At 38.5% G+C, this 207513-nt stretch overlaps 1 protein-coding gene, 1 non-coding gene and 1 pseudogene across 2 annotated transcripts; 1 reads left to right on the top strand and 2 right to left on the bottom strand.

Annotated features, from left to right (window-relative positions):
• Positions 1 to 39081: 39081 nt before the first annotated feature.
• HOMER1 (homer scaffold protein 1) lies at positions 39082 to 185073 on the bottom strand. The gene is made up of 9 exons (XM_003920811.4): positions 183280 to 185073; positions 115060 to 115216; positions 109211 to 109342; positions 105294 to 105386; positions 96962 to 97101; positions 63991 to 64147; positions 58890 to 59000; positions 58197 to 58277; positions 39082 to 41325 (listed from the first exon to the last, which is right to left on the bottom strand). The coding sequence occupies exons 1-9, from the start codon at positions 183282 to 183284 to the stop codon at positions 41137 to 41139; spliced, it is 1065 nt and encodes a 354-aa protein (XP_003920860.1). The 5' UTR covers positions 183285 to 185073; the 3' UTR covers positions 39082 to 41136.
• Positions 128207 to 128342, bottom strand: LOC120365762 (small nucleolar RNA SNORA21). The gene has a single exon (XR_005580620.1). It is a non-coding gene; the product is annotated as a small nucleolar RNA SNORA21 (small nucleolar RNA).
• Positions 131480 to 144746, top strand: LOC104651893 (E3 ubiquitin-protein ligase RAD18 pseudogene; annotated as a pseudogene).
• Positions 185074 to 207513: the final 22440 nt, after the last annotated feature.

The following is a 207513-nucleotide window of genomic DNA, read 5'->3' as shown; positions in this document are numbered from 1 at the left end:
TACCATTTGTCTATTTTGGATTTGTTGCCATTGCTTTTGGTGTTTTAGTCATGAAGTCCTTGCCCATTCCTGTATCCTGAATGGTATTGCCTAGAATTTCTTCTAGAGTTTTTATGGTGTTAGGCCTCATGTTTAAATCTTTAATCCACTTGGAGTTAATTTTTGTATAAGGTGTAAGGAAGGGATCCAGTTTCAGTTTTCTGCAAATGGCTAGCCAGTTTTTCCACACCATTTATTAAATACCAAATCCTTTCCCCATTGCTTGTTTTTGTCAGAGATCAGGTGGTTGTAGGTGTGTGGCTTTCTTTCTGAGGCCTCTGTTCTGTTCCATTGGTCTATATCTCTGTTTTGGTACCAGTGCCATGCTGTTTTGATTACAGTAGCCTTGTGATATAGTTTGAAGTCTGGTAGTGTGATGCCTCCAGCTTTGTGTTTTTGTTTTTGTTTTTTGCTTAGGATTGTCTTGGCTATGCAGTCTCTTTTTTGGTTCCATATGAAGTTTAAGGTGGTTTTTTCCCATTCTGTGAAGAAAGTCATTGGTACCTTGATGGGGATAGCATTGAATCTATAAATTACTTTGGGAAGTATGGCCACTTTCATGATATTGATTCTTTCTAACCATGAGCATGGGTTATTTTTCCATCTGTTTGTGTCCTGTTTTATTTCCTTGAGCAGTCGTTTGTAGTTCTCTTTGAAGAGGTCCTTCACATCTCTTGTAAGTTGTATTCCTAGGTATTTTATTCTCTTTGTAGCAATTATGAATGGGAGTTCACTCATGATTTGGCTCTCTGTTTGTCTATTATTGATGTATAGGAAAGCTTGTGATTTTTGCACCTTGATTTTGTATACTGAGACTTTGCTGAAGTTGCCTGTCAGCTTAACGAGATTTTGGGCTGAGACAACAGGGGTCTTCTAAATATACAATCATGTTGTCTACAAACAGGGACAATTTGAAGTCCTCTCTTCCTGTCTGAATACCCTTTATTTCTTTCTCTTGCCTGATGGCCCTAGCCAGAACTTCCAATACTATGTTGAATAGGAGTGGTGAGAGAGGACATCCTTGTCTTGTGCCAGTTTTCAAAGGGAATGCTTCCAGTTTTTGCCCATTCAGTATGATATTGGCTGTGTGTTTGTCACAAATAGCTCTTATTATTTTGAGATATGATCCATGGATACTTAGTTTATTGAGAGTTTTTAGCATAAAGGGCTGTTGAATTTTGTTGAAGGCCTTCTCTGCATCTATTGAGATAATTGTGTGGTTTTTGTATTTGGTTCTGTTTATGTGATGGACTTCATTTATAGATTTGCGGATGTTGAACCAGCCTTGCATCCCTGGGATGAAGCCAACTTGATCATGATGGATAAGCTTTTTGATATGTTGTTGGATTTGATTTGCCAGTATTTTATTGAAGATTTTTGCATCAGTGTTCATATGGATATTGGCCTGAAATTTTCTTTTTCAGTTGTGTCTCTGCCAGGTTTTGGTATCAGGATAATGTTGTCTCATAAAATGAGTTAGGGAGGATTCCCTCTTTTTGTATTGTTTGGAATAGTTTCAGAAGGAATGACACCAGCTCCTCTTTGTACCTCTGGTAAAATTCAGCTGTGAACCTGTCTGGTACTGGACTTTTGGTTTGTTAGGCTACTAATTGCTGCCTCAACTTCAGACCTTGTTATTGGTCTATTTAGGAATTCAACTTCTTCCTGGTTTAGTCTTGGGAGGGTGTAAGAGTTCAGGAATTTATCCATTTTCTAGATTTACTGGTTTATTTGCATAGAGGTGCTTGTCGTAATCTCTGATGATAGTTTTTATTTCTGTGGGATCAGTGGTGATGTCGTAATCTCTGATGATAGTTTTTATTTCTGTGGGATCAGTGGTGATATCCCCTTTGTCATTTTTTATTGCATCTATTTGAATCTTCTCTTTTTACTATTAGTCTGGCTAGCAGTCTATCTATTTTGTTGATCTTTTCAAAAAGCCAGCTCCTGGATTTATTGATTTTTTGGAAGGGTTTTTTGTGTCTCTTTCTCCTTCAGTTCTGCTTTGATCTTAGTTATTTCTTGCCTTCTCCTAGCTTTTGAATTTGTTTGATATTGCTCCTCTAGTTCTTTTAATTGTGAAGTTAGGGTGTCAATTTTATATCTTTCCTTGCTTCTCTGGTGAGCATTTAGTGTCATAAATTTCCCTCTGGACACTGCTTTAAATATGTCCCAGAGATTCTGGTACATTGTGTCTTTGTTATCATTGGTTTCTAAGAACATCTTTATTTCTGCCTTCATTATTTATCCAGTAGTCATTCAGGAGCAAGTTGTTTAGTTTCCATGTAGTTGTGTGGTTTTGAGTGAGTTTCTTAATCCTGATTTCTATTTTGATTGCACCGTGGTATGAGAGACTGGTTATGATTTCCATTCTTTCGCATTTGCTAAGGAATAATTTACTTCCAATTATGTGGTCAATTTTAGAATAAGTACAATGTGGTGCTGAGAAGAATGTATATTCTGTGGGTTTGGGGTGGAGAGTTCTGTAGATGTCTATTAGGTCCACTTGGTCCAGATCTGAGTTCAAGTCCTGGATATCCTTGTTAATTTTCTGTCTCGTTGATCTGTCTACGTTGACAGTAGGGGTGTTAAAGTCTCCCACTATTATTGTGTGGGAGACTAAGTCTTTTTGTAGGTCATTAAGAACTTGTTTTATGTATCTGGGTGCTCCTGTACTGGGTGCATATATATTTAGGATAGTTAGCTCTTCTTGTTGCACTAATCCCTTTACCATTATGTAATGCCCTTCTTTGTCTCTTGATCTTTGTTAGTTTAAAGTCTGTTTTACCAAATACTAGGATTGCAACCCCTGCTTTTTTTTTTGCTTTCCATTTGCTTGGTAAATCTTCCTCCATTACTTTATTTTGAGCCTAGGTGTGTCTTTGCACGTGAGATGAGTTTCCTGAATATAGCACACTGATGGGTCTTCACTTTTTATCCAATTTGCCAGTGTGTGTCTTCTGATTGGGGCAGTTAGCCCATTGACATTTAAGGTTAATATTGTTATGTGTGGATTTTATCCTGTCACTATTATGCTAACTGGTTGTTTTGCCTGTTAGTTGATGCAGTTTCATCATGTCAATGGTCTTTATTGTGTGGTCTGTTTTTGCATTGGCTGGTATTGGTTGTTCCTTTCCATGTTTAGTGCTTCCTTCAGGAGCTCTTGTAGAGCAGAACTGGTGGTGACGAAATCTCTCAGCAGTTGCTTGTTCATAAAGAATTTTATTTCTCCTTCGTTTATGAAGCTTAGTTTGGCTGGATATGACATTCTGGTTTGAAAATTATTTTCTTTTAGGATGTTGAATATTGGCCACCCAGTCTCTTCTAGATTGTAGGGTTTCTGCTGAGAGATCTGCTGCCTCACTCTATTTTTAGGCTTTATTTTTTTCCTTTTTAACACAGTGACTCCATTGTGATTCTGCTAACTTTCACATTCCCCCTTTTTTCTTTTTCTTTTTTGTATCATTATTATACTTCATTGTTAGTTCCCACAAGCAAAACATTCCTCCTTTTGATCAATATTTTTCTCTAAAAGTATCACTAGTCAATCACCCTGTAGTTGGGTTTTGGTGTCCCTTGGTGCTGGGATAGACTTCTCCCAGGTTGCTGGTCTCATCCCACGATGGAGAAAGTGAATGGCAACTAGGAGTCATTATCAAAACTCTTTTAAATACCTTTGCACAAAAGGGAATGTGGAAGGGAGTGGCTCTCAGGCTAAGTCTGCTTGGACTCTATTATGAACTTCAATTTTATCTATTGTGCAGTTTTTTGCTGTCATCTCAAAGTGTTGGGTCAGTGTTATTCTGAGTTTCTATTTCCACAAAAATTTAACAAGTTACAAAATTGTTTGTTTTTCTCTGAGACAGAGTCTTGCTCTGTCACCTAGGCTGGAGTGCAGTGGTGTGATCTCAGCTCACCGCAACCTCTGCCTCCCAGGTTCAAACGATTCTTACGCCTCAGTCTCCCAAGTCGCTGGGATTACAGGCATGTACCACACCCTGTATTTTAGTAGAGATGGGGTTTTTGTGTTTTTAGTAGAGACAGAGTTTCACCAGGTTGGCCAGGCTGGTCTTGAGCTCATGACCTCAAATGATCCACCCGCCTTGGCCTTCCAAAGTGCTGGGATTACAGGCGTGAGCCATCATGCCTGGCCGTAACAAAGTTTGAAAAGGGAAAATACAAACTAAAATTAATAGTAAATGACAATCCCAGTTTGTATAACAGTTTTGAGGCATGAACCTATGTTTAAAGGAACCAATTGAATAAATTAACTGACCATTGGGAATTAGGTGATGCTTGTTGTAAGCATGTGGCTTTTTTTTCTTTGTTAAAAGATAGATAGAGTCTTACTCTATCCTCCAGGCTGGAGTGCAGCGGCATGACCACAGCTCACCACAACCTCGCACTCCTGGGCTCAAGTCTCCTGAGTAAGCTAGGACTTACAGGCATGTACCACCATGGCCTGCTAAATTTTTAACTTTTTGTAGAGACAGGGTCTTACTATGTTGCCAGGCTGGTCTTGAACTGCTGGCTTCAGGTGATCCTCCCACCTTGGCCTCCCAAAGTGCTGGGATTATAGGCGTAAGCCACTATGCCTCATCCCCGTTTTCTTATTTTACATATATGGATTTCAACTTTCCAAAAGGAATTTACCTAGGTACAGGTAGTATTAGCAACAGCACGGACATTTCCTTATTTAACCAATGGAGGCTAAAGGATTAGGTCAGGTTCTGTCAAGTTACCAGCAGAAGCTACTGACTGTGAAATTTCAATTACGCCATTATCCTGCCAAGTCAAAAAAGTAGCATCAATGGGGATAAGAGTCTCACTATGACATGGAATCCTGTTCCGACATCCTGGGGCAAAGCTGCCTACGGCATGAAAACATTAACTTCTCATTCTGGTATGCAGTTTGAATGTCTCTGGTTATGGCAGTGGGTGGTTTGGTGAACTTTCTGTATATCCTATACATCAGTCACAAGGCTAATTCCATAACATTCACCTAGTTTCACTTTATAGGACTTTAAAAACAGAGCAGTTCCTTTTTTTTTGAGACAGGATCTTGCTCTGTTGCCCAGGCTGGAGTGCAGTGGTGTGATCAAAGCTCACTACAATCTTGACCTCCCAGGTTCAAGTGATCCTCCTGCCTCAGCCTCCTGTGTAGCTAGGAGGTCCATTCTACCATGCCTGGCTAATTTTTAAAAATTTTTAGTGGAGACGTCTCACTACGTTGCCCAGGTTGCTCTTAAACTCCTGAGCTCAAGTGATCCTCCCATCTTGGCCTCCCAAAGTACTGTGATTGCAGTTACATTTTTTTACATTTTATTTATTTATTTATTTTTGAGACGGAGTCTCACTGTGCTGCACAGGTTGGAGTGCAATGGCGCAATCTTGGCTTGCTGCAACCTCCACCGCCTAGATTCAAGTGACTCTCCTGCCTCAGCCTCCCTAGTAGCTGATATTACAGGTATGTGACACCACACCTGGCTAATTTTTTTTGTATTTTTAGTAGGCATAGGGTTTCACTATGTTGGTTAGACTGGTCTGAACTCCTGACCTTGTGATCCACCCACCTCAGCCTCCCAAAGTGCTGGGATTACAGGTGTGAGCCACTGCACCCGGCTCATTTTAATTTTTTTAATAGGGAAAAGAGAGGAGAGGAGAAGGACGGGGGGAAGAGAGAGAAGAAAAGACCGAAAGTGAGAGAGAGTACACAACTCCCATTTTCAGTAATTCCTTGGAAGAAGGCTGGATTGGTGCAATCCACAATTCAGAATGTAGTCTATGAGTAGATTAACAAGAACTTGAAAACAATGCACAGAGCTACAATCTAGTAACAGGTATATCATAGCTTTTCTTTAGAAATATAACTTTTTTGGCTGGATGTGGTAGCTTATGCCCGTAATCCCAGAACTCTGGCAGGCTGAGGTGGGTGGATCCCTTGAGCACAGGAACTGGAGACCAGCCTGGCCAACATGGCAAAACCCCACCTCTACTAAAAAGTACAAAATATTAGCTAGGCATGGTGGCACATGCCTGTATTACCAGCTGCTCAGAAGGCTAAGGCAGAATTCCTTGAACTTAGGAGGTGGAGGTTGCAGTGAGCTAAGATCCTGCCACTGTATTCCAGCCTGGGCGACAGAGTGAGACCCTGCCTCAAACAACAACAACAACAACAAACCCTTTATTTTTATTTCTTTTCTCTCTGCACTGATCATATAGGAATCTCAGACTTTAAATCCTCTTGAGGCTAGGAAGCCAAACCAAGGTAGACTTCAGATTTTGTCTACAGTGAAAGGTTCTGGCCTGCCAGGAGGAGACCATTTTTACTCACTGTAAGGCTGTGCTCCTCTGAAGTCAGACATTCTGTGCATAATCTCAAACATGATATTTCATCAATGCCTTGGTAATATAATCACTGCTTCTGCTTGTATCCTGCTATAAAGAGAGAGCAGAGTTTTATCGATCTTATGCTTATGCTAATAACCATATTTTCATAAAAATAAGTATACTCACAAATAGTTTCCAAATTTTGGAGGATCAAGTAGAGAGAAAAAGCAAATGCTCCCATCTTTGTTCACAAAAGTATATTTACCAAATTGCTGTAAAGTATAGATTTCTTTTTTTTTTCTTTTGAGACAGGATCTTGTTCTGTCCCCCAGGCTAGAGTGCAGTGGTGTGATCTCGGCTCATGGAACCTCTGCTGCCCGGGCTTAAGTGATCCTCCCACCTCAGCCTTCCGAGTAGCTGGGATCACAAGCGCATGCCACCATGGCTGGCTAATTTTTGTATTTTTTGGTAGAGATGGGGTCTCCCTATGTTGCCGAGGATGGTCTTGAATTCCTGAACTCGAGTGATCCGACCACCTTGGCCTCCCAAAGTACTAGGATTACAGGCATGAGCCACTGTGCCTGGCTTAAGAGAGAAAATTTCCTTAAGTCTAGGAAATACAATATTTTAGTAGACTGAGCACAGTGGCTCATGCCGGTAATCCCAGTATTTTGGGAGGCTGAGGCAAGTGGATGATCTAAGGTTGGGAGTTTGAGACCAGCCTGGCCAACATGGCAAAACCCCATGTCTACTAAAAATACAAAAATTAGTCAGGTGTGCTGGCAGGTACCTGCTACTCAGGAGACTGAGGTGAGATAATTGCTTGAACCTGGGAAGTGGAGGTTTCAGTGAACCGAGATTGCATCAACTGTACTCCAGTCTAGGGAACAGAGCCAGACTCTATCACAAAAACAAAACAAAACAAAACAAAAACCCATTTAAGTCAAGAACCAATAACGTTTCTTTACTCACCGTGTTGGCTTAAGTGTAGCTATCTTAAGAGAAAACAAAAACATTTCCTTAAATCTAGGAAATAAAACATTTAAGCAGGCCCAAGCATGGTGGCTTATGCCTATAATCCCAATACTTTGGGAGGCTGAGATGGGTGGTGGATCACCTGAGGTCGAGAGTCTGAGATCAGCCTACTAAAAATACATGTCTCCTAAAAATACAAAAATTAGGCATGGTGGCAGATGCCTGCTACTCAGGAGGCTGAGGTGGGAGAATTGCTTGAACCTGGGAGGTGGAGGTTGCAGTGAGCTGAGATGGCGCCACTGCACTCCAGTCTGGTTAACAAAGCCAGACATCTCAAAAACAAAATTATGTAAAGACCAATAGTGTTTCACATAAAAGACGCAAAAACAGGTCAGGTGCGGTGGCTCACGCCTGTAATCCCAGTGCTTTGGGAGGTCGAGATAGGAGTTTGAGACCAGCCTGGCCAACATGGCGAAACCTTGTTCTACTAAAAACAGAAAAATTAGCTGGGCATGGTTGTGGACACCTGTAATCCCAGCTACTTGTGAGGATGAGGCAGTAGAATCAATTGAACTTGGGAGGCGGAGGTGGCAGTGAGCTGAGATCCCACCATTGTACTCCAGCCTGGGCAAGAAGAGCAAAACTCCATCTAAAAAAAAGGTCATAAAAACATTATGTTCCTGTTACTTAATTTCACATAATTTTTTGTTTTGCGTGATCTTTATTAGCAGTTTGATGAATCCATCAGTTTATCAGAGTTCTGGAAATTTTTGTTTATTTCTAAGTCTTAAAGTTATCAAAAGTCTGTATTCAAGAGTACTTGTTAGAGTATTTTCCAGGAAAATCAGTTTTGAACTATAACAATCACAAATGCTTTTAGAGAAAAATTGACACAGTAACTGTGGCCCGGGGGCTGTAATCCCAGCACCCTGAGGGGCTGAAAAGGGAAGATCACTTGAGCCCTGGAGATAGCCTGGGCAACATAGTGGGACAAAAAAATATTTAAAAAAATTTTTGTCACAACAAAAAATATTTTTAAAAATTATCCAGGTGTGGTGACACACACATGTACTCCCAGCTACTTGGGAGGCTGAGGTGGGATTTTGCTTGAGACTGGGAGGTTGAGGTTGCAGTGAGCCATGCTTGCGCCAATGTACTCCAGCCTGGGTGGCAGAGTGAGACCCTGTCTTATAAAACAAAACTGAACAGAACAAAAAACGATAACTGTGGATGACAAAAAAACTTAGAATAGCAATGGTTCAAAATCTCATGAAAGTTCACAACTGTCAAGAAAATTTAGTTTTTCGTATGACATATAGCATTTTAAGATAACAACTGGAATCATAACTGACAGAATCACAACAGGACCAACAGACTTTGATAAATTGCACATAATCTTGATAATACTCATATCAATAAAGTATCCATGTAACTTTTTGTTTTGATTTCAAGCTTTTAAGTTCAGGGATTCATGTGCAGGATGTACACGTTTGTTACGTAGGTAAATGGATGCCATGGTCTGCTGCACAGATCATCCCATCAGCTAGGTGTTAAGCCCAGTATCCATTAGCTAGTCTTCCTGATGTTCTCCCTCCTCCCACCCTCACCCTCTGAGAGGCCCCAGTGTGTGTTGTTCCCCAACATGTGTCCATGTGTTCTCATCATTCAGCTCCCACTTATAAGTGAGAACATGCAGTATTTGGTTTTCTATTCCTGTGTTAGTTTGCTGAGGATAACAACTTCCAGTTCATGTCCCTGCAAAGGAAATAATCTCTTTTTTTTATGGCTGCATAGTATTCCATGGTGTATATGTACCACAGTTTCCTTACTCAGTTCTATCATTGATGAGTATTTAGGTTGATTCCATGTCTTTGCTATTGTGAATAGTGCTGCAATGAACATACACATGCAGGTATCTTTATAACAGAATGATTTATACTCCTTTGGGTATATACCCAGCAATGGGATCACTGGGTCAAATGGTATTTCTGCCTCTAGGTCTTTAAAGAATTGCCACACTATCTTCTACAATGGTTAAACTAATTTACATTCCACCAACAGTGTAAAATTGTTTCTTTTTTTTTCTACGACTTCATCAGCATCTGTTGTTTTTTGATGTTTTATGAATCACCATGCTGACTGGTGTGAGGTGGTATCTCAATGTGGTTTTGATTTGCATTTCTCTAATGAGGAGTGATGTTGAACTTTTTTTCATGTTTGTTGGCTGCATAAATATCTTCTTTTCAGAAGTGTCTGTTCATGTCCTTTGCCCACTTTTTAATGTTTTTTGTTTGTTTTGTTTTGTTTGGTAAATTTGTTTAAGTTCCTTGTAGATGCTGAATGTTAGATCTTTGTCAGATAGATAGATTGCAAAAATTTTCTCCCATTCTGTAGGTTATGTTTACTTCGATAATAGTTTGTTTTGCTGCACAGAAGCTCTTTAGTTAGATCCCGTTTGTTAATTTCTGCTTTTGTTGCAATTGCTTTTGGCATCTTTGCCATGAAATCTTTCCCTGTGCCTACGTCCTGAATGGTACTGCCTAGGTTTTCTTCTAGGGTTTTTATAGTTTTGTGTTTTACATTTAAGTCTTTAATCCATCTTGAGTTGATTTTTGTATATGATGTAAGGAAGGAATCCAGTTTCGATTTTCTGCATATTGCTAGCCAGCTAGCTCAGCACCATTTATGGAATAGGGAATCCTTTCCCAATTGCTTGTTTTTGTCACATTTTTCAAAGATCAGATGGTTGTAGGTGTGTGGTCTTATTTCTGGGTTCTCTATTCAGTTCCATTGGTCTGTGTCTGTTCTTGTATTAGTACCATGATATTTTGGTTACTGCAGCCTTATAGGATAGTTTGAAGTCAGGTAATGTGATTGATGCCTCCAGCTTTGTTCTTTTCGCTTAGGATTGTCTTCAGTATTTGGGCTTTTTGGTTCCATATGAATTTAAGAACAGTTTTTTCTAACTCTGTGAAGAATGTCAATGGTAGTTTAATGGGGACAGCATTGAATCTATAAATTGCTCTGGGCAGTATAGCCATTTTCATAATATTGATTCTTCCTATCCATGAGCATGAAATTGTTTTTCTATTTGTTTCTGTCATCTCTGATTTCTTTGAGCAGTGGTTTGTAGCTCTCCTTGAAGAGGTCCTTCACTTCCCTTGTCAGCTGTATTCCTGGGTATTTTATTCTTTTTGTAGCAATTGTGAATGAGAGTTCATTCATGATTTGGCCTGCCTTTTGTTGCTATATAGGAATGCTACTGATTTTTGAACATTGATTTTGTATCCTGAGACTTTGCTGAAGTTGCTTATCACCTTAAGAAGCTTTTGGGCTGATAAAATGGAGTTTTCTAGATATAGGATCATGTCATCTGCAAATAAAGATAGTTTGACTTTCTCTCTTCCTACTTGAATACGTTTTCTTTCTTTCTCTTGCCTGATTGCCCTGATTGTTCTCATTAGTTTCAAATAAATTCTTGATTTCTACCTTAATTTCGTATTTACCCAAGAGTCATTCAAGAGCAAGTTGTTCAGTTTTCATGTAGATGCATGGTTCTGGGTGAATTTCTTAATCTTGAGTTCTAATTTCATGTGCTGTGGTCTGAGAAGCTGTTATAATTTTAGTTCCTTTGCATTTGCTGAGAAGTGTTTTACTTCTGATTATGTGATCAATTTTAGCATAGGTGCTGTGTGGTGATGAGAATAATGCATATTCTGTTGTTTTTGGGTAGAGAGTTCTGTAGTTATCTATCAGGTCCACTTGATTCAGAGCTGAGTTGAGGTCTTAAATATCTTCGTTAATTTTCGGTCTCAATGATGTGTCTATTATTGTCAATGGACTGTTAAAGTCTTCCACTATTATTGTGTGGGAGTCTAAGTCTTTTTGAAGGTCTCTCAGAACTCACTTCATGAATCTGGATGCTCCTGTATTGGGTGCATATATATTTAGCATAGTTAGATCTTCTTGTTAAATTGAATACTTTACCATTATATAATTCTCTTGTCTTTTTAAAAATCTTGGTTGGTTTAATGTCTGTTTTGTCAGAAACTAGGATTGTAACTCCTGCTTTTTTCTGTTTTCCATTTGCTTCATATATTTTTCTCCATCACTTGATTTTGAGCCTATATATCTTGCATGTGAGATGGGTCTCTTAAAGACAGCATACCAATCGTATCAAGCTTGCCATTTTTGCCTTTTAATTGAAGCATTTAGCCCATTTCTTTCTTCTTTTTCTTTTCTTTTGAGATGGGGTCTTGCTGCATCACCCAGGCTGGAGGGCAATATGGTGTGAGCTCACTGCAACCTCTGCCTCCCAGGTTCAAGTGATTCTCATGCCTCAGCCTCTTGAGTAGCTGACATTACAGATGTGTGCTACCCCACCTAGCTATGTTACATATTTTTAGTAGAGACAGTGTTTCACCATGTTGGCCATGTGTGGATTTGATCTTGTTATCATGATGCTAGCTGGTTATTTTACAGACTAGTTTTTTCATAGTGTCACTGGTCTGTGTACTTCAGTGTGCTTTTTTAATGGCTGGTAATCATTTTTCCTCTCTATATTTAGTGCTTCCTTCAGGAACTCTTGCAAGGCAGATCTGGTAGTAACAAATTCCCTCAGCATTTGCTTCTCTGAAAAGGATCTTATTTCTCCTTTGTTTATGAAGCTTAGTTTGGCCAGATATGAAATTCTGGGTTGAAAATTCTTTTAAGAATGTTGAATATTGGCCAGGCACGGTGGCTGATGCCTGTAATCCAAGCACTTTGGAGGCCAAGGCGGGTGGATCACCTGAGGTCAAGTGTTCAAGACCATCCTGAGCAACTTGGTGAAACACTGTCTTAAAAATAAAGAAAGAAAGAAAGAAAGAAGACATCCGTTTTAAAAAAATAAAAAAATTAAAAAAATTTTTAAAGAAAGAATGTTGAATATTGGTAACCAATCTCTTCTGGTTTATAGGGTTTCTGCTGAGAGGTTCACTGCTAATCTGATGGGCTTCTCTTTGTAGATGACCTGGCCTTTCTCTCTGGCTGCCCTTAACATTTTTCTTTTCATGTGGACCTTGGAGAATCTGATGTGATGTGTGTGGGGGATGATCTTGTGGAGTATTTGACTGGGATTCTCTGCATTTCCTGAGTTCGAATGTTGGCCTATCTTGCTAGGTTAGAGAAGTTCTCCTGGATGATATCCTGAAGTATGTTTTCCAACTTGGTTCCATTTTTCCCATCTCTTTTGGGTACCTAAATCAGATGTAGATTTGATCTCTTTACATAATCCCATATTTCTTGGAGGTTTTGATTAGTCCTTTTCAAGCTTTTTTCTCTATTCTCGTCTGCCTGTCTTAATTCAGAAAGCCAGTCTCCAAGTTCTGAGATTCTTTCCTCCACTTGGTCTATTCTGCTATTAATACTTGTGATTGCATTGTGAAGTTCCTGTAGTATGTTTTTTAGCTCTACCAGATTACATTCCTCTCTCAACTGGCTAAATAGGCTGGCAGTTCCTGTATTATCATAATTCTTAGCTTCTTCGGATTGGGTTGCAACATGCTGCTTTAGCTCAGTGAAATTTGCTATTACCCACATTCTGAAGCCTACTTCTGTTCCTTTCAGCCATCTCAGCCTCAACCCAGTTCTGAGCCCTTGCTGGAGAGGTGTTGTGGTCATTTGGAGGAAAGGGGGCATTCTGGCTTTTTGAGTTTTCAGCATTTCTGCATTGATTCTTTCTCATCTTTGTTGGCTTATCTACCACTGATCTTTGAGGTTGCTGATCTTTGGATGGGTTTTTTTGTGTTTTGTTTTTGTTTTTGTTTTTTGGTTGTTGTGTTGTTTTTTCTTTTAGCAGTCTGGCCACTCTTCTGTAGAGCTGTTAGAGTTTGCTGGATGTCTGATCCATACCCTACCTGCCTCAGTTCTTTCCATACCTGGAGTTATCACTAGTGAAAGCTGCAAAACAGCAAGGATGACAGCCTGTCCCTTCCTCTGGAAGCTCCATCCCAGGTGGTACTGACCTATTGCTGGCCTAAACATGCCTGTAGGAAGTGACTGGGGATCCCAGTTGGGAGGTCTCACTCAGTCAGGAGGAATGGGATCAGGGACCAGCCTAAAGAAGCAGTCCAGCTGCTTTTAGTAGAGCAGCCGTGCTGTGCTGGGGATCCCTTCAGCCCCTGATTGGTTTAGGCTCTCCAAGGTTCACAGGCTCGATCGGCTGAGAAGCCCAAATGGCCAAGGTGGGAGCCGGCCCTGACCCACTCCTCAGGTACTCCATCCCAGAGAGAAATTTGAGTTCTATTGGCTCCGTAGAGTGTGGGCAAGGGTGGCCTGAGGCCTTGGCTGGGAGGACGTTCCCCATAAGGAAGAGTGGATCCAGGCCCCACTTAAAGCAGCAGTCTGGCCATTCCTCGACAAAACAGGTGTGTCATCTTGAGGAACCACCTCTGCCCATTGGCCTGGACTCTCCAAAGCCCACAGGCTGGAACAGCTGAGTTGTCCAACCAAGTCAGGCGGTGGTCCTCCCCTCCCCCAGCACTTCATCCCAGGGAGAGAACAGAGCTCTGTACCTTGTGTGTGGCATGGCTGGAGGGTCTGGCTGGGATGTTCCATCGACTGAGGAGGAATGGACTGGGCCCCACCTAAAGAAGCAGAATGGCCATAATCTGGCAGAGCCATTGTGCTGCACTTCTGGGGGGAAACACTTGATTGTCTGTTTGGATTCTCCAGAGCCCAGGTTGAGCATATAGCAGAGATGTCACCTCCTCTCTCAAGCAGACTCCACCCTGTTGCCAGTGGCTGACTGGAATTCCAAGCCAGTGGGTCTTGTCTTGTGGGGTACCACGGAAGTGGGGCCTGCAGAAAGATCCTGCTCAGCTCCCTGGATTCAGTCCCCTTCCCAGGAGTTACGTGCAGACCTCCCACCTTGCCTGAGTTGCAGACATGTTTGCTGGGGACCCTAGGACTGGAGTACATAAAGCTCCTGGGTCTCTGTGTGCCTGAGTAGGCTGTTCTGCCAAGACTACACAGCTCTGTGTGTTGGACCCAAGGCCCTGGTGTTAAGGGCTCATGGAAGGATCTCCTGATCCACGGGTTGCAAAGATCCATGGGAGAAGCATGGTTTTTTGGGTCACACAATCACTTACCATTTCTCTTGGCTGGGGCTGGGGATTCCCTTGGCTCCATGTTGCTCCTAGGTAGACTGTCACCCCATCCTGCTTTTCTTCATTCTCTGTGGGTCAGGTTTTTTCCCTGATCAGTTCCAATGTGACTACCTGGATATTTCAGTTGAAGGTGCTGTATTCACTCACCTGTTCATTCCTCTCCATGAGTGCCACAGACGGCAGCTACTTCTAATCGGCCATCTTGGCCCCTCCTCAATCATCGCTAAATACAACTTTAAAGATTTAACTTAATAACAAAACTATGACTGATATTAGATTTCTATGAATGCATATAATTTTTGAAACATTTATATTAATAACTTACCCATAAATGCAACTAAAAAAAGATCTAGTATCACTTATCGTTTGATGTTTCCCATATAATTTATCAAATAAGCCTAGGCATTTAATATTTCTATTATGAGAGAATACATTCTCTGATGCTCTCCAGGGGCCCAACTGGAAACATCTCAAAAGCTAATTCTAAGTAAAAAAGACTTAATTTAGGATTCTGATTCTTGGGAAGCTAGTGAAAGATGTCAAAAGGTTTAAAACACTTGACTAACAGAATCACAAATCACTGTAACATAATAGTCATGAATTTAACCAGACTGATTAAAAGACTTCAAATGCCACAGAGAAATTTACATGGGTTGGGTATGATGGTTCATGCCTGTGATCCCATCACTTTGGGAGGCCAAGGCGGCAGATTGCTTGAGCCCAGAAATTTGAGACCAGTCTGGGCAACATAACACGCTGTCTCTACAAAAAAAAAATACAATAAATTAGCTGCGCATGGTGTGTGCATCTGTGGTCCTAGCTACTCAAGAGGCTGAGCTGAGGAGCCCTCAGGAAGATTGTTGGAGCCCAGGATTATAACACTGTACTCCAGCCTGGGCAATAGAGTGACACCAAAGTGGGGTGGGGGGGAAGAAACATTTATATAAAAACCTTAACTTTTTCAAAGCTCAGTTTTCCTAAGTAATCCTAAGCATAATAAAGACAACACAGGAAATTATCTTGATAAAATGTAAATTCCTTGTTTTTTTTTTAAGGCCAGTTACCAAAAAGGTGAAGAAAATCCTCCTGCATTGTAACTGCTTCTTATGGGAAGCCTGTCTAGATAATCTGGAAGTTGAAATTGATGAAAAACATAATTGGACACAAGGGGAATGTGTCCATGATTATGAGTGTACATTCATATTATAGAGGAATGTAAACAAGAAAACTAATACATTGAGTAGGGGAATACATGGCTCTTAGAAAAAGTAAAAGCATGTGAAATTTCCTGATTATATGAAACAATTCAGACACATGAAGAAAAACTGGTTGGGTGCAGTGGCTCATGCCTGTAATCCCAGTACTTTGTGAGGCCAAGGTGAGAGGATCATTTCAGTCCAGGAGTTTGAGACTAGTCTAGGCAACATAGGGAGACCGTCTCTATAAAAAATAAAAAAGTAAGCTGGGCATGGTGGCATTGCCTATAGTCCCAGCTTCTTTTGGAGGCTGAGGTTGGAAGGCTGCTTGAACCTAGGAGGTTGAGGCTTTACTGAGCTGTAATTGTGCCACTGCACTCCAACCTGGGCAACAGAGCAACACCCTGCCTCAAAGAAAAAACAAAACAAGACAAAACAAAACAAGCTAAGAGTACAACATCAAGTTATACTAGAGGAAAACATTGCTTTTCTAGGCCTTAATGGTAGTCGTTTCAGCATTAGGCCGTAACAGCAGAGTTAGAACTGGAAAAAGAGTCAGAAGAGCTTACTAAAAAGCTGAAAAAGTTAATATCCCAGGTGAGCCAAAAGATATGCTTTTTCAAGACGAGAAAAGAGCGTTGAAGACAATGATACATGCCCTGCAAATCATGTGCAGGGAGACACAGCCAAAGCTGAACTTCTGAGATATGAATCTGAGAAACTTCTAGAGGAAAATTCTACCTCAAGAAATGAAATTTCCATCCTGAATGAAATAGACAGCATTTCTAACCTGAAACCATGAAAATTAAATGAATCTCAGGATGAAACATGGCAGTAATATAAACTAGAATTTAGAGGACGGTTGTTACAAGGGAGATTTCAGATTTAAAAATCAAAACTTCTTGCAATTTTACTTAGCAAATCAGTATTTCAAGAAAATTGACTAGCCTGGGCAAAATGGTGAGGCCCCATCACTACAAAAAATTCAAAAATTATCTTGATGTGGTGGTGCACGCCTATGGTTCCAGCTACCAAGGAGGCTGAGGTGGGAGGATCACTTGAGCCTAGGAGGTTGAGGTTGCAGTGAGCTGTGATCATGCCACTGTACTCCAGCCTAGATGACTGAGTGAGAGCTTTTCTCAAAAAACAAAAAATTAAAAAAGAAAACCTTGTTGTTCTAGCATAAGAAACCACATTTTAATTTTGAATAGCATAATTTTTTTTTTTTTTTTTTTTTTTTTGAGATAGAGTCTTGCTCTGTCAATAGGCTGGAGTACAGTGGCACAATCTCAGCTCACTGCAACCATAACCTCTCAGGTTCAAGTGATTTTCCTGCCTCAGCCTCCTGAGTAGCTGGGATTACAGGTGCATGCCAGCACGCCCAGCTATTTTTTGTATTTTTAGTAGAAATGTGGTTTTACCAGGATGGTCTCTATCTCTTGACCTTGTGATTTGCTCTCCTCAGCCTCCCAAAGTGTTGGGATTACAGGCGTGAGCCACTGTACCCAGCCACATTAGTGTATTTTTAATATCAAAGCTCACAAATAACAAGGAAACACTTTAGAAACACTCTTAAATGATTCCCCTCTAATTATAGCCAACTGAATCACACACACAACTCTTTTCCTAAGTTTCTCCTCCACAAACCTTTTTCATGACTTACTCATACCATTGACAACATGCTCAAACTTTCTGGTTTGTCCTGTAATTCCTCTTAAGTAACTAGCCATTTTACTTTAGGGCAAAAATTTACCACATAAAGGCCAGGCACAGTGCGTCACGCCTGCAATCCTAACACTTTAGGAGGCCAAGGCAGGCAGACTGCTTGAGGCCAGGAGTACAAGACCAACGTGGGAAGACCCTGCCTTTCAAAAAAAAAAAGAAAAAGAAGTAAATAAATTTACCACATAAGATTCTTTCTCATACAAATTTATTCTCTTTTCTTTTTAACCTTTCTTACCAAAAATACATCTTCCTTTCTTTCTTTCTTTTTCTTTTGAGATGGGGTCTCCCTCTGTCTCCCAGGCTGGAATGCAGTGGCATGATCTCTCTTCATTATAACCTCTGCCTGCCAGGCTCAAGTGATTCTCCTGCCTCAGCCTCCTAAGTAGCTGAGATTACAGGCACCCACCACCAAGCCCAGCTAAATTTTGTATTTTTAGTTGAGGTGGGGTTTCACCATGTTGGCCAGGCTGGTTTTGAACTCCTGACCTCAGGTGATCCACCTACCTTAGCCTACCAAAGTGCTGGGATTACAGGCGTGAGCCACTGTGCCTGCCTATCTTTCTTTTTCCTGAAGCAGGATTTGGCTCTGCAGCCTAGAGCGCAGCGGCACATTCATAGCTTATGGCAGCCTAAAACTCTTAGGCTTACATGATCCTCCCACCTCAACCACCAGAGTAGCTGGGACTACAGACACATGCCACCATACCCAGCTAATTTTTTTTAGTTATTTGTGGAGATGAGGTCTTGCTATATTGCCCAGGCTGGTCTCAAACTCCTGGCCTCAAGTGATCCTTCCACCCCAGCCTCCCAAAGTGCTGGGATTACAAGTGTAAGTCACTGCATGTGGCACGTAACTTACTTTCTCTCTTTCCTATCTACAGGTTCCTTTTTATCTTGTTTCTATTTCCTTACTAAATTCATATTTTAAAATAATTTTAAAATAACCTCCAAATTAGACAAATGTATTATTCAATAAAGTACACATTTTTATGTCTTATAATTTTTTCTTACAAAAAACACACATTAATTTGTGTGTATTAATACACCTAAGTATATTTAGTCTTTGTATAAAATTTAAGAAGCAACAAACAAACTTATATTTGTATTCAGCAATTTGTTTCAGTTTTTTAACAATGTTATTTGGAAATGACCCAGACATTTAATGAGTATCTATTACTTAATTTAACATAATTTTAAGATTTCAAATTAAATGAAAAGTTTCTTTATAAATATTTATGCCACTTACACAATTTAATAATTTATCTAGATTACTTACAAAACCAACATTAGAAACAAAGCCTAGAACTCTTTCAAATTATTTTGCTATTAATCATTTCTAAAACCTGTGAATATCAGGTATTTACCTAAGTCAGAACTTTAAAGATAAACATACAGGTATTTTGTCCATGACTCATAAGGTAAAGCTGTTTTCATTATGAGCAATAATGCATTAGTTTTACATATCAAAAAATTACACAAATATCATTCTGTTTTATGCTGGGTTTATAGTTACATAGCCTTTGTGTTGAACATGGATACCTTAAAACATCTAGTAGAGACAAATATAAAACTGACAAGTAATTCTGGGAAAAATGTCTGTTGACACTTCTAAAGACATCTGTATTTTTATTTTACCAATAATTTTAAAACCATCTTATTAATAATTTACTTAAGTCCTGTGAACCAAAAGGCACTTGGGTTAATTACCACATATTTTCTATGAGCACTTATTTATTTAAGCCAATCTGAATTTTTTTTTTTTTTTTTTTTAAACAGAGTCTCACTTTTTTGCCCAGGCTAGAGTACTGTGGTATGATCCTGGCTCACTACAACCTCCACCTCCCGGGTTCAAGGAATTCTCCTGCCTCAGCCTCCCAAGTAGCTAGGATTACAGGCACATGCCACTGTGCCCAGCTAATTTTTACATTTTTAGTACAGACAGCATTTCACCATGTTGGCTACACTGGTCTTGAACTCCTGACCTCAGGTTATCCACCTGCCTCAGCCTCTCAAAGTTGGCATTCCAGGCGTGAGCCACTGCCTTTGGCCCAACCTGAAAATAATTTCTTAAATATTTCTGGCCAACCATGGCAGATTTGATCATGCAAACACAACATAACACATGTTCATATGCACGAACATACCTAAACATATACACACTTGAAGATGTTATAGCTTTCATTTTACAATTTTATTCATGAGATAATATAAACTCATCAGTTTATAAAACACACCTGGATCTAAATTATGACAAAATTTCAGACAAAAATGGACCTATTTGAACAACTAAACTGTATTTTCCCCAAATAGGTAATCTAATAAAGGTTGTCAACCAGAATGTTGGGTAAAGCAGTTTCCATAGCAGTTTGATTTTTTAAAAACTCCTCACCTTTTTTCCTCAGTTTCAAATAAGTTTAGTGTTAAATTTTTAATGTTTACATTTTAGACAGGACTGGCCAATTGTATAAGAAAAACAAAATCTCTAAGTGGTCTTTTATTTTTTTTTGGAGACAGAATCTTGATCGGTTGCCCAGGCTGGAGTGCAGTGATGTGATCTCAGCTCACTGCAGCCTCTACTTCCTAGGTTCAAGGGATCCTCATGCCTCAGCCTCCCAAGTAGCTGGGATTACAGGAGTGCACCACCACACCCAGCTGTTTTTTCTCTTTTTCTCTTTTCTTTTTCGTATTTTTAGTAGAGATGGGGTTTCACGATGTTGACCGTGCTGTGAACTCCTGACCTCAAGTGATCTGCCCGCCTCAGCCTTCCAAAGTGCTGGGATTACAGGCATGAGCCACCACACCTAGCTGGCCTTGTATTTTTAGTAATAATCTATCTTTTGCCAGTCTGATGTGTTTGACTAGTCAATGTGGGCAGGGAAACATTTTAGTAGGCTTTGCTTTGTTTTTTGTTTTGACTTTCCTCTTCTGGCCCCTGCATGCCAGACAAAGCAAATTTTTTATGCTGGACAAAGATACCTTATTATTATTGCTCAGAGCTTAAGATTTTGATCTATTCGATCTCAGTGTGTGTAATCTTTATAATTTATTTGGTTATTTTTCCTTCATACTATCAATCCTTCAACTACTTGTTTCATCAGAATAAACAGCTATTAGTCAGGCAAACCTAAATTTATATTCCCAATGGTTTCTACACTGTTAGTTGCCATGGAGCTATTGTAGTTTGTAAAGCTACTAATTAGAAAGAGCTTTAAAATCTTTTTTTTTTTTTTGAGAAAGGGCCTCACTATGTCACCCCTGCTGGAGTACAGTGTTATGATCATAGCTCACTGCAGCTTCAAACTCCTGGGCTCAAGTGAACCTCCTGCCTCACTCTCAAGTAGGCAGGACCTCGGGCATGTACCACCATGCCCAGCTAGTGTAAAAAAAAAATTCTTTTTTTTGTATAAATGAGGTCTTGCTGTTTTGCCCAGGCTGGCCTCAAACTTCTGGCCTCAAGCGATTCTCTTTTCTCAGCCTTCCAAAGTGCTAGGATTACAGGCATGGCCACCATGCCCAGCCCAAGACCTTTTCTGGAATGCCAAAAACAGTGGAGTTTTATCTGAACACCAATGGAAAGGTCAGCAGATTCAAAGTAAGCAGAAGAAAAAAATAGAGAGAGGTAGACAAAGAACTCAGAAGGCTCTCTATATGCTAACTCTATAGTTGCAAGTTTTTTAAAGAGAGTTTAAAATAATGACCATTTTGGCTGTGAATTTTCCGTGATGTAATTTGCCTATCTGTTAAAACATATGCACAAGAACTGGTCATAATATGTAGCTGGCTTCAGTCCCAGAAAACGTGGCATGCCTTAATATTTGAGAATCTCATTCTGTTTCTTCTTAATATCTTGAGAGCAAAGAAAACCTATAAATTCTATCAAAGAGTGTCAGGAGTTTGGATCAATGTTTAGATGGTGGTGACTGCTCTAGTGGCTTTTAATTAGCCATTCTGTGCCTACTATTTAGAATGTTTATTTTTGCTCTCAGATTTTCAGAAATAACCAAGGGAAAAGAGTTAAATCACAGATGCCTATAACCAAAATGAAACCAAGATAAGAGTGTTCACAAAAATTTTAAGCCAGGTTTGCAGATCAAACAAAATATTAAATTAGGTATACAGAAAGAACCAAAGTAAGCTCACCAGAAAAAACATGCCTCAAAGACAGACTGTAAATTCCATAGATTTTGGACTACCGAACCCAGAAAGACACTTGTCTTTATACCAAAAAGTTCTTGCCAGAAAAAAACAAGTCTTTGATTACCCCGGGAGGGATCTGAGGTCAAGTTTTTTTTTTTTAAATTTTTGAGACGGTGTCTCACTCTTCCACCCAGGCTGGAGTGCAGTGGCAGCAATCTCGGCTCACTGCAACGTTCACCTCTCGAGTTCAAGCGATTCTCCTGCCTCAACCTCCTGAGTAGCTGGGATTAAAGGCGCCTGCCACCATGCCCAGCTACTTTTTGTATTTTTAGTAGAGATGGTGTTTCACCATGCTGACGAGGCTGGTCTGGAACTCCTGACCTCAGGTGATCCAACTGCCTTGGCCTCCTAAAATGCTGGGATTATGGGTGTGAGCCACTGAACTTGGCCAGGTCCCTTTAAAAAAATTTTTTTTTTTTTAGACAGGGTCTTACCCTGTCACTCAGGTTATTCTAGTGCAGTGGCACCATCTTGGCTCACTGCAACGTCTGCCTCCTGGGCTCAAGCAATCCTCCCATCTCAGCCTCTCAAGAAGCTGGGATTACAGGTGCATGCCACCATGGCTGGCTGATTTTTGTCTTTTTTTAGAGACGGGATTTTGCCATGTTGCTCAGGCTGGTTTTGAACTCCTGAGCTCAAGGATTCTCCTGCCTCCCTAAGTGCTGGGAATACAGGCTTGAGCCACCATACCCAGCCTACAAGGTCTTTTATTAAGGCAGGCTTATAACCAAAGCAGATCCTAAAACATTTTTTAAAGCCTCTACCAAAATGAGGAAGGCTCAGCCTGAGAGAAGACTCACCAGGGCAGAAGAGGCGAGCTGTGAAAATGGAGAGCTCGAAGTCCTCCTGTAAGCGCTGCACACCGGTACCAAGAATTGCCAGCTGTAGCCAAAACTGATCCTACTTCAGGTCCTGCTTCCAGATTCTATTTATGTCACCCTAAATAACAGACTCACTCTCTCTCTCAAAAAAAAAAAAAAAAAAAAAAAAAAAAAAAAAAAGTATTTATTCAGGAGTAAGGCATTACAACAGGAACACAAGTGCCGTAGCAAACTGTGTGTGTATTCAGGGAGGCAAAAGAAGACAAAAGGTTTTAAAGGAAAAATGAGGAGGATTACAGAATTGTTTTGAAATGATTATTCTAAACTATCAAGATCAATGACAGCAGTGATGCCTGTCTGAGCTTGGACAGGTAGTTGCTGGGTAGATGTCCTCATACAAGAATTTTTTTGTGTAAGATTGTGATGGCCTTTGTGCAAGGTTGTGGGTTTTGCAGCCTTTTGTGATAGCTTTTGTTATTAGGTAAGCAAGTGAGAATCCTCTCTTCATGGCCCTCGCTGGATCTATTTGTTAGGGTTTTTTTTTTTTTCCAACTCTATTGAATTTTTTTTGAGATGGAGTCTCATTCTGTTGCCCAGGCTGGAGTGCAGTGGTGTAATCTTGGCTTACTGCAACCCCTGCCTCCTAGGTTCAAACAATTCTCCTGCCTCAGCCTCTTGAGTGGCTGGGATTACAGGTACCTGGCACCAAGCCTGGCTAAGTTTGTATTTTTAGTAGAGGCAGAGTTTCACCACATTGGCCAGGTTGATCTTGAACCCCTGATATCAAATGATCTGCCTGCCTCGGCCTCCCTGAGTGCTGGGACTACAGGCGTGAGCCACTGTGCTTGGCCAATTTTTTATATTTTTTTGAGACAGAGTCTCCATTTTGCTCCATTGGCCAGGCTAGAGTGCAGTGGTGTGATCAGAGCTCACTGCAGGCTTGACTGATTCTCAGCCTCCCAAGTAGTTGGGTCAACAGGTGTGTACTATTGTGCCTGGCTAATTTGTAAACTTTTCTGTAAACATAGGGTCTTACTATATTGCCAAGGCTGGTCTCAAACCCTTGGCTTCAAGCAGTCCTACCTTAGTCTCCCAAAGAGCTAAGATTACAGGTGTAAGCCACTATGCCCTGCCCTTTTTCTAACACAACTGACTCTATTTTTTTTCTCACAACCAAGAAGTGCTTGCTCATGACAGTTCAACAGTCAAAGCAAGAAGCTTGTTGTGAGCTTTGACACTGGACTTGAAGAAGGAAAAATTTATACTAATGACTTATAATATAGTGGCCACGCTTCTAACCAGAATGGTCCCTAGAGATAAGCACAGATAATAGGCTAGAGAGGAAAGCTTACTATCACTGGACTAGGTTAATAAAGCCTTACTCACCTCCATAATGTTACTGTGAGGTAGACTGTAGTTCACAGACACAAGAACACTTTTGTATGTTTTGTCAAGGTGCTATGAAGATTTTTTCACTGTATTATCCAATTCTCCTTTTAAGAAAAGATCTCTGTCTAAAATTATTATCAGAGATTAGGACTAGATACATTTGTCCTTTTTTGGTCTGCGTTCCTTCCAGGCAAAGAGAACTACATAAATCCATCATTCCCTCATCACTCTGGCTCTTTAAATGTCCTAAAGCATCAAGCAATCAAATATTACTTTTGCTATTGTTGTTGATATACAGACTGACTATTGGGAAAAACCTTCTCTGAATTATTCATTAGAATGAGCTTTATAACTAATATATGAAGACAGCAGTTATATGTCGATGGTCAACCTTAAAGATATAGTTTTAAAAAAACCTGTAAAATTGTATATATATATAAATTTTTTTTGAGACAGGGTTTTGCTGTCTCCCAGGCCGGAGTGCAGTGGTTCATTATAGCTCACTGCAGCCTTAACCTCCCAGGTTCATGTGATCCTCGGGCTTCGGCCACTTGAGTAGCTGGGAACACAGGGGCATGCCAGGCTAATTTTTAGTTTTCTTTTCTGTAAAAATGAGGTTTCACTATGTTGCCCAGGCTTCTCCTGACTCCTGGCTTCAAGTGATCCTCCTCCCTTGGCCTTCCAAAGTGCTGGGATTATAGGCATGAGTCATCACAGCCAACTGACTTATCCTTTTTTGCCAAATGCACCAAAGATTTGAAGTAGCTTTTGATAAAAAACACAGGTACTGTCAGACCAATATAATAGGACCAAAATACTGATCAAGAAATAGGAGTAGGATGAAATAATTAAGGGCAGAGAGGAAGAAAAAACTAGAATTATAGGAACTATCTGAGGAACATTATAGCAATTAAGCCTAAAATCTGGTCTTGAGCTTCCTAGCAGCCAGAATGAGGAGGAAATGGTGCATTGATGTAGTCCTCTTTGGCTAGAAGACACATAGGCCAAAAAGGACTAATTTATCTAGTCCTAATCGCTGATAATAATTTGAGAGAGAGAGAGAGAGAGAATGAGAGAGAGAGAGAGAGAGAGAGAGAGAGAGAGAGAGAGAGAGATCTTTTCTTAAAAGGAGAACTGGGTAATACAGTGAAAAATCCTAATAGTATGTTGACAAAGCATGCGGAAGTGTTCTCTGTGTATGTGAACTATAATTTACCTTGCAGTAACATTATGGTAAGTAAGGCTGTACTGCATTAGCACAAATTAGCCCCTTGTAGTCAGACTCCTGGCATCCCTGGGCAATGAGAACATGGTCTTGAGTTCCAATGTGAGGCCAGTAATTTCTTGATCAATAAGAAGAGCCTAAGGCTGGGCACAGTGGCTCACGCCTGTAATCCCAGCACTTTGGGAGGCCAAGGTGGTTGGATCATGAGGTCAGGAGATTGAGACCATCCTGGCCAACATGGTGAAACCCCATCTCTACTAAAATACAAAAATTAGCCAGGTGTGGGGGTGCACACCTGTAATCCCAGCTACTTGGGAGGTTGAGGCAGGAGAATCGCTTGAACCAGGGAGTTGGAGGTTGCAGTCAACCGAGATCATGCCATTGCACTCTAGCCTGGGTGACAGAGCAAACTACGTCTCAGGAAAGAAAAGAAAGAAAAGAAAAGAAAAGAAAGAAAAGAAGAAAGGAAAGAAGGAAGGAAGGAAGGAAGAAGGAAGGAAGAAAGGAAGAAAGAAAGAAAAAGAAAGAAAAAAGAAAGAAAGAAAGAAAAGAAAGAAAGGAGAGCCATCATAAAGAGTTTATGTGCAACCCTGAACTATCCTTGGGCTGGATGCTACTGTTTATCTGGCATCACTTACCAGTTGTTCTTCAGGTCATCTTGGATCTTTCTTACAGGGTCCTTTCTTTTTCCCTGCACACTCTGTAACTGGCAGGCTTTGCTAGGGCTCCTGTTCTCGTCATCCTCTATTTGATTGCATTTGCTCATGGCTTCACTCACTGCTTGTTTTCTGGTAACCCCCAAACTTATTTCCCCAGCTTATACTCTCTCCCATGCTTCAGATCCATAGACTTCTGGAAAAGCACCTCAAATTCAGAACGTCCAAAGCATCTTTCCTCAACCAAGTCCAGAAGCTTCAAAGTCCTCCAGGGTGGCATCACATCCTGCAATCTCTATTGGTAGTGGGAACATTTTCTTAGGTCATAACTAGGGAATGCGAAGGATGTAGTTTCGTTCTTCTAAACTTTGTTCTAAAATTCATTTATTCTGCCTGAGAGTAGAAACATTGTTTTTGTCTCTGGATTGATCTTAAAGAAAAAAATTAAAACAAACAACAACAACAACAACAACAACAAAACACTGTTTTGTCAATTCAATATAAACTTAGGGAGTTTAGGGTTTCTCTTCTGCCACCTGCTCCCTTGTGTCACTTCTAAGTGATATCAGTGTTCAAGCATTTCAGGGCTGGGGTGTGGCAGGTTGTTTCTTTATTTTTGAGACAGAGTATCACTCTTGTCACCCAGGCTAGAGTGCAATGGCATGGTCTCAGCTCACTACAGCCTCCACCTCCTGGGTTCAAGCGATTATCCCGCCTCAGCCTCCCGAGTAGCTGGGATTACAGGTGCCCACCCCCAAGCCCAGGTAATTTTTGTGTTTTTAGTAGAGATGGGGTTTTACCATGTTGGCCAGGCTGGTCTCAAACTCCTGAACTCAGGTGATTCACCCACCTCTGTCTCTCAGAGTGCTGGGATTATAGGCGTAAGCCACTGTGGCAGCCATAAGTTCTGTTTCTTGAGTCACCAATTCATGCTGGCATTTACTCAGATGGGCTCCCTCTGGCCCTGGTCCACTGGCCCTTTTTCTACCAGCATCCACTGAGATGTCCATCTGGACTTTGGTCCCAGATCCACCCAGGTGAACGTGTGTCCTCATATCTAACACAATAGCTCTTTTGTCATACCTGCTGGAGCAGGTGAGACACAGAAACATTTCAGATGCTTTCCTATGCCATACTAGGGCCCCAAGATATGCATGGGGCCCCTCTTAGCCTAAAAACACCATGTTGTCATTTCTACTCAGTGGCTGCTGCAACACCCTGGCCCAAGGGAATTCTTCTGTAGGTCACACCTGGAACTTAAGGCATGGGTATCCTCTGCTCTTCAATTTTCAATCCTGTTGGAAGGTTTTTATTTACCCTCCCAGCTCCCATCTAAGGCTGATATACTGGGCAAACAGGGAGAGGAGGTTGTGCTCAGGGCCCCTCCATAGTGATATTTGCTACCCTCTCATTTCCTTTTACTCTCCTTCCTTGATACATAGGAGATGTCATTTAAAAAAAATCTCATTTGAGGTGGGAAATTCAAAAGAAAGAATTGACCCTTATATTACTACAGTAATAACCCAACCCTGAGGGCAAAGGGAGTAGAATACATTTGTTGAAAGGAACAGGCCGGGTGTGGTAGCTCACACCTATAATCTCAGCACTTTGGGAGACTGAGGCAGGTGGATCACCTGACATCAGGAGTTTCAGCCTAGGCCAGCCAACATGGTGAAATCATGTCTCTCCTAAAAATACAAAAAATTAGCCAGGCAGGGTGGCCGCTCCTGTGATCCCAGCTACTTGGGAGGCTGAGGCAGGAGAATCGCTTGAACCTGGGAGTCAGAGGTTGCAGTAAGCTGAGATTGTGCCACTGCACTCCAGCCTGGGTAACAGAGTGAGACTCCATCTCAAAACAAACAAACAAACAAACAAACAAACAAAATAAATGCCAGGAAAGCAGCAGAATCCACATTTCAAAATATCATCCCATCACATACCTCTTGAACATCTCTCATATTCAGTTCAGCTATTTTTGCCTCATTTACAGTTTTCTTTGTTTCTTACCTGGATTGCCACAATAATAATAATAAAAAAGATATTCCTGAATATGGTTTTCTATAGCTTTCTTTTTTGAAGAAATTTACTATTATTATTTTTTATAGAGAAGAGGTCTCACAATGTTGCCCAGGCTGGTCCTGAACTCCTGGACTCGAGATTCTCCCACCTCAGCCTCCCAAAGCGCTAGGATTACAGGCATGAGCCACTGCACCTGTCCTTCCATAAGCTTTCTTTTTTTCCTTTCTTTTTCCTTTTTTTTTTTTTTTAAAGATGGAGTTTCAGTCTGTCACCCAGGCTGGAGAGCAGTGGTGCGATTTCCGCTCACTGTGACCTCTGCATCCTGGGTTAAAGTTAAAGTGATTCTTGTGTCTCAGCCTTCCGAGTAGCTGGAATTACAGGCAAGCGCCACCACGCCTAGCGAATTTTTATACTTTTAGTAGAGACAGGGTTTCATCACGTTGGCCAGGCTGGTCTCAAACTCCTGACCTCAAGTAATTCATCTGCCTCAGCCTTCCAAAGGGCTGGGATTACATGCACGAGGCACTGTACCAGGACCCATAAGCTTTCTTTAGGCCATTCTTGATACTGTAGTTAGAATGTTTTACTGTCTCTAAAATGTGCATACAGTCATGTATGTCTCCTCCTCAGAGGTTCCAGCGGCTTTCTACTGCCTTTGAGAAGTCAGAACTGCTCAGGACATGAAACAAAGTCCACAGTCTGGACTCTACATGACTTGTTTTCTCTGATTCCCCAAGCTCAGCCAGATTATATGTCAGGACTGTGAATTCAAATATGTGGCTTGCTTTCCTCTATCACTCCAATCTTCAAAGTGAACATCTGTTTATCTTTCACATCCTAGATCTAATGCTACCTCCTCGGTGATACTGGCTAATTCCTGTGTATATTCCTTTCATAGCAGCATTGATGTCTGATGGCTTCTTGGTTAACATGTATGCTTCCTTCATTAGACTGTAAGCTTCTTGAGGGTAGGGCTGTGTCTTCTCATCTTTGCATTCCAGTGCATAGCACGGTGCCTAATGACATTGTAGGTATTCACAAAATGTTTGATTGAACAGCCAACTGGCAGAAGATGTTATCAGAAGCAAAGCCATCAATCAGGAGACAAAGCCTCTTGATATAAGAGAGAGAAATGTCTGAATATACTGGGGTTCAAACATTTCCCTATTCCTTCTTTCCTTTTTAATCCCACCCTTTTCTTTCCCATTTTGAAGGCTACAAAGCACAGCACTTTAGGTTTTAAACTGTCCTATATACCCTTGGTGATACCCAAGCATCTCCAGGTGGTGGCACCGTACAGTAGTTGAAAGACCAAGTCACTGAGCAAAGCTTAAAATTACATGTGGTGGCCGGGCATTGAGGCTCACGCCTGTAATCCCAGCACTTTGAGAGGCCAAGGTGAGTGGATCACTTGAAGTCAGGAGTTTAAGACCAGCCTGGTCAACACAACAAAACCCCGTCTCTTCAAAAACACAAAAATAAGCTGAGCATAGTGATGCGTGCCTGTAATCCCAGCTACTCTGGAAGCTGAGACAGGAGAATCACTTGAACCTGGGAGGCAGAGAGTGCAGTGAGCTGAGATTGTGCCACTGCACTTCAGCCTGGGCAACAGAGCAAGACTCTGTCTCCAAAAAAGAAAGTAAAAAAAGAAAAATTTACATGTAGTATCTTCTCTTTTCTAAGGCAGTAAACATGTTCACTCATTTGACACATTTATTGTGCAATTATTATGTTCAAAGTATGTTGCTAGATGTTGTTTGTAGTATAATTTAGAAAGATTTTCATCAAGGCTAGTAAAACTTATTTTTGAGTTTTAGTTTTCAGGAACATTTGTTCATCCACAGTTCATTATCCCCAGTGGGAGAAGACATTAGAAGCACTGCAGGACATTTGGTAACTGGGTACTAATTATTCCTGAATATTGCTAACATTTAACAAATAGCCAGGTGCAGTGGCTCACACTCCCAGCACTTCGGGAGGCCAAGACGGGTGGATGACCTGAGGTCAAGAATTCGAGACCAGCCTGGTCAACATGGTGAAATCTTGTCTCCACTAAAAAATACAAAAAAAAATTTAGCTGGGCATGGTGGCATGCACCTGCAATTCCAGATTCCTGGGGAGGCTGGGCAGGAGAATCTCTTGAACCTAGGAGGTGGATATTGCAGTAAGCCAAGACTGTGCCACTAAACTCCAACCTGGGCAAGAGAAGGAAACTCCATCTCAAAAAAAAAAAAAAAAAAAAAAAAAAAAGTAGCCTCAAGGTGGGAAAGAAGTGGGTAGGATGAAAATGAAATATTGAAATGTTTAAATAAACCATCTATATCCATAAAATGAAGTAACACTCTGAAGGAGTTAGAAGAAATAAGGTTGATGTGTATTTACCAGCTTGGACAGATTGTCTAATGAGATTAAGTTAAAAAAGGGCAAACTGTAGAATAAAACATACCATATGATAAAATTTATGACTCTTTGCCTTCCAAAACTACATGTTTCTATAAGTACATACATATTGCATATAAATGCATATAAAATGCTGAAAGGATACACATCAAAGGCTTATAGTAACAGTTTTTGGGGATAGAACTGAGAGGTCAAGGATGACTTTTGCTTTATCTGTATTATTAAAAATGCTTACAAAAAGAAACTACACATGAACCACTTATATAATTAAAATTAAACTTTTTTCCCTAAAAAGTAGCATGAAATTCAAAGACACAATACTATTGGGAAATTGAAAACCATTTGATCCTTCTCATTAAGTGATAAGTTGTTAAATATTGAGAACTGATAAACTTTTGTACCTGTTTTCTTAAAAAATACCCACAGGTCATGGTTCAGGCATGACGGAGAAAGAGGCATGGAGGAGGCAGAGGACAGACATGCGTTTTACTTCCGGTTCTGCCTCTTACTTGGCCAATCACTTTATCTTGCTGAAACTCAGACTCCTCATAAATCAAATGGGGATAACAACAACACCGAGGTCATGAAATTGTATGAAAACTGTTGTGAGATGGTATAGCTGGCCATGCACCATAGACTATGTAGTTCTACGCTTTAGTTTATACTATTATGTATAACACTGAGATTTTAATGCACAGATTGTAATTGTAAAATAAAGGCTCTGCTAAATGAGACTAAGATTAACCACTAAGTAGAAAAATATAGTGTCCCTAGTAGCCGCCGGGCGCGGTGGCTCAAGCCTGTAATCCTAGCACTTTGGGAGGCCGAGGCGGGTGGATCACAAGGTCGAGAGATCGAGACCAACCTCGTCAACATGGTGAAACCCCGTCTCTACTAAACATACAAAAAATTAGCTGGGCATGGTGGCGCGTGCCTATAATCCCAGCTACTCAGGAGGCTGAGGCAGGAGAATTGCCTGAACCCAGGAGGCGGAGGTTGCGGTGAGCCGAGATCGCGCCATTGCACTCCAGCCTGGGTAACAAGAGCGAAACTCCGTCTCAGAAAAAAAAAAAAAAAAAAAAGAAAAAGAAAAATATAAACAAAAGTTGTTTAAAAGTTAGACTTTATTAGACAATTTGCAAGTGATTTGCAAAGTCTGTGGGTTATTTGGAGCCAATTTTGAGTACTGATCGTTCCTTTTTTCTTCCTGGACCATTGAACATGCTCAATTTGTTGACCAAGTAGTGCAAGTCACGTCTACTCAAGGAATTCAAACTAATTTTGATTGTAACTTAAACTAGAAATAAAAATCAAATATCATATAGTAGTCTAAAACCAAATATAAAGAGTATCATTTGAGAGCATTTCTATCAGAGATAATTTGTATGCAGTTATGTTTATGAGTCAATATAAAAAAAGAGTCAGGACCATATTAACATTCTAAACTTCCTATAGCAATGCAAACACAAAGTTATGTGGTCCTGGTGATGTATTCGGTATCAAAACAATATATGTAAAAAGATACACACAATACACATAAGCCTCTAAAACCTTACTTTAAAGAGAGGCAAATAAACCACAGAAAGAAGCAAGTGGTGTTGGTTAACTTCTTGGTTACATCTCTCTATCCCTTAAAATGACAACATCAAAGCCCAGTATATTAACAGAAGGAATGGGATATCACACTTAAGCAGTAAGTCATTCAATATAGAATTATTTTCTTTTTCTTTTTTTTTTTTTTTTTGAGATGGAGTTTCGCTCTTGTTACCCAGGCTGGAGTGCAATGGCACGATCTCGGCTCACCGCAACCTTCGCCTCCTGGGTTCAGGCAATTCTCCTGCCTCAGCCTCCTGAGTTGCTGGGATTACAGGCACGTGCCACCATGCCCAGCTAATTTTTTGTATTTTTAGTAGAGACGGGGTTTCACCATGTTGACCAGGATGGTCTCGATCTTTTGACCTCGTGTTCCACCCGCCTCAGCCTCCCAAAGTGCTGGGATTACAGGCTTGAGCCACCGCGCCTGGCCAATATAGAATTATTTTCAAAAGCAAACATTTGAGACTAGGTTTACAGAAAACAGAAGTTATCTTATGTAGACCCTATTTCTGTATTTTGATTCTCTGACAGAGCACTGAGAAAGTCCTGATTCACAGCAAGAAATGGTACTAGTTCTTTTAACAGCTCACCTTGAAATACCAGGAAGTTCTTCAATTTACCAGAGATGGCCTTATTCTGGCATCTGCACAAAAAAAACAGTTAACCTGGCACTGATGTTTGTTGGATTTCAAAGTTTTAAAATGTTAGAAACACCATATTTAAGTTTTTAATTTGTTAAAATATATTTTAAAACCAAGTATTAATGAAGGATCTCAATAGAATACAGTTTAAATGCCAGCATCTCAAGACACGAAGTTGATTTGTTGATGTTCCTGTGTGAAATCTGGCTTTCTGAAACTCCACTCAAGGCTCCCGTGAGCTCCCACCCTTCTGGTTGTCCACCCATCCCTCTTGGCCATTCCTTTTACAAGCTCTTGTGCTGCATCTGGCCCAAGCCGACATTTTCACCCTGCATTCTCTCCATTTCTTATTCCCTCAGTTACCATTACATTAAGTGACAACTCCCAAATACTTATCTCCAGCTCATACTTCTCTCTCAAGCTCCATCTAGACCCACAGTTCCACTTGGATATTCGATAGACATGTAAAACGCAAAACAGAACTCACAAAACTGAGTTTCTCCCCCTCCTGAATTCACTTTCTGGGGAAATGGGATTATTCATCTGGTTGTCTATGAGTAGCATCCTGCGTTCCTCTTTTCCTTGCTACCTAAATTAGTCAGTAAGTCCTACTGGTTCTACTGCCTATAGACTCTCTGAATCCCTTCTCATTGCCCCTTCCATAATGCAGCCTCTCAACAGGGACTGTGATTTACATAGCTGCCTGACTTATAAAACATATTATTACTTACTTATTCATTGATTTATTTTAGATGGAGTCTCACTCTGCCTCCCAGGCTGGAGTGCAATGGCGTGATCTCGGCTGACTGCAAACTCTGCTTCTTCAGTTCAAGTGATCCTACTGCCTCAGCCTCTAGAGTGGCTGAGATTACAGTGGTCTGCCACCACACCTGGCTAATTTTTGTATTTTTCAGTAGAGACAAGGTTTCACCATGTTGGCCAGGCTGGTCTTGAACTCCAGGCTGGTCTTGAACTCAAGTGATCTGCCCACCTTGGCCTCCCAAAGTGCTGCAATTACAGGCGTGAGTCACTGTGCCTGGTCTATTTCTTATGATTTTTAAAGGCACATAATAGCTATATAAAATACATTTCTGATTATGTCATTTATTTGCAAAAAAAAAAAATCCTCAATATTTTTCCATTACCTTCAGCATCAAACTGAAATCTTTAATATGACTTACAAAGTCCTCCCTGCTCTGGCCTTTGGCTACTTCTCCATCCCCATCTTTTGCCATGCCCTTCCCTAACATCCTATGCTTGAGCTGTACTCATCCATTCTAAATTTCTATATGTCCCAATACTTTCTTCACTCTTCTGAGCCTTTGCACAGCACATTCTCTGCAACTCTCTTTTACCTCTTCTTCAACTAACTAGCTCCTGTTTCTCCACCAAGCCTCAGGCAGATGTCACCTCCTCTGGGAAAGACCTCCCAAGCTGTCTTCCCTCTGGATTGCCCTGTGCAAGTATTCTCCTTTGTCATATATCTTGTGCACTGCAAAGTAACTGTCTGTGTTCTGCAATCAACTGTGAGCTTCTCTCTATAGTGTATATTCTTAAATGGGGTCTGAAACATAGTAGGTGCTTAATAAATGTTTTAGAAAAGAGATGATAAAAGGCATGACTCAGAGGCCAATTAATTACATACAGGTCTATTAACCAGACACTAACCCCAAGATTGATTTTCTAATGAGCTAGCATGTTGTTCTACAAATCTTTTAGGTTTACCTAATTCAAACCCAACCCTTTTGCAGTTCCTCAAAAAGTTAAACATAGAATTCTCATATAATCCAGCAATTCTACTCCTAGGTATATATCCACAAGAATGCTAAAAAGCAGGAACTCAGATAAATTGTACACAAATGTTCATAGCAGCAAGAGTCACAAGAACCAAACAATGGAATTGACCCAAGTGTCCATCAACAGATGAATGGATAGAGTATCATATGTCAACACAATGGAAATTATCCAGCCTTGAAAAGTGATGAAATTCTGATACATGCCACAACATGGATGGATCTTGAAAATATTATGCTAAGTGAAGCAAGCCAGTCACAAATAAGCAAATATTTTATGATCCCACTTATTTGAGGTACCTAGATTAGGCCAATTTATAGAGGCATAAAGTAGAACAGAGGTTGCCACAGGCTGTGGGGGCAGGTAGGGAGGGTGGAGAGTGGGGAACAAATAGGGAGCCAGTATTAAATGGGTACAGAGTTTCTGTTTGGATGATGAAAACTTCTGAAAAGGGATACATGGTGATGGTTACACAATGTTGTGAGTGTGCTTAATGTCACTGAATCATACACTTAAAAATTGTGAAAATGGTAAATTTTGTTAATGTACATTTTATTACAATAAGAAAGGTTAACGATTCAACACTTGAGGCCAGGCACAGTGGCCCCAGAACTTTGGTAGGCCAAGGAGGGTGGATCACCCAAGGTAAGGAGTTCAAGACCAGCCTGGCCAACATGGTGAACCAGCCTGGCCAACATGGTGAAACTCCATCTCTACTAAAAATACAAAAATTAGCTAGATGTGGTGGCGAGTGCCTGTAATCCCAGCTACTCAGGAGGCTGAGGCACAAGAATCGCTTGAACCAGAGTGGCAGAAGTTACAGTGAGCTGAGATCATACCACTGAGCTCCAGCCTGGGCAACAAGAGCAAAACTGTCTCATAAAACAAAAACGAAGTATTTTCACCTTGTGCTTTGTTATCATCTGTCTGAAGACCCTAGAGCCATGAGTTGCTTCTGCAACTGATGTAATGGTTTGATCAACCTAGAGAGACCTTAAGTTCTGGCAGAACCAGAATTGACCACAAAGTCACCCAGTACTGATAGCAAAACCCATATCCTGTTGAAATACTGTTTAGTGTTGGGGGATGAGTTTTACAGGTTTACAATTTATTTAATTAAAAACTTCAGAGATGAGCTGCTTTCCCAAGGCCATATGGTTTGCTACTTAAAATTTTATAGATTAAAATTATGCATATAAATAATTACTTACTTTCATTGGATTATTGGAAGTTTGTAAGTTAAAAAAAAAAACTGAGTCCAAAACATATTGCATAAATGACACCTGCAAAGAAAGTATAATTTATGACTTCATAAGAAGTACTATAAACACCAAAGAAGGCTGAAGATGTTCAGAAGAGCAGATATGAAATATTTAGTTTAAAAGTGCCCTAACAGAGATAGGGAGGCAAGGCAGAAAAGCTTGAAAAAAAATTGTACCACAAATATGAGCAAGACCTCCACCTTTTCACCAGTGTGCTGGATAATCAGACCAACCACCATGCGAACAGCAGGTACAATCATTTGAGCCTCTTCCCTTCCTTATCTCCCTCCCTTCCCACAGGAGTGACCCTGGAAAGGCCACTATCCATAGAAATAATTGTGTCAATTAGTACAGTGCTTGTCACATAGCAGATATTTAATACATACTTCTTGATGTTCCATTTCATACTGAAGTCATAGGGAAAACATTCACTTCAAGCACATCTGCTTTCTAGTCATGCTTCTTGAGAGCCATTCCTTATAAATTAAGGTAGAATAATCAAGTAAGTCATATCCACGAGTCATACAGATGTGACTGACAATATATCTGTGTATACAGTAAGGTAGTTATAATTCACAGAAAACAAGAAAAATCATAACTATTGATAGAAAAAACACAAAAGACATTTTTCTGTGCTACAGAAATGGCCTTATACTTGCATTTATCAGGCACCCATTATCTTTACTTGATGTTGTTAAAAGAAAACACAGTAATATTTCTATCGCTGGGTATATTTGATATGAAAATAACTGACAAAAGTAGGTCAAGGCCAGGCACAGTGGCTCACATCTGGTAATCCCAGCACTTTGGGAGGCCAAGGCAGGGGGATCATTTGAGATCAGGAGTTTGAGAGCAGCCTAGGCAATGTGGTGAAATCCTGACTCTACCAAAAATACAGAAATTAGCGAAGCATAGTGGCGGGTACCTGTAGTCCCAGCTACTTGGGAGGCTGAGGCAGAATTGTTTGAACCTGGGAGGCAGAGGTTGCAGTGAGCTGAGATGGCACCACTGTACTCCAACCTGGGCAACAGGGTGAGACTCCACCACAAAAAAAAAAAAAAAAAAAAAAGTAGGTCAGGATCTCACAAAATGGTGAGTTCTGAATGTCAGGTGTCTTATATTAGGTTACAAAACCTGACAAAACAAGTGAAGAGTTTTCTGAAAGTCTCTGAAATTCATTAGCGCAATCTCAATTTGTTTAGTTAAAAGCAGCAGCAAGGTAGAAAATAGCTGGGGGTATACTTTGTGTCTCTGGCTATCCTGATATGCCTTAGATAAAAACTCAAGGCAGCATGTTCCTATTCTTTTTTCTGCATCTGCTTTCACTAAAAATATCTTCCCACCAGATATACTCTTAGTATCTTCTGGAATGTGTCCTTTAACCTACACTTGACCTTAACCCAAAGGTGGAGAAGCAATGTGTCCTTTAACCTGAAGGCTAGAGAGATCCTTACAGAGATCAGCGACTTGCCAAGAAGTCAACTAGGAGTTTGTGGCCTTCTGTCTATTCTAGTCCAGAGGCAATCTCTCCCTAGTTCATGTTTTTGGTAAAAATCACTTAAAATGTGTTTTTCTATTTAGTGTACTAAGCAGAAACCACTAGGCAGTGTAATGCTGATGTTTTTGATTTTTCTGGGATATGATTTTTAGCTATTTTACTAGGTAATAGATAAACAAAAAATGTAAAGTGCTCACTACTTTAATTCAGTAACTTGGCTCATATTTGCACAACATCTATACATCAGTTTCTCATGAAGAAAAACTATCATAAAAATTTTAAGGTAAAATTTAACAGGAAAAATATACTTTCACAATTTGGAGTAAGGTGACTGACACATCCTTTCCTTTTCTAGTAATTTCTAAATTTAGAAATTGAGGAATTTTTTAAAAAGTGTCAATCTCAACTACTTTTTTTTTGATGGAGTTTTGTTCTTGTTGCTCAGGCTGTAGGGCAATGGTGGCATTTTGGCTCACCACAACCTCCACTTTCCAGGTTCAAGCTATTCTCCTGTCTCAGCCTCCCAAGCAGCTGGGATTACAGCACACACCACCATGACTGGCTAATTTTGTATTTTCAATGGAGACGGGGTTTCTCTGTATTGGTCAGGCTGGTCTCGAACTCCCAACCTCAGGTGATCGACCCGCCTCGGCCTCCCAAAGTGCTGGGATTACAGGTGTGAGCCACTGCGCCCGGTTACCTGAAAGGTTTCTTCTTTAAGATTTGTATAAATTAATTTACTTCATGCTATACATTTAGGAAGCAAAAATTCAATGAAAACTATTTCATGATTTCAAGCACAGAATTTCAGGATGTTAAAATCATTTGATACCAAACAAATGCAAGGTTTAAAACAACAAAAATAAACCACTGCTATCAAACAAACTTTCCCCGACCTGCCTCCCATTCCAGTACTGACAAAATCAGTACCACAAGGAGATAAGTGACTGAAGTGTATATACTTCAGAGTTAAATAAAAACATGGGAGACTGTAGCCCACATGTTAAAGAATATATTTAATTTTAACAGGGCAAAGAAACTAGTTTTTAAAGGTAGTGGTGGGGGTGGCTTAATTCTGAGTGTTTCTTTTAGTTCCACCTGAAAAATAAACAGTGAGTTTTTCCCTCTAACTGCTTCCCAACAGTTCAGCGACAGCAGAACATCAAATCTATGATGGTACTGGAGATCTTCTACAGAGACAAGGAGAGAGGCAACTTCCTGAGCATGTTTTAGTCTGCATAAAGAAAGAGGAAAAGAGAAAGAGAGAGAGAAAGAGAAGAACAAAAACTAATTTTCCAGGCAGGGGAATACTTATAAAACCTTTTATGTCAAAGTTAGGACTTCACAACATAACACACTAATGCAAAATCCAGTAGCACCTGTAAGATTTAAGTAAATGCTGTCATGATTTAAATGCTTTTAAATATCTGTAAAAGACTGGAGGGAAAAAAGATAAAGTACATTCTCCAGAGAACAAATGTATTTCAAAATAAAAACTGTATTTTTGTTTTTCTTTTTTTTTTCAATTTTTGTTTTTGTACAAGAGTCAATCGTTATCATATATTAACTTATACACAACGGGATCAACCTCCTCCTCCATGTTGCTTCAAGTCCACATGTTCAGGCTATAGTCCCCAACATAATTTTCTGAGAAATATATTACCACAGTTTGATTTAAATATAGATACAGTATATAATACTCGTCTCTGGGAAAAATCAAATTTTAATATGCAAATGTTTATATAATACAGAAATGGAAAAAACTACAGTAGGTACACAACCTAATTATGACTTGTAGATGATAATTTCTACATACTCTCCTACTGTAAATGAATATTTAAAAGTCTTAAGAAGATTTTATTTATATGTGCACTTGTGTCCACCTTATCCCATATACTGTACATGTCTATTGACAATCTGGGAATTTAAAGGTGCAGCCCTCAAGAGATTGTTAAATCACTAAAAAAGGAAACAATTAGGCTCTATTGGACAAGAAAAACACACACAAAATTTCCAATTTTAAATTTCATATCAGTAGGAAAGTATTAAAAATAATTTCTGTATATACATATGGTTATGTGTATATATCGAATTACACATATGTCCCACATTATCAATACAATTCAAGTGGAGACATTTTGGTGAGTTTTTTCATTAAATGATCACTATGTCAAAATTTAAAAATATTTTATTACATCATTAAAATAATTCACTTGCCATTTCAACAGCTTACACTGTTTCTTAAAATTTTTTTAACTCTTCATAACGAAACTCCCTGATCCCTAGTGTTAAATCCCCTATTTAAATTAAAACTTGGTGCTCTTTGTTACTCAGAAACTGATGGATAAAATCACATTAACTTCAAAATTCCATCAATCAAATACATTTTGTTACCTGATTTATCAGAGAACTATCTCAGCTCTGAGCATGTGTATCTAAATTATTCTCCCTATAACAAACAGGTGAGGAAAATATCCTAAAATAGACGGAGGTAACGTACATGATGTTACAGCACATGTAATACATGATGATTGTTATAAAATTTTCAGAGACACCTGAAAACTCACTTTAGAAACTAACTTCAGAAACAAACCATTTATTTTTCACTCTAATGTAAATTAGTATGTATGTATTTACGTACATACACATACATAAAAAACAAAATTGTCTAACGTTGAGTAGCTGTTTATGAGTGAAAAAATGGTTACAAATTGGTTAATTAGCTTAATTTTGTACTTAACAATTCGATCATTTTGGGATACAAACAAGAAGTCAGTGCATTTATAGACTCCATAGAGTCAGATACTCAAGCATACACTTTAAAAAAGAACCCTCCTCAACATCACAGGCATTGTACAGCAAGAATATATGTACTCTGATGCAATTCCTACTTTATAAGCAGACTAAACAGCACTTGGCTTACTTTTAAAATAGCTTCATAAAAGAAATATATCATATAAAGAAATGCATGTTTGCTAAAAGTCTTTTAAAATTACATCAAAACAACATTAAAACCTGTTCACTGAGAAGAGCCTATTGAATTTAATTCCTGTTTTGAAATACCTAGTTAACAGTTCAGAATATTGCCTTGTGAGGTTTGAATAAAGATGTGATTGATGTGTAGAGCCAGATGGAGTACATGACTCCATCTCTATCTGCCATGATCACAATTTAGATAGAGTCCTCTGATCGCTGTTTGATGTAAATGGATCCCCTTTAAAATAGCTATATACCTTAAAATTATCTATAATAAACAGTTCCCCAATAACCATTATTATTCATAAATTGAAATGCATTGATCATTCAGAAAAGATTTCTTGCAAAATATATAAATAAATGTAACTGCATATTCTGTAAATATACTTAACATTGCTAGACCAGACCGTCAATGACGGATTGCTGTATTTCAGTACTGTGTGTCAAATTTATTAGAAATTTAAAAAGAAAAATTTCTGAGGGACTCAGCTGCCTTCATTAGTTGGCTTTAAAATGTGTAATAAAATGGGAGACAGTATCTTCTCATAAATACATGGAATCAATATGGAAAAGTAAACTATACAACAGACAAGATTAGAGAACACCAGAGTGTACCAGAGTAGTCACCAGAGTGAAATATCTTCCAGCACAAAAAAGGGAAGAACTCTATACACCCAGTTATAGTATATTTCAATTAGAGATACGGCTCTCTCTCACTCCTGGCAAGAATTAATTGGTAATGGCACTGCTTCTCAGCAGTGCAAAAATATCCTGAGAAATTATTCAGATTACAACAAAAGACAGGCTTTCATCAATAAGTTTTTGCACAAAACACAGCTCTAGATATCGTAAATAAATTAATTTAAAAAGCAGATAATCTTCACTGTGTTGAACACAAAAAGGGGATGTGACCCAGACATTGTTAACTTTCCCACTGGCTAATATCAGGAAAAAAGATTGCATTAAGTGTCTATTTATAACTTTCTAGTTAACTATGGCCAATAATATACATGGAGGTAATTTGTAGTTCAAGTTTTTCATCTCTTTTTTTCCCCAACTAGCTACAAGCTGGATTCTAAAATTTACAGTGAAATATACAATTTCAATTTTCAAAAGATCCTCCTCCTGGAGGAGTGATATTCAATTTTTTTTTTTTTCTTTTTGGTGCAATCTTGATGCAGAGCCTAAACAGTCCTATGAAGAGAGACAGTGTATCTTTTAATTAATTGGCACTGAAATTTCATTTTCCTTAGCTGCATTCTAGTAGCTTGGCCAAGTTATCTCGTAATTCTGTTAGTTCAAATATTTTTCCATCCAGAATTTCTAAGAGTGTCTTCAGGTTATTGCGAAAAGCTTCTTGTTCATTCTGACTTTTCTCCAGACGTTGCTCTAAGTCAGACAGTTGTCCCTCCAGGTCTTTGTTGCGAATTTCTACTTCCTTCAGAAACAAAAGTGTAACATATATATACGTCAATTCATTACTTAGAAAACAATACAACTCTGTTATTATCAATATTGTGGTAATCAATGCAGTTTTGACAATCAGAATGAGCTTCAGAATCTTAATTTAGCACAATTTAGGGAGATTTTAGTCTTGGACATCTCAGAAAGCAATATGATTTTATTGACTGGCTTGCCTATGAATCTATCTAACCACTCAACAAAAATCTACTGACTCATTGCTCTGTGCTAGGCAACACTCTAGGTACTTCAAATACCAACACAGGCTTGAAGACCCATTTATGGATCACTTAGATCTCATTTTTATTGCTGTCCACCTACTTCTCCTAATGCATAATTATTAGCAATCGCAGGTGAAAGCAGGCAGAAAAAGAGAGAGAAATTAACTTTTTCTGTTTATTGGCAACTATAGAGAAAGATTTAGACAATAAAGTAACTCTCTAAAATGAGATTTTAGGAACTTCTGAATATGGTAATTATTCTTTGTTTTGCCTCAATATCAAATAAACGTATATGTAGAGAATATCACTCAATTGCTAGAAACTGTAGTGAAGATACATAACTGTACATATTAGAGAATTATAACATTAACAGATCCAAAATACTGCAAATCAAGGAAAGAAAAAAATGACAAAAGGAAATCAAATGTTCATGACAACAGAAAAACAGTAAAAAAATTTTTGACAACAAAATTCTGGCATACTTAAAACTTCTTTAGAAGTTATTTCCTTCCTTCCTTCCTTCCTTCCTTCCTCCTTCCCTCCCTCCCTCCCTCTTTCTTTCTCCCTTTCTCTCCCTCTCTCTCTTTCTCTTTCTCTTTTTGAGACTCACTCTCACTCTGTCCCCCAGGCTGGAGTGTAGTGGTTTGATCTTGGCTCACTGCAACTTCTGCCTCCCAGATTCAAGCCATTCTCCTGCCTCAGCCTCCCGAAGAGCTGGGATTACAGGCACACACCACCACACCTGGCTAATTTTTGTATTTTTATTAGAGACGAGGTCTCACCATGTTGGCCAGGCTGGTTTTGAACCCCTGACCTCCAGTGATCCACCCGCCTTGGCTTCCCAAAGTGCTAGTATTACAGGTGTGAGCCAACACACCTGGCCTATTACTGCTTTTAAAATATCTCTAAATGTGACAAGGGGCCGGGGGCGGTGGCTCAAGCCTGTAATCCCAGCACTTTGGGAGGCCGAGGCGGGTGGATCACGAGGTCGAGAGATCGAGACCATCCTGGTCAACATGGTGAAACCCCGTCTCTACTAAAAATACAAAAAATTAGCTGGGCGTGGTGGCGCGTGCCTGTAATCCCAGCTACTCAGGAGGCTGAGGCAGGAGAATGGCCTGAACCCAGGAAGCGGAGGTTGCAGTGAGCCGAGATTGCGCCATTGCACTCCAGCCTGGGTAACAAGAGCGAAACTCCGTCTCAAAAAAAAAAAAAAAAAAAAAAAATCTCTAAATGTGACAAATATAGTAAATTGAGTCTAAAAAAATAAAATGACATAAATCAAGCTAATGATTTAATTTTGGTTAAAAAATCACATCGAGAAAAATGGGAGAAAGCCAACTATTACACTTTAAATAAGCAATTCAGATAAGCAATGAATTGAAAGTTATATATCCTTTCTGAAAAGCTCCTTTTACATTTGAGAGGAATTACGTGACTGATACAAATTACATTAAGACATATAAACTATATGGGTCAATGAAAATATCTTGATGTTAGTTACATAATATGAATTAGCTTCAGAAAATAAGACGTTTCAAAATGTTAATACATCATTTAAATTTTTTTTTTTTTTTGAGACAGAGTATTGCTCTTGTTACCCAGGCTGGAGTGCAATGGCACGATCTCGGCTCACTGCAACCTCCGCCTCCTGGGTTCAAGCAATTCTCCTGCCTCAGCCTCCTGAGTAGCTGGGACTACAGGCACGCGCCACCATGCCCAGCTAATTTTTTGTATTTTTAGTAGAGACGGGATTTCACCACATTGACCAGAATGGTCTCGAACTCTCGACCTCATGATCCACCCGCCTCGGCCTCCCAAAGTGCTGGGATTACAGGCTTGAGCCACCGCGCCTGGCCTTAAATGTTAATCTCTAAAGGAATTCCGTCAAGTCTAAAGGACAGTGGAAATTTAAAAAAATTCCATTGCTGAAAAACAATCTAGTAAATGTTAAGTGAAAATAACAGAATATAAAGTAGCTCACTGAAACTGGCAAAAATTCACATTTATGAGCACAAACACTGGGGAATAATGTACAAATAGGAAATAAAAAATAGTTCTGGTGTTGAAATTATGGAGACTTTTCCCCAAAAGTTTATTATTCTCTCAAGTTGGGTAAAGAATGAAAAAAAAATACAATTTTTTCACAATGTAAAAATTAAACTTTCAAGAAAAATAATTGGGGCAGGGCTCATGCCTGTAATCCCAGAACTTTGGGAGGCCAAAACACCTGAGGTCAGGAGTTCAAGACCTGCCTGGAAAACATGGCAAAACCCCATCTCTACTAAAAATATAAAAATTAGCTGGGCATGGTGGTGTGCACCTGTAATCTCAGCTACGTGGGAGGCTGAGGCAGGAGAATGGCTTAAACCTGGGAGGCGGAGGTTGTGGTGAGCTGAAATTGTGTTACTGCACTCCAGCCTGACTTTGTTTCAAAAAAAAAAAAAAAAAAAATTAAAAAAAAAAAAGAAGAAAGAAAAGAAAAATAGTTGGAAATTGGCTTAAATACATTTAAAAAGTAATAATTCTTAGTTATCTTTGTCAGTGGTTTGACAAGGTTCAAGCAAGGATGCTACAGATGAGTTGCAAGAGCCTGAGAAAATATAAGAAAGGAATTAAGCAGCTATAATGATTTTTAAAGGAAAAATTTAGGGAATCCAAATCAAGTATCAAAGTATTGACTGTTAGTTGTTAACCAGGTATGTATCTAATCTCTTCCCTTTAGATAATCTGCAAGGTGAAGATAAGTAAATTGAGAAGAGAATCTGAAACTAATAAAATATTTATAAATTCAGAAGCCAAACACCACAGAGGTTGTAACTATGAGGGAGGACACAGGCCCTGAGATCAAATGCAAAAATTCCACTCATGACTGCACAGCATGCTCTCTTGCCTGCTTAAACAATAAACTTAAGGGTATAATGTTTCCAACTCTAAAAATAGACCAAATGTCATTCACTAGAAGACACTCGCTTCACCAGGCACCACCCAGTTTGCCCTCTAAAGCTCTCCTAAAAATGAAAGGCTCCCTTGTTTCCTTGCCAATCAATGAAACAGCCAAACATTTTTAATGGAAGCAAGCAAAACACAAAATTCCTTTAGCTAATAAAACTGTGTTATTCTCTCTAGAATGAATCTCCTACTGTAAGCATCTCTGTTTGCAGGAATTTTACTAGTTAGATAACAAAAGGGATCTAATACACTGCTCCACGGTGCTAGTCTATTTTTAGACAAAGACAATATGTTCCTAGAGAAAGAACAGACAACTTAGAGCACAGAGGCCAAGATGTAACAGAAGCCACGGTAAGTGGCACTTCTCAGGTGTCTACTTTTGTCCATATATATATATATATACACACACACACTATATAGACTATATATAGAGAGAAATATATGTGCACACACACACACACTCACAGACACACATTCTGACAGCAGTAACTCCAGCACCTTTTGTTCACATTTTCCAACCCACCATTCCCTTCTTGCCTTTTTACTTGTTATTTTTTTGTAGAGATGGGGTCTCACTATGTTGCCTAGGCTGCTCAAACTCCTGGGCTCATGTGATCTTCCTGCCTTGGACTCCCGAAATGCTGGGACTACAGACATGAGCTATCATGCCCAGCCTTGCCTTTCATTCTCCTTCCAAACTCATTCTTCTGCTCATTATCATTTTTGCTCTTATTTCCCTCTTTTCCTTTACTGATGTAAGGCACACACCAAGGGCAACTAGAGGCAGGCATAGTTCAGCAATTATAAAGTACAGTAGGCCTGAATCACCACTCCCTTCTGAGCGCTTTAAAAGGTGGGAGAGGCTTCAAGATGGCTAACTAGAAGCAATTTATACTTGCCTCTTCTACTAAGAAGAACCAAAATAGTGACTAACCATACTTCAAATAGATCATCCAAGAGAGGACACTGGAATTCAACAGAAAAAGTGACAAGAAATACCTAAAGCAAGGAAAGAGAAGGAAGCCCTGGGCCAGGATTGGTGGGGAGCTGAAAGATTCCCCAATATAAAGGGTAAGAGAACCTCAGTGGTCCATATTTCCACTATGAATCCTGCAATCCTAGTCATGGGAAAGCCTCTTGTCCCTCACAGGCACTGAAAACTAACACTGTTGGGAGACAGTGTGACAGCACTGCTCTTGGGAGAGTGCTAGCGCTGGGAGCCACACATCCCCTGAAACCTAAGCAGGTGCAGCAAGGCACCATTTTAGAGCCCCACCTGCAATGAACTACAGTGTCCTAGAGCCCAGCAGTGCTAGGGCTAAGGCTCAAGAGTAACACACGAACTGTTAACACCCAGTGTTTAGGTGCAAGTGACTGTGGGCTACTGCACCCAGGCTGAGTGTCACTGAGGCACAGGCTACCACTGTCAGGGCTGAGGTACGAGTGGTGTGCACATTTCTCACACACCGGCCAAGGTTGCTACCAGTGAAGGTGGTACTGTCCTCCTGAGCAGCAGGGCAACAATGTGAACATTCCTGGCCCCTGCCTACCATGGCTGGCACCTGCACACACCATTAGCAGGCCTGAAAAGTAGCCTAACTGGCCTGGCTTTGATCCCCTCCATGCCAGATCATACAATTAGGGGGTGGAGGAGGGGTGAAGGGATTGCCCAGCCCAGTCCATCAATGTTGGCACTGAATACTCCTCCCAGGGGAATGAGGTTGGGCCTACCTCCTGGATGCTACCACCACAGCTGGCACCTACCTACCTGCATATGCCACCTGCAGGCCTGGAGACTGGCCTGTCCAGCCCTTTGTAGCTACCACCAGCACCAGTATACACCTCATGGGACACAGAGGGTTGTCCCACCACTGTCATTGCCCATACCACACCAGCTGCCCAGGGGTCCGAGAACCTATCCACCCTCACACTGCTGCCGCTACTGGCATCCAAGACACCAGGAGACCCAAAAATCAACTTGTTTGGAACTGCTAACACTGGTGAAAGCATACATTGCCCTGGAACCTAAAGACAGGCAAACTCAGCCCACTGCTGCCACCATCAGGGTCCAAAGACTGGCCCACCTGATGTCCCAGTTCCCAGCCAAACTTCACCACAGCCTCCACTAATATTTGTACCCTAAGCCACTGAGAAAATCACAGGTTTTATTGATGCTGTTTACAGCCAATGAAATAATACAGAGACCATTCTACTGAACATACTCAGAATCAAAGCCAAAGTGCCCTATGAAACCAATACCATAGATACATCTACAGCAAAGAATCTTCCCCTATGAAAGCAAATTTTAAAAGTTGGAATACGTAACTGTTACACCAGACTTACAGATATCAATGTAAGAATACATGAAACCTGAAAAAGCAAGGAAATGTAACACCTTCCAAGGAAAAGAATAGTTCTCCAGCAACACATCCCAATCAAAAAGAAATTCATAAAATCCCCCCAAAAGAATTCAAATTATTGATTCTAAAGAGGCTTAGTGAGATATGAGAGAATTCTAAAAAATGTACAAAGAGGCCAGGCACGGTGGCTCATGCCTATTATCCCAGAACTTTGGGAGGATCAGGTGGGCAGATTGCTTGAGCTTGGGAGTTGGAGACCAGCCTGGTCAACATGGTGAAACCCTGTCTCTTCTAAAAATTCAAAAATTTAGCTGAGCAAGGTGGCATGTGCCTGTAATCCCACCTACTCTGGAGGATGAGGCAGGAGAATCAAATGAATCTGGGAGGCAGAGGTTGCAGTGAGCCGAGATTGTGTCACTACACTCCAGCTTGGGCTACAAAGCAAGACTCCATCTCAAAAAAAAAAAAAAAAAAAAAAAAAAGGAAAAAAGAGGAAAAGTACAAAGAAATCTGAAAAATAATTCAGTCTATGAGAGAGAAATTTACCAAAGAGATACATACTATAAAAAAGAATCAAACAGAAATTCTGGAACTAAAGAATTTATTGAATAAAATACAAAATACATTCAAAAGATCCAACAATAGGCCAGATCAAACAGAAGAAATAATTTCAGAAACCAAAGACAAGTATTTTTAAATAATATAGACAAAAATAAAGAAAAAAGAATGAAAAACAATGAGTAAAGCCTTTGTGACATATGGGACACCATAAAGTGGCCAAATATGCAAATTGTCAGGGTTCCAGGAGGCAAAGACAGAGCAAAAGGGTTAGAAAACCTATTTAATGAAATACTAGATGAAAACTTCCCAAATCTAGCAAGATATTTAAACATCCAGATACAGGAAGCTCTGAGATCCCCAAACAGATAAAAGATTTTCTCCACGGCACAATATAGTCAGATTGTCTAAAGTCAAAATTCTAAAAATAGCAAGAGATAAGTATCTTGTCACCTAAAAAGGACTCCCTTCAGACCAACAGGGCATTTCTCAGCAGAAACCTCACAGGCCAGAAAAGAATGGGTTGATATATCATAGTGTTAAAAGAAAAAAAAAAAAAATAACTGCCAGAAAAGCATACTACATCCAGCAAAATTATACTTTGTAAATGAAGGAGAAATAAAGTCTTTCCCAGAAAAGCAAAAGCTGAAAGAATTCATCGCCACTATACCAGCCCTACAAGAAATGCTCAAGGGAGTTCTGAGTCTGGAAATGAAAGAATGACACTTTCCATTATGAAAACACATGAAAATATAAAACACTATTAAAGCAAACACACAAAAAAGGAAGAGAATGAATTTAAATGGTATCACTACACAAAACTACCAAATCACAATGAGGAACAATAGAAGAAAAAGGAAGGAACAAAGAACAAAACAACCAGAAAGCAATTAGCAATGCGACAGGAATAAAACCTCAAATATCAATAGTAACCTAGAATGAAAATGAAAATGAATTACATTCTCCACTTAAAACATACAGACTGGCTGAATGAATTACAATTATGATCAACTATATGCTGCTTACAAGAAACATACCTTACTTTTTAAAAGGCTTATAGATCAAAAGTAAACAAATGGAAAAAAGAGACTCCATGCAAATGAAAACCAAAAGTGCACAGGAGTAGCTATACCTATGTCAGATAAAATACACTTTAAGCCAAAAACAGTAAAAAACATAAAGTCATTATATAATGATAGATCAATCCAGCAAGAGAATATGCATGTTCTCAACACGGGAGCACCTAAATTCATAAAGTAAATATTACGAGACTGAAAGACAGATTCCAATACCATAATTTGTGGGGTACTTCAACACCCCACTCTCAGCATCAGACAGATTATCTAGACAGAAAATCACCAAAGAAACATTGGATTTAAACTGAACCTTGGACAAATTGTACTTAACAGACATTTACAGCACTTTTTTTTTTTTTTTTTTTTTTTTTTGATAGGGAGTCTCACTCTGTCACCCAGGCTGGAGTGCAGTGGCGAGACCTCAGCTCACTGCAACCTCCACCTCCTAGGTTGAGGCAACTCTCCTGCCTCAGCCTCCTGAGTAGCTGGGACTACAGCTGCCCGCCACCACGCCCAGTTAATTTTTGTATTTTTAGTAGAGATGGGGTTTCACCATATTGGTCAGGCTGGTCTTGAACTCCTGACCTCAGGTGATCCGCCCACCTCGACCTCCCAAAGTGCTGGGATTACAGGCATGAGCCACCATGCCCAGCCTACAGAACATCTTATACAACAATTCTTCTCATTAGTACATAGAACATTCTCAAAGGCAGAACATACGTTAGGCCACAAAATAAGTCTCAAAAAATTTTTAAAAATCGAAATCATTATATTCTCAGACCATAGTGGAATAAAACCAGAAATCAATACCAAGAAAAACTTTGGAAACTATACAAATGGAAATTCATGCTCCTGAGCAACCATCAGGTGAATGAGGAAATTAAGATGAAAATTTAAAAATATCTTGAAACAAAGGAAAACAGAAATACAACGTACCAAAACCCACGTGACACAGCAAAAGCAGAAGCAGTAGTAAGAGGAAAGTTTATAGCAATAAATGCCTACATCAAAAAAGTAGAAAGATTTCAAATAACAATCTAACAGTGTGCCTCAAGACACTAAAAGACAAAAATAAGCCAAACTCCAAATTAGCAGAAGGAAATAACAAAGATCAGAGCAGAACAAAACAAAGACCAAAAAATAAAACAAAACAAAAAGTAACAATAAAACAAAAATTTGGTTCTTTGAAAAGATCAACAAAATTGATAAATCACTAGACAGACCAAGATGAGAAAAAATCCAAATAAACAAAATTAGATATGAAAAAGGAGGCATTACAACTCACATTACAAAAATACAAAAGATTATGAGAGACTATTATGAGGTATACATGAACAAAATGGAAAACCTGGCGGAAATAGATGAATTCCTGGAAATTTACTACTTATCAAGATTTGAATCAGAAAGAAATAGAAAACCTGAACAGAACAATAATGAGTAGCAAGACAATCAGTAGTAAGAAGTCTCCCAAAAAAGAAAAGTACAAGAGCAGAGGGCTTCACTGCCAAATTCAACAAAACATATAAGAAGAACTAATACCAATCTTCTGTAAACTACTCCAATAAAACTGAAGAGGAGGGAATTTTTCCTAACTTATTTATGAGACCAGCATTACTCTGATACCAAAAACCAGACAAAGACACAATGAAAAAAGAAAACTATAGGCAAATATCCCTGATTAACACAGATGTAAAAATCTTCAAGAAAATACTAGCCAACAGAATTCAACAGTGTATCAAAAAGATAATACACAATAATCATGTGGGATTTATAACAAGGAAACAAGGATGGTTTAACACAGATAAATTAATAAACGATACATTACATCAACAGAATGAAGGAAAAAAAACCATGATCATCAATAGATGCAGAAAAAAATCTGATAAAATTCAACATCCCTTCATGTTACAAATGCTCAAAAAACTAGGCATAGAAGGAACATATCTCAAAATAATAAAAGCCATAAATGACAAACCCACAGCTAACATCACAGTGAATGAGGAAAAGCTTACAGCTTTTCCTCTAAGAACTGGAACAATACAAGGATGCCCAGTTTCACCACTCCTATTCAACATTCTATTAGAAGTCCTAGCCAGAGCAATTGAGCAAAATAAAGAAAAGACATCCAAACTGAAAAAGAAGTCAAATTATTCTTCTCTGCAGATGACACGTTGGAGCTTGAAGCCATTATCCTCAGCAAACTAATGCAGGAACAGAAAACCAAACACTACATGTTCTCACTTACAAGTGGGAGCTGAATCATGAGAACACATGGACACATGAGGGGGGAACAACACACACTGGGGTTTGTGGTAGAGTGGTGGGGAGAGAGAGAGCATCAGGAAGAATAGCTAAGGGATGCTGGGCTTAATACCTAGTTGATGCATTGATCGGTGCAGCAAACCACCATGGCATACGTTTACCTATGTAACAAACCTGCACATCCTGCACATATACCACAGAACTCAAATATTGAAGGAAAAAAAAAGAAAAAATAATCACATGCATCCCATAAATATGTAAAATATTATCAATAAAATGAAACCTGCCCATACCTTGACCTTGGCTTTCCAGCTGCCAGAAGTGTAAGAAATTTCTGTTCTTTATAAATTACCCAGATTGTAGTTTTCTATTATAGCAGCACAAAAGGACTAAGACAAAACATTTATTATATTTAATGTATAAAGACTAAAACAAATGTAAATGATGATTAAAAAAATAATCTGTTAAGTATTCTGACAAGGTAGAAATAATGCAATTGAAAAACAGCAAGAGAAAGGGAAAAATGAAAGCAGAATAAGCACATTATTATCAGTATGTTAACAGTTCAGAGTCAAAGGATATCATTAAAAACTAACGAATCAGGCCAGGAGCAGTGGCTCATGCCTGTAATCCCAGCACTATGGGAGGCCAAAGTGGGAGGACTGCTTGGGCCCAGGAGTTCGAGACCAGCCTAGGCAATACGGTGAAACTCTATTTCTACAAAAACTTAAAAAATTAGCCAGGCTTGGTGACACATGCCTATAGTACCAGCATCTTGGAAGGGTGAGTGGGGAGAAATGCTTGAGCCCAGGAGGCCAAGGCTGCAGGCTATCTGTGATTAAGCCACTGCCCTCCAGCAAAAATAAAAAAGAAAGAAACAAACACACACAAAAAAACACTTCACAAAGTAGACATATCACTACTAACTTTAGCTAATTAAAAAAAAAGAACAAGTATAGCAAATAAGAAAGTATGAGTTCCCATCGGAACCATCCCAAATGCTCATCAATGATAGACTAAGTAAAGAAAATGTGGCATACCATGGAATACTACGCAGCCATAAAAAAGGATGAGTTCATATCCTTTGCAGGGAGATGGATGAAGCTAGAAACCATCAATCTCAGCAAACTAACACAAGAACCGAAAACCAAACACCTCATGTTCTTACTTATAAGTGGGAGTTGAACAATGAGAACACATGGACACAGGGAGGGGAACATCACATACCGGGGCCTGTCGGGGGTTGGGGGACTAGGAGACGGATAGCATTAGGAGAAATACCTAATGTAGATGACAGGGTGATGAATGCAGCAAACCACCATGGCACACCTTTAACTATGTAACAAACCTGCACATTCTGCACATGTACCTCAGAACTTAAGTAAAAGAAAAAAAAGAAAAAGAAAAAGAAAGAGTTCCCATTGAATACAGTCATGCACAGCATGACAATGTTTGATCAACCATGAACAGCATATACAACAGTGGTCCCAAAAGATTATAAGGCAGCTGAAAAACTCCTATCATCCAGCAGCTGTCATATTATCACAGCACAATGCAGAACTCATGTGTTTGTGGCGATGCCAGTATAAATAAATCTACTGTGCTGTCAGTTGTATAAATGCATAGCACATATAATTATGTATAGTACATAATACTTCACAAAAATAACCATGTCACTTGTTTATGTATTTATTATGCTATAGTATACTTTTAAAGGCATTTTAGAGTGTACTCCTTCTATTTATTTAAAATAAAATTAATCTTATGACAGCCCCAGGCAGGTCATTCAGGGGTATTCCAGAAGAAGGCACTGTTACCATAGGAGATGACAGCTCCATGCTTGTTACTGCCCTTGAAGACCTTCCAGTGGGATAAGATGTGTAGGTAGAAGACAGTGATGTTGATGATCCTGATCCTACACAGGGGTCAACATCACTGACACATTAATGTGTGTGTTTGTGTCTTCGTTTTTTTAAAAGAAATTTAAAAAGTTTTAAAACCATTTTTTAATTGGAAAAAAAGGTTATAGAATAAGGATATGAAGAAAATAGTTTTATACAGCTGAATACATGTTTATGTTTGCAGCTGTTATTACAAAAAAAGTAAAAGTTAAAAAATTTTTAAATGTTATGAAGAAAAATGTTACAGTAAGCTAAGGCTATTTTATTACTGAAGAAAGAAAAAAATTTTTTTGAGGTGGAGTTGCCCAGGAGTGCAGTGGTGTGGTCTCTGCTCACTGCAACCTCCGCCTCCTGGGTTCAAGAAAATTCTCTGCCTCAGCCTCCTGAGTAGCTGGGATTACAGTCACCCGCCACATGCCCGGCTGAGTTTTTGTATTTTTAGTAGAGACTGGGGTCTCACCATCTTGGCCAGGCTGGTCTTGAACTCCTGACCTCAAGATCCAACCACCTTGCCCTTCCCTAGTGTTGGGATTTTAGGTGTGAGTCACTGCACCCAGCCAAAGAAAGAAAAAATTTTAAAACAAATGTAGTCTAATCTAGGTATAGCGTTTACAAAATCTACAGCAGTGTATGGTAATGCCTTAGGTCTTCACACTCACTCACTGACCCACCCAGAGCAACTTCCAGTCCTATGGGTTCCATTCATGTTAAGTGTCCTATTCAAGTGTACGATATTTTCTGTTTTCTACTTTATTTTGACTGTACATTTTCTATCTTTTCTACTGTATTTTTACTCTACCTTTTCTATGTTTAGATATGCTTACATACAAATACATGAATACTTAGCACTGTCTTATGAGGGAGTCCGGGGAGTGGGAAGGGAGAAGAAGGGAGAGAGAGAATAGAGAGCTATCCAGAATAAAACAAAGGAAATGTGGCCAAAATGACCTTTGGGGAATGTATGTGAAGGGTATATAAAAAATTTCTGTATTATTCTTGCAACTTTTCTGTAACACTGAAATTATTTCAAAATAAAAAGTTTAACTAAAGAACTTATTTATGTAACCAAATACCGCCTGTTTCCAAAAACCTATTGAAATAAAAATACATAAATAAAAAGATTAAAAACAAATAGAGGTAAAAAGCGAGATCATTTCAGATACTGGTAAGTACTAAAATTTTAGTACTTATAAATAAGTACTAAATCAGAAAAATTTAAAAATGGTAATATTACCAAAAAAATCTGGGATTAGGGGAGTGGGGATTGTAGCATAGTGCTTAAATAGAAACGTCAGAGAAATTAACATCTGAACTAAGACCTAAACTAAAAATATAAGCCAGCCATCTGAAGATCTGGGCAGAGAATTCCAGGCAAAGATATTCCACATGCTCTAAGGTGAAAATGAACTTGTGCCTTCAAGATACAGAAAGCTGATAAAAACCAAACGCATGTGTATAATTGTTCAATGTTATTCATACTTTAAAAATTAATAAGATAGTTGAGTCATTCTTCAATTCTTTTTTTTTTTTTTTTTTTTTTTTTTTTTTTTTTTGAGACGGAGTTTCGCTCTTGTTACCCAGGCTGGAGTGCAATGGCGCCATCTCGGCTCACCGCAATCTCTGCCTCCAGGGTTCAGGCAATTCTCCTGCCTCAGCCTCCTGAGTAGCTGGGATTACAGGCACGCGCCACCATGCCCAGCTAACTTTTTGTATTTTTAGTAGAGACGGGGTTTCACCTTGTTGACCAAGATGGTCTCGATCTTCGTGATCCACCCGCCTCGGCCTCCCAAAGTGCTGGGATTACAGGCTTGAGCCACCTCGCCCGGCCACTCTTCAATTCTTAAGAGATGGCAAAAATGGGGGCGGGAAGGTAACAATATCCAGTGGGTACCCTGCTTTTGAAGATGCCAATTTCCCAGCATAAGAAATTTTAAAATATTGACACCAAGCAATTCTCTTTTAAAAGTTTATCTTAAAGAAATAGAAAGGCAAAGGAAAAAGGTTGTAATTTATTTATAGCACAACATTGGAAACAACATATATTGCCATTACTATAGGAATGCTAGAAGAAAACTATGATACTTCTCTATGGAAGAATTCTATGCAGTCATTGGGTTTGTGACATAAAGTTAGCTAAAAATGTACACAGACAAAAAAATGCAGCTGGTCGCAGTGGCTCACGCCTGTAATTCTAGCACTTTGGGAGGCTGAGACCGATGAATCATGAGGTCAGGAGTTTGAGACCAGTCTGACCAACATGGTGAAACCCCGTCTCTACTAAAAAGTACAAAAATTAGCTGGCCATTGTGGTGCAGGCCTGTAATCCCAGCTACTCAGGAGGCTGAAGCAGGAGAATCACTTGAACCCAGGAGGCGGAGAGTGCAGTGAGCCACCATTATGCCACTGTACTCCAGTCTGGGCGACAGAGCAAGACTCCATCTCAAAAATAGAAAAAGAGAAAAAAAAAAAAAAGAAAAGGAAAAAAAGGTATCTATATACATCTCTTGAAAATAAAATATTATCTGGAACACTGGGACAAGGAAATGCCAATTACTTTGCCTTAAGATGACAGGATTATGATTGATTTTTTTAATATTATGGAATTACGATTTTATACTTACCTTGCTAAGGATATTTTTTGATATTTTTCTAATATTTTTTACAATGGGCATATGTTTCATTGATATTTGTAACAGAAATATTCAAATATTGCAAATATAAAAAACTCATAAATTAGAAAAAATGTATCATGGTATCCTTAATTTACCCATAACTATACATTTTCTATACACATTCATACCTCTAATCCAGCTCTACATACAGCAATATCAGGAATCCAAGGAATTTAATGATCCCAATTTTCTGTAGTTAACTTATGAATGGAGGTTCAAGGGTGCTGGGACTTTTGATAAACAGGAGATGTTTCTGAGGGAGGGAGAAGGCTGCAGAAGAGGAACTTTCTTTGAACTGGAAAAAATATGTTATTTTCTATAGCATGCTCTTTTAGAATTCATCCTCAGGTTTTCTAAAAGCTTCCCTGTCCTGTTCCATGTAGGTTGTTTTGATAATATTTCTGATATTCAGTGAAAGAATGGAAAAGAATTATATTCACAATTTCAAGTGCCAGCTATAAAATTCAATTACTGCTCTATCAATGATGAAATCCATTCATACAAACATTTATTGAGACATGTTCTCATTCTGTCACCCAGGCTGGAGTGCAGTGGTATGATCATAGTTCACTGCAGCTCCAAACTCAAGTAAGGCTCAAGTGATCCAAGTAGCTGGGACTACACGTGCACATCACCACTCCCAGCTAATTCTACTGTTTCATTTTTTGTAAACGCAGCATCTCATTATGTTGCCCAGGTTGGCTTCAAACTCCTGGCTTCAAGATCCTCCTGCCTCAGTCTCCCAAAAGCACTGGTCAGATCTTCCTGCCTCACTCTCCCAAAGCACTGGGATTATAGGCATGAGCCACTACACCTGGCTTCAAATACATTTAGAATTATCAACAGAAATTTGATATAAATAGATCATCTCTTGGTTTCCCTTCATAAGTGAGACAACATAAATGTGTATAAAACTGAAACTATTTTTAAAAAGAATCATTAAGTATGACTTGGCTGTTCCTTGCTTGAAGAAGTGTGGTAATACAGAAAGAACAGACTTGGAATAAAATAAATCTGGGCCTTATTACTTTCTAGTTAAGTGCCTTGATTACATTTGTTAACACCTTTGAAATGCTGTCTTCTCTTTGAAAATGGGGATATCCCACCTGTTAATGTGAGAATTAGAGCTAATGTATGGAAGTGCTTAACACATGCCTGAATCATCACAAGTACTCAAGAACCAAAACAAATTAAAGACAAACTCAACTGAATTTCCCTCTTTCTTCCAGCCCTGATTCCATGGTTCATATTTAAGTTCTACATCAGGATTTCTCAACCCTGGCACTATTGACATTTGGAGTTAGATAATCTGATGCTTAGTAGCATCTCTGGCTTTGTCTACTAGACATTAGTGGTGTCCCCCGCAACTGTGAAAATGAAAAATGTTTGCACACATTGCTAAATGTCCTCTGGGCTTCAAAAGTGCACCAAGTTGATGCCACTAATCTACACAGATGATTAAAATATACAAACTGCACTTAATAGGGCTAACCAAAACAAGTGATCTCATTTTTCCCACACTAACAAATGCCAGTGATGGGAAGGGGAGAAGGAAATACTTCATTTTATGTAAGGAATCTGTTTTCTTCATGAAGGGTTATTATGAAGAAGTTTAAAGCCCATGTCTTTGACCACTAAAATAATGTATTTTGACCATTATTTTAGTGGTCAAAGACATGGTTTTTAAAATTTGACTGTCTCCATTTAAATATAGGTTGGACAAGTTAACTTCTCCAAGCTTCAGTTTCTTCATCTGGGTTACTATGACTGTTACCTGGATTAAATGTATAATATAGGTAAAGTTAAGCCCAGTGTATGGTATGTAGTAAGCACTCCATAAATGTTGGCTGTTATTATTATAATCTAGGTCCTCTTTCCAATCCTGGGCTTTCAGGTCCCTCTTATTATGCCTTATCCCAAATTCCTCACTAATACTAATACATATACATATATATATATACATATACATATACATATACATGTACATGTACATACACATACACATACACACACTTATTTCTACTACAAAGTCATTCTAACCCTTCTTTTTTAAGGCTCCTAACCCCAAGGGTGTAAGAAAAGTGCCTGAGCAGGCAAGAGAAGACTTTGGAAATAATTCTGAGAAATTATCCCTTACCATGTCTGACTACCACTGACTGACACATGACGTCTTTTGTACACCAGAATCAGAAAGCATACTATTAATGCAGAAAAAAAGTGAGTAAAATTCATTACACTGAAGAAAGAAGAGTTGTGTTCCATTAGGGGACAACTATTGTTATAATTTGTACATTAGTACATTGTAAAAAAAAAAAATAAAGAAGAAGAATGTTCCCAATTTGAATGAAATCAATTTGAAAATTTCTCTTTAAATCAGGATTTTTTTTTCTTTCTCTCTTACTCTTTTTCTTTTTATTGCGATAGGATCCCACTCTGTTGCCCAGGCTGGAGTACAGTGGGGTGATCATGACTCACCATAGCCTCAACCTCCTTGTCTCAAGTGATCCTTCTCCTTGGCCTCCCAAAGTGCTGAAATTACAAGCATGAGCCACCACGCCCAACCCCAGGGTATTTTTTTTTTTTTTTAATTAAAAGTAGAAATTTCCAGAAGAATTTACTAAAGAATTTATAATTTATAAATGACCATCTATGATGATTGTAAGCTATCTAGATGAAGTTACCAAGTAACTTTTTAAAAATAAAAGATTAGACATGAATCAGAAGTCCTGGAAAAGAAAAATGACCAAAACCTACAAAATGAAATCTCAGAAAAAAAGTCACTGCTATGTAAAAAAAAAAGATGCCTTTCTATGCAGAAATGAATAAAAATTTCTACTACAGCTCACCTGTAGTTTCTGAGTCAAAGAGTCCCTCTGTTCTTGTAGTTCTCTGGCATTATCAATTTCTTGTTTTAATCTTTCTATTTCCTAGAAAAGGCAGAGCAACGTCTTAGCATTTAAACTGTATCAAGGAAACGAAAGGTCTTATTTTTCCCTGAAATTATTGTTCCAGTTCTTAGAAAAAGATGATTTAAAAAATATTCCTTTATATTGGCTTTTAAAGGGATGAATTCATCTTTATAAGTACATTGTCTAGAACAGACTAATCTTAAGCAACAGCAACAAGTCTAACCGGTACAGCACTGCTTAGAAATAACAACCTGAAAATTTTAATGGTGCTTCAAGCTTTGTGGATATGATTCTTTCCTAAGATATTAAAGTTTTGACTGGAACACAGAGAAAGCAACAGTTTTTAAAATCCACTTAACCTCTAATAGTTTTCTGTTGACTATATAAATGCAACTCTCATCTAGAAGGCAATAGGTGGTATCTCGGTCTGATTGCCTCACCACAGTTCATAACAAGGAAATAAGGACAGGGGAAATATAAGCAAGATTAATATCATTCAAGAAAAAACTTCATCCTAAAAAAAGGTTACAACTTTACTTTATTCCATAAAATATCTTTCAATTTGACATAGAATCTAATACTTTGTACACCCATTAGCTAGATTACAGATGAGTAAAAAGTAGCAAATACCTCTTCCTTCTCTTTCAGTGTCTCTTCCAATTCTTGTATTGTCTGATTTAATTCTGACTTATGAGTATGTACAGCATTTGCTTGGCTACTAACACATTCAAGTTCAGTCACCTAAAATTAAATAAGAACACAGATTAATTTCAACTTTAAAGAGTTTCTTGCTAAAGACATAAGCCCCAATAAATAGTATATTCTGAATAAATATATAAAAATTGATTTTGAGAAATACTAAGAAGACACTCAAGGTAGAGTGAATAGATTCTTCAAAGATGTAAAACTAGGAAAGGCAAAAAGACCAAAGAAAATAATTATTTACATGGCTTGGTCATGGAAAGGTTAGAAAAACTTAAGTGATTAATGACAGTAGAGAATTCCTATAATAAAAGTCTTCTTTAAAAATTTCTTCCAAAAACATATTCAAGATCAGATATGGCCATCTGTCCTCCATCTGTAGCCTTCAAATTCAATACGGGTTCTGAAAACTGGCCTTGTAGAAGTGAGAATTTTTTCAAATACATTTCCAACATGTAAGAGAATCTGGAAGAAAAAATAGGCTTAAAATACAACTTAAATCATTAGATACTAGAATGACTTTACATCAATAGTGTCTCTTATGGGTAAGATAATATTTTGTTAGTCAATAAGAATTTACTGAATGCTTAAAGAGTAATGTAACTTTTAATGAGCACTTGGTATTTTTTGACAGAACAGAGAGGGGCACAGTCCTTAAAGTTATACCATCCAAAACTAGAATCAATAATAGAAGTCAACATAAATACATACACACACACACGCACACGCACAAGCACACACACACATGCGCACACACCCTATCACAGCTCTTTACACATATCATGTGCTCATAAAATCTTGAGAAGACAGTAAATTCTAGACTATTAAGGAAACAGAGTAAATCCCTCTCCCTGGCATTTTCCAAATCACCCTCTACATTCTGTTACTCTGTCTCTTTCTCTACATTCTGTTACTCTCTCTTTTTTTTTTTTTTTTTTTTTTTGAGACAGAATCTCGCTCTGTCGCCAGGCTGGAGTGCAGTGGCGCCATCTTGGCTCACTGCAACCTCTGCCTCCTAGGTTCAAGCAATTCTCCTGCCCCTGCCTCAGCCTCCCGAGTAGCTGGGACTACAGGCACATGCCACCACGTCCAACTAATTTTTTTGTATTTTTAATAGAGACGGGGTTTCACCATGTTGGCCAGGATGGTCTCAATCTCTTGACCGCGTGATCCGCCTGTCTCGGCCTCTCCAAGTGCTGGGATTACAGGTGTGATACAATTTTCTTCCTTTCTTCTCAAGAGTTGAACTAATAGTCTTGTTATAAACCCTTATCACCCAGGCCTTAACAAAAGCAACAGCCTCCCAGTGGACTTAATTATAACCTTTTCTTATTTTTGTCTATTCTTCAAATTGCTAAAAGATTTGCCTTTGATCCTATGAGTCCTCCATTAAAAGACTTTCAGCAGCTCTTCTTTTTTACAGTGTCCGATCTGAACTGTCAGATCCTCTGTATATTGGCCCCAACCTTCTCAACCATCCATACAACCTAAGACATTCAGCGAGTACTTCAAACGGAAAGCAGGCAAATCTCCTTGTCATAAGAACAAGTGATATTCATTCCCATCTTGTTGATTTAACTAGAATGTCCTCTCTTGCCTCTGAAAACCATTTGGACCTAACCAAACCCTTAACTCTTAGCTCAGCACGTACTTTCTCCAGAAAGCCATTCCTATCTGCTAAAGCCTTCAAGGCTCTCCTCTGGTTCACAACACCAAGCAACTGTTAAAAAAATCTTGGGAATTATTTCCCTTATTGTTTAATATGTATTTGTTTTCTTTGTCTCATCATATAATAAATTCCTTAAGGCGAGTTCCAATTCTAATAATGATGACATAGTATTTTATTGGAGTAACTTTTGTATAGATAACTATTGCCAACTGTGGGCACAATGTAAAAATCAACTGTTTGAAGGCCCTGGTGAAAATTGGGCAAAAGACTGCAAGAAAGCAGTCACTTTGGGTGAAATACACATTTCAACATCTTTTTGCCTGATGGCACTCTGCAGTCTGGCTGCACTGCTTGACTGAACTCAAGCAGAAATCCATACTCTTATTTCTCTGAGGAGCCTGAGAATTTTAGGACTCCACAGAAGACCTGGAACAACTAGGCGTAGGAAAAGAGCTAGAAGGCTGAAAGACCTAAACTGTGATGGTGCTCAACAGAGAGGACAGTTTGAAGTTCTGCTAGTCCCCGCTAAACTAGAGGGTCTTGGTAAATACCTCAAGCTTTTCACTGAAACCTCGGAAGGGTTATGTCTTAGAGATAAAGATTTCCTAGGACAAAGTGATTTACCCTAGGGTTACAGCAAAATTGAAATAAATGAATTCTAACAAAGCATAAGTACACAACTCCACAAATTCAATATAATCCCCAAATAATTTAACTGCGTCCTGAAACAGAAACTCAACACTGTTCAAAAATAACAAAATCTGTGGTCTCTATAACACCTCATTTACAATGTCCAATACACAATTAAAAATGACGAGTCATTTTTGTGAAAAAACAGTAAAATGTAACTTATCATCAAGAGAAGATCTATCTAAATAAAAGCAGAGATAATTTGTCGGTCGTACACTTGGAGTAAAAAAATTGCTCAAGGAGATTATTCAGGCTGAAGGGAAACAATACCTGATGATAGAAATTCAGATATACAGGAAAGATGCATAATGGAAACTGAAAATATGTGAGTAAATAAAAATATTATGTTTCTTAAGTTCTTTAATATTCAATTGACTATTTAAAGAGAAAACTCCTTAAGGACAGAGATTACATAATAAGGAGACATGATAGTTCTTTAATATTTTTGGGCTATGACAACTGTCATAAATTGGTTTTTTTATTGAGGTAAAAAACATGTAACATAAAATTTATCTTAATCATTTTCAGTGTATAGTTCAATAGTGTTAAGTATATATATTCACATTGCTGTGAAACAGATCTCCAGAACTTTTTTAACTCGCAAAATTGAAAGTCTATACCCCTTAAACAACACTCCTTCTCCCCATCTCTCATAAGTTAATTTTTATTCACAGGATAGAATAACATTTACTCAGGTTTCTAACTTTCCCTCCCTGTCTCATCTCCATTTCCTTTTCTTTCTTTCTTTTTCTTTTCTTTTCTTTCTTTTTTTTTTTTTTTGTAAGACAAGGCCTCTCTCTGTCACCCAAGCTGGAGTACACAGTGGCATGATCTCTGCTCACTTTAGCCTCCGCCTCTTGGGCTCAAGGAATGCTCCCACCTCAGACTCCTGAGTAGTTGGGACTACAGCGACATGCCACCACACCCAGCTAATTTTTGTATTTTTAGTGGAGACGGGGTTTTACCATATTGCCCTAGGCTGGTCTTGAACTCCTGGGCTCAAGCAATCCGTCCTCCTTAGCTTCTCAAAGTGCTGGGATTATAGGCATGAGCTAATGTGCCCAGCTCAAAATTCTTTTTAAAAAAATTAAAGACATCTGCTTCCTATTGGGTGAAGCACTTCCATGCCCTGAATTTAAAAAAAAAATTCTTCTTTTTTTGTTTTTGTTTTTTAGAGTCAGGGTCTTGCTCTGTCACTCAAGGTAGAGCGCAGTGGTGCCATCATAGTTCACTGCAACCTCCAATTCCTGGGCTCAAGCAATTCTTTCCATTTAGCATCCCAAGTAGCTAGGACTACAGGCGTGTATCACCACGCATGGATAATTTTTTTTTTAAAGTGTTTTTTTGTTTTGAGATGGAGTCTCACTCTGTCCCCAGGCTGGAGTGCAGTGGTGCAATCTCGGTTCACTGCAACCTCTGCCTCTCAGGTTCAAGCGATTCTCCTGCCTCAGCCACCTGAGTAGCTGGGATTACAGGTGCGCGCCACCATGCCCAGCTAAGTTTTGTCTTTTTAGTAGAGACAGGGTTTCACCATGTTGGCCAGGATGGTCTCGATATCTTGACCTTGTGATCTGACCGCCTCGGCCTCCCAAAGTGCTGGGATTACAGACGTGAGCCACCACGCCCAGCCTTGTGTGTGTGTGTGTGTGTGTGTGTAGAGATGTGGTCTTGCCATATTGCCCAGCCTAATCTCAAACTCTTGGCCTGAAGCATTAAAACAATTTAGAAGTAATTATTTGGGCTTCTGATAGTATGGCATTGGAATTTGTGATTTTCTTTTTCTGCTCCAAATCTCTAATATTACCAAAGTTAGTAATTTTCTACTTGTATTTTCCAAATTGTTCCTTCTTTAAAAAGAAAATAGGGCCTGGTGCAGTGCTCACACGGGTAATCCCAGCACTTTGGAAGGCCGAGGCGGGCAGATACCTGAGGTCGGTCAGGAGTTCGAAACCTGCCTGGCCAACATGGTGAAACCCCGTCTCTACTGAAAATACAAAATTAGCCAGGTGTGGTAGCAGGCGCCTGTAATTCCACCTACTTGGGAGGCTGAGGTGCAAGAAGAGCTTGAACCCAGGAGGCAGAGGTTGCAGAGAGCTGAGACTGCTCCACTGCACTCCAGCCTGGGGAACAAGAGCGAAATTCCATTTCAAAAAAAAAAAAAAGAAAAAGAAAGAAAAGCAAATAATAAAAGCAGCTCATTGATTCAATGCAACTCATTGAGATAGTATAACTACATGGCACTTAAGTGTCTCAACAAATTTTATAGGAATTGTGCAGAATACATATTTTTGACTTGGTGTAACTACATGCCAATTAAGTATTCAATTAATCTTCACAGGACTTGTACAGAGTACTTACTATTCCTATTTTACAGATGAGAATACTGAGCTAGAAGAAGGAAATAACTTATCGAAGATCATACAGATAATAACTGGCAGAACTGGAATATGCACTCGGGTTTGTTGACTTCAAAAGGCGTATATTCTTCATTCTCATTAAACTCTGGAAAATGTTATTCTCAACCAAACAAATGCATATAATACAACCCATATATATGTTCTGACATCCTAGAACTAGAAGATAGCCCTGTGCTGAATCTACATACAAATTTCTTCTGATCAAGAAAACCTGCTAGCCCTAAATCTCTCGAGTCAGCTGCCCTGAAATTACCCGCTTGTGCAGACGTTCTGCTTCCTCTTGATATGCAGCAAGTTGCTGTTTCCATTGTTTCACATTGGCAGTGGATTCCAGCAGGGCTGCAGTGAGTTTGGCATTATTTCCTTTGAGGGTAGCCAGTTCAGCCTCCCAGTGTTTGCTGATTGCTGAACTACAATGAAAGAAAAAGAAAAATCTATCCATTACACTGACTATTGTTACTTTGAAGGGACAGCAGTACTCAGTTCTTGTAGCCTATCAATTTGTCCCATCTTCCTGGACTGAAGTACATGGACTATATTTCCTGTTCTAATCAAGCTGGCTTTTCTGCGAGAACTCTTCTTCCCAATCAGATTCTCATTTTTTTCTATGACTTTTTGTTCAATTTTTTCTATATTCAGAATCTGTTTATAAGATTGCATTTTTTTCCCTTTCATTGATTCAAGTTTTCTCCAACAAGTATTTTCCAGTCATTACACCTATCCTGTCACTTACCAGTAAGGCCTGGTGCTTGCCAATCTGTGCACTGACTAAATGAAAAGCAAAGGTATTCATTATGAAATAAGTGCAAAACCAAGCTCAGATCAAATTAATGAGTAGTAAATTTTATAACTTTAATTTTACAAAGTTTTCAATAATAATAAAAATCTTACATATAAATATTTTAGCCTTCACATTAGAGACGGAATTTCACACTAGTTTTGGGCAGTAGAATCATATGCTGCAGTTTCTTGACTCCCATTTTAATCCTATCATGCATGCATTTAGGGTAACAGGGATTTCATCTATAAAACACTGCAGATCTGGAACCTGGGGACTCTACAACAAACCTGTTTAAGAAAAGGTTGGTATTCCAGAACAAGTTGTCTTTTTTTGGAGTAATTTACAACTTAATGCCAATTGGCAGAAGTACTTTTTATATGGGCAGTCTAGGTAGTTATAACACCAATCAATTGTTTTAAAACATTTGACTGTTGAAGTATATGTTTAAAGTAGGTTAGCAGATTCTTCAAATTCATCCTAGCATTTTCCAATATTTTCATATTTGGTTGATATTTATAGACCCAAGGAAACTCAAGTTTAAGAGATAAATCTGGTAAAATCTTAAAATACACTATATGTTAAGGATATAACCTAGATAAGTGTAATCATTTTATTTTCTACCTGTATCAAGAAGATAACTTCACAATTTCATGCTTGGAATGGTACTTAAATGAACAAAATGGCTACCAGAAGCATTTCTAAGCTTTTGTATCCTGGGAGCCAGAGATATAAAAGGGAGTTTGCACTTTCTTGTAGGCTCTTTACCACAGACTTCTGTCAGGTTCTCAGGAGAAAGACTGGAGAGACAGAGAGAGAGAGAGAGAGAGACTAGAGAAAGGATCCTGGATGAGGGGAGAGGCTTCCACTTAGGAAAGTCACAAAGTCTGGCCGGGACCCTTTTCCACAGGACCAAAATCTTCAACCAATGGGAGAAGGATACCCCTAAATCCTGTTGCCTCGACACAGGTGAAAACCTGTTATGGCTGGGGGCAAAGAGAATAAAGCTGTGTAACTCTGTGAGAGGAACAGAAAATAGTCCTGGATTCAGAGGTCTCTAACCTGTGGGACAGAAGCAGGAAACTCCTACACAAGACTCTCAAATATCACAAGGCTGAATTTACCTGCTACTGGAAGAGGGGCAGAATCACTGAGAATGCCTCACTTCTGAGATCCTGGGACAAAGGCTCTACCCAAGACTGAGGTTGGACAAAAACAACAGAGAACCCCATTCTGTCCTCTCTAATAGCAGCCTTCCATTGCTGGAAGGTCAAGACTGTAGAGACAGACCTTCTTTGAGGCATACACACACACACACACACACACACACACACACAAAGACCAAAAGATGAGTGTCAAGCAGTGAGTAGACCCCTCTAGTAACCCAGCCCTAACGCTAAGCACAAAGTAATGCTAGAGATGTTTAAAGACTATAAAATACTCACAGTAACCATACCAACAACAAAGTCAAAATCCATTTCAACCTGAGTGGACTAACTTTCATATTAATGGCCTAGCAGAAGAGTCATGGCCATTTCTAGGAGGAAATAGTGTTTACCCCTACTGTCCTACACACAATGTTTGGTATTCAATGAAAAAAATTACAAGATATACCAAAAAGCAAGAAAAAAAAACACCAAAAAATCCCATCTTCACTGTCAAGAGAGAAAGCAATCAACAGAATCATACCCACAGATGAATCTGATCTTGAATATATCAAAGAAAGAAGACAAACACCATGTTAAAGGTGTTAATGGAAAGACGGATATCATGTTAACTCACATTATGAATTTCAGCAGAGTACTGAAAACTATGAGAAAGAATCAAATAGAAATGTTAGAAATAAAGAACACAGTAACAAGAATGCCTTTGACACGTTCAGTGAACTTAGCACAGTTGCATAAAAAGCCAGTGAAGATGAAAATAGATCAACAGAAATCAGCCAAACTGAAACACAGAGAAAAAAGAAAAAGTTTCCAAGACATAAAGGGCCACATAAACAGTCTAACAAATGTTTAACAGAATCACAGAAGGAGAAGAGAGGAGGGAAGAGGAAATATCTGAAGACATAAAGGCTGACTACTTTCAAAAAATAAAAGACATGAAACCACAGATGCAAAAAGCATAAAAACATATTATACCTAGAGAAAAATAACAACTACAGTAGCTCCTTATTCAATGTTTATCTTTCTGTGGTTCCAGTACACATGGTCAACTGTAGTTTGAAAATATTACTGTATGATAAAACACTTTGAGAGAAGGAGAGACCACATTCACTTAACTTTTATTACATTGTATTCTTATAATTATTCTATTTTATTATTTCATGTTGTTAATCTCTTACTGTGCCTATTGTATAAATTAAACTTTATAACAGGTATATATCTACAGAAAAAAACCATAATACATATAGGGTTCAGTACTATCCATGATTTCAGGCATGCACTGGGAGTACTGCAATATATCCCCTGTAGTTAAGGAGAGACTACTGTATAGTGATACTCCATCACAGATTATGCAATCCAGAAGACAGTGGAGTGATGGTGTTGAAAAAAACAATTATGGCCAGGCAAGGTGGCTCATGCCTATAATCTCAGCACTTTGGGAGGCGAGGTGGGTGGATCACAAGGTCCAGAGTTCAAGGCCAGCCTGGCCAAGACGATGAAACCACGTCTCTACTAAAAAATACAAAAATTAGCCAGGTGTGGTGGCACATGCCTGTAATCCCAGCTACTCAGGAGGCTGAGGCAGGGAACTGCTTGAACCTGGGAAGTGGAGGTTGCAGTGAGCTGAGATTGTGCCACTGCACTCCAGCCTGGGTGACAGAGCGAAATTCCATGTTAAAAAAAAAAAAAAAAAGAAAGAAAACAATTCTCATCCTAGAATTCTACACAAAGGAAAAATACTTGTCAAAATGAAGGTGAAATAAAGAGTTTTCCAGGTAAACGAGACCTCAGATAATTTATTATATCTAATAAAGAAGATGTGTACTACAGGAAATATTAAAGAAAATTCTTCAAGTGAGAGTATGATCCCAGACAGAAATGCAGATCTACACAAAGAGGTAAAAATATCTGAAAACTATTAAAATGAAGATAATTATAAAAGGTCCAAAAATATAAAAATTCAAAGGAGACAATAATAGTCTTTTATTTATTTATTTTTTTTGAGATGGATTTTCGCTCTTGTTACCCAGGCTGGAGTGCAATGGCGCCATCTCGGCTCACCGCAACCTCCGCCTCCTGGGTTCAGGCAATTCTCCTGCCTCAGCCTCCTGGGTAGCTGGGATTACAGGCATGTGCCACCATGCCCAGCTAATTTTTTGTATTTTTAGTAGAGATGGGGTTTCACCACATTGACCAGGACGGTCTCGATCTCTTGATCTCATGATCCACCCGCCTTGGCCTCCCAAAGTGCTGGGATTACAGGCTTGAGCCACTGCACCCGGCCAATAATAGTCTTTTAAATAAATGGTGCTAGAACGACTGGATAACCACATACAAAAATAAATAAATCTCAACCCATATATCATAATCTATGTACAAATTTAAAAATATGAAACTTCTATCTAATATAAAACTATAAAACTCAAAAAAATTCTTTGTAACCTTGGGTTAGGCAAAAATTTCTTAGACATTATAGATTACCAAAAACATGGTTCATTAAAAAACGATTGACCACAGGAACTTCATAAAATTAAAAACTTCCCTTTGAACAAAACTATTTAAAAATTGAAGAGGGCCAGGTGATGCCTCATGCCTGTCATGCCAGCAATTTGGGACGCCAAGGTGGGTGGGTCACTTGAGGCCAGGAGTTTGAGACCAGACTGGCCAACAGGGCAAAACCCTGTCTGTACTAAAAACACAAAAGTTAGCTGGGTGTGGTGACAGGCACCTGTAATCCCAGCTACTCAGAAGGCTGAGGCATGAGAATTGCTTGAACCCAGGAAGCAGAGTTTGCAGCGAGACAAGATCGTGCCACTGCACTCCAGCCTGGATGATGAAGCAAGATTCTGTCTAAAAAATAAAAAAATAAAAAATGGAAGAGATCCTGGAATACGAAGATGATTCACATGCAAAAATCAATGTAATGGCCAAGTGTAGTGGCTCACCCCTATAATCCCAGCACTCTGGGAGGCCAAGGTGGGTAGATCACTTAAGGCCAGGAGTTTGAGACTAGCCTGGCCAACATGGTGAAACACCGTCTCTACTAAAAATACAAAAATTAGCGAGGCGTGGTGGCGCACACCTGCAGTTCCAGCTAACCCAGAGGCTAAGGCAGGAGAATTGCTTAAACCTGGGAGGTGGAGGTTGTGGTGAGCTGAGATTGCACCTCACCCTGGGCAACAGAGTGGGACTCCATCTCAAAAAAAAAAAAAAAGAAAAAAAAAGAAAGAAAGAAAGAAAGAAAAAGAAGAAAACCTTCGTGACATTGGATCTGCAATGATTTCTTGAATATGACACCAAAAAAGCACAGGCAACAAAAGAAAAAATAGGTAAATTGGACTGCATAAAAATGAAAAACTTCCATGTGTCAAAGGACACAGTCAACAGAGTGAAAAGGCAATCCATGGAACAGGAGAAAATATTTGGAGATTATATACCTGATAAGGAATTGATATCTAGAATATATAAATAACTCCTATAACTCAACAATAACAATTTTAAAATGAGCAAAGAACTTGAATAGACATTTTCCCAAGAAGAGAAACAAACAGGAACTAAGCACTTGAAAAGATGTTTAACATCTTCATCATCAAGGAAATGCAAACCAAAACTACAATGAGACACAACTTCACATCCACTAGGGTGGCACTATCAAAAAACAAAGTAAGTGTTGGGTTGGTGAGGATGTAACAAAAGTTACATCCTGGTACACCCTGGTACACTACTGGTAGGAATGTAAAATGGTGTAGTTCCTACGGAAAATGGTATGGCTGTTCTCAGAAATTTAGAATTATATAATCCAGCAATTCCACTTCTAGGTATATACCCAAAAGCAGTGAAAGCAGGGTCTTAAATAATTTTTACAATTTTTTTCTTGGATACCAAAAATAAATTTTTAGAATACCTATGAGTCTGAGAATATTCTTGCTTCCTCAACTTTATGAGCTGCTCCTTTAGTCATTTCTAGAGCAGTATGAAATATAACTTAGGAAGTAAAATGTATCTGATTTTTGTCAATCTTCCCTGTTCACTTTGTAGCTTCTTCATATATTTCTTTCATCAAGCATAATAAATGCTATCAGAAAACCCTACACAATTTCAACTTAAAATAAATTCCAAAAGATATCCTGAAGGAAGTTCTACACGTGAGCTATCTCAGATGTGTTCAATCCTTATACCGACACCCCTCAATATTTTGCACATTAATTTTGGAAAAAAAGTTCCTTTCTTTAATCTTTAAGATATCACATTCCTCCCCCCATTAGACTGATGCTTAGAAATAATTAATACCTTCGGATTAATTCTGATACCAAAATTTTAAGTTAGCATCTCGCATTTCAGGAATACTTGTTTAAAACTGTTGGGGTTCTCTGGCTGCTAATTTTGTTTCTTTTTTATAAGTACAGTTTTGTTAGTTTTACCTTAAGAAAACTGTTCCAAAGAGATCACTAAATTGCTTAGCTGGAGAAACCAGTGATTCAGAAGATATACTGAAACACCATTATGATCTCATGTCTGAACGCTGGAATAAGGGCAAAATAATTCTTTATTCTTGTGGCTGTTCAGTAAAGTTTCCCTTCAAAATGGACCAGCTGGTTTCCTGTTGGCTTGAAATCTACAGGGAGTTCAAAACACTCCAAAAGCATCATTTGAAAGGTTCCTTAAACTGGAATTTTACAGTTTTTCCTTTATCTAAAGTCAAAATTCTGGCCAGGTACGGTGGCTAACACCTACAACCCTAGCACTTTGGGAGGCCGAAGCGGGCAGGCAGCTTGAGCTCAGGAGTTCGAGACCAGCCAGGGCAACATGGTAAAACCCAGTCTCTACTAAAAATAGAAAAATTATCTGGGCGTGGTGGCACATGCCTATAGTCCCAGCTACTTGTGGGACTAAGGCAAGAAGACTGCTTGAACCCGACAGGTCACGGCTGCAGTAAGCCAAGATGGCTTAGGTGACAAAGTGAGACCCTGTCTCAAAAATAAAATAAAGTCAAAGCTGTTCTATGAGAAAGTATTAAACTTCATTAAGTTAGTTATACTCAAGAAGAAAAAGTACTTCAAAAGGTTATATTTTCAAAATAAGAGTTTAATGTATGAGCAATATACTTATCTAACCTGCAGAGTGAGTGCTACATGTGAATGGTCACTCACAGAGTCCAAGAAAGCTGCTTCTCTCCCACTCCTCCAGGGCCTAGAGTATCTCTAATGGTAATACCTTGCATGTACTTTTCAGGCATGTTAATTATGTAGAACTGAGAAAAATATTCCAATACTCTTTGAAAAAACAATTTAAAAACAGGGTGCAGCTGGGTGCGGTGGCTCATGCCTGTAATCCCAGCACTCTGGGAGGCCAAGGTGGGTGGATCGCTTGAGGTCAGGAGTTCAAGACCAGCCTGGCAACATGGTGAAACTTCATCTCTACTAAAAATACAAAAATTAGCCAGGCACGGTGACATATGCTTGTAATCCCAGCTACTTGAGAGGCTGAGGCAGGAGAATCACTTGAACTTGGGAGGTGGAGGTTGTATTGAGTGGAGATCACATCTCTGCACTCCAGCCTGGGTGACAGAGCAAGACTCTGTCTCAAAAATAAATAAATAAATAAAAATAGGTTGCAGTAGTTTTTTTCAGCATGATTTTCTGTACCAATAGTGAGGTCAATCCTTAACTATGAAAGGACTCTGCAGCACTGCTTGTCTCAGGATCTGCCTGCTAACATCTCTCCTCACTTCCCATTCCATAACTGTGAATGCAGAAGCAACCAATTCTGACTTAAAACTATTTGTGTGCCACCTTCTGGGCTAGCTGCTTTCATATCAGCCTGTTGGCCCCAAGCTATAATAGGTCATCTTAGGAAATAATGACATCTTCAACAATTTAGGGTCTGAATTTTTCTTTACAAAAGTTATCCTTTTAAAGGAAAGAAATGAAAACAGAGTAATCTTGCATTATTTATAAACAATACTTATTGTCAAAAGGATCTAAATGAGTATCGAATTCAGGTCCTGCTAGGCAAATAGCCTAGTATATGCAGGAAGTTTTCTATTAGATATAACTGAAAGCCTCCAATTTGCCAGCAATTCATTAACTTACTAATCACAGTACACCTTGGGATCCTCTTAGCAGATGTTTGTATTGTTCTGTTCTTTTTTAAAACAAAGTTTATTATATTATTATTTTGAGATAAGGTCTGGCTTTGTCACCACAGGGTGGACTGCAGTGGTGGGATCAAGGCTCACTGCAACATCTGCTTCCCAGGCTCAAGCAATCCTTCCATCTCAGCTTCCTGAGTAGCTGGGACTACAGGCATGCAACCATACCCGGATAATTATTATTATTATTATTATTTTGTACAGACGCAGTTTTGCAATGTTGTCCAGGCTGGTCTCAAACTCCTAGACTCAAGCAATCCACCCTCCTCAGCCTCCCAACAGTGCACCTGTCCTGTATTTTTAGAGACAGGGTCTCCCTCTGTTGCCCAGGCTGGAGTGCAGTGGTACAATCATAGCTCACTACAACGAACTCCTGGGCTCAAGAAATCCTCCTGCCTCAGCCTCTTGAGTAGCTGAGACGACAGGTACATACTACCACACTTGACTAATTTTTAAATTTTTTTGTAGAAAGGGGGGTCTTGTTATGTTGCCCAGGCTGTTCTCGAACTCCTGAACTCAAATGGTTCTTCTGCTTCTGCCTCTCAAAGTGCTGGGATTACACACATGAGCCACTATGCCTGGCCCTGTTCTCTACTTTATACTCCTGCTGGCACCTGCTTCTAAATGCCACTTTCTCTGGCCCCCTCCTTTTTTTTTTTTTTTTTTTTAATGTTTGCCTTTAAAATCCGCCAGGTTTTACTTTCTATCTCAGATTCCCTCTTTGCCTAACAATCCACCACCTTTGCAACATAGTTTGCCATGCCTGGATCAACATACAACACAGAAACTGATAGCTAGGGGTAAAGAGATTGAGATACATGTTTGCTGATGAAGTTTTACAGAAGTTCCTATGGTGAACTAGAAATCACTTTGTCATATTCTAGGAAACATAGTGTTCAGAAGTGAAATGGAATTTAAGTACTAACACTTGTAATAAACATTGGAAGAAAATCCCAGAAATAAAAGTAGAATACCTTTTTTTGTTTTTTGAAAGTGTCACTCTGTCACTCAAGCTAGAGTGCAGTGGTATAATCACAGCTCACTGTAGGCTTGACCTCCAAGGGCTCAAATGATCCTCCCACCTCGGTCTCCCAAGCAGCTGGGAATATAGACAAGTGCCACCACGCCCAGCTAATTTTTTTGTAGAGACCAGGTTTCTCTATATTGCCCAGGGTGGTCTCAAACTCCTGGGCTCAAGCAATCCACCTGCCTCAGCCTCCCAAAGTGCTGGCATTACTGTGCCTGGCTGAGAATAGTTTTTAAAGAAACAATGTATCACTAATGTCACTGATGGCACAGAAAGATGATATTGGAGTAAAAAACATGGCCATAAATTGTAATCAGAAAGTGAATGAGAAAAGCTGGACCCTCAATATGATGAAGTTATAAGAATACCTTAAGCCATTTATTTTACATATATTACATGTGTACAAAAGAGGCTGATATTAAAATCTATGTCCATATCTAAAAGTTGTCACAGTCATAGTTTAATTGACAATAATTTTTCTTGGTATATCTTAGATCAGATAAAATACATAATTTTACTTAGCTATGGTAAAAAAAGTGAAACACTATTAACTTTTCTGAGAAAGATATAAAATTAATCTGAAACAAATTACTTCGAAATGTATAATGTATGCCTTTATCATTCTATAAATACATCTGAGTTTTGAAGACTTTTGTTAAACATCTGTATTAAGTAAGAATCAATTGCTCTAACAGCGAGTTAAAAGTGCAGGCTTGAATCTGGTGATTTGGTACAAACTATGGCTATAGTCATTTAATAGTTATGGGCCTTGAGCAAGTTACCTAACCTCACTAGGTGTTAGATGTTTCTCATCTATAAAGTTAGGGTTAATAACAACTATCTTCAAAGAATGGGCCGAGTGTGGTGGCTCATGCCTGTAATCCCGGTATTTTGGGAGGCCAAGGCAGGTGGATCACCTGAGGTCAGGAGTTCAAGACCAGCCTAACCAACATGGAGAAACCCCATCTCTACTTTTTTTACTTTCTTTTTTTTTTTTTTTGAATTGTTTCTCACAGACAAGAAGAAACACCATCTCTACTAAAAATACGAAAGTAGTCAGGCATGGCGGTGCATGCCTACATGTAATCCCAGCTACTCACGAGGCTGAGGCAGGAGAATCTCAAAAATAAAAACAAAAACAAAAAAACTAGGGTTATTTTGAGAAGTAAATAGCCTATGTAAATGTATTCTTGAAGACAAAAAATAGACATTCAAATTGTGGTACCTTCCATATATGCAGTCAATAAAGCCTCAAAGAATCTTCTGTAAGCTACTAAAAAGACAAAAAGATTTAACATTAAATATTTTAAAGCAGCTCCTTTTGATCAGTGATGTAAAGAACTGAAATAGATATAATTTAAATCAAACCCACTCAATGATTTATATTGTCATTCTTAGTTACTACAGATGTATTATTTATAGCAAGTTTAAACTCTTCATGTAACTTCAGAATAAATTTAGCAAGTTAATGAAGCAGCGAGAAAGTAAGTAAACAGAAATGATTCTAAGAAGTAGTATGGTTAATTTCTGATTTTGAGAGGGGAGAAGGGAATCTATGTTATGTGTACTCCATAAAAACATTCTGTACTTCAGGGCATAGTTTCCCATTTGAGAGAGCACACCAAAAGTCTAGCTCTACTTTCATTTTTATTCACTGCAATAAGGAGTCCCATAGGGGCCCTGAGAAATGTCCTGGTTCATATAGCTGTGCTTCTAGCAGGAAGAGCAACATTTCTATGTGCTGATGAGCAGCTCCTGTTGGCAATAGCTCCACACTGTTATATCTGCTAATACCTGTGCAATGCTTGCCTGGCACTGTGCCTCCTGTGATCTTTGCCACATACCCTAATATAGTTGTGGCTGAGGAATGAAAATACAAGGGTGAAGAGCCACAGGAGGTCCAGCTTCACTTCCACTTTGTATCCTCACTGTTGGTCCCTACCCATGATACTCTTAAGAAATCCCCGAAAAGCCTCTTAAGAAATTCCCTTTGAAAATCTTAAGCAGCTTATCCTCTTTTAGGAAGGAGATGTGGATACTAACTTTTCACTCAGGGATATTTGTGAAAGGTTCAAAGTGCCTTACAGGTGTTTTAAATACTTTAACATAAATCATAGTTTCCCTACATCAGTGAATTAGGAGGGTTGAGAGCCAGATCTAAGGGAAAAGAATAAAAAGCTATTCGGTGGACCTACTGCTGGTTCCTAAGTGAGAAGAAAAATAAATTGACCCAAGGTGATACTTTAAAATCTATATCTATTAGATTAATAAAAGTCAGTATTTTTGTTGATTTCTGTTTTTAAAAAACTGACCACTGATTAAAAGCTTTGGAAATTTATTCAGGAAATGATGTTAAGCCATCCTACAGGGGAGATGTCTTCAGGAAACCAGTCTTACATATTAAATAAAAAATTATGTTTCTTTCCAACTCTTATGAATATACATCTATCTCTTGCCAAGAGTGAGATCAATTAATTTCAAGCCCATTCTCTTATTTACAGGGTAATAGCATTATAATCATTATAACCTATTCAAGATAGAAATGAATGTTTGTATCTGGCCTTCTATAATTTGATTTAACTTTGGAGACAAAAATGCCACTATTTCCTTGCAGAGTAGGTCACTTAAGGAAAATTCACCCTAAAAATTGTTTAACACAATATGTAGGGTTGTTGGGAAACAACATAATAATTAAAATAGAAAAAAATTTCTCTAGGTACTGGCAGAATTGAAAAGATGCTTAACAGATTTTACCAAAGCTACAATTGTGTGAGAAGGTATGGATAATTTTATAGTAAAATCTGTTTCCAAATTTGTCATAAATTTTCATCTTTTTGAAACAAGTAATCAATAATTTCACTGGCCACTATTTGAATCAGAAAACTTTTATGTTACGTTTAAATTTGTTTTTGAAGAGGAGGCTAGAATCAAATGATGTAACATCAAAGTATTTAAATGTTTGTTAATAGCATGCAAGTTGTGGCAGAATCATCCCTATCAACTTCGTTTATTTAACGTACATATAAGCTATGCAAATAATATGCAAAGGTAAGGGCCCTGATAAAAAGTATTAAGCAAATGATCTAAGCAAAGGGAGATGATAATATGTGAATACAGCCCAGAATAAATAATAGCTTAGTCCACTACTGACTGCTCAGCTATTATCGATATTTGGTTTTCCTTCTAAAACCTTTCTGATCAGACTTGATGGAAGCAAAAGTCTCTTATCTCCAAGAACCAAGTTTACCGGCCAATGTGATGAAGGCTGGCTATATTCTAACTCCAGATTCGTTCAGCAAGAGTCACCGCTTTAGCTACAGAAAGACGATACAACCAAAATCCCTTTCAGCAGGATATTTGCTTTGCTGTTTTGTTTTTTTTTTTCCAGTAAAGTAACAGTCTTGAGAATATTCATCACAAAAACTCAGCTTCCCTTCATCTAACACCCTCTTTTGTAATCTGTGCCTTTGAAATAATTTTTCTTTGTATGATATTGTGATGTATGATATCAGGACCAGTGACTTGGGCTTCCTTTAACCTAAGTATGAATTATCTAAAAAAGGCTATTCAATTCAAATGCTGTAATGGATAGGGGCTTTGTCTTCCATACCACAGCAATATTAAGACTCTCACCATAAGGTTTTTCAAACTGAACTATAATGTCTTTTTTCACATGTGCTATTCCTCTGCTCCGTTACCTTCGGGGTAACTTACGATTGGCTATATGCAGTTATATATAAGGATGCTGAGAATGCCACACAGAGATCATTGAAAAATAGGTGATTACTTTTAAAATACTTTAGAATATGGATTAATAAGAACTATTGATAATTGGATTATGCTAACCAAAAGGAAAAGTTGGGATGAAATTATTTACAAGTCTGCTAAAGTATAAACAGATTTAAGTTATTGTTCCAAGGGTCTTAAATACCATAGCAAAATCTGCAAAAACATGTTCCAAGATGCAGAATAGTCACAAATATGAATGGACAGATAAAGTAGGAAGGATCTTTACATTTCTTTTTGAGGATATGGAAATAATAGACAATTGAAAGACTTTACATTGTAGAGATGGATGACTGGATGCTTTGTCTATATTTATATGAAAAGTAAATAATTTTACAATGCTTTATAAACATGGCTATCTGTGGAACTATTTCAGGCCTTACTATTAATATTTGCTAGAATGCTTTCTATGAATGAATGCAGATTCTACTAAAACTAGGATCTAAGTACTAAAATGTGCTTCTATAGGTTTACTTAGCTTATTAACAGCTTTCACAAAACCATCTCGAATGACTACATATCCCAAGCTTGAGAGGGGCTTTTATCATATACATTATGGTCATGCATATTAGTGAACTGCTTATGTAATAGTTTTATTTTATGAGCTTGTGATAAGTGATATTTTTCCTTATCTTTCAACCAGTTAAATTATACCTCTGTGACTATTACTTATTTATAGAAAACAAACTAAAGCCTTAGGAGACATTCTATATAGATATGGAATTGTATCTGCCATGCTGAGTATTCTTCAAGAATTAAAATGACTTGTGGCAACAAACTTCATATGCAAGCTAAAAAATGTTGATCTTGTCAAAGTAAATCACTCTTTCAAATGCATTTTTGTAAAAGTAAATAAATTGAAGAAGAAACAAACATTTATTTTAAATTCCATTTGCTAATATTGCTTAACACGATATTCACAGAAGATCTGAACAAACAGTACTAACTGACATTCTGGATTTTAACACAGAATATCTCTGCCTTAAAATTTTTAGCAATTGAGAACCATATGACAAGTATCTACATAATTTGGGCATTTATACATCTTAACTCATGGGTTTCATCTGGAGAAGATATAAAATGATTAAGGAAGTGTTCATTCATTTGTTATCTGCATTACAATTTGCATTTCTAATTTATTTAGACATTATGCTAGTATTGTGACGGTCATGTACAACAAATTGGCTATCAGTTTGTGTAATTTCTGGACTTAAGCAATCAATGTATTAAATGTAATAAATCAACATCTATTGTCTTTTATGTATCTAATATTTTAGAGGATAAGATGTTATAGACTAGTAAACTAGAAATATCTTTATTTCTATTTCTTTACTCTCAGAGCTAAATAGTGAACGATTTTCTCATTTCTTTCAGCCCAGTCTTTCTCTATAAATTCTTTCCAGTTGTCACTACCACGACCTCAGATCAGGGCATTAAAACACCTAACTGTCTCAAAGGCCAGAGCAGACGCCCCTTCCTCTGCTGGAGTGCTTCTTCCCCACTTTACAGGCCAACTTCTATCCTCTAGAAGGATGAGTTAGGTGTGACTCCACAAGCAGCCTACTTTCATGATCCAGCCATACCACCGCCTGCCCTCTTCCCTCACTTTGATCTATTCTTTCATGGCACTTTTCACAACTGTAATTATACAGTATGCAATTATTTCTCTTATTCCCTCACTGAAGTTTAAACACCATAAGAATGGGGACTGTTTATTTTTTCATTAATGTTTGCCTGGCACTCAAGTATTTCTTAAAACTGTGTTAAGGAAGTATAACATCAGAGAATGTTGAAGTAATTATAGAGAGAGTTTGGGGACTCTGAATTTCCAGAGCACCCCATGGATCACCATCCTCTCCATCATCCTTACTGTTTATATATTCTGCTGCTTCATGAAGCTCCTTGAGGGCAATCTTATTCATCTTTGACCCGGCACAAAGACATGCTCCATACTAATTTTCAACTAAGTATTATTAAAATGGACCTATGCATGGATAACTGCCAAAGAGCTGCTCATGCTCAGTCTGGTCACTAAATGCTTGTGTGTATGCTTATGGTGATTTTATATACATAACTTGCTAGTTAAATGATTTCCAATTCATGTGATTATATACACACGCCTATAAAAGACTCCACAAAGATAACTGTTCTTTCCAGGTACTCCCAGACTCTTGATGTGCTTCAGTCACTGGTTTACAATAGAACTACTTTTGAGCTCTTTATTTTCAAATAGAATTTAGAACCTAGTTTTGAACCATTAGGACACTATTGTGTAGAATACCTTTGAAGCTATGTTACAAGTTCCAATTTCAAGAAATGGCTTTTGTTACAAAGTCCCCCCAGATGCTGTAAGGTTGCTATACCCTTATATGCAAATCTGATAACTTGCAGGACAAGTGTTCCAAATGTTTGGTTATGCTATGCTGATTTCAGAAACATAAAGCTTAACTCTCAGCAGAACTGAAACCTTTAACCAGCTACTTGGTAAACATGCAGACCAGTTTCTTAACTATATTACCAAATCAATAGACAAAAGAGCAAAGAAAGCATATAAGGAAAATTTACTATGGCCTATAGTCATGTAAAATATCCAAATCTAAGATTCTCTAATATTTTTGCTTTGTAAATATAAAATACCCATTACATAATCCAAGAATACTAGGAGTGCGCGCGCGGACACACACACACACACACACACACACACACACACTAACCCCTGTTAAGATATTTTTCTTTTTTTTTTTTTTGAGAAGGAGCCTTGCTCTTGTTGCCCAGGCTGCAGTGCAGTGGCACGATCTTGGCTCATTACAACCTCCGCCTCCTGGGTTCAAGCGATTCTCCTGCCTCGGCCTCTCAAGTAGCTAGGATTACAGGCACCTGCCACTACGTCTAATTTTTTTGCATTTTTTTAGGAGAGGCAGGGTTTCTCCATGTTGGCCATGCTGGTCTGGAACTTCTGACCTCAGGTGATCTGCCTGCCTCGGCCTCGCAAAGTGCTAGAATTACAGGCATAAGTCACTGCACCTAGCCGATATTTTTCAATATAAATAAAAAATCAACATATGCCGGGTGTGGTGGATCACGCATCTAACCCCAGCACATTGGAAGGCTGAGGTGGGTGGATCATTTGAGGTCAGGAGTTTAAGACCAGCCTGACTAACATAGTGAAACCCTATCTCTACTAAACATACAAAAATTAGCTAGGCGTGATGGTGTGCACCTGTAATCCCAGCTACTCACGAGGCTGAGGTGGGAGAATTGCTTGAACCCGGAAGATGAAGGTTGTAGTGAGCTAAGATCGCACCACTGCACTCCAGCCTGGGTGACAGAGGGAGGCTCCAACTCAAAAAAAAAAAATAAATAAATAAAAATAAAGTCAACATGACCATGCTGACTTTAACTGAAATGCACAGTATTTTCTTAAACAAGTTAAACGCCTACAGACTCAATACTCATTGAATTTCAAGTACACATTTTAAAGATTCATAACTTATTTTTGCATCAAATAGTGAATCAATATTGTTAATAATCATCTTTTTGATATTTGGTCTCCATATGGTGACTTAAAATTTCTTCAAGACAGGTTAAGGAAAGACTGAAGTAGAGAAGCAAGGGATTAGAGTCAAGTTCTAATTCTGGGACCTATCTACAGATTTTAGAAAAATTCCCTTACCATACGCTTTGGATTTTGCTTCCTGAAAAAGCAGAAATCATATCCATTCTACTTCCCATAAGACAATTGTAAAAAAAAAATAAAATGAGATAAAACTATAAAAAATAAAAATTATGAAAACACAGAATTAAACGGAAACCCAAATAGGCCTTTTAATGAATAGACTTTACACTATACCATCTAATTTTAGTAGAAAGAATAGTGCTCACTACCTAGCACTCAGTTTTATATTGAGATATTCCTGAATAAATGGACTCCTAAAAGATGATCTCTCTCTTTTTTTTTTTAAAGGCTAGTCAAGTAAAGCAGTGGTAGAGGAGACAAGATGATCTCTTAACGAAGAAACATGAAGAACAACAAAGATGACTGTTCTCTCATTTGTTATCTCTAACTTCAGTGAATTAAAAACAAGGGATGATAGTCTTCCCTGGCCCTTTTGGATATAATGCTTTTTTTTAAGTTAGTCTAGAACTTGTATTAAGGACTGCAAGGTATGACTCACAGGTGAGATATCAAACACCACTACTTGAAGCACTAAATATCTATAGTATTTCCAAGTATAGCAGTGTATCAGTTATTAAATGCTTACATCTTGCTTTCCCAAAAATGGCATAACTGACTTCACTATTTTCCATTGGTTGATAACATGTTTCAAAGAGAGCCACTAGACAGCACAAGTTGCTTTTTGGTTTCTTTTCGCTGGTTATGATTTGCTACTACTAAAATCCATTCCCAAATACAGAAGATTTAATTCAGTCTATAAGCTTAGTTATTAATCTAGTTTGAATCTATAAGCCTAGTTATTACATAGCATTGTAGTTCAGAAATTATCCCATTATAATAATCCATTCCAGGATATTATGAAGTTTTGCTGTCTCTTGTGCTAGTGCTCTAATTTTACATTATCGTTGAAAAGTAGTAACTGATGGATCACACATTTTTAATCCATGGTGCCATCTGGAAGGAATTTCAGTAATTTTAATTATGCGTGTGCATAATGCAAAAGCATAGGACACTACTTTTTTTCTAATGTTCTATTTAAAGGCAGAAATGGCTAATCTGCCTTATGTAATGGGTTGTTTTATATAGCACAATAACATTACCAGTGTTTTAATGATTATAAAGGCAGTATTAAATCTCATGCTCAGCCATGGAAGGCCATAAGAGGATATCTTATTCATTTCCTAGACTAAAGGCAGAATCACTTTAAGATAATCAAGATAGGAGATTTAGAAATTATTACCCACCTGACCATCCCTTTTACTTAATATATGAGGAAGCTGTAGCTCAAAGAGATAGTCTTTTGTCTAAGACTATGAATACAACTGGTGGCACAGCTAGAAGAACCCAAGTACAATCCTTTTATTTTTGAGAGACAGAGAGGATGGTAGGACTATGTTATATTTTTAGAGACCAACAAAGTAATGACAGACCATTGTATTATTCACATTTTCTCCCAGGAAATTATTTTTTCTTGAATTTTATCAGGTTCAGAATGCATTCTATAAACTATTCCCAGAATAAAATGGGTACTGATACAAGAAGCCCTCATAAGTTTTAAACACCAGAAAAGCAATACTGTTAAGCTAATGGCTAATGCTGTTCTATTGCTTCCTTATTTCTAAAGTATGTCTTTACCAACTTCAATATTTGCTTTCCATAATAGAAGAGCACACATGTTGTATTAATATCATATTTTGGGAAGGAAGTAACTTTTCTCTAAATATTTTAATTAAAAAAACTTATTGGTGTTAGATTCCAGAAGAGGTATAATTAAATGTCAACTAAATAAAGGGGGAAACCAGACAGTTTTACTTTAGCTTTTCTTTAATTGTATAAAAGCTCTTGGTTAAAAAAAAAATATATGCAACATTTCATGCAAATTAGTCTTTATACAAGGATACTCATTGATAAATCAAGTACAACTGTATTATCTTCCATTTTAAAATGTTACCTAATATCTATTCATAATTATAGGAAAGTATTTTAAATTATAAAATAAACAAAATCTTATGATTATAGGAACTACCCACAAAGAGACAGGCAAGAGTTATTATTTCTCAACTTTTCTTAGGAACATTTAAAATTTGCCTCACAACATCCCTGTGAGGTAGGGAGGTAAATGTTCTCATATGACAACAAACCAAATTGATCAAAATATTAGTATCTGGTTACATGCAGAAAACTGGCTATATTTTTAAATCTTAAAAAGAAACGGCATCTATGGGTCAGTTCTACAAAGAAGTCCAGGAAGATTAGGTTGCTTATTTTTCACTGTATTTATCAGGAATAACAGCTATTTTGATTTTCAACTAACAGAAATCTTTCTCCATCGAAGGCTTTTAAATCTTCTAAAAAATTAGCAGAGCAAGTATAATGGTATTTTGCCAAAGAAACAAAACGCAGGATGCCACGTCAAGTCATTCTCTTCTTCCTCTACATGGAGATCGCTTAAATGCAATCTAGGCATACACAGGAATCCAAGCAGTTAAGTGTCTTCTTTAAAGATACTACTTCTTTTGACTCTTCAAAGTTAAAGCTGTGATGATTGCATCTTTTAAATTTTTCATGTTTCTTCCATGTTAGTTTCTCTCAGTCAGGGACTATTTGCATCTTGTCAATTAGGATAAACTGTAGATCCTCTTCTTCTGTGAGAAATGGTGACTCCACTAAGTTCCAAACTAAAGATGATCAGAGATGTCATCCACCAAGGGAAACCGGCTGTCTCCAGAGTAGGAAAAAAAAAATCTAACTTGGAGAACTTATCTTTTCTGACTCTCAAAAATATATCCAGTAGATATAAGGATGTAAGAGAGTAGAGTCCAGCTTTTCCATAAAAAGACAAAATGTTCAAGCAGAAAAATGTTAAAAAATGGTTAACAGGGGAAAGGGAAGAGAAACTATTTAGGTGTGTGATGCTTTTTCTTTATTACTTACTATTCAAGATAATTCTCTCTGTAAAAAAAAATCCAGATGTGAAAAAATACCTGGTATTAGTTCAGGGCTGAACATCTAGTAGATCATTTGGGTTGTGAGATTTCAAAGATAAAGTACAGTTATAGATCAGCTTCCGTCCTTGCTATGGAACCTAAGACCTTCTGACCATATATAATAATGGCAGAGTAGTTTATCTGTTCTAAAAAGCTGAAAAGATGTAACTACAAATAATAGCAGTGTTCTTGGATTCAAGTAACACCCCATGACATGGTTCTTCATGTAACTTAACAAATTACTAGTATCCATTCTCTATAACTCTAGAGGAAAAAAAATCTATTATTTTGTAGAGCCAAAGAGGCCTTAGGTGGTCTCTTTAATAGTAAGTTAGATTGTGAGTAAAGAATACCCTAAAATGATCCAATTACAAAAAACAATTAAGCCCTAGGATCAAATATGCTTTCTGAAGACACTTTTGCTAATATGAAGTTCCAACAGCCTCATGTTACAGACACCAATGTGGCTATGAAGGGAACCTTTCTCTATTAACTATGTCTCATTAAGTGTCATGGAGAACCTTTATTATTTAAAGTTTAAAAAAACACAAAAAAAACCACTTTTTTTTTTTAACGGTAAATGAGACTTGAAAGATTTGGATTTATTATTAAAGGGACAGAAAATAGCAAATGCAGTTGAGGACAGGAAGAGGGAATTTCACAGCCTGTTAGGGGGAAGTTATATTAGTACAGCCACTGTGAAAAACAATGTGGATGTTCCTCAAAAGACTAAAAATAGAACGACCATATGATCCAGCAATCCCACTGCTGGGTACATATCTAAAAGAAAGGAAGTCAGTACATCAAAAAAGGTATCTACACTTCCATGTTCACTGCAGCACTATTCATAATAGTCAAGATATGAAATCAACCTAAGTGTCCATCAATGAATGGATATCCAACAATAGTACCACATTGTGTATATGTGTTACATATGCACAATGGAGTATTATTCGGCCATAAAAAAGAATGAGATCCTGTCATTTACAACAACAGGAATGGAACTAGAGGACATTATGTTAAATGAAATAAGCCAGGCACAGAAAGACAAATATTGTATATTTTCATTCATACGTGGAAGCTAAAAACAATGGACTTCAGGGAGGTAGAGAATAGAATGGTTACCAGAAGCTGGGAAGGGTACTGGGGAATGTGAGATAAAAGGGAGTTGGTTAATGGGAACAAAAATACAGTTAGATAGAAGAAATAAGATCTAGAGTTTGGTAGTGCACAGTAGAGTAACTATAGTTAACAGTAATTTATTATATATTTCAAAATGACTAGACTAGAGTAGATGTGGAATGTTCCTAGCAAAAAAAAAAAAAAAAAAAAAGATAAATATTGGAGGTAATAGATATTCAACTAACCAGATTTGATCATAATACACTGTATGTATCAAAATATCACATGTACCCCAATAAATATGTACAACTATAATGTATCCATAAAAATAAAAAAAATTTTGGATTAATTTAGTGACCTGTACTTTGTACATACAGCAGCCTTTAAAATGTCCTTTGACACGATTATGGCATTGCTATACTGCTTAAAGGTTAACATACGAGTATGCTGAATACTCAAAACGACATGTATCCAGAAAAACAAACCCTCTATATTAAAAACTAGGTAGAACACTATCTATGTAAAACAAGTATTGACCATATAACTGGCCCTTTAAAATAACCATCAGCCCACATTTATATAACGTAATAAGGAAAAACACAAGCTAAATCTTTTTCTAGAGTAATAATTACACCAGAAATCAGAGTTATTTGAAATGAATAATTTTTAGGATGTGTATTTTTATTCATATTTAATAAGAACATGCTTTATATTCATCGGAACAATGCTATAATTTATCCAGGTTTTTGTGTTTGTTTTTTTCTTTTTTTTTTTGGAGGCAGAGTCTCACTATCTGTTGCCCAGGCTGGAGTGCATAGCAGGATTTCAGCTCACCACAACCTTCGCCTCCTGGGTTCAAGTGATTCTCATGCCTCAACCACTGAGTGTCTGGGTTTATGGGTGTGTACCACCATGCTCAGATCATTTTTGTATTACTGGTAGACACGATGTTTCACCATGTTAGCCAGGCTAGTCTCAAATTCCTGGTTTCAAGTGATCTGCCTGCCTTGGCCTCCCAAACAGCTGGGATTACAGGCGTGAGCCACCAGGCCTCACATTATCGAGTATATTTTTAAAGGAATGTTTACAATCTCTTTTTTTTTTTTTTTTAAGGAAAAAGAAGGTTTATTTGTATTATTTTCTTTCAATTTAAAAAATATTAAAGGAAAAAATATCAACTAAATTTCTTTAAAAATCAAACAGCAAATGTACCCCTATTCCCACTCTCTATAAGAGCTACTTCACATACTTTGGAGAGCTAAAAAGCCAGAAGACAGGAAGGTTTCATATTTTTACATAGGAAAACTGATACTCAGTGAGGAGCTCTTAAAAATAGTGATGTTTTAGTAAGAATTCTTCCTCCTTAACCTAGTTCTTTTTTCCTTTAAAATAACCCATCAATTACCTTTTAAGAGAAAAACATAGGAAAGCATATTGCTCTATTTGTCAATGAATAAATTCCTAAAGCCACCAAGTTGTGAGGGTATAAGGGTAAATTAATCAATAGGAATAAATATTAATAGAAAAAAAATTCTACAAAACTAGAAATCTAGGGGAACTTTCTCACCCTGATAAGAACATCCATGAAAAATATATAGCTAACATCATACTTAATGATAAAAAAAACTCATTGCTTTCCTTCTATCAGGAACAAGATTAAGATGTCCACTCTATTCAACATTGTACTACAGGTTCTAGCTAGAGCAATGAGTTTAAAATAAAATAAAATAAAAAAAGAGAAAGAAAGAAAAGGAAAAATATCCTGATAGGAAAGGAGGAAGTAAACTATCTTTATTTACAGATGATATAATTTTATATATAGAAAATCCTAAGGAACCCACTAAAAATATGATTAAGACTAATAAATGAGTTCAGTAAGTTTGTACGATACAAGATTACTATACAAAAATCAATTCTTTCTATATACTAACAATGAATAATTCAAAAGTATAAGAAAACAATTTCACTTATAATAGCACCAAAAAGAGTAAAATCAGAATAAATTTAACAAAAGAAGAAAATTTATACTTTGAAAACTAAACAACATGGTTGAAATTAATTAAAGAAGCTCCAAATAAATGGGAAAACAGCCCATGTTCATGAATCACAAAAGTTAGCATTAAAGGGAATATTTTGGCCATGAGCTTCGAACTGATCTACATATTCAATACAATACTTATCAGAATCCCAACTGGTTTTACTGAAGAAATACACAAGGAAATTCATACATAATTTCTAGGCACTAAAATTCATACGGAAATTCTAGGTACTGAGAAGAGTCAAAACAATTTTGAAAATAATACAGAAGGGATCATAGTTCCCAATTTCAAACTTTACTACAAAGATACATTAACTAAGACAGTGTAGGCCGGGCACGGTGGCTCATACCTGTAATCCCAGCACTTTGGGAAGCCGTGAGAGGATCACTTGAGGTCAGGAGTTTGAGTACAGCCTGGCCATTATGGCAAAACTCCGTCTCTACCAAAAATATAAAAATTAGTTAGGCATGTTGGTACATGCCTATAATCCCAGCTACTCCGGAGGCTGAGACATGAGAATCACTTTGAGGCATGAAAATCGCTTGAACCCGGTAGGCAGAGGTTGCAGTGAGCCAAGATGGCCCCACTGCACTCCACCTTGGGTGACAAAGCAGGACTGTCTCAAAAAAAAAAAAAGGCAGTGTAGTACTGGCATAAACATTGAGATCAACGGGACACAATTAATAGTCTAGAAATAAACCCTCATATTTACTGTCAGCTGATTTTTGACAAGGGTGCCAAGACAGTTCAGTGGATAAAAAGCAGTTTTTTCAACAAATGGTGCTGGAACAACTGGATAGATGTTAGCCTCTACCTCATATCACATGTAAAAAATCAATGGACCAAAGACCTAAATCTAAGAGCCAAAACTATAAAACTCTCAGAAGACAACATATGTGTTAATCACTGTAGCCTTAGATTAGGCAGCGATTTCTTTAACATGACACCAAAAGTTAAGCAAGAAAAAAATGAACTGGACTTATTTAATATTTGTGTGCAAAGCACCGAAAAAAAAAAGTACTGAAAAGACATCTGATATTTAAAAATCAATTATCTGCGGGTGGATCGCGAGGTCAAGAGATCAAGACCATCCTGGTCAACATGGTGAAACCCCGTCTCTACTAAAAATACAAAAAATTAGCTGGGCATGGTGGTGCGTGCCTGTAATCCCAGCTACTCAGGAGGCTGAGGCAGGAGAATTGCTTGAACCCAGGAGGCAGAGGTTGTGGTGAGCCGAGATCGCACCATTGCACTCCAGGCTGGGTAACAAGAGCAAAACTCTATCTCAAAAAAAAAAAAAAAAAACTATCTGGTAGGGGGCTAATAACTAGAATTTATAAACAACTACAACTCAACAACAAAGAGACAAACAATCTAATTAAAAATGAGGAAAGGATCTGAACAGCCATTTTTCCAAAATATACACAAGTCACTAGTAAAGCATATGGGAAGATGCTCAGTATCATTAGCCATCAAGGAAATACAAATCAAAACTATAGTGAGATACCACTTCACACTTAAACCAGGATGGCTATAATAAAAAAGAGAGACAATAACAAATGTTGATGACATGGAAAAATCAGAACCCTTACATACGTGCTGGTGGGAATGCAAAATGGCACAGCCGCTTTGCAGTTTCTCCAAAGGCTAAACATAGAATTACCATATAACCCAGTTATTCTACTCCTAGGTATATACTCAAGAGAATTGAAAACATATGTCTGCACAAAAACTCATACACAAATGTTTATAACAGCATTATTCATGATATTGGAACTTTCAAAAAGTATAAACAACCAAAATGTCTATCAACTGATAGATGTATAAACAAAACATGGTGTATATCCAATAGAAGAATATCAGACAAGAAAAGGAAATGAAGTACTGGTAACATTCTACAACATGGATCAACCTTAAAAACACAGCTGGGCACAGTAGCTCACACCTGTCATCCCAGCACTTTGGGAGGCCGAGGCAGGTGGATCACCTGAGGTCAGGAGTTCGAGACCAGGCTGACCAACATGAAGAAACCCCATCTCTACTAAAAATACAAAATTAGCTGGGCATGGTGATGCGTGCCTATAGTCCCAGCTACTTGGGAGGCTGATGCAGAAGAATCGCTTGAACCTGGGAGGCAGAGGTTGAAAAAAACACATGCTGGCCAGGCGTGGTGGCTCACACCTGTAATCCTAGCACTTTGGGAGGCCAAGACAGGCACATCTCCTGAGGTTAGGAGTTCGAGACCAGCCTGGCTAATACGGTGAAACCCTGTCTCTACTAAAAATATAAAAATTAGCCAGGCATAGTGGCATGCGCCTGTAACCCCAGCTACTTGGGAGGCTGAAGCAGAAGAATTGCTTGAACCCGGAAGGCGGAGGTTGCAGTGAGCCAAGATTGCACCGCTGCACTCCAGCCTGGGTGATAGTGCAAGACTCCATCTCAAAAACAAACAAAAAAACACATGCTAAGTGAAAGAAGCCAGTTACAAAAGACCACATATTATGATTCCATTTATGTGGAATGTTCAGAAGAGGCAAATCTATAGAGACAGAAAGTTGATTAGTGGTTGTCTAGGGTAGGTGGAGGGACAGTATGGGTGTATAGGGAGAATGACTACTAATGAGTACAGAGCTTTTTGGGGTGGGGAGTAATGAAAATGTTCTAAAATCCACTGTTGTGCTGGTTACACAACTCTGAATATACTAAAAACCACTGAATTGTATACTTTAGATAGGTAAGTTATTTAGTTGGTCAACAGTGAATATATGCCCAGGCTAAACTCTAAATGGAAAATGGCAAATTGAGAGAAAACAAAAGTACAATGTACACTTATTTAAACTGTTTATTCATATCTGCACTTCACAAATTCTACAAGGAAAGCAGTCCCTGAAGAATGACTACTTTCAGTATCAGTGATTGTGAGCTTATTTCCATATGAACTGTGAGTCTTACATATTATCTACATGAAGCAAGAGCTGCATCCAATCTTTACAGAGATTCCTTTAGAAGGTTTAGACTAGAAACTAGATGGGTTACCTAGTCTCTAACCTCATTTGGCTTCATTTTTAAAAGCTTTAATATGTTTAGGTGAACACACTGCCTTTTACTGAAGACCTCATCACTCCTTACTGTCACATATATCACAAACGTCACGTATTTTGTGGCTTGCCTGGCCTCTGTCTAGGTTTACACCTTGATCTTGGCCCTAACTATGTTGGTAAGAGGAAAGATGGCCAAATTTAAAGGAAAAGAAAAATTTCTCCCTATGTCCTAGAGCAAAACTGTCCATGTCACCTACCTCCCTTTCAATGAAATCCCCACTATAGCATGCTAAGAACAGAAATGGAGGGGAAAAAGGAATTTTTAAGCCCTCCATAAAAAGGAGATCATAATTAATCTAGGATCAATCTGTTCCATGGTAAATGACCAAACCTGTAATTCCAGCTAGTCGTCTTGAAAAGAGAAACTGCCAATCACTAGGAATGGGTTGAACATTCTTTCCCATTGATTGTAACAGTAAGGCAGAGGTGGAGAAGAGGAAGAGTCAAATTGCCATTGGAGGTGGGTTAATAATATCTTTATCTCACATGAAGAATAATTTTTTTCTTGTGAATAATCTGTATCAAGTGATAATGCCTGACAAAATGGTTTAGCAAATTTTAACACTTTCCTCAAAATCTTTAGAGAATAAAGGTTAGTTTTTGGGAAAAAAAAAAAAATCAAGATAGGAAAATGTAAATATATCTATACAGAAAGCTAATGACCACTCTAGGTCACTAAATTATATTTCTTATATCGACTTATTTTAAAATATATAAATTGTTTCTAGGCTGGGCGCGGTGGCTCACGCCTGTAATCTCAGAACTTTGGGAGGTCGAGGTGGGCAGATCACGAGGTCAAGAGTTTGAGACCAGCCTGGCCAACATGGAGAAACCCCATCTCCACTAAAAATACAAAATTAGCCAGGGATGGTGGCACATGCCTGTAATCCCAGCTTCTTGAGAGGCTGAGGCAGGAGAATCACGGGAACCCGGGAGACAGAGGTTGCGGTGAGCCAAGATCATGCCACTGCACTCCATCCTGGGCAACAAGAGCGAAACTCTGTCTAAGAAAAAAAAAATAGCTTCTCAGTTTCCAGAGAATGCAGAACAGTGTACATGACCAAGCTACTACAGCACTTCTTATAAAATACTACTGTTCACAATTAGGAAAAATTTCTGACATTTCTAAATTGTTATGATGTCTCACAAATGTTCCTTGCCTTCAAATTAATCTAGAAAAACCTAGTTTTTGAGATTTGATGGTGGAGGAATAATGATATTTAAGTCAATCATTAAGGAGAATCCTACAACTTAAATTTTTCACCTACAATTTTATCAATAGTCACTTGTTGTGAAATCAAGTCCCAGCTTTATATACAGTCCACAGTCTTATCCAAACAAAAGTTATCCACAGAAATTACTTCTATTTTAGTTTATTACTATAATCTAAGATTTGCTTACTACCCATTAAAAATGGAAACATGTCACAGTGCAGAGAATATAGTACCTGAGAGCTCTTAACAGCCATTCACTGTTTTCCTGTTTTTATCATCTTCAAAGTACAGTAAATCCAAACTATATTTAAGATTAGGAACAAAAATAAATAAGAAAAAATTTAAAAAATTAAAAAACTAAAAACAAAAAATTAAAATACATAAAAAAATTTAAAAAACAAATGAGAACACCCACCCCCCCACACACACACCCACACACACACACACACACACGAAGATTAGGGCCAGGTGCAGTGGCTCACACCTGTAATCCCCTTTGGGAGTCCGAGGTGGGCAGATCATTTGAGGTCAGGAGTTCAAGACCAGCCTGGCCTACATGGTGAAACCATGTCTCTACTAAAAAAACAAAAATCAGCCGGTCGTGGTGGCATACACCTGGAATCCCAGATACTTGGGAGGCTGAGACAGGAGAATGGCTTGAACCCAGGAGGCAGAGGTTGCAGTGAGCCCAGATAGCGCCACGGCACTCCAGCCTTCGGGACAGAGACTCCATCTCAAGAAAAAAAAAAAGATTAAACATTTCTTTTTGTATTTTAATTTGTATTTATTCTGTTACATATAAAAATTTTGTACTTCTTTTAGTGTATTTGTATTTAATTAGCATTTAGTTAAAATTATATGTAAAATTTCCAGTGAAACTTAGTTTTTGAAACTGCACAAAAATTCCTAGTTATAATTTTAAAGTAGGGACTTTCTAAAACTTTGATAATAAATACAAATGGAATAAACCCACAGATGTCATACATTTTCATAAAACTGTAGTTATACTGATTTAAAGCAAAACTAATATGCTAGAAAGTGGCATTTCTGCATATATCCTTTAATGATTATTTGTTGGAAACACATAAAGTGGCAGAAAACAATCTCTTTAACAGAATAGAAGGTACATGCAATATCCCCAAAATACATAAATTCTAGAAGCACCATGAGAACACATTATCTAAACATTAGAATCTAAATATAATCAGTGTTTAAAAGAGGCAATTTTCTACTAATGTAATCAAACTGTTATTAAAATTTATCAGTACAAAAATAGCTTCACAAACTAATGTATATATGTCTTTTCTGAACTCTCAAAAATATGGTAACAATTATTTATCAATATAGTACCGTATATCTGAGGATCAAAAAATTGTAATGAACAAAATAAAAACGTTTAGTTTTCAGTATTACTTTGTGACAGCACTGGAATACTATAAAATCAACTATTTCCAGTATAATTTTCAGTGACTTTAAATTCTGTAACAATCTATTATTTATTATTTATTTTAAAAAGAAAGTAAATTCTAGAATTCCAGACAATGGATGCTATGAAGCAAACAATAATTCCCTGGAAAGAACAAAACCTTCCCTCTTATGTATATGCCAGACTATTAGTATATAGCAACTTTACTTGATGTATAGCTAATCTAAGATTAGTTTCAAAGGATGTCCTAAAGACTTCAATTGGTTCAAATGTATACTTCCTCAATCTCAAAAGACATTATAATTTAGGTTAAAAAAATTTTTTTAGAAAGAAATAACAATTTAGATAAAATCTAATTAACATTTCCCCCCAAAAAATCAGTAAACATTTCATCCTCATGATCTCCCTTTTCCACACATCTCTAAACTTTAAAAATAAGTATACTGGCCGGGCGCGGTGGCTCAAGCCTGTAATCCCAGCACTTTGGGAGGCTGAGGCGGGTGGATCACGAGGTCAAGAGATCGATACCATCCCGGTCAACATGGTGAAACCCCGTCTCTACTAAAAATACAAAAAAATTAGCTGGGCATGGTGGCGCGTGCCTGTAATCCCAGCTACTCAGGAGGCTGAGACAGGAGAATTGCCTGAACCCAGGAGGCGGAGGTTGCGGTGAGCCGAGATCGCGCCATTGCACTCCAGCCTGGGTAACAAGAGCGAAACTACGTCTCAAAAAAAAAAAAAAAAAAAAAAATAAGTATACTAAGCCGGGCGCGGTGGCTCACAAGGTCAAGAGATCGAGACCATCCTGGTCAACATGGTGAAACCCTGTCTCTACCAAAAATAAAAAATTAGCTGGGCATGGTGGCGCGTGCCTGTAATCCCAGTTAGTCAGGAGGCTGAGGCAGGAGAATTGCTTGAACCCAGGAGGCGGAGGTTGCAGTGAGCCGAGATCGTGCCATTGCACTCCAGCCTGGGTAACAAGAGCGAAACTCCGTCTCAAAATAAATAAATAAATAAATAAGTATACTGAAACAGTAAGAATTAACTGAAGCTTATTCAGTAAGAATGTTTTTGCATAGTTTATGACAAGGATATAATACAGTACTATAGCACTTCACTAAGGAGTATTGAGCCGCTTACACATTTAAAATTTAGTTCAGCTAAAAAGCTAAAAATCAAAGTAAGTAGTAATGATTCAAGGTAACCTATAATGCCACTAAATCAGAAATGATATAAAAAGTTGTAACAGCTTAGTAAGTTAGTTTTTCAAAAGTTCAAAAGTAATTTTAGGAAAGTATTTGTGGATGAAATTATGCCTGGAATTTGCTTTAAGAACAACACAGTGGAGGAGGAGTAGATGATGGCAGAGATGAAATAAGACTGGCCATTTTTTCGTAACTGTTGAAAGCAGGTGACATGTTTAGAGGAGTTCATTACGGTATTTTCTCTCTGATACATGCTTGAAAATTTTTATAGTAAAAGGTTAAAAATATTAAAAATGTTTTAAATCTTGCTTATTTCTCCAAAGCTAAGTAACTTTTTAAGAAAGACTTAACAAACTGTAACCACGTTACTAAAACTTTCACACCTAAATGAAAAGCAGGACCTTCTTTTGATACGTTAACAAATTCATGAGGTTTAGTCATAAAATTTGCATTTTAAGAAAAGAACAAATGGCTTGCTAAGTAGCTATTACTACAGTCAACTCTTAATTAATTTGACTAGATCACTGTTCCCTATAGCCCCTCCAATTTTTTTTTTTTTTTTAGCACATAGGCATTCTAGTGATTTTCTCCTTATTTAGCAGTAAAATGGAATCAACCAAAACAGAGAAAAACTGGCCAAAAGTTTTTCTGCTACTCATTCTTTTCTGCTAAAACACATGAAGAAGAAGGAAGGCAATATAGTCTAAATAAGCCTTAAAAATGTAAGATTTTAACTGTATTGGTTGCAATGGGAAAAAATAATAGTGTGTCCAGTTTAAACACTTGTGAGTTTCAGATTTCAATTAAAGTTATTTTAATATTCTGTCTCTAATTCATGAAACACAGATCTTATTTCTATACAGGTCTCCTAGGATAGTAACAGTTACTAACTTCCTGACACAAGAATGTGCTTGCATTGGATATTTGCCTGATGTACTGTACCTGACAGTGCATACCAGGGTCCAAGAGCTAAGCTGTAGACTCACAATTGTTACCAATGAACTATGTGACTTAGGCAACTCACCTAACTGCTGGGATTTAGTCTTCCACATGCCAAAGGCACATGCTTTCAAACTTTGACATTTTACACTATAATCGGCACGCACACATATATGTATACTACTGAAACAGTTTCTACTCTTAATATGAGTTTTACTTTGATATTTTCTCTTTGGTTTTATTATATTTCATTTTTCAGAAAACCACAAATAGCCTATTAAATTGATATCAAACTACCATCGTCTGGAAAATCTTGGATTATATCACCTCTAAGGTCTCTTCTAGCTCTGATATTCTGGGATTCTAGCATTAACTTAAAATACTCAATGCTCAACACCTCTGGTGGAAATCTTGTTTTCAGTCAAGTAACTAGTTGAATACTGATTAATATTGATTAATGTAAAATCAAAACAAGTTCAGAGAATGGCTTATAAAATCCTGTGAAGTACTTTTAAAATAATAAGAACTACAAGATTATGTAATACTCTTCACATAATTAAAAACTTAAATTGACCTGCTAAGTTTTATATTCAGAACTCTGTCAAGTATCTCCATGACTAATCTATGAATTCTCATAGTGAAAGCAGCTATGTACTTCAAGTCAAAGTACCTATAATTAGACTCTTCAGAACAGACAAAAATCAGCAGAGAAGACCAATTCCAAGTACTAATTACAAATATTAAGGATTAAAAAATTGAAGAAATTTAGAAAATTTTAGGCTCATAAACTAAAAATAGCTTTTACAAATGTTAAATACAAAATTCTTATTTCTAAATGCTACAGTATTCTACACAGATGGCTCAATTTTAAGTGTTAGCCCAAAAAATCAAGTATATAATTATGTTCAGTGAAGTTTTAGGTCTGTTTATTAAACAGATATGTTAAACAATTTAATAGGAAGAAAATTTTTCCTTTCCTCAACATAGTAAAATATTTTTTTAAATTGTATACTCATATCATTATTTAATTGTAGTTGCATATTTTAAAAGACTATATTTAACAAATCAATGTAAATGTATTATTCAGATCAGAAGAACTAAAAATTTTCATGTGTTCAGTCATCTTTATCACTATAAAAAGAAAATACGGTTATATGGCAATGAAGCAATAAATGCTAACTCCAAAGTATGTCTATTGTTTCATGTAAAATTATTAACACTGCTAGCAACAAATTAGAATAGGCTCACAGTCAGTTTTCCTCTGTTCATTCCTAAACAAATCTTTTTTGTTTTTTAGAGTCAAGGTCTTACTCTGTCATTCAGGCTGCGGTACAGTGGCACAATCATAGCTCACTGCAGCCTTGGATTCCCAGGCTTAAGTGATCCTTCTGCCTAAGCCTTCCAAGTAGCTAAAACTACAGGTGTGTGCACCACCATGCCTGGTTTAAGTTTTCACATTTTTTGTAGAGACACAGGTCTCACTATGTTGACCAGGCTGGTCTCATACTCCTGGCTTCAAGTGACCCTCCTACCTCAGCTTCCCAAAGTGCTGGAATTACAGGCATGAGCCACTGTACCTGCCCATTCCTTTAAAGATCTTAACTGATTTTTTCTTCTTTCTCAGCCTGACAATGAGGTCTCTCAATGTTAGCCTCTACTATATTTAATCCTATGCCCTTAATATTCAACAAATTTCAGCTGAAATAAAAATTCTCATGAGAAACAGTTGAAGAGTATCTCACTTCATTTCAATTTTGCTAATATGCCAAAGGATTTTTTAAAAAAATTGGTCCCTGAAAGAAATGTACAATAAAGGAAAATTGTTTTCCTAATTTTAACTAAAATTAACCTAGTGAAAAGTTTCCAAAGAAGGATAAAGATTAACTTTTAAACAGATGACTGACAGGTATTTGTTATACATTTCCAAGACTGCACTTGCACAGACCTCCTTATACCCTAAAAATACCAAGCATGGCCAATAATTAATATAACTGGTTTGGAACACATTTAGGATAAATTATATCTTTTGAGAGTATCAAATTCTTTTAAGATTCTAAAGCAAGTGAAGACATCTCCCGTTAGCTGGTGTGCAAAGATAAATCTGCCATTAACATTAACAAACCCATGCTAGAAGTTATCTCACTCTTTCTGTGAAATCATGTGGTTGCCTCAAAGACTATGATAAAACTTAATTTCAGAGTGGAAAGCCTACTTTATAAAAAAATTACAACTTATAACCTTCAGGAACATACACAAAAACAGAAACCAAGTTAATAAAGGAGGCCTTTTAGAGGCCATGTTAAAAGACAGGTAGAAGCAACTTACACTATTTTATTTCACTGAAAAACATTTGTGCTGGAATTAGCTTAGTGCTCCTTTTTCTACATAAAGGACATATTCACTGCAGTCCATCTAGGCAACTACAAACTATAAATTAGTAAAAAGTTTGTGTATTTTGTTTCTGAGGTTAACAGAAGCAGTTAAAAAAAAAAAGTCAAAGTCAACCTAGAATTTTCACTTAAAGCTTGTAAATACAAGGGTTCCTGAAAGCAAATATTTCCATATTTACACATTTACTTAATCATGATTGCTGAATTGAATCTGTACCTATGTGAAAATGGCAATGCATTCTGAGTTGGTTCAGCCCTTGGCTCTGAATTCTGTGTCACATCAGGTGTTCTTTCATCGTCTGTCCCGTTGATACTTTCTGGAGTTAAAGGAGACTGAAGATCCCCGCCTGCGGATTCCTTTAAAAAAAAAAGGGGGGGGGGTGGGAATAAAAAATAATTATACTTCTGTTAAAGTGCACGATATCACCTTGAGGTTAAAACTGCCTTTGACATATGCTTATTGATGAACCAAATTTCAACTGAAATTTGAGTCAAAGACTTAAAAAATAAAACTTGGAAATTTTTATTTTTTATTCATGGCAAGCTATGAAAAAAAAGTTTTTTGAAGCTGGGCAACTCACAAGAAAACTCTCTGAAACATACAATATAGAAATGGAAATATAATGTAATTTAGAAACATAGTTTCAAATAATTGAAAAACGTTTGGTTTATATAACTAATTGGTCAGCATAAAAGATATTCAAAGAATTACTATACTTCCAAAGAAAAGACGCACGAAAATGCGAGAAGATGTGATTTTGGTGGAAGAAATAGATAATGGAAAGGGTATAGGAGAAGAAGTGGGTGAGGAAAGGAGGAGGCCAAGGGGTGAATGAGATTTGTAACACCTTTTATCTGCCCTACTTTTCAATCCCCATAGTGCTACTTAGAGAAACAAGCAGAAATGCCTCTACAGCCTATTATCTATAATGATGTTAGTGCATTTCAGCTTATCTCGTCTGGTACTCATAATGGAATTATTTTTCTTCACAAAATTTCCTGTCATTTCTACTTTTCATTAAGATTTGCCTTTGAAAGTAAATTTATTTAAATAACATTAAAATTTATTTCCTTTTAAATAAATTGAATTTAAAATGAAGCTCAAGCTGACACTTACGTCTGCCACCATCAGATTATCTAAATTTGTTATTTGAAATCAGAATGAGAAGTCATTTGATAGAGCTATTAACTAGGGGAGGCATTAAAACCAGACTGTTAAAGAGCAGTGTGGTGGACCTCTTATGATCCCTTGGCAATAAAATGTCACAACTGAAATATCTGTCTATGTTTGGGGAAAAAAATAAGTGTCCAACAGGGGAGTGGTTAGAAATCATCATAATTTTTCAACTTAAAAGAATACAAGATTTCCTCTAATAAAAGACAAATATGAGCAACGTAGCAAAATATATATAATTTTTAAATATCAGAATGTAAAGCAGAATCTAGGTTTCGATATTTACATATTTCACATTTAGAACGTTACACATGATGTGCTAGAAAAAATATGTAAAATATTAACATGGTGAGACTTTTGTTTTTGGGACTTCTGGTTTTATACTGCTGTATGTATTTTATTTCACATTTAACTGTTTTAACTAATAGTTTCATAATGCTATAAACTATTCAAGCTATTAAAGATCAAAATGACAACTTTCTTAATTCCACATTATCATTTAACCATTTTTCAATTTTCAGTAGAACCTGTATTTTGATCTTTAATTTCATTTTTATTAAATCTTTCTCCTAAATCCACTGCTTCCATTAGCTGGCAGTCAATGCATGAATAAAAGCTACAGTATAATATGACAATATAAAAATGTTTTACAACAAAGTCAAAATCCTATTAAGTGAATAATGAGAACAGCAACCACAAAGTGACTACTTCTAGGTCAGTTATGGACCATATTAATTAGTCAGAAAAAATTTAACCAGCCAGTAAGAAACCATAAAATAATCATCTCTAGTATTAATAAATCAGGCCTATTTCTCTCCAAGACAGGCCAAGCCAAACTGAAATAATGAAAGGGTCAATGTACAATCTGCTAAACAGTTAAACTGGTGAAGGTTCAATTCAGTAGAAATGACAACAGAAACAAATTACTGGCTAGGCGTGGTGGCTCATGCCTATAATCCCAACACTTTGGGAGGCTGAGGCAGGCGGATCACCTGAGGTCAGGAGTTCGAGACCAAACCTGGCCAACATGGTAAAACTCCATCTCTACAAAAAATGCAAAAAAAATTAGCTGGGCATGATGGCAGTCACCTCTAATCCTAGCTACTCCGAAGGCTGCAGCAAGAGAATCGCTTCAACCCAGGAGGCAGAGGTTGCAGTGAGCTGAGATTGTGCCATTGCGCTCCAGCCTGAGCGATACAACAAGACTCCATCTCAAAACAAAACAAAACAAAACAAAACAAAACAAATTATCTTGTTAAACTTAAAGGGCATAACCAGGGTTAGCAATTAAGGATTAACTCAGGGATTTACTGGAACTGGTTGACAAGAGTGTGCAAAAGTACACTGGGATGAAAAGGAGAGAGGAAGAGGAGTAGCAGTTTGACTCATGGTTGTTAGCATCTTCTGGGATAAATGCTCCTATCACTTCGAGGGTAAAATAACAGGGAGTAGGTTTGAGGCATGGGACTTGGGGAGGCTACAAATCTAAAAGCTATTAAAGTAGACTGTTCCCAGGGGCAAGTTAAGAAGGGGAGAAAGAGATAGAGGTTGTAGCAATTTCAACATCTCAATGCAGCAAGCTTTTCTTCAGAAAACTTAATTAGCTACATTTAACTAACAGCATATTTAGTTATCTTAGATCATTATACCTAAAATAAAAAACAAAAAGCCCACCCAAAGCATGGTATTTTATTTTTTTTAAATTTCATTTTTCGTTCTGAACCAACTGAGAAATCGGGTGTTTTAAAAGTCAGCTTTAAAAATATAAAATTAGTATTTACTGAGGAAAAACTAGAAAAAATTCCAACAGTACATGAGGGCACAAAAGGAAAATGAAACCCTCTTTCCCTCCAACTACCCCAGTGGTAGCCAAAAGTATTCTGTAAAACCTTCCAGAAATTTTACATATGCTAAAAATAGTACTTGAAACAAGTTTTTCATTTGACATATTCTAAGCATCTTTTTTAATCTAAATTTTGTGTAATTTCCTAAACATCCTACTTCAGTTATTCTTTTTTGGTGTGTGTACCCAAAGCTGATAAGAAAAATGAAAAAAAGCAAAAAATAAAATGAAATAAAAACAGATCAAATGAATCTTTCTATACCCTTTATATCCTTGCTTTGAGAAAATAAAACCACTTACATCTCATTTTGTTTCTGAGAAACTCTCCCTATACCTCCCACCAAAACAAATAATCTGCAGGAAGAAAAAGGATAATAACATTGAAGAAAAAACATATTTTTGGAAGTAAAAATCTGAGAGAATATCAAAGAAATCAAAACTAGCAGATGCAACCTATTATAAAAAAGGCGCCTAAGCACAGATGTGAGATTCAGAAAATGCTTAAGAATTCTCTCTCTTCCTACCCATTTGTGAAGTGGGTAACCTAAGTGAAAATTAAAATAAAACCCACAGCTGAATTTTTGGCTATCAAAGCCAAAAACTGAGAAATATTCTGAAACACATGGAAAAAAATTGACCTTGACCCTCACTCTAGGACAAGCCTTTAGGGTGGTATCGCAGACCTACTCTGTATTAGAAGGGTGGGCTGGGAAGGTAGGCAGCAGCACTCCCATGACCCACTATACCAAATAGCACTGCCATCTTCCATTTCGTGCCAATAAAACCTGAAATTAAATTCCCATTACGGTTTCATCCTTGTTGGCTTAAGGAAAATAAGGCCCTTTCTTTACTATTTAACAAGCATTCGTGGAAGACTCAGTCCACCCTAGTGTTTTATACTTAAAGATGAGAACACTACTCTTTTCTGAGCAGAGTGGAACAGAAAAACTGGGGGAGGAGCTAACAGTCTTGAGATCCCATAATAGTGGGAATGGAAAGAAAGAAAAAGGGACCAAAAAGACAGCAAAAGGATACGTAATGGAAGATGAGGCTGAGATCTCAAACAAGATCCCGATATCCTCTGTCACACATTTTTCCTATAGTTGGTCACCAACCACAGCCACCTTTCTGAAATCCATTTTGTAACAATCACAGAAGTTCTTATAATCTGACTTTCTGGATTAATTTATGCTCTTCCTTTGCTATGTAAAGTATACCGGCTGATTGATGCTTTGGGTTAGTGGGTTAATTGTCACTCTGCTTGGATGTTTTGCACCCACCAGCTGCATTAAATGCTTACCAAGAGTTAGCTGCATGTGTTCCAAACCTGTTTATGCCAAACTATTTATATAATTATATAACTGAATTAAGTACTATGTAAACTGCTGATTTTGAATGGAAAACTAGAGTGGTTATTTCAATGAGAGCCAGGCTAAATACTATGAAATGACTAAAATGTAAATGGCTAAAAATTAAAATAAAACCCACACCTGAATTAGGCATAAATAATATTCTACAATATAATATCTAACATAGGAACAGCTTCAGCATCTCCTAGAAAGTTGTTAGAAATGCAAATACTTGGGCTCCATCTTAGACCTACTAAATTAGAAACTCTGAGAGTGAGGCTCACCAATGTGAGTTTTAGCAAGTCTTTCAGGGAATTCTGATACGGAATTCTGATGTATAGTATTTTTCATATATATATAGTATAAATATACAATTAAGGCATCTGAATTTTTAAAGATAACCATTAGTGCCAGACACTAGGTTGAGGCTTTATTTACATCATCATTCTCCCCATTACAACTACATGAGTTGTTAACATTTTTTAGTTATTTACTACTACATGCTAAGCACTTCCTAATCCTCATTTAATTCTCACAATATTCCTAATAAGGACATATTGTTCTCATTCTCATTTTAAAATATGAGGAAAAATAGTGACTTGCCTAAGCTCAGAAAACTATTAAGGGTTGGAGCCCCGATTCAAATCCAAATTCTGGAGCCCCTAATATTAACCATGACCTGACATTGTGTGATTACCGTACTTATATGTTATAAATGTATAAACACACTTGTGTTAAACAACCAAGTGTAATACATAGCAACAAAAATAATTTATGTCTAGGTTTGGCAGACTCAAACTTTTAACCAGTCTCTTATATCTCCCTCAAATAAAACCAAAAGCTATGACCAACCAAGTTTCTACTATTATTGATTTTCCTATTTAACCTATTATCAATTATCCCACTTAACAGTTCTTTTGCTAAATTCCAGAGTAATGCTACATTCTTCAGGCAGCATTAATTCAGTATATGGCATTAAACCAGTGAGAATCAAGGGTAGGCATGGCCAATGGTCATACAATTCAAACTAAAACAGACACATTAGATATTGTCACCCAGGCTGCAGTGCAGTGAGGTGACTGCAGCTCCCTGCAGCCTCAAACACCTGGGTTCAAGCAATCCTCCCACCTTAGCCTCCTGAGTAGCTTGGACTATAGGTGCCTACCATGCCTGGCTGATAAATGCTTTTTAAACAACAATTTTCTCTGGCCTCTGCATATTAAATTGACAATTAGACCTCAAATGTTTTCATAAGATAAATTTAGGTCTATTCATTTTGGTTATCAAATATCGATAAACTATGATATTTCCTTATTCTTTGCATTTCATAGCACTTTTCAAATATTAGCCTCCTTGATATATTCTTTTAATCAAAGCAGAGGCTTAAGGTCATTCTTTCCACCAAAGAGGAACAGGTGTCTTAGCAGCAACTTATAATGGGTCATGAGCAATTAAACAAAAATGGAAGTTATGATTAGAGAAACAGGAACTAATTACAATGGTAAAGCTTAATCCATCGTAATTTTATTAAAATCCTTTGAGTACTCTCTTACTGAATGTGCTGTTTGTTGCATCTTCTTGTAACACTGGAATCATTCACCAGAGGAATTAGAGCTCCCAACATGTATTGGCACTTAATTTTAAAAGTGCTTTTATGTTTAAAAGTATCATTACACGTTCACAGCACTTAGAGAAGACAGATTCAAGATAAGTTTTTAAATGATCATCTAAGTTATTCCAGGTCATTGCATGTACAGACATATAATGGAAACTTTGGCTTCAATCTGGAGTACACCTTTAGTCTATGAGGGAATACGTACTTTAAGCACATTTGGCAGAGCTCTCCTTTATTCCTATATATATTTAAAAAAAATCAACTCTATACCCATAGAATTTACCAAATACAGCTGAGTGATAAAAATGAAGAGGGAGTGCCATGAGTAGTGACTCACGCCTGTAATCCCAGCACTTTGAGAGGCCAAGGTAGACAGATCACGAGGTCAGGAGATCAAGACCACCCTGACTAAAAAAGTGAAACCTTGTCTCTACTAAAGATACAAAGAATTAGCTGGACGTGGTGGCACACACCTGTAGTCCCAGCTATCAGGAGGAGGCTGAGGCAGGAGAACCGCTTAAGCCCAAGAGGCGGAGGTTGCAGTGAGCCAAGATGGCACCACTGCACTCCAACCAGAACAGAACAGACTCCGTCTCCAAAAAGAAAAAAAAAAAAAAAAAAAAGAGAGAGAGGGAGATAAAGAACAAATAGTTTTCTGAACTGTTCCAATCATTTGGTTAGTCATTAACTTCCAAGGCAATTCCTATTTACTTCAAGAAAGTTCCATGTAAATCTGCTATTACTGACATTATTCCAGAGAAACATTTGTAACATCTGATTTTTCCTTTCCATAAAAGCTACTGAGTACAGTTTAGAAACAAATGCTATAGAGGAGAGCAGCACAGAGCTGAATCCTACTCTTAAAAACACAATTTAAATAAAAATTAATTTTAGAAAATCCTATTAAAAAGCTGAAAATATTGGCATTCTATATGAATCAGACAGCAAAACCCTTGTATTATAAAAGTAGCAAATATAACTATTTAATCAACTTTACTTAGAAATATAATTTCCAATGAAGAAAGATTATGATGCACAAGTAAAAGGTCCTTTGATAAAAGAAAAATTGATACTTTCGTAAAACCTATAACCATTGTCTCAGTACTACGCATAAAGATGTTCTAACTGTCAGATTTAAGTATATTTTAAACATATGTAAAACAGGCTGGGCGTGGTGGTTCATGCCTGTAATCCCAATACTTTGAGAGGCTGAGGCGGGTGGATCACTTGAGGCCAGGAGTTTGAGATCAGCCTGGTCAACATGATAAAACACCACCTTTACTAAAAATGCAAAAATTAGCCAGGTGTGGTGGTACATGCCTATAATCCCAGCTACTCAGGAAGCCAAGGCATGAGAATCATTTGAACCTGGGAGACAGAGGCTGCACTGAGCCAAAATCGTGCCACTGCACTCCAGCCTGGGTGGCAGAGCAAGACTATCTCAGTCAGTCAGTAAATAAGTAAATAAAGTATGTAAAACAAACCCTATTGTTTGTGCATATGTGTGCAGGGGTGAATATTTTAACTTTATGCATATTATGACATTTTGACATCTTTAAAAAACATTTCCTGGCTGGAAAGAGACTGCTTCTTCCCTCTAGGGCTAGCTAATTCTTAAGGACAGCAAGAGCCCAGTCCAGAGTATGCCTCTGATATGTAAACTAGCCAATCCAGAGTCATATCTCCTGTATCTGGTCCATACATCCCAGGAGACAATTTTCCTCTAACTTAATTATTCCATGGCCAATTACCAGGCAATGATGGACTACCCCTATAGTTTAGAGGCCCTGAAATTTTTCAAACCAGCCAATCCTAAACTATTTCTTCTCCCCTGGTTTGTCATTCCCATGAAAATTCCAATAAAGCCTCTACCTCGGCTTTCCCCTCACTCTTGCTTTCTGTCTCTTGACCACTCTAAGACTTTCCCTGTTTCCAGGACCTGTGAGTATAATAAACTTGTTTTCCTGAACTTTTCCTATGACTCCCCTTGTGCTTACATTTGACTGATCATCATATGATCTTTATGTACTTTTGCTAAGTTACAAGCACATTAAGTAATTTGAATTTAATTACTAAACTGAAATTTTGATTAAAAATATTTGTGTACACATTGGCATATAGAGAAACCTTTTTCCACCAGCACAAATTAACTAAAAGGCACATTTCTCTCTTTTTTTTTTTGAGACAGGGTCTTGCTGTTGCTCAGGCTGGCACAATCATAGCTCACTGCAGCCTTAGCTGCACTCCCAGGCAAGTGATCCTCCTACCTCAGCTTCTTGAGTAGCTGAGACCACAGGTTTGCACCACCAGGCTTGGCTAAATTTTTTTTTTTTTTTTTTTTTTTTTAATTTGTAGAGATGAGGTCTCCCTATGTTGCTCAGACTGGTCTTGAACTCCCGGGCTCAAGTGATTCTCCCACCTAAACCTCTCAAAGTCCTAGGATTACAGGCATGAACCACCACACTAAAGGGTGCATTTCTATGTGTACTTTGGAGTTTAATTCTGGCATAAAGGATACTATCTGAAATGAACGAGGCTCATAATTAAGAATGGAAATTATATACCTACCTGTGAAGGTGTACTGGTAAGTTCCATCTTCTCCTGTGATTTTTCCTTTGCTAGTCGAGCAGCTTCTTTAAATTCCTGAAACTTTTCTGCAAACTGAATGTATAAAGACTACATACATTAACCAAATAAAAATAGGTAACAGTGCCCACCTTTACCTTAATAAAGTTATTCATTTTCTGAATAACTGACTCTACACAAGCAAGATAGCCTCCAAATCAATTATAGCTTCTAATATGAAAATGACAGGAAATGAAACCTAGTTCCAAACATTTGTCTGTGCATTCTGAAGTATTCTGACAAATCTTATTTAAAACACCATAATATATCTAAGTTAGCCTTCAATGTCAGCTAGCTTACCTAAAGGCCTCCTGGTTGTTCAGAAATAATTTACTAAGACCAAGGTAGGGGAAAGAATCAGTAAACATAAGCGTACTGTGCTATCTTTATCATTGAGAAAACTGAATCTCACAAATAGCCATTTGTAAATATCACAGTATTTAGAAAATGTTTTCAAATTTTACTAAAATATAAACTCTCATAACACACAAGGCATTTTATTTTCAATACAAATAATATTTAGTATTTGCACTAACTGACACAACGAAAAATTCATTTCCAGAGATTCCTAAACATCTCATGTACAGCAGCAGAAAGGAATACTCAACGGTTTTTAACATAGATAACAATTTCAAAACAAAAATTATTGTACATGAAATGCTACTTCTTAGGCGCTCATAGGAAACTATAAAACATCCTGGCTACAAAGAATATCTATTTATGTTTTGGAGTGGAAGCTAGTCTATCACTACTATCAGAGAGAATAAAACTACACAATAACTACATTTAAAACCCCCAATCTCTATGCAACTTAAAATATCTGTTAGAGTTGGCAATTAAAACATGAAATTATATTCTCAAGCTGCCATAAACCAACTCTGATTTAATTTCCATCTTGGAGAGAAAAATTTCACAAGAAAGCCTTGTGATATTCTAATGTTGGAGAGATGGAGGAGGGTCAAAACTAAAGCTGTCATTATCACAACTTTTCCTTCTTACCTTAAACCTTGTCATTTCTACCTATAATCTGTGGCTCAGGAAAGTGAATTCGTGCTATTATACTTCTCTAATTGAACAGAGTATCTCCAAACAGTACAACATCTGAATACAAAGTTACAAGGGTCTCAACTCACATTGGTAGAAATGAAATCAAAACAAAACTTCTCTTTACGTTATATGAAATAGTACACAGGTTTTTCTTACACTAATTTAACGTTCCACAATAGTGAATGTTTAAAAACCTTCTCAACTTCATAAAAATCTACACTATTGCTAATTTTTATATCCTGAGTTGTCAGCAAAAGAAAAAAGTGACAGCTTAGGTTTCCATGATAACAAAATACAAATTAGTAAGCACTCTAACAATCCAAGCATAGCTGGAAATTTGTTCATACCAGTTAATCTTAAGAGACCATATTTTTTTTCCAATGATGCTATTTTCCCTTATTTTGAGAAGTCTTTGTCTAGAATTGCCTTCTCCAAATACTTATAATGTCATGACTTAAACGATGAAAAAAGCTAGAATATTTATGCACTTGCTTCGTTTATGTAAAAGATTATAAACTCCTTTGAGCCTTCTACAGTCTACAAAACACCAAAATTAGTCTACAAGCTAGCCTGAAAAAATAAATTATGATTTTGTCAGCTTTGATCAAAACATTCAGAAGAGATTGATCTTAAGCTCCTGGAGCCAAGTTCTGGGAATATATAAGCTTGAACCGGCTCTTAGAGCTTAAGAGCTATTTTCCAATATTAAAATCACCCTCAAATACTAGGAGATTTACCACCAGTAAGACTGGTCAGAAGCATATGCTAACTTTAAAGAAGAAAAACAATTTTTTTGAAAAATAAAAGCCATTCTCAGAGAAAAGCTGAAACAAGGGAAAAGAATAGAATTGACAGAAGTTAATAAACTATTCCTTTGCTACATTAGTTAGCTGCTCAATAACCTGAAAGACGTAATGAAGAACTTTATAGACAAAATTACTTAGCCCAAAAAGCATTTAAGGTAAGTTTGAGAAAATAATCCACGATTTAGTTCTTATATTGTCAAGTTAAGAAATTCAGCAACTAGATAATAGATTTTTTTTTGCTATAGTCTGTAATAGACAATCAAAACAAACAAACCAAAGGGAAAAAAAAAACAAGTTCTAAAAAGGTTCTAAATGATGGCAAAAATATTAAACATATAATTTCTCAATAGAACTGTTTATGGAAGGGCAAAACGTTCACTGGATACCTGTATCCTAGTTATGCTGAGATACTCTGAATGTAAAACTCTTATCTTCACCACAGTTCAAGAAATATATTTAAAGAATAAGATGTATATAAGAGAAACCAAAGATAGTATTTATTTGTTGTTGTTGTTTTTTGAGACAGAGTCTTGCTCTGTCCCAAGCTGGAGTGCAGTGGCGCAATCTTGGCTCACTGCAGCCTCCATTTCCCAGGTTCAAATGATTCTCCTGCCTCAGCCTCCCAAGTGGCTAGGATTACAGATGTGTGCCACCACACCTGGCTATTTGTTTTTGTATTTTTAGTAGAAATGGGGTTTCGTCATATTGACCAGGCTGGTCAACTCCTGGCCTCAAGTGATCTGCCCACCTTGGCCTCTCGAAGTGCTGGGATAAAAGGCATGAGCCTCTATGCCCAGCCTTAATATTTGTTTTAATCATCCGACAGAAAATGATTCATAATCACCAAGGCAAAAGTTAAAATAGCCTTAAAATTGAGATTTAAACTATAATTCATATCCAAAAGATAACAAAAACACTTCAAAACAGTGTTAAGAAATGTTTATAATTAGAAGGAAACAAAATAAATTCAATACATATTCACAAAAGTATAAGAGTTCTAAAAAGAACCAGTTTTAAGCATTGAATACAGAATAACTTCTGTAAAGAAAAACAGCTTAAAGTTTAATGTGACTATAAACTGTGTATCTACAAGAGCCTGATTTCTCTACACTTGAATAATTTCAGCTCTCTAGTCTGAGTTTTAGTATCAGATTCTGCATATACCAAATCACATAAAGTATTTTAAAAATCTGGTTATCCTTTTAACTGAATACTTCAAACAGAGGTTTTAAGCATAAATCTTTAGGTCTGGTAGGCCCAAGATTTGAAGAGGAAAGTGAGTTGTACTTTTCTCCTCGATCATCTTAGTATATTGAGATTGTTTCTTTTTTCTTACATATTCTTTTCTGTGTAACATCCAAGGGGCTGGTGGCATAAACATTATGTGGCTTTTTTTTTTTTTATTGACGGAACTGTTTTATTTCCATTACTTAGCCTGCAGATGCTCTGTATTTCATTGGCCTTTCTGGTCACTTGTTATTATCTAAAAATTCCCCATGATGTCTATAGTGTCTCAGTCTGCACTGCATCAGAGCTCAGAATATTCCACATCTACATAAAGCACAATTTTCTCTAAACACAGTAATTTATATGTACCTGCTGTCACCTCAAAATGCTGAAATCTATATCACAGTCCGAGTGAATTTTCACAATTCAAAAGAGCTTGGTATCTGCCTCTCTTGCAGAACATCTCCAGTTGAGGGTGCTAATCTCTGACAAAAATCCATTCTGAAGTGATAATCCTCACCTTTTCATTCCTATCATATAGACAATTAACCACACAAATCCTTCTCAACCAATGATGCCTGTTTTTAATGTGTATGATACATTTTCCAAGTGACAGCAGAATCTAATGATCTCTTGCTTCTTGCTCTGAAGTTGCTACTGTTGTTCTGAGAATATTAAATAAATTCATCCTCTATTTTATACTCTCCATTTGGTATTACATATTTAGGATATATGACTTGAAGATGAAGATTTTCATTCAAATCTTATGATTTAACTCACTTTCGAAAGATGATGCTCAGAGGAGAATCCCAATCCATAAACAGTGTTTGCCCGGCTATCGGCCCACTGGCCAAACTTCTGAGATGTTTTAGTAAATGTCATGTTTGGGGTGATGGTACTATTTATTATTGCCTGGAAAATAAAGTAAGTATGAGTAACCAACAAAAAATTAGCCAACAGGCATTTAAATACAAGACCATTCTGTTACATAAAAACGTAGATTTATTAATAAGCCACAATCTTAAATACATAAAGATAGTTACAGAAACAGTTTCTGGCATTGTAAGTGACAGTGTGGAAATAATGTGAACTAAAATATAAATATGATGGCACTATCAAAAATTTCAACATTTTCACTCAATAAGTTTACCTATGATCCAAAAATTGTCAGAGTTTTTAATGTGGTCAGTTTTTTCTTTTTGAATGTTTAGAACCAATATTTATTAATTTTGGATGATAATCACTAGAGGAAAGTAGGCCTTAATAGTGGTTTATTTAAAAGTAGGGTGCCACCCTCTAAAGAATCTTTCAAAAATGAATATATACATAGAAAATATGACACTGATTTTCTAAAATCCATAATTGAGTTTTCTTCAAGCTGATTTATCTGAAATAAATTATGATACAGAAAAGACTTTCAATTGTTTAGTACTTTTTCCCTTTACTAAAGGAAAAAACAAATCTCTAAATATAGAGGCATTCCTTGCTATGCTTGGGAGATTGGTTCCGGGACCACTGTGTATACCAAAACCCATGCATACTCCAGTTCCATAGTCAGCACTGCAGAACCTGCATACACGAGGTCAGCCCTCTAATACTTGGTTTTCACATCCTACAAATACTGTATTTTTCAATCCATGTATATATGAACCTGAATAGTTCAAACCAGTGTCAAGAGTCAACTGTATACTCATTTCTCATAAACTGATATAGATTCATGATGTTGAGAATTGCTATCATTTTTGTTTAACACATAATTTCTTAAAAACTAGCATTTTAACATGTTACTAAATATTAACTTTGGTGATCACCATAATAAATTTCAATTGTCAAAAAATATTAACTCATTCTCTCTGCCAATACCATAAAAGTAAGGAATCTTTTTTTAGTCTAATGCATTCCAAATTTAAGATTAAAAAGTGATTCCAATATTAATAGATAGATGTTAACAAATCCATAAGTAGTCATCTGCTGAACTCTTAAATGTGGAATGAAAAACCAAGCATTTTCTGAACAAAACTAAATTTGCTTACCATGTGAACAACAGTATAAAAGTAAGTATTTATGAGCTATGCAAGAATTGAAGTCATAAAAATGAATGCATGATACCTGTCCTACTAAAAAAAACAAAACAAACAGAGTGGTCCCTTCTTTTCTCTCAAACAGAAGATGTGTCATCTATTATGATATAAGAACCCTTATCGTCAATTAAGTGTTTTTACCTCAGACAAAATTTACATATTCATGCTTATACAGCTTCCTTATCCTTCAGTTCAAAAACTGCTTTTCTTAGCATGTCATTTTGGATCTGTAAAATGTGGCTAATAACTGCTCTAACTTGAACGGCATCAAATGAAAAGACTAAATGGAAAATAATTTATTAACAAATGGTAAGAAATCATTCATTTATTCAACTTTTTTACTGAGTGCCTTTTAAATGCCAGGCACAGTTCTAAAAATTTGAGACACAACAATAACAAGGGCAATGTAATTGTAGATGGCAGTCTAGAATAAGAGGGGCCAGTAAACACACAAGTAAATAAATAGCTGACAGGCCAGGCGCAGTGGCTCATGCCTGTAATCCTAGCACTTTGGGAGGCCAAGGCGGGCGGATCACGAGGTCAGGAGTTCAAAACCAGCCTGACCGACATGGTGAAACCCCATCTCTACTAAAACTACAAAAATTTAGCCAGGCATGGTGGCACACACCTGTAATTCCAGCTACTTGGGAGGTTGAGGCCCGAGAATCACTTGAACCTGGGAGGAGAGGTTACAGTGAGCTGAGATCATGCCACCATACTCCAGCCTAGGTGACAGAGCAAGATTCTGTCTCAATAAATAAATAAATAAGTAGCTGACCAATGTAATTTCAGAGAGTAGCAAGTACTGGGAAGACCAGGATGTGACAGAGGGAAAGGCAAGAAGGTCAAGACTGGTAGGCACTGTCTTAGATTTGCTGGTCCTGAGGAGGGCATATCTCGGCTGGGATCTCCATGTTTTCTAAAAGATAAGGGCATTTTATATGTGCCCCTAATAACTCAAAAGCGAGTCAACAAGAGGTTTTATAGGCAACCAAGAAAACTGACCAATGTGCTGTTACTTGGTCTCTAAGCCCCCTTATTTTAACTATTTCAAATTAATTTCTTTCTGCTTTTACAAGTTTTATTTTAATCTCCAATCTGAACCTTTCCTTGTGTCTGTATTACTTGTTCTTTAATGAAGAAAACCTTAAAATAATAGATAATCTCACACTTTTTTTTTTTTTGAGGCAGAGTTTTGCTCTTGTTATTTTTAGTAGAGACGGGGTTTCTCCACGTTGGTCAGGCCAGTCTCAAACTCCTGACCTCAGGTGATCAACCCGCCTCAGCCTCCCAAAGGGCTGGGATTACAGGCGTGAGCCACTACATCTGGCCCTGATCCCACACTTTTTAAAAGCTTGATTTCTTAGCTTCTTTGACTAGTTCTTTAAAATAAGTATGTCTCTCAACCCTGGGGTTCTAGTCCTTTTAATGAAAAGAGATAGAAATGCAGTGTCATTACTACCTCATGTACAGATCACACAGTATGCCCTGATCCTGGCCCATGGCCATGCTGATGTCTCTGTAGCATAATCAGAAAACCTTAAGGCAAACTTCATATGCACAGTAGAGGCACTAAGTGAGAACAAGTGCACATTTTCTAGGCAGGGCACCTAAGGGCTTTCCAACTGAATCATGAAGAGCAGAAGTGGGGGTAGGAAGGAGAAAACACTTGTTTAGCTGAGTCAAACCACTACTGCTGACTTAAAAAACAACTACTCCTGTAGGAACTGCAGTTAAGATCATTAGTTTAGAAAATTATTAGAAAATAGAAAATAGAACTCTGCTGCAGAAGATAGAAAGCAAAAAGCTTTTCCAAAGACTGATTTATGATTCTAATAGTTACAATCAGTAAAGTATATTCAGAAATGGAAATGCCAGAGCAACAGTTCATATTGCCTTGGTGGGAAGAACATATGAGGATTATTTAATCACTAAAATTCCTTCCTTTAAAATAACTCAAAGTATTTTAATCTGGTGAAGGTTAAATTAGCAAATAAAATCTATTTAATCACTTCCATATGGTTTCATTTCTTGTACATGGGACTACTTCAGTTGACCTTTACTTGTCTAGAACATTTAACCTCCCTTTCTAATAAAGGAGGATTGTTATCTTTTTCTGCTATCTCTTTTAATCCTCTTTTCTAAAGGAGACATGTTGTCTGTCATTTGGGCCCAGAAACAAAACAGCCTGCAGAGAATTCAAAGTTCAAATATGGGGAAAAGAAATAAAATAACACTCTAGAGTCTCAGGTTATAATGTCTAGTATCTGTCAAACTTCACTAAACCAGACAATTATAAAATATGACAAAATTATTCTTCACTAAATAAAGCTTCACAGAAATGAACTGTTCCTATTTCTCAAGACCTTTAAATCCTCCAAGTAAAAATGAAAAAGATCAATTATTCAGGTAAATACATGTTAATTACTTATGTACAAGACACAAAGTGGAAATAGCCCTTGGGTTCTTATAATCTAGTTAAGGAGGTAAAGAATGAGTACACAGAAAAAAATGACAAAAAGCTTAGCATTAAGTTATTTTTTATTCCCCACAAAACACTAGGCAATAATCACCTGGTAATAGTATAAATAACAATAGCAGTATTTGTATAGTGATTACTGTACACACTATGATTTTGCCTAAATTTATTTACTCTTCGCAACAACCCTATGGTGTAATGATGTAGGTATTTTTATTCATTTCTTTTTACAGATGAGAAAACTAAGGCATAAAAAAGTTTTGTTGTTGTTGTTTTTCCCTTAAGAGACAGGGTCTCACTCTGTTGTCCAGGCTGGAATGCAGTGGTGTAATCATAGCTCACTGCAGCTTGAACCTCCTTAGCTCAAGGGACGCTCCAGCCTCAATCACCTGAATAACTACAACTACAGGCATCCACCAATACACCTGGCTAATTTTTTTTTTTTTTTTTTTGGTAGAGATGGGATCTCACTGTGTTACCCATACTGGTCTCAAACTCCTGGTCTCAAGTGATCCTCCTGCCTCGGCTTCCCAAAGTGCTAGAATTACAGGCAGAAACCCCAGTGCCCAGCCCTACATGCAGAAGCTAAATACTTTGCTTGTGATGGGATGGTGATATGGTTTGGCTCTGTGTCCCCATCCAAATCTCACCTTGAATTGTAATCTCCAATGGGTCAAGGGTGGAACCAGGTGGAGGTAACTGAATCATGGGGGGACAGTTTCCCCATACTGTTCTTGTGCTAGTGAGTGAGTCTCAGATCTGATGGTTTTATAAGCTTCTGACATTTCCCCTGCTTGCTCTCATTCTCTCTCCTGCCGCCCTGTGAAAACATACCTTCTGCCACGATTCTAAGTTTCCTGAGGCCTCCCCAACCATGTAGAACTGTGAGTCAATTAAACCTCTTTCCTTTAGAAATTACCCAGTCTATTTCTTCATGGCAGTGTGCGAATGGACTAATACAGACGGCAGGCAAGTGGTAGAAACAAACATTTCTACAGTCTGCCTCTACAGTCTGTTCACTTAACCCCTTTATTTAATTGCTAAAATTCCTTGTGGAAAGGCCTCATGGCTTTAGGAAACTGAAGACCTCATCTTTCTACACCCTTTAAATATACAATCTTAGAATCTGATTTTTTTTTGGAATTTCTCTAAGTGAGTTCTACACAGTTCACTGATGATAAAAGAATCCCCTGCTGGGGCACGGTGGCTCACAAGGTCAGGAATTCAAGACCAGCCTGGCCAACATGGTGAAACCCTGTCTCTACTAAAAATATAAAAATTAGCCAGGTGTGGTGGCACATATCTGTAATCTCAGCTACTAGGGAGGCTGAGTCAGGAGAATCGCTTGAACCCAGGAGGTGGAGGTTGCAGCGAGCCGAGATCACAACACTGCACTCCAGCCTGGGCAACAGAGCAAGACTCCATCTCAAAAAAAAATAATAATAATAATAATAATTAACTCATTTAATCCCTAACAACTACCATACTGAGTTGAGAACAACGAGGATCAGATACGTAGTAGATGGTGGAGTTCAGATGTGAACCCAGGGAGACCTTGCTCCCAACTGTTACACTATCTGCCTCTCCTAAAAATAAAACAATAGGTTTTGTCCTTATACTTCTGTTCAAACAAGTGATGTCAGCTTTAGTATTGACACTGGCAAACTTCCTAAGATGTAGGGACTTTGAACTGCTACCAGTCTATAGCAGTGTATCTGAAAAGAATTAGAGCTCCTAGAATTCTAGACCATGTCCATTCTGTCCACCATTATACTCCTAGTACCTGGCATAATGCCTGACACAACAGATATGCAATGAATATTAAATAAATGGAATGACCTCAAATTTATAGATTATTTTGGCATGTAACAATAAAGTGGTTAATCAAAGTAATTTAGTGGACAAAACATGTTGCTACATTAATAATTAGTTTTGTTTCTTAAAAGCTTTAAGAACTCAAAAGGAAACATTTTATTTTAATGAAGGTAAAATTCTCTGAATAAAACTAAAATGCCATACTGAAAAAGGCAAAAAAAACAGCCAGTTCATTAGAAGGAAACGTAGCTTACCTTTGAGCCATCTAAACTGATTATCCTATACACATTTCTTGTGCTGTCATAGAAATAAGACACAGTAACTGCATGCTTGCTGGTGGGTACCCAGTTCTTCTTTGTGTTTGGGTCAATCTGGAAGACATGAGCTCGAGTGCTGAAGATAGGTTGTTCCCTGCAGGACAGAAAAGAAAATGATGGACTGAAAGCAGCCAGTTTTATTTCACTAGACAAGAGAACATGAAATCTGCAAGGATGATTCTGCTTAATCAACAATTTCCACATCCCTGAAAGAGAAACTTTCAAATCTGCATATTCTAAGTATTCAATCATAAGCTTTCTAAAAACTATTATAGTCAATCCTCATTATTTGAAGATTCTGTATATGTGAATTAACCTACTCACTAAAATTTATTTGTAACCCCCAAATCAATACTGCAGCACCTTCTTAGTCTTTCACAAGGCAGTGCAAAACCACGCGTCACTTGACGTGGCACATTTCCATCTGAAGCTGAACAAAGTGACACTGCCTTCTTGTTTCAGCTCTCATACTATGACACAAGTGTCCTTTTTGTGGTTTATTTAACACCATGTTTTTCACATTTCACATTTTATTGGTGCTTTCACTGTATAAAATGGCCCCTAAGCATCATGCTGAAGTGTTCCCAGATGCTAGCTGTTCCTAGGTGCAAGAAGGCTGTAATGTGGAGAAAATATGTGTGTCAGTTAAGTCTCACTGAGACCTGAGTTACAGTGCTGTTGGCCATCAGTTCAATGTTAATACATTAAGAATATATATTAAGCAAGGTGTCTTTAAACAGAAACACACATAAAACATGGCTATATATTGATTAGTTGACGGAAATGTCATGACCAGAAGCTTGTAGGAACATGACACGGTATTTTTCCCTAAGGTCAATGGTTCAGTACACTATCTGCTAACTTAGTGTTGCTGGCACCTTCATAGAACATAACTACTGTGAATAATGAGAATAAACTGTGCTTCGCTAAAATGTAAGTATCTTATATTTGATCCTCACATGGTTAATATTTTTACCCATTTAAAACCACATTATTCTGGGAATAGGTAAATAATTTACTGGGATAGTGTACATTTACTATAATCTCTACTATGCTTTAAAGTATATGGAAAACAAAGTTGCTGAAACCACAAATATCTCTTACTTAAACCAAGCAGGGCCTTAAAGATATGGAGATTTAAAAAATTATAAAGAACCAAAACTAGTAAAAAATACTTATTTGAAATATCATTACAGAATTCTTTATAGTATGAACAACAAGCATAAGATGATGTATATATAGAAGCATTATAATTCAAAAATTTTCAAGTTCTGAGTAAAAACTCTTTTGGAAGCAGAATTTATCAAGCCTTTTTTTTTTTTTTTTTTTTTTAAAGCGCCCAAATAAAGCTCATTTCTTTCATTTCACTACACACCTTTCTTTTCTAAAGAAGTTTAAGGTCATAAAGAAAAATTTAATGTTTATTAAGTAAAACTGATTTTAAAATTATGAAGAATTTTTTAACTTCTAAAATTTTAAATTTGAAGAAAGGAAGGGTGAATATGGAGGAGAAAAATTAGAAAAATGGGCAAGGCAAATCTGAGTCCATGCCAAAATGGCTCCTAAGGTTAATAAGAGGCTGGGTGTCTCCATCCATTTCAGCCCTTAGAGAGTTGGTGTGAAAGGGTGGTACCTTCCCTGTAGGTAACCTGGCTCTCTCCTAGTTTTATTTCTGGAAACCTCCTATACAACTTTTTAAATCAAAGACTCTTTCTTAAAAGAGAGTGATATATTTTGTGCCACTCCCTAAAAAAATGAAGTGGAGCCATTACTTCTTGTTTAACTGCCATTATATATGGATTCATTTAACAAATAATTATGAACAATCTGGCGGTTACCAGGATGATGAACTCTGAATTGGGAATAGGTCTTATTCATTCCCTGTTTCCCCATCCTCAACCACTGACTTTCAGTGAGCTGGTGCTATAGCTTGGGTTATCTTCCAAAAGCCCTGCAACCCCTATTTTCTATCTTCTAATTAAAGTCTGAGGTAAAAGTATTGTTGGTCAGGCTGAGAGTGGCTAGTTCCAAGTCACAGGGACATCTAATCATACACAACTCTATTAAGGCACATAAGGAAGGGAGATAGGACACTCTATTCTTTACTAACTTGATTACTTGATTTTTTGTTGTTTTAATTTGATAGGGGTTAAATTTCCTAAATTCACCTAAATAACACAAGTTGGTGATTATAGGAGTGTGTTCTAATAAACATATTCTCTAAAATGCCGAATTAGTATTAAGAGAATAATATTGCTTTTGCAAGCTTTCTATAATCAATAAATCCTTACTCAATGGAAGTGCAATGTTTTTAGTGAAGACTTTCTACATCATACTAAGTCATATATTTAATTAATCCACACAATTTAATTTTTTTCAGAATAAAAATCTTTAAAGTAAACTAGCTATCTTATAAGCAAATGACATTTGAATATCAACTAAGTACCCAGCTTTCTTCAATTCTCTTCTGAATACCTGGTTTCTTAAAGAAAATTATAGTTTAAGATTTCTGTGGTCAAAAGCCTGCACTTCAAAGTCTGTATGATAAAGACTAGGGAAATAACTTTCACTATGGATACAGGAAACAGAACTCCTAGAAGTAATGAGGATGTTACGGCATCTGACAGGGCATACTAATAAATGATTCAAACTTTTATTGAATATCTATCACATATCAAGATGTAGGATCAAGATGGTCCTTGCCCTTGAAAAATTCAATTTGGTGAGAAAAGATGGATATGTTAAAAACAAAATCATCTTCACCATGATAGATTCTCTAAAAATAAGTAACTGACAGCTGTGATAGAAAACAGATAACCTAAACAGAGTTTGAAACAAACTGTTGCACAGTGGGAAGAGGGCTACATACACTGTGTGGCAAGAACCTTAGCATAGGTAAGTATGAGTGCCTTTGAAGAATGAGGCTAGAATGAAAAAAAGAGAAAAGACAGTTCATGAGGGTCTCTACTGAAAGCTATTGAGAGATTATAAACAGGAAACAGTTTTTCTTTTTTTTTTTTTTTTTTTTTTCTTTTTAAGAGATAGGCTCTCCCTATATTGCCCAGGCTGGTCTCGAACTCTCGACCTCAAGCAATCCTTCCACCTCAGCCTTCTGAGTTGCTACGATTACAGGAGTGAGCCACCTAGCTCAGCGCCAGCTTTGCATTTTAGAAAGATAAATTTGGGCCACGTGTGGGAGCTCACGCCTGTAACATCAGCACTTTGGGAGACCAAGCTGGGCAGATCACTTGAGCTCACAGGTTTGAGACCAGCATGGGCAACATGGTAAAACCAAAATTAGCCTGGCATGGTGGTCCACACCTGTAGTCCCAGCTACTTGGGAGGCTGAGGTGGGAGGATGGTTTGAGCCTGGGAGGCGGAGGTTGCATGAGCCAAGATCATGCCACTGCACTCCAACTTGGGTGACAGAGCCAGATTTTGTCACACACACACACACACACACACACACACACACACACACACACAGAGCAAAACAAAAGAAATACAAATTTGGCAGCACTAAAAAGAAGGTGGGTTGGAAAGAAACACTGGACTCAGGGAGACTAGTCAGAACCCTACTTAAGAATCCCAAATATTAACAAATAAAGAGGACGGGATGTTAGGGAACAGGATGAAGATGTGATTAGGGATTAAAGGTAAATTTAGGAAGTCGTATCAGTAGGTAAGTAACGGATTGGATATAGGGCAGTGGTTCTCAAACTGGAGTGATTCATTCCTCGGGACATTTCACAATGTCTGGACACATTTTTGGTTGTCACAGTAAGGGAAACTGCTATTGGCATCTAGTGGGTAGCATCCAGGGATGTTGCTAAACATCTACAATGCACAGGACAGCTTCCCACAACAAGGAATTTTCCAGCTCAAAGTATCAATAGTGCCAAGGTTAAGAAATCCTGGTGTATAAGACAAAGAAGGAGTCTGAGTCTCCTGAGTTTCTAGTTTGGGTAACTGAAAAGAAGACAAGGCCATTAGCAAGGATGGAACACAGAAAGTAGAGTCTGAGACTGGGGAAGAGGATGGGGAAGATGAGCCCAGTTTTTTGTTTTGTTTTGTTTTTTGTTTTGAGATGGAGTCTTGCTCTGTTGCCTAGACTAGAGTGCAATGGCACAATCTCAGCTCACCACAACCTCCACCTCCCGGGTTCAAGTGATTCTCCTGCCTCAGCCTCCTGAGTAGCTGGGACTACAAGTGCCCACCACTATGCCTGGCTGATTTTTGTATTTTTAGTACAGACACGATTTCACCATCTTGGCCAGGCTGTTCTCAAACTCCTGACCTTGTGATCCACCCGCCTTGGCCTCCCAAAATGTTGGGATTATAGGTGTGAGCCATGCCTGGTCTTCAGCTCAGTTTTGAAGGAGCTGAGATACCTATAGGGTTTGCATGTAGAACTCTTGGGTCAGGAACTTAAAAACACTAGTTTGGAACTCAGAGAAAACCAAGCTGGTGTGCAGAGTTTGGGGAATCACCAGATTTTATGATGGGTATGTTTCAATGCTAGGCATGCTCATAAATTTCATTTAGAAAAAAGCTGTATAAGCAACAGTGTAGAAGCTATATCTGAAATCTTTAAAGAATTTAAATATACCTGAAATCTTAAAAGGCTAGCTCTTAATCTCTTAAAAAGACCTGTAATACATTTGAAATTGATGGTTCCAAGTATCCAAACATTACAGTTAATATATTTTCATAAACTGTATGGCACTCATAAAGGTTCGACATTACTTTCTATATAACAATTCACATAAATACTAACTAGATCAAATACCAGCATTTCCCAAAGTGTATTTATATTGAACAACCCAAGAAATGAATGCTCTATGTTTAAATAACTTTTGTAAACACTGTTAAATCTTATTCTAAAATAGTTATAATATACATTAGTATGTTAAAGGTTCTGAGAAGTTCTGCAGTAAAGAAATCAATCTAACTCCAAATAATCCAGCATCTGGTAAATTATTTGATCTTAGAAATCTTTCATGTAATATATTTACATCTCCTAGGATTTATATTTATGACTATAATACGAGAATCAAAAGACAAATTCTGAGGTAAATATCTCACTGAAAGTTGGTCTGGATAATCTACCATCTTTACTGACATTATTAATTATATTTGTAATATAAAATTCAAGCCTTATTCAGTAATGACTATAGTATTAGTTCGTAAATGGATACTTGCTAAGAACACTCAGAGTAACTCTGCTAAGAAACTAAAAAATATATATATTCTTTAAAAATTACTCTAAAAATCTATTTTAAAAACAAATAGAACCATGCTGGGCACAGTGGTTCACACCTGTAATCCTAGCAGTTTGGGAGGCCAAGGAGAGTGCAATCACTTGGAGTCAGGAGTTCAAGACCAGCCTGGCCAACCTGATAAAACCCCATCTCTACTAAAAATACAATAATTAGCTGGGTACAGTGGCAGATGCCTGTTATCCCAGCTACTTGGGAGGCTGAGGCAGGAGACTCACTTGAATCTGGGAGGTGGAGGTTGCAGTGAGCCAGTATCACCCACTGTACCCTAGCCTGCATGACAGAGTTAGACTCCATCTCAGAAAAGAAAAACAAAAACCGCAACTGCTCTGAAATGCTTTAAACTAGCTTAGAGACACAAACCCCGCCCACCTCCCCACTCTTTAATCATAGAGCGCCATCTATTCCATAACTTCTTACATCAATAACCAGAAAAATAAGTAATTCAAACTACTTTACTGATATAAGAAAAGCTTACTGGAGTATTTTTCTGTTGATTCATAAAATAATTCTAGGAAACTGTCATAACAATCATTCTCAAGTTCTTCATCTTGAGCTACAATTCTGTAAAAGTATTATATATAGTGATGAATGCTAAAACTTACTATGGATTTGGAAAACTAGAAGAATATTAAGATAACCCTGAGAAAAAGTAGTAAAATCAGATTTTATTTCAAAGTCACTCGAGTTGATATAAAGAATCACTACATTTACCTCTCAGGCATCTGTGTATTAAGAAAGAAATAAGGATTATAAAAAAGTAGAGCAAAACAAAAAACTATTTTTCAGGAGATACATAAGTTCTAGGTCTAAAAAAAAAAAGCAGACAGCTAACGTTTGTCATTTGGATAGCTTTGATTTTTAAAAATCAATGATGATGCTGTTTTAAAGTTACCAATGAAGTCTATACTTTCACAAATATTATGATTACCCAGTAAATCTTTATCCCAAGAGAGTACAAAGGTATAGGTCCAATAAACACAATCAAACTCAAGGAAAGGAAAAGAAACTGTACATTTCCTAGTCTACCTTTAATGCCTAGAAGTGCGCTTTTCAGATTTCTAAGTACAAATGGCTACTGTAGCAAAGGGGATTATAAAGGTGGTTATGGTTTCAAATAACTCCCTTTCTTTTTAATTTTCCACAAGAAAGTAGCCTGGAAGTATTCTAAGTATTCTAAGAAGTATTAGAAATAGGCTGGTAATATTTTGCACCGAGGATTTGACTCTGCTGCAGACCCTGTTGGCTATCTACGAACTATTCTTCCATACTGCTCCCCAATAAACCTCAGATACTCTACCCTCTTCTACGTGACTGTGAGCTTCACTAAGGATAATCATGGTAATCCCATTATTGCCAGAAGCTGGGTTAGAGACGGACCTCTGAAACAACTCCAAGAAATAACCAAGAAAATGTGCTAGAAAATTCTAGGTACACTCACAGACAGTACACATATGAGAAGGAATACTCTCCGAAACAGTATGTTTGCATGTGACATCAGGACTTGAAGAAACCCTTAGTACTGTGAGGGGCACATACTTGAGAACAAAGCCAACGTTCTCAGTTAGTAACAGCAGATGGAAAAACAAAGACTCTAGTTCCTTGATGGTATCACTGAACCAATGACTCAGCCTACCTCCAAGCCTCTATGTGATAATAAGTTTGCTAACTGTTTGAAACAGTTGTCATTTTTTAAAACTATGCAAATGAAAACTGAGGAAGAGGTTTACTTACAACAAACTCTGCAATAACATGCCCAATCCCGCCCCCCCCCCAAATAACATGTGATTGGTGGCAGTTCAGAACTATACAAGGTACACACTGGTCATTCATCCACATCATAACACCACCCCATATATACACAATTTAATTTCGGCATCCCCATTTAAAACTGTAGAACCAACAGAGAAATTTATAAGAATAACTGCATTGAGGTGGGTGGGAAGAGGAGGAAATGGAAAGGGAAATGTGGAAATGGCAAAAGTTTACTACCAGATGACTTTCTGCAATAAGGATTTAAAATCCAAAGTTTTTAATTTAAAAAATAGTAGTATAAGAGCTTATTAGAGCTATGGAGGCAACCATCAAAAGAAAGAAAAATTACAATTTTTAAAAGTAGTTGCCTCTGGGGATGGGGCTCAATGAAGGAAGGGATGAGACAGGGGCTATTACTTCTTTTTCTTATCCTTTAAGTAGTGTTTAATTTTTCTTAAACTTGATAGGTATTTTTTAAAATATCTTTCTAAAATGGCACTGTGAAGAAATTATACTTACATAACAATTAACAATGAAAAATAATGCTTGAGGGGCCACTTCTGAAGACTGCCAAAGAATCATAGAATGACAGTTTTAATAGGTTTGAACTCAACTGAGGAATGAGGGAAAGTAGGAGAGGAGCAGAAATCCAAATATGCCTAACTGTAGGACTGCAGGTGCTGAAGGTACATCCAATTCCTGACAAAAAACACCCTCCTTGCTTTGAAGTAAACAGGAAAGTAAGACAAAAAACATTCGACCTTCAGCTTGCTTTCGGGGGACTGAAGTGGCATGAGAACAATACTTGTTAAGGCCAAAATGAGAATGGCAAGGGTAAGTCCAGGAACAGACAGACACTAATTATCATTTACCTTAATAGGTAATGGCTGGAGAATTCAGTTTCAGTGCCCCTGTGAAGTGGCATAGCATGACTTCAGATGCATCTGCACAAGCATTGGAATTTCCCAGAAAGAATTATCCTGCACAACTTAATAACATAAATTGAAATTGTACACAATTATCAGAGAACTGGTTTAAATCTCACCACCCCCTTTCTCATATAAAATATAAATCCTACCCTAAGAAAAATCTCATTAAGATACCTGTTTTGATGCTACTCAGAGATTATAACTGCATAATCTAACATACTACCAATTGTATGTTCCTATTACCATATGTGTAATACGCTGATTGCTTATACATACAATGTTCTTTTTTAAGAACTATATATACAAACTTTGAGAAATGCAAAGATTTTTCTACTAATGGCTACCCCAACACATAGTTATACTGCAAGAACTCCATCTAGTGATGAACCAAAAATATAGCAGGTCCATGTTTTTTAAAACTTGGAAGTTAATTAACTCTGCAGCAAATACAAAATTGTAAACTGACCTTGCTGTAACAGAGGTATCAAGACTTAAAAATATAACACCCATAGCTACAAAATGTCTTCTAGAAGGATTTTTTTAATTGTATAACCTGGCCAGGCACAGTGGCTCACCTATGCAGTCCTAGTGCTTTGTGAGGCCAAGGTAGGAGGACAGCTTGAACCCACAAGATCCAGACCAGGTTCAGCAACAGCAAGACCTCACCTCTACAAAAAATTTAAAAATTAGGTGGGTGTGGTGGTATGTGCCTATAGTCTCAGCTACTCAAGAGGCTGAGGCAGGAGGTTCATTTGAGCCCAGGAGTTAAGAGGCTACAGTGAGCTATGCTTGTGCCACTGCACTCCAGGTTGGGTAACAAAGCAAGACCCTATGTCTTTAAAAAAAGAAAAAAAAAAGTATGATCTGAATTTCTTGATCTTTTAATCCTTTAAGTGAACACTGAAATTCAAGGTTTTAAAAAAATCATTGTTCGCATTACAGTTCTTTCATGACATTAAGTATTTACTTGGCATACTTGAAGAAAATATCAAATCTAAAATTTCCATTGGGAAATTAAGATTCTTAAATTATAAAAATACACTTAAAGAGTAACAACAAGGCTGGGTGCAGAGGCTCATGCTTGTAATCCCAGCGCTTTGGGAGGCCGAGGCAAGTGGATCACGAGGAGTTCGAGATCAGTCTGGCCAAGATGGTGAAACCCCATCTCTACTAAAAAATATAAAAATTAGCCAGACGCAGTGGCAGGCGCCTATAATCCCAGCTACTTGGGAAGTTGAGGCAAGAGAATCGCTTGAACCCGGGTGGCAGAGGTTGCAGCAAGTGGTGATCATGCCACTGCCCTCCAGCCTGGGTAATAGAGTGAGACTCCATCTCAAAAAAAAACAAACAAAAAAACAAAAACGAATGAAATGTTATAAAGACCGTTTAAGTGCTAATATCACCTTCAGGGAAGATTCATAATACTCTAGGTACACTTTTCTTTTATACCTGCTACAAACTGAGTGGATACTCAATCCATACAATATCTGAACAAAAAAAAAAAATTCTAATAAACTCAGGACTGAAGAGAAAGATCCAGATATACTTGAGCAAAATGTTTACATTTCTGAAATTTGAAAAGTGGATACATGTGCATTATTCCCTATATTATTGTGAATATTTAAAATGGCTCACAACAAACAATAAAACCTCACAGCACTTCTCTAGGAGTTCTTATTGACAATCCAAAATTCGAATAATCTACCACATTTTACTTTTTTTTTTTTTGAGACGGAGTTTCGCTCTTGTTACCCAGGCTGGAGTGCAATGGCGCGATCTCGGCTCACCGCAACCTCCACCTCCTGGGCTCAGGCAATTCTCCTGCCTCAGCCTCCTGAGTAGCTGGGATTACAGGCACGCACCACCATGCCCAGCTAATTTTTGTATTTTTAGTAGAGACGGGGTTTCACCATGTTGACCAGGATGGTCTCGATCTCTCGACCTCGTGATCCACCCGCCTCGGCCTCCCAAAGTGCTGGGATTAAAGGCTTGAGCCACCGCGCCCGGCCTAGGCTGGGTTTTTTTAAGATGAGGTTTTGTCCTGTTGCCCAGGCTGGAGTGGTACAATCACAGCTCACTTCAGCCTTGACCTCTCAGACTTAAGTGATCCTCCTGCCTTAGCCTCTGGAATAGCTGGGACTACAGGTGCATGTGCACCACCATGTCCAGGTTTTTTTTCTTTGTAGAGATGGGGTCTCACTATGTTGCCCATGCTGGTCTCAAACTCCTGGGCTCAAGCGATCCTCCCACTTTTCCTCCTCCTAAAGTGCTGGGATTAAAGGTGCAAGCCACCATGCCCAGCCTAGGCCACCTAACAATATATGCTATGATTATAATTACCCTATCCAATATGGTAGCCACTAGCCACCTGACCATTGAGCATTTGAAATTCAGCTGGTGCAACTGAGAAAGTGGATTACTTTAAACTTTATCTGATACCCAAGTCAGTGTCTGAAAAGCTTTTAAGTATATATGGAACAACCTGGGTATGTGAATCTGTATTTTCCAATAGAAATTTTATGAAATTTAAATTAAGATCAACTTCTCCTGTAAACATTTAACATCCAAATTGAGACGTGCTCTAAATGCAAAATACATAATGGATTTCAAAGACTTAGCATTTTTTAATGTAATCTATCTCCATGACTTTCATATTAATCACTTTTAAAAAGATAGCATTTTGGATAGCCTGTGTCAAAATATATAAAAATTAATTTTAACTTCCTTTTTAGAAATGTAAAAGTAAATTTCAAATTATGTATGTTGTTCACATCATATTTCTAGTGGGGAATGTTGGACTAGACAATATTTTCTATAGTCATTTCGCTACTGACATACATATAGGTAGTTCTCATTTTTGCACTGTTAAGAAATAGCATTACAGACAATGTTCGTGTGTGTGTGTGTGTGTGTGTGTGTGTGTGTGTGTTTTAAAGATGGGGTTTTACCATGTTGGTCAGGCTGGTCTTGAACTCCCGACCTCAGGTGATCCGCCCACCTTGGCCTCCAAAGTGCTTGGATTACAGGCATGAGCCACCACGCCTGGCTCCTGTGTGGTTTTTTTTTTTTTTTTGTGCACACATGCAAGAGATACACTAGAAGCAGAATTCCTAGTCATAGGATATTGGCATAGGTCACAGCACCTGTACCAATTTACACTCATTAGTTTTATGCTACACCCTCCCAACATTTGGAAATGTCCAAGTAACATCTTTAACTTGTGCCAATTTTGGACATGAAATAGTATTTCACTGTAGTTTCAATCTGCATATCCCTGATCACTAGTGCACTTCAGCAGCTATTCACATGCATTTCTGGGCCATATGAGCCCAAGGAATTGCTATGCTCATTTCTGAGCTTGATTTTAGCTCCAATAGTGAAAAAGCCAGAATCTAAAGCTCAACACTCAAACCCCATCTCATATATCCAATTCTAACCACATAAAGGTAAATTACGGTCCTCTGGCATAAAATTTAGTTTTTATTTTTCCATACCAAAATGTTTCTAATACTCCTCTAAATTATTTCATTGTGAAAGGGTGAGCTGGTGGAGGTAGCGGAGGAGTAAGCAAATGCATGTTAGTCAAACTTTTAACAGAGCTGTTTAAAATGTTTTCCTGGCTCAGTATCAAAAAACAATTTATACAAAACCTATTTAATGTTAAAATAGAGGTTAAAAGTAACACAGTTCTATTGCCAAATAAGTTAAACTCCTGGGTGTTTTTCAAACAGTAAATTTCCCACTTTCTCTATGCATTTTTCAATCCAACATCCCTGAAACTTGAAAGTGACTTTAACTTTCATCTGATCGAGTTTTGTCTAGTCACAGCTACTAATTACAGCTGGCTAAGTCTTTTCTTCGTGGTCCTCAAATGATCTAGCTGTAAGTCTACCAATGAATAGCATCTGTTATTTTATGTATGGTAGTCATATAGTCTCAATTTCCCGAGATTATTCCAGGTTTCATATTTTTTTGTTGTTGAAAAGAGACTGTATTAAATATACCTAAATGTGACTTATACTTTGCTTTTTTTTTTTTTTTTTTAAGAGATGGAGTTATGTTGCCTTGGCTGAACTTGAATTCCTAGTCTCAAGGGATCCTCTGACTTCAACCTCCCACTAGGACTTTGGACACAAGCTACCTTGCCCCATGCACGTTACTTTCTATTTTTGTCAGCTTTTCATGTAACAAAAACTATAGACAAAACTATTTTGTCAGATAATATTCGCAAATATAATCCCTGTAGTGATGTAGTATTTGTGCTTAGATGCATTCAATCTATTTCATAAAAGTGGTGTTAATACAACCCAGTCATCATGCCATCATAGAAACCCAAATACATTTTCTGACTGAAAAAGCAACTAACATTTTTCACCAACCAAAAATATGATACAGAATACAGTAAGTTAAGTGGGAGGCTTTTTCCCTATTGGCTTTTCTGAAAGTGAGTTTTATTAGAAGTAGAGAGAGACTGACTACTGAGCTACCTGAGAGACGTAATCCTATAGACAAACGGGCACCTTAACAAAATAAGCTTACTACAGTGCAGGTGTCCCCAAACTTTTTACACAGGGGGCCAGTTCACTGTCCCTCAGACCATTGGAGGGCTGCCACATACTGTGCTCCTCTCACTGACCACCAATGAAAGAGGTGCCCCTTCCTGAAGTGTGGCAGGGGGCCGGATAAATGGCCTCAGGGGGCCACATGTGGCCCGCGGGTCGTAGTTTGGGGACGCCTGCTACAGTGTTTTTCAAACCCTAGGTCACAACTCAGAAAGTCATGATCAATTTAATGGTTAACAAGTGGTATTTTTAAAAATGAATGAAAATGCAAACTATCAGAAGTGCACCATACTTGGTGAGGATATATATGTTGTTCCAAGAAACTTTCAGCCACATATTTATATATGCTTGTCACAATGTAAGATGAATTTTTTTTTAACTGCAGATTATGGTCAAAAGGTTAAAGACCTGGGCATATGAAATGCTTCTATTTAATATTCATGAAAATTCTATGAAGCAGATACACACCACCCATCTTACAGTATGAAAACAGGGTTCCTGAGTGACTTCAAGTCACACAGCTAGAAAATGATATAAGCCTCTTTTTTTAAAAAAAACGCCTTGTCACACCACTGATTGAAGCGAGACAACACAACATGCTGCCACTTCACCCAAAAGCGGTGTTTTCATTCTCCCCTTTCTTGACGGCTCAATAGGTCATTAGCCACAGGCCCATTGAGTGCTTTTAAAAAGGGGGAAGCTTCGTGTTTAATGCAGATAAAAATGGAATTAAACCTTACTGGACATCAAAGAACTAAAATTAAAACCATGAATGATCTTTTTTTACCTGTCAAAATAGAAAACATTTTAAATGGCAGAATTCAATGTTAGTGAGAGCGTAAGGAAACCTGACACTTTCCAAAGCAGCCGGTGGGAGTATAAATTAGTAAAGTCTTTCTAGAAAACATCTTGGCAATGCATATCAAAAGCCATTATGTAGCCATGAGAAAACAAAGTTGTAGCATATCCAATGACATAAAATGTCCAGTATAGTAAAGTTTACAAATTATTTATGGACACTGTATAAAAATGTGTCTCTAAAGCATAAGAAAAAAATACATGGAAGAAACACATCAGTCCTTGTTCTGGCTCCCCTTCTCTCAACACAGAGGCCAGAACGATCCTTCTCAAAACTCAGCCTAGCACTGAAATACCCTAGGAAAAAAAAAGTGGGGTGGGGAGGCAGGATAAAGCCAGCATGGCAAAATGCAGATGGTTTATTAAAGTGGGTTGGATGATGGGTCCCTTCCTGCATGTCCAGAACATTAAAAAACATATAGGGGTTTTTTTGGTTTTTTTTTTGAGCGACGGAGTCTCACTCTGTCACCCAGGCTGGAGTGCAGTGGTGTGATCTTGGCTCACTCCAACCTCCACCTTCCAGGTTCAAGCGATTCTCTGCCTCAGCCTCCTGAGTAGCTGGGACTACAGGTGTGTGCCACTACCCCCAGCTAATTTTTTTTTTTTTTTTTATTTTTAGTAGAGACAGGGTTTCACTGTGTTAGTCAGGATGATCTCTCTCTCCTGACCTCATGATCCGCCCACCTCAGCTTCCCGAAGTGCTGGGATTACAGGTGTGAGCCACCATGCCTGGTCTAACATATAGTTTTAAACTAATAAAACACAGGTAGATCATTCCTCAAAATTCTCCGAAGGCTTCCCATCTCACTCACAGTAAAATACAAAGTCCTTAAAATGGCCTAAAGGAGGCTGGGTATGGTGGCTCATATCTGTAATCCTAGCACTTTGGGAGGCCAAAGCAGGTGGATCACCTGAGGTCACGAGTTCAAGACCAGCCTGGCCAACATGGTGAAACCCCATCTCTACTAAAAATACAAAAAATTACCCGGGAATGGTGGTATGTGCCTGTAATCCCAGCTACTCAGGAAACTGAGGCAGGAGAATCACTTGAACCCAGGAGGCAGAGGTTGCAGTGAGCCAAGATGGCACCATTTGTACCCAAGCCTGGGGAATAAGAACAAAACTTCATCTCAAAAAAAAAAAAAAAAAAAAAAAAAAGAGGTCTGAGGCCTATACCAGTGTTTCTCAACCCTGGCTACGCATTAGAAATCAGCTTCTACCCCCAGAATCAGTGGCCTGGGTGGTGAGCACAGCATCAGTGGTTTTTAATGGCTTCTAGGCAGGCGGCCCCCTGAGGCCACTTATCCGGCCCCCCACTGCACTTCAGCAAGGGGCACCTCTTTCATTGGTGGTCAGTGAGAGGAGCACAGTATGTGGCGGCCCTCCAACAGTCTGAGGGACAGCGAACTGGCCCCCTGTGTAAAAAGTTTGGGGACGCCTGTTCTAAGGTAATTCTCACATGTAGCCAGGAGGGATAACTAGAGGACACGACCCCCCTGCTCCCTGTCCAACCTCATTTGTCTTTTGCCTCTTTTGTTCCAGCCACAGTGGCCTTCCTGATGTTTCCCAAACATGCCAGGCACTGCCCCCTTCAAGGCCTTTGCCTGAAGTGCTCTATTCCCTCAGGCCTGCTCAGCATCTTCCTTCGTCTCCTCCAGGTCTTGGCTCAAATGTTACCTTCTAAGTGGAGCCATTCTTGGTCACTCTGTGTAAAAATTACAGCCCCTTCCAGGCCTCTTCCAGGACTCCCTCTTCCCTTTATTTCTTTTACTCTTCCCCACAGTACTTATCACCATCTGACACACAACATACTTTCTTATTTATTGTCCTTTCCCCCAAGTAAGTGTAATCTCCTCAAGGGCAAGGATTTTGACTGTTGTAATCACTGCCGTATCCTCAGCATCTCAAATATCTGGCACATATTAGATATTCAGAAAATAATGAATGAATGCTTATACATCAAATTGTTTAGAGTTCATAGTAGAATTATAAGTGACTTATTTTTTACCTCAATTTTTTTACCTCAATTTTCTATGTGAACATACATTTATAAGAAAAATTGTTTTTTAAGCAAAATTTAATCCAATATATTTGCTTGCTTTTAAAAGCACAGATAAGGGAATGTTGTCTTAAATACACATGTAAATATCCATTGAGCTGCAGATTTGTGCACTTTACTGAATATGACATGCTTTAAATTTTTTAACAAAGTAAATGCCAGTTAAAAATATTATAGCCATAGGCCAGGTGTGGTTGCTCATGCCTGTTTTCCCGGAATGGAAGGCTGAGGTAGGAGGATCACTTGAGCCCAGGAGTTTAAAACCAACCTGGGCCACGTAGTGAGACCTTGTCTCTACTTAAAAAAAAAAAAAAAAAAAAAAAATAGCCAGACATGGTGGTGCATGCCTATGTCCCAGCTACTCAGGAAGCTGAGGCAGGAGGATCACTTGAGCCAAGAGTTTGAGGTTATACTATGCTATGATTGTGCCACTATACTCCAGCCTGCGCAACAGTGAGACCCTGTCTCTAAAATAATATTTTAGAATTAAAAAAACTATAGCCCAGTGGTAGTAGATTCACCTGGCAAACAGATTTGGGGGTACTCTTGTCCAGAGAATGTTTCTTATAAAAGAAATCAGCCACAAATTTCCAAATGATGGAAGTTTTGCCATCAACTGTGTCTGTTCAGAATTTTCTCTGTAGTGTTTAATAATACCTAGAGTTATCCTACAAAAGTAATCTTTAACTACCAACATAGCTTTAATTGTGAACCAGCAAGCCTTGCCCTGAGGGAATCCCGTAAGTGTCAACTTTAAGGAAGCCAATCATCTAAAGTGGGACAAAAATTCCTAACTGGTTCTCCAGCTAACACAGCATAACAGATGGTTTAACTAAACAAGTAAAGATAAATAATACCTGACTTAAATTATAAATAGAAAAAGTATCAATTCTACTAAAGCAAGCTTGCCAACCCATGGCCTGTGTGCTGTACGCAGCCCAGACAGCTTTGAATGTGACCCAACACGAATTCGTAAACTTTCTTAAACATTATCAGACTTTTTTGTGATTCTTTTTTTTTTTTAAGCTCATCAGTTATCGTTAGTGTTAGTATATTTTACATGTGACCCAAGACAATTCTTCTTCCAACATGGCCCAGGGAAGCCAAAAGATTGGACACTCTTGTACTAAAGCCTTTGTATTTGGCAGACATTTTACAATATTTAAATCAATGATATTAATATTAGAACTCCAATTTCGGTTGCCTAATCCAACCATTTAAGAACCAGTTATTTTTAGTGCTTTTAAGATTCATGCCCCAGAGTCTGGACAAAGTGGTAATACCTACTCTTAAATCTTTTGTTAATCAAAAACAGCCTCTCATTATATGAAAAAGAGTTCTAGAATCGCAATCAAGTGCTCTTCTGAGACATTTGAGAAGAACAAGCTAATCTTATTTCTTAAGAAGATAAAGGAGTGGTATAAGAATTACAAGGGTACTATAAACAACAGCATGAGCATAACATAGCACCCTGCAACAATTTCACATCATGGCAATAATTTTAAAAACTTTATTCCAGTAATAATAAGTATGGCTAAACTATGGTGAAATATGCAAAGTTTATATAAATTTCTAAGTTATACCCTCACATTAAAAAGAATTTGACACTATCCTATCACCAGTATATCCTAAATGTATTTACTCTTTTCTGTTATTTATTTAGGTACTTCGGCAGAAAGAGCAAAAGTGTTTGTTTTAGAGCCTGTTAACTAAGGAGCCTGTTAACTATTCTGTACTTTCTTTTTTAAAAAAGAAAAAAATAGAGACAGGCTCTGACTCTGTCACCCCAGGCGGAGTACAGCAGCATGCTCATAGTTTATAGCTCACTGCAGCCTCAAACTCCTAGGCTATGTGATCCTACCTAGTCAGCCTCCCAAGTAGCTGGGACTAAAGATGTGCACCATCATACCCAACTTTTTTTTTTTTTTGGTAGAGACAGGGTCTCACTTTGTTTTCCAGGCTGATCTACAACTCCTGGCTTGAAGGGATCATCTGGATCATCCTGCCTTGGCCTCCCAAAGAACTGAGATTACAGGTCTGAGCCACATTGCTCCTGGCCTTTCTAAACTTTTTAAGATGAAATTCTTTTTCTCTTTATTAGTAATATAGTGAGATGGCAAATTTATGATTATCTCAATTCCCTAAAAGATGTCTTCACTGAATTAAGATGTAAAGTTCTCCCTTGAATTGTTTAACAGATTGATAAAAGAAACTTCCATTGGCTCACCATACCACTCAGTATCTTTTTTTTTTTTTTGAGACAGGCTGGAGTACATGGCGCGATCTCAGCTCATGGTAACCTCCACCCCCTGGGTTCAAGCAATTCTGCCTCAGCCTCCCGAGTAGCTGGGACTACAGGCTCCCGCCAACATGCCCGGCTAATTTTTTGTATTTTTAGTAGAGATGAGGTTTCCCTATGTTGGCCAGGCTGGTATCGAATTCCTGACCTTGGGTTCCACCCATCTTGGCCTTCCAAAGTACTGGGATTACAGGCAAGAGCCACCATGCCCAGCCACCACTCAGTATCTTAATGACACTGCTAGGCAAAAAAATCGTCTGTTGCTATTATACCCAAACAAGACTACACCTCAATCCACTCCTCACTCATTTGCCAAGAAACTCAGTCAGGTCATTTTCCACTCTCATAATGGTCTCATCTCAGGTTCCCGCTACATCTACTCATCTTTTTCTTTTCAACGTTGTGTTCAACTATCCTGTTTCACCTTGCTCCTGATTTTATAAAATATTAAAAATTCTCTGCAGAAACTGAATGGTTACAGATCTAATATAATAAAAATTGCATAGCTTAACCATCATTGACAAAGTCAAAAAAGTAACAGTGACAGGAAAAAAAAAAAAGTTGCCAGTTTTAACCTTCTGCAGTTGGAATTATGTGATGTCTCAGCAATTTTTCTTTCATACATTAATGAGCACACAAATTACTCAACAACTTCCATCATTTGTGCCAAAGGAGGGAAACCACAGGCAGCGTAATTCAAACTTACTAATTTAAATATACTACTCTTAAATCTGAAGACAAAGGCCTAAACTTATAAAATGGATATGTGGTACATTCTTTGGCTATAATTAACATTTTAAAGAGCTTACTACATGGTCAGACACTGTTCTAAGCACTGTGCCTATGTTACTGAACTCTTGGCCTTTATGAAGTGGTTACTACTATCCCTCTTTTGAAGATGAGGAACCCGAAGCATGGAGACAGTATATAACCTCTCAAGATGACACATTATAGAGCCAGCATACAGTCTGACCCTAGGGCCCATACCTTTAACTTATACTGAGTCACTGGATGGGAGAATAATTCTTTTATCATGTAAACCTGAGAGTTCGTTGCTGTTACCAAACTCATGCCTGACCCATGTAAGGTGTTCAATAAATGCTGAAAAAATTAAATTCTTAGACTTTTTTTTTTTTTTTTGCCTGAAAGAAACCAAATCCAGATGAGAAGACTAGCAAGGGAAAAGCAGAAGGTATTTTTGTACCTGCTATGTTATCAAAATATTCTATCATATCATCCTTCTCAGAATACCACATGTGATAAGATCTAGCCAATGTCTAAAGCAAATATGAGATGCTTTGGAATGAACAACCAACTTCCAGTCTCAAAGCCTCTAAAGGCTAACACTATTATTATTTTTTATAATCTGTTACAGAAGTGGGATGATTCATCAAAACAGATTATTTTCCCCTGCAAGAAGGAAGATTCAAAAACTAGAATAATTGTAACGACTGAAAATAAGTTTTCAGAGCCTTCCAAACCACATTATCACTCCAATGAAGTACTATAACACAAACTGTCTTCAAAATACAGATAAAATGTGTTATCAGTGCACATATATACACCTCATGAAAATACTCAGGTACCCTTAAAAGTAATCATAATTATGTTGCTGTACTATCCCACTGTCAATAAAATTCAGTAAAGAGATAATTATTAAGATCTATCAATAACTTGTCTGGATGCTAGTACCATGCTCTTCACAGTTCTCTCAGCATTGTTACTGAAATATTATACCTGACAATAGTAAGAGCACAAAGCCCCCAAATACTATGTAAATAGGAATCCAATCATCAACATCACTCAGGAATCTGCCATCTGCATTGATGGCATTGCTCATCTCTCCTCCTTTCCACATCTCTTCCAGTTGAAATGATGAAAATGAAAGGGTTCTTAGAAAACAGTTCTGAGTGGAAAAAACACGAACTCAAGCTTTATTTTTTCCCTCACACCACAAAAACAATTAACACAAACAAAAGACTGTGACTAAATGCGCAGGATTTCTCCCCACCAACCAACAAGCAATCATTTTTGTAGTAGACACCAGCTGGGTGTCCTCTAATTTAATTTAGACACTATCTACCTGGAAATAGTATAGTGTCAGACTGCATAGGCTGAGGGCTAAGTCCTCCAAAACTGCCCTCTCTTTAGACAGTCGTTGCCACTCTGGGTCTCCAGAAATTCTGACCAACTGGCTTTGAGTTGGGGTTTCTACAACCCCCTCTTTGAGTTAGATTTGCTGGAATAGCCATAGAACTCAGGGAAAAACTGACATTTACTGGTTTATTATAGAGGATATTAAAAAGAATATAGATGAAAAAATGTGTAGGGTAAAGGGGGAAAGGGTGTGAAGACTCCAGGCTCTCTCTAGGCATACTGCACTCCAGGAATCTCCACACACATTTAGCTACCCAGAAGCTCCCAAACCCTGACGTCTTGGGCCTTTTATGGAGACTTCACTGGACAGCCATGAATGAAGCATGGATAACCATGTCAAAATGTGATTGGACAAAAACAGTGTAATTTAATGCTAATAAACTGATTGAAAAAAACCAACGACGCCTGTCTCTTCAGATTTTTCTAGCCTTTCGGTGCACATTCTTCTCTCTAGAGTATGGGGCAGGACACTCTCTGAAATGAGGATCTGGTCACTCACAATCAGATCAGAGCCCTGCCTTGGGTATGTGAAAGGAGGACAAAAAAACCAGGTCAGAAAGAAATTCTGTTTCCTGAGACCTGCCTCTGAGGCCTAAAGCACCCCAACATTGTAACATTATATGGACTACAACAAAGACTATGAAAGTTATGAGCCAGGAGAGAGATTGAAGATGGCCGATTAGGAACAGCTCAGGATTGCAGCTACCAGCAAAAGCACAGAGGGTGAGTGGATGCCACATTTCCCGACAGATTTTTATTGCCCACAGACCAGGAGATTCCCAGGTGGAGAAGCCCCAGAGGTCGCCAGCGTGGCTGCTTTGGCCGGAGCGGCTGTTTTGGCTGATGCCCCAGCAGGGCGGTTATCTGTACAAAACACACGGGTCGGGGCACCATTTCAGCTGGCGACTGGAGCTCGGGCAAGACAGAGTCACCCATTCAACTGATAGAAAAGGGGACTGAAACAGGCAGCCAGGCCAGGAGATTCCCGGGCAAAAAAAGCGCCACGAATCTCGGCGTGGCTGTTTCAGCTGGCGCAGTGGGTCACCGCACGGAAAATCACACAGATCCCAGCGCCTTTTCAACAGGTGACTGGAACACCTGGGAAACAAAAAAAAAAAAGGCTCTGAGGCAGGGAGCCAGGTGATCAAGCTTGGCTGGTCCCACCCCCACAAAAAAACAGCAATCGGAAACACTCTGGATTGAGTTTCACAGCAAGCACAGCTGAATCCGGGAGGGTCCAGATCTGTGGGGGAGGGGCGTCCACCATTACCGAGGCACTCCACCACTACGGAGGTAGTCCGCCATTGCTGAGGCAGCCTCCCGTTGCCGAGGAAGCCCATCATTGCAGAGAGAGTCTGCCATTACAGAGGTGGGCTGCCATTGCCGAGGCAGTTCTAACAACACCTGTATAAACAGGTCTGCAGGGAAGTTCACACAGCAGCTGGGCGGGGCCCACAGCAGCTCAGCAAAGCCTCTGCAGGCAGATAGTGACTAGGCTGCCTCCTCACTGGGCAGGGCAGCCCTGAAAAAAGCCAGCAGCACAACAGAAACACATAAATAAAGCCCTAACTCCCTGGGACAGAGCACCTGGGGGAAAAAGAAGGGGGTTATGAGTCCAGCTGCAGCAGACTTAAACGTACCTGCCCAGCAACTCTGAATCAACAATGGAGCTCACAGCTCAGCACCTGAGCTCCTATACAGGACAGACTCTCTGTCTCCTCAAGCAGCTCCCTGACCCCCAAATATCCAAAGAGTCACCTCATAAAGGAAAGCTCAGACTGACATCAGTTGGGTATCCTTCAGGGACAAAGATAGCAGAAGAAACTGGCAGCAACCCTTACTGTTCTGCAGCTGCTGCAGTTAATCCCCAGGCAAGCAGGGCCTGGGGCAGACCTCAGCAGTCCTACAGCAGAGGGGCCTGACTGGTAGAACGAAAAGTAAGAAACAGAAAGAAATAACTTCATCATCAACAAAATGGACATCTACTCAGAGACCCAATCGGAAAGTCAACAACTACAAAGATGACAGGTGGATAAATCCATAAAGATGAGAAGAAACCAGCGCAAAAAGGATGAAAACACCCGAAATCAGAACACCTCTCCTCCTACAAGGGATCACAACTCCTCACCAGGAAGGGAACAAGGCTGGATGGAGAATGAGTGTGATGAATTCACAGAATCAGGCTTCAGAAGGTGGGTAATAAGAAACTTCTGTGAGCTAAAAGAACACGTTCTAACCCAATGCAAAGAAACTAAGAAATCTGAAAAAGACTTGACAAAATGCTAACGAGAATAAACAACTCAGAGAGAAATATAAGCAAATTGATGGAGCTGAAAAACACAACACAAGAACTTTGTGAAGCATACACAAGTTTCAACAGCTGAATTGATCAAGCAGAAGAAAGGATATCAGAGGTCGAAGACCAACTCAATGAAATAAAATGAGAAGGCAAGATAAGAGAAAAAAAAGTAAAAAGGAATGAACAAAGTCTCCAAGAAATATGGGACTATGTGAAAAGACCTAATCTACGTTTGATGGGTGTACCTGAATGTGATGGAGAGAATGAATCCAAGCTGGAAAATACTCTTCAGGATATTATTCAGGAAAATTTTCCCAACCTAGCAAGGCAGGCCAATATTCAACTCCAGGAAATACAGAGAACACCACAAAGATATTCCTCTAGAAGAGCAACCCCAAGGCACATAATAGTCAGATTCGCCAGGGTTGAAATGAACGAGAAAATGCTAAGGGCAGACAGAGAGAAAGGTCAGGTTACCCACAAAGGGAAGCCTATCAGACTCACAGCAGATCTCTCAGCAGAAACCCTACAAGCCAGAAGAGAGTGGGGGCCAATATTCAACATCCTTAAAGGAAAGAACTTTCAACCCAGAATTTCATATCCAGCCAAACTAGGCTTCATAAGTGGAGGAGAAATAAAATTCTTTACGAACAAGCGAGTATTCAGAGATTTCATCACCACCAGGCCTGCTTCATAAGAGCTCCTGAAAGATGCACTAAACACAGAAAGGAACAACCAGTACCAGCCACTCCAAAAACGTACCAAATGGTAAAGAGCATCAACACAATGAAGAAACTGCATCAACTAACAGGCAAAACAGCCAGCTAGCATCAAAATGGCAGGATCAAATTCATGCATAACACTATTAACCGTAAATGTAAATGTGCTAAATGCCCCAATCAAAAGACACAGACAGGCAAATTGGATAAAAAGGCAAAACCCATTGGTGTGCTGTATCCCGGAAACCCATCTCATATGCAAGGATACACAAAGGCTCAAAATAAAGGGATGAAGAAAGATTTACCAACCAAATGGAGAGCAAAAAAATGCAGGAGTTGCAATTCTCATCTCTAAAATAGACTTTAAAGCAACAAAGATCAAAAGAGACAAAGAAGGACGTTACATAATGGTAAAAAGATCAATGCAACAAGAAGAGCTGATGATCCTAAATATATACACACCCAATACAGGAGCACCCAGATACATAAAGCAAGTTCTTAATGACTTATAAGGAGACTTAGACTCCCACACAATAATAGTGGGAGACTTTAACACCCCATTGTCAATATTAGACAGATTAACGAGACAGAAAATTAACAAGGATATGCAGGACTTGAACTCAGACTTGGAACAAGCAAACCTAATAGACATTTACAGAATTCTCCACCCCAAATCCACAAAATATCATTCTTTTCTGCACCACATCACACCTACTGTAAAATTTACCACATAATTGGAAGTAAATCACTCCTCAGCAAATGCAAAAGAACGGAAATCATAACAAACAGTCTCTCAGACCACAGTGCAATCAAGTTAGAACTCAGAATTCAGAAACTAACTCAGAACCGCACAGCTTCATGGAAACTGAACAACTGGCTCTTGAATGTTGACTGGATAAACAATAAAATAAAGGCAGAAGTAAAGATGTTCTTCAAAACCAATGAGAATGAAGACACAACATACCAGAATCTCTGGGACACATTTAAAGCAGTGTCTAGAGGAAAATTTATAGCAATAAATGACCACAGGAGAAGCAAGAAAAGATCTAAAATAGACACCCTATCATCAAAATTGAAAGAGCTAGAGGAGTAAGACCAAAAAAATTCAAAACCTAGCAGAACACAAGAAATAACTAAGATCAGAGCAGAACTGAAGGAGACAGAGACACAAAAAACCCTTCAAAAAAAATCAAAAAATCCAGGAGCTGGTTTTTCAAAAAGATCAACAAAATAGACCAAGAGCCAGATTAATAAGAGAGAGAATAATCAAATAGATGCAATAAAAAAAAGATAAAGGGGATATCACCACAGATTCCACAGAAATACAAACCATCATCAGACATTATTACAAACATCTCTATGCACATAAACTAGTAAACCTGGAAGAAATGGATAAATTCCTGGACACTTGTATCCTCCCAAGCCTAAACCAGGAGGAAGCAAAAACCCTAAATAGACCAATAACAAGGTCTGAAGTTGAGGCAGCAATTAAGAGCTTACCACCCAAAAAAAAACCCAGGTCCAGATGGGTTCACAGCCAAATTCTACCAGACATACAAAGAGGAGCTGGTACCATTCCCTCTGAAACTATTACCAACAATCCAAAAAAAGGGAATCCTTCCCATGAGACCAACATCATCCTGATACCAAAACCTGGCAGAGACTCAACAAGAATAGAAAACTTCAGGCTAATATCCATGATGAACATAGATGCAAAAATCTTCAATAAAATACTGGCAAACCGTTTGCAAAAGCATATCAAAAAGCTTATCCACCATGATCAAGTAGGCTTCATCCCAGGGATGCAAGGCTGGTTCAACATATGCCAGTCTATAAACGTAATTCACCGCTTAAACAGAACCAAAGACAAAATCCACATGATTATCTCAATTGATGCAGAGAAGGCCTTTAACAAAATTCAACAGCCCTTTATGCTAAAAACCCTCAATAAATTAAGTATTGATAGAACGTTTCTCAAAATAATAAAAGCTGTTTATGACAAACCCACAGCCAATATCATACTGAATGGGCAAAAACTGGAAGCATTCCCTTTGAAATCTGACACTAGACAAGGATGCCCTCTCTCACCACTCCTATTCAGTATAGTTTTGGAAGTTCTAGCCAGAGCAATCAGGCAAGAAAAAGAAAAGGGTATTCAAATAGGAAAGGAGAAACTCAAATTGTCTCTATTTGCAGATGACATGATTATATATCTAGAAGACCCCATCGTCTCTGCCCAAAATCTCCTGAAACTGATAAGCAACTTCAGCAAAGTCTCAGGATACAAAATCAATATGCAAAAATCACAAGCATTCCTATACACCAATAACAGACTTAAAGAGAGCCACATCAAGAATGAACTGCCATTCACAGTTGCTACAAAGAGAATAAAATACCTGGGAATACAACTAACAAAGGATGCAAAGGACCTCTTCAAGAACTACAAACCACTGCTCACAAAATAACAGAAGACACAAACAAATGGAGAAACATTCCATGCTCATGGTTAGGAAGAATTGGTATCATGAAAATAGCCATACTGCCCAAAGTAATTTACAGATTCAATGCTATCCTCATCAAGTTACCAATGACCTTCTTCACAGAACTGGAAAAATCCACCTTAACTTCAAATGGAACCAAAAGGGAGCCCGCATAACCAAGTCAATTCTAAGCAAAAAAAAAAAAAAAAAAAAAAAAAAAAAAAAAAAAAAAAACAAAAAAACAAAAAACAAAACAAAACAAAACAAAACAAAACAACACACAAAGCAGGAGGCATCACACTACTGGACTTCAAACTATACTACAAGGCTACAATGCCTCTCCTCCTTCAGGGGATCACAGCTTCTCATCAGCAAGGGAACAAGGCTGATGGAGAATGAGTGTGATGAATTGCCAGAATCAGGCTTCAGAAGGTGGATAATAAGAAACTTCTGTGAGCTAAAAGTACATGTTCTAACCCAATGCAAACAAACTAAGAACCTTGAAAAAAGGTTTGAGGAAATGCTAACGAGAACAATTTAGAGAGAAATATAAGTGAATTAATGGAGTTGAAAAACACAATACAAGAATTTCGCAAAGTATGCACAAGTATTAGCAGTCAAATTGATCAAGCAGAAGAAAGGATATCAGAGGTCGAAGACCAACTCAATGAAATAAAACAAGAAGACAAGATTAGAGAAAAAAGGGTAAAAAGGAATGAGCAAAGTCTCCAAGAAATGTGGGACCATGTGAAAAGACCTAATCTACGTTTGAGAGGTGTACCTGAATGTGATGGAGAGAATGAATCCAAGCTGCAAAATATTCTTCAGGATATTATTCAGGAAAACTGTCCCAACCTAGCAAGGCAGGCCAATATTCAACTCCAGGAAATACAGAGAACACCACAAAGATATTCCTCTAGAAGAGCAACCCCAAGGCACATAATAGTCAGATTCGCCAGGGTTGAAATGAACGAGAAAATGCTAAGGGCAGACAGAGAGAAAGGTCAGGTTACCCACAAAGGGAAGCCTATCAGACTCACAGCAGATCTCTCAGCAGAAACCCTACAAGCCAGAAGAGAGTGGGGGCCAATATTCAACATCCTTAAAGGAAAGAACTTTCAACCCAGAATTTCATATCCAGCCAAACTAAGCTTCATAAGTGAAGGAAAAATAAAATCTTTTGTGAACAAGCAAGTACTCAGAGATTTCATCACCACCAGGCCTGCTTTACAAGAGCTTCTGAAAAAAGCACTACACATAGAAAGGAACAACCATTTTCAGCCATTCTAAAAATATACCAAAAGGTAAAGAGCATCAGCATAATGAAGAATCTACATAAACTAATGGGCAAAACAGCCAGCTACCATCAAATGGCAGTATTAAACTCACATATATTATTATTAATCCTAAATTTAAATCAACTAAATGCCCCAATCAAAAGACACAGACAGGCAAATTGGATAAAAAGCCAAAATCCATCGGTATGCTGTGTTCAGACCCATTTCACATGCAAGGATACACAAAGATTCAAAACAAAGGGATGGAGAAAGATTTACCAACCAAATGGAGAGCAAAAAATAAAAATAAAAAGCAGGAGTTGCAATCCTCACCTCTGATAAAATAGACTTTAAAGCAACAAAGATCAAAAGAGGCAAAGAAGGATCCTTTACATAATGGTAAAAGGATCAATACAACAAGAAGAGCTAATGATCCTAAATATATACGCACCCAATACAGGAACACCCAGATATGTAAGGCAAGTTCTTAATGACTTATAAAGAGACTTAGACTCCCACACAATAATAGTGGGAGACTTTAACATCACATTGTCAATATTAGACAGATCAATGAGACAGAAAATTAACAAGGATATCCAGGACTTGAACTCAGACCCGGAACAAGTAAACTTAATAAACATTTATAGAACTCTCCACCCCAAATCCACAAAACATATATTCTTATCAGTACCACATCACACCTATTCTAAAAGTGACTACATAATTGGAAGTAAATCACTCCTCAGTAATTGCATAGCATTTCACAGGTTCAAATGAAATATTGGTTGGCTGCTTGTTTGTTATTTTCCTCCCTTATTCCTTCCTGTCTCTACTGTTAAGCAAAATTATTGGCATAAAAGAGGTTTTCAATATCCATTTTTAGACTGCATTCTAGCCTGGGCAATAAAGCAAGACTCCCATTCTCTCTCCTTCTTTCTCTTCCTCTTTCTTTCTCTCTTTCATTCTTTTTTTCTCTTTATTCCAAAAAAAAAAAAAAAAAAAAAAAAAGACTTAAACATAAGACCTAACACCGTAAAAACCCAAGAAGAAAATCTAGGCAAAACCATTCAGGACATAGGCATAGGCAAGGACTTTATGACCAAAACACCAAAAGCATTGGCAACAAAAGCCAAAATAGACAAATGGGACCTAATCAAACTCCACAGCTTCTGCACAGCAAAAGATACAGTCATTAGAGTGAAACAGTGACAGAATGGGAAAAAATTTTTGCAACCTACTCATCCGACGAAGGGCTGATATCCAGAATCTACAAAGAACTAAAACAGATTTACAAGAAAAAAACAAGCCCATTCAAAAGTAGATGAAGGATATGAATAGACACTTTACAAAAGAAGACATACATGAGGCCAACAAACATATGAAAAAATGCTCATCATCACTGGTCATTAGAGAAATGCAAATCAAAACTACATTGAGATACCACTTCACGCCAGTTAGAATGGCAATCATTAAAAAATCTGGAGACGGCAGACTCCAGCATCTTCAGGAGCGACCATAGACTCCCTAACCGAGCCTCGGTGGCCTCCGGGTCTGGCAGATATGAAGACAATAGATGATTTGCTGCGATGTGGAATTTGCTTTGAATATTTCAACATTGCAATGATAATTCCTCAGTGTTCACATAACTGAATCATCTGTTGCAGTTTGCTTTGGAGTCACCACCCAAATTTCCTGCTTCTTCCTCATCAAAGAATCTTGCTGTCAAGGTAGATAGTCCTATAGCCTCCAGACTGTCTTTAAAGCAGGGCAACAGGTTAATGGATAATTTCTTGATCAGAGAAACGAGTGGTTCTACATCAGAGTTGTTGATAAAAGAAAATGAAAGCAAATTCAGCCCTCCAAAAGAGGCAAGCCCTGCTGCAAAGACCAAAGAGACACGTTCTGTAGAAGAGATGGCTCCAGGTTCCTCAGAGGCCAAGCGTCCTGAGACACCCTCGACATCCACTTTGAAACAAGTTACTAAAGTGGATTGTCCTGTTTGCGGGGTTAACATTCCAGAAAATCACATTAATAAGCATTTAGATAGCTGTTTAACACGCGAAGAGAAGGAAAGCCTCAAAGGAAGCCACTGCCCAAAACCATATATAATTTGCTCTCTGATCGTAATTTAAAGAAAAAGCTAAAAGAGCATGGATTATCTATTCAAGGAAATAAACAGCTCATTAAAAGGCACCTAGATTTTGTACACATGTACAATGCCCAGTGTGATGCTTTGCATCCTAAATCAGCTGCTGAAATAGTTCACGAAATTGAAAACATGGAGAAGACCAGGATGCGTCTTGAAGCTAGTAAACTCAATGAAAGTGTAATGGTTTTTACAAAGGACCAAACAGAAAAGGAAATAGATGAAATTCACAGTAAATATCGTAAAAAATGTAAGAGTGAATTTCAGCTTCTGGTGAATCAAGCTAGGAAAGCATATAAGAAAACTGCTGGAATGTCACAAAAAACAGTAACAATAACAAAAGAAGATGAATCTACAGAAAAGCTGTCTTCTGTATGCATGGGACAGGAAGATAATATGACCTCAGTAACAAACAACTTTTCTCAATCAAAGCTGGATTCCCCAGAGAAATTAGAACCTGACAGAGAAGAAGATTCTTCTAGTTGTACTGATATTCAAGAAGCTCTTTCTTCACCAGAATCAGATTCATGCAATAGTTCCAGTTCAGACATCGTAAGAGATCTTCCAGAAGAAGAGGAAGCCTGGGAAGCGTCACATAAAAACGATCTTCGAGACACAGAAATGAGTCCAAGACAGAATCGTCGCATAAGAACTCCTGAAAGTGCTGAGATTGAACCAAGAAACAAGCATAATAGGAATTAGTGTGGGCTTTTTCTGACCTTTCAAATGCAGTGATTAGAATATGATACTTTTGGTTGCTATATATAGATTTCCTATTTATAAATGCCCAAGGAAAGATGCTACAGTCTAAATACTATGGTTTAGCTGATTTTCATTCTTTTCTGCTTTTCCAGAGGGGAAAATTATTACAAAATATTCTCACTTGCTTAGTTGCCTCCTGCCTCTAAAACATCCCTCAGTAAAATTACTGACATTCACACAGGCCCCGCTTTGCAGAGTAGGCAGACTCTTCAGCACTTTGGCAGAGGAATTTGTTTTGGTTTGGTTTGATATCTAAATTTCAGACTGTCCTTAGGCCATTCTCCGCCTCTTCCATGGAGAATCCAATCTCACGAAAGGATTTTTTTCAACCTCTTTATTACAAGAAACAGTTGAGGAGTTAAATATCTGTATTTTTAGAAAGGCAGGATGTCAGTTCACATCTTAGGTGTGTGTGAGTGCCGATGCAGGCCACGACCATGCCTGTGTTACAGCAGTTCCATGATGATTGTTGCCCGAGGTTAATGCAGTTTTTTGTTAGACCTGTGTTTTACACAGTTTCTCAGAGTAGGATATTGGTATTATAATTTAGAGGCACAACAGTCACAAAGTCACAATAACTTAGAAACTTGCGCATATTCTTCTGAAATAGCACTCAAAAATGATTAGTGTCAGTATTTTTTCACTTGGGTCAGTCAAATCTGTAACACTGAATCTAAGCTATTAAACAAAAAGTATGCAATAAATGAATTTTGTAAATGAAAAAAAAATCTGGAGACAACAGATGCTGGAGAGGATGTGGAGAAATAGGAACACTTTTACACTGTTGTTGGGAGTGTAAATTAGTTCAACCATTGTGGAAGACAGTGTGGCAATTCCTCAAGGACCTAGACAGAGAAATTCCATTTGACCCAGCAACCCCATTACTGGGTATATATCCAAAGGATTATAAATTGTTCTACTGTAAGGACACATGCACACCAATGTTCACTGCAGCACAGTTTACAATAGCAAAGACCTGGAACCAACCCAAATACCCATCGATGATAGACTAGACAGGGAAAATGTGGCACATATATACCATGGAATACTATGCAGCCATCAAAAATGAAGAGTTCGTGCCCTTTGTAGGGACATGGATGAACCTGGAAACCATCATTCTCAGCAAACTGACACAAGAACAGAAAATCAAACACTGCATGTTCTCACTCATAGGTGGGTGTTGAACAATGAACACGTGGACACAGGGAGGGGAGTATCACATACCGGGGTCTGTAGGGGGAAATAGGGGAGGAACAGCAGGTGGTGGGGAGTTGGGGAGAAATAGCATGGGGAGAAATGCCAGATATAGGTGATGAGGAGGAAGGCAGCACATCATACTGCATGTGTGTACCTATGCAACAATCTCACATGTTCTTCACATGTACCCCAAAACCTAAAATGCAATTAAAAAAATAGAAAATTATAAGCCAGGAACTGTGGACAAACACCAATAATATCACAGTAGTCTAGCCCCACCTATTAATTTTTCGTATTTCTAGGACTCTTTCCAAGCGGACGTTAAGAATTAGGTATAGGCTGGGCGCGGTGGCTCACTCCTGTAATCCCAGCACTTTGGGAGGCTGAGGGGAGTGGATTACCTGAGGTCGGGAGTTCAAGACTAGCCTGACCAACATGGAGAAACCCGCCTCTACTAAAAATATACTATTAGCTGGGAGTGGTGGCACATGTCTGTAATCCTAGTTACTCAGGAGGTTGAAGCAGCAGAATCGCTTGAACCCGGGAGGCAGAGGTTGTGGTGAGCCGAGATCGCGCAATCGCACTCCAACCTGGGCAACAAGAGCGAAACTTCGTCTCAAAAAAAAAAAAAAAAAAAAAAATTACATATAATCCAGAAACTATTTATTGGACAATTTACTTTTACTGGGTAAAACATCTTTTACTATAATACCTTTTAAGTGTCTTTAAGCTCATTGTTCAGATTTACCATTTACTTCCTACAAGAGGAAGAGATTTTTTTCTTTCCATGGTAATTTGGCCAGCATGGGCTGAGCTTTTCTCATTCACAAGATCTATCTTCCTCCACTATCCCTTCTGTTGGCTGGATATGAGGTCACTGGATATGGATTTTTTTAGATCACAAACTTCAAAGGCAGCAGCATTCTGCCATAAAGCAATCTGTTCAAATCGAACAGGGAGGTTTTCAGATTATCCAGCATTTAAAGAGTAATCAATACAATGAATCAATTGTCATTTAAAAATGTTCATGTTTGGACAAGAGTCTAAGGAAACTTCTGAAATGCCTAACAGTTTTCGTGACCCAATACCTGTAATTTGAGAGAAGACAATGACATGGACGCTTCAGTACAACCACCTTTAAATTTTGATAAAAACAAAGAAGAGATAGAAAACAGGTCCAAGATAAATTCTAAATGTAAGTTTAGCCAGGAGTTGTAAGCATGCGTCACAAGATTTTTTTTTAAATCGGTCTTTATCATGGTTTTATTTTCTCCTTCCTTGGTCAGAAATGTCAGCAGATAGAAGATGATGAAAGTATACCTAAAGGTGTGCCACAGACTGCATAACAAAATGCTAAAAATGTCTGCATTGGTACAATAAATTATTTTCAGTTTGCATGGACTATCAATTGTATTCATAATTAATCTTGGGAAGTAGAAATGGCATTTGAACAAGACCATTTTTATACTTATAACAAGGCATTTAGAGAGTCAGGATTAAAAACCACATCTTCTGGTTCCAAAATCAGAGTTCTATTACTGTTCTGTACTGATTTCAATATACCTTTGCTGTAGAACTCCAACAAATCTCACATGCATTGAAATACTATACTCTCATTTCAGAAACTCTTGATAATAATAAATACCTTTATGCATGGTGTTCAGATTATAGAAGGATAAAGAGGCCTGTAACATGCTAAAACTTGTTAAATTGGCCAATGAAAATGTGGCTAGATGGTTCAAAGGAAAGCTTTAGAATTTAGTTAGAAATATAAAATACTAAAAAGTTTGCCAAACAACCTGGATCATTTTAAACTCATGCTATGTGCAATGACCTTAATTTGCCTTAAAACATCATTCAAAATAATAATTCCAATCTGTCAAAAATCAACCATAGGCTGGGCATGGTGGCTCACACCTGTAATCCCAGCACTTTGGGAGTCTGAGGCAGGCAGATCATCTGAGGTCAGGATTTCAAGACCAGCCTGACCAACACGGTGAAATCCCGTATCTACTAAAAATACAAGAATTAGCAGGGCATGGTGGCAGCTGCCCATAATCCAGCTACTTGGGAGGCTGAGGCAGGCAAATCGCTTGAACGTGGGAGGTAGAGGTTACAGTGAGCCAAGATCGCACCACTGCACTCCAGCCTGGGTGACAGACTCTGTCTCAAAACAAAAACAAAACAACCATAGTATCACTATTTCACAACATCCCAAAATGCATTAAGATAAAATGTCATAGCTAGTCCACACTTCTCAGTCTCTGATAAAGAAGTTTTTCAAGGAAAACAACTTGCTTTAGTTTTAAAAATATAATTCTCTACTAACTGTACTTGTGGGGAAGTTGTATATGTTTTGTAAAAGCTTTCTGAGTCATTACAGGATTACTACAAACACAAATACAGGCATGCACAAATGCAGTCAGAAAGCCTGGATTCTGGCTGGGTGCAGTGGCTCACGCCTGTAATCCCAACACTTTGGGAGGTAGAGGCTGGTGGATCACCTGAGGTCAGGAGTTCAAGACCAGCCTGGCCAACATGGTGAAACCCCATCTCTACAAAAATACAAAAATCAGCTGGGCATGGTGGCAGGTGCCTGAAATCCCAGCTAGTCAGGAGGCTGAGGCAGGAGAATCACTTGAACCTAGGAGGCTGAGGTTGGAGTGAGCTGAGATCATGCCACTGCACTCCAGTCTGAGTGACAGAGCGAGACTCCGTCTCAAACAACAACAACAACAACAACAACAAAAACAAGGCTGGATTCTATAAAAATAAATTTTACTATGGCCTATTTTAGAAAGTACTTACTATTCTTTGAAAATGATCCAACTTTTAAGGTAGGTTTTTCTTCTTCTGAATCAGCACAACTAAATATTTGTGATACAAGCAAAGAAGGAAAAACATACTCCACTGGGTGAAACCTCAAACAGAAGAGGGAAGATCAACAGAAGTCTTCAATAAACTGACAGACTTTTAAATGTAAGGCTGCATAAAAAACACTCCAACATTTGAAAAGTCAGGTTTGTTGATAGCCCCTTCAAATGAGTGTAGAAGGCTGAACAGTGGCCCCCAAAGAAATCGAGAACTTTATACGTGGAACTTGTGGATGTTGCCTTATTTGGCAAAAGGGATTTTGCAGATGTGATTAAGTTAAGGATCTTGAGGTGGGCGATTACCCTGGATTAGCCAGGTGGGCTCTAAATGTAATCGTAACTATCCTCACAAGAGGGATGCAAAGGGACATTTAGCTACAGAAGCTGATATGATGGAGATACAGATCTGAAGAGTCCATGTGCTGGCTTCGAAGATGAAGGGAGAGGCCATGAACCAGGAATGCAGTTCTAGAAGCTAGAAAAGTCAAGGAAACCATTGTCCCCTACAGCCTCCTGAGGGAATGCGGGATTCTGACACTTTGATTTCAGCCCAGTTAAACTGCTTTCATAGTTCTGCACTCTAGAACTATATGAGAATGAATATGTGTTGTGTTAAGCCACCAAGTCTGTGTAATTTGTTATAGTAGATACGGGAAACGAATACAGTAATAGCGATAGAAGCCTTCATCCAGTTAAAATCTACCAACTCTCCACCACCTAGAACTATTCTAAATTCTATTACGTGTTTTTTATTAAGGATGTTTAATAGTGATATAATGACTGAAAACCAGCATAAAATCTTAATAAAAACTTTATACTTATTAAAGCAATTTTAGGCAGTATGTTTGCCAACTGGGTATCTTCAACTGCAGTGTAATCTGATGAAAATTAAAGCTCAAGAACAACAAATTAGTGTCATGGGACAAGTTATAGCAATTATTCAAAAGTAACAAGTATAGTTGAGTAGTAAGTGTATTTTTCTCTTTTCACTAAACAGCAAACCAACATGTCACTTAAAAGCAGCACTGTTTCGAGGCAAAAATAAAAATAATGAAATTCAACCAGAGAATAAGAAACAAGAAGAAAAAATTTTAAAATAATAAAACTGAAAAGTAGCAGCAGCACTGTTACAAAAATAAAACATCTGAAAAGTGGGGGAAAAGGTGGAGAAAGAAACATTTTGTTGAATTCCTATTACATGTAAACACCTTTTATATATATAGTCTCTACATTTCAAACAACTTTAAGATATAAAAGTAGAAAATAATGATAATGAGACTTGTTGGAGGAGGGAGCAGTTTAAATAACTGTCCAAGGGTCACAGCTAGTATTGGGTTTTTTTTTGTTTGTTTGTTTGTTTTTTTGAGACGGAATTTCGCTCTTGTTACCCAGGCTGGAGTGCAATGGCGCGATCTCGGCTCACCGCAACCTCCGCCTCCTGGGTTCAGGCAATTCTCCTGCCTCAGCCTCCTGAGTAGCTGGGATTACAGGCACGCGCCACCATGCCCAGCTGATTTTTTGTATTTTTAGTAGAGACGGGGTTGCACCATGTTGACCAGGATGGTCTCAATCTCTTGACCTCATGATCCACCTGCCTCGGCCTCCCAAAGTGCTGGGATTACAGGCTTGAATCACCAAGCCCAGCCTTAGTATTGGTATTCTTGAAATTAAAATCCAAGACTAACTCCAAAGCCCATAATCTTTCACTACTGCCAAAGGAAAAAAGGTATCTGGTAATAAAAACTAAACTTGAATTTCTTCTTTCTTTACTTCTAAATAACTCAATGACCAACTCAAAAATCTCATAAATTATAAATCTTTGTTACTGTCATGCTGGCAAAATACATTCTATTTTCTCACTCCAAGACAGCCATATGCCCATATAAATTATTGTACTTCCATGTAAATGTTAGAAAATATTTTATTTCTTTGATTAGGCCAGGCCCTTTTACAAACTGAGAGTTTTAACTTTGCTCATGCAAACAAACTTTTCTTAACTGAAAACCCTCAAGTATGAAACATGGTCTTAGTCATTCCTTCAACATTTATTTATTGACTATCTACTTGTGTCTTGTGTTAGACACAATGTCAAGTAAAGCAGACAGTTCCTAGCCTTGTCAAATTAATGGTCTAGTTCGGAGGGGAGGCAGACCTAGTTGGGAGGGGAGGCAGACTACTAAATAATCAAAAGTTACAATGTGTGATGTGCCAACAAAGGATGATGTAAAGAAAAAGAAGTACAAAAAGATACTTTTCAATCATAACAATGCTCTTATTTGCCCCACATAAAGCAATAATCTATAGGAGTGATTACTAATCATTTATGATACAGATCTATCTAAAACACATTTACATTTCACACTTTCCATCTTCTTAATTACTTTTTCTTTCGACACTTAGGTATGATATGATTAATGGGCAGCACTTTCAGATTCTCCAAGTAAACACTCTCACAGCACCAGTTATCTCTCCTTCATGACACGTCATAGTTACAACTTTATTTTTGAGATGGAGCTTCATTCTTGTTGCCCAAGCTGCAGTATAATAGTGCGATCTCAGCTCACTGCAACCTCTGCCTCCCGGGTTCAAGCGATTCTCCTGCTCAGTCCTCCGAGTAGCTGGGATTACAGTCATGCACCACCACGGCTGGCTAATTTTGTATTTTTAGTAGAGACGGGGTTTTTTCATGTTCGTCAGGCTAGTCTCAAATTCCTGACCTCAAGAGATCTGCCCACCTCAGCCTCCCAATGTTGGGATTACAGGCGTGAGCCATGACGCCCAGCCTACAACTTTATTTTTATCTGTGATATTTTAAGAGTCTACCCCCAGATAGTTATGGAGTACCAGATGTATCCTCCCACCTTAAATAACTAAAACACTAGACAAAATATACGAAACAAGTTTTCAGACACTGCAAAATAGCACAGCGCTGAGATCTCTGAGAGACAGGAATAAATTGCCCTACAAATACTCTCGCTTACAGACTGGAGAGGGCTCCAGACCACAGCACGGGGAAGGGAGTAGTAACAGAGCCCTGAGTTTAAGACAACGTTGAAAATTTGGAGAGGTAAGGCAGCTAGAATCTGCAGGACAGAGTATTAAAGAGAAGGGAGCTGAACACAGGTGAGCTGCACAGAAAAAGCACTCGAAATTGATAGAGGATCCCTCTCTTGTTTTCAACTTAGTGATCAGTACATACTTTTGATAAGACAGTCTAAGTCCAGAGAAGAATCACTAGGAAGAGCACAAGACACAAGTAGAACAATCCCCAGGACTCGCATAAAACAAGAAACAGTTCATGCTCATCCAGCCAGAAGGGAAAGGACATGGGACATTGGGTAAAGTTTCCATAAAGGCATCTCCTCAGTAGTGCGCTAAAATTAGCTGTAGAGTAAAAGGTTGCTCTGGTCCCACACAACACAGCTTAAAGGCAAGCTTTGAAAACATCATACTATTTCCAAGCAACTTCACTGAGTCTCAGAACAAAGCTCAAGAATATTTAAAAGAATACATGGCCAGGCATGGTGGCTCACACCTGTAATCCCAGCATTTTGAGAGGCCAAGGCAGGCAGATGGCTTGAGCGCAGGAATTCAAGACAAGCCTGAACAACATGGTAAAACCCCATCTCTCCTGAATATACAAAAAATTGGCTGGGCGTGGTAACTCATGCCTGTAATCCCAGCACTTTGGGAGACGGAGGCAGGCAGATCGCCTGAGCCCAAGAGTTCAACACCAGCCTGGGCAATATGGTGAAACCCTGTCTCTACTAGAAACATAAAAAATTAGCTGGATGTGGCGGTGTGCACCTGCAGTCCCAGCTAGTCGGGTAGCTGAGGCAGGAGAATTGCTTGAACCCAGGAGGTGGAGGTTGCAGCGAGCCAAGATGGCACCGCTGCACGCCAGCCTAGGTGACAGAGCAAGACTCCAGCTCAAAAAAAAAAAAAAAAAAAAAATTAGCTGGACATGGTGGTGTGTACATGTAGTCCTAGCTACTTGGGAGGCTGAGGTGGGAGGATCACTTGAATCCAGGAAGTTGAGGCTGCAGTTAGCCACGGCTGTACCAGGGCACTCCAGCCTAGGCAACAGGAGTAAGACCCTGTCTCAAAAAGATAAAAAAAATAGCCAGATGTGGTGGCTCACGCCTGTAATCCCAGCACTTTGGAAGGCCAAGGTGGGCAGATCACAAGTTCAGTAGTTCAAGACCAGCCGGGCCAATATGGTGAAACCCTGTCTCTCCTAAAAACACAAAAATTATCTTGGTGTTGTGGTGTGTTCCTGTAATCCCAGCTACTCAGGGAGGCTGAGGCAGGAGAACTGCTTGAACCTGGAAGGTGGAGGTTGTAGTGAGCCAAGATCACACCACTGTACTCCAGCCTGGGCGACAGAGACTCTGTTTCTAAATAAATAAATAAATACAAAAATAGTACCCAATAAGATAAAATCCTAGATATCTAACATTCAATGAATAAGTAAAACCCAACCTTTAATGAGCAGGAAATTCAGTCAACAAAAACACACCCAGAAATGGCAGAGATGAGAGGAAGGGTAGACAAAGACATTAAGGTAGTTATTAAACCTACAGTCTACATGTTCAATAAGGCAGACGAACACATAAGCAGTTACATTGGAACATATAAAAAAAATCCCCAAATCAATTTTCTAGAGCTGAAAATGTCTAGATGAAATAAAAAGCAAAAAGACATTACAGGAAAAAAAAAGAAAAAAAAGGAAACCAGTTAATTTAATGAGATAAAAATCAAAACTATCCAAAATGAAGCACAGAAAAACACTGAAAAAAAATATATATATATATACTACCAATGTGATTGATTACTGTGGGATAACTTCAAGCAGCCTAATATACATGCAACTTAAGTCCTCAAAGGTGGAAGGGATTTTTTAAAAATTGGGTTTGGTGCTATAGGTCATTCCTGTAATCCCAGAACTTTTGGCGGCTGAGATGGGAGAATCTTGAGGCCAGGAGTTCAAAACCCAGTCTGGGCAACATAGCAAGACCCTGTCTCTATAAGAAAAAAAAAAAAATAGCTGAACACGGTGGCTCATACCCATGGTCCCAGCTACTCAAGAGGCTAAGGTGGAAGAACTGGTTGAGCCCAGGAGGTCGAGACCGCAGTGAGCTGTGATCATACCACTGCACTCCAGCCTGGGCAACGGGAATATCTGTTTCCAAAATAAAATTTTTTTTAAAGAATTTTGCTTGAAAAAAAAGTCCAAATCTGATAATACTATAAAGCCACAGACCTGAGAAGCTCAATAAACCACCAGCACAAAAAACATTAAGAAAACCATACCAAAGGCAAACGGGCAACATAATTAAATTACTTAAAGCCAATGGTAAAACCTTAAGCACAGTCTTGGGGTATGGTGCACACTACATACAAATGAAGATAAGAATGGCAGCTGACTTCTTACTGGAAACAATGCAAACCAGAAGAAGACAGATTATCTATAAAGGATAGAAAGGAAAAAAACTTGTCAACCTAAAAATTTTCTACAGAGCAAAAAACATCTTTCATCTTTCAGAATTTACCCAGGTGAATTTAGGGTAATGAAAATGTCTTATAACTACACAGAGGTGATGGTTACATAACACTGTGAATGTACTAAATGCCACTGAATTACACTTTTAAATGGTTAATGGTTTATGTTATGTGAACTTTACCTCAAAAAAAAAAAAAGCCTCCTTAAAACAGGAGAGCGGAATAAAGATTTTCTCAGACATACAAATACTGAAAGAATCCATAATTAGTGGACCTGACTGTGAGAATATGTTAAAGAAAAGGTTTCCATAAAGACATCTGGATCTACTCAAAGGAATGAAGAGCATCAATTATTTAAAAAGAAGAGGTATAGTTAGTAAAGTAACAAAAGAGTGAAATATGAAATAAATCACATGAAATATAATTAAATAAATCATTAAAAAATATTTAATTTAAAGTAAGGCAAAAAAGAGAAAAGGAGAAGGGAAATAAAGAACAGATGGGGCAGCTGGGCACAGTGGCTCACACCTGTAATCCCAGCACTTTGGGAGCTCAAGGCATGCATATCATGAGGTCAGGATATTGAGACCATCCTAGCCAACATGGTGAAACCCCATCTCTACTAAAAATACAAAAATCAGGTGGGTATGATGGCGCGCACTTGTAATCCCAGCTACTTGGGAGGCTGAGGCAAGAGAATCACTTGAACCCGGGAGGCGGAAGTTGCAGTGAGCTGAGATCGTGCTACTGCACTCCAGCCTGGTGACAGACTGAGACTGAGACTCCATCTCAAAAAAAAAAAAAAAAAAACAGATGGGACAAACCAAACATACATAAGATGGTAGACTTAAACCCAAGCATATTAATCATATTAAGTGTACATGGTCTAAACATCCACAATTAAAAGGCAGAAATTAGCCTGGTACCATGGCATTTGCCCACAGTCCCTGCTGTCTGAAAGGCTAAAGTGAGCTCAGGAATTTGAAGTCCAGCCTAGGCAACACTGCAAGACCCTGTCTCTTAAAAAATAAACTAAAATTTAAAAAATAAAAGATAGAAATTGTCAAGATTGTATATAAAGCAACCACCAACTATACGATGCTTACAAGAAAACCATTTGAAGACCACCTTAAAAACCATTTTAAATATAAAGACAACTATAGGTTAAAAGAGGATGGAAAACGATATACCTTGCAAACATTAACCAGAAGGTCTGCCCCATTCCCACAATGAAATCTCCATGAAGGCAGGGGCCATGTGCATTTTGTTCACCCTGTGTCTCCAACAACGAGCAAGACTGCATACAATATCTGTTAAGCGAATGAAATCCTTGTAAAATTTGTGGGACCTTCTAACCCACATTACTATGATTACCAGGCTACAATGTTATCATTGCTCAAAGTTTTTTATTTCTATTTATTTATTTATTATTAGTTCTGTCCCTCCAGAGCTCAAAGTTTTAAAAAACTATTTCCTGTCTGAGGCCATCAATGGCTATTCTCCTTGCTATTATCTATACCTCACTTCAAAAGTCTATTCTCTTGTCCCTGCCCAGTCTCTTGGGGGCTGAGAAACCCAACAACCAATCTTGTTAGAACTGTGCCAAAAGTAAAAGAACACTAGTACTGAGTGAACGTGTGTTTTGCTTTCCCTGAGTAAAGTAAATACACTTTACTTTCCCTCAGAGTACTAAATAAGAAATATAAGAGATACTCTTGTATTTATAAATATATGAGAGTATTAAATAAGAAATATTATGAGATACTTTTTTTTTTTTTTTTTTGAGACGGAGTTTCGCTCGTTACCCAGGCTGGAGTGCAATGGCGCAATCTCGGCTCACCACAACCTCCGCCTCCTGGGTTCAGGCAATTCTCCTGCCTCAACCTCCTGAGTAGCTGGGATTACAGGCACACGCCACCATGCCCAGCTAATTTTTTGTATTTTTAGTAGAGACGGGGTTTCACCATGTTGACCAGGGTGGTCTCGATCTCCTGACCTCATGATCCATCCACCTCGGCCTCCCAAAGTGCTGGGATTACAGGCTGGAGCCACCGCGCCCGGCGAGATACTCTTAAAAATAAATAAGAGATACTCTCAGGGAATAGCCAAGCATATTTACTTTACTCAGTTGTCATGCTTTCTTGTCAACAAAAATATTTTAAGGACCAGCTAGAAACTTCTTGCCATGAACAGAGTGACAGAGGAATAGAAAACAGATTTGTGGGTTTGTGTTTTTAAAGTACGGGGAGGGTGAGTAGGGATTCAGCTATTCCAACTGAGTTCTCTTCCCACCCCAACATTTTTACATATGTTTTTCTTAATCATATCCTCACCCTAAGCTAAGAAGTAAGGCATGAAATATAAGGAGTTAAAGGACTGACTCCTGGTGTTTCTGTGTATCTGTTTCATTTTTTTTTTCCACAAAGTTTGGAACACGCTTTCCTTAGTCCAAATGTGACACATGATGTTTAGATTTGTAAGTAACATCACATTTTAACATTTCAACATTTCAATGCTAGGTACTTAGTACATAACAGGTCCTAACACCCATGGACTTAAAAAAAATTGCAAACTGTGGTAATTGTTACCAAGGAAAATAAAGAGCTATGAGAAAGAGAGCAAACAAAGGCAATGGAAAAAGAGGGACCTAAATGAAGTTGGTTAGTTTGCTAAAGAGTGGGAATCTGACAGAGAATAGTGTTTCAGGTTCAGGCAGCAACATGTGTATGGCAAGTACATTCCCAAAGATGGCTACAACAGTATCTCCTGCTCCTCTTTTAGAAAACCCTATTATTCCCCCATCAAGAGGTAGAGTCTATGTGCTTTCCCCTTAAGCTTGGGTGGACCTTTGTGACTGCCTTAACCAAAATAATAAAGCAAAAGTTACACAGTGTACTTCTTGAGTCTACATTGTATTAGACCATTCAGCTTCAGCCTGCTTCTCTTAGTCTACTCACTCTTAGAACCCAGCCACTATGTTGTAAGGACAAGCAGCTTATGGAGAGGAATCAAGACCTCCACCCTAGTTGACTTTCTGGTCAAGAGTAAAGACTGTCTTGCCAACCACGAGTGACCCGTTTAAAAGTAAACCCCACAGCCCTCAGTTAAGCCACCCCAGCCAATGCCACATGGAACCCAGAGGAGCTATCTCTCACACGGTCTGCCCAAATTGCAAATTTTTAAGCTTGTTGTTTTAAGTCACTAAATTTGGAATGATTTGTCATGTTGCAAGAGACAATGAGAACAGTGTGCAAAGATCTTGAGGCTGGCAAGTGCTTGGCAGGTCCAGAAACTGAAAAGTACAGTGTGGCTGAACACGGAGATAAAAAACAACAGCATCAACACCATCAGCAACCACAACAGCTAACATTTGGTATTTGTTATGTTATACAGACATTGTTATAGGTGACTGATATTGGTTATTTAATCATCACAATATTGACACTGTCTTATCTAATCATAGCAATCCTATTGGTAGATACTATTAGAACACCAATTTTCGATATGAAAAAAAAATGGAGGAACAGGGCATTTCACAAGATCGCACCCCAACCCCAGTCTAGTGCAAGAGCCCAAGCTATTAACAATGCCACACTGCCTCTCAAAGGACAGAATGGCATAAAATGAGGTTTAGAAAGCCAGATAAAGGCCAGGCTATGCAGATTGCTACAGACTATGGTAGGAAGTTTAGGTGTCAGTTTACAAGCAATGGAACATAAATGAATTTTAAGCAAGGTAAGTAGTACATAATCCATTTTATATTTAAAAGATCATGCTGGCTGCATACAGAAAACATATTAGAAGGCATTAACATTTGACAGCAAAATATCCTTAGAGAATAAAATTAGAAGACCCAAAATATAATAGTTCATTGAAAGAATACATTTCAGCCGGGTGCAGTGGCTTACTCCTGTAATCCCAGCACTTTGGGAGGCCGAGGCAAGTGGATAACGAGGTCAAGAGATTGAGCCCATCCTGGCCAACACAGTGAAACCGCATCTCTACTAAAAATACAAAAATTAGCTGGGTGTGGTGGTGCACATCTGTAATCCCAGCTACTCGGGAGGCTGAGGCAGGAGAATCGCTTGAACTCGGGAGGTGGAGGTTGCAGTGAGCCAAGATTGTGTCACTTGCACTCTAGCCTGGGCAAGAGAGCAAGACTTCATCTCAAAAAACAGAAAAAAAAAAAGCATACATTTCATAATGACTGGATCAAGCTAAGGGTCTGAATCTCAGGATCAACTTTAACACATAAAAAGAGAAATGGCAAGACAGACATAGTTATGTGCCTCCCTGCATAACCCAACAGGCAGGAAGCATACCATACCACCCATGACATATTCTTGGGAGGAAAAAAAAATTAAAACCTAAATCTCAGTATGCCAGATCTAGCAACAAGTTGACCAGAAACAGAACAGAGGAACATTTTAAAGGATACCATGAGTCTGCCAAATACAGATTGTGAAAAATTCCACAGGACAAACTGGATAAACAAACAGCAAGAAAAGGAGGGGAAGGAGGCTGTTATAGAATAAAAGAGATCCACAAATACCAACCAAATATAATGTGTGGACCATGTTTGAAAGCTGATTTGAATAACTGAATAGTAAAAAAGACATTGATGAAGCAACTGGGGAACTTGATCACTTATTAGGTATTACGGAATTATTAAGTGATTTTCTGGTATGATAATGGTACTGAAGACGTGTTTTTTTAAGAGTCCTTATTTCTTGGTAATACATGGTCATGTATATACAGGTAAAATTATATGATGCCTGGAATTTACTTTAAAATAATCTAGAGAGAAGCAGGCAGTACAGATAATATGTGCCACATTAGTAACTGCTGAAGCTAGGTAATGAAAGCACATGGGTTATACAATCCTCCTAGGTTTTTATATACTTAAAATTTTCTGTACACTTAATACAAAGTTTAAATTTAAAACATTTTTAGAAGTCTGTTTAAGCTCCCAAAATCCAACTAAAGTAAGGTTGTAAAACTCCAGCAGAAACAACAGGCTAATGACTAAGTATAAAACCTCCTCCAATGTTTTGCTGTCTGCTTTAAGAACACACAATCTGAAAGCTGACAGCATATATGTAAGTTAGAACAGGGGATTTATGACAGGTGATTAGACAGTGCCTTTAGCACTCTCTAGAAGAGAAGGGATCCTGATGTAGCCAAGTGGCAGGTTGAGATTAATGCAAGAGATTAAGGTAGTACTAGATATCCAATCTACTATCCTTATTCCTCTAGCAAGCTTCTGATTATAATCTGGCTTCTACTGTGGCATTTGTTTTCTACGTGAGAGAATACATTTTTAATGACTTATTAATAACTTGCCATTCTAGTTTACACATTTATAAACTAAAATAAACTGTCATTCTAGTTTATACATTTATTGCCATTCTAGTCTCTTTGAGTTTTTGTATGGTAAACCATTTCTTAAAAGCCCCATTTAAAATGCATTTATAATAAATAGAAAACAAATTTCAAATGTAATAATAATAGTTACAATTCACTGAGTAACAATTAGTACATCAGGCACTAGATCCTTTGTATACATTTTACCTAAATCTTACCTGGATGGGGCACACATTCTCTTTTTACAGATGAGGAAAATGTTGGTAAGTGACCTAATTCAAGATCACACAGTCAAGAGGAGGATGGAGCAAAATTCAAACCTGATAGTAAGCCAAACAGCCTCTTAAAATGTTGTAGACTATTAAATAGATTCCAACGGTTTCACATTGTTACCAAACCCCAAGTATAATCTCTATGAGTGCATGTTTAATAATCTGAGTACCTAGTGAATGCCAGGCATTCTGTCAAGAGCTGTGGGGAATACACAAAAAAGAAACATACAAAGACCTTATTCTCAAAGACAGTTCATCAAAAAAAAAAAAAAAAAGAATCTTGTTAATAGAAGATAATTATACATACACACACACACACACACACACACACTCACAGAAAGAAAATCAAAGTCAAGAATGATACAAAAAAATAGAAGATAATTACAATATGAGTGGAAAGCAATAAATACCATGGGGAGGTGATAACAAGCACTATGAGGATTCAGGAGAGAAAGAGACTTTAAAACACCTTCAAGAACCAAACTCATTAAGCAGCCAATTTCTAGGCTGACACTGTACTAATTAGATTACCGTACTAACTAAGTGGCAGACATTTCTATTTCTAAAGGAAAGAATATATGGCCAAGCAACAGAAGGCTAGGCTCTACCACCAGCTAGCACAGGGACTTTGGGTAAAGTCCTCAGTTGCCTCACTTAAAAATAACTCAGGCACCGCACCTGTAATCCCAGCTACTTGGAAGGCTGAGGCAGAATTGCTTGAACCCAGGAGGCGGAGGTTGCAGTGAGCCAAGACTGCGACACTGCACTCTATCCTGGGCAACAGAGCAAGTCTCCATCTCAAAAATAAATAAATAAAAATAAAAATAAATAAATAACACAGACACTAATTTATAAGAGGCCATTCTGTACTTGAAAACAAATAAAAATAAAACATTAAAAATTTTTTAAAGGCAGGATTATCTCTAAAGTTCTTTCCTTCACCTACATGAAAAATTGAATTTAAAATGTTAATACACTACCATAGTAATTTTCTCTTTTGCTAAAGTTAGACTACAACATTCAAAATTACTAAAAGAGAAAAACAGCCCCTCTAGTGTGAAATTAGTACATTTTTTGCATAGATGCTACATTTTTTAGGTGAACTGAAATTTCACTCTGATGCTTAGAATCCTTCAGAAATTCCTAAGATCTATACAGACTGACTCACAAGGGGACATATGAAGTTCCCTGGCATAGCTTGACTTGTAACCTCTATCTGAAACTAGCTAGGCAAGAGGTCTAGGTTGCATCCCTGTACTCAGCCTAAGACACCTAAAGGTCATGGGGATGTCAAGCACTGCAGATATAACTTAGATAAAAATGCTATGAGGGCAGGTATTTTCTTTTTTTTTTTTTTTTTTGAGACGGAGTTTCGCTCTTGTTACCCAGGCTGGAGTGCAATGGTGCGATCTCGGCTCACTGCAACCTCCGCCTCCTGGGTTCAAGCAATTCTCCTGCCTCAGCCTCCTGAGTAGCTGGGATTACAGGCATGCGCCACCATGCACAGCTAATTTTTTTTTTGTATTTTTAATAGAGACGGGGTTTCGCCATGTTGACCAGGATGGTCTTGATCCTCAGCCTCCCAAAGTCCTGGGATTACAGGCTTGAGCCACCGCGCCCGGCCGAGGGCAGGTATTTCCTATTATGTCCACTACTGTCATACTTCCAACATTTAGAAGAGTGCCAGGCACACAGTAAGCACTCAACAGACATTTGTTAAATAAATTTATAGACAAAGTAACGCCTGCCCTCATGACACTTAATAGTCTAAACCAGGTGTCCCCAAACTTTTTACACAGGGGCCAGTTCACTGTCCCTCAGACGGTTGGAGGGCCGCCACATACTGTGCTCTTCTCACTGACTACCAATGAAAGAGGTGTCCCTTCCTGAAGTGCGGCGGGGGGCCGGATAAATGGCCTCAGGGGGCCGCATGCGGCCCAAGGGCCGTAGTTTGGGGACGCCTCTAAACTGAGGCTACCATAAGAATTTAGAAACAAATTTTTAGACAATTATGAGCTTGTTCAATTTTTGTTTTTTTCTTTTTTTTGAGACAGAGTCTCACTCTATCCCCAGGCTGGAGTACAGTGGCGTGTTCCTGGCTCACTGCAACTTCTGTTTTTTGGTTTCAAGCAATTCTCCTGCCGCAGCCTCCCGAGTACCTGGGATTATAGGCATGTGCCACCACGCCCGGCTAATTTTTTGTATTTTTAGTAGAGACGGGGTTTCACCATATTGGCCAGGACTCTTAACCTCGTGATCTGCCCACCTCAGCCTCCCAAAGTGCTGGGATTACAGGCATAATTTTTGTTTTTTCAAAATTAAGTTTTCATATATTAAACCCCAGTCTGAATAAAGTAACAATATCTGACCTTAAAGTTTCCCATAACTGGTGAACAGGTTTAATAAGACCAAATCATATATTTAAACACTTTTCTGTAGCCTAATCAATAAGATGGCTTACCTATACAGAAGAGTTTTCATAAAAAATAGTATTACTTAAGTGTATCTTATAAAATTTATAACAGTAGAATTACTGATTATTCATACCATAAATAGTATTTAAACCTCAAATTGCTTACTAAGAAGTAATATTTTCACAGCTCCACTACAGCCCCTAAAATCAGTATAATATTTCAAAAGAATCAATGAAGTCAGAACATTAAATAGATAAGCTTGTTGAACATGGTGGCCCACATCTATAATCCCAGCACTTTGAAAGGCTAAGGTGGAGGGATTGCTTGAGGCCAGGAGTTCAATGCTAGCCTGGCCAATAAAGTGAGACATCATCTCTACCAAAATAAAAATTAAAAAAATAAAAATAAATTAGCCAGGCATGGTAGCACAAGCCTGCAGACCCAGCTACTTGGGAGGCTAAGGCAGGAGGATTCCTTGAACCCAGGTGTTGAGGCTGCAGGCTGGGTGACAAAGCAAGACCCTGTCTCTAAAATAGGTAAGTAAATAAATAGATAAGTTTCTTGGAAATATAAGGGAAGAAAAGGAAAACAAAAAATTTTAAGTGGATTTTGATTGGAAGGAACAGATACATTCCATAAAATTACTTTTGGCCTTCAGTAGTACTGAAATTTTTTTTTAATGTTTTCATGTTCTTTATCTAGAAGTTAAAAAATCACAAGACAGGCACCAGTGGCTCACGCCTGTAATTCCAGCACGTTGGAGGGCCAAAGCGGGCGGATCACTTGAGTTCAGGAGTTTGAGACCAGCCTGAGCAACGTGACGAAATCCCATCTCTACAAAAAATAGCCAGGCATGGTGGGGTGTGTCTGTAGTTGCAGCTACTTGGTGGCAAGGCAAGAGGGGAGGTAGGAGGCAGAAGATCACTAGAGCCCCAGAGGTCGAGGGTGCAGTAAGCCAAGACTGTGCCACTACATTCCAGCCTGGATGACAAGAACGAGACCCTGTCTAAAAAAAAAAAAAAAGGAGTTAAATAATACAATTCAGTTAAATACTAGAAATATAACTGAATACTCACCCCTCTTGCTTGAGCTCTCTTTATGTTGAAAATCAGCCTGTGTTGCATGTGTTGTTATGAGTTACTGTGATACTGGCAATATATGTTTGGGAAAGAAATGAAAGGTTTTTCTTCCAATTTCATTTCCTTCTTAATTAACACTATCACAGTAGTTCTAGAACTGGTTAGTCAACTTGTTGTTTTCCTTATATACCCAGTAAAGTAAAATATAGAAAAAGAAATCCATAGTAATAATAGCTATGAGTTATTATGAAGTTATTATGTACAACAAACACTTTCAGCAAACTTGTTTATCCCTTAATCTTCATAACTGTATCCCCATTTTACAGATGAGGAAAATGAGAAACACAAAGCATAAGTAACTTGCCTAAGATAATGGAGCTCATGATAGAATCACTAATTTATAGTCGCTACCTGGTTTTAGAAACCTCACTTGATTGCTAAATTGTTCTGCCTGTACTGTATCATGCTACACTTTATCATAATTATAGCTTTTGTGGCCTAAATCCCTATCCCAAGGTTTAAAGTCCTCTAAAGCAGGCATCCCCAAACTTTTTACACAGGGGGCCAGTTCACTGTCCCTCAGACCGTTGGAGGGCAGCCACATACTGTGCTCCTCTCACTGACCAATGAAAGAGGTGCCTCTTCCTGAAGTGCGGCGAAAGGCCGGATAAATGGCCTCAGGGGGCCGCATGCGGCCCGTGGGCCGTAGTTTGGGGATGCCTGCTAAAGGATCCAGTCCAATCAATTTAGAGCTTAATAATGAAGTTATGTTTTAGGTAACAAAGGATAAAGTAAAATTTCATGTTGAGGCCTCTGTCTCTTCATTATTTCTTATCATTTAACAAATATAGCTTAATGTAGTTAAATGCATTCCATCATCATGTAAATCCCCTAGTTTAAAAAATCCATGATTGAGGACATAATAGAATTAGTACACAGGTAAAGTTACTTTGGGTGAAACTACTTTGCCTGAAAAGAAAGTGTACCCTGTCCAGAAAGACCTAAAATATTTACCAAGAATAAGGAAGATAGGATAACTTGTGAAACTGTTTCCAAAATAATAATATACTGAATTCTCGGTAAAAAAATTAGAGCAATATTTAAGTGCTTATACCAATCAATCGACTTTGTGACTCTCCTAGGTATGAAAAAAGGAAAAACCCACCTTATTAAATCATCCCTAATACACCTTGGTTCACAGGAGTGCAAGTGCTTTGTGTGTGTTACGTGTACTGGGCAGTAGTAGGAAATGGGCATACAAATATCAAATGCAGTCCCAGTCCTCAGAAGACCTCTAAGACTTTCTACAGGACTTGGTTTCAGGATGTTTTCCACAGAAAAGGCATCAAATGTTTAAAAAAAATTGGTGATGTTTTGGCAATTTAATACTTATCTTCCAAGATAAGAGATGTTCTCTATAGAAGGAAAAGGTCAACTAAGGGGGAAAAAAGTGATACATGTATTAAAATAACAGAATAGAACACTACAAAAATGGGATGTACTCATTTCTTGCTTCATTTTCAGCAGAATGAAGAAAATGAAAACCCTTTTGGGTTTTGTTTTTTTGAGAGACAGTCTCGCTCGGTCACCCAGGCTGGAGTGTAGTAACGCAATCTCAACTCACTGCAACCTCCACCTCCCAGGTTCAAGCGATTCTCATGCCTCAGACTCGGGAGTAGCTACAACTACAGAGGTGCGCCACCACACCCAGCTAATTTTTTTTATTATTCGTAGAGACAGGGTTTCACCATGTTGGCCAGGCTGGTCTCGAACTCCTGACCTCAGGTGATCACCCGTCTCAGCCTCTCAAAGTGCTTGGATTATAGGCCTAAGCCACCACAACTAGCTTGAAAATGAAAACCCTTCTAACACACTCTGCTAACCCTTCTAATTCTACTGTGCTCTTCAGGTACAATAATAACAAGATTTAGATGGTTTCAAGAACACCAGAATATGTGGCTTCTAATCTCATCGGGGACCTTTAGCACTGTTTCCCATTCTTCCCTCTATTCCCAAGGCTCTGACCAACCTTTATATCCCTACACTTAGCAGATGACCCTGCCTTTTATCATTCACTGGAATGTAAGCTCCATGAAGGCAGGGCTCTTTGTTCACAGATCTCATGCACTCAGAACACTGCCTGACACACAACAGGTAATCAATGAATGTTTGTTAAATCAATGAATGGAGGAAACAGAGACCATCAACTAAGGAATTCCTGCACAGTCTCCTGCTCTTTAACCTACAAACTAGTCATATCCTTCCCTTCAGTCTATCAGGACACTATTCCTCCTACTGAAGGTTAACTCCTCCACCTGTGCTCCACATTCTCGCCCAACTCCTCAATAATTATGCCTCTCTACTGTAATTTTTTAAACATCACTTACCATGGACTCCTTTCCCAGCTCCTAAAAAAATGGTTAATCCCATTTTGTACGCAAAAACCAAAAGAACTTCCTGAACCCCAGAGCTTGATGAAGCTACTATTTCTAAGATGCTTGGTCTTAAAGGAGAAGCAGACACATTTCTAGTGTCTGCTCCTCATCCTTCACCACCTACACTTCATGGAAATTGGATTTCCACCCTAGGCTTCTCAAACAAGGTAAGATTGTTAAAGGACCATTACTTATCCAATTTAATTGTTTCTTGCCTCATTTGATGTTTCTGCTACATTTGAGCCTGGCTACTACTTATTTCTTGAAACTCACTCCCTTTCTTGGCTCTTGTGACACTATTCTCACCTGACAGCTTTCTCAGCTGTCCCTTAAATGACTATTCCCAGAGATGCCTGATCTGTTCTTTTCTATAAATACCCTGCATGAGCTCATCCACATCCACAGCTTCAACCAAAAATTATACATTCTAATGATTCCCAAAACTCTATCCCCAGCCCAGTTCTCTTTTCCTGAATACCAGACCAACAATATTCAACTATAAAGCATTCTCACGAGGTTGACCACAATATCTCAAGGTTCCTTCAATGTGTCATCCCATTTTGCTACAAACTTGTTTCTCTCCTCTTGGTTCCCTATATCAACTAATGGCTGACCAAGGCAATCTCTTTTACTTCTCATAATATCTATCCAGTTCACTGTCAACTCTATAGACATTACTACTTAATCTCTTGAATTCAAGCCCTGTTATATTCTGTTTTAGTTCAAGCCATTATGCTTGACTAAATCGCTGCAATTAACCTATCTTGCAATTAAATTTGAGTGTCTCCGCTGGGTGCGGTGGCTCACGCCTCTAATCCCAATACTTTGGGAAGCCGAGGCAGGTAAACACTTGAAGTCAGGAGTCTGAGACCAGCCTGACCATAATGGTGAAACTCTAGCTCTACTAAACATACAAAAATTAGCCAGGCATGATGGCAGGTCCCTGTAATCCCAGCTACTAGGGAGGCTGAGGTGGGAAAATCACTTGAACGCAGGAGGCAGAGGTTTCAGTGAGCCCAGATCGCACCATTGCACTCCAGCCTGGGCAACAAGAGCAAAACTCCAACTCAAAAAATAATAATAAAATTTGAGTGTCTCTAAGACCCCCAAGCATTTCTCTCTCTTAGACACACACACACACACACACACACACACACAAACACACACACTCCTACCTGCCTTCTCCAAGTCCAAAACTTCCTCCATATTGCAGCCTGAGTAGTTGATCTAGCATGCAAGCATGGTAGTAACTACTAACTTAAAATTGTTCTACGGCTCACCATTACTTAATAGCTTCTAAAGTTGTAAGCAGGAAGAAGTTATTCTCCTCTGTCATTTCTATTTTTATATATGTTTTATGACAAACACATTAAATATGTATATATATTAATACAGAGAGTACATGTAATTTTATAAACATACATATATGGAAGATGTTCAAAATCTTTGAGATGAGTGCTGCATCAAAAACATTTGAAGACCATTAATCCAGAAGAGTACAATCCTCTTAACATGACATAGTCATGATCTAGCCTCTATCCTTCTAGTCACATCTCCCTTAACTACCTTAACTTTCTAATTAGCATACTTCACCTCTGAAGCTTTACTTATGCCACCTCTCTGCCTAAAATACCTTTACAACCCCTCACACAACTTCCCCTCCCCCAACTCGTTTGTTAAGGCTCAAAACAAAAATGACTGGCTATATGAAGCTTTCTCTGATCTTCCAAGGTGGAGGTGGGCACTCCCTTCTCTGTGCTCCCAAACACAACATACATTTCTCTTACAGCACTTAAATCACAGCAGTGTAATTTCTTGTTTACATGGCTATCTACTCATCTTGGTATTACCAGTGCCTGGCATGACTCATGACACAAATTAAGTGCTTCGTGTTTTTTACAAGTGCTCACAAGGCACAGTGGTAGGCAATATCTTAGTTACCTGACACAGCTGAGTCAGTGTTCTGTTTTCCTTAGGTTTGGGTTGATGATCAATTTTAAGTTTTTAATTTTAAGATGTGCTTACATCACACATTGAGTTTTCAGGTGTTGGTTACAGGGAGCGATTTTTAGAAAGCCAACACTTTATCATCCACCAAATTCCAATCAATTAACTGTCAACAGTGTCAGCACATTCTGAAAGATGCCTGATAAAAATTCAAAAGCTAAGGGCTCAGTGATTCTGGTTAAACCTGGCAAATTAATTGTACTCATTTATCTTACTTTTCCAAAATTCCACTAAAATGAAAGTGAAGGGGAAAAAAGGTATTTAAACTTATAACACCAAAGACTGTAAAAAGCAGCAGTAGTTCCTAAGTAACTTTATACAGTTTTCAAAACATATTAAAGATGGAAAATAGAAGAAATAATGCCTGGCTTGACAAAACCAAGGAAACTATAATAAAAGTGCATGCAAAGAGGGAACTAAGTGAACAACCTGTTGGCTAGAATTTAGAGGCAAAGGGACCACAGAGGAGGCGTGAAGTATGGGACTGAAATGGAGGAGCTGACTGAAGGTTTACATAACAGAACAATGAGATTCCCACCCCTTCCCACAGTCAACCAACTACCTCTTCCAATAGCAGAAGACAGGAGTGGGGCCTAAAATAGGAGCACCAAGAGAAAGGCTGCAAACAGAACCTTACCCCCACAAAAACTTTCCCATTCCTGGCTTTCAGATTACAGCAGATGACGTATCTTATAGGTATATAACAGAAAAATATACTTACCTTGCTCTCAGAACGTCGATTAGAACTCTACATGGGAAGACTCTCCTCTAAAGAAAATGAACACTGTCATAGAAAAACTTAAACAATCTTAGACAACAGATCTCCCCAGACTGACACCTGGGGACTAGCCAAAAAAATTTAGGCTAGTTCACCACCTAAATTTCTAAGACGAAGTCCACCAGTGACAGGACTCACTGATTCACAAAAAGCTTTTTAGTATCATACAGAACTGAGGCTCACCAGGTATTCCAGGATAGCTTCCAAAATGAAATAAACTAAACCAACAATAAAGGAACACAAAAGAAAGATAATTTAGGGAATAGAAAAATTTCAGGCCAGACATGGTTGCTCATGCCTGTAATTCCAGCACTTTGGGAGGCCAAGGTGGGTGGATCACTTGAGGCCAAGAGTTCACGACCAGCCTGGACAACATGGTGAAACCTCATCTCTACTAAAAAATACAAAAATTAGCCAAGTGTGGTGGCATGCACCTTAGTCCCAGCTATTCGGGAGGCTGAGGCAGGAGAATCGTCTGAACCCAGGAAGCTACAGTGAGCTGAGATCACACCACTGCACTCCAGCCCGGGTAACAGAGTAAGACTTTGTCTCAACAAACTTAAGGATATCTAGACAGAATAAATTAACTTAGAAGTAAATAAGATTTCTTCCAAAAGCAGAAAACTTCAAAAGTCAAAATAGTATCTGGTAGTTTAAAAAAACAATACATCCAGAAATATCAAAAAGCAGAAGTAACTCTAACCAAGAAATGGGCATAACTGCTAAGTATTGTTAAAAGTAATCAGGTTTAAAAAGATTAGAGACCAATTTCAAGTTGTCTTGGATATTTTCGCTTATAAAAAATAGATAGGGCTAGGTGCACTGGCTCACACCTGTAATCCCAGCACTTTGGGAGGCTAAGGTGGGTGGATCACCTGAGGTCAGGATTTCAAGACCAGACTGGCCAACACGGTGAAGTCCCATCTCTACTAAAAAAAATACAAAAATTAGCCAGCAGTGGTGGGGCGCATCTGTAATCCCAGCTACTCAGGAAGCTGAGACAGGAAAATCATTTGAACTCAGGAGGTGGAGGTTGCAGTAAGCCAAGATCATGCACTCCAGCCTGGGAGACGTAGTAAAACTCTTGTCTCAAAGAAACAACAAAAAAAAGAGCAGCTCCATCAGGTTTTTCCCTCTTAGTTCAAGGTTCTAGTTTTTGCTACTTCAAAAGGAAGGGGTAGCAAGGAAGCGAGAGTGCTTTATGAATCACTGAAGCTTTTGAATGGACAAAAGTTTCTCACATTTGATTTGTAAGCTTCATTTATCAAATGCAGCCACTTTCAAAGTACGTTCCTTGGACCAGCAGCATCAGCATCACCTGGGAATCTATTAGAAGAGTAAATTCATGGGCCCCATTACTAGAGCCACTGAATCAAAAACTCTGGAGGTGAAGGAACTCCAGCGATCTATGTTTTCTTTTTAACAAGGCCCCAAGGTGATTCTGATGCAGGTTCAAAATTGAGAACCACTGATCTAATAAGTATTTCTGCCACTGTCATACTAGACTCTGATGCTCTGGTCTTTCTCCCTCAGTCAAGAGTTAAAGCATTTCCAAACTGACTGCATCTGACCGACATTAGAGTGTCACAATTGCCAGCAGGAGCTCAAAAAATGTTTGCTGAATAAGGAGTCAGGCTTCAGGTGTCTTTCTTTGGCCAGAGGGTTTCAAGAACACACTGGGTATGAATGTCCTCAGGCAGGACCTCTTCTCTTCACTTTCCTATAGTCTCCACCAATCCCTACTGTCTTCTAACTTATACTATCACACATTTTTCTGCTCAATGACAGCATAAGAGTTTGAAAGCTCTGGGAAAAATAATTCCAATATAATTTTAAATCTGCATACAATATGGTCCAACCTTCTCCTTACAAGTGAGAAAATCAAGTAATTTATAATTACCTTGGAATGATTCAGAAATTGTAAAATATGCTATGATTGGTTCCTTCTACTTGTAGATCTCCACTTTTAAGCTCCAAAAAAAATGTTTTAAGATAACGTCTCAAGCTCTCTTTTTCTGGTCTTGAGTTCTTCAGAGATTTAGAGCCTTCCTATGTATCATGTAAATAGATACATAAGTATTCCAGAGACTCATGTGCCCAGTAACTACAAAGATTATTGGACTTTAAAAGATAACAAGGCTGACTGATGGAATTTACATTTTAACATCAACTTTGAAAACTCTATATCAAACACATGTAATAACAAATCATTTATGAGAAGTACTTTATTCAAAATACAGTAAACCCTTAAATGAATTTGAACTGCACCCGTACACTCAGAATAATTTTTATAATTGATTTTTTTCAATAAATGTATTGGAAAAATTTTTGGAGATTTGCTACAATTTGAAAAAAATCTACAAATGAACTGCATAGCTTAGAAATACTGAAAAAAAAATAAGAAAAAGATGTCATGAGCGCATAAAACGTATGCAGATTCTAGTCTATTTTTCATTTACTATCATAAAATATATACAAATCTATTATAAAGAGTTAAAATGTATCAAAACTTAGGCTAAAACTTACAAACCACACATGGCACATCCAGAAAAGTGCAAATACACATAAAGATGCAGTATTACCTCATAGCATAACATTATCTAGTACATATTATTCTACTGTAATAATTTGTAGCTAACTCTTGTTGATACTGCAGTGAGCTCAAGTGTTGTGAATATCTGCTTAAAATGCTCCAGTAAATTGTGTATCACAGTAAAATCACAGTTCTTGAATATTTTTCATCCTGTTTAGTGCAATACCATAAACTTTGAATAACATCACGAGATCCATATGAAGTGCCACTAGTGATGCTGGAAGTGCTCCCAAGAAGCAGAGTCATGCTTTTACAAGAAAAAGCTGACTGCCTGACATGTACTGCAGATTGAGGTCTGCAGCTGCAGTTGCCTACCATTTCAAGATAAATGAATCCAGAGTAAGGACCACTGCAAAAAAGAAAAAGCACTTTGTGAAACCATCTCTGTCGCTATTCTAGCAGGGGCAAAAAATCTTGCAATTTTTGCAAAATACCTTTTAATTTCATACTAAATATGAGGCTTCTATGTAGGTAAAGTGTTACTATTAAAAAATAGCTATTTAATATAATTTGAGAAAAAGCAGATTTATGATAACTTAAAGCACAAACAGCCGGGCGCGGTGGCTCAAGCCTGTAATCCCAGCACTTTGGGAGGCCGAGGCGGGTGCATCACAAGGTCGAGAGATCGAGACCAACCTGGTCAACATGGTGAAACCCCGTCTCTACTAAAAATACAAAAAATTAGCTGGGCATGGTGGCACGTGCCTGCAATCCCAGCTACTCAGGAGGCTGAGGCAGGAGAATTACCTGAACCCAGGAGGCGGAGGTTGCAGTGAGCCGATATCGCGCCATTGCACTCCAGCCTGGGTAACAAGAGCGAAACTCCATCTCAAAAAAAAAAAAAAAAAAAAAAAAACTTAAAGCACAAACAAGATGAAGAATCTAAAGCTGGAGAATTTAATGCCAGGAAAGGATGGTTTGATAATATTACAAGAGCTTTGGCTTAAAAAATGTCCAGATAACAGGAAAAGCAGCTTCTACCCACCAAAAGGCAGTACATGAGTTCCCAAATACCATCAGGAAAATCACTGAGAAGAAACGATATTTGTCTGAACAGGCTTTTCATGCAGATGCCTCTGCCACCACAGATGATAAAACCAACCCCTCCTCTTCTTCAGCCTACTCAATATGAAGAAATGAGGATGAAGACCTTTAAGATGATTCACTTCCATGTCATGAATAGTAAATATATTTTCTCTTCCGTTTTTTTTTTTTTTTTTTTTTTTTTGAAACACAAGTTTCCCTCTGTCACCCAGGCTGGAGTGCAATGGCTCACTGCAACCTCCATCTCCCGGTCTCAAGCGATGTGATTCTTGTGCCTCAGCCTCCTGAGTAGCCAGGACTACAGGTGTGCACTACCACACTTGGCTAACTTTTCTATTTTTAGTAGAGATGGGGTTTTGCCATGTTGGCCAGGCTGGTCTCAAACTCCTGGCCTCAAGTGATCTACCTCCCAAAGTGTGGGGATTACAGGCATGAGCCGTTGTGCCTGGCTCCTTATGATTTTCTTAATAACACTTTGTTTTCTCTAGCTTACTATAGTGTACGAATACAGTAGATAAAACTTATATAAAATATGTGTTAATCAACTATGTTATTGATAAGGCTTCCAATCAACTGTAGGCTATTAGTAATTAAGCTTTGAGAGAGTCAAAAGTTAAATGTGGGTTGGTGGGGCAATTAGTACCTCTAACCCCCACCGTGTTCAAGAGACAACTGCATAATGCATTGTGCAGAGACTTACACTAAAACTAAAATGCAGCTTTTTTCAGTACCATCTAGAAGGAAAACAAGATACATTTAATGAACTCACCTATAAGAAACTAAGTTTGCAGTAAAAATAAATATTTGTAAAGCACTATGAGGAGTTAGAAACCCTTCTCCAAATGAATCTGTATCTATGTAAGTATTCGTTGAGGAGCACCTGTTCTAATGGTAAGCACCATAAGGAGCTAGGGGATCGGGCATACTCTGCCACGACAAAGCTGCACAACCTCCCAGAGTCACACTTTCCCTTTGAGCTGCATCTCCTTCTCCATACAAAGTACAGTTTCATGCTAATACTCTAATAACTGACAAGAGAAATACTCCTTACACTGCAACAAGTTTTGCTAGCACTAGAGTAACTATTCGTTAGCTAATCTTGAAAAGAATGAGATAGAATTTGAGATAAAGCTAAAATTGATACAAATATATATATGTATCTAGATGTAGGAATAATGACAGGTCCTGATAATATTTTACTGTAGATAATAAACATTTTTTAAAAACTCTCACCCTTAAATCCCAAGAGAGGCCAGGTGTGGTGGCTCATGCCTGTAATCCCAGCACTTTGAGAGGGTGAGGTATACAAATCGCCTGCGGTCGGAAGTTCAAGATCAGCCTGACCAACGTGGAGAAACTCTATCTCTACTAAAAACACAAAATTAGCCAATCGTGGTGGCACATGCCTGTAATCCCAGCTACTTGGGGCTGAGGCAGGAGAATCACTTGAACCCAAGAGGCGGAGGCTGCAGTGAGCCAAGATCGCACCACTGCACTACAGCCTGGGCAACAAGAGTGAAACTCTGTCTCAAAATAAATAAATAACCCAAGAGAAGCTGTCTTTTTAATATCCTCACCCTTAAAACTCAAGAGTTCCCTGTTTAATACCTCACCCTTAAAACCCAAGAGACATTTTAAAACTTAGTATGTTCATTACAGAGAAACTACAAGATTCAGAAAGACTAAAAAACAAAATTTTACAATCTTATCTCCCAGAAATAAACATGGTAGCACTTGAATGAGTCTCTTTCAAACATTTTTATGCATATACAGAATTTTATATATTTGAGGCCCTACAGAACATAAAATTTCACATTCTGATTTCTAACTGACCACTGTACCATCTTCGAAAACATTCTTTAGGACAGCTTTCACCACATGAATAGCCATAATGTAACAACCTAGATTTTATACTGATTACTCAAAATATACAGTTGACCCTTAAACAATCTGTGAGTTAAGGGCACTGACCCACACTCAGTAAAAAATCTGCATGTAACTTTTGACTCCTCAAAAACTTTACTCATAACCTGCTGTTGCCTAGAAGCCTTATCAATGACATAGTCAATTAATACACATTTTGTATGTTACATGTATTATATACTACATTCATACAATTAAGTAAGCTAGAGAAAAGACCATGTTATTAAGAAAATCAGGCCAGGCTTGGTGGCTCATACCTGTAATCCCTGCACTTTGGGAGGCTGTGGTGGGCAGATCACTTGAGCTCAAGAGTTCGAGACCAGCCTAGCCAACACAAAGAAACCCTGTCTCTACTAAAAATACAAAAAGTAGGCGTGGTGGCTGCGCCTATAATCCCAGCTACTCAGGAGGCTAAGGCAAGAGAATTGCTTGAACCCAGGAGGCAGAGGTTGGAGTAAGCCAAGATCACACCACTGCACTCCAGCTGGGCAACAGAGTGAGACACTGTCTCAAAGAAAAAAGAAAGAAAAAAAAATCATGAGAGAAAATCTATTTACTATCCATTACGTGGAAGTGGATCATCATAAACATCCTTATCCACCTCATCTTCATGTTGAGTAGGCTGAGCAGGAGGAAGAGGAAGAGTTGGTCTTGCTGTCTCGGGGTGACAGAGGTGGAAGAAACTCTGCATGTAAGTGAACCCACACAGTTAAAACCTATGTTACTCAAAAGCATCTGTACTAACATGTTGCAAAATAAAATTAAACAGTAATGTCATCATTAATATCTATTTCCACTCTACTAACATAGGCATAGAAATAAGTATCAATTTAACAACAGTAAAATACTAAATGAAAGCAACAATGAAATACACAACTAAAATCTTATAGATTATCAGTTGGGTAAGGAAAACGGCAGCCTGCAAGATCTAGATTTTTTTTTTTTTTTAATCAACAGAATCTCAAGAAAGATGAGTTTAAGAGTGACTTGGGAGTAGTCCCATTGAGCCTAATATATACAGATCCCTGGCAATACTGAGTAAACAAGAGTAGGCAGAATCTTCAATCTGTAAACATCTTGGGAGCTGGTGGGGCGATTAAGCAAAGCCCACAAATTCTAATGTTAAAAGCCATGAGACAGTGATTCATAACAACAGAGTTAGAGAGAAAACAGTACTGTTTTACAAAAGAATAAGAAAAAAAAAATGCAAAGAAAGGTAAAGGGATAAACAACTTAAATATTATAATAGCTTCAAATTAACTGTCCCATATACATTTAGGAATGTACAGACTTACCTTCCAGGAGGACTTACTGACACAAATTCCTAACATGAGTATTTTGAGGTCTTTGATAGTCATGTCCTAAAGACCATTATTAAGAGCCTAATGAGGGAAACTGGAAAGCAAGTAGGCAGAAAATTCCAACTCACACAAAGTCTTGTTCAGAACAACCCTTATAAATACTTAAATAAAACAGATGATTATAACTACTTAAGATTGAGATATATGTAAATATAAAGGTAAAAGGATCCAAAAATTTAGCTACAAAAATTATGAGAAAAATAACTGTATAGGCCCAACTGCTAGAAATCAGGATTTTCTGTATATAAGCACTAATTCCCCCAAATCTTTCCAATATTGCACATGTGTACTACACTATACACTAGTGGATTAAGAAGAACAATGTATAGTACCCAAAGAGATACGTATCAGAGCTATGACTCTCAGTAGATTTCTATGAAGACTCCCCAACTAGGCTGGGTGCAGTGGTTCATGCCTATAATCCTAGCACTTTGAAAGGCCGAGGTGGGCAGATCGCTTGAGGTCAGGACCAACATGGTGAAACCCTATCTCTACAAAAATACAAAAATTAGCCAGGTATAGTGGCGCCACCTATAGACCCAACTACTCTCGAGGCTGAAGCAGGAGGTTCACCTGAGCCCAGGAGGTGGAGGTTGCACTGAGCTGAGATCATGCCATTTCACTCCAGCCTGGGCAACACAGCAAGACTCCATCTCAAAAAAGACTCCCCAGCTAGACAGTGACAAATGAGGAACAAACCATTCTGGGGGAAAGGGAGAGGGGAATCAAGGACATTCTTTTCTACAGGCCTCTGGACTCTGAAGCATGTGACCACATGGATCCAGACATGCCAACAGACCTAACATAATAAACACGACTTTCAATGACCTTATAATGAAATAGCTTTAGTATCTGTGGTTCCTAACACAGTTCTTTGCTTATGTTTAATTTCTACCTAACTCTTGCTCGGTAATTTTACAAAAAGCCCTCAATTCTTACAACTATTGTGCTTTGATGACTTAGTGCCAACACTTCGCAAAAGATAACATGAAAACTCCTATTTTGTGGAAGAACATTAAAATAAGATGTTCATAAAGCCAAGCTATTTTTTAAGCTAATATTAATATTAGGTGTTAAGAGATGGTGATTTTTCAAAAGGTAAAGAAAATGCAAAGGTAAGTGTACTATGAAGATAAAAAATTGATTAGATTGCTGATGGGGGGGGTTAGAAACACTTTTATTTCCTGACACAAAACAGAAAACAGTGACTTTCTGCCTTCCTTTACTATCCTACCTTAAAAGAAAAAAAAACACATATAAAGGTAAATAAAATTCAGTTCTTAACTAAGGCAAATGTTAGTTCTATATATAAAATTATTTTAACTACACAAGAGCCATACTGACTTCATAGTCCATTACTGGAGAGTCAAAACTTCATTGAAAGAATAGTTAAAAAGATGCCCCTATAAAATTAATTCCATTATCTGAAATGTTTAGCAGACAAAAAAAAAATTCTAAATTGTACTTACCAGAGAAGTGAACACATTTTTTAAAACTTTTAAAAACAAGATTTTAAAAAATGAAAGAAGACAAAACCAAAAAGACTATATGTGTCGATAATATAATTTCCCTCAAAAATACTGTTTAAACAAGCAGCATTCTTACCAGTTTCATCTTTTTTTCCTTTCTCAGACATTTCATGAAGGAGCACAGAAATGACCAACATGTTACACTCAGGACAGATGGAAAAAGGAGTATCAAAAGGTATGAAATGCTAAAATTAAGAACATAAGTTCATCAATAAAACGGACTCTTTTAACAGAGAGTCATTATGGATGCCCTAAATTTAGAGATTATGGAGAGGTGTGCTACAAAAATTAAGATTAAAATATATGATTTTGGCCAGGTGCGATGGCTCATAGCAAAGCAGACAGATCACTTGAGTCCAGGGGTTCAAGACCAGCCTAGGCAGCATGATGAAACCCCATCTCTACAAAAAATACAAAAATTAGCCTGCCATGGTGGTGTGAACCTCTAAGTCCCAGCTACTCAGGAGGCTGAAATGGGAGGATTACTTGAGCCTGAGAGGTCAAGGCTGCAGTGAGCCATGATCGCACCACTGCACTCCAGCATGGGCCACTGCACGGGAAAGAAAGACGAAAGAAAGAAAAGAAAGAAAGAGGAAAGAAAGAAAGAAAGAAAACAAATATAAATATATATATATATATATATATATATATATATATATATGATTTTATTCACATGTTGAAGACCACTGAATGATTAGCTTTTAAAAAGTTTCACCTTCTCTTGCAATACTTATTAAGATTTGAAAATTTTATATCAATTCTTGTAGACGACCTAAAATCTACATATTCTTTATCATATGTAGATTCTTTTGAAATTAAAATATTTAACAAACCTGAAACTTTACAATGCCTCAAAATCACTCAATTTTTCAAAAACAAACAGAAATATTAGCCATAGGTCATAAGGCATTACAAATATGTAACACACACACACAAACTGCACGTTTCATTCCACTAGATAGGTCCTGAGATAAAAATCAGCGTAAACTGTTTTGTAGTCTGTCATTTAAAAAATACATGAGAAAAAATTATACCAGTAAACATTAAGCACTCGGCACTCATTTTCCCTACTCTTCTGTCTAGTTAGTTATATTAATCCCAAATAACAATTCAGTAACCAAAAATAAATACTTCAACTAAACCCTAAAGACTTAAGAAAAAACACACAAAAATCACATGGCAGTAGGGAGGTTAGACCTTTTGGGATGTTACTATCTTTTCTTCTGAGATGTTTAATCACTCAAAACTATTAAATATGAATAAGGAAACTTTCTTCTACCAACCCCTTAACTCCCAAATTCACTATTTTATGAGCCATCTGAGTTAGTGACCTTGCTAGGAACACACCATGCTCTTTGCTACATTATTACCTCTGTACATGAAATGCCCTAATTCTGAAGGAGCCCCACTCAGCCAACTATACATCTCTAAGTCACTATCCCTTCCCTCTCCACTTCGGAACTTTCCAGGACCTGCCCAACTATCCACTTCCTCTACCCAGCCAGGGTTCGTTGTTCTGGCTTGATGTTTCCACGGGATGTAAGACACAAAACCAAATTTTAAATGATTTTTAAAACTGCTTCCTCACTCTACTTCCCTGATCATGTCCTTATTCTGCTTAAAACCCTTTAGTAATCTTCACACAGAAGAGAAGTGCTTTTCAAATTACCAGTTGCTACTATAGCGTTGTTAAATAGAGCGGGTCACCATCATCAGTCTATCTTAAAAATAAAATAGAATGGAACAGAATAGAAACTACCAGAGTGGATCATACAAAGCATGGGTATCACGTAGTGACATTTTATCATTTATATACAAGCATATTAGGTTGCAATGTAAAGATGCTTATCTTTACACTGGGTCATAGCCAAAAAACCCTCCAAACACACTAAACTACAGGATCATCCAATCTTTCATTTATCTACATGGCTCTCTAACTCAGCCCCTGCATAATAAGGCTCTAGACCTATCTTTTGCTACAAAGGGAGCTCAAGCAAACAAGCCCGTCATGCCAAACTTCTTTGCAGTTCCTCATTTTAGTGTTGTCAATCACTTTTCCCTCTGCCTTGAATGCCCTCTAATTTGTCTAAGAGGCTCACTTGTACTCATCTTTCAGTATTTAACACCTATCACCTCCTCCACAAAGCCTTTTTATCCTTCCTTCAGCAGCGAATGCCCCCCCAACACATACACTTTGTGTCTCTATAACCCCCTACATTATAGCTCCTACAAAATTTCATTGCACATTTTAATTTTAGGCTTGAGTGTCTTCTCAATTTCTGAAATATAAACTAAGGGAAGGAGTACATTGTACTGACCTTCATGTCAGCAGCACTGAGCTAAGTACATGCACTATAACACAGGTTCAAAGTTGGTTAAATGAACAAATGAAGAATTAAGGACTTGGATCTAACTGGTCTGTTGTCAGGAATGATAGGATGATTATCCTTGCAATAAAACCCATTCACAGTGTTGGATCAAGATTTTCACATTTTTGCTACAACCCCTAGAGAGCAGAACTGCAGACTGAGGCAAAAGGAGGTGTCAGCTTTGTGTCTTTCAGCAAAGAAACTCAGTTTGGGCTGCAATGTAGCAGCACTCATTTCCATGCTTCTGGAGGTTATTTGGGGAAAAAGGGAGAGGAAGGACTCCAGAGGTTCCCATGGGCAGGTGAGATAAATCAGAAACAGCATTAACAGATTCCATTAGCAGGGAAAGCCCCATTTTATGTATAATTAGCTCTTAATAGGGGAAAAGAAAAGAAAATTCTTATCCACTGCTGATGGCACTAGGTTGCCAATATGAGGTAACTAAAAACAAAGGGTATCATGAAGTAACTGGCTGAAATTACTAGATTTCTGTTGCTTACTCTAATAGTTCTGAAATAGCTACTGATTCACTGCTCTCATTATGACATAGTATTTGGAGGTTGGGGTGGGAGGTCATACCTAACAGGGGCTCCTCACTGAGGCTTCAAAATTTTTCAGAGACTTCATTTTAGGTAAATGAATGCCTTAATTTTTAGGGGATCTGATACACTTATTTTACAAACCCTTACTTTAGTTGTCTTCACTGCAATTAACAACGGTTCATGCAGCATCCAAGATACTTTGACAGACTTTGCCAACTGTCAAGTTTCAGCTGTTCTTTTCCATTTCCACAAAGTTCATCAACTACTATTAGGGGAGCCATAATTTTTTTCTGCCCAATCACTGATTTTATTAAAAATAATTCCTTTGCTTAGACTGCCCGTAGACTTGCAATAATATCTACAATTAAGACAAAGATAAATCCTTATTACAACCTAACATTAGTTTTAAAAAAAAGTTGTAATACGTGAAACACTTTACTCACAGTATTCAATTTTAGATATCTATTACAGTAAGGTAATTAAGGGTTACCCAGGTAAAAGGCCATTTAAAGCCTTGTTTGCTTTTGTTTTAAATAGGTCCAGGCAGCTATGCTAATTCCACAAATATTTATTAGGCATAAATACCCATAAAGTGTGGAAATGTCAGCAAATGCCTTTGCTGTATGCTCTTCTCTTCTACTTCCACCTACCCTTCCTCTCAACTCAGATAAAATAAGTCACTATCAATGAGAGAGGGTCACAACTCCAAATATAGGCTTTCCAAAAAAAAACAAACGCACCACAAATGCTCACTCCTTTATCTCCTCAGTCCACACATAGGACTTTATTAACTAAGGGGAAGATACACTCATTTATAAACAAATTTAATTTTGCCAAGTTTCTAAAGGCATGTTAGGTGTGGCACTTACTCTCCCATTTTAAACACTAGCCCCCTCGGTATTAAATTTATCCTCTCTTCCAGTTCTAGGTCCTTTGGGAGCTGTGGCTTAAGGTGCAAACGTGGCCAAGTCCAAGAACCACATACCACACACAACCAGTCCCGAAAATGGCACAGAAATGGTACCAGGAAACCCCAATCACAAAGATACAAATCTCTTAAAGGGGTGGACCCCAAGTTCCTGAGGAACATGCGCTTTGCCAAGAAGCACAAAAAGAAGGGACTAAAAATGCAGGCCAACACCACCAAGGCCATGAGTGCATGTGCCGAGGCTATCAAGGCCCTCATAAAGCCCAAGGAGGTTAAGCCCAAGATCCCAAAGGGTGTCAGCCGCAAGCCCAATTGACTTCCCTACATTGCCCACCCCAAGCTTGGGAAGCATGCTCGTGCCCGCACTGCCAAGAGGCTCAGGCTGTGCCAGCCAAAGGCCAAGGCTAAGGATCAAACCAAGGCCCAGGCTGCATGCAGCTCCAGCTTTAGTTCCAGCTCAGGTTCCCAAAGGTGCCCAGGCCCCTACAAAGGCTTCAGAGTAGAGATCTCTGTTTACCAACGTAAGGACGGAAGGACTGGTGCGACCCCCACACCCACCACCCAGCCCAGGCCGCTGTCTGCATGGGGCTGAGATCCTCCTGTGCTGTTTGTACAAATAAATCTGAGGCAGGAAAAAAAAAAAAATTCATCCTAAGCTTCCCTTGGTAAAATGACAAGCATTCATGCAGCTTAAATGTTGTGGAAAACTGGTTTTCTTCCATGGTGCTGCTACTCCACAGTCTAGACAAAATGCAACCATCAACATGAAAAACTGCTGCTTGATTTTTTTTTTCCTCCAACGTGTTTTAAACAGAGCTGCAGATGCTCAAGGGAAGCCATATTTCAAAGGTTTTGAACAGTAGTATTTTTCAGTATTTTCTCTCATTTTAAATGGGTGCAATTCATCCAGAACATTTTTCAAATGTCATTATTTTTCAGCATAGTGCTTAAACTGCTTAGAGAGAAAAAGGTCTCCATCAGAAAGATCTACTTCCAGAAACCAACTAGTGATCATTAAAATGAGGAGAACAAAAAGAAAATAATTCGTTTTTTACAGGTTGGAAAAATCATTAAGTCATCTCTAACTCCTTCAATTTACAGATAAGAAATAGAGTCCACAGAGGTTAAGTAATTTGCCTCAGATCACTAAGCTACTAATAGCAGTGCTAGAAATAGAATGAGGTATTTTAATTACTCTTAGCAGTATCCTCAAATCATGCAAGTTATATATACACTCATCACTTGTCATTTAAGTTTTTAAAACCATTATCACTTTTGTCATTAATTCCTGAGGAAAGTCTCCTACAACATGTTCTAAATGTTCAAAGCTATGCATATTAAACTTCAAATTCTAACTCCAAAAAGAAGGTACTACTCAAGAACTTTTCTCAGAAAGTTTCAAGCGTGTGTACATCCCTAAAGCATCACAATGAATTTCAGAGTCCATTCTTTCAAAACCTGTCCTTCAACTACACTTTAGATGTGTTCAACCACACACACAAAGAGAAAATTCTCAAAGTACTTCTGCCAAAAAGCACTGACAATACGTCAATGAAATGAGGTTACTCCATTAACATATTGTGGGTTTCTAGCTTTAATTAGGAAGTGTCACTAGCATTTCATCAACCCACAGTGTGAAGAGTTAATAAACGGCTGGAAAATGCACTCTCGGTTGGCTCTGGGTCTGAAGGCAGGTGTAGATCTGATATGTTAACACAAACTGAAGGGCTGAGCTTAAAACCGAAAAACAAGAGGAGTGAACAAGTTTCTTCAACAAAAAGCCTTTTCCTGTGGAATGTACCCGCACCATGGTGACCGCATCAGTAAAACTGAATTTCAGATTTTCGTTTTACCCTCCAGTAAATCAATTCCATACATTTTAGCTTTGAATATTCAAGGGCGAAACAGAGGGCACGGTGAGGGCAATTTACTCTGGATCACTTTCAAGGACTGTTGTCTAACCACTCATTACAATCGTTCCTTTGTGCAACTCATTATTCTAAAAGTACTGAGAGAATGCAGTACGTCTCTTTGAAAGAGAACCATCAGCAAAAGCTAAGATAATGTGATTTTGATTACAAACTGATGCAGCGGTCTGACCAGTAAAGTGTAGGATGCGTTGTCTTTGTAAATATTACTCGCAAATCCATATTCAAGATACAAATGATATATGCTCCTTATTTATGACCTCTGGTACTACTCTACAAAAACGGAAAAATAACCGAAAAGGTTAGCATGCTTATTTCTTTAAAGTATGACCAGCAAGGTGGCAAGTTTATTTGAAAACACAAAACACAATAGCCACCACCGCTCAATAATACACATACATAAACAGATTCGAAGCTGTTAAGCACAAAATTCCTTACCCCATTTTGCCCAGTGAAAACTTGCTCTGAAGTTTCAGCTCTTATGCTACGGAATAACTTCCAAAGGAATTTCTCCGTCTGCTATTTCGCAGTTGCTTTTCCACCCCCACCCCCTGATCTTTGTCCGGAGGTATTTCAAGGATGCTGCCAATTCAATTAGTTCTCTTAGGTAAAATGATTTCTCTCTTGTAAATACCAAAACGTTCAAACAGAGGCGGCATTTGCTTATTGGAGTTAAAATGCTTTGCGGAGGAGACAGCGATCAACTCTATTCCACAAAATGAGTCTACAAGTAGGAAAATGCAGAATCCGGCTTCACCGAGTCCTATTCAAAATGAGTTCGCTGGTCATTTCGCTCAAGTCCTCCTCGACACTCAGGGGTAGCCAGGTAACTCGGCCTTTTCGGAGGAGCTAAGGCTGCGGGTTCAAATTTCTCCACCACACCAGGTCCCCAGGGGTGGAGCGAGCAACCAAACGCGACGTGCACGTGAATTAAAATCCCAAAAGCAGTAATGCCACGGTTTCCCTGCACTCACATTAGGAAAAAAACTACATAGAAAAATCTCCTCGAAGTGCAAACCCAGCAGCTCGCAACCTGCACGGCACTCCACATTGGAATCTGTCTTTTTTAGTGTTTCTCCTCCTAAGACTCGGAGCAGAGACGAGGTGGGGAGGAGGAAGGGAAGGCTAGGCAGGATCGATTCATTCTCCCGAGAAGAATAAACGGAGCCATTTCCAGGCTGGCAGCAGGCTGGGGGCGCAGCGCACGCCGGGGAGCTGGAGGAGGGGGCCCGATCCCACCTCCCTCAGCCCCTTCCCGCCCCCCGCCGCCGAAAACAATGGAGCCCGGCTCGCGCCCGGCCCTTCATTCGCGGCTGCCCTCTCTTCCCTCCTCTCTTCGGAGCACAGAGGGTCTGAGGCTCCAGTCAGCGGAGAATGAATGAATCAGAGAGCCAAGCCCCACGCTTCCAATGGCACCCTGCCCCCAGCTCCAGGGCGGGCGAGCAGCGGGAGGGGAGGGCCGAAGGGTCAACGGGCGCCCGCCCGAGCCAAGGCAGGAGGCTAACCCCGCGTCCGGGCCAGGAGAGCGGGGCTTGAAGCCGTAGCGCAGCCGCCGCTCCCGCGCCCCCACCCCTGCTCCTCGTCTCTCACGCTCCGCGCCGCCGCCACGCGCCGCCTCACATTCCCCGGGCCCCGCCGCCGCCTCTTCACACTTCCATCAGCGCCCGCCTCCGCCGGCCTCCGGCTCCCGCCCGGCAGAGAGCAACCCCAGCCAGGGCGGCCTGAAGCCCGCCGCTGCCTCTGCCTCCACCGGCTGACTGGCAGAGCGGAGGGTGCCGCTTTCCCGGTCAGCGCCGCCGGCGTGAGGCGAGCGCGGCGGCAGAGCAGGCTGCGGGGGGCGGGAAGGGGGCGGAGAGAACGGGGGGCGAGGGAGGTCCCTCCCCCTGCTCGCGGGAGGGGGCGGGAGGCGGTGGCCGCCGCGGAGTCGCGGCCGGGAGCTGGGGCGCGCACCGGTCCCGGGAGCCCGACGGGCCCTGCAGGCAGCGGGCAACGGGAGGAAGCAGCAGCCGCGAGGCGGCGGAGAGGCTGATGGTGCGGGGCCGAGCGGCCCTCGTGGGGAGCTGGGCCGGGGGCAGGCCCTCAGTTCGTCCGTCCTTCTTTCCCCCCTCCCCTACAGGCCGGCGACTGGCGGGCCGTGCGCTCCACTCCTCCGCTGGCTCTTGGCCCCGCTCCCGGCCGCCACAGCCTCCTCCGCGCCCCACACCGGGCGCTCGCGCTGTGTCTCCATCCTCCCCGCAGGAGGACCTTTAAATAGCAACGTCAGCGCGCTCCTCTCCGCACACGCGTCACCCGCCGCTCACGTCACCGGGGTGCGGGGGATGATGTCACGCGGCCGGAAGTACTGCTAAATTAGGGAAGGAGCAGGGGGAGGAGGACTCGGCGAGCTCCTGTGTGCCCACCTGCTCTCACTTATCCTTAAAGGCCAAAGCACAGAAGACAGCCCGAGAGGAGCTCGAACAAGGAAGCGGCGGGAGGAGGAGATTTCCTTGCAACAAATGTGCCAAACCCGAGTGACTCATTCGTAGCAAAAGTGCAGAAGTGTCAAGCGGGTAATATCCTATCTCCCACTCCCACCCCTATTAAAGCATCTCCCCCGGGCTTCTCTTGTCCTAACTGGCAGGGAAATGTGGGAGGAAGAGCCTGATCACTACTGGTAGATTTACTTCCAACAGGACTTCGGGAAAATCACCTCAATTTTTAGTTAATGAGTGCCATTCTGGACATAGTCGACTTTTAAATTAACTTTTTCTCTTAGTGGTTACCTGAAACACTAAAGAATAAAGACCAGAGCAATAAGCACAAGAAATGATGTTATAAAGGGTAGTGATTTTATTTGCAAAATAGCAGTTTTGACAGGAAAATTAGTCAATCTTAGTTCACTTAGATATTATTATAATTATCGCCACTTGCATAATTATAATAATATATAAGATATAATATATAAGATATAATATATAAGATATAATTATCGTCACTTGCATAGCAAATGCCAGTGTGTCTTCTCAGTTCCTCTTCATCAAGAAGCTGAGTTCCATGACACTTGGCTCCAGCCAATAAAACAAAGAGGAAAATATATATGGGTTTCGGTCTGTGGAGATTAAAAATAAGACCACAAAATCCTTTTTCATTAACACAAGCATATTTTTATCGTCTTTGGTTTTGACCACATCATATATAATTACAATATATCCTAAGTGTGTTGTTTTGCATTTTCTGTATGGCAAGGGTGAGTAGCTATCTATAGGTTTACTAGGTATGTATGTGTTTGTGTCTATAAACGCCATATTATGAATGCTTTTTCAATGGTAAATTACTACAGAATTCTTAAATGTCCTCATTATTTTAAAATAGCTTATTGGGTAAATTCATATAGTAAACTTTTATCTTAACTTGATAATCATGGCCAAGAAATAGAATTGCTACGTATTGCCAAAGGCCAAAAGTGTTTCAGAATTAGTCTACAAATTTAGTGACCCTGTTTTCCAAATTAAAATATAGGCACACCATTTGACATTAGAAAAAAAAAAATTGAATCTGAAGTGACCCGGAAAATCCAGAATTACCAAACTATTAAGTGATTATTAGGAAAGTTATAGATTACTATCAACACAGTTTAAATAAAAGAGCTAAAACTCTAATGTATATACCACGTGTGACTTTTAGAAACTGCTTGTAATGTTAAACTCACGTGGCTGCAAATTAAGGAACACTGTTTTGCAGCTTTCTGTATTTACGTTTTCTTGCTCAAGTTAGGAGCCCAAGATTAAAGAACACCACCAACAACAAAAAAGACGAATTTGTAACTGATTCAAACACTCTGATCATCTTCACATTATAAAATTATGATCTTGCTTAAAGTTTGAAATATTAGAAGTCTTTTTTGAGACCGAGTCTTGCTCTGTTGCCCAGACCGGAGTGCAGTGGCGCCACCTCGGCTGACTGCGACCTCTGCCTCCCAGGTTCAAGCAATTCTCGTGCAGCAGCCTCCCAAGTAGCTGGGGTTACAGGCGCTCGCCGCCACGCCCGGCTAAATTTTGTATTTTTAGTAGCAATGGGGTTTCACTGTGTTGGCCAGGCTCCTTTCAAACTCCTGGCCTCAGGTGATCCCACCGCCTCAGCCTCCTGCCCAGCCCAGTTTGGTTTTTTTTTTTCCCTTCCTTCCTTCCTTCCTTCCTTCCCTCCTTCCCTCCGTCCCTCCTCTTTTCCTTTCCTTTTTCCTTTCCTTTCCCTTTCCCTTTCTTTGAGATGGAGTCTCACTCTGTCACCCAGGCTGAAGTGCAATGGCATGGTCTCAGCCCACTGTCACCTCTGCCTCCCGAGTTCAAGCGATTCTCCCGCCTCAGCTGGGACTACAGGTGTGTGCCACCAGACGGGGCTAATTTTCGTATATTTCGTAGAAATGGGTTTCACTATGTTGGTCAAACTGGTCTCGAACTTTTGAACTCGTGATCTTCTGCCTCGGCCTCCCAAAGTGCTGGGATTACAGGCCTGAGCCACCTCGGCCTTTTTGTTTGTTTTTAAAGATTATAACAAAAGGTTCATGAAAGGCAAATCCCTGCTTGCCAATTTGTCTAATGTATATTATTAACAGATTAATAGAAACTTGTACCAATTTGTATTTCAGACAAGTGGAGTTTCTCATATCCAAAATGTTAAAACAATAAAGCTGTCATTTTTCAAATAGTGTCATCCCTTGGCCCTTGCAAATTAAAATACAAATTATGTTATTGCACTAAGATTTCTCTACAAACTATTTCCTACCTAACTAAATAACTTCTCTCTTACCTTCTCTCCATGTTAATTAAAACTCTCACTTTACCATTTTCAAACACTTTATTCTACCCTTTCTTCACAACTTCCTCTCATTTACAGTCTTTTTCCCCCTTATCTTTACCCAACTGTCAAAACAGCTTTTCAGCTGCCTCCCTGCCTTTAGAGCGCTGACCCTTCATTAGTTTCTGCTTTTCACAACCACAGCGTCTCTTCTCAACTGCTCTTTTGTCAACTGAAAATTGAGAGCAGCTTTATTCTACATGAATCTAATGGTGCACTGTGATAATTACTCAGAGTTTATGCAATTACTTAACTTCAGCCTCTTAATCTAGAAAATTATACCTATAATTGATTAAGTATAAGTATAAATTTCTTGCCAGCTTATATGGGATCATTATTAGTAAGTACATATGTCCATGTAGTCAAAAGGATATGTAAAACTTTGAAACATTCTATGTAATACGGCATGTCTTCTCAGAAAAAATAGCCTCTTCTCCCTACTTGAAACAATTCCAGTACAGTTTTAAGAGGAGTCAGAAATGCATTCTATGACTTTTCATCTATAATAAACATCTTTTCTCCTAAGATGAGCTGATGTATCCTAAATTTTAGTTGTGAATTCCCAACCCTAATTTCTTTGTATGTTTTTTTAAATAGTAAACTTCCTAGAAAGTAATATATTTCCTTTACCGGAAGAGGAAGAAAGTACTTTAATAGTTTCAAATTTTAACAGTTCCTGTTTCCCACTATGCTCTGAAAATTTGTAGGGCGGTTTATGAATACCCTCTGATTTTAGAATCTGTGGGCGAAGGCATCTGTTTTAGTTACAGAGTTTATTTCCATGCCCTTAATAGGAGATGGCAATCTTCAATGGCGTTTTCATAGATTGGTCATGGGATATGTCTTTTTCAGTGAAAAGATATCTATGAGATAGAAAAGCTTTGCAGTAAAGAGTGTAAAAGCCATATTTTATTTTTAATTGCCTTACATTAGATAATAACAATTTCCTTTTAAGTGCCCTCTTTTTAATTATCAAAATATCACCATCAATTCAAATAAAGTCAGATTAAAAAATAGGCTAAAAGATAACTCTCCATATAAAAGAAATATCATAATTCCTAGTTTATAATATATGGTCATGAAGAAACTAAGCAGCAAAGAGTCAACATAATGATTAAGAATGAAAGAGTTGCAGGGAAGCAATTTATCCAGTGACTCTCCAAAATCATCCCACTTCCTCCATGATATAGCAGATACCAGGTACCATTGAGTTGTGTATGGCCTGTATAAAACCATCTTTTATTATCAGTAATGTTCTGAACAGAAGCAAAGTAATTAAACAGTCTCAAGGGTGGGAACACAAGTATTTGACATCTTCAAGGCAAAGGCTTGAGGACAGTTTTTATCAGTGAGGTTTGAGAGTGGTAGAGGAAAGGAAGCTAAAGAATTCACCTTAGGAAAACTGTGGTAGATAGCCATGGGAAATAATCTCAGAACCACCTTCTGCTCTGATTTTTACTGTAAATTCATTTATTTTCCAAATATGATCAGAGGGATACAAGTATAATTCCAGATAGTGAAAGAGGATAATAGAAAGTTTTCAGTTAGGTGCTGTTGAGGGCCCAGATAGAACAAAGAAATGGTAGTACAACTGTCTATGTAAAATTTTTTAAATATTCAGAAAAAAATGGGGATATGGTACCTTTGAAAAAAATTGTCTGGCTTAACCTGAGTTGGTTGGTTGATTTTTTTAAAGCAAGAGTTAGAGAAAACAGGCTAGAAAAATATGCAGATCTGCAGAGGACTACAGTAAAGAATGTGGAGTAAAGCTTGTGCTGTACCTGTGTGGTTACTTACAATGGAATGCTGTGGAAGCTGATTGCCATGGTAACCAATAATCTTTTTCCTGAATGGGGGAACAGAACAACCACGAAGAAAATGTTTTAAATGAGCTACTTATTTTGTGACTGTTTTGTTGCCAGCCAAAACAAAAACAACCCGCAAGATATTTAGGACAGTCATGCTTATAGAAGGAAACTGGCTTTTCAGAGGGACAGGCTGAGGCAAAAATTCTGGAGTATTTCAAAGAGATATGGGGCTTTACGATGGCAATTGCAAACTCTCTGAAGCAGAACATAATTGATAAATATTATGTTTATGGCAAAGGCAGGCAGAAGCACGACCTATAACCCATGTTAAAGTTTCTCCCAAGCATAAGAAGTCAGAAATAAATGAAGATTCGCAACACTTCAGGGTTTCAGCCAAAATATTTTATGAATTATTTATGAGGCTTTTTATTTTTAAAAATCTTGTTGTAAATTTTAATTTCTCTAAATATTAAAATGGAAGTGGTAAATGTGTCTGTATTAGTTGGGGTTCTCTAGAGAAACAGAACCAAGAGAGTTAGGCAGGTAGGTAGATGATTGATAGATACATAGATAGATAAGAGATTTATTATGGGACACAGCTCATGTGATTATGGAAGCCAAGAAATCAATGTCTGAAGCTGAAGAACTCGGGAAGCTGGCAGCAGAATTCAGTCTCAGTCTATAAGGCCTGAGAACCCGGGAAACCAATGACGTAACTCTCAGCTCAAGGCTGAAGGCCTGAGAACTTGGAGTTCTGATGTTCAAGAACGGGAGAAGGCAGATGTCCCAGCTCCAGAAGAGAGAGACAATCTTCCTTTCCTCTTGCCTTTTTGTTCTACCCAGGTCCTCAACAGATGGACAGTGCCCACCTACATTGGTGAGGGTGGATCTTCTATACTCGGTCCACAGATTCAAATGCCATTCTCTTCTAAAACCACCCTCACAGACACACCCAGAAATAATTCTTTACCCAGTCCCTTAAGCCAGTCAAGTAGACACCCAAAATAAACCTTCATATCTTTAGTCAATATTTATTCTATTATTGTTAATAATGAAGCATATATTATATTTTTATCATATATATCAGCGGTCCCCAGCCTTTTTGGCACCAGGGACTGGTTTTGTGGAAGACAATTTTTCTCAGGGGAAGGGTGGGGGAGATGGTTTCAGGATGAAACCGTTCTGCCTCAGGTGATCAGGCATCAGTTAAACTCTCATAAGAAGCACACAACCTAGATTCCTTGCGTGCACAGTTCACAATAGGGTTCACGCTAGTGTGAGAAAGGACCCTGAACCTTCATGCTCCTGGGGTTCATGCTGCTGACTGCACAGGAGGTGGGAGGTAGAGCTCAGGCAGTAATGCTCACTCACCCACCACTCACCTCCTGCTGTGCTGCCCTGTTCCTCACAGACCACGGGCCATGTCAATCCATGGCCCAGGGGTTGGAGACCCTTGATATATATGCTAAAAATATATGCTAAAAATATAGTTTTCCTGGCCAGGCATGATGGCTCATGCCTATAATTCCAGCACTTTGGGAGGCCAAGGCGGATGGATCACCTGAGGTCAGGAGTTTGAGACCAGCTTGGCTAACACGGTGAAACCTGTCTCTACTAATAATACAAAAATTAGCTGGGTGTGGTGGCACATGCTTGTAATCCCAGCTACTTGGGAGGCTGAACCATGAGAATCACTTGAACCCGGGAGGCAGAGGTTGTGGTGAGCTGAGATTGCGCCATTGCACTCCAGCCTGGGCAACAAGAGCAAAACTCATCTCAAAACAAACAAACAAAAACCTTACTTTTTCTATTTTGATTAGGTCATTTGCTAAAATCTCCTACACTTAGAATAAAATCCAAATTCTATGCCTTGGCCTAAGAGCTACTGCATGATGTAGCCCCTGCTCACCTCTCTTACTTTGGTTTCCATTTCCCGCTCCGTTGCTAGTGCGTGCGTTGGTGCATTGTCAACTGCATGAGCAAACACCCCAGGTAATGGTGACTTAACCTATATGGTCATTTTTTAATTTGCTTATTTAACAAAATGTCCGAAAGTAGGTGGTTTTACAGTTGATTTGGAAAGTCCAAGGTGTTATTAGAGTCTTTCCATTCTTTTACTTTGCTATCTTCATACATTGTCTTTTAAACCTGGATTGTTGTCCCTTTCTTTTTTAGAAGATTATTGTATTTCCAAGCATCACATTCAAAGAACACCAAAGCAGGAAGGAAGGGAAGGAGACTGAGTTCTTTTCTCTTTTATGGCTGCTTTTTTTTTTTTTTAAAACCAAGGAGGAAAACCCTCAAGGGACCTCAAGAAAATTCCTTCTCATGTCTTGTTGGCCAGAACTAGATTACATACTCCTCCCTAAATCAGTGATTGACATTTTGGAACTAAATTTTCATGACTGGCTTGGACAAATTGTGGTTGATCCTATCTGCCTATTGTGACTGAACCAAATTAAAACTGTCTCAGCTTAGAAGAAAGGTCAGTGGCTGTTGGGCAAGCAAACCACGTATTTGTCACACAGACTGAAGCCACTTGTATTCCTACTGATCTTCAAGTATGACAAGCTTGCTCCAAATGCAGGACCTTTTTTTTGTTCCTTCTGCCTGGATCACGTATGTCCAAGACCTTCACATAGCGTGCTCCTCCTCATCATTCAGTTTTGTGTTCAAATTACATCTCTTGTAAAAGATCTTTTTTATAAAATATCTGTACATCCATAGCCCTTAATCTTCCACCTAATTTGCTTTATTTTCTTCATAGTATAGTCAACACTATCTAAAATAATATTATATGTTAGTATACTCATAGAATAGAGCCCCATGAAAAGGAACTTTGCCTGTCTTGTTTACTTTCCCATCTGTAATAGCAAGACAATGTCTAGCACATAGTGGGTGCTCAATAAATGATTATTGAATGAATGAATTTGCTAGGACTTTCAGTTATCCTTAGGTAGAAATTACTTGGTTAAGTCAGGGTTCTTTCTTTTTTTCTTTTTCTTTTTTTTTCTGTTTTTTTTTTGGAGACAGAGTCTTGCTATTTAGCCCAGGCTGGAGTGAAGTGGCATGATCTCAGCTCACTGCAACCTCCACCACCCCAGGTTCCAGCAATTCTCCTGCCTCCAACTCCTGAGTATCTGGGATTACAGGCACCTGCTACGATGCCCGTCTAATTTTTTGTGTTTTTAGGAGAGACGAGGTTTTGCCACATTGGCCAGACTGGTCTCAAACTCCTGACCTTGAGTGATCCACCCACCTCAGCCTCCTAAAGTGCTAGGATTACAGGCATGAGCGGCTGTGCCCAGACTAGTCAGGGTTCTTAATGAATTAGCTAGAGAAAACAACAGCATCTGCTCTAACTAAAACATGCGGATTTAGTAAAGTGACATAGGTAGCTCTAGAATCATTGGGAGAGCTGGGAAATCCTCATGCTGAGGTCCCTGCAACAAGAACTTGCAGGAAACAGAACACTTATAATTAGGTATTTTGAGACGTGCTTAATAAAAAACTTTTTGGGCCAGGCATGGTGGCTCACTCCTGTAATCCCAACACTTTGGGAGGCCAAGGTGGGTGGATCACCTGAGGTCAGGAGTTTGAGACCAGCCTGGCCAACATGGTAAACCCTGTCTCTAGTAAAAATACAAAAATTAGCTGGGCATGGTGGCGGGTCCTTGTAATCCCAGCTGCTCAGGAGGCTGAGACAGGAGAATCGCTTGAACCCAGGAGGCAGAGGTTACAGTGAGCTGAGATCACACCACTGCCCTCCAACCTGGGCGACAAGATCAAAACGGTCTCAAACAAACAAACAAAACTACTTTTTTTTTTTTTTTAAACTGCAGCCTCAACCTCCCAGGGTCAAGTGATCCTCCTCCCTCAGTCTCCCAAGTAGCTGGGACTACAGGTACGTGCCAATACAGCCAACTAATTTTTGTATTTTTTGTAGAGATGGGGGTCTCACTATGTTGCTCATATTGGCTCAAATTCCTGGGCCCAAGCAATCCTTCCACCTCAGCCTTACAAAATGTTAAGATTACAGGTGTGAGCCACTATGCCCAACAAAATGCTACTCTTTACAAAGATGGGGCACAGTATAGGAAAACCATAAGAGACAGGACAGTACCTGACATAGCAGCACAGACTATCCCCTTTGTGCCTGAAAGGACAGGAGGGAGGAGCAATGGTTGGAACCTGGAGTCAGAGACGGCTGTGTAGAAAGCATTGCCTGAAGTAGCTGTGTCCTTTGCTTAAGGGTCACAGGCTGCTCACAGAGACCCCACAAGGCAGCCCAGAAAATGAATAGCTCACCTTTACTCTCCTTCCCACCCCATCTTCCATCTCCTGTTGCATTCTTCCTTCTAAAGCTGACATACAGGAAGCTGGGCAGAGGAGACCAATGATGTAGTCCGTATCATCCTGGGGCAAGGAGCAGGAGAAAGAAAGCTCAAAGATGGATCTGGAGAGGCAAACTAAAGATATCCAGGCCAAATTCTATTCTATTCAGGTATTAGATTAGCAATTTTTTTAAAGTTTGGCATATGGGAAAACAAGTACTACCACAGTTAGTAGGACTGTAAATTGGTATATCCTTGAAGACATACATGAATTTTGACACAGCAGTTCCACTTTAAGGAATTTATCCTACACATATGCTTTTTCAAGTCTTCAAAGAAATACATAGATTTTTTTTTTATGTTGCTTTAAAATGAAAAAAGGGAGAGGGGCCAACCTGTATGTCTATCAATAAAGGACTGGTCCAATCATATAATAAAATGCTATGCACCTATTAAAAAGAATGAGGTAGGTCCACACCCCTGATATGGAAAGATGCCTAATACAGAAAAAATTCTGGATAGATATAATAAATTGAATTGTGGTTAAGTTTAGGGAGTAGAATTTTAAATATGAGATTTAGAGAGAGACATTTTAAAAAAATTTAACACCATTTGTATTGTTTGCATTTTTATCATGAGTATATATTATTGTAATAATACAAAACAAAACCAAATTATTTTGAAAACATTAAAAATACACAAATATGTTTAAAATTCAATGCAGAAGCACAGAATAAGACATTTATATACATTTAATTTTCCTATCTTCCTTTTCTTTATATCCTTTTTGGTAGAAAATACTATAAGTTTACAAAATACATTTATAAAAAGAAAAATTTGAAATAAAGTATTTTATTGGAAGTAGTAATTCTATTGTATTCATCACTGATGAAACAGATCTGGGTATTCTGTTTTAGGAGAGATACTGATGAGATAGCAGGATAACCAAGATGGTGAAGACTGAAACAAGGCCATGTGAGCATCAGTGAAGATAGATGTTTAATTTGCTGAACACAAAATCAAGGGGAGATACGATAGTTGACTTCATAGAAGGGCTGTCACAAAGGATAAATAATGGCTATATAAATATGTGCTCCATGAGATAGTAAAGAAACAAGGGTTTTATAAAGTATTAAAAGTCAGGTTTCAGCTCAGTATGAGAAAGAATGCAAAAACAATCAGATCTATATCAGTAGAATTGGTTGCCCTGAAAATCATTTGTTTAGCTCTTCCTCATTAGATCTGAAGCAGAAACTGGCTGCTTGATCGGTTGTTGGAATGATGTAGGAAAGATGCTTGTATCAGATAATAGGTTAAATTTAAAGCCCCCAAAGTCAACTTTTATTCAAAGTGTTATGACAACTCAAGTCTGAGCTCACATCAAAGTTGTCCTTCACCATTAGCTTCCCTACCTTGTCTCTTTCAAATGACTTATTCTTTCCTTTGGTGTCAGTCATTGCCATGGCACAACTTAGTTTTGGCACCGTCTTCCATGCTTGATTCTCACATCTAGCCCACTGAAATGGTCCATTTACATGTTCTTAAAAATCAAAATGAGTAAAGCAAGTTAAACGCTTTAACTCCCCTCATACTCTTCCTCTTGGGATCCTTCTTATTTCTGAAGCAAGGCTAACAGATTTGGCTGATAAAGAAACAAGAAGCCCTTTTACAATTTAGACAGTTTATTACTTACGTAGATAGCAGGTAAGAAAATAAAACAGCAAAAGTGCCCATTCTCCCATGTCTCTTATCTCACAGGACAACACAGAAACAATTTTTTATGACAATGCAACATGAATGGTGGGATACCCTGTTGCTGAAGAGTCAATTCTACGAGGCAGCTAAGCAGTTTTACAGTTGTATGCTGAGAGGGGAAGGCAGTGTTGTATAAAAAAATAATTTGTATTCATGGTGCGTCCTTAGACCATACCTGAATTTGTGCTAATGAAATTACTTAGGGACAGGGCTAGGCCATACCAGAAATACCAAGCATGTGATTAGAGGGTGAGGACTTTGAGTAAGACATTATCAGCCCAACCTCTGAGGAGGAGAAAGGGGCTAGGAACTGAGTTCAATCACATGGCCAGTGAATCAATCCATGATCCCTATTTAAAGAGCTACCAATAAAAACTCTAGACACTGAGGCTCAGATGGACTTCGCTGGTTAGTAATCATACATTGGTGTTGTCAGGAAGGTGTCCTGAGGACACAGAAACTTCATATTGGGACCCTCCAAGATTTTATCCTATATGTCTTTTTACATGTTTGGTCCTGGTTTGTATCCTTTTATTTTATTTTATTTTATTTTATTTTATTTTATATTTGAGACGAGGTCTTGCTCTGTCACCAGGCTGGAGTACAGGTACCATCTCAGCTCACTGCAACCTCCATCTCCCAGGTTCAGGTGATTCTCCTGCCTCAGCCTCCCAAGTAACTGGGACTACTGGCACCCGCCATCACACGCAGCTAATTTTTGTACTTTTAGTAGAGACAGGGTTTCACCATGTTGGCCAGGATAGTCTCCATCTCCTGACTTCATGATCCACACCACCTCAGCCTCCTAAAGTGCTGAGATAACAGGTGTGAGCCACTAAAACTGGCCTTGTGTCCTTTATAATAAAACTGTAATCATAAGTGTAGCACTTTTCTGAGTTCTGTAAATTATTCTAGCAAGTTAGCTAATGGAAGGGGATAGTGGGGCCCCCTGAGTTTGTAGCCAGTTGATCAGAAATTTAAGTAGCTGGTATCTGAAGTGAGGTCAGTCTCATGGTAGACTGTGCCCTTAGCCTGTGAAACATTACCTAACTCCAAGTAGTTAGCACAATAATTGCGTTGCAGGCTAAAAAACTTCATACTGCCTCAGAACCCAAGAGACAATGAGAAACTATCTCATGACACCCTCCTGAAAGTCAGAAATGGCCTTGAAGCAACTCCTGCCAAGAAATTTCTCAAGTGAGAAATGGCCTTGAAGCAACTCCTCCCAAGCCTCCCATGGTCTCATGTTCCAGGAGGATCACAACATATTCTGCCAGAATTTATGTCAGCTACAGTTAAGGCTTGCATGAAAAAAGGTCTGGAAATATGTTTGACAAAGTAATGGACTGGGCATGATGGCTCACGCCTGTAATCCCAGCACTTTGAGAGGCCAAGGCAGGAAGACTACTTGAGTCCAGGAGTTAAAGACAAACCTGACCAACACAGAGAGACCCTGTTTCTACAATAGATAAAAAATAAATTCGCTGGATGTGGTGGAGAGCACCTATATAGTCCTAGCTACTTAGGAAGCTGAGACAGGAAGACCACTTGAACCCAGGGGTTTGAGACTGCAGTAAGCTATGATCAGGCCAGTGAGCTCCATATTGGGCAACAGAGCAAGACCATGTCTCTAAAAACGAAGAAAAAAACAAAGCAATGGCAGTTGTCACTGGGTCATGGAATCCAAAGACTCTGGCTTGCTTTTTGCCACTTTCTTCATTATACTTTATAGAGGCAATTTAGGGTGTGGTTAAGTATAGACTCTGGGGACATCCTGTCTGGGTTTGAATTTCAGCTCTGTCATTTAGTAACTTCATGTTCTTGATACTGATCCACTAACCTGCCCTTTCAATCCAAGGGCTCAGCCAACTCCAGTCTCTCTTAGGAGTGCATTCACCCCTTTTATTAATACCTTCTTCATCTACAAGAACATCATGTGGAACTATCATTTTCCTTCCTGAAATGAGATATAATATGTCCATGATAATGCCCTAATTTATCATCTTTCTTTTCTCATTAAATTTTAAGTAACCCAATGAACAACAACAACAACAAAAAACATTCTAGTTTGTCATGATTGGTTTCGTGGCAAACCAAGACTTCAAGCAAATTATTTAGCCTCTTGATGCCTAAGCTTTCTTTTTTGTAAAATGGAAAATAAATAATAGTCCTTACCTCAAACAGTTGTGAGGATTCAGTGAACAAAAACAAACCAACCCTTGGAACAGTGCCTGGTCCACAAAAAGCACTCAACAAATGTTAGCTATTTTTAAGACTTTTATGTGTTATTTGATTTGTATATAGTGACTGCAATGTCACTGTAAACAAATCCAATTAAAACATACAAAAATGCCAAATTTTCTGTTATATCTCATTAATTTACATTTTTCAGTTCACAACTATTCTAATTAGACACTTTTTTTTTGAGAAGGAGTTTTGCTCTTGTTGCCCAGTGGCACGATCTCTGCTCACCACAAGCTCCGCCTCTCGGGTTCAAGCCATACTCCTCCCTCAGCCTCCTGAATAGCTGGGATTACAGGCACGTGCCACCACACTCAGCTAATTTTTTGTATTTTTAGTAGAGACGGGGTTTTATTGTGTTGGCCAGGCTGGTCTCGAGCTCCGGACCTCAGGTGATCTGCCTGCCTTGGCCTCCCAAAATGCAGGGATTACGGGCATGAGCCACTGCACCCAGCCAATTAGCCACATTTTTGCTTATCATCGTAACAGTTCATAGTCGCTATGTAAAGAAATGGGATAAGTTTAAGCTAGAGAAAGCATTTGAAAACTGAGATGAATACCTAAGATGAATATGTACATATAGCTTTACTTAAAATTTTTTCCATCACCACCCCCAAAATAAACCAAAGTTAACGTTTTGGTCTTATATTAAAGGAAGTATATTAAAACGTTCATTATATTTTATCTCTGGTTAGTGAAATTTTGAATACTTTTTCTTTGTACATTTGTATGTATTGTAAATTCTTTCAAGTGAGCATTTATTACCTTTTGGAATCAGAATAAAATGTTATTGTAAAGATAAAATTATTTTTATCAGAATTCTTTTTGAACTGTGCAAAGAAGTAGAAACATAAAAGATTTGAGATTCCAGTAACATGAGAAATTACTTTTGAAACATTCTGAAATTATATTTTCTATTGGTTTTTAACAAGATTTACAACCTACTCAAAATGCAGTAGAGTGGGCACCACAAAGCAAATTTATTTGAAAGCACCAGAACCAGCACATGAATAGTCATGACATTCAGCAACATGTCCCTACTGAAAAACAGGTTTTAGAATCTATAATGTTGGATGTTGTACTAACAGGGTAAGCTGCATGTAGAATAAAATGAAAAATATTTTAAAAGTAGAGATTGGAAGGCCGGGCGCGGTGGCTCAAGCTTGTAATCCCAGCACTTTGGGAGGCCAAGGTGGGTGGATCACGAGGTTGAGAGATCGAAACCATCCTGGTCAATATGGTGAAACCCCGTCTCTACTAAAAATACAAAAAATTAGCTGGGCATGGTGGCACATGCCTGTAATCCCAGCTACTCAGGAGGCTGAGGCAGGAGAATTGCCTAAACCCAGGAGGCGGAGGTTGCAGTGAGCCAAGATCGCGCCATTGCACTCCAGCCTGGGTAACAAGAGCGAAACTCTGTCTCAAAAAAAAAAAAAAAAAAAAAAAAAAGTAGAGATTGAAGTCCAGGCACGGTGGCTTAAGCCTGGAATCTCAGCATTTTGGGAGGCTGAGGCAGCCGGGTCATCTAAGGTCAGGAGTTTGAGACCAGCCTGGCCAACATGGTGAAACCCCATCTCTACTAAAAATACAAAAATTAGCCGGGCGTGGTGGCAGCCGCCTGTAGTCCCAGCTACTTGGGAGGCTGAGGCAGGAGAATCGCTTGAACCCAGCAGGTGGAGGTTGCAGTGAGCTGAGATGGTGCCATTGCACTACAGCCTGGGTGATAAGAGGAAGACTCCATCACACACACACACACACACACACACACACACACACAGCAGAAATGAAAGATAATTAGAGATTTAAAAAGAGAATTTTAATGAAACTGCCCTTTGTAATGTTAATACTAATCACACTCAAATACAAACATGAATTTTGAGAATATCAGTAAATTCTTACATAGGGATATTAAGAACATGGATTTTGAGTTTGAGTTCTTTTGGCCCAGCCAGGTAGCATGGGATGTGTTATATAATATCTCTGAGCCTCAGTCTCCCAGATTCTAAGATGTGAATAATGTTAGTACCTGAGGGTTTGTTGTAATAATTAAATGAAATATTTACTAAGCAAATGCTTAGTAAATGCACGCTTTACATATGAAAGACAGTTGTCAGTTTTCTGTTTCTTTTACTAAGGTGAAAATTAGTTGCATGTTTTCTACTGCTTATATTACCTTATAATCAGCTACTTAACGGGAACTATAAAATGAAAAGGGAACATTAGACTATGTAAGAATTAGGGAAACTGGCTCTCTCCTCTACTGCTCAACGTGCCAAACTGAAAGAAGGCCAAGGGGAAGAAGGTGGCTCCAGTCCCCACTGCCGTGAAGAAGCCTGAAGCCAAGAAAGTGGTGAATCCCCTGTTTGAGAAAAGGCCCAAGAATTTTGGCACTGGACAGGACATCCAGCCCAAAAGAACCCTCACCCGCTGTGTGAAATGGCCTTGCTATATCACATTGCAGTGGCAGAGAGCCATCCTCCACAAGTGGCTGCAGGTGCCTCCTGTGATTAACCAGTTCATTCAGACTCCGAACCACCAAACGGCTACTTAGCTGCTTAAGCTAGCCCGCAAGTACAGGCCAGCGACCAAGCAAGGAGAAGCAGCAGAGGCTGTTGGCCTGGCCGAGAAGAAAGCTACAAGCAAAGGGGATGTCCCCATTAAGAGACCACCTGTCCTTCAAGCAGGAGTTTACACCGTCACACCTTGGTGGAGAACAAGAAAGCTCAGCTGGTGGTGATTGCACACGACATGGATCCCATCGAGCTGGTTGTCTTCCTGCCTGCCCTGTGGTGTAAAATAGGAGTCCCCTACTGCTTATCAAGGGGGAAGCAAGACTGGGTTGTCTAGTCCACGGGAAGACCTGCATCATTGTCGCCTTCACACGGGTTGACTTGGAAGACAAAGGAGCTTGGGCTAAGCTGGAAGCTATCAGGACCAACCACAATGACAGATATGATGAGATCCACCGTCACTGGGGAGGCGACATCCTGGGTCCCAAGTCTATGGCTCACATTGCCAAGCTCAAAAAGGCAGAGGCTAAAGAATGTGCCACCAAACTGGGCTGAATATACACTGTTGAGTTTTCTGTACATAAAAATAATTAATACAAATTTTCCTTAAAAAAAAGAATTAGGGAAACTGACTTCAAAATACTTTCTGAAATGTATTCTTTTCCTTTAAAGCATCAAAAACCTGTGTTTTTTTTTTTTTTTTTTTTTTTACACAGAGGCATACCATACCAACTTTGTGATCTTACCAAGTGTAAAAGGAAAGCAGAGACCCTAGCATACAAATAGAAAATCTTTTATACTTCCTGTTCAGTGATCTCTGAATCTTTCTGAACTAAGCTACATTTTGGTCTTTTTCATCTGTAAACGGGAGTTCAGATTATCATTGACTTGGATTTATCACATAGGTACCAGCATAAACTCATGGCCTTTTAAGAATGCCTTTTCTTGCACAAAAGCTCATGTCATCTTTCAAAGGCCTTAGGAAATCTCAATCAAAGTTGGCCTTCAAAGCTTGCCCATAAGTTAACTGAGCTCATACATTAGAATACCTAACTACAATTTTTAGCTAACCCTCCACAAAGCATTTACCCTTAAGAGAAAAGGCTGTTTTCATAGTTCTTTTGCCCCACGCCACTCCTATAGAAGACTTCTCTGGAATGACAGGACATTGCACATTTTAGACCCAGAGAGAAAGCTCACCTCTATCCCTTGCCCAAAACCTACTTTAGAATGAACACTGAGGCTTCAGCTACATGGAGCTTTCCTTTTGCCCATGGCACTCCCTTGAAAAACAGCATCTCCCTGTGATCCCTCCATTTAAAAAGGGAATCAACACTCCTGTACATTTAGTATAAAAGAACGGAAGCTGCTACGTTTCTCCCCTACTTGCCTGAACTTGAAGTTTTCCTATCATTTCTCTCATTGCTATTGAAGGCATTCTCTACTTAGAAGAAGCCAGCATCATCTATGACCCTTGTATTCTGTCCTCCAGATTGCTTATGCAAATTTTAAATATACTCGTCCCAGCAGAGGGATCTTTGAAACCTTGCTCTTTAGTTTAGGCTTCTCCATTGATTCATATACTCTTGCTTCATTTTTAAACCATCTCCCATTCATATATACATATGTATGTATGTTTTGGTTTTTTTTTTTAGACAAGGTGTGACTCCATTGCCCAGGCCGGAGTGCAGTGGCACAATCGCAGCTCACAGCAACCTCTGCCTCCCAGGCTTAAGTAGCTGACACTACAGGCACGCACCACCATGCCTGGCTAATTTTTGTATTTTTTGTAGAGACGGGTTTTCACCATGTTGGCCAGGCTTGTCTTGAACTTGTGGGCTCAAGCAATCTGCCTGCCTCAGCCTCCTAAAGTCCTGGGATTACAAGCATGAGCCACTGCCCCTGTCCCATATTTTTTTTTAAAGTGCTGCCAATCCAATGATAACCCAATCTTTAAAAATTTTTATTTAAGGGAGTCTGAGGCAGAAGAATCACTTGAACCTGGGAGGTGGAGGTTACAGTGAGCCAAGACTCTGCCACTGCATTCCAGCCTGGGTGACAGAGTGACTCCGTCTCAAAAAAAAAAAAAAAAAAAAAAAAAAAAAAAAAATCTTATTTAAGAATAGGAAATGTCTCTACATATAAAGATTTTTGAGAAGTCTTATGTCTGTAAATTTTATTTGCTGGTTTCCCCTTTGGCAAAATAGTCATTATTTCCCTGAAAAGCTCACAATATTTCTACATGAACTTTCCTTATAAGCTATGGTGCCTTTTCCCAGTAGGTTGTTTTGTATTTTTCAGTGATCCTACCATTTAATTACAGATTCAACTAGTTTGTCCAATATAGTGTTATATCCACTAGGTGTGTTTCCACAGCTATGCTTGCAATTCTTCTTTTAGATAGAATTCAGATAGGCAATTCATCAGTCCTCTGGAAAGTTTGCCATAACAGAGTACACAACTTTGCTAGCAATTGCACAACTTTACCCTTGATATTCTTTAAAATCCTAGGGAGATCAAATTCTGTTGATTTGTCTGTTTTTTGGCGTGTTAATTAGGTCCTGGGCATTTCCCACTATTTATTCATAAGAAAAATACCAACTTATATTTGTATAAGCTTTATGCTTTTCGGCTATTTTCAGCTTTTCACTGGGTCTAATATCAATCTCTGTGAATCAAAAGGTAATTATTTTTCCTATAAACCTAAAACTCCTCTAAAAAGTGGAATCTAATCAGGCACATTGGCTCACGCCTGTAATCCTAATACTTCAGGAGGCTGAGGTGGTGGATTACCTGAGGTCAGGAGTTTGAAACCATGAGGTCATGGTGAAACTCCATCTCTACTGAAAATACAAAAGTTAGCCAGGCGTAGTGGCAGGCACCTGTAATTCCAGGTACTTGGGACAATCACTTGAACCCAGGAAGTGGAGGTTGCAGTGAGCCAAGATCATGAGATCGCACCACTGAACTCCAGCCTGGACAACACGGTGAGATTTTGTCTTAAAAACAAACAAACAAACAAAAAAACAACTATATTCCAAGCATTATGCTAATATATATTTCCTCAGCCAACCCATAACAACCGTAATGGGGTAGGTATTTTGTATGCATGCCATCTTTATAGGGAAGGAAAAGGAAGCTGAGTAGGAATTTGTCATTTGCCTAAAATCCACCTGGATTTGAACCTAATCTGCCTAATTCCAAACCTTTACCCCTAACCTCTATGCTCTTTTGCCATTTAATTAGAACTAAATCAAGCATTTCTAGAACTATTGGTAGCTGGATTAGGATGCAGACTACCTGTATTCTGGTCTGGCTTTGCCACAACCAACTATTTGATCAACGCCAGGTGAATTAACTGGTGGGAACCTGCTAAATGAGACGATAGATTACAAGACTTTAATGTTTTCTATTCTGTGATTCTATTTATGTAAATATTCACTAACCCCCATGTGGTTATGAATAGGTACAAAACCAAAGTAAAAAACTTTAAATTTAAATTTAAAATAAATTTTAACAGAAGATACATGTTCATTGTATTGTTTTACTTTGCAGCCAAAAGCAAATAAAAACACCAGAGTTGCTCATTTAAGCAGTAGAGCCCTAACTTCTGAGTGTGACAGCAGTTATGTCTGTAAATGAATTTTATTCATTGCTATGGAGGATAGATATATATGTTCATTTCCTGGAAAAATTGAAACTAAATGTTAATAGTATTTAATCTATTTGTTCATAGTGTATTCAGAGAGATTTAATGAAGAAATTAACACTGTGTCAGATGGGGTGGGGCAAATCAACATCCTATAATTGTGTGGCCTAAATTTGGCTAAGTTAGATTTAGTGTTTCCCAGATAATTTCAGGGTTTCCAGGCTTTTCTTATTCTGTACATAATGATCCAGCCTTTCCTTGTTCCCATTTATAATGGAAACCTTCTATGCTGGTTAGTTTGCCAATCCTGCCCAGTCCTGCCCTTTCTTCTCCACCTGCATCTCTTCACCCCCGTCTCTGCCCTGCGCTGTGCCTCAGAAGGCTGAAAAGTGCTAACTGCATCTCCGTAAGTCTTTTTGAATTGAAGCACATAGGAGATCTAAGAGTGTAAAGTCAGGTATGTCTTCCCTGGCCCCACTTTGGCACCCCATCTTTCACAGTAGCTGCATGCTCTTCCCAACCAAACTGGCCTTCTTTCCCAGAACCAGCTTCTACTGGGCCCTGCTAATTACTCTATTTTTTTAAATTTGTTTCTTCAGCCCTTTTTTTCAGAGGGAAAGTGGTTTTCCCTTTGAAGCTGGTCCCTGGGTATCTCACAGAACTTTGTCTCTTTTCTTAACCTTGCTTACATATCTTTGATTAGTCTTTTCATTAAAGTCTCTTCATTTGAACCCTCTAGGATGAATTTTGTTTCTTCCCCAGGACCCCATCTGATTCACTATCACTTACCTAAAACTCATTGAATTGGAATTTAAGTACCTCATCCCAAAGATGACATTGACTTCAGTCAATGAGTACGTATTGAGCATCTTGATGTGCTTAAGGGTATACCATGAGCTATGACAGGTACAAGAGTCATTTGAGGCTGGCCCAAGTGCAGTGTTGTCTACAACAAATTGATCACAACCAGTGGCAGATTTCTGTGTTCCTTCTCCACTCCCACTGCTTCACTTGACTAGCCTTAAGAAAAAAAAAGTCATTTGTGTCATGTCCTTGCCCTTGAGAAGTTTATTACCTAGTTAGGAACTGCACGGTCAACACATTAAACAATTAACATGTAACTGAGGGCTTTAAATCTTAAATTAGGTAGCTCATAGGACTAGCCAGGTGAAATCAGATAAAATTATCAGAGGAAATGCTCACTTCCAGATATGCCACACTACTTGTAATTTTTTTTTAAAGGAACATAAGTAGAAGAAAACAGAACAAGTCAGGGGAGCCTATTTGGGAGATTTTAAGATTTTCTTTTCTTTTTGAGACAAGGTCTCATTCTTTTGCCCAGGCTGGAGTGCCTGCATTTTCAAATGATCTGAATTGGAATTTTTTAATTCATTAGACATGAAATATATTGTTGTGAACTAGAAAGTATTAGTGAAAACTGGGCATGGTAACTCATGCCCACAATCCCAGCACTTTGGGAAGCCACAGCAGGAGGATAAGCTTGAGCCCAGGAGTTTAGAGACCAGCCTGGGAAACATGAAAGACTCCTCTGTCTCCAATATACATATATATATATATATGTTAGTGAAATATCAACAGTTGTGGAATATTCATGCTCAAAATACCCTGAGTCAGTGAAATGTGTCCAAAGGTATCTGCTATATAAATATCATGTGGGCCAATAGGTCATTTTTGTGTACAAAAGGGGAATTTGTTTGTCAAACAAGAAGGGCAGGACATTTACCGTTGATCAGTCTGGAACTATCTACCATTCCCATACACGACTTGCATAAGAAACTGATCAACTGATGACTCTTATTTTCAATGGGAGTATTTTGATAGACCCAGAGATATGCATTAAAACCCAACTTGGTAGTCAGTATATCTCCCCATATGGGTCAGAGAGAAGGCCCTAGGGATGTGACAATGGGCAAGGCATATGCTACACTCTGGTGTCTAATATAATTATTGCAACACAATAAACATGTTACTGTTTTAAAAGCTTGGTTTCAAGAGTACAAATTTGATCCAAGTTGGGAATAGAAAGACATCAGAATGTGTAGAAAGGTGATGAGTTCTCTCTGCCTGTGTACCAACAACAGTGGGACTATTTGTCACAGGAGGGAAGGCTTGATTTGAATTCATATAGATCAGACAGGAAGATTTGAAGGACAGCAACAATATAAGGAAAGGCAGAGAGGTGAGAATGAGCTAGGTGTTACACACAGGACAGTGAAGAGACCAGACAGTGAAGACTTGATAGCTAAGAACAATTTGAGCAGTACGAAGTAACATTGGACAGATGGGATAAGGGCAGATCAACTTCCTATAATTCTATTGATGGAAAAGAACACAGCATCAGAATTTCAAAGTTTTAGCAATGTGATTTCTCTGTAAGTAATATAACTGATTTTTAAATATTAATGTAACCACTCTGTACAATCATGGTTGCTTAGAAATTGCTATCATATTCAAGCAGAGCTTCAAGTGGACTGGATCTCTGCTATGGTTTGAAAATTGATCCTCTCCAAAACTCATGTTGAAACTTAATCCCCAGTGTGGCAGTGATGAGAGGCCTTTAAGAGGTGATTGGGTCCTGAGGGCTCTGCTCTCATGAATGTATTAATTCATTCATGGATTAATGGGTTATCCAAGGTGTGGGACTTGTGACTTTATAAGAAGAGAAAAAGAGACCGGAGTTAGCACACTCACACCCCTCACCATGTGATGCCCTGTGCCTCCTTGAGACTGCAGAGAGTCCTTGCTAATAAGAAGGCTCTCACCAGATGTGGCTCCTCAACTTTCGACTGCTCAGCCTCCATAACTGTAAGAAGCAAATTCTTTTTCTTTATAAATTACTCAGTTTCAGACATTCTGTTATAAACAACAGAAAATGGACTTAGACAATCTCATAAGATTTCAGATCTGGGAACTGATTTTGAATTCCTGTACATGTTACAGTAGATGTAGGAAGAGAGGAATTTCAGAAGTGCCTTCTCAGCTAAACTGAGGGTGTGGATAGATTTACTAATGAGACAAAGTACATTTACAGCCATGGAAACAATAGAAACAATAGTGTCATTCAAGATTGCTTCCTTTCTCAAAGTGGGAGGCAACAGGACAATGATTTTCTCTTCCTGTATAGGAGCCTACTTCCTACTAGGAGTGTGGGAAATGAGAGAAGCATCACCATTTATTATGCACCCAATCATTATAGGCACTGTTTAAAGGAAGGATCACAGGGACACAGAAATAATAATGGGTGGAGATGGGAATTTCCAGTCTTAGCAGGCACTGTCCTGTTGGCACTACATTTCTATGAACTATTTTTCCCTCATATTTACCCTCTGTTCTTCCCATCCTAAAAAAGAAAAAGTGGCACTGAAACTCACCAACCTTTAACAACTACTGCATAATGTCTTTTAAATACTTGGTTTGGGAGTAGCAATTACTGGAGCACTTATCTGAAAAATGCCTGCTGAGCCTAATATCTAGATACCAGATAATTAAATAAAATGCTTGAAAACTGGATAGTAATTTAA

Source organism: Saimiri boliviensis, chromosome 1, assembly GCF_048565385.1.
Source record: "Saimiri boliviensis isolate mSaiBol1 chromosome 1, mSaiBol1.pri, whole genome shotgun sequence".
Lineage (NCBI taxonomy): Eukaryota > Metazoa > Chordata > Mammalia > Primates > Cebidae > Saimiri > Saimiri boliviensis.
This window is presented reverse-complemented; position numbering and strand designations above follow the sequence as displayed.

What these genes read in the sequence shown, in the direction of transcription:
- HOMER1 (XM_003920811.4), bottom strand. An exon ending in TTACCAGTACACCTTCACAG is followed by an intron (nt 97,102 to 105,293) that starts GTAGGTATATAA and finishes TTTTTTTTAAAG; the next exon opens with GAATCCGCAGGCGGGGATCT. An exon ending in CAGAACGTCTGCACAAGCGG is followed by an intron (nt 59,001 to 63,990) that starts GTAATTTCAGGG and finishes ATTTAATTTTAG; the next exon opens with GTGACTGAACTTGAATGTGT.